Source organism: Cavia porcellus, unplaced genomic scaffold (genome assembly GCF_034190915.1).
Source record: "Cavia porcellus strain 051 isolate PalLab524CR breed Dunkin Hartley unplaced genomic scaffold, mCavPor4.1 scaffold_1, whole genome shotgun sequence".
NCBI lineage: Eukaryota > Metazoa > Chordata > Mammalia > Rodentia > Caviidae > Cavia > Cavia porcellus.
The window spans coordinates 234,480,193-234,740,327 of record NW_026947484.1 but is presented as its reverse complement, the minus strand read 5'-3'; the positions used below and the strand labels follow the sequence as shown (position 1 = coordinate 234,740,327).

General features: G+C 46.7%; 3 protein-coding genes across 8 annotated transcripts; 2 read left to right on the top strand and 1 right to left on the bottom strand.

The window, feature by feature from the left end:
- Positions 1 to 41,842: 41,842 nt before the first annotated feature.
- Positions 41,843 to 89,499, top strand: Selenoi (selenoprotein I). 2 transcript variants are annotated; one of them, XM_003472860.5, is made up of 10 exons: positions 41,846 to 42,055; positions 58,084 to 58,152; positions 59,137 to 59,245; positions 61,804 to 61,878; positions 67,226 to 67,488; positions 68,583 to 68,691; positions 76,899 to 76,947; positions 79,716 to 79,896; positions 81,582 to 81,764; positions 82,845 to 89,499. In XM_003472860.5, exons 1-10 carry the CDS (start codon positions 41,999 to 42,001, stop codon positions 82,941 to 82,943), a joined length of 1,194 nt encoding a protein of 397 aa, XP_003472908.4. In that variant the 5' UTR covers positions 41,846 to 41,998; the 3' UTR covers positions 82,944 to 89,499. The 2 variants fall into 2 exon arrangements, with proteins under 2 accessions (XP_063087299.1, XP_003472908.4); XM_063231229.1 differs by lacking the exons at positions 81,582 to 81,764; positions 82,845 to 89,499 and having other exon boundaries at positions 41,843 to 42,055; positions 68,583 to 68,632.
- Positions 89,500 to 89,632: 133 nt separating this feature from the next.
- Drc1 (dynein regulatory complex subunit 1) lies at positions 89,633 to 170,053 on the top strand. Its single transcript, XM_013156016.3, has 17 exons — positions 89,633 to 94,642; positions 123,441 to 123,528; positions 130,070 to 130,182; positions 132,177 to 132,360; positions 134,292 to 134,429; positions 135,162 to 135,248; positions 135,824 to 135,946; positions 150,095 to 150,234; positions 155,906 to 156,040; positions 156,366 to 156,598; positions 163,124 to 163,236; positions 164,429 to 164,518; positions 165,012 to 165,098; positions 166,952 to 167,229; positions 168,256 to 168,399; positions 168,653 to 168,755; positions 169,847 to 170,053. The coding sequence occupies exons 1-17, from the start codon at positions 94,488 to 94,490 to the stop codon at positions 169,901 to 169,903; spliced, it is 2,268 nt and encodes a 755-aa protein (XP_013011470.1). The 5' UTR covers positions 89,633 to 94,487; the 3' UTR covers positions 169,904 to 170,053.
- Positions 170,054 to 170,468: 415 nt separating this feature from the next.
- Positions 170,469 to 256,694, bottom strand: Otof (otoferlin). Of its 5 annotated transcripts, none has more exons than XM_063231185.1 (47): positions 256,461 to 256,694; positions 239,622 to 239,680; positions 225,110 to 225,198; positions 218,888 to 218,987; positions 217,670 to 217,851; positions 213,314 to 213,358; positions 207,091 to 207,164; positions 205,662 to 205,788; positions 205,122 to 205,176; positions 199,686 to 199,817; positions 195,434 to 195,496; positions 194,939 to 195,023; positions 191,208 to 191,367; positions 190,437 to 190,623; positions 190,001 to 190,187; positions 188,288 to 188,511; positions 187,718 to 187,826; positions 187,072 to 187,252; positions 186,857 to 186,977; positions 186,373 to 186,473; positions 186,190 to 186,280; positions 185,934 to 186,050; positions 185,574 to 185,726; positions 185,097 to 185,286; positions 184,872 to 184,996; positions 184,285 to 184,419; positions 183,461 to 183,622; positions 183,215 to 183,334; positions 182,630 to 182,791; positions 182,353 to 182,515; positions 181,739 to 181,809; positions 180,532 to 180,561; positions 180,058 to 180,189; positions 179,628 to 179,694; positions 178,694 to 178,830; positions 178,469 to 178,603; positions 178,163 to 178,300; positions 177,754 to 177,881; positions 177,501 to 177,671; positions 176,829 to 176,989; positions 176,047 to 176,189; positions 175,583 to 175,671; positions 174,349 to 174,447; positions 174,014 to 174,255; positions 173,333 to 173,511; positions 173,143 to 173,243; positions 170,469 to 171,477 (listed from the first exon to the last, which is right to left on the bottom strand). In XM_063231185.1, exons 1-47 carry the CDS (start codon positions 256,537 to 256,539, stop codon positions 171,297 to 171,299), a joined length of 5,982 nt encoding a protein of 1,993 aa, XP_063087255.1. In that variant the 5' UTR covers positions 256,540 to 256,694; the 3' UTR covers positions 170,469 to 171,296. The 5 variants fall into 5 exon arrangements, with proteins under 5 accessions (XP_063087255.1, XP_063087260.1, XP_063087266.1 ...); XM_063231190.1 differs by having other exon boundaries at positions 179,628 to 179,691; XM_063231196.1 differs by having other exon boundaries at positions 185,097 to 185,241.
- Positions 256,695 to 260,135: the final 3,441 nt, after the last annotated feature.

The following is a 260,135-nucleotide window of genomic DNA, read 5'->3' as shown; positions in this document are numbered from 1 at the left end:
CTGACCCTGCACCTGGAAGAGAGCACAGAAGAGAAGTCCAGGGAGAGGCCGCCCCGAGTTCCTCCTGCGGTCACCTCACGGACTGGCCCGCCCAGTCCAGCATGACTGGTGCCTCGGAAGCTCTGCTTTTTGCCTGAAATCAAGAGTACACATTGGAACAGGAAAGCGGCTTCCTGGAGGAGCTGCAGGGACGCGCTCAGGACAGGGCCATCTCACCTGCATCAGGAACCAGGCACACCCTGGGAGTCAACATGCTTTGCTTAGCTCCTTCCTGAATTTACCTGTCCCCGGGCCTCTGCCTAACTGCAGTGGCTGGGTCTGGAGCTCTATCAGGCAGGCTGGGCAGAGCTGGCTGGGGGACTTGGGATCTGGGGACTGCATTTTTGTTCATGGAATTTGACACGAGGATGAGCCTTTGGTCTCAGGCTCCTGTAAATCACGTCCTCATGGACTCCTTCCTTTCTCCAAACTGCATGTGCAAACCTCTCAGTAATACGCTTCTAAAACCAGGTTGGTGCAGAGTCATGGATAAGATACAGAGTCAGAGACTGGTAAAGACACAGTTGTATATGAAAATGGATGCAGATACAGATTTAGATTCAGAGACAGACTTAGAGATACAGATGTTGGTCTCTTCAGAGGAGAAGCTGGATTAAAAAGTACTGATTCGGTTTCTGTTGGCTTCCCTGGATTCTCTCATACTCTTTGCAAGGGATTCCCAAATCTGGAAAGTTTTTCCTTTTATTTTTCGTTTTCAAATTGCGGGTGTGATCGGGAGAGTTTTCATCTTCATCAGGGGTCATCGGAGCTCACGGGACTCAGATGAAGAAAAGAAAGCTATACCCCACTCCCTGGACAGGGGGACACAACACTCTGAAACCCCGTGACACGCTCAGAGAGCCTACAGCAAGTGCAGAGATCTGTCACCAGCTGGCCCTCCCCTTCCCCTGTCCTGTCTCCCATCTCCTGCTGCCTCTTACACCTGGACGCCCTTGTTGGGACCTCTGGAGACCCCGTCCTCACCGTAGTCATACTCACAGTCTGGGGTACGGGGGCCACCGCTGACCCCAGCAGGAGAATCGCGGCCAGGAGCAGCCAGGGAGCAGCCAGACAGACCATGTCTCAGTGGAGTGTCCTGAGGGGCCCTCCCACTGTTGCACGATGCAAATTGCTTTTCAGAAGGGCTGGCACAGACCAGTGGGTGGGAAGAGGGGAGCCAGGCCCAGCAGACAGAGGAGACGCTTTAGCCTGTGACATGCTCAGTGGGGATCCAGTTCACCAGGGCCAGCTGGAGCCCAGGCGCCCCTTGGTGTCTGGGCCAAGGACTCAGGGAGAGGGGTCGGATGGAGGGGTCACAGGTCATAACCAGCAATGAGTCAGGAAGCCAGGTTTAGTCATGCTCCAACCCGAAGATCTGGGATTGTTCCGGGGGCCGGATCACTCACGGGCCAAAGAACCAAAGCTAGGGAAGGAGATAGCGACAACCACGTGACAATGAAACTTGAGCTGTTGCTGCATAAAATAATTTCCAGATCATCTTTTTTTAAATGGTAGCAAAGTTTTATTAAAGGTAGGAAAAGAAGCAGCCTCTGCAGAGCGAGCTTGGGCCAAGCAAAAGTAAGAAATGAAGTGGGCCCTACGGGGTGAGGGTGGCCACCATGCGAGACGGCCCTGGGGGTTCCAGACGCCTCTGTATTCATTTTTATTTTTACCAATACAGGATCGTAGTGCACACATTCGTTCTGAGCAGCTGGTACCGCACATCTTGCTTTGTTGTTCATCCCTGCCTCTCCCCTCTCTCTCCCCTTTTGAGCGCTTTCCCATTTGCAAAAGATCCAGCCTCCTTCTTCCTATCTTTGCTCCTTTGCTCCTTAATTTATTTCTATTTTGGGTTTCTCATATAAAGAGAAACCACGCAATATTTAAGCTTGTGCGTCTGATTTATTTCATTAACGTGATCTCAAAGCACATCCATTTTCCTATGAATGATGCAAATTTATTCTCCTTTCTGGCAGAGCAGGACTCCATGGTGGATAAACACCACCTCCCATCCATTCATGTGTGTGTACATGTAGGTTGCTTCTAAGATTTAGCTATCATGAGCTGTAAACACAGACAGCATGTGTCACTGTAAAATGATTCTTTACTCTTTCAAGAAGACACCCTAGAAGAGAATTAGCTGGGTCAGATGGAATTCACAGTTTTTGCTTTTTGAGTGATCTCTATAGTGATTTTCACAGTGGTTGTACTAGTTTAGCTTTCCACTAAAAATATATAAGGGTTCTTTTCTCACACAGTCATGTTAGTATTTGTTGTTATTTGATTTCTTGAAGATAACTATGTTTCTGGAGTCAAATGCAATCTCAAAGTTGTTTTAATTTGCATTTGTCTTGGGCTAGAGATATTGAATATTTTTTCATGTATTTACTGGGCACTTACACTTTTTTTGGGTGAGGTATCTGTTCATTTCAGTTGCTCATTTTTATTGGATCATTTATGTTGGGGGGGATCTTTTTTTTTTCTTTTGGAACTGGGACTCGAACTCATGACCTCGCACTTGCCAGGCAGATGCTTGCGCTGCTGCGCAAAATCCCCAGCCCCTCATTTTTGGGACTATTTTATGTATTCTAGATATTAGTCCTGTGTATGCAGTGTAGCTGGCAAAGTAGTTCTCTGTTCTGTAAGTCACATCTCCATTCTGTTGGTTGTGTCCTTTGCATTTGATGTGACCCTATTTATTTTTGATGTTATTTAATGTGCAGCTGGGGTTCTGTTCAAAAAGCACTTGCCTGCATCTGTGTTATCAAGAGTCTTTATCAATTAAGTTCCAGGAGATCAAGTGTTTCTGTTTTAATATTTAGGTTTTGATCCATTTTGATTTTAGTTTATTTCATGGTACAAGACGTAGGTCTAGATTCGGTCTTCTTCACGTGCATAGCTGGGTATCCAGGACGACTTGCTAATGAGGCTGTCTTTCCTCCAGTGTTTTTTCTTGGCTCTTTTGCCAAGGTTAAGATGGCCAAGTGTGTCTGGGTTGTCTCTGTATCTTCTGTTCTGTTCCACTGATCCACATGTCTGTTTTTTGTGCCAGTACCATACTGTTTTTTAAAAATCACTGTAGCTTTGAGAAAATTTTCCAAGGATGGGGAAAGAATTTAACAGGTGAGTGGGACACATAGAACCTCAAATAACCAAAACTAGAAAATAAATTCTCACCAGATGTGGTGGTTCATGCCTGTACACTTGGGAGGCTGAGACAGGAGGCTTGCTGTGAGTTTGAGGCTAGTCTAAGCTCCATAGTGAGGCCAGCCTGGACTACATGGTGAGACTTTGTTTCCAAAAAAAAAAGAAAAGAAAACAAATTCTTCACAACACATCACAGACAAAGCCCTAGAAGTCCAACACAAGGACAGCTTTTTTTTGTACCAAGAATCAAACTCAGGACCTTGCACTCAGGCCACTGCACTGTACACCCGGCTTTTTTTCCCTTTGCAGGGTTGGAATTCCCAGGCAAGGCACAGGCTCACTGTCATGGCTGCCTGTGCTTCCACGCTCGCGTCTGGTGTGTGAATGCTGAACCTTGCCCTGCCTTTCCCCCGGCATCGAGGTCCTCCTGTTTCTGTATCTCCTCTGCAGTTTCTGGTTTTTCGGTCAGCTCTCTCCCTGTTCCTGGAGTGCCACCTCTGTTCTGTCCACCAAGTTATTGTTTTCCAGGTTTGTGGATTCCAGGTCCCGGGGAGACTGTATTTTGCTGGAGCCTCTGTCAGTTTGATGGCTCTCCATGTAGAGTCTTAAATATCAAAAAGAAACTTAAAAATGTACTAGGAGAAATTATGTCATTTCACAAAATAATTTTCAAGCAAGGAAGGTATATATGTATTTATTTATTTGAAACAGGGTCTCACTACACAGTTGAGGCTGGCCTTGAATTTACTATGTAGCCCAGGCTGGCATCAAATTCCTCCTGCCTCAGCCTTCCAAGTACTGGAATTACAGGTATGTGTCACCATGCCTGTTGCGAGAAAGGTTTTAAAAACAAGATATAAAACTGAGAAGTCAAAAAGAAAATACATTTGTTTAAAGAATTTTAAATTTGGCATGAAAATAATAACTTTATTTCTTCTCCTCCTCCTCTTCCTTTTTTTTTAGTATTGGGGATAGAGACCAGGGGTTCTCCACCACTGAGCTATACCTTGAGTCCTATTTATTTTTTGTTCTTAGATAGCCTTGAATTTCCTTCAGCCTCCTGGCTGGGATTAGAGACAAGTCCCACCGTGCCTGGCAAAAATGAATTTCTTTTTCTTTTTCCATTCATGTAAAAAGGGGAATCTATCTAGGTGCTTGTAAGTGTACATCCTCAGACTATTAGAAAACCTGAAATCTGAACCGAAGTTGTATTTCTCGGGAAGGAGATTAATGATCCAGGTGTGTTTGTGTGTTGTTTGGTATGAGTTTCTTCTAAACCCAGACATATCCATTTTACTTTTAAAAAGTTTTTTATTTACTGCGGTATGAGGATTGAACTCAGGGACTCACACATACTAGACTAGTGCTCAGCCGTTGAACTGTATCCCTAGTTTCTTTAAAACATTTTTAGAATTTTGAGTCAAGGTTTTAAACTGCCCATGCTGGCCTTGAACTTGCAACCTTCCCATCTCTGCCCACTGAGTAACTGGGATTACAGGTTTGCACCACTGTGCTTGGCAAATAAAAGTTGACCCAAACACACACGTTAGTGCAAAGTATTGATGGTGGAAATCCTGCCCCAGTGCCTTCCCATCTCCGCCACCACCTCCAGCTGAAATCGCCTGCCTCATCTGTCCCTGCACTGGCTATGGGGGGTGGGTGCTTGGCCGATGGCCAGCAGCCCCGCCCCTTGCTCCTGTTTGCTTCCCCTTGGGCCCTAATGGACAGGAGGGTCCTCCCTGCCTTCAGTGTCCTCCCTGGCTATCAAAGCGCCACCCTCCACACCAGTGTGATTGCAGTCACATTGCATAGAGGCCCCTGCCCCACTCCAGCCACTCTGGCCAGCACTGTTGCATTTTGGCTGGGTGTGGTGATGTCCCCCTGAGTCCCTGGCACTCGGGATGCAGAGGCAGGAGGATGGCCAGGAGTTCAAGGCCTGCCTGGGCTACCTGGTGGGTTCAAGGCCAACCTGAACTACAGCAGTGTGACAGGTAATCAGATAATCCTTGGCTGGGGTGCGAAGCTCTTAATACAGGAACTATTGGTCCCACGGCGCATCATGGTACACACCTGTAATCCCAGCTACTTAAGAGAGAGAAGTGGGAAGGTGGCAAGTTCGAGACCATCCTGGGCTACACTTGCAAGCTCTGTCCCAAAACAAAATAAAGGACTGAGAATGTAGGTCAGTGAAACGTGTTTGCCTAGCACATTCGAAGCCTCAGGTTCAATGCTTGGTATTGCAAAACAGGCATCAAAGGAACAAAAACACCATCTATGAAAATTGTTTTATAGGATTGGAGGTGTAGAAGGCCTTGCTAAGCATAAACTGAAATCCTGAAACCATAAAGAAGACGATGACTGAATTCATTAGCTTTCCCATTGCTGGGACACAATGTCCAACTTAAAGGAGGAGAGGTTTCCCTTAGCTCACAGTTTCGGGGGAGTCAGGCCATGGGCGGCATGGTCAGAAGCATCATGGTGGGTGGGACAATCCTGCTTAGCTCCGAGGGGCCCAGCAGCAGAGCAGAGGAGGAGTTCTAAAGAAGAAGGGGCCAGAGAGTAGACACAGACCCCAACCACACCTCCAGGACCCACCCAGACACATCGAGCAGCTCCATCAGTCTCCGGGCAGATCCCAAAGCCGATCAAGTTGGCCCCGTGCTCTAGCCAACACTCTGACTGATTTGAGTACAAAAAATACAAGTAGTGTGACACAAATCACAGAAGGCTACAGAGATAGTGGTACCACGTTCCTTCCAAAACAAAATCTACCTGGCAAATAATCACCCTTAAAAACTAGAGATCAAAGGGCCGGGGATTTAGCTCAGGGGCGTAAGTGCCTGCCTGGCAAGCACAAGGTCAAGAGTTTGATCTCCGGTACCAAAAAATAAAACTAGAGACCAAAAACGCCAGCCCCAACCTACTTATCCTTGCCTAACTGTCCTTAGAACAAGAGACTCTGTGTTAACAACAAAAACCCAAAAGCCAATAACCACCACCACCACCACCAAACCCAAAACCAAAATCACCTTTATTACAGGAAAGCTGAGCAGCAGAAGGTGGTTTGGGTGACTCCTGCACTTACCCAGTCCCCTTCCTTGGGAGGCAGAGCCTGAAGGTAGGGAGGAGAAGTCCCTGATCCGAAGGAGGGAACGCTCAAACCCTGTGTGGCGGTGTTCACCTGCAGTCCCAGACCCTCGGGAGGCTGAGGCAGGAGGATCACTGGAGCCCAGGAATCTAGACCAGCCTGGGCAACACAGCAAGACCCAGTTTCACACAAAACCCAGCCGCAAACAAAACAAAACAAAACACAAAGCAAAACACAAAACAGGAACAGGCAGTGCTCACTTGCCAATCAGATAAGTCCTGTTTGGCTGAGGGAGAGGGAGAGGGAACATGGAGAGGGAGAGAGAGCATGTCCTTATGAGGTCGAGGTGGTGGAAGCTTCTGGTTCTCCATGAGAAGAAGAGAAGATGCATTTCCTGCCCACACCATGAAGTGCTGATTATAATACCTTTATTTTAATGTCCTAGTGAGAGGGTTAATTTCCTCCAATGACAAATATATAAATGAGTCACTTTATTATTTTTTGGTGCTGGGGTTGAACCAGGGTCTCAGATACGCCAGGCATTCTCTCCACCACTGAGCCATGTCCTGGGTCCGAAAGAAGTCAGTGTTTAAGTCAACGAGCCAGGAATGTTCTGGAACACCCTTAGAATCCCTAAGAAAGCACATGCCAAGGGACAAGCTGTAGGTACCTATACCGGGAGCCGGTGTTTCTGCGTCTGTCTCACCTACTCCGACCGTTTTCAGATTCTCCCCTCTGCCCACAGGAGCACCAGGAGAGCAGCTGCTTCCGTGGGGCTGCCAGCCCCAGAGTGTGGCAGGACCACAGACACCGTCTGGCTAAGCTGAGACCATTTCTCTGCTCTGCAGCTGGTGCTGGTGGGTGTGAGGTTGGCCCTGCAGCTGCTGGCTCCCTGGTTTGTGGCCTGGAAAATCGATGAGAGCTCAAAGGAAAAGTAAGGGAAGGCACGGGCAGACGCACACACGCGGGGCTTTCATCCCTGCAGCCCTGTGTACTCATCCTGAGACTCACTGTCCTGATCCCTGATCCCGGCTCCTTCCCAATTCCCGGCCGGTAGATCAAACAGACACAAACCCATCGGCTCCCTGTCCCAGAGGCCGGGAAGCCCAAAAGGAGCGGTCAGCTCTTGCTGCTGGGCTGTCACTCGAGGGGAGAGAGCCCTGGGACAGGAAGGGGCCAGCACCGGGCCTTCTCTCCAGAGGCCACTGGTGCGGTCACTGAGAACAACATGACCGAGTCACTGGCGCACGGCCCTGGTGACCTAATTCCACACAGAGCCAGGGCAGCACTTTTAAATTCAGGTTCTCATTTTTTGTTAGTTCTAAAATTTCATTTGGTTCTTTGTTATATTTTTTCTACTTCCTTGCCAAGGGGTTTAGTGTTTTCATTCATTTTAGGAGCATTTGCATGACACTTCATTTGCCAAATTTATTTTTATACATGTTTACTTTTTGAGGCAGGATCTGGCTGCAGTCCGGGGTGGCCTGGGGGTCAGGTCACTACGTAGTCCACCATGTAGCTGGCCTTGAACTTGTGATCCTCCTGCCTCAGGTCTGGCACTTTCATAATGGCTGCTTTAATGTCTTTTTCAGATAATTCCATCATCTGTGTCACCTTAGAGGTTGACTTTTGTGTATTTTATTTATTTTTTTTACCTGGTGAGTTGATATTTCCTGGCTTTCTGATGTCAAGTAACTTAGGGTCGTATCCTTGATATTTTTAATCCAATGGTATGAGACTCTGGATCTTACTTGAATCTTTTGGAAAATATTTTGTTTTACCAGTAATCAACCTGGTTTGCTTCTAGTCATGAATCTGGCCAACACCCTCTGGATTTGTGTTTAACACCAACCCTCTCCGTGGTCTTCGAGGTGCTGCCAAGATCTAGGTCAGGTGTGTACCACCTGACAGCCAGTCCATGCCCCGCGGGATGGTCTGACTTTGCTTTTCCCTGTGGTACTATGGGCTGAACCTGGGGAGTGCTGAGCTGCATCCGTAGGCTGATGCTCCCTTTCTTTAAATCTTGTGTTGATTCAAGGCCTTGCTAAATTATCAGGCTGGCCTTGAACGTTTGATTTTCCTGCCTCAGCCTCTGTAGTCGCTGGGGTTACAGGTGAGGACCTTGAACCACTAAGTACAGTTCCCACAGTGTATGGAGTCAGATTCATGGCTGTACAACTAGGCAGTAATCCTAGAGTTCACAAAATGTCATAGGGTGGTCTTTCTGAACTCTCCCTCTGTAAGTACTTTCGGATTGTCTGGGACCTCCCTTTTTGGTCCTCTAGCCAGAAATATAGGGCTTGATTTAACCTACTCTGCCCCCTGTATCTTATGACAATTAAGTCTCACAGTAGGAGGCAGAGAGGGAAAAGCAGCCACCAAGGCCAGGTTGTTCCTGCTGAGTGATTCTTAACAATCGGGGACGTGGCCGGGGTGGGGGCGCACGCTGTGATCCCAGCACTCGGAAGACTGAGGTACAAGGATCACTGTGAATGCGAGGCCAGCCTGAACTGCATGGCGAGACCCTGTACCAAAAAGACAAACAAAGGCAGACATCTGCACGGATTAGACACCGCCAGCAGCTTGCTAGCCAGGGCATCCGTGCTGTGAGAGGCTACTGAGGGCGCCCAAGGATAACAGAAAGAGATCAGGGAACCCATTGCGCAGGAGAGCAGTGTGAGGCCTACACAGCAATGGGATGTAGGGTGGAATTTTATTGGCCATATAACCCTACGGCAGTAGGATACACAGGACGACGTGCTGGCCTACTGGAGAGAACCACCCTGGGTTGTAACGTCCACGTGTGTCCGAGCATCGGGATCCCTACACGGACCAAATGCAGTGGAAATTTAGCTGTGTGCCACTTAGGCACACTCAGAGCCCTCTCTGCTCATTTTCTAATCATCTCTGCCCAGAACGACATGTCTTACTATGTTTTGCCATGAAAGTGTTACCACCTCATTGCTATGAATACACCTGAACCGACTAACTGCAGATTAACACATACCCACTGGCCCGTAGATAGATACAATGTAGAAAACTTACCAAACGGACTCTGTGTGTAATGAACTCTCACTGAGATGTAACGCGTTATCACTAGGGGAAAAATATGTGCCCCAAATGTTAACCTATGATGGAAATGGGCCCCTGGCTATGGAACACACAAGTTTTTTTTTTTTTTTTTCTTGTGATTGGAAAATAAAGTGAATGTATAATTTTTTAAAAATGCATTAGAGAAAATGACACATTGCCATTAATCCCCCTTAAAATATTCTCTTGCTTTGAACCATCCCATTGTTCTCCCCACTTTATGAAGCAGCTCCGGAAGTCCTCTTTCAGGTCCTTCATTGTGCTGTCATGGTGGCCTTAATGTCCTGAATCAATTCAAAATGATGACTTCCCTTCAATGATGACTTTGACTTTGGGGAGGAGCTGTACATCACACAGTGTCAGATCTGGTGAATAAGGTCCATAAGAACACACAGTAATATTTTTAAGGCCTGCCTTTCATTTGAATGGCATTAGGCAGCAGTCAAGTATTTTTGATTAAAACTCACCAAGACGTTTATGAAAGAAGACTTACAGAGCTGCTTCAGAATGTGACAAGAAGGATGAGATTAATGTGTTCAAAGTGAAGGAGAATATTTGGGGGAGCACTTAAGAACAATGTGTCTTTTCCTGTAATTTTTTAAAATTTTATTTAAGGAGAAAAAGAGAAAAAAAAAGCAGAAAAAGGGTACAAGTTACACAGAATTTCAGAAAAAAAAAATAAACAGTAGGAAATCACCAGTTACTGGATTAAATATTGTCATCCCAGAAATACCTGCCCAAGTTACAAAATTAAAGCATACAAAGTGGACATCCAAACAGTGAGACTGCAAACAGTTCTGTTCAATGATCCAAGAAAACTCAGCAATATCACTGTCTATCCTATACACCTAAATATACATGCAGTTATATTGTTTAGAGCACTTTCTTTTCCTCTCTTTTGTACAATGACTATTACACATTTTGGGTTTTATTATTCCCACGGTTCTTATTACTTTTTTGGAAGAGAGTAAAACCAAATGTGACACAACAGAAAGAGTTGGTCAAATCAAAAGGGTGGACATAGTAGATAATGTAAAAACATAATAGAAGGTGATCAACAGTGGTTACCATAATGCCTCCCGCTATCTCTAATAGAATTACCTATATCATCAGTTATAATAAAATTGAACAAAACAGTAAAGAATGAAACCAACAAAACCAAAGCATGGGAAACATTACAGGTCTTCAAAAGTAGGTAATAGTCAACCAGAATGGGCGTCATAATGAATCCCACTATCTTCACAGCTGTTGCCTAAACTTTCGAACCTGGTACTATCAAGCAAAACAGAATAGAGGAATATCAGTCAAAACAAGTTCTTTAAGTCAGTTGGTTTACACTGAATGGGTGAAGTGTCATTTTCAAATCATGTCACTTTGAAATTCACCTCTTGCAAGTAGACTGTACTCTCCAACATTTAAGACTTTAAAAATATTACACTGACTGGATCCAATGTGGAACATAGTACAGACACAGACACCTATGAAAATAACACAAATTTATGCCTAAACTCATGACTACTAACATACTTTCCAGACTACATGCAGGAAGACATAAGATTCACACTCCTCACAGTCCAGAAAAGATAGAGTGGGGAAAGACCCACTGTGCTGGTGACACATGACACAAAAATTTACGCTGACAGACCCGCTCAGGAGAACCCTGGATGTACAAACTATTATTTTGCTGTGATTTTACCAGTAGAAGAATCCTGGGAGGGACACGGTGTTCAGTAACACCTCACCCAACACAAGCAGGTGTCCCAAGATGGGCAGATACTGATAAATGGGCTACCAAATGCATCCTTTTATGCTTGCTGTACAAATCATGAACCATCAGGACCCTGGCACCTTCACAAAGGATGCTGGCCTGACAGGCACTGCGTGAGAACAGTGCACTGGAAACCACGGTGGACAAAAGGACTCACGTTAGCTGGGCATGGTGGCCCCCACCTATAATCCCAGCACTTGAGAGGCTGAGGCAGGAGGGTTGCTATAGTTTTGAATTCAGTCTAGGCTACGTACTGAATTGAAGGCCAGCCTTGGAATACATAGTGAGACCCTCTTTCAAAACACATACAAAAAACTCCAGATGATTGGCAGAAATACCAAGAATGATTCATTGAAATTAAAAACATCAGCCAGACAGTGTGACAACCAACTTAGAAATTCTCAGGTAGTTTGTGATCCAGAATGGGCTTATACACAGTGAACAGACAGCGACAGCTACTCGAAAATGCACAGCAAGACATTAATTAGGTCTAGCACACCAAGGAGACCTTCTCACGAGACAGTTTCGATCAACATGTAACAGCACAGATAGACCCGTCTGGACCTTGTGGATGTTCAGCAGGAGGAGATCGCTCCCTAGACGGGTTCTCCTAAGTGTCATTGTTAGAGCCATTGGTTCTCCTGGAGGAGCTGGCCATGCTGGCTTCCCTGATAGGAATTAGGCCATTATCATTGGAGGAGCTCAGGACCTTGTCACTGAGAGTGGCTATGGCTCACTTTGGGGGAGCTCTGCTCCTTACACTGAGCATCACTTCCTGGCTCCAGAGGGGAAGGTGTGTGCTGTTTAATCTCCAGGAGAAGCTTGTCATGCTGGCTCCCTGATATGTACCTGACTGTTCTCATCGTCAGAGGAGCTCGGGACCTTGCTGTCGCTGAGGATGGCTGTGGTACTTTTCAGGGCAGCCCTGGTCTTTGTGTTGAGTGTCACTTCTTGGCTCCAGTGCAGAACCCTCAGCCTACTGGCACAGCTCCTTCACCCCGCTGGCACAGACTTTCTAGCTTCCATCACTACCTCTGGGCCTTCCCAGCGCAGATCCATATTCAATGCAAGTGGAATTCGTTGGCAAAAGATATTGAAGGCAGATGTACAAGGTACATGTTCTTGTAATTAACTGCTAATCCTTCAAAACCTGTAGGTTTAATCCTTCAAAACCTGTAGATCAAAAACAAACTGTACAAACTGTACAAATATGTATAGTTTCATGGTCTGATCAGAAAGCTTTGATGTGGATCAAGACTCAGTGTGGCCTGCCCAGCATAATTTGTTCTAATCTAAAACGAACATTGTTCTATTCACTTGTTTGTTGGTTCATTCATCCGTTCCCTGGTTTTGTAGAGGGGATTGACCTCAGAGCCTTTGCACTGAGCTACAACTGCAGCTTTTTAATTTTTGTTTATGTTTTTATTTTGGTGGATACAGGCAACTGAACCCAGGACCTCGCACTTGCCAGGCTGGTGCTGTGCCACTGAGCTACACCCCCAGCCCTAGCCGCAGCTTTTTAGTTTTGGTTTAGAGGCAAGATTTTGCTAAGTCACTAAACTGCCCAGGTGGGGTAAGATCTTGCCATTCTCCTGACTCAGCCTTCCAGAGGGCGGCGATTACAGTTGTGTGCTACAAATTTCCGCAAAATTTTGTTCTTATTACGGATAACTATGTTTTGATTTTGCTTGCTTAAAACTTGTGCTTGAAGGCAGGGGGTGTAATTAAATTGTGGAGCCCTTGGCTAGCATGCCTGAGATTCTGGGTACACACACACACACACACACACACACACACACACACACGACTTATTTATGTATTTGGCCTTTAGTTAAATGAAGGTCTTCAGTTCTTCCCTGTGAAGGGCAGACTGTGATCTTCTCAGAGTTACTCCATGTTGCAAGGAACAGCAGATTTTCCCGGTTATTCTACTTCATAAAGAGCAGTTTGGCCTGAGTTACTCCATTTTGAATCCAGGCACCAATTGTGAATGATTCTATACATTCTTTTGTACAATCACCTTCTATTTAACACAGCCACAAAGCACAAACTGATAAATAACTTAGTCATCTACATAAAAAATTAAGCCACTGAATTAGACTGAGGGTACGTGGATACATGGGCATATCAAGTAGTATCAGAAAACTCAGGCACAGACTGGGTGTCACAGTATGTGCCTGTAATCCCAGCAGTTGGGAGGCTGAGGCAGGAGGATCACCTGAAACTCAAGCCCAGTCCGAACTACATAGCGAGACCCTGTTTCCAATCAATCAATCAATAAATAGAAGAAAGAAACCTGGGCACATGAGTTTACCAAACATACCAGATGCGCTCTCTGGCCTGGCCTGAGATTTGTAAAAGTAGGTATACCCCAAAACTAGTATAGTTGCACCCCTGGCCCTTTTACCTAATCACCTGCTCACAAACAGTCTTGCTCAAGAAAATCACCAGAGAAAGAACTTCCATCTGTCTGTCCTCAGGGCTTCAACGCCACAATCTCTTCCTACTTTGATGCAAGCACAAATCACTTTAGCTGGCACTTTCGAAACCGCCTGCCCTCCAGGCCTGGACTTGGTCCTGGGCTTCCCTCTCGCCTCGTGCCCTGGGCTTCCGCCTACACAGATCTGCCTCTGGTCCTGGCTCTGAGAATTCCTTGTCCATCCTCTGATGGAGACCTGGCAGCAGCCCTCTGCCTGAGCTCTCTAGCAGGTCTCTTAAGGTGCAGGGGTTGCTTTTAACCCTTTGCCAGTTTTCTGGAACCTGTGCATTACTGTGTGAAGTGTAAAGTGTGGCTTTGGGTAGAAGAAATATGACTCCCACCCTGCTAGATGTCAGATGTGTCCAGTTCACGTCCCCCCTGAAATTGAAGGATGAATTCTAAGGAACAGCCAAGGAAGGCTTTATTGAGAGGTAGCTTCTGAGAGACAGGAGGGGTCCCGGAAGTGGGTTGCCATCCAAGCCCTTTGTCGGGGTAATTTACACAGCACAGTGACGATACGGATACAACCCCGGTCAAACTGTAGTCAACCTAGGATTACCGGGATAGCTGCTTAGCTAACACTGACCCAACAGGGAAGCCAGTTCGCCTAGCGGGGTACATGGAAGGAACAAGGACAGTTTGGGGAAGGGACGGTCCCGAGGCAGCTGATGCCTGGCTGGACTTCCTGGGCCAGGCGGTGCTAATTAGAGTCTAATCTCAAGCTGTGCAATTCTGATGGCTTTCTCTTCTGCAGACTTCCTTGAGAGCTCCAGGACCTCCCTGACTGTATATTCATTTCTATCTAACGTAGCCGTCTATAGTAATTTGAAAAGGAATAAAAGAGCTTTTGATAGCCTCGGTCCCCAAATCAAGTGAAATTAAGACTATTTTGCGAGGCGACCTGTCCTGTCTGTGTTAGTGGGTATTTCACTCGGAACTTGCGCCCTGCCCTCTCGGCACTGGCACCGTGGTTCTGAGCAGAGGTCTTTCCCTTCCTCAGAATTTTAGGTTCCAGCAGAATCTGTTGCCTTGGGATGGCTCAGGGGCCGGGAGTAAAAGAACAAGAAACAGGGGTCCCCTTACTGGTGGGTGTCCCAGGCCTCTTTCCCCATCCTTGAGCCAGACCCTGGGTCTGCTCCTGCTCCTTCTGTCCGTACAGCTGCCCTCTCCTGAGTGGGGGCTGCCTTCTGTCCGTGGATGCCAGCGTCTAGATGCTGGAACCACAGTTACAAAGCCTGGCAGGTGAGCAGAATGCAGAGGGCTGCAGCCCTGTGGGATTGCTGCTGTGAAGGTGCGGGGGGGGTGGGGGGGGGGAAGGTGGTGGGGTTAGGGCGTAGGAGAGAGTCTGCCTGGTTTTCTAGTTATAAAATGAACCAAAGTCTGCACTTCGCTTAGCACTTTATTTATAAAGTGTTGTGTTGCCTGAAGTTCCTCTTAAAAATCAATAGGTCAGAAGGTTTTATATGGTTCTATCACAAAACAAATACATGGCTAGGCATGGTGGTGCACACCTGTAATCACAGGACTTGGGAGGCTGAGGCAGGAGGATCGCTAGGCCAACCTGGGCTCCCTACTGAGTTAAAGGACAACCTGAGCTACACAATGAGATCTTGTCTCAAAAACAAAAACAAGCAAGCATGCAAGCAAACAAAAACCAAACGAATAAAAAAACATCCCTAAACCCTAACTACGATTATTTTTTTTGAATATAGTTTTCTCATGGATTTTTCTTGAGAATCTGTGAACTAAAAAACATTCTAAAGGTATTTACTAAAGAATGGTGTTACGGTTTGTGTTCCTGTGGCCCCACCGCAAGCCTCAAGTAATCATGGATGCTGCTGAGTCTAGTGTTTGTGACTGGTTTATTGTCTAGCGCTGGCACTGGTGGTGTGCGTGCCTCTGCCCAGGGTGGGAGCAGCACAGTGGTGGGTCTGTTCACTCTCTTGCCCATTTTCACCTTGCTATTTTGCAGCAGCCATGAACGGCTGCCCCCCACCCATGCTACCCTGATTGCAGGCAGCTGAGAATGGACTGAAACCTCCAAGAAGTATAAGAAATAAATCTTTCCTTTCCTAATTTTGGGTGTCAGGTATTTTGTCTCAGCCACAAAAGAAAAGTAACCAAAGCAAATGGCCTCAAAATATGTCCTGATATTCATCAGTAATAGGATGGATACACCAATGCTATATAGTTTTACAATCTACTATTTACAGAAATTAAATAAATAAACTGGGTCTATATGTCTCACTATGTATCAACGGGTAACACACGTTAAGTGTAACAAACATAAGAGGTTAAGAACAATGGTACACCATTTAAATAAACAAGGTATACAAACACAAAATACTACTCTATTGAATCTGGGTACCTCTTACTTTTCTGTTGTTGCTAAAAAAATACCTGACACCCAAAGTTAAAGGGGAAAGGTTTGTTTTAGTTTACAGTGTGTAGAGGTTTCAGCCCATAACTGGCTGGCTCCAAGGCAGAGTGACATGGCACACAGGTGTGGCAGAAGACCTTACAGAGGAGAAACATTTCATGATGGGGAGAAGGTTAGCCAAGCAACAAGGGACACCCACAGCTCTTTCTGTCCCTTGAATCTTATCTGGGCTATTCAGGGCGGGTAGCACGCACACCCTTAACCCTACTGCCTTTGAGCCCAGCATTGCACCATGAATCAGTTCCAGCTTCACACACTCCAGAGTCAGCCACCTGTGAACAAGCCCCACTAGGACTGCCTGGGGCTTTGGGGAGACATCTGCATATAAGCCATAGCAGATTCTAATGCATATGATGAATTTACAAAGTATGATTTGGCTTGATAACAACTTCAAGATAGTGATGAACTCTGGGGACATAAAGCACTGAACCGCATGTGACAAATTATTCACATCCAATGATTCCTGGTGGGGGTATATTTATATCAAATATCGTTCCTTCTGTCTGCCACAGTAAAAATGGAGGAGGATGATGATGATGCCAATGATGTAAACGGACAAGGAGTGACTTTCAATGTGGTCTGAAGTCACAAGAGAGCATGTGATTCCTCATTATGTTTTTCTGTTGAAAAACATAAAAAAAATAAAGACTGAGATTAAAAATTTCTTTTTGGAGACAGGGTCTCACTGTGCAGTCCAGGCTGGCCTTGAGCTCACTATGTAGCCCAGGCTGGCCTCAAATTCACAGGGATCCTCCTCCTTCAGCCTCTCAGTGCGGGGATTACAGGGATGCACCACCATGCCCAGTGAGACTTAAAAATTTGCACATTTTTGTTTGTATGTGTCTGCGGTATGAAATGGCTGCATTCACACGGGGAATCGGTAAATGTACACAGCACATTCTTTTTACTCTTCTCTCCCTGCCATTTCAAACCTCTCCTCCATCTGCTTAGTCCTCTTCCCATTTAAGAAGATCAGTCCCCCTCTTCCCTTTATCTATCTTTACTTTACTCTTTTTTTTCAGATGTTTTTGGTACCGGGGATTGAACTCGTGATCACACGTGCTTGCAAGGCAGGCGCTCGTGACACTGAGCCAGATCCTCAGCCCTTTATTTTACTCTTTACATTATTTATACTTGAGCTTTCTCCCATAAGAGAAAACATGCATTACTTAAGCTTCTGTATCTGAATCTTTCGCTTAATATTGTGTTCTCAAGGTATATCCATTTTCTTACAAAAGACACAATTTTACACTTCTCCACGGCAGAGTAGCACTCTGCTGTATATAAATACCATATTTTCTTTATTCATCTGCTGTGGGACATACAGTCTACTTCCAAGAGGTAGCTATTATGAGTTGAGCTACTAGCACGTAAATGTGGGCATACATGTGTCACTGTAATATGGTATTTTTAATTTGGGGGGAGTTATCTGGGGGAAGAGCTGAGTTAAATGAAATGTCTATTTTTATTTCTTTGAAGAAGCTTCATGCTGATTTCCGTAGAGACTGTACTGGTTTCCCTCCTCACCAGCAGTGTGGAGGTCCCTTTTTCCCTGCAGCCTCTCAAGCATTTGTTATTATTTGTTTTCTTGATGATGGTCATTCTTGCTGGAGGGAAATGGAAGTTCAGTATATTGCTTTAATTTTCTCTTCTCTAGTGGCTGGAGATGGTGAACATTTCCTCATGTACTGCTCATTTATACTACTTCTTATGACTCATCTATTCATTTCAGTTGCTTATTTTTTTGATTGAATCTTATTTTAAGGGGTTTAATTTTTAGTTTTTTATATATACTAGATATTAGTCCTTTGTACAAGGTGCAGCTATCAATTTTTTTCCCCATTCTACAGGTTATTTCTTCACTCTGTTTTCTTTGCTGTGCAGAAGCTTTCTAATTTGATGTGATTCCATTCGTTGGTTCTTTGCTTGCAATTTTGTTTTGTTTGTTTTTTGAGACAGGGCCTTGATATGTAATTCAGGCTTGACTGACCACGTGGCTCCTACATAGCCCAGGCTGGCCTCAAACTCATGGTTACTCTCCTGCCTTGGCCTCCTGTGTACTAGAATTACAGATGTGCACCACCATGCCGGCTACATTTGTTGATTTTTGATGCTATTTTTTGTGCAAGTGGAGTTCTGTCCAGAAAATCCTTATCATAGTCATACTATGTCTTCAAGACTTTACTGACTTTATCTTCCAGCAGATTGTTTCTGTTATAACATTAAGATTAGTTAATCTTCTACATGCGGGTAATCAGTTTCCCCTCACTCTCTCCTCCAGCATTTCTTTTTGGCCTCTTTGTCAAATATTGGACGGGGGAATGTGCTTGGGCTTGTTCCTGTGTCCTCTATTCTGTTTCATTGACCCATTTGTCTGTTTTTGTGCTAGTACCATGCTGTTTTTATCACTGTAGCATTGTAATATAATTTGAAACCCGGGTAGTGATGTCTCCTGCTTTGCCCTTATTGTTTAGGATTGCTTTTGCTAATCTGGGTTTCTTCTGGTTCAATAGGAATTTTAGGATTGTTTTTTCCAGTTCTGTGAGGGATGCTGTTGGTAGTTTGACTGAAATCACATTCAAGCTGCCTACTGGTTTTGGAAGTAAGGCCATTTTGACAACACTGTTGATCTCTATCAGGAACGGGGGATATTGTATCCATTTTCTGATGCCTTTACTGATCTCCTTTTTCAGTGTACTAAAGTTTTCATTATACAGGCCTTTCACTTTCTTTGTTAGGTTATTTCCTAAATAATTTTCCTTGAAGGTACTGTGAATGCTATTGTCTTCCTAATTTCTTTCTCAGTGGGTTCATTAGGGTTACACAGCAATGATATTGACTTTTGTGTATTGATTTTGTATCCTGCTAGCTTGCTAAATGTTTTTTCTATAGGAATCTTTCAGTGGAATTTCGTGGTTCTTCTAGGTAGAGAATCATATCATCTGCAAAAAAGAGATAGTTTGAGGTTTTCCTCTCCTAAATGCATCTTTTTTATTTCTTTCTCTTGTCTAATTGCTCTGGTGAGAGTTTCAAGTACAGTGGTACCTCAGTTTGTGAACTTAATTAGTTCTATTATTCTGCTGGTGAACCAAATTGGTTGTGGACCAAATCAAATTTCCCCATAAGGTTCAGTGTAAATAAGGTTAATTCACTTTGTATTTCTTTTTTAAATTTTTTTTACTATTTTGAAGGTAGTAAAATACAACAGAACAAGACAGAACAAAGCCAATTGAGACAGTGTAGTGAAATTGGTACAGAACTTCACAGCACGTTACTAGGATAACAGCAATAGGTATCACAATATATCTTGTTATCGTCACAATAGTTGTTCTTATAATCAAGTATAGCAAAATAAAACGAAATACAGAACATTCTAGAACTGATCAAAACAGAACATTGAATAAAGAAATATCATTAATCAGAAAAAAGCAAAACAGTGGTAAAAATATTTACCTTCAAAGAGATGGTAGAAGGAAATCCCCCTTATTTGCTCTATTGCATATGATCTACCTCCCAAGAGATGCTCAGACCCCTGGCTCCCATTTGCTAATGGTGGACGATGGGTGGGATGTTTGATTTTCAGCCGAGTGGGCTGAGTGCACCAGTAGGCTCACTACCGCTTAGCAGGGAGGCGAGCTGACTGCTTGGTTTCCCAGTGCCCTAAGTTCCAACATGGCGCGGATCTCAGGAGATGCTGGTGGTTCTCCCCCTGGGGCGGTTGCAGCTTGCTGAACCACAGCCCCCTACTAGGGAGGCAAGCTGGTTGCTTGGTTTCCCAGCATCCTAAATTCTGGTTAATTCATTTTGAACCATATGTATTTTTGACCACAAAAATATGAAACACAGTATATTACAATACAGTACAGTACAGTATGGAGAGAACACTAATTTGCTCGCGATGACTTCTAGCATGGAGGACGGGAAGGTGGGTGGGGAGGAGGTTGTCATTTGCAGGGAGAATCCCCCTTCCTGAGGACAGCGGGGAGATCTCCTTCAGGGGTTTCCTCTCTTCTTTGTCTGTTGGCCACACAGTCTGTTTTGATGTAAAATCTGTCTAATGTCACTTGTCTCTCCTCCCCCACTGCATAACCCTCTGGAAATGAAAGACATGTTATCATTCATCAGATTTAACACTGTTCATCACAGTTAATGTTGGGCTGGCGCTTCTCAAAGAAATTCTGGTGCTCACTCCATTTTCCATAGTGGATTTTATCACATCATTGCTAACCTCTTCCCCGTCTTCCTCAGTGGGATGCTCCTCAACAAGCACCTTCTGCTGCTCACTCTGAGCTTCAGCAAGTTCAATGTCGTCCACTCCTCCTTGTCACCCCTAACAAGCTCCTTGTGTCTGCACCACTGATGTCTAGACCTGTACTCTCACCCATGGACACACTCTTCCATTACCTGTGTATCAGATCTTCAGCAACACATTCTGGCCATGGTTTCCTGCAGGCGGAGTTTAAGGCCCAGTATGTGACGCTGTCCCAGGTTTTGTCAGTGAGGTTGATGCAGTGGAGGACATTGAAATATTTCTTCCAGAACTCTTTCATAGCCAAGGACCTCTCTTCAGTGACGTTAAAAGACCTGGTGAAGAGCACCTTTGTGGACAGCTTGTTGAAGTTGCCATGGGCAGCAGAAAAGGTGTCATGTTGGCGGGGGTGGAACTTGACCTTTAGAAATCATACTCTGCTGGGTTTGGCAGAGAGATGAACAAAAACACAGGAGACAGCGTACCCTGCAGAGGCCCAGGGACTCCACCAAAATGAAGCCCTGAACTCACTCAAACGCCCAGATTTATTGAGGAATGATAGAGGCGTATCAGTGCAGAAGTTTGTTTTAGTTATCAAGGTATGGTGGCGATTTGGCTGAGTTATTCACTTCTATTTCACTGTGCCCTAGGGAGCTTCCTTCTTTTCCCCGTAAGGCCCATCTCTGCTTAAGTTGGCAAAATATCCCATCTTCAAGACGTTCCAGCTCCTCGGAGTTAGCAGTTTCCACCCACCCTCGTCCACACAGGCAGACACTGACCCACCGGGTGTCACCAGGAATGCTACATTTGCTCCTTTTTATTTCTTTAAGCAGTTGGTTAGTAAGGCAGACATGGTGGTGTTGTTTTTGCTCACCAATGCCTTCGTTCTGACTTTACAGACTAGGTGAAGGAGAAACAGATCAGATGATAACAAGGTAGCAATGGTGATCATTCCACAATGAGTTCCTGCAATCCGGATTCGGGTTTAAAAGTCCTAAACCATTCTGTCTCGTCTGCCTGCTCTTAGTTGGCCAGGTTAGTTTGCTGGATTTGATCATGTAGCTTCTGTAATGTTATCCTTGGAGGGTCCTTGTAAATGCTTTTTGAACATTTCCCATAGGTGAGTGTGACACACACATGCTTATATAATGCCAATCACAAGTAAAGAATTTTTTATATTACGAGCTGTTAGGTGATCCCCAAGAAACTTAGTAGCAGTTTTCACAAGCTCTAGATGGGTACGCAGTTTTTCATCTATTGTTGAATATTAAGGGGTGTTGTTCATTCAGAATAACATGATGGACAAACTCAGCAGTCTTTACAGATTGGGTCAAAAAGCAATCGCGGTAGCAGCTGTGACCAGAATAACTATGACAGCCACCAGAGCAGCAGTGAGCCTGCTAACAAACCATTCAGGGCCGCAGAGACCACCGAGGGCTTGAGTCAAGATAGCAAGGGCACAGGACCTTCCCAAGGATGGGTTAAGTCAACAGCAAATAAGCAAATGTCTTTTAATGTAGCACTAAAATGCTAGAACTTGAAGGCACCTGCGGCAAACAGGCATAACATATACAGTGGTCACAGGTAACTTCCAATAGAGAATCCTGGAGGGGACTGGTAAGAGGCCCTTGTAGAAGGTGTAAGAATCACTAGTGCACACACTTTAAAGTAGGAAGTGTGATGAAAGGCAGGGTTGGTTTGGCTCCCGTTTTTAGATGATGGTCCCTGCCGTATCTAGAGTGAATGGAAGAAATTTCCCAACCTCCAGGTGGTGGTCCCTGGTGGGCTGTTACCCAAGAAGGATGGAGATGTGGATAAACTGCCATTCGAATGGGGATGATTCCACTCCCCATTCGAATGTTTTCTTCCCATTTCGCAATATATATTATACATTTTGGTCCTTATTTACACTTTCAGTTTCTCACACCAGAGAAATGATGCAGCATTTACACGTGTGTCTGATTTACTTCACTTGAGTACGGTCTCAGGGTGAATCCATTTAGTTAGAAATGTCTCAAGATTATCCTTTTCAATGGCAGAGTAGTACTCCATTGTATAAAACAACCACGTCTTCTTTATCCATTCACCAGTTGATGGGCATTTGGCCTGCGTCTAAGATTTAGCTATTACAAACTGTGCCAATATAAACATGGGTGTGCATGTATCGCTGTGGTATGATGCCTTTAATTCTGTCAGGAAGATACCAAGATGGGAACAGCTAGGTCAAATGGAACCTCTAGTTCTAGCATTTGAGGAGTCGTCACATTGATTTCCCCAGTGGCTGCACCGGTCTACAGTCCCACCAACAGCACATCCCTGCCGGAATCTGTTAGTGCTCAATTTCTTTTTTTTTTTTTTTTTTTTTGTCTTTTTCCTTTTTATCGGTACCAGGGATCGAACTCGCGACTGCCTGCTTGTAAGGCAGGCGCTTATGCCGCTGAGCTAAATCCCCAGCCCCTGAACATCTTTTCATATATTAATTTTCCACTTGTACTTTGTCAACGGATGAGTGTCTGTTCATTTCAGACACTCATGTATGGATTGTGTCCTTAAGCTGGGAGAGGTCTTATTTTGAGTTCTTTATATATTCTAGATATTAGTCCTTTGAGGAATAGATGGCAAAATTTCTTCTCACTCTGTGTGTTATCTATTCACACTGCTGGTAGTTTCTGTGGTGGGAAAGCTTTTTAATAAGATGAGATCCAAGCTGCTGACTCTTTATGATATTTTCTATGCAACTGGGGACTTGTGCATTGTCTTTGCCTACACCAGTGTCTTCCAGATTTAGTGTTTCTATTTTCATATTTAAATATTTGGTCCATCTTGATTTTAGTTTAGTGAATGGTAAAACATATGGGTCTAATTTCAGTTTCAAAAGCCAGTTTTCCCAGGACCATTCATTAAAGAGGCTTTCTTCCAGGGGTGGTGTTTGGCTCCTGTGTCAAAAATAAGGTGGGTGACTATGCTCACTGTTGATTCTGTCTCTTCTAATTTGTTCCACTGATTCTCAGGTCCATTTTTTTTGCCAGTATCATGACATTTTTATCACAGTAGCTTTGTAGTATAATTTCAAGCAGGGCTTGTGATGCTCCCTGCCTTGAGTTTCTTGCCCAGAATTGCTTAGTTATTCTAGCTCTCTTCTGGTTCCAAGCGAATTTCAGAATTATTTTCTCTAATTCTGTGAGATATGCTATTAGTATTTGATCAGGATTGCAATAAATCCGTACAATAACTTTAGAAGTATGTCCATTTTCACTATATTTATTCTTTTTACCCAAGAATAAGGGATTTCTTTCCATTTTCTGACGTCCTCTTCAATCTCCTTTTTCAGAGTAGTGTGGTTTAAATGCAAAGGTCTCCTACTTCCTTGGTTAGATCGGTTCCTAGGTACTTCAGTTTTTTTTGGATGGATGCTATTGTGAAAGGTGTTATTTGATTTCTCTCAGTGAATTTGTTATTAGTATACAGGAGTGCTACTGATGTTTGAGAGATTTTGTATCCAGTTATGTTACTGAATTTGGCTATTAAATCTAGAAGTCCTTTGATGAGTTTTTGGGATCTTATATGTAGGTATTATGTCACCTGCAAATAATGATAATTTCACGTCTTCCTTTCCTGTCCGTATTCCTTTCATTTCTTCCCCTTGTCTAATTGCTCTAGCTAATGTTTCATATTGATGAAATAGTGGACATGATGATGGTGGACACTCTTGTCTTATTCCTGACTTTAAAATGAAAGCTTTCAGTTTTTGACCAGTTAGTGTGATGCTGGTTGTTGATCTGTCCTAGGTGGCTTTTATCAGATTGCAATAAAGGCCATCTATTCTAATTTTCTATAGGTTTTTAAAATCATGAATGAATGTTCAATTTGGTCATGTGATTTTTTCTGCATATGCTGAGATGATCATGTGATTTTTGTCCTTGGCTCTGTTAATACAGTGTATTATATTTTTTTATTTTAAAATGAAAAAAGAAAAAAGAATAGAAACAATGATACAGAATTTCAGAACAGACTAATAGGGAATTACATATTGTTGTCTCCAAAGTAGTTGTTCAGATTATCAGATATATGCATGAAAAATTATCAAACAATGAAAGCACAAATGATTCTTTTTGTTGGGCTAACAGAGATTAGTAGTGTAATTATCTATCATGTATATATATGAGAAAATATTATATAATATAAAATATTTTTTCTCCTTTCTTTTCTCATACTCCCCTTTTACTTTTTGTTTGTTTTTTTTTTTTTTTTTGGTACTGGGGATTGAAATCATGACTGTGCGCTTTCCAGGCAGGCACTTGTGCTGCTGAGCTAAATCCCTGGCCTCCCCTTTCACTTTCACAGTATCTATTATACACCAACTTCTTCAGTTTTTTATACTAGGGAGACAACACAATGTTCACCCATGTGAGCCTGAACCATTTCACCCATGAGTGTGACCTCAAGTTGTATCCATTTACCTTCAAAAAGCCCCAAGATTATCCTTGTTTATAGCTGAGTAGCTTTCCACTGTATGAAAATACCATATCTAATCCATTCTGCAGCTGATGGGCAAGCTACCCCTGGTTTTTCTGGGTTCCTGTCACATAGAACATTGTTTTCTCTCCTTTGATTTTCAGTTCATGAATTTCCTTTTGAGTTATTTCTGATATATAGCATATTGATGGATTTTGTTGCTTGATCCACTCTGTTTCTTTTTATTGGTGAATTGAGGTCATCTACATTAATGGTTATGACTGGCATGTATTTGTCATGTTATTTTTCCGCTGTTGGTTCTCTACTTTTCTCCTTTGTTTAAATTTTTGTCATGTTGGATAATTTCTTTCTGTTGTTCTGGGGATTGTGGTCATTTTTATCTCTGTCTAGAATATCTTTCAGTAGTCTTTCTAGGGTTGATTTAGCGGTCATGGATTTCTTTAGTTGTGCGTTGTCATGGAAGTATCTTATTTCTCTATTAACTTTGAAAGATAGTTTTGCAGGTTACAACAATCTGGGTTAGATTCTGTTTTCTTTCAAAACTTGAGCTATATCACTCCAAGCTCTTCTTGATTTGCGGGTTTGTGTTGACAAATCTGCCATGATTCTGATTGGCTTTTCTTCATAGGTGATTTATTTGTTTTCTCTAACAGCTTTTAATATTCTGTTCTTGCACTGAATTTTGGGGATCTTGATTGTTATATGTATGGGTGTAGATTTACTTTGGTTTGGCTAGTTGGAGTTCTATATGCCTCACTTATCTGCATGTCAGGACCTTTTCCTATGCTTGGGAATTTTTCTGCTATTATTTATGTAAATAGTCTTTTTTATCATATGTTGACTCATGCTTTTGTGATGACACCTACTGGTCTTAAATTATTTTTCTTTGAATCACCTTGTAGTCACTGAATTATTTCCTGGTTCCTTGTTATCTTTTTTATTCTTTATTTTTTTTATTATGGAGAAAAAGAAAAAAAACAGAAATAATGTACAAGTTATACAGAATTTCAGAAAAAATAAACAATAGGAAATCACTAGTTAATAGATTACATATTGTTATCTTAGAAATAGTTGTTCAAGTTACAAAATCAAAGCATATAAAGTGGACTTTCAAACAGTGAGACTGCAAACAGTTTTGTCCAATAATCCAACAAAACTCAGTAATATGGTTATCTATCTTATACACTTAAATATATATGCGGTTATATTCTATAGAGCACTTTCTTTTCCTTTCTTTTGTACAATGACAATCACACATTTTGGGTTTTATTACTCCCACAATTCTAATTACTTTTTTTTTTTGAAGAGAGTAAAACCAAATGTGACATAACAGAACAGAGTCAGTCAAATCAGAAGGATGAACATAATAGATAATGTAAAAACAAAATACAAGGTGATCAACAATGGTTACCATACTGCCTCTTGCTATCTTAATAAGAATTGCCTATATCATCAGTTATAATAAAATTGAACAAAACAGTAAAGAATAAAATCAAAACATTGGAGACATTACAGGGCTTTAAAAGCAGGTAATAGTCAACCGGAATGGGCACCATAATGAATCGTATTGTCTTTACAGTTGTTGCCTATACTTTCAAACTTGGTACTATCAAGCAAAGCAAAATAGAGGAAAATCAGTCAAAGCAAGATGGTGAGGGCTATACAGGGTTTCAAATCAAGTTAACAGGAAATCAAAGTAGGTTACTATAATGTATCCTGCTATTTTTTAATTTTTCCCTTAATTAAAAAGAAAAATAAAAAAGTAAATAATTTAAAAAAAGAGACAGATAAAAGAGGGCATAACAACAAAATAGCGCAGGTCAAAGCATAACCATTTAAGCAAAATAGTGTTTCACCACAAGATATCCTGACATAAAAGTAATTACCATAATGTCTCTTTCCTTGATATCTTTGAGTATAACTTTATATACTGTAGCACCAAACATATCAAGACAATGTAAAACCACTCAAGGGAATGACAGTGTTAAGGGTATTTAGAACCGACTAACAGAAAATGAACAATTGTTTCTGTATAATCTCCTTGTCTATAAAAGTTTTTGCTTATATTATCACATATAATAAAATCCAATAAGATACAACCTGTTAAGACCAACGGAGACAGAAGAATAAAAGCTTGATGGGACTTCAAAGCAAGAAGATACTAAATCAGCACTAGCTATTATGATGTCTTGTTTTCTCCAAAATAGCTGTTCCTACCATCCGATCTTCTCTGCCTCATTTCTGTTGAGCTCTTTTTCTGTTGTTTGTTGTCAGTTTGTCTTCTTCATTTCGCTTTCTGCTCCATTCATTGTGGCCTCTCTGCCACTGTTTCTGGAATCTTGGTATTTTCCTTTCTTAGAATATCCTGCATTATTCTCTGTAGAGTTGAATTGGTGGCTGCAAATTCCCCTAGTTCCTCTTTATCCTGGAAGCATCAATTTCTAGGGATAGTTGTGCAGGATATATCAATCTTGGCTGGAGGTTGTTATCTTTCAAAGCTTGAATTATTTCCCCCCATCTCTTCGTGATTTGATGGTTTGTGCCGAGACGTCTGCTGTAATTCTGATGGGTGTTCCCTTGTAAGTGATCTGTTTCTTGTCTCTGATGGCTTTTAGTATTCTGTTCTTATATTGGATTTCTGGAATTTTGATTATTATATGCCTGGGTGTAGCTCTGTTTGGGTTGTAGGTGGCTGGGGTCCTGTATGCCTCAGACATCTGAGTATCTTTACCTTTTGCTAAATTAGGGAAATTCTCCTGGATTATTTCTGTGAATAGCTTTTGTAGTCCATTTGTTTGTGTTCCTACTTCTTCTTTTATATTCTTAATTCTTAGGTTATAGATCCTCTTGTCATCTTCTAGCCTTTGTATTATTGCTGTTTGTTTTCTTGTTATTTTTAAGAAGTTTTTCATTTCATGCTCCCATATTACAAGTCTGCCCTTCAATTCAGATAATCTATCTTTAGTTTCTTTCAAGCTGTTATGCCAGCTTTCAATAGAGTTTTTAATTTCCTGTTAATCTCTGTGAACCTGCTTCACGTATTCTATGTTTTCTCTATTTTCTCCATCAAACAATTCTCCCCTTTTTTTCTGTTCTTCCATTCCACCATCTGTTTTTTCTTAGGAGGTGCTTAGCATTTCTCTAACTATTCTACTTATACCTTGCTTGCATCGTTAAATACTTCACTTTTAAACTCGTCTATGAGGCTCTGGAGATATCGCTTTATGTCTATTGGTGCCGTGTCTGATATTGCATGTTTTCTGTCTTCCTTTGCATTTCCCTCTCCTGGATCAGCGTTCTCAGGATTGGGGATTGAGGACCCTTTCTTGTTGCTTCGTCTTCCCATCCTTTTTGTTCCTTCCATACAAGCGAATGTAGGAGGCCCAACTTTTTTTTTTCTCTTTTTTGGTTACAGTTTGTTTGAATTGCACCGGCTAGGTGATCCCACCCACTGCAGTGTACTAGGGAGACACAGACCTGGGCAGCCTCTGCTGGGCTCGCTCCTCCAGGTCAACCTACCGAAGGCTTCACCGCTAGGGTGGACCTCCAGGCGCTGGGACCTGGTTTGGGCTAGCCTACTGGGTCTTAGTCAGCGGTATCACGCAGGGCAGGCACTCCCCACCAATCCCACTTGAGAGGGGAATATGTGGCTGAAGTTACTGCAGCACCCTCTTCCGGCAAGTCTGCCCGGTCCCAGTATGGCCTTTGCTGGAGCTCCTACTCTATGAAAGGGTCCCCGTTCTGCTCACTCACCGCAAGTCGATGTAGGACTCCCTGCTAGTCCCGCTCTCAACTCTGTTCGAAAATTCCCGCTCTCAGAGCTTTTGTGCGTGTCACAGAGGCAGCAGGAAATTCAAATCGCGGTTTCCAGTGGCGCGGGTTCTAGCTTCCACACTGAGATTTTATCTGTTCCTGTTATAGCACCAGGATTGGATTTCCAGTTGGTTGGTCTTAGCTTAGTTCACTCCTGGGTCGGCAGCGTGTATCTCCCCTTTCTTAGCGCTCCTCATACCGCAGCATTCCTGGATTCTAAGTGGGGTATCTCAGAGAGCCTCCATAGCTGCTGCTATCTATCTGCCATGTTCTTCCGGAACAGTCTTCCATGTTATTTTTAAGAGATTTTTCCTTTTGTGGTCACTAGCTGCGATCCTGTCTTTAAGGTCTGAAAGTCTGTCTTGTTTTGTTCAAACAGCTTCTTCAGCTTTCAAGGGAATTTTTAATTTCCTGGATATCTCTTTGAATCTGTTTCATGCATTCTAATTCTTTCCTATATTGTTCATTCAAGGTTCCATCACTGTTTTATGCTCCTTTTAAAAAAAATCTATGTCTTCCTTAGATACGCTCAACAATTGTTTCACTATGGTTGTCATTTCTTCTTTTCCATAAGATACTTTTTATGACCTGATATTTTTTACAGCCTCATGAAGTTTTTTTCATTACTTTAGTTGCTATCATTTCAGAAATTTTGTGTGTGCAACTTCCACCTTATACTATGTGTATGTCTCCGTGGCTTGTTCTGTGGGTTGGAGGTCTGGGGTTGCATTTTACTCCTTGTCTTGAAATTCTCCTGGGTTCCTGTGGTCTCAGACACTTCCTGCACTGGCTGCCTATCTGTGGTGCAGGGCAATGGGCTAGGCACTTGGGTTTGTTCAAACCTAGTTCCCAGAGAAGTGGGGGGTGTGGGGCAGGCTTCTCTGGATCTGTGTGGTTGTACCAAGGCTTCCCTGATGATGGTGGGCTCACAGAGTGTGGCTGGCTGCTTCTCCTGGCCCACAGTGGCTCTACATTTATTGATTCACAGATGTCGAACCATCCCTGCATCCCTTGGATGAATCCTGCTTAGTCATGGTGCATAATCTTGTTGTGATTTGCTGCATTCTGTTTGCCAGTATCTTAATGAGGATTTTTGTGTCTATACGTATTAGGGATATTGGCCTGTAGCTCTTTTGTTGTTTGTTTGGGTCTTTCTTTGGTTGTGGTATCAGGGTGATGCTTCCAGGAATGAGTTTGGAGCTACTTCTTCCCTTTCAATTTCATTACAGAGTTTGAGTAATAGCAGCATTAGTTCTTCTTTAAATTTCTTGTATAATTCAGCACTGAATCCATTAGGATCTGGGTTTATATTTGTTGATAAGTTTTTAATTTCTTATTCAATTTTATTGACTGATATTGTTTTATTTAGAATGGTTGTATCTCCTTGATTCAGCTTTGGTAATTCTTATGCATGAAGGAATTTGTCAGTTTCTTCTGTGTTTTCCATCTTATTATAATATCTATTTGAATCTGTCTCATGGATTCCATTTCTTTCCTATATTGGGTGTTCATAGTTTCCATAATTTTCCTAAGCTACTTGATTTTTTAAAACTACGTATCTTCTCTAGAGTCACTAACTGTGTCCTTCATTCATTATGGTCACCATCTCTCTAGTAATCTGAGAAATTATTTCTGATTTGATTTTTTCTAGACACTCATTCATCTGCTTTGTTACGTTCTGTTATCAGTTCGGAGACCAGGTGGGTGAATTTTTTTTTTTTTTTTTGGTCTTTTTCGTTTTTTATCGGTACTCAGGATCGAACTCATGACTGCACACTTGCAAGGCAGGCTATGCCGCTGAGCTAAATTCCCAGCTCCCAGCTGGGTGAATTTTGACATGTTCCACCTCATTGCTGCCTGGTTTGCCTTTTGCGAGCTGAAATTCTTGTGTTGAATCTTGCCTCTGTGTCTTCTTATTTTTTTAATTTTTTGTATGCTTAACTCCTGGGTCGATGTTTGTAAATTGCTTCTGGAAGGCAGCTTTATTGCTAGTGTTGAAAGCCTTAAGAAACGACTACCTCTCAGAGATGTCTTCCAGGTGTAGGTGGCCTGTGGGTTTTTTTTTTTTTTTTTTTGGTCTTTTTTCCTTTTTTTTATCGGTACCAGGGATCGAACTCACGACTGCCTGCTTGCAAGGCAGGTGCTTATGCTGCTGAGCTAAATCCCTAGCCCCTATATCCTGTTTTTTTTTTTTTTTTTTGGTCTGGTTTGTGGGTTTTGATCCCACCTCTTTAATGTATTGGCCTAGCCCTTTGTTCTTTGTCACTGGCCAGTGGTACTGTTTATGACCCTTATGCAGTCTCAGTCTTGGCATACTAGGAAGAACAACTGATGAACAGTTATGTCACCTTTGCTAAATTAGCATAATCAGTAGTAACAATAGCCCCAAGCGCTAGAAAATGACAACTGTGGTAACTGTTAATTTGCCATCTTTAGCCACATAAACTATATTTGCGATTATATAACAAAATTTAAAGCAAGCCAGAAAATTGAATTCAGTAAATATGTCCCCAATATTTTTATTTTATCCTCAGGGAAGAAAATTCGAAAGAGGTTAGGTGAAAAATAGAGAAATGAAAGGGAAGACAGAGGACGATGATTTGAACTTTGTGGTACTGGTGAGGCTAGCAGGGAAAGAGAAGGAAGAAGTGAACATAAGAACAAGAACAAGAACAAAACTAGAAACAATGTTCACACTCATAAAAACAAGAAGAAACAATCAAGAAGAGAAAAGAGGAAAAAAAGGTTCATTTCACGGCGGGCCTCTGCTGTCACTGGTACAGAGATTGCACAGAGAGCCCAGATCCATGGTGATTTACAGCGGGGCAATGGGACTACACCTTTGGTTCTACTGAAATCCAGGCTGATCTCTGGCTGTGAGTCTGGACCCCAATTTTTTCAGCCTGTGACGGACTGAACTTGGCTCCTTGACCTCCTTTTTGTTGTCTCACAACAATTACAAGTTTAGGAGACACTGTTGGGTGACAGCAAAACCCTATTTTATGCGTCTCTGTGTCCACCATGTGACAAGTCTCTGTGAGATTCGCCCATAGCTGGAGCTCAGGCATAAAAAGGTTTCCTAGCATCCTGGTGATTTATTTGCCTTTTCACAGGCAAGATGAAGCAAAAGGGTATCTGTGGCCTGGAGACAGAAAACCTGGCTCTGGATGGCCCGTTATAATTGGCCAGTGAATTGCATAAAGGGCTCCTGTGGGGCCCTGCTTGCTCTCCACAAATGACCTTGAGGGCTGGCCAGAGGCAGAACATTGAATCCATGTCCATGTGGCAGGAAGAGTGCATTGTTCAAAAGCCTTTTGCAGGAAAGTGAGCTGGTCCTAGTCCATGTAGGAGTATCTTCCCTGTAACAGCTGAGTAGTGATTTGTACTTGCACGTTGAGCAGCCTGTTCTTCAGAAAGATCATCAAATGCAGTTCTCCATAGCATAAACTGAGGGGCTTCCAAGCAGGTCATTGCTAAGGCACTCTAATTCCAAGGGCTCAAGCGACACAGACTGCCTAAAGCAGTAATCAGCCCTTTAATAAAGGGCCTGGTTGGCCCATTTTCTTGCATACTCTTTCTGATCTCTTTGTAGACTTCAAAATGTAGGGGCCACATATGCTGTCCTCATTTTGTATTTGCACTGGGAAAGCCTTAATTTCACCCTGGAGAGCCACGTCCCTCAGGCAGTCTGCATGCAGATGGGACTATCAAAGGTGACAGGGGTGAGGGCAGAGGAGGCGGCCACTGTGGACATCTTCTGAGCGGGCACCTGGAAGGGCCAAGGGAATGACAGCTGACCGGCTGACCTCCTTAGTTTCACTATCTGATTAACCAGGACCAGGGAAACCCAGACAAGGCCTCCTGGTATCGGGCTGGACACTGGTACCTTTGCTCTTTGTCCCTGAGTCCTCCTCAGATTTCCCCCCACTCTATCCTATAGTTCAAGATCTAAATTACTGATTGAGAAACCATGGGCTGTGTTCAACCATGGGCTGAGCTCTGAAAGCTTTACAAGCTGTCCTTCAGAGACTGAAACACTGGCTGCCTCCAACAGTCGGTACACAACCGTAATAAAAATCTTTGTTCCACTGTTAAAAACCTTTTGTTATCTTGGCTGGCATAAGAAGTGCCAGAGGTGCAGAAAGTCCCTGTTTGGTGACCCATTTACCCAGAACTCTTCCAGTTTATTTTCCTTGGGCTTCACTGTTCACCACCGTAGCAGCTGCAGGTCCCTGTTTGGGCACCAGTTCCTGGATTTGGGCCAGCAATCCCTGACAGAGAGATGAATGAAAACCCAGGAGACCAACAGCGGCAGGGTCAGGGACTCTACTAATGTCCCCAACTGACTAAAATTCCCAGATTTATCGAGGAACAATAAAGGCATAGTTTCTGCTGAGTGAGGGGTTTGTTTTAGCTTAATGAGGCACGGTGACAATTTGGCTAAATTATTAACTTTTATCTGATTGTCCCTAGAGTGCTCCCTTGTTTCCCCATAAGGCCCATCTCTGCTCAAGTTGGTAAAACATACAGTCTTAAGGATTTTCTGGCTTCCTGGAGTTAACAGTCAGCTGCCCCTTGAGTCAACCTGTTGACTTACTGGGTGTCACAGGAGTTTCACAATACTCAGAACCTGTATCATCCACCAAGGCTACAGGGTGTGTTGGGGCACTGTCCATCAGAAGGCAGCTTTCAGGCAGTATTTCTTAATGGTGAGTGCAAACACTTTATGCAGCCATTCCATGAGCAACTGCCTTTTGACCCGAGTTTTTGCACGACAAGCAGTCTGGCCTTGTTCATGTACTGTTTCTCGAATGCAGGAGGGGTCCAGCCAGCAGTGGCTTAATCTTCAGACTGGTGCTTGTATTTGCACACAGTAAGATGGTCAATCTGTCCTTCCAGCGCCAGTGCCCCTGCAGTGCCTTCTCCTCCTGCACGATACAGGTTCTGTTCAGCACCTTCTCCCAGAAGAGCTCTGTTTCATCACGCTGAACACTTACCCAGTGACGGATCCTTCTGCCTTCATAAATCCCACAAGTTCTTTCCTGTAGGCCTCTGCAGTAGTCTTGTCCAAAGTGGAAGGCTCACCCTGTCTTGTCACAGGGTGGATGCCACTTCTCTTGTGGAATTTATCAAACCAGCCTCCGCTGGCTGTAAATTCATCAGTTATTGCACTTGTAGAGAGGTCTTCTCACAGCAAATCACAGTGCAGATCCTTGGCTCTGCCATAGATCGTAGCTTCACGAACACGACCACCTGCCAGCTGTTTCTGTCAATCACACCAACAAGAGGTTCTCTATCTTTTCTAGCACTTGTGTCCTCTGTTTGGTTAACATCATTATTCTGTTTGTCGCCTCAGTTCCTTGGATGGATTTTTATTCTTAAAACAGTTGCAACTGTTGACTTCACCACCTTGTAGTGTGAGGGGAGGTTGGTGCCCTGCACACAATGCTCATGCCTTCCTACAATTCCTTTCTTCAATTCAATGGTTATTTTCTTCTAAACTTTCTTTTTTTTTTCTTTTTCTTTTTTAAATTCCTGGGGATGGAACGAGAGCCTCACACGTGCTAGGCAAGCACTCTCCCACAAAACTACAATTCACATCAGTCCTGCTTTGTTGTACTCGAGTTTTATTTATTTATCTTTAGTAGTTTTCTTATTGTTGAATTTTGGGGGTTTTGTTTTTTAGAGAGGCTCTCACTCTGATATTCAGGTTGGCCTTAAACGCATTATGTGTCCTATGCTGTCCTCAAATGTTGCAGTGATCCTCCTGCCTCGGCCTCCTGAATGCTAGGGTTACAGGCGTGAGCCACCATGCCCGGCTTAAACTTTCTTCATGCCAGGCTGGTTGGTGCACACCTGTAATCCCAGCACGTGGAGGCTGAGGCAGGAGCAGCACCACACGTGTGAGGCAAGCCTGGACTACACTGAGTTCAAGGTCAACCTGAACTATAGAATGAAACCCTCAAAAAAACCTTCTTACCATCAGTGCTCTGCACATTCCTGTCACCTTCAGGACTGCTCTGCTCTTTGCTTTTTACCCCAGTGCTTACTCGGCACTTCCTTTGGAGCCTCACTGGATTGAATAATACTGTGCAGTACTGCATGTGCTAAAAAGCACACAAAAAAGCTGCACAGCAAGTGTGCACAGGTCTGTGTGCAACCATGATCTTGACTAGAGAAAGCCACGACCACACATCAGAGCAGGGAAGATGTCACATTCCCGTTCATGTGGGAAGCATGTTGGCTACAGTCATGTTTAGCGCCTGATGTGGAGTTTAAAATAGAAGCACAATTTTGTCAAACATTTCTGCTCATAAACCAAATTGTTCATGAAAAGAAGAATTTGTGAACTGAAGTGTAATTGTATCTCCTTCCAAATAATTTTATCACCAATTTTTCATGTTCCTTCCAATATCACCCAGCCAGACCAGTGGCTATCGTCCGTGACCCTAGAAACAGTTAAACATCTAGCCATTTTTCTTTCAAGCAAAATAGATGACTAGGTACCCTCTGTGAAGGTTTCCCTTCACCACTGTCCCTCAGGGATGCTCTGGAAAGAAGTTATAGTGCTGTAGCTGCTATGTAACATGCAGAACCATTTGTAAACCAGGCCCTAGTTTTCTCTTTCTCTGCAAACTAAACTAATCATATGCTACACCCCATAAGGCTATGGGTGCATTGCTTGGTTATTTTTCTCTCATTGCTGGGACAAAACACCCAGCACCACAAAGGAAGGAAGGAAAGATTTATTTAGGTTACAGTTTGGGGAGGTTTCAGTCCATAATCAGCTGGTTCCAAGGCAGGGTGGCATGGCACTGGGGCAATACTTCAAGGCAGCAACCAGCAAAAGTAGCCAGAGCAAAAGGGGAGAGAGGAAGAGCAAGCCTCTTTCCTCTCTTGTATTGTATGAAGGTGATCCCCTACACCCCCAGGCAATGGAGCACTGACAAAATCTCTGGGCCCTCCTCTGGTACAGAATGAGAATATTTACAAAGTAAGGATGCTGGCTCCCTGTTGAATCTCTTAGTTAAATTTCTAAACTGCTCAAGCTGACACAGTGTGGTTTTTTTTGTACAGGGATTGTACTCAGGACCTTGTGTTCGATACAATGTATCAACTATAACATGCATGCTGGGAAACAATATAGCAACATAGAAGGCAATATAGCTGAAGTAGGAATTTGTTTGTGCAACTTTTTCATGTAATTTACTTTTGCATTCTACACCTTCTCAAGCTTGATAACACAGATATCACTTCAATTTAATGATGGACTATTGCTGTACATATTCCATTTTATGACTCAGTGAATCAATCACCCAGTTCATGTTTCGTTTCTCTTGGCCAAGCGTTCAGTTTCCGCTAAGGCCCAGTAGCAGTCCAGGAGTTGGTTTTCCAAAGAAGGAGTGGTGTGCAAATATTGGCAGAGCCTTTCTTCAAAATCCTACAGGCTTCCACTGTGATTCACCTATGGGAGTCTTCCAGTGGCTCCAAACAGCATCCTTATCTAGTATCAAGTATAACTAGATTTGCTAAATCACGTGGCTGCAGGGGCAGAGAAGCCTGCACAGCGCCCTGGACCTGTTGTAGTACCTTCTTATTCTGGGCCCCACTCAAAACTAGCACCTTTCTGAGTTACTTGGTAAATGGGCCAAAGTATACATTACTTTCAAAATCTAATAGACCCACCAGGCATTGTGCTTTTGTTTTTTCTTTTTGTAGGGACAGCCAGATGCAACAATTTATCCTTTACCTTAGAAGAGAGGTCTCTGCATGCTCCACACCACTGTACTAGAAATTTCACTCATAGGGGAAGCTTGAATTTTAGTTGTTTTATTTTCCATCATCTGGAATGCAGGTATTGTGCCAGTAAGTTCAGAGTGGTTGCTACTTTCTGTTTACTTGGTCCAGGCAGCATAACATAATAAATGTAACAGACCTATATATCACTTTAGAGAAGAGAAAGATGATCAAGATTCTTGTGATACAGGGCCAGGGAGTGAATAAAACACTGACATACAGCAGTGAAGCTGTATTAAGGGTCTTGCCAGCTGAAGGCAAGCTGCTTCTGGTGGGCTTTATGGGTAAGTATGAAGAAGAAAGCAAATCAATATCTGCTTACTGATAGACTCTGCTGGCCTGAGGCTTAGCTATCTGTAACAAGACATCCGCCCAACTTGGTACCGGGCACAGAGAAACAACTTGTAAATATGATTGACAGAATCTCTGGCCACTGGTGATTAGTTTAACCTTCAGCACTGTCCCCTTCCTGAAGCCTGGGGAACGGGGTAGGCCTAAAGTCCTAACCAACCCTTGTATCCTTCCATGGCCTTTCTGGTGACCAGCCTTATACTATGTAGGGCTTCTCAGCCTCCGGCTCTCACATTAGCATATAAGAGATGTACTGTAATTCAGAGTTTCACAGACTCTTTATAAATCTTTGCAACAAAGACTTTTTTCTTTCAAATTATTTCCTACAGTATGTTCTATAAAAGTGGGTCAATGACTATTGACAGTTTTATAGCACTTGTTGATGTCAGCAATGTATCTTTCTTTATTCTCTCATTGTTCATACTGAGGGTTGAGTACCAGGCACCATGCTAGGTTCGGGGGTATACAGGTGTGGTGCTTAGCTTCAAGTAACAGACATTACAGTACGACAGATAAGAAGACACTCTCATAACATGTGAGTACAAAGAAAGAAACATAGGCAGATAGAATCAATTCTAGTGGAGAGAATTAGAAGTAGGCTGAGAACTGGGGCACAAAAAGATGCGTTGGAAGAAAGTAAAAATGGATCTGGAAGGTGGAGAGGGAACTGATCGGGCATGGGGAAATGAAGTTTTGTATGTGTCGCCAGAGCTGTTGGGAGACTTACTTCTGGGAGGTTGTGTGTGTGTGTGTGTGTGTGTGCACGCGCGCGTGCACGTATACGCTGTGGGGGGTATCAAAGAAAGAAATGTGCACAAGGGTAATGGTTTGGTAGTTATGTATAATGCTACCATGAACATTGTAGGGGAGAGGCAATCAAGAGCAAAAGATAATATTGGTCCTTTGGTGGTTTGTCTATCTTGATATTCATGCCATTTTGTCATGATTGGTGTAACTGTGTGATAAGTCTGGGATTGAGGAGGGCTGGGGCTTTAATTTTGTTCCTTTATCAAAGTTGTTTAGATTATTCTGAATCTTTTCTATTTTTACAGAAATGTAATAATCAAAATGTTAATCTATATGAAAAACGATATTGGCAGTTTGATAAGGGATTGTTGTGTTCTGATCTTCAATATTTTCTTCTATTCGTTTTTGGTTTTATTCTCTCTCTTGTTTTTAATTTCTCAAGGAAAGATACGAGGATATTTCATCACTTTCTTCTTTTCTAATAAATGAACTTGGTGTTAAAAAAAGAAAAAAAGGAGCAAGATATTTCAAAGAAGTAACAAGAGGCAATGTAAAATGTTTTAGTTTTCAGTGTTTTACTATTTTTACCATTCTTTATCAGATTATAAGCAATTCAAATGTAATTCAGTGCTGTCCAAATCTCTCCCTCTCCCCCACCCCCAGTGACTTCGACTGAACTACATCTCCAGCCTTTTCTTTGTTTTTTGAGGGCTTGTGTGTGCCAACATGCCCAGCCCAAATCTCTTCATGAAACCTTCCTGTTGTGACTTTTGGCAGTGGGATTAATCTGATGTGGTTAGTTGTTCCCAGCCTGTTGTTATGTGACTTGGCTATTCTGTCTAGTAAGAGGTAGAACCTATTGCCCCTCCACTGGGCTGGCTTTGTGATTTGCTTTGTCTGGTAAAATAAGACAGAAGCAAAACTGTGATTTCTGAGCTGAAGTCTTTAAAGACTTTATAGCTTCTCTTCCCTTAGCCCTCAGTTCAATTGAGGAATGACTAGTAGGAATTATATACATTTAAGGGATACAAAATGTTCCCCCACGGCCTCAAGCAGTCACAGTGGGGTTGTTTCAGAGGTGGCTGGATCTACAGTGTGTGATGCTGAGACATTCAGGGTGCAATGCTAGGCTCAAGGGCACTAGGATGAAGGGCTGAGTGCTGCCTGCCCTAAGTAGCCTGGATACGATCTAAGGGCTGGAAAGAGCTGTGGTGTCCCTTGCTACTTTCTCCACGAACTGCTTCTCCTTTGGATGCCTGTCTGCCACGCCACCTTGCCTTGGAGCCAGAGGAGAATTTTTGTTTTAGTGTGACTTTGTATTTTCTATGGTTACCAATCCATATTTATTTATTTTTGTTTTTGTTTTCTAAGACAAGTTCTCACTCTGCAATTCACGGTGGCCTTGAACTCACTATGTAGCCCAGGCTGGCCTCGAACTCATGGTGATCCTCCTGCCTCCGCCCCTTGGGCCCTGGGATTACAGGTGTGCACCACCACACTCGGTTTATGGTTACCATGCTTAGGAAATGCATGTTCCTGATTGGGATAAACTTCAGTGGATGAGGAGGCAGACAGGTGAAATATGCAACAATAAATTATGTCCCATTGCGGTACACCGTGAAGAGGCCACGCTGGGTGTAAACGGAAATAGCCAGGCCACCCGAAGGCAGCTGCTGGCCGCTCTGGGCTGCCTCTGGAATAAAAGCATCTTGGAATCAAATTCAGAGATGAGTGGGCAGAACCATGATTCAGTTCTAAAAGCAATTTGTTTGAAAATATTTTTTTCTAGGTGAGAATTTATAGAATTCTGGGGAAATAATATCCTATACTCCTTAAGGTTGAAATACTAGCATTTCCCATGCTCTGTATTATAGCTGCCATAGCAGGACCAGAATTATCTTTTCAGAGGTGGACTGATTTACTTTCAGAGAAGTTAAACAATATATTATTTCATTGAATTCAGAGATGAATAGATTTAATCTGATGCCCTCCCTTCAAAAGAGAACTGGGGGCCAAGGGTGGTAGCACAAGCCTATAATAGCAGTGCCCAGAAGGCTGGGACAGGAGAATAGCTGGGAGTTCAAGGCCAGCCTGGACTACAAAGTGAGTTCCAGGGCAGCCTGACCTACAAAGCAAGACTCTATCTCAAAACAACAACAACAACAACAACAACAGAAAAACAAAACAAAGGAAACAAAAACAAGACCAAACACCCCTGAGAACTGGGCTACATGAAATAAGTTGCCCAAGATCATGTGGCCACCACATAAAAGATGCCAACATATAAACAAGGATCTGTGTTGTATTTCAACACAAAAATTCTAAGATGGATTTGTACTGATTCAATCTTATTACAACCTTTTGCAGACGACAGGCAGAAAATTATGGATATATTCACAAAATTAAAAGTTGCTCTTTTAAAAAGTGGGTGGGAATTCTTTCTCTCTCTGCTTTCTTTTTTCCTTTCCTTCTTCCTTTTCTCCTTTCCCCTTCTCTCTTTGAAATAGGATCTTATTATGTTGCCCAGGAATTCCTGAGCTCAACTAGTGCTCTCCCCTGAGCCTCCCAAACAGCTGGGATTACATATGTGTGCAACCATGTCTTGCTCTGGGGGAGAAAAGTTTAAAAATAAAAAATGTTACTTTTAGTTTTTCTGTATCTCAAATGAATAACAAGCACAGTTTCTAAAATAGCATGTACTCATGTCACAGCTGATGGCTTTCCACAACTAACCAAAATTTGTTTTATAAGTTTCTATCTCAGATGGGCAAGCACAGGGCTGGTATTAAATCATTTTGTTCAGGTTGGCCTCAAACTTGCAGTGACTGGCCTGACTCAGCCTCCTAGTGCTGGGATTACACTGTGTTCCATCACCCTTAGGTGCAATTTCCTTTGTAAAAGCATTAATTTCTCATATTTGTTTCAACATCAGCACTCTACAGCATATCTGAGATGTTTGCTCATTCATATTCAATACAATAGCATGACCATGTATAACTTGCAAGCTGCAGGACATGAGGAAGATTAAGATTAAGATGTATAAGATACAAATACTCAAGGGTGGCAAACAACACTGACGTTTATAAATTATCTACCTTGTACTCAGATGCTTTACATCCTTTACCTACTTTATGATAATCTTACACTTTAGGAGAGGTAAGACGCTGATGAAATAATAGTGTTGGCATATCCTTGTCCCCCAGTGAGTATCTGTTAGACGAATGAAAAAGACAAAACAAGTACTACCCTTCCTCCCCAGGGACCCAGGGAGATTGAGTGCTTCCCTGGTGCAGTGGCCTTTACGCAGACCGCGTTTCATTTGGGTTGACCATTTCCAAACTGTGTAACTAACTGACTTTGGGTAGGTTATGCAATCCTGATACTCCCCCTCCCGACTGGGGATCCAAATCAGATCCTGCTATGCAAGCACTCCACCACCGAACTACACCTCCAGCCCATGTAATCTGAATTTTAATTCCCTCCTCTGAGAAGTGAGAAAAATACTTTCAGTGTTGTTAAGGTGTTAGTGAGAATGTATGCAAACTTCTCCGCATATGAGGCACTCAATAGAAAGTAGCAACTATTACTAAATTTTACTATGATTAGATACATACTTGCTATTGACCTGGTGCTCTTTCCACCATTAACCGGGACCACTGAGGTGTAAACACTTGGGTATGCATGTAAGGACCCGTCCAGGCTGACAGACTACTGCTTTTATCTGGTGAGGATTAACAATCTGAATTTGAAACGGCATGAGTGAAGGGTGTGAGCAGGTTGCCTAAGGTTCAGGAGCAATGCTGACCTGAGAGGCTTGCTCCGCGGTCCTTTCTCACGCCGGTCAAATCTCTTTAGGGCCTGCACATTAGCCTAGGCCGTAGCTCAGCCTTCTCTCCGGAAAGCCACATGTCCTAACTTCCCACCTCTTGCGGTGCACTGCATCAGGAGCTCCACTAGGGCTGCAGCCCAGGCCTTCCCTTGCTCTTCTGCTTTCACAGCAACGAGCAAATTACGCCCTCTTATCTGATCTGGCCGCGTGCGCTCTCCCGACTTGCTGGACTAAAAAGGTAACCTAGAACTCCACTCAGGTACACACACCCCAGGAGCGCCCGCCTTACCCTGGTATACGAGTAAGGCCCGCTGGGAAATTGACCTTTCATCTTGCCTCCTGCCTTGCCTTACGCAAAGATTGACGATAGCAAATGAAGCGACGAGATGATCTGAGAGGCGGGACTTAGTGTTGCCTGTTCCACGCCGATTGGACTTTAACGTCATCGACGGGCGGGGCGAACCGGACGCCCCGCCCCCGATGGGAGGGGAGAAACCGGGGCTGCGCTTGCGCACGGAGGCGGCGGAAGTGGCCCGGGCTACGCGTGCGCGGTGGGTGGAGCGCGGCTCATATCTTCAGTGCCAGCCGGGTCTTACCCAGCTTTGGTCACATCGTGTTCCTCTCGTGCTTTACCGCTTCGTCCCGGACGGTCCCTACCGAGTGGGCGCTCGGTTTTCGGGTCGTCATGGCTGGCTACGAATACGTGAGCCCGGAGCAGCTGGCTGGCTTCGATAAATACAAGGTAGCGCGGCGGACGCCCCGCTCCCTCGGTGCCCCGGCCGCGCCCAGGCTGAGGGGCGGCGCGGACCGTGTCACCTTGTGCTGCCGCGTGGATCGGTGCGCGCCGGCGGGCTTGTCTGCGGGGTCCCCTGAGTTCTGGGAGCTCGGCTCGGGGAGCGTGAGAGCATCCTAGGCCGGCGCCCCCCGGTGGCACGCTCCGGGGTGGGAGAGCTCTCGAGGATAGTGGAGCAAGGGAATTCCCTTCTCTCTTTACCGATTATTATTTATGATTGCTTTTTAGCCCCCTAAAAGGATGCAGTTCTGTTCTGTGATATTTTAGTAGTAGTCTTCGTTTGAATGCACTTTCTACCTGTCCTTCTTGCATACAACTTCAGAGGGAGGCTGATCGTCTGCCTTAAAGGGTGTGGAGGGGAGTGACTTACCCAGGCCTTAACTGGGGCTGCGGTCCACCTCTTTCCCAGAAAAGAGGCTTCCTCGGCGGTAGCACTTGGCGTTAGGGCTGTCAGATGAAATAAATGTGCACTGGAAGGAACTGTGTAATGGAAGGAGCGTGGGCTTTCAGGTACATGTGAAGCTGATGTCAAACTCAAGTTTCTTTATTTGGCCCTGGGCAGGTCTTTTTTTAACGCCGCTCGGTCTCTTTTATGCTGGTAAACTGGGAAGAAGAGATTCTACCGTGAAGAGTGATTATAAGGATTTTGAGAGCCGCCTAACAGCGTAATGAACCCCAGTAAATGCTGGTGGTTAAGCTTCTGTCACATTTTGATTTCCCTGCACTGTTCACTTACCAGTAAGTGACTATCCAGTCGCCCAGGCCTGATGGAGGGATGTCAGCCTTTCATCTTTGTTCCCTGTGGATCCTCCCATCTTGGCTTAAACTTTTCAGAGAAGCCATCCCTAAGTACAGTATCCCCTTTCTCCTTCCGAGTGTTGTGTTCGTTCACGGAATTATTCTTAGTGTGTCTTTCCGTTGAGTGTAATGCCCAAGCAATGGTACCTGCCTAATGGACCATCACGGCTTGAACACTGTGCCCCTGTCAGTACTAGGCATCCAGTGAACATTTGTTGGAATGAGTGACTAACTGGACGAATCATAAAGGATTTGGTAAAAAGTAGTAAGAGGTCTTAGGACGTTCCTTTACTTTCAGACAAAGTTGTGCCATACCATTTTGAACAATAGGTGGAAAGAGGTTCCAGTGCCTTCTTGGGAACTGAGGCCAGGACTTTACAGCTTTGATTTTAGAAAGCTGTTACCTCCTTCTTTGCCTAAGTTATGTCCCCTTTTTGTTATCTGCTCAACACTGTAAATATTGACATGTAAAATATTTTCTTCTTTACTAGGATCTGGCTTTTAGAGTAAATGCTAACAGAATAGTTTATTTGTAACATTGTCTAATGGGATCTCTCCATTTTCTTATAAGCAGTCTTCTCTAGATTGATATTTTCAATCTGGATAGGTATCCTGGTGTGCCAGAAATGTCAATGGATTTTTCTGTCCCCATATCTTCTCTGCTTCTCTGCTCTGACTCAGTTCCTATCTCTGACAGATTTCCTGTCATCGAGGAAAACAAAGGTCAATTTAGCAAATGTCCAATGTTCACTAAACTATAGTTGATGTTATTTTTTAGTTACAGTGAGGCTTTGGGGAAGAAAAAAGGAACAAATTTATAACCTAAATATTCTTACATTAGATGGTTCTTTACTCATTACAGCATTCATATTAAAAATATGAACCCAGGGTGTCAAAAAAAAAATGTGTGTGGTTAGTTTTAGTTTTGCTGGAATGTGACTGTCACACAGAGACTTTTCTGTCCTTGCATCTTCCTGTTGTTGCATTTCCATTGTGCCATCTGCAGAGACAGTAAGGGGCTTTATAAGCTTATTGAATTAAAACAACCTTTTCCCTTCATAGATGGTTCCCTTCATAGATGGTTAAAACATAGAGAGTTAAAACACTCAAAAGCAATTTTTATTCCCTGGTGTGCCCCTTTATAATCCAGCAAAGAGGTGCAGAGAAAAAATTGATACTGTAAAAGCAGCTGGTGGAAAAATTACTTTTGAACCAGTTGAATTTCTTTTATCTTCCCCAGAGGTACATGTGAGAGCTGCAGTTGGAAACCTGGCAGTTTCACAGAAGAGCTGCTGAAAGGGGAGCACAGGTAGAGATGTCATTAGGGTTCTGCAGTCAGGACCAACAGACAGCTGGGTTTCAGTGTAGAAGAAAGCACTGGATAGATTGTGTGTTACATACTTTCTTAACGCTGGTATTCTCTATTGTGGTACCTAACACCATTCTGTTAAACAGCTGTTTTAATAATTTAGTGAATGGCTGCTTTGGCTACTTTGTTAGGACATGAGCTCTCTTGAAGCAGGGCCAGTGGCTGCCTTGTTCTGTATGACCAAGATCCAGCACAGCACCGTGAACAGTAGGTGCTCAGGAAATGTTGAAGCAATGGAAATGGGAAAGAACATGAGCCATTTGGGAAACCTGGTGAAAGGATATTGGGAGGATACTTTTGCATTTTGAACAGGAAGATGTTACTACTGTTGCAGTTATTCTGTTGCTAAACAGTATGGCTTCACACAGTTGCATTGAGGGATGATTCTGCCTTTTGAGGACCGTTACCTTTCTCTTCTACCGACCCTGTTGTATGGTTTTTGCAGATGAGGGATTTTCCCACTTAAGGGCAAAACTGCTCTTGAGGGTTGCCACCCAAGGAAGGTACGTTTTAATTAATAGAGTAGCGGCAGTTTCAAATTGTATCATTTTGCTTCAGAGAAGTACTGTGTGAGATACTGTTTCAAGAATAAAGAATGAAATAATAGGTAATAGTACTAAGATTGTTCTCAAAGGGGAAGGGGTCAAGAGATGAAGAGAAGAAGGAGGAAAGGAAGGGACAAGGAATGAAAAAAGGAATTAAGATGTGTCATATACACGTATTAACTTCCCACAAGGATTGTAAACATTATGTACCACACTCATATACTAATAAACTAAACTAAAAAAGAGAGAGACTATGCTGTCAGGATGTATTGGTTTCTGCTATTTTGGTAGTCAGTGTGATCATCAGTGACAATCTGATTACAGCAATCTTGATAATTGTGAATTTAATTGTATTACCATAAGATGTTGTAAAGAGACTGTTTGCATCGTGATGAGCCTGCTAAAAAGCCAGAGTCCAGCCTGGCCTTTCACCTTAACCGGTTCATACAGTTTGATTGTGTTTATTAGGCAAGCATTTGTGAAGGGGCCTCTGCTGGGCACAACACTGGTGCTGCAAAGCAAAGCTCGGCTGGAACTCCTGACTTCAGAGAACCCAGTTGGGTGGCATATGGACGTGTAAACAGCAGAAGGATTTAAGTGCTGGGTATGGTGGAGAGAGGAGGCAGCTTCCGGGGAGCTGGGCTTGGCGGGGAGCTGAGAGCAGAGAAAGGCTTCATAGGCTGGAGGTGAAGGTGGAGCTCGGTGTAGAAAGACAAGGCTGTGTGTTACCAGCTGAAGAGGAGAAAAGGCATCACAGAAGAGAGCCACGGAGTACAAGGCGATGGAGGGCAGAGAGAGCATTTGCTGGGAGCCACAAGAAACTAGATGAGGTGTTCATGTGTAATTGTAGAGTCACAAGGCAGGACACTGGAGGGAGGAGGCACCTGGCAGAGGCCCTGGATTTTGCCCTGTAGAGCAGTGTTCCTATGGTCTCAGGACCGTTGGTGCCTGAATCACTTCGGGGAAATGGTTAGTCAGTTCCTACGTTAGTGGTGACAGACCTATTCTGTGCACGCTGCAGGCAGCTGTTTGTTGTCCAAAGCTTAAAAGGTTAGCCGTCACTGTCCTATGCACTCTTTGGGTGGTTTATATTGCATTGCTTGCTCTTATCTGCTTGTTAAATGTCTTATGCAGTTTTTTGGTACTTTGTAATGCAAAAGGTCTGCAGGGGGCTACTGAAGCCTTTTTTTTTGAGACAGGGTCTTGCTCTGTAGTTCAAGCTGGCCTTGAAGTCTGTGTAGTCTAGGCTGGCCTTGAACTTACAGTATTCCTCCTGCCTCAGCCTCCTGAGTGTGGGGCATGCACCACCATGCACCACCATGCCTGGCAGGGCTTTTAAACAGGATCTGATTTGAATTTTGAAAGCTCATCCTGACAGCCAGTAGATGGGGAGATGGCAATGGAGGTAGGATTGATCTGGAGACCTTTAGAAGGCCCCGATTTTAAAACTATGTAAGAAATGTTAAGGTCTTAATCGAGGTGGCTGGGATGGAGTGGCATGGGGATTGTAAAGCTCGGGGTCACACGTTGAAGTTGTCCAGCAGGTTACGTTTACTTTGCAGGTTACCCTTACTTTGTTTCAAGAATTAGTATCTTTCCCATAAAAGTGCAGAATGCTGGATGCTTTTGAAGAATCATAATATTAGATAACGCCGACCCTGAATTTCTTCTTTGTCTGTCAGCTGAAGCTGGGTAGTGCTTGGGCTCTTTAGCACGGCTGTTGGCTTTCTAGTTGCCTTTTCTCTACCGGTCCATAACTCATGCAGGTCTTTGTTCATTCTCCTGCTGGATTGCTGTGGTCCTTGATTTAAGCTTGACAGCCTGGGGCGAGCTAGAGGTGATGTGTGTGGGGAGGGGAGGTGTGCTGGCACCACCAGGTGAGGCACATCTGGCGTGACTCAGATCAGTAGGATGCCTGGGTGGGTAGAGGTGGCAGTCACTGAGGCAGGGTTTTGTGAAGCACTATACTGTAATGCTCAAAAAAAAAATTTTTTTTTTAAACAGTAACCTATTGTGTAGTGCACTGTTGTTGGATGGGACCACATAAAAGCATGACTTGTGGACTTGGAATTAAAACAAAACAAAAGTCTTGTTCTAAAGAATTATTATCTGTGGGTGACTTGCTCTCAGAGAAAATTTCTGTAATAATTCCACATTCCTCCTGAGCCAGAGAACAAACAGTAGGAGGAATTCCTGATCTTTTGCGTTCTTTTATTATACCTGCGAGCTGACCGCCGTCCAGTGTGTTAATAGTGGCATTACCCAAACGTTACAGTTAATTAAAGCATAATTCTTCTTTAGTTGTACTTTGGTTGCTTTGACTAGATTCTTATCTATAAAAATATTGCCGTAGTCTTAGGTAAAGATTTACAAATGTCTCATAGAAAGAATTATGTTCGGTATGTGGCCGAGGCGGAGGAGTTTTTTGTTTGTTTCTACGGTGCTGGGGATTGAACAAGGACTTGTCCGCCCTCGGCGGTCACTGCACTGGGCTGTGTCCCCTTTCCCAAAGGAGTCTTTCTGAAGGCGGGAAAGGAGGAGGACTGGGGAAGCTCCTGTATTTAGCCACTCAGGGGAGGAGACATCTCACTGGATCTTTGCTACCTTCTCACGTATCAGTTCACTGACAAATTATTTAACTGCTTAATGCTTAATATTATCCGCTCTGCAGAGTAAGAGTTTGCCTGCTGCAGAAGGAAATGTGGGGAAAGATGTGCTAACCTGAGGCCTGTGAGAATCAGGACATAGTGTTGAAAACCGAATGTTAGAGGCACAAGAAAGTGTTAGGTGTGTGAGGGCCAGGCCATGTCTCAGGAGCTGAGCTAGGGAAGGAGCAACGCCGTCATAAATACTGCACAGTAATGATAGTGAACAGTTACACAGCCAGATGCCAGGCATTGCTGGAGGTGTCTCACCTTGATTGTCTTGCTACTGCTTTGGGAGGTGGAGGTACTATTATTTTCTCTATTTCATTAAGATACAGAGAATTTAATAATTTGCACGAGGTACCCCAGCTGAGTCACGGAGCTGAGCTTTGACTCTCCGCAGTCGGGATCTGGAGGCCATGTTCTTCATGTTGTATTGCTTCATAAAACTAAGAATGCCTTGTAAACTGTCTTAAATTCTAATGCACTGGACCTCAAGGTGAGCTACTTGGATGTGCATCTAATGTTTGCAGATGGGGAAAATGTACAATAAAAAACTCAGGCTAGTGTGATCGGTACAAATTGGCAATTCCAGAGATTTGAGACACTGAGGCAGGAGGATTGAAAATTGCAGGGTACCCTGGACAACTTACAGTGAAATCTTGTCTCAAAAAATACAAAGGGCTGGGGATATTGCTTAGTGGTGGAATTCCTCTGAGCTCAATTCCCACCGCACCAAAACAAAGTTAAAAAACAATAAATTCTACTTTTGTTTGCCCTTTCTTTCTTCAGTTTTAAAATTTTTAGTAGGAACAGGTGGATGTACATTTACTAGTCCTACATTTAATTGAGTACAGTAATCCTTTTGTCTGCAAGAGATGTGTTTCAGGAACCTCGGTAGATTTCTGAAACCTTGGATAGTACTGTACCTTAGGTATCGGCATTTTTTCCTAGACACACAAACCTGTGATGAAGTTTAATTTGTAAGTTAGGCGTAACAAGAGATTGTGTTATAAGAATTATGATAATGAGAATAGTTATAACAGTGTACTGTTTTAAAGTAATGAGAATATGCTCAGTTTCTCAAAATATCTTGTACTAACCTTGTTGTGATGTCTTGATACAACACCTCCAGGAAGAGATCAAGTACACTGAGTGACATGGTCATTGTGGCATAGAGTTAGACCGTTACTGTGTAGGGGTCCCTTGGCCACAGACAGTGTGATACTGTGGTAGTCCATCCGAAAATTGGGACAGCTACAGTGACTTAGGGTTGGTAGTGTATGCAGCTTGGATACCCTGAACAAGAATGTCTCAGCCTGGGACAAGATGAAATTTCCTTGTGCCTCTCAGAACAGTGCTCAATTTAAAAATTGTGAAATTTTTTATTTCAAAAATTTCCCGTTTACTATTTTTTGACTGTGATTGGCTAAAACCACAGAAAGTGATACTTGAAAAGAGGCTGTACTGTATTACTTCATCTACGATTAGTTCTAATTGAAATAAAAGGTTTTCAATTAATTAAAAAGAATCTTTAGCAGGTAACCTGATCTTAAAACTTGATTTCTTCATCTATGAAATGAAATAGTGTCTATTTTATAGAATTGCTATAAAACCGAATGAGACAGCATTTGTAAAGTGCCTGGCACGTAGTGCTGTGTTAGTGGTTAATGAATACAAAACAGAACTTGACATTTGTGCATCCCTGCCTGTTAACCTTAGGTGGCATGTAAGATACATATGCTTAGGCCACGGGAAGTTATACCAAGAGAAAGTATGTTTAGGAAAGGACATTTAGGGTAACAATTTGCTGGACATGGGAAGATTAATGAGAGGTTTATGTCTTGTTCACATCTCACAGACAATCCTTAGCTTTAGATTTCTTCCTCTTGCTAATCACATGCAGTGGTGTAATAAGCAGAATAGACAGATTTTTCTCAAATACCACTCTCCTATTTAAGACTCTTAAGTGGCTTTAATGTGTTGAGCATGTGTTTCATATTCAGATTCTTCAACAAATATTTCAAATTCCTTTACTGAATTACCCCTTTATCTTTTTATCTCTTGTTGGAGCTTACTAGCTTCAGTCCCGCAGGTAAACCTGTTTGTAATCATGCCTTGTAGCATCTGTCTTCTGGTGCCAGCTCTTCCCCAGTTTTCTCTGACCAGCCACTTCTCTGACTTGTTCGCAGGTGCATTTGAGTTATTTTCTGAAGAGAGACCTCATTGTTCACGGAGTGCTGTGGCCTGTGGGTGTATTTCTTGAAGGCTTATGTTGAGGAGAAGTACTGAAAGAGAAATCTTTATTTTTGCCCGGGGTCAATCTGCTCCACCCTTTTTTGCATTTAAAAAAATTTTTTTAAAGAGAAAAAAGAAAAATCAAGAAGCAAAAAAACCAAAACAACAACAAAGCAAAATGATCACAACAACAACAAAAACAAAAACAATAGCTGTAGAGGTTTTCAAAGCAAGATGATGGGAACTTAACAATGGTTATTATATTGCATATTGTTATCTTCAAAATAGTTGCTCCAGTTACCAGATACAGAAATAAAACAAAACTGTAAAGCGGAACAGAACATTAGCTGTCAAAAACAAGACAGAAGGAAATGCCCCACAGTTGCTGTAATACATACTGGCATCCTCCAAATAGAGGCTCAAAACACCAGCTTTGGGCCTGCATTAAGTTATTTATTTACTTATTTTTACTTCCGATGCCGTCATCTCAGCCAGAATCAGCCCTTTGCTTACCGGGGGTGGGGTGGGGTGGTGGGGTTGCTCTTGTCTCCCGGCTGGCCTGACTCATACACAGGCTGGGTTTGGCTTCTTGAGTCTCCCCTATTCCCCATGGCAGCTGCCCCTGGCTTACTGGAAGGCGGGGTTTGACTGCATTTTAAATTTACACTTGAATCACAGCAGATTGTTTGTAGCACAAGACCTCCATGCGTTTGGTCAGCATTTATTTAGTACTGGATTTTATTATACTTTGCCACACGCTTGTATTCCGGGTCACGTAAGGAGGATAGGTGTTAGCCAGTCAGCCGTTCCCGGTGGCTTGTCCCTCAGCTCAGAAGTTGGAGGAATTTCCTTTATTTTCACTACAGCAATAGCTTACATCAGAACTGCCTGCAGGGTTTGTTAAAAGGCTGCTTGGCCACACACCTGTGGGATCTGAGTGTGTAGATCTGGATGGGGCCAATGATTCTGTCCAGTTGGGGCATTATTCTTTTAGAACGACCACATCAAAGAAATACTCAGTTATATTGCAGTCTGAAGAGCAGATGATGAAACCAAGAAGTAAATGTAAAGGAGTAAGAAGTGGTGTTCCGCCGGGATAATCGTGTTCGTTCTCAATATAAGGTAGTCTTGATTTTTTTCTTTTGAGACAGAGAGTTTTGCTATGTAGTTTAGGCTGGTCTTGAACTCACTAGCCCAGGCTGGCCTGTGCTGTGGTGCTCCTCCTGCCTCAGGCTTCCAAGTGCTGCTGGGATTATAGGTATATACCATTACACCCAACCAGATAGTTTTGATTTTTGAGCTTCAAGATGTCTTTTAGTCGGGGATTTAGCTCAGTGGCATAAGTGCCTGCCTGGCAAGCATAAGGTCCTGAGTTCAATCCCTGGTACCAAAAAAAAAAAAAAAAAAAAAAAAAAAGATGTCTTTTGGTAAGAGGATTTGAGGTGTAGCTCAGTGGTAGAATATGACCTTAATGTGTATAAGACCCTGGATTCAATCTCCAGCAACTCCCTTCCCATAAAAAAAGATCTAGTCTACAGCTTTCACAAATAAAATCGTGTAGTCATAACCATTTTTAAAAACATGGTGACTGGGGATATAGCTTAGCAGCACAGCGCCTTCCTGTTAAGTGGAAGGTCCTGATTTGGTTCCCAGTATCCAAAAAAAAGTTATCTCTAGAATATAAGATGTGGTGCTTTTTTTTTTTTTTTTTTTTTTTTTGTCTTTTTCATTTTTGTCAGTACCGAGGATTGAACTCACAACCGCCTGCTTGCAAGGCAGGTGCTTATGCCGTTGAGCTAAACCCCCAGCCCAAGATGTGGTGCTTTTAGAAATGTTTACTTTCAGTTGCATAGTAACAGATTGCAGTAGTGCTGGTTTTGCAAAACAGTATATTCTCTCTCTCTCTCTCTCTCTCTCTCTCTCTCTCTTTCTCTCTCTCTTTTTTGGCATTGCTGGTGATAGAACCCAGGGCTTTTACACAGAGCGACATCCCCAGCTCCCCATCTCCTTTTGGTTTTTTTAATTTTGAGTCTGGGTCTCAAGAAGTTCCTAAATTGCCCAGATTGGACTCAGACTTGCCGTCCTGACTCAGCCTTCCAGGGTGCTGGGATTACAGTGTGTGTGATCAAGTAGCATCACTGCTGTTTGTGTTTTCAAGGTCAACAGGAGACTTCACCACACCACCAACAGGCGTCTTTTATGACATCTTGTTACCTTGGCCATATAATGTGTCCGGTCAAGCCAGTGACCACCTTCAGCTTTGCTGTATTCTGTTGGCTGGATGCGATTTAGGAGGTCCCACTCGCAAGGAGAGGAAATGAATTATGAAGGGGTTGACTGTACAGGGGGGAGCCTTAGGATGGACCTGCCATAAATTTGAGGAGAGCATATCCGGAAGATCTTCTGGGTGTACTCATTTGGGTACCCTGGATCCAGGGAGTTCCGCCTTGTACTCAAGCAAGGCTGGAGCAATAATCTGGTTTAAAACAGAGATCTACTCCAGATGACCTGATCTGTATTAGATGCAGACAGATTTACAGTTTAGGCCTTTCTGTTTGTCAGCTGTTACCAATGAGGCATGAGAAACCACCCAGATCTACAGGCTTTATGTGAGCTAAACACTAGATTTATTCTGTCTGGGTGCAGATAGGCTGAGGTCGTGAATGATTTCAGTAGTTCGCTGGAGGAGAAATTAAGTTTTGATAGGGTTGGGGGTGGGATTATAATCCCCAGGAATCTGGGTGGAATGTTGGGGTCAGAGTTCCTAGGGTGGTCAGTGCAGGTGTGCGGATGTTGGTCTAGGTTGTGTGTCCTGTCCTAAAATTTCTCTGTCGCCATGTGTTGTGTTTGCTGAGGGCAGCATGGCCCTGGAGTGGTTTTCTGTTGTTTGTGGAGGTTGGCATGTTTGCTGAGAAGGCCTCTCTCAGGCCAAACATGACATTGGCTTTGTTAACCTCTGAATTTTATTGTCTTTAAGTAAAAGGGGGAGGGATTATTGCCTTTTATGATATTAAGTGAGGGAAAAGATAAAATAATTCTCTGACATTATAATACATACAGAGGTAATATACTGTTGTTAGTGCGGGATAAGGAGCGGTTTCCTCTTGTGAAGTTAAAGTCGCTGTGGACAGTTCCTGGGGAGCGGAGCGCTGTTTGGTGGAGGGACTGTGCCCTCCTCTCATGCCTTCATCTTATTATTCACTGTACACTGTGTTCAGTACACTAGCAGATAGTTCATACATTTGCCTATTCATATGCACAAGCACTCAGATGGTTGAGTTTCTACTTTGTACCAAAAGCAGAAGAGATCGAGTTTGTTAGCCTTTTCTTTATCTATTTCAATGTGGCTGACATTTATTTATATTTGAAAGGCGGTTCTTTTAACTTTTTTGATACTTGTTGAGTGAATAACAGTTTTTAATAATTGGGATCTCTTGTTGTATGTTTTGAGTTCAAGTGAAGAAAACTTACCCAGAGGCTGGAATGTCATTGCTCTGATAGAAGGATTGCACATTCCAGCCCAGTTTAGGCAGCTTGGCAACTTAGTGAGACCCTACATCAACATTAAAACAAAAATAAAAAAAGAGGTGGGAAGTAGCTCAGTACACAGGCGCTGGGTTCAATCTCCAGTACCAGAAAGGACACCCCTACACCCTAAAAAAGAAAGAACAAAATTCCGTTCCCGGAGGGGTGGAACACATGTTGACCACAAACCACAGCGGGGACTTCTTTCCCTGTAAAGGTTTATATTTAAACGTGGTTGAGTCATGAGCCTTATCAGGAAGAGACTGCCTTCAGTACCAGCCAGCTCTGTGTGTGCCTGGCCTTCCATGACGAGCCAACATTTTTTCTTTCTGTCCCAAGGTGTTTTTTTTTTTTTTCTTTTTTGGGGTGCCAGGGGTAGAATTCAGAGCCTTGCGTGTGCAGGCAGGAACTCACCGTGGAGCTGCGTCCCTAGCCTCGCCCGAGTTCTCCAGATAGGCTGATAATGAGTGTGTATTTCACTATATCTGGGAAGTTGATGGCAATAGTGTACTTCACACAGTGATGTACTTCTTACCTCTCAGAATAAAATAGCCAGGATGATTCTGAACTGAAGGATGTTGGAAATGATTTTTAAAAACCAGAGAAATGTTACACGCTCACCTCTGAAGCAGTGTCAGTATGTGCAGTTTATATGAACTGTCATTAGTTTATACTCAAGTCACGTTACAGATGTCTGTAGTTCCGTAAGTTTTGTAAATAGAAAGCGCCCAGTTCAAATAGGCAAGCACAGAGGCTCTATTAAAAATCATTTGATAGTGAGAGTCCCCTTCTCTTCCTATTGATTAGAAGAGAAAGCAGGGCAAAGTCTGCTGCTGATTGTGCACAGCAGAGCATCACTTGGGACTCAGCCCGATGACAGAGGCCCAAGGGTTCTAGGTGACGACATAGATGGACTGGAGAACTGCAGTGTGATTTTGCTGCCACAAGAAATTAATAATATCATGAGCAGCATGCCGTGTTGAAGGAGAGAAGTTTATAGCCATGTTCTCCCTTTCTAATCGCTTGAAACCTTCCTTCTGCCCTGATCCACCTCTGCGTTAGAATAATAACAAATGGAATTTCTGTAGCAGAGGTTGTCAGACTAAAGACCCAAGCCACCTGCTTTTATGAATAAAGCTTTACTGTTGTAACAAGGCTGTGCTTATGTGTAAGTTAGCGTATCTTCTGCAAATGCTTTCCTGTTTCGGGGGCGGTGTTGTGCGTTTGTCACCATTCGACCTCCAAAGCCTAAAATATTGGGCCTTTTACAGAAACAAGCTCTCCAGCTCCTTGTTGAGTAAGCTAGACCCAGGTGAGGGAAATTGAAATCTTTGTTAAGAGGAGCAGCAAAGGGTTACGGGAACAGACAAGGGAAGATTGGGGTGTAACGGGAAGGCTTTCTCCAAGTATCTGAAGGACGGTTATTTTGAAGAAACATTGGACTCTTGCCTGCTACTTTGCCGAGTAAAATGAAAACGGCTAGACGGTCTAGGGTGGGGGAAGCCTATCAGTATATAAGAAAATTATTTGAATGTTGGATTGGGTTGCTTTGGAGGAAATGAGCTTTGCTTTGTTTTTAGGACCAGCTGACTGGCGCCTATTTGCCTAGAGAGGATCAAACGTGATGGATGCGGCTTTCCAGGAGATTTCCCTGAGCACTCCTGTAGCTGAGGTTCTCGCCTAGGCGTGATTCCTTTAAGCTCAGGCTGAGGTCTTTGAACGTTCTTCCAGGACTTTGTAGATTACTAAACCAAGCAAGTCAGGGTAGGTGTTATCTGGGTTAGTTCCCACGTTCAGGTTTTCGAGTGTATGCCAAAATATCTTTCTAAAGCAGAATAACAGGACATTTAACAGGCATTAGCCAATACCACAAATCTAGTTTAATACCTTTGAAATTTATATTTTGGATTGTTCCCTTATGCCTGTGGAGGGTTTAAGTTATTCTTCCTGTTGATTCACAAGGTTGTTTAGAGTTTTGGTGTCTATGCCAAGGGACATGTGACCTTAGAAATGCTCAGGTGTGTGAGATGGAGCACTGTATGTTGTTTGCATTTATTGTTTTACAAATCTCACATTAATCTTTCCTTGCTGTATTTGAGTCGATCAGCTATTATTGAATGTCAGAGATCTGAAATCCAGATAAATAAACCGGCTTTCTTGTGTTTGGTTTTATATTCTTATCTTTTATATTGGTTTCCTGAAGTAGAGATTTAAAGCTTCAAAATTTAAAGAGCTTTTCATGTCAGAATATCATCCTCTAAGGATCTTGTTTGAGATCTAAAGTAAAATTATGAAAAGCTACTGAATGAGTCCCAGTCAGTAAACATTTGAATTAAGAACATTATACCATTATACATTGTATACCATATTAGGTGTTTATGTGATATCTTAAACTATTTTCTTCTGGTTTAAACTCATAACTTTTGTGCTTTGCAGTAGGGGGTGAACTCGAAGTGGGTGATTTCTCATCTGTCTGGCTGCTGGTTGTTTCATGTGTTTGGGGTGCAGACTCCGGTGAAGTGCCGTCCCTCCCACCTTGTCGTCTGCAGCCATCGGGGTTCGTACGGTCTCCAGATACTCAGTCTGTACACTTAAAGTTGTCTGATCCTGTCAGCTTGGGACGCCTTCATTCTGTACGGGTTCTGACCTAAGGAGGGAAAGTTCTGTCAGCTGTAGAGTGGAAGTTGAAAGCCTAGTAAGAGCTGAAAGTTTCGTGGGAGCAGTGAGACTAAGTGTGCTCCTGCTCAGTCTGTCTGCAGTTTTATATCCTCTCGCTCTGGCCAGGAGAAGCAAGCTACACTCTCCAAAATCTTCCCACCACCTGCCTGTCCTGGATCCTCTATCCTGGGTATCTCACTATAGTTGAAGGGGTTGGGGTTGGAGAAACGGAGCAACTTCAGCATGGAATCTGTCAAATAATTTTTTGTTTGAGATTTTTGCTAATGGTATTTTAATTATTTTCTTTGTGCTTACTTTTTTGTTCCATCATACTTTTAAATTTTGAAATACCGCAAGTTTTTTCTTTAGGTTTATTTATAAAATATTCAAGAAGAAACTGGACCTTTAAATTATGATTTAAAATATGTTAACTGTTATGGTTAGTTTCTGGATGGCCCCCCAAGCCTCATGCGGTCATGGAGGCGACTCGATCTAGCATTTGTGATTGGTTTGTTGTCTAGCGCTGGGATTGGTGGTGTGAGTGCCCGGTTTGCTCTTGTGGTTTGTAGCCACCGTGAACGGCTGCCCCTTAGCGACACCACTCTGCCTTGGAGCCAGCTGATCATGGACTGAAACCTCCAAAATCTGTAAGCTAAATAAGCCTTTCTTTCCTTCCTTCATCTTTGGACATCAGGTATTTTGTCTCAATGAGACAAAAGTAACCAAGATGGAAACTATCAAATGTTTGCCTCTTAGTTTACATATATATATGTATAAATGCATACAGTATAAAACATAACCCGACCTTTCAAACACTTGACATACATCATTTAAATGTCAGATGGTTGAATTAAGTGCTATTAATCTAAATAATACTGTGGAATCTTGAGAGTGATGTGCCCTCAGAGGATTCCATTAAAAAAAATTACTGTGAAACTCCTTGACAAGTGAGACTCTCTCATGTTTTATATTCTTCCCCAAGCCTAGTGGAATGCTTTCTGCATACCAGAAGAAAGATGGGGAGAGGGAGGGAGGTAAAAGGAGGCAGAGAGAGAGAGAGAGACAGACAGACAGACAGACAGACAGACAGAGAAAGAGAGAAGGGAACGGAGAAGTAAGTCGTGACTCTTGGGGTTTTACACATATGTATATCTGTTAAAATGTCCTTTGAATTTTTATCAAATAGCTCAGTAATTAAGGCATAAGCTCTCTTACTGTACAACCCTTTGTCTCCTTGGCTGACTTATGAAATCTGCTTTCCTCCTGTAAATGGGTCTGTATTCTCTTGGTGCTCGAAATACATATAATAATAATAGCTGTGTTATATTTACTAAGGCTGGGTAGTGTTGTAAGTGCTTTACATATATCATTAACTTAATCCTTGTGAGTGTCCTGTGAGGTAAGGGTCAGCATTCTCACTTGACAGCTGAGTAACCGAGGAGGTAACGTGCCCAAGGCAGCATAGGTGGTAAGTGTGCTAGGAACGGTGTCACGGGGGACGAAGGGAGATTGAGAATGGGTGTGGCCGGTGTTTGACTGTAGACTGCGTAATAACTGCGTAATCACTGAGAATATGTAAGCAATGTAATTTTTAAAAACTGAAACACTATTATAAAAGTTGATTGAGAGGTAAGAGAGAAGCAGTGATTACCTGGGGCTTTGGGCTTTGGATGAGTACATGTAAATGAAACAACCAGTGGATGATTAACTCTGATTTGGGCTTGACTTTTAGATTAGCCCTATGAGTGACCCATTTTTTTTTCTTCTAGTGTTGGAGATTGATCCCAGGGCCTTCACACTGAGCTGTGTCCCCGGCCCTTTTTCTTTCTTTCTTTCTTTCTTTTTTTTTTTTTTTTTGTTGTTTGTTTGTTTGCTTTTAAATTTTGACACAGGTTCTCACTAGATTGCCCAGGCTGGGCTTGAATTTGCAGTCCTCCTGCCTCAGCTTCCCAGAGTGCTGGGATTATAGTGTGTGTCCCTTTGCTGGACCGACCCTTTCCTCTTGCCATCAGAGTAATACCTGAGTGTGCTTTACAGTCTTTGCCCTATTCATATTGTTCTTCTAGTCTTGTTAGTTAGATGAGCACATCATACAAATAAATGTACTCTGCAGGTTATTTTTATACTATTATTTTCTTTTGAAAAACTGTCCAATATGCTAGTATGCAAGGATTGACTGAGTGTTTCATTTCTTAACAGTACAGTGCTGTGGACACCAATCCTCTCTCTCTGTATGTCATGCATCCATTTTGGAACACGATAGTGAAGGTAAGGTAATTTATAGGCATGCCTGTTCTGTTTAGTTCAGTTTTAGGTATCTTAACCTATTTTATAGTCTTAGGGATGCAGCTATAAGATACCTGGATATCCTACACTATTTGTCTTTTTGGGGGGCATTTCTGAGACAGGGTCTCCTGGTGTGGTCCAGTCTGGCCTTGAACTTACTATGTAGCTCACGACAGCTGCCTGGCAATCCTCCTGCTTCAGCCTTCTTCGAGCTGGGGATATAGGCATTCACCATTCCTCCTGGCTTGTCATACTACACTTTCTATTTTTTTCCCCCTTAGTCACATATCTTGTTTTATCTCATTGTTGAAATCTAAATCCATATAATGCAATCTATCATTTTTATAAAATGACTTTTTTTTTTGGTACTGGGGATTGAACTCACGACCACGTGCTTGCAAGGCAGGTGCTTATGCCACTGAGCTAAATTCCCAGCCAAAATGACTTTTAAAATAAATTTAATTTTATGATTATAAAAATTTGTGGGCAGCCAGGTATGATGGTGCATGCCTGTAATGCCAATACTTGAGAGGCTAGGCAGGAGGGTAACTGTGAGTTCAAAGCTAGCCTTGGCTATGTGGTGAGTTCAAGGCCAGCCTGAACTACATAGTGAGTCCTTGTCTAAAACAAAACAAAGCAAAACAAAGCAAACAAAACAAAAAACAATTTGTGGATTGTAAGAAATGCTTCTTTTTTGGGGAGGGCAGCGTCTCTCTCAGGCCCAGGTTGGTCTTGAACTTGCTGTAATCCTCCTGCCTCAGACTCTAGAATCCTGGGATTACAGATATGCACAATTATGCCCAGCAAAATGCTTATTTCTATCAACTGGAGATTATGGTTTACTTTTTAATGTGTGTAACTCTCATATATGGTCTTTCACATTAATAGCTTTTATTACTTGAATTTGTATGTGGTGGTGTTTCCCAAAGATTCTTTTAATTATTTTATAATTATTTTGAAAAACAGGCATTCCCTACTTGGCTGGCTCCGAATTTGATAACCTTGTCTGGTTTTCTGCTGGTTGTATTCAATTTTCTACTTATGGCATACTTTGATCCTGACTTTTATGCTTCAGGTAAGAATATTACCTTAATATAAAGTTTAAACTATCTGAGTAGAAAAAAATGTGGCATAAGTGGTTATTTTCTCATCATATTACGGTGCTGAAAAGTTTTGGGTGTTATAATGTTATTTAAAATGTCACAATTACATATGAAAGCTGTGTTGTGTTTTTACAGTATTATGTGTGTTTCCATTAAGCTCTAGAAATATAACACCATTTTTCCTTCCCGAATTTAGACATGCTGTCTAAAAAGCAATGAAGTTTTGGCAAGTAAAGAATTGTTAGATTTTCATGAAGACAGAGATTTAGGATAGTGAAACTACCTAAAAATGAATATAACCAGGCCCCAGCGTACCTATCATCCAGGAATATCCCTTCCTCCCTCTTTGCTAGGGATGGAGGAAAAGTTCCCTTTCTCCTAAAAGGGGTTGTGGTCTGTGCTTCCCTCCATCCTTTCTGTACTCGCCTCGGATGACTCCCAGTTCCCTCTGAAAGTGGTTCCTGGACCTAAATGTTCTACGTGTTTTCCGCAGTACACATTTGCAGTGCATCATGATCACATTCCTCGTGGCAGGCTGGTGCACAGCGCGTCTTAGTTCTGGACCCTTGTTGGAGAAGAGAGGATGGAGACCTTTGGGAGCCGTTGTCCAGCTGCCTGCACCCTGCGGCATCCCTTCCCACACCCTTTGCTCTGCTGGGCCGCAGGCAGCTGTTTTCCCAGCCACAGGAAAGAGTGTGGGGCGTTTGGAGGACGAGGGAGCAGGGAGACAGGGTTCGTTGTTACTGCTCAGCCAGTTCATCGAGTGGGAAGGAGTTCAGAGGTGGAGGCCAACTGTAACTTTGCCCTCAAATTGGATATTTGTTTTCTGATAAGAACACTTATTAATGAGCCAGGCCTTGCAGCTCACGTCTGCAGTTGCAGCAATTTGGGAGACTGAAGCAGGAGCCCTGGGCTACCCAGTGAATTTAAGACTGCCCTGGACAAACACAGCGACATCCTGTCTCAAAAGAACGACAAAATCAAAACTTACCAACAATCAAGTCAGGAGTCTTAGTATTATAATTCACCTATTTTAGGGGTTCAGCAGACTTTTGTGGACTACCTGGAAGAATCAACAGCCATGGACAGCATTGTTTTGTAGAAAAACTTGGGAGTTTTGATCACTTAATACTTTTGATGTTACAGAAATTCTAAATGTTGAAACTATGTAGATGTTGAATTTTGTCAACTGAAACTTTTAGCTAGAACATAGAGCCAAACGGTCACTGAAGTCTTAAATACCAATCAGAAGCACGAGAAGATCCTAAAGTGCTACAAGAATAAGCAGGAACGTTAAATGTCAGTAAGCTTGGTTTTGGTAATGTGAGGCTTTTGTTAGTTTAGATTTTTGATTTTGTATTTTAAGCCACAGGAAATGCTAAAATATTTATGTTTGTAATTAGAAGTATTACCTTCTCCGACTACTCAAAATAAAATTACTGTCTCATTACATAGAGAAATAAGAATATATAAAATTACATATATTTCTCCAAATCATGGAACGTGAAGAACCCATAAGCCGTCAAGTCTCAGTATGCTTGGAAAATGCCAGTTAGGAAAAGTGGAATGACGCATTCAGGGCTACACTGCTGATTGACTACAGAGGCAAGGTTAGAACCTGGACCTCTAAATCCTCGGTGGTTTTATCAGAGGGAAAAATACCCGACATTTTAGATGATTCTGCTGCCCAAATGAGCTAGTTGAGGAATCTGTCTGTAATCATACAGGGAGGAAGTGTAGGGTGAAGGCTCTGTGTGGCTTTTCTTTTTTTTTTTTTTTTTTTTTTTTTTTTTTTTTTGTCTTTTTCATTTTTATCGGTACCAGGGATCGAACTCACGACTGCCTGCTTGCAAGGCAGGCACTTATGCCGCTGAGCTAAATCCCCAGCCCCTGTGTGGCTTTTCTATTGCTGAGATGAAGCTCCTGACATCCACAGTGTGGAGAGTGTCGGGGATTCAGTTATGACTGATTCAGCCCCAGACTGATTCCAGGGCAAAAGCAGTGTGGTGGTCGGGCCTGGGAAAAATCTGCTCAGGTCGTGATGGTCAGGAAGCGGGGATAAGTGGGGAGCCAGGAGGAGAATATATCCTTCCAAGTCACACCCCGAGTGGCACTTTTCTGACCAGGCCTCCAAATGTGAGACTTTGGGGGGCCATTCTAGATACGAACCATAATATGTTTGTGGTATAATCACAAACAATAAGAATTAGTTTATCTATAGTCATTTTTCTAAGTTTTAAAAATGTACTATTTTTCATTGTGAGCTGATAAAATCATTTTCAAATAAAGAGGAACACTTAGTTTTGAATTACAGTACAAGCTTGATATAAATACTTGATGCACATGAGGGGTTGAGGAGTTGCATCTTGGGTTTTGGCAGTTTTTAATACATTGTAGTGTTTATTTAGTGGTGCATTCAGCATGCCCTATAAAGTCTCTAACACCAAGAAGCACCTCTCACTGGTAGAAACGGTTTGGTAAGAACTGTTGCAGGAAGACCGTGTTCACACCTGGTTGCTTTCTCTTGCAGCCCCGGGTCACAGGCATGTGCCTGACTGGGTTTGGATTGTTGTGGGCATCCTCAACTTTATGGCCTATACACTAGGTAAGAAATGGTAAATACTGATATTTAGGAAGTTTCCCCCTTTTTACTAGCATGCTTTTGCAGTGCCTAATACAAATGTTTGTCTTGGGGAATCAGTGCGTATTCCTGTGACATCTCAGGCCTTTTTCCTGCCCCTTCCCTCTCGGTCCCTCCTGTCTTCCTCCGACTTTAGGCGCCCTTCCAGTCTCCACAGGTCTGTTTCCTGTTTTCCTGTCATCGTCTTTATGCTTTGGATTTCTCGTATAAAAGAAGCCGTGCAATATTTAACCTTCCATATCTGATACATTTTACTTAGCATTATGATCTCAAGGTGCATCCATTTTCTTACAAATGACACAAATTTACCCTTCTTTATGGCTGAGTAGTGCTTTGGTGTGTATGTGTGCATTGTCTCTATCCATTCTCTTTATATGTTTATGAACCTGGAGGCTGCTACCAAGATTTAGCTACTATGCATTGTGCTGCTATGAACATAGAGATGCATGTATTACTGTAAGCCAGCGTCTTGCACTCTTCAAGAAAACCCAGAATGAGCCAAATCAAATAGAATTTTTATTTATTTGTTTATTCATGCATCTGTGTAGTATTATACCAGTTTACATTCCTGCCGACCAGGCAGAAGGGTTCCCTCTTCCTCACAGCCTCATACAGTGTTCTCTCTAGTGTGAGACTCTCAGCGTTGTTTTGACTTACATTTCTCTAATGGTCAAAGATGCTGAATGTTTTTTTTTAATATGCTTATTGGTCATAGGTACTTCTTTTTTGAGCTGATTTTCAATTGCTTGCTTTTTGATTGCAGCTTTTGGGAGGTCTAATTTTTTTATTTCTTTATATATTTTATATATTAGTCCTCCATCTAAGGAATAGTTGGCAAAGATGTTTTCCCCATCCTGTAGGTTGTCTCTTAACTCTGTTGGTTATTTCCTTTTGAATTTGATAAAATTCCATTTGTTCATTCCTGGCGTTATTTCTTACACAGTTGGGGTTCTGTTCAGAAAGTCCTTGTCATAGCCATAGGATGTCTTTAGGAATTTTACCTATTTTATCTTCCAGCAGATTGTTTCTGTTTTAATATCGAGGTCTTTGATCCATCTGATTTTATTTTAGTACAGAGTAAGAGATGATTCTAGATTCATTCTTCTGCATATGGATAGCCAGTGTTTCCAACACCATTTGCCAAAGGACGCTCTTTGCTCCAGCCTGTTTGTGGCTCCTTGTGGAAGGTCAGGTGGCCGAGTGTGCCTGGGGCTGTTTCTTCATCTTTGATTCTGTCCCATTGCCTGGTGTGTTTACTTTGTCCCTGTCCAGGCTGCTTTTATCACTGTAGTTTTGTAACATAACTTGAAATGTAACTTGAAGTGGGATTGTGAGGCCTTCTGTCTCTAGATAATGTAATTTTTCTTTTGAAGCTATGGTATTGTTTTTCTAATTTCTTTCTCAGTGGGTTCACTGATATACAGGAACACTGGGCTGGGGATTTAGCTCAGCGGCATAAGCGCCTGCCTTGCAAGTGCATGGTCATGAGTTTGACCCCTGGTACTGGTAAAAAAAAAAAGAAGATATACAGAAACACTATTGATTTTTTGTGTTTTGATTTTGTATCCTGCTATTTTGCTGCATTTGTTGATTCTAAGGAGTTTTTTGGTGGAGTGTTTAGAGTCTTCTATGTATGGGATTGTGTCATTTGTGAATGAAGAGAATTTGAGTTCCTCCTTTCCTCTATGAATCCCTTTTAGTTCTTTTTTCTTGCCCGATTGCTCTGACTGGTGTTGCTAGGACCATATTGAACAGGAGCGGTGGTAGCAGACACTCTTAAGATCTTCCTGAAAATACTGATTTTAGTCAGTGGATGGTTAATCAGCAATTACAAGCCACCCACTAATTCACATTTTCTCATGTGCTTCATTCTTTTTAACTGGAGTTTATTACTACCCTGTTCAAATTAGTAAATGTGATTTTTAGTACATGGAAAACATTATCATTCTCTACTTGGGATAAATAGAAGTTGGCAGCTACTGTTCGCAGGCCCCAGCTGTCCCACGGGCCGGTTTTGTAAACGTTTTACTGGAGCACAAACTACTGCACATTCCTTCCTTTACACACTGTCGGTGTCTCCTTCCCTGCAGTAAAGACAAAGTCGTATAATTTGCAAGACTCACAAAGGGTGTGGACCATAAAGCCTAAAATACTTATTATCTGACTGTAACCCAGAAGTTTGCCAGCTCATTTCAGACGTTCTGCGTAGGTTTGGGAAGCAGTCTGGTGGGCAGAACGGTGAGGGAGCCGCCCCAGTAGGACGCAGCGGGACAGCAGGAGGCGGTTGGTGCTTCCTGGGCAGAGGGGTGAAGTGGGGTCACCTGCCTGGCTTGTCCTGCAGTGTTCTCTTCTCCTGTGCTTTTCTCCGTAGTATTTATTTCTTTAGGTTCTTTTTTTGAAACAAGGTCTCGCTATGTATTCCAGGCTGGCCTTGAACTCACTGTGTAGTGCAGGTTGGCCTCAAACTGACGGCGATCCTCCTGCTTCTTCCTCCTGAGTGCTGGGATGATAGGCGTGTACCACCGCACCTGGCTCTCTGTACTTTCTAAAACCATTTGTTGCCAGGGATACACCTCAGCGGCATAAGCGCCTACCTGGCAAGCGCAAGGTCCTGAGTTCAATTTCTGATACTTAAAAAAAAACATCTATTACCTGCTTGTCAGTCATCGGTCCTAACTAACCGTTAGAGTGAGGAGCACCCTTGAGGGTGGTTGTCGCTTTGTTCATTGCGTGTCTCTAGTGCCTAGGACAGTGCCTGAAACGTAGCAGACTCTCAGGTACGTAGTTGTTAAGTGTAGGTAAAATAGGAGCTGCTGACTTCAAGTTGCTTAGATCTTATCAAATAAAAACCAGTATCACTTGTACATTAAATCAAAAACCAGTGTAGCTTGGTACATTAATGCTGATGTGGCAGAACCAGCACTGTAGGAGTTTGGAGAAGGGAGAGAAGAATCGGGAAGCTGCAGTGAAAAGTCACATTTTAAGTAGGGGCTTTTGTGTATCTGGTAATAAAAACGGAAAGGTTTATAAATGCTGCTGATGAGCTCAGTTGCCAGAGGCTGCTGCCAAGAATAAAGGAAAAGAAAAGGCGGCCTGTGAGTTCTGACTTCTGACAGCCTCCCGTCAGCCTTTTAATGTACCTTACGATCTACGTGTGTTTTCAAGGCTGTAACCTTTTGGCAAAAATCCTGACCTAACATGAACTATTTGTTGCAAAACCTGTCTTGAACTAACATGAAGCAGTTTATAATTTTTATCTTACAAGGTGTGACTATTAATGCATTTTGGTACAGAAATAGTAGTGTGTGTGAGCCCAGGTCTAAGTCCTGGGAGCGTCATAGGAGTTGTCTTTTGAGACATATATAGAATATACCCAGAATTAGCTTTCTGGAGAAAAAAAATTCGGAGACATTCCTGGACATCAGACTTGTGAAGCTGGAAGGGGCTCCTTGAGAAAACTTACAAAACCTAATTAAAATGTATTTTATGATGTTAATATAGTGTAGTATACAGGAGCCACAGTGAAAATAGGAAAGTATTAAACTCGCAAATAATGCAGAAGACTGGGGGGGGGGGGTAGTTCAGCTACACAAGGCAGGAAATTTCCCAGCCCTGTACGACAGATTCGCAGGGTTTGAGCAGGTGTGTTGGGATTTCTCCTTTCGTGCATCCCTTCAACTGTGTTTAGAAAGGCTGTCTTCACCCCAGACAGACCCAGGCACGAGGATAACAGCCTGGGGAGCAGGGTGCACACGGCTGCTACGGGATCCTTTTGCACCCACACCTGGGATGGAACCCAAGGCCTCCTGCGTGCTGGGCTCGCTACCACTGAGCTACACACGCAGCCCCCTTTCTTCCTTTTTAACCAGGTTTTGTTACAAGTCTGTTTGGTCCCCTAAATTACATTATCCTGCTATGCCTTCCCCGTGGTGTCCTCTTTCCCTCATCCCGTGGATCCTGGTACTTAACATCCTTACTTCTCATAATTCCCGAGTTCGTATCTCGCCTCTTTGATCCTCTGTGCCGCTAGTAAGTGCTCTTGGGCTGAGCTGCTGGCCGTGACCGTGTGCGGAGCTCATCAGCCTCAGCCACTCTACCTGAAGTGGTGGTCCTTCCCCTCGCCCCTCTCGCCGCTGCTTCTGACCTCTTTCGTGGACACTGCTGTGCTCTTAGTTATGTGGTCTAGAACCTTCACAGATGGTCTTTTAGGCTTTTCATCTCTTCTGCAAAATTCTCATTTTTATTGCCTTAGTATTTTGCCTGTCCCCCGCTTTTCATGCCCACTGCACCCCGATTTGGCCTGCTGTGGCGCCTCCGTCTAGCTGTGATGCCATCTGCATCTTTTTTAAAGCATGGTATTCACTCTTGTCAGCCTCCCATTCGTGCAGCTTTTAGTAGCGGTAGTTTTTAGACTTCCTAACACTTTTAAACTGGCTCAGACCCTTCCCTAGCTTTTGTATATTGCTGCGTTTACCTGGCTCCTAGTCAGACGACGCTCCCTGTGTTTTCCGAATGTGTGTTACACGTCTCCGTCTCAGGGCTTGTTACTGGTGGCACTCCCGCCTCTGAAACAGCGACGTGTCTATCTCATACCTACTGAAATCCAGCTCGTCCTTCATGGCCTCGCTCGGATTTCATCTTGTCTTAAAGCCACTCTGGATTGTCAGCCCGAAGGAGCCCTCTTTGGCTTACAGGCGGCGTTTTATGATTCATGACACAACCAGCCCTTTGTTACCATCTTTGTCCCTTTCTCAGTTATAAACGCTCTGAGGGGACAAACCTAGTTGATTCCAAGATTCTTGTGTTTGTCCAGCGCCAGTGGTAGTGCATGGCACGTGGTGAATAAATTTATGTTTTCTATTTGCCGAGCACCTCCTGATACATTTTTCGACAACGTTGAAATATGGAAGCAGTCACTCATTTCACACGGATGGGATAAAATAGGCCTGGGCCCAGCAAACAGCGCTTAGATAAGTTGGGATGAAAAGTTGATAAATGTTTGAGAATTCATGATTAGTAGAGTAACGTCATTGGGCTGTTCGGAAGAACTGAAAGAATTCAGAGTCCAGCTAAATATTTCTTCAATCTAAAAATGACATCCTTCAGTGTGCTGTAATATTTTGAGTTTTAGACTATACTTTAAAAAACTGTACATCTTTATTTCTAAAATATTTGCGTTGTGGGAATTAAAGATACGGTTTTTATAGTATTGGCTGGTGGCTACCCCTAGCAGCTCTGTGATGCACTGATTTGTTTTCCCACCGTGCTGATACAGATGCTGACCGTTTCTCATGATGTGCTTGTATTGCAGATGGCGTGGATGGAAAGCAAGCCCGGAGGACCAATTCTAGCACCCCGCTAGGGGAGCTTTTTGACCATGGCCTGGATAGCTGGTCATGTGTTTACTTTGTTGTAACTGTGTACTCCATCTTTGGACGAGGTTCAACTGGTGTCAGTGTTTTTGTTCTTTATCTCCTGCTGTGGGTAGTTTTGTTCTCTTTCACCCTGTCCCACTGGGAAAAGTATAACACGGGAATTCTTTTCCTGCCGTGGGGATATGACCTTAGCCAGGTGGTAAGTATGTGTTCTGTGTTAAATTGTGATAGTTTTGGAAAGTTTATGTCACTCCTTCTTGGTCTCTTTGGTTACCACTGACATGTGCTTTTCAAACAAATAAGCAAAAAATTTTTAAAAAATTTTATGCGTTCCTAGAAAGTTTCAAACATATAAAAATGGCTTGTGGTAAATAAATTTATGTCTACAGACATAAATTTATAGAAAAATTCTATAAATAGATAGAAAAATTCTCTGATGAACCCTGCTTACTGACCTTAAGGCAGTGGGCAGCATGTGGCCAGTCTGGTGTCACAGCCACACTCCCTCACCCTTTCTAGTCCTTTTAAAGGAAATGTGATAAATATTTTGCTGCATCTCTCTCAGCGAAAGGGGCTTCTCTTAAAAACACTGGGCGTGGGGCTACACGCCTATAGTACTAGCACTTGGGAGCTGATGTAGGAGGGTCGCTGTTTGAGGCCAGCCTGGGCAACATAAGCAAGTTCAAGGCCAGCCTGCACCTCACAGCAAGACCGTGTCTTACAAAACAAAACAAAACAAAACAGAACAAACTACCCCCAAACATGTAATCAAAATGTCATTATTACACCAAAATTTAACAATTTGCTAATGTTATTAAAAGATTCATTGATTTGAACTGTGAGTTTTGTTTAAAAAGATTAGTCACATATATAATGACATTGTTGGGTTTGGTCTTCGTTGCCAAATTTCAGTGAGTAGAAAGCTTTCTCCTACATTAGCAGGCTTGCTGTGCGCTGGTGTTGCGTGTGCCCATGTGTGCCCTGCTCTCAGCGGCAGTGTGCGTGCTGAAGGAGGGTGTTGGGTGGCCAAACTGGATCAGCGTCTGACTTAACCGGTGTATGCAGCACCTTGTAAGTGCTCCAAAGAATAGCCAGTAGTGGTCAATACGAGTCAGTTACTTTATAGCATTGTTGACCAAAAAAGGCCAGGCCTGCCACATACTACACGTGAGGAAGACCTCTTGTGTTTACTAAACTGTTGGACTGCCCGTAATGTTGTGTGAAGCTCTGCTGGCTCCTGGTCTCTCCAGCTATTAACGCCTCCGTGTGCTTTTGTCTGTGTTTTCCTTCCAGACTCTTTCTTTTGTCTACATAGTGACTGCGGTTGTGGGAGTTGAGGCCTGGTATGAACCTTTCCTGTTTAATTTCTTATATAGAGACCTATTCACTGCAATGATTATTGGTAAGAAGCTCCGTGTCAAAGCCTGTTTTAACCGTCACTTATTATCAAAGCCCGTGTTTGACTATAACAAGTGAACAGCACTGCTGTCCCTGCCTTCTGGCAAGCAGAATAATCCTACAACTATATAAGATTTCAACCTAAGCATTAAAGGAAATGAAGTTTCTTTGCTTTGATTTTTTTGTGTAGCATCAAGCTTTTTCTAATCAGAAATACCAAAATGGGTCACACTGGCCGTGGAAAGGAACGGTTTCACTTAGTCTATATTGGAATATTGGAAATCCACATTTAGATGGGCAGTTGTACTGGTGTAACATGGGAACGTGTTAGTGAGGTGTGAGCGTTGTGTGAAGTAGAGATGCAGAGATGGGTGTGACCACTCAAAAGTTAAGCCTCTTCCCCCCTCGGACGCTGCCCCCTTCCACTCAGTGTAAATGTTCTTTATAGGCTGCTGTTTCCTTTGATTTTAGTTAAGGTGGGTGTCTGTGGGGTCACTGAGTGTAGCACAGGGTCAGAGGTTTGGAAAGAGGTACAGAAAAAGAGGAATTTAGTTTACTGGTTTGTGGGTACCAGAGTAACACCATAAGGACTTTGTAGAGTAAACACACGTGTAGGCTGCTGCAGTATTGCCTGCCTAAGAAGAGCCCCGTCTCTGTCTGGCGGTGAGCCTGGTGATGCAGTGGGGTTAGCCTTGGAAACTGTGGAAAGCTGTAGAGGCACACACAGTGCCTGCGTTCTGGAAGGCTGAAGGTCTGTGTCCTGGCTTTCAGAGAAGGGGTGCTTTGGGCCTTTTCCTGTGAGTCAGGACTGTGCATTTTAGAAACTACCCTGTCATATACCCTGTGAAAGCTCATTTTTTTGGTATCTGTGTAAACTTAGTTCTTCACCTTGAAAAGATTATTTTTTTCCACTACCGTATAGTGGATCTTGATTTTAATAGCTTGTCCTATGGTAGACTTGCTACAGTTTACACTCATTTGTTAAAGGTAAAATGTAAAAATATATCTGCTACGCAAGCATGTTTTTGAATGTTAATCATACTCTTTAATAAGATGCATAATTTTCTTCGTGGCTTACACATTCATTCCAGTTCTCACCTCCAAAATAAATCAGAAACAAACCCACTCGTTTCTATATGAAGAAACGAAGCAGCCTGCCCGGTGCCGTATCCAGGCAGGGTGGCCCTGGGGTGGCCGGGAGGGCCTCGGAGCCTGTGACTGGGCCCCTGCTGCTGATGCTCTGCTGCCTGGTGGGCGGGGCCCTCCCGGGAGGGCAGGCGGAAGAGTGGGGCTGCAGTCTGGATGGAACAGGCAGGCTGCCGGGGTAGAAAGCAGGGTTCAGTCTCTCGTCCCCTTCTTTTTGTCAGGAAAAGTAATTGAACACCTGCAATATTTGTGGTGCTTGTGCTTTTACGGACTAGATCGCTGTGTATCAGCGTTTGGTTCCACAGTTCTCGCTGCCACTGCGGTCTTGTTCCAAGCCGCTCTCCCCTCTGATCTCTGGGTTACCTTGTCATGCACAACCTGTTGTACTTCATTCCTTTCTGTATGTCTGACTTAGTGTTTGGTGTTTTTCCCCAGAAGTTTGAGGGGATTTTTTAGGATGGTAGATTCTTCGTATGTATGTGGGAGACATCTCTTGATTCTGCCTTTCCCCCACCTTTTGAATGTGTCCCTCTGTGTGACATCCGTGGCTTCTGAATCGGCTCATGTCCTTGTTACCTGTATAGAAAGTATTCTATTCTGCTTTCAGGATTCTCCTTTTGAAGTCTTTGGCCCCCAGAAATATGGCCATGGTGTGTTCAGGCTGAGCACGTTGGTGTGTTGAAGCTGTAAGTTAGCTTTTTTGACCACATGTGGGACATTTTCAGCCACATTTATTTTTTCAGATCTGCCATGGCTCTTTTACTCTGTTTTCCCCCTAGGACCTCTTATATATATGTTAAATTTACTTGTTGTGTCCTGGGGGTAATTTTCTGAGGCTTTATTAAGGTTTCCTTTACTCTTTTTTTTCCTGTACTTGGGTTCGAACTCACGACCTTATGCTTGCCAGGCAGGCGCTTATGCCACTGAGCTAAATCCCCAGCAACTCTTATTTTTAATTTATTCTTTGTGTTAGATGATTTCTGTTCGTGTGTCTTTGAGTGCACTGGTCCATCGCTTGCTGTCTTCTGCCATGGGCAGTGTGGTGCTGAGCCTGTCTGCTAAAACTGTCAGTTAGGTTTCCTGCTTCTCAGCTCTTCTAATTCCCACGTAGTTCTGCTTTTATTTCCCTTTTCTGTGGTCACAGTCTCCACTCATTACCACCGTATTTTCCTTTAGTGCTTCGAATCTGTTGGAAATTCCTGCTTTTTAGTCTGTCGGATCCAGCAGTGTCCAATGGTTGCTGTCCCCTCCTGTTTTTTATGTATCTAGCAATTTTGTTGTTGTTGAAATACACATTGTCACTGCATGCTGGGGTGCAGCTCAGTGGCAGGGTGCTTGCCTAGCGCGTGTGAGGCCCAAGGTGCGATCCCCAACACCTTGCGAAAGAGACAGTTGTCAAAGAAAATATTTATACAGACTGTAGAATCTCTTCTGTACTTCTGAAAAAAATTTTTTTTTTGGTTCTAATAGGCATTTAACTTCTTTGAATTCAGACTAAGAAGTCTGTCACCTCGCAGTGTATAGCAGCTGATACATGTAATTACTTTCAGCTTTCAGGCCCCCCAGCCCGTCCCTGTTTCCTCCCGCCACACACACACTCTCTGGCACTAGAGATCGAGCTCACCCATGTGTGAGGGAAGTGCTCTACCCCTGCGCTACATCGCCAGCCCCTTTTATTTTTTGTGCTGAGACACAGTTTTGCTGATTTTCCAGACTGGCCCCAAACTTGCTACCCCCGGCTTGGCTTCCTGAGCAGCTAGGATTGTTAGCGTGCCCTGCTGTGCCTGGCCGGCTGCCGTTTCTAGGCTGGCTTCTGTGTTTCTGTAGTCTAGCCATCAGCCAAAGAGGCGGAGTTGATCCTGAGATTTTGGTGTTCACCTGTCTGCTTTTCTTGCTTCTGGGTTCCTGTCCTGAATCCTGGCTGGTCTGCCAGCCGCTGTGTTCTGTCCTCCGATGTTTCAGCAAGCAAAGGTGCTTCCTCTTCGGACCCCACTGAGTCTTGGGCTTAGTGACACGAAGGGCACGGCAAGCTGGGGCGTAGCTGTGTGGCAGAGCGCGTGCCTGGCGTGTGTCTTCCCTGGGTTTCCTCCCCGGCCAGAGCGAGAGGGCTCCGCAGACCACAGGTCTCACTGACTGCCTCTGTCTTTCAGAGGAGAGCATCTCCTCTCATTTCCACCGATTTCATTGTGTTCTTCAGGTCTCCTATTTGCTTACTTAGTTTAGCAGTCCGCCATGGGTTGGGGCAAAGTTGATACTCAGATTGTATCAGCCCTTTTGCATCTCTTTAAAATGACCTCTGTCCCCATTTGCAGTACCTTTGTTGCTCTAAATTCCAATGATCTGTCTCCAAAAGCTGGTAAGGAAGGCTGAGGTTTTCCACTACCTGAAGTATAAGACGGACAGGCCTCCAAAGCAGTTCCTTAGTGATCCCAGGATGGATCCTTCTCAGGTTCTGCCTGCTTTTGATTTTTCTAGTATGCTCAAGTCGTCATTTTTAATATCTTTGTCTAGTTTTTAGTAATTATTTGTAAGAATTCCCCTGCTTCTTTGTGCCACCATCAACAGACATCCTTTTCCCTTTAAATTATTTAAAAGCAAATTTCAGATATCATTTCATCCCTAAATACCTCTGGAGTATCGCTAAATGATAGTTTTTTGTGGTGATAGGGATTTAACCCAGGGCCTCACCTGTGATAGGCAGGTGCTGTTCCACTGAGCTCCAGTACTAGAACTGGATTTGTTTTAAAAACACATTTGCAATACTGTTATACTGTTAATGGGTTTCGAGGTGCTGGAGTCTTTTTTCTGGAGGTGGTTTCTAGCTTCTTTCTTTTTTGAGCAAAGAATTGAATAAAATAAGCAAAAATGGTGGCAAGGTTTCACTTGATTTGAGGTAGGAAAAGTTAAAAGTGAAGGGTAAGGGAGAAACTGGCTCTGCAGAGCAAGGGCAGGGTGAGCAAAATAAAGAGTAATAGGAGAAAATTAAATTAGAGAATATGCGGCAGGCTCTCGTGAAGAAAGCCACTGTCGGCAGTGTGTGTGCTCATTCCATACATCGTGAGTTTGTGTCTAGAGCCCACGTCCTGGGGCTTTGGCCCTGCTCTGCACATGTGTGTGGCGTTTTGTACTTAACAGGTCACACTTATTCCTGCAGCTGCCTTGCTGTGCCCTGTCTTTCTTAATGCCGAAGGAACTAATAAGAGTTATATTATCATATATGTAGACAGTGTTCGGATTTCTGTAATTCTCTCAGATGTCTGTTATGAGTGGTTTATTTTGTATAGCCACCAAGTAGGATCTATACATTGCCTTTGATTGGTACATTGTTTAAATCTCTTTTGGTACATAACATTTTCCTTTTTGGCCTTGTAATTTCTTAGTTGAAGAACCTCGGTCATTTGTGGCATTCTTACATTCTGCGTTTTCCTGGTTGAATGCTTGTTACTTTGTTTAACATTTTCTGCCCCTCACTTTCCTGTAAGATAGTAATCACAGCCATGGACGTGGCTGGACACAGGTTTCTCTGGGGGTGTGGCGGGGACAGTGGCTTGTTCGGTCGTGGTAGTTGCAGCGGCGTCCATCAGGAGGCACGCAGGACCCGCTGTCTCTGAGGTCATGGCGTCAGAAGGTTCGGGTATGGTGGACCTGTTAGAGCTGGTGTCTGTTCTTCACCTTCCCGGCCGTATTCAGTCAGCGGTGATCGTGGCTTCGTGCTCTGTTGCGTGGATAGCTGGAGGACTCGTTTGGTGGTTAGTCGTGTGGGAAATTTCCAAATAAAATTTGATCCTGCAGATTTTTGCTTACTCTCTTCCATGTTACGTTTAGTATCTCCTTTTAAACTGTGACAAAAATCTTGGTGTTCAGTCACACAAAATAATTACTCTTTGCTTCATCCTTCGAAGCACCCACAGCAGTCCCAGAATATTGTACCAAATCAGCAAAAATAGGATTAAAACTAGTGTGAGGCTTTGGCTTCCTCAGTGTTATTTGCCCTTACAGTTATCCCACTAGAGATGTCCAGGCAGGTTATTTAAATTCTTGAGATTTTGTCCTAAGTTGTGAATATGTCCATAATTCTTTATTTTTATTAGGTTTATCCTGTGGGGTTGGTACATAACTTACACATCTTCATTTTTTTTATCCCCTGTCCCTCCCATCCGTCCCTGCTTCTTCTGACTCTTGGCCCCTTCTCAGGTAGAATTTTTGACATACAATTTTTTTTTAAGTAATTGTGCGAAATACGAGTAATGTCGAATTTCTAAGGCCGTGTAGTCAAAGACGCGTGACTTCTATCCCTGCTCCTCCTCCTTTTTCATAGGCAGCCAGTTTTACTTCATCATTTTATGGCTTGTCTTTTCACTCTTTAATTGTAAGTAGTGAACGTTGTCACCCTTTGTCATGATAATGACGGCGTTCTGTGTGTAGTTCCCTTGCTGATGCCCCTGCCTAGTGTATCAGAGTGCTCATTGCACAGTGCTGCAAGCGGGTCTTCCTCATCCGCCTTCCACCTGCTGGCCGCTGATTGTGTGGACGGCGGGGACCGCCTACGACAGCTTGTGAACCGGCCCTCTATTCATAGGCGTCTGGATTCTTTCCAGTCTGCTGTTGTACAGATTGCTACAGTGAAGAGTCCTGCACAGATGTCTTTTCATATTTTTTCCAGGGTATTGTGGAAGAGGTTCCTAGAAGCAGAATTGCTAGTTAAGGATAAATGCAGGCAGCATTGCTGGACATCCCTGTAACCCCCTGCGGAGCTGTAGGACTCTGAATTTCTACCAGACACCTGCAAAGCGCTTGTGTGCTTAGTTTCATCAGCATAGTGTTCTCTGTTCAGCTTTTGTGTTGAGGGTTTCAATTGAAGTTTCTGTTTAATAAGGTAGAAATATGAGGAACCAGAATATTTTTATGACTGCCTTAACTTCAGATGGTAACTCATTGCACTTTGATCCTTTAAAAAAGTGGCTTTTTTTTTAACTTAAGTTTTTTTTTTAATATAGTGAAGTTTGGGCTTTTAATTAATGGCAGTTTGAAAAATAAGCATATACATTGCCATGTGTACATATATATTCTATAACATATTCTTAAATGTTGAGTTTAATAGATAAATATTTAAATTAACAAATACTCTTTACAGAAAGTACACGAAGTACTATTTAGAGAAGAAATAGAAGATGCAGTCTTTTTTCTTTGGCATACTGTAGAGAGCCCAGGTTCTCTAGAGGCAGGAGGATTATAAATTTAGGGCCAGCTAGGCAACTTAATAAAACTCTTTCTAAAATAAAAAGGAGTTGTAGCTCAGTGGTAAAGCGCTTACTTAGTATGCTGTGAGGCCCTAGATTGGATTCCCAGGACCTCAAAAAAAAAATTTTTTTTTTTGTTTTTTAAAAAGACTTTTTAAACTAGAAGTAATCTTGGTAGCAAATTATCTGCTAGTTTGTCCCAGCTTGCTTCTGACACCTGAGAGCCTCAAGAAATGCTGGGTTAATTCATTTAGCCTTGGCTCCCCTTCAGTGCATCTCAGCTTACCATAGTGTAAATTGCTAAAATTCGGGGCTATTAAGCATAGTATAGTCTTCTTTCTAAGGTAATCTAATTTGACAAACTATTTCAGTTGGGCTTGGAAGTAACCAAGTAATTCATCTTTTGAGAAAAGATTTCTGCTGGATTCTAGTCTTTTTTGAAAAACTGTTCTTAGCCAACTGTTTTAGGAATCGTTTTAAAGCAATGTTTTTTACCTTTGATCTTTATGATTATATAGTTACGTTGACTTTCAAACCAATAAAGTCACCAGGAAAGAGTCTGGAATAGACAGATTGTGCCATGACTGAAGCATACAAATGAAATGTTCAGAAACTTGTGAGATGCCTTGCTTTATAGTTTATAGAAAAAGAATGAGGGAATTAGCATCTCTGTAGATCATGGAATCAGAGATTCTGTACTGGTGATTGAACCCAAGTCTTTGCACTGAGCTCCAGCCCCAGCCCCACCCCGTATCCTGACATCTTTTAATTTTGAGTTAGGTCTCACTAAATAAATTGCCCAGGCTGGGCTCAGACTTTTGATCCTCCTGCTTCAGCCTCTGAGAGTGCCGGGATTACAGGTGTGTGTCACCGCACTCAGCTAGATTTTTTAAAATGTAAGGGATACTAAGAGGTCAAATTGTCAAGAAAGGGCACAGAACTATGGTTAGAGGCCTAGCAGGCACTTTGGGAGGATGGAATTACAACAGCAGAGAAGGAGAGAACTGCAGATAGCAGCTAATCAAACAGGAATCATGTAGGAGTCAGAAACGAGAAAGGGTATTGGACTTGATCATTCGGGAAACTTGGTAAGTTTCAGGAATGTAATTTCTACAGGTTACGGGGCAGAAAGAAAGAAAGCTAAGTTAAAACAAATAAATGGAGTAAGACCGGAGAGAAGGCAGCAGAACAGTGATGAGGTTCTTGGGAAGACCATCCGTATAGGTAGGATAGAGGGGGGAGGTTGGGAATTCCTAGGGAGGCCAAAAATTAGCATAAACAGGAAGCACAGGTTGCATCTGTAGGAGCTTTTGCTTTTTTTTCAATTTATTGTATAGCAGGTGGTATTCCAGGTGTCTTCACATGTAGTGATTTAGTCAGCTCTCAGAACCCCATGGGCTCGGTACTGCCTGTCTCTCTGTTTTGTAAATGAGGAAACTGAAGCACTGAAAGGTTGGTTTGCCTAGAACCACATGACCAGGGGCTGGGGATTTAGCTCAGCGGCATAAGCACCTGCCTTCAAGCAGGCGGTCGTGAGTTCGATCCCCGGTACCGATAAAAATGAAAAAGACAAAAAAACAAAAAACCACATGACCAGTCTATGGTGCAAATAAAATTGAGGTCCAGACTGTCTCCCCGAGCCTCAGCTGTGGTGGTCACACTGCCCCTCTTACAGTTGTGATGCTGTTTAGGAATGTGTTCAGTTTTATTACAGAAATAAGGGTGAAGATGAGAATTACAGGGTTTAAAGATGATGAGTGTTTTGTGTGGATTTGTTATAAGGTAAGCATCTGACTGCTTCATGGTAATTTATTCTCTCCTTTAGGTTGTGCAGTATGTGTGACTCTTCCAATGAGCTTCTTAAATTTTTACAGGTAAGTGCTTTGTGTTTTTAATTGGGCAAGAAATATGAACATTGTTAGCAATGGTTATTTAACTGAGTTTATAGATCTGTTCTCCTTTTGGCAGCTGGGCATTTTGAAAAGGTCTTAAAGCTGGTGTTTTGAATCTAAAGTGAGTTTAGGATAATTTAGAGGACTTGTGATGGCTCATGTAGTCAGTTCAGCCATACCCGAGGCAGATAGGCCTCTTGTTACAGTTTTGGGCTTACCAGTTCTAATTCCTCACTCTTCTAAGGAGGCCGTATTTTCCTGCTGAGTCCTGGTGTTTCCATTCTGTTCTACAAATTGATTGTATGTAGTTGACAAGAGCATAAAACTTCTGAATGCCTGCAGGTTAGGACCACAGTGCCTTTGCTGACTTTTGTGAGATAGGTGTGTAGCATTCCTGTCTTGGGGGGGACGTGTCCCCACTTTGCTCACCTGCCGCTGAGCTAATTTATTATTTCGGTATCCTGCGTGGACTTTCCCCTTCTTAGTTTAATAATTCGGCTGGCTGTTTTCTCCGCTAGCGTGCCTTCCAGTTGAAACACTTTTCTTGTACTTCCCGCTTATCCGTGAGCTCAGATCTGTCTCGGAGAACCTCACCCCGGCAGCCTGCTCTGGGAATCTGCCATCTTTTCGAGCTGAGAGTCATTTAGAGAGGCTCAAAGCTCTGGAGGCTGTAAACATTGAGTCATTTCCTCTTTATCTTATAATTGTGAGGCTTTAGTTGGGCAGCATATCGAGACTCTTTGCAGATGAACAAAGGTATGAGAATACTTTGTTTTTCCCCCTGGAAATCACAGAAATTAGATTTACTTGATAACTTTAAAATGACACTTTCAAGGGGCTGGAGGTTTAGCTCAGCGGCATAAGCACCTGCCTTGCAAGCAGGCAGTCGTGAGTTCGATCCCTGGTACCGATAAAAAATAAAAAGACAAAAATAAATTTTTTTTAAAAAGACACTTTCAAATGTGCTTAAACAGCAAAAAACTGAAACAAATCATGACAGCAATGTCTGAACCAAATGTGAGTATCCCGGCTGGGGGTTTAATGCAGGGCACAGCACCTGCCTGGCAAGTGTGAGGTCCTGAGTTTGGTTGCCGGTACCCGAGTGTGCATCCCTTGAAGAGAAAGAAACCGTAGAAGAACCAAATCAAACAGAAATAAGAGAACATCGTGCTAAGTACAATAAGCCAGGACAAAAGGACAAACGGTGTGTGGTTCCATCTGTATGAAGTGCCTGGAACAGACAAATTCATAGAGCTAAGAAGGGGGCTAGCGGGGGTAACTGGTTTGAGACAGAGATGTATGGAGAGTTATTGTTTATAAATATAAATCACGTCCTCTCTGGTTTCTTGGTCATTCCCTAGTCACAGACTTAGATATCTTCTTTGCTCCACTTGTTTGTTCAGTAAAATATATGAGTTACAAACTTAACTGCAGTTCATGACTCGGTGGTATTGAGTACATTCACAGTGTCGGGTCGCCATCACCGCCGTTTCCAGAACTTTTCAGCACTTAAAACAGGAAACAGGATCGCTTCTTGTGTACTTAGAGACACCAGGGTGTGCTATTGGCAGCCTCCCTTCAGTCTCTCGTGGTACATCTTACTCTAAGTTCTGCATCACTGTTTTTTTAATCAAAGTGGAAGCATGAGGTACAGGTTGCTGGGTTTTGCTGTTCTTCATGACGAAGGCCTCACTGTAGTTTAGGCTGGCTTTGAACTTAGTTAGGTCTAAGCTGGCCTCGAACTCACGGCACTGCCCTGCCTCAGCCTCCCGAGTGCTGGGATTACAGGTGTGCGCCACCACACCTGGCCTGCTTCGCTTGTGAAAGCAAAGGTTATTTTCTCTCCCAGCCTTGGAGGTTTCAAGGCCTGAGCGCTTGGCCCCGTGGCCTCTGAGTCTGTGGTACAGGGAGCTGAGGTAGCGTGCAGAAGCTCACTGCATGGCTGGGCTGCAACAAGGAGAGGGAGGAAGGAGCCGGGTCCCAGGTCCTCCTGGGGAGGAGCTGTCCTGATGACCGGGGCCTGCAGCGAGTCCCACCTCTGAAAGGTCCCCTGACTCCAAGCCCTTCGGCAGCTGCAGACCGAACCTCAGCCCGCGGCAGAGGGAGGATGTTTCGTGTTTGTTTTGTTTCTCCTCCTGGGACATTTCATAGTGCAAAAGCATAGTTGTATTTATTTATTTAGGCCCTAGAGACTGAAAGCAGGGTCTTTGGACTGAGCTGTATCTTCAGCCCCTTTGGTTTTCATGGACAAAGCCTCGCTGAGTCCCTCAGTCGTCCAGGCTGACCTTGAATTTGTGAGTGCTGGGATTCCAGAGCGTGCCACTGTGCCTGCCGTAGCGTCACCCAACAGTTGGCAGTTTGGTGTAAAGAGAACGCGTGGGCGGAGGTCAGGAGTTTTCAGTTCTAACCCTGGTTCTGACTCGGTGGCAGGTCATGCAGTTGAGAATCCTTCATCTTCCCTTGTCTTCCCTGTAAAGTGGGTTAGCACTGTTGATTCTGCCGGGCACGGTGGCACAGCCGTGTACTCCCAGGACTTGGTAGGCTGACAAAGGGTTGCTGGGAGTCTGAGGCCAGCTTGGAATACACAGTAAGACACTGCCTCAAAAGCAAACACACAAAAAGATGTTACTGGTTCTGTCTATGCCGTAGGATTACTGTAAGTATCAGCAAATGTACAAGTAGTTTGGAAATGACAAACTACAAGTGTTACGTGTAATAATGGTTTTGTATTGCTTGATTCTTTTTTTCAGAAGCTATAAAAATAACACCCTGAAACACAGTTCAGTCTATGAAGTTATGGTTCCCCTCTTTTCTCCATGTTTGCTCTTCATTTTGTCTACAGCCTGGATCCTCTGGTCACCTTCAGATATTTTAGAGATACATCCTAGAATATTCTACTTTATGGTTGGAACAGCCTTTTCCAATATCACAGTAAGTTTTTTTCTTTAAAACAATCATCTATATTAGGGATATATGGCAGTTGGATAATTTGAGAATTCTTAAAGTACTAGAATAAGGAGGCTTGAAGGAGTTTTATATCACAAATTTGAAAGAAAATTTAATAACCTCAAAGGCAGAACATACTGAGACTTTTTTTTTTTTTTTTTTTTTTTTTGTCTTTTTCCTTTTTATCGGTACCGGGGATCGAACTCACGACTCCCTGCTTGCAAGGCAGGCGCTTATGCCGCTGAGCTAAATCCCCAGCCCCGAGACTTATTTTTATTAACTTTTATTTTTGTGGTTGTGGGAATTGAACCCTGGTCCTCTAGACACAGAAAAGTACAACTGAGCTACCCTCCCAGCCACATGAGAATTACTTCATTTTGTCCTCTGAAACCAGCCTGCTGTGAAGAAACTGTGCATTCTTAAATATGCCTGGTGACCTGAGGAGGAAGTCATGGATAGTTTAGCTTTGCCTCTGAATAATACTGTTAACGGTGTGCTTAGGATGACTGTGGACCTAATGATTTCCTCGGGGAACCTTGATTGTGGTACTGGGGACTGAATCCAGGGCCTCAGGCATACCTGTCACTGCTAAATTGGCCAGACCAGTCTCAGCCTGGAACCTTCCTGCCACAGCCTCCAGAATAGTGGGGATAGCTGGCATGTGCTGTCGTGTCCAACTTGAAAGGGATATTAGAGAAAAACATAGCCTCTGGATTTAGGGTTAATAATATGGAGTAGAAGCTTTGTAATAAATACAACTCTCCTTGTCTAAGTAGTGTAGGCTGTCCGTGATTCTCCTGCTTGGTCTTCTGAGGGCTGGGATTACAGGCATGTGCCACCATGCTCAGCTCAAATATATTTTTAAAAAATTAATTTCTGTGCTGTTGCCAGCAAAAGAGAGCCCAGGAAGGAGAGATCAAGAGTTGAGAAAGGACCTGGTTATCTTGAGGGTCAGAAGCCTGTGCTCTTCATTAGATCAGATTCTTAGAAGCTTTTGACTTGTAACTTAGTACCTGAGTCCGTTTTCATTCTTTAATGCATTTAATATTCTAATTCCTACTGATTCTGCCTGTTTAAAAGGTGGAAAATCCTGCTGGGGAATGCGGCTCAGTGGTAGAATGCTTATTACCTAGACTATGTGACTCCCTAGATTCAATCTGAATCCTTCAAAAAGGAACGAATACAGATCCGAAAGCCTCAGCGCCTGGTATTAAAGTTACCCCGGAAGGAGTAAAAGCGTAGCTGAGTGAAGTACGGGAAATAGAGGGCGCTGGAGAGATGCTGAGTGTCAGTTATGGGCGCGGTACCGTGCTGGCAGAAGCATCCTCTGCATGCCTGTGAGGAAATTTAGTTTTGTGGAAATAGAGGAGGTTATTTTGAATTTTTGTCACGTTTCATAGAATCTTAACATTGGGAGAAAGTTCTTTGTATCTAACCTGTCGTGACCCAGTGGAAGAATGCCTCCTGTCGCATCCTTACTGAATTACCCTCTAGTCTCTTCAGACACATTCACAGGGCAGGGAGGTGGGGTCCCTGGTCCAGCTGAGAGCCACTGAGCTCAGGTGATGTAACATGCTGGCTTGAGGGCTTGAATATTTTCTAAATGGTGGAGTGATTGGTTTTGGAAGTGCTTTGCTAATTCACCTTTTTTCTTTCTTTTTTAAACCTAGTGTCAGTTGATTGTTTGTCAGATGAGCAGCACAAGGTGCCCAGCTTTGAACTGGTTGCTGGTTCCTCTCTTCCTGGTTGTCATGGCAGTGAGTTTAGGAGGAGCCTCCTACCTTGAGAGTGTTCTTCTGTACACGCTAACCGCTGCCTTCACCCTGGCCCACGTGCACTATGGGGTATGCGTGGTGAGTAAGCTCGAACCCAACTGGTGCCGTTTGTTTTTTACAAGTGGAAAGGAGGTAATAGATTACAAAAGGAAGTTATTTAGTTGTAATAACTAGGAGAATTTTGGGATGGTTTTCTAATGATTACGTTATAGTAACAAGTGATGCTAAAGATAATTATTATGGGGACTTAAGGACCACGGATTTAGCTCAGTGGCAAAAGTGCCTGCCTGGCAAGCGCAAGGTCATGAGTTTGATTCCTGGTACTCCCCCCAAAAAAATTATTATGGGGAGTTAGTGCTTATTTTAAGTGGGTTTTAAGTTAATTATTGATTGGATTGTAAATAGTTTTTAATTATGTGGGAATGGATAATCTTATTTATTATCTAATTCTTCTCTTCAGCTATAGGGATAGTTTTATTGTCTATTAACTTTATAAAGAAATTGGTTTTGTATCCCTTCTTTCCTTTCCTGCTCAACTTTTTGAGCAACGTAGTGAGGGAGGTTAGGGTTTCAGATTAAAGGAAGGCTTTATATTATGTGGGATTTTGCTTCTCTGTCAACAGAAACTGCAACTTTTGATCAGAAGGTGACACTCGGTAGGCCATGCAAACTTTCCCTTGAACATAAACAACAATCCGTATCAAGTGACAGCTCCTGCCTGGCACATAGCTGAGCCCTTGGCTCCCCGGTGGAGAGAGCTCACCGTCCGTCTTCTCCACACTCACAGATCTGGTTCTGAGCTATCACGTTAGCATCGGGAATGGTGGCTTAGAACTATTTCAACAAGCTGAATATTGACCCTAACTTATAACTCTAACAGTTGGGTATTATGTCAGGTTTCCAGGAGATTTGGATATAAATTGTTTTGGCCTACCGGACTCTGGATAGATTAGGTTTTAGAGTTAGGCAGACAGAGTAGTTCTAGGAGTCCCATTCAACTAGTTGTCTAGCTCTCTAGCGGTTCTAATCCAGCACACCTGGTCATTATTTTGGGTAATTTTTGCTGTGTCAGTACAATTGTTTCCAGAGAGTAAATGCTTTATGCTTTAAAAAATAAGGTACATGTTTGTCACTGTGTCGTGTTCTGGTTTTCCATAGGTTAAGCAGCTGAGTAGCCATTTTCAGATTTACCCGTTCTCATTGAGGAAACCAAACTCAGATTGACTAGGAACGGAAGAAAAGAATATTGGCCTGTAATCTTCAGGAAGACGTACTGTAAATATATGCTTGTAAATATTTCATCCATCACCATTGAACTAATCCGACCCGTGTGACTGACATGGGTCTCGGGTATGAGGTACTTGGACACAGGAATGAAACATGGCTGGACTTTGGACCTTCTAACTCCCAACTTACTTAATCTCACTGTTTTTATAAAACCACGTGGCATTTTGGTTAAGCGTAATGTACATGAGACCAGCAAAGTGTTCCTGGTGATTTTAGCCCCATGAGTCCATAATGTGTTGGCTTACAGAATTAAACATGCTTTGTTTTCATTTTTAAAACCCCCACATTGTTTTAGAAATGCTGATAACATTCAGAGAAATTACAATTTGTTTTCATATTTGATATTTTATAGCAGGTCTTTAGCCGTGGTAATTATCAGTCACCCAAATCTAGCATAGGAGACCATAGGAATAAGTCACCTTTCAACCGAAGATGCCAATGATTACCGAGCAATACACGATTGCCAAACCTCGGTTTCTCTTCCCCATGCAGACGCCCCTGTCCTCGCTTGGCAGGAGAGCTTCCCTAGTGACCTGGCTCTCTTCATTAAGGAGCAGATCTTGATGAATGGTTTGGTTTTCTTTTAAAGAGAAGTAGCGAATAGTTTCAGTCGGGGCTCCCCCTTTGGCACGGCCCACAGTTTGGCGTGGCCTTTTCTCCCTCAGCTGCAGGCTGCTGGGGTGTGAGGCCTGTGACCTGTGATGTCTGTGACAGCTCTCGTCTCGTGGTCACTTCTCGTGAGGCACGCAGGGAAAGCACCTTGTAAAAGGAAATTTCAGTTGGAGTTACTCATGAATTTCACTGTGACCAAAGTTAGTTTTCTGACCCAGTTTGTCCATCTGGCCTTCCCTGCTCTCTCGCTCTCCTTTTGGGGGAGTGAAGGCTGTGTGTTTTATTTCATGCAGGATAAAACAGAGACACGATCTCTCTTCCCCATCTTGTCTGCTTCCCACTTGAAGAAACCTTCCTGCCCGCCTTGCTCCTTAACATGAGTACCCACTCCTTCAAGTGGCTTAGAGTAACTTTGGAGGTTTACAGACAACACAGTCCTTTAACTTTATTGTAGTTGTTTGATAAATCACATCTTTTTATGAATGTGGGTATTTTCTTCTCTTTCTTTCTGATCTTGTTTTCACTTAGTTTGGTGGTGGTGAAGTTTACTTGCTGATTTTATTTTTCCAGTGAATGAAGTTTGTGCTTGAATGAAGAGTGTATCTTAAACCCTTTTTTTTTTGGACAGGTTGCACTTGGATAAAATAGGCACCACTGTGTTGATATGTAATTAAATTCTTAACCATTATTTATCTATGAATGTGACCATTGTTAAATATTATAGTGTATTCCTTTGCTGAATTTGTCTGCTGCTTTGTAAAAAATAACTGTCATTGATACTTCTTTTTTGTTTTTAATTTTTAAATTCTAATCATTGTTATCCAGGTTATTAGGAATGAACCAAGGAGCTAAGTCATCGTTCCGTACTCATTTTGAGAAATTATTTGTAAAGACTCGATTGTATTTGATGACTTTCTCAGAGACAGACATGAACACTGAAAGCAGTCGATGAATTGCAGAAAAGTGTGGTTATCAAGTTGCTGTCACCGAGGTCAGAGAACAAACCAATTAAGGGAAAATAACTGTTTTTGTGTACCTTGTTTTGTCATCTGGATCAAGTGTTAGTTTGGCATCGGGAAAAATTCTGTTTTTAAGGTTTCTCAGATAATCATTGTACTGTTTTACTCACCTTCTACACAAGAATGAGATAAAACCTGGTAAATATTTATAAAATGACAGATATGGACCACTGACTTTCTTCACATTGTACAGTGTAGTAAAAAAAAAAAAAAATACACTTTAATTCTGGCATAAGGGTCATGTCCTGTAATTCTGGGGCTTTTTTACTTCTGAATGTGTTTCTTTTCGTTGCATCAAATGTATCTGAAAGTTGTTCTGTGCCTGTATTTCGTGACATATTTCATTGTGGTGGTGGAGAATTATGCCACAATCAATTTTATTGGCACTGACAGATGAAAGAAAAGAGGCTGTCAGGAAGGGAGAGTGAAACCCGGCAGTTACCTGAGGAAGCTGTGGGTTCTTGCACTGCTGACGGTCCCCTAATTAGTCCGCCACCTGACTGTATTTTGGGCACCGCACTTTTTATATTCGTTACACAGCAACCCACGTGGACTCAGTCACCAGTAGCACTGTGCATTTCTGTCTTGCTAATGACTACACACTTTATAAAGTGCAGGAGCTCTTCTGAGCGTATGCATGGTATTTTGGGTTTGGTTTTGTTTTTCTGAGTCTTGCTATGTAGTTCAGGCTGGCCTTGAACTCCCCGTGTAACCCAGAGTGGCCTCAACCTTGAGATGATCCTCTTGCGCCAGCCTCCTGAGTGCTGGAATTGTAGGTGTACGCCACTCTGCCCAGCCTGTGCATGATATTTGAGGTGTGTCCACACCTCTGCCTTCTCCTCGGGGTCTTGTGGGGAGAAGGGCTGTGGCTGGGAGCATACGTGCGTGTGTTCTGTGCTTGCAGAGTCGAGTGCCTTAGCCAGGCTGGACGTTTGCATTGCTGCTCACCAAAGTTACACGGACCTTGAAGAAGTTTCTTTTCAGACCATGTTGTGGAAAGTGGCCTTCAGGCTTGTCAAAACAATAATTCCCCTGTGTTGGAGGAGGGGTGTGAGATAGAAAAATGTAAAAATTCCTGGACAGTGTTGCTACTGCTGCCTTTATGACCCTTTATAACATTTATGATCCAGCTGTAATGCATAGTTTGAAATTGCCACAACTTAAAAGTGTCCTTCGTCTGCAAATACTAAGAAATTAGTTTAAGGGGTTTTAGTTTTAAGGATAATAAAGTGGGTTACACATTTGAAAACTAAATGCTTTTCTGTGGCATTTAACATGATTAAAATATTTTTCATTCTAATTTTCAAGAAGAAAGTTCAATGCTGATTGTGGGCTAGGACATTAACACTACTACCAGTATGTCATTCATTCTTAAAAGAGGTGGTGGGAAGGGGAGTGTACATCTGGAGGACCAAAAGATGGCTGACGATGACCTGGAGCCTGTGCTTTTGGAGAATATACACAGGATCCTTGTAAAGGAAAGAAGGGCCCTCTTTTCTGTCCTGTGGATTTGAAAGTTCTATATGCATTTATCTTGCAAAAAACTAACTTATTTCGAAGTCAGCCAAATGTACCTTGCTTTCCACAGCTGACTTTGACCTATAGAGAATAAAAAGATTATCTGAAGATGTTTATATCAAACACTATTTTCCATTTCCATTTTTAACTAGAAGCCAGTTTATAATTCTTCATCATTCACCTGAGTTTGCGCTCCACTGGACACCACCTTGAATACACAGACCATCAGGGTTTGCTCTGTGACTTTTGGGGTCTTGCCACGTTCAGATACCCTTGACTGCCTTAGTTCCCTTGACTGGTTGAGGACTGGGAACAAAGTAAACCTAATGGGCTGAGACTTTTGTGTTTGTTTTGGGGACAAGATCTCAGTGTGTAGTTTAGGTTGGCCTTGAATGTACTGTGTAACTGGCCTTTCGGCCGTCCCCCCTCGGCCTCCAGTCCTGCTGCCTCCGCCTCTGAGTGCTGGGATTACAGGGCGTGGACCACTGTGCCTGGCCCACACTTTTGACTCTGATCCCCAAATAAGCCAAAAGCAGAAAAATCTGGTTATGTGGATGCCTGTATGCTGAGTGGCCTTATCTTGACCTTAGTTTGAACTTGATCCAGGAAACTTGTAAAGTCAGAATGTTATTTGTCCCATGAGGTGTCGTAAGGCTGCAGGCCCTTTCTTGAACACCCTGTGGGTGAATAACCTTACGAAGTGAGCTGCCGGGACTGCAGCCTTCCGGGAAGAATCTTAACTACTATGCTGTCTTTGAAGCACTTTGACATGTATGTTTAAAGCGACAGTCTTAATAGTAAAATGGTATTAATCACTGTGAAACTTGAAAGTGTGATGCTCTGGGTATTTTAGGAAGCTTGCATAAGTTTCTGAATTTCCTTTGTTAATTATGCAACCCATGTGATTTGTATATTTTAGTTTTCTGTCTTTGACCTGGTACAAGTAATTGGCATAATGGCAGGTTGTGCCAAGGACGGTGTATGGGAAGTCATGGTTGTCTCTCTTCAGAGAAAGTGGTGGTTACGTTTGCTTCTTCCTTGCGTGGCGCCAAGGGAACTGGATTTGTGGGCTGATTCATTTCCAGTGTTTATATGGTGCAAAATAAATGTAACTTTATTTTTTAAACTGCATGCTAGTTATACGCTTTTCTCATTAATCAAAAAATGTGAGAGATAGTAAGCTAGCTGGTTCCTGTCCTTAAGCAGGGATCTGCTTTTTATGCAGACGGCTCTAAGTGAGTTCATGTTTAGTGCAGCAGAGAAGTGTTGCTGTTGGAATTCCTCTCACAGGTGGCCTGCGCAGGGGCGAGGTGTGGCATTTGGTCTGGAAGACCCGGTTCCCAGGGTTGGAAAGCGTCACGTGAGCTGTCTTTAGGGTGCTTTAACAAGGGTTTGTCTCTCATTTGGGCACTGTGAAGAACTGTTCCGTCTTCCACGAGTGGTCACCTTGTCTTCCCTTCAGGGACTCGTTCTTAGAAAGCTGAGTCGGTGAGAGTGGTGCTGGTTTTCAGAGCACGCAGACTGGATGGTGGCAGTAGAGGACCGAAGGCTGCACTGTAAGTGGAGACAGCACCTGCCTCGGCAGCACTGTACTAATACTGAAGTCAGAGGCCATGTAGAAGGCCTGGGTGGGAGGCGGCCTCAGCGTGCTGGGGAGGCCTCTGTCTCCGGGGCCAGAGTCCTCTCGAGCAGTTTCTGTAGGTGACAGTTAAAATTAGAACTGATTGTGAGTTTCCATCCAACTGTCCACAATTCACCATGAATTCTAGATTGTGATTTTTTAAATGAACACTTTTTAATATCCAGAGAGTAAGCACTTGACCTGTAACGTGCTTAGATAACACTAGGTTTTACTACTAGGTTATAAAAATCTGATTTAATTTGCAAGATCTGTGCTGTATTATAATCTATTATGATTCAGTATCACACTTCAAGTATAATAACTGCTAATTGAGACTGCTTACAATATTAACATCTCTTTAGGGTTATTTTGTTTAAACAGCTTTATCTCATCAGCCCAACCATTTAAGAGACAAAGACCAGCTATGTGCAGTGCTTTACTCATTTCAGAGTAGCCCAAGAAAGCAGAATTTATTATTGAGCCCTATGTTGCAATTTTTTGAAAAAAGCAACGGCATTTCCTTTGGGGAAGGAGAAAGTAATGATTCATTAGCAAAGTGGAACCCCCAGCTGCCCACTTTCTCCATTTCCCTTCCCACCTAACACAGTAGATTAAACTCATGGCTCCTTGTAGAAGAGGAGAGCACTACTTTGCAGGGTAAAAGTGACGGAGACTTCACTGCACTGTAACTGAGACTGTAGCGGAAATCATGGCCAAGTCAGTTATTGAGGTGCAAGTCAGTTATTGGGGTGCTTAGCCGGGCGGCCCCGGTAAAGTGTTTATCTGAACAGAGAGAGCAGGTCCATTCCTTCTCAGGTCCTACGAGGCAGCTCCACTGGGCAGGTGGGAGGCGCTGGGTGCAAATAGAGTCTGTCTTAGAAAGTCGAAGAGGAGCATAGACCTTCTCTTCCCCTTCAGATAGTTTAATTGAACATATTAGTGATGGGTCTGTCTAAGGTTTGCTGTGTGTGTAGTAAACAATGTATTTCATCTGGTTCTGTGTGCTCTGTGTATATATACATGTCTAACGTGCACATTCTCTGCATACGTATGTATGATATCATGTATGTTCAGAATCTACTCTTGATTATCAATCAGCCAAATGAAAGCTCTTTTTAGACTGTTTATTGGCGTGAACTTAGTATGCATGTGGCCCATGACATGGAGGCCCCCGATCTAAAGCCACAGCCTGCCTTCCCTCCTGCTCATCTCAATCTGCTAAAAGCCCTTACACGTCACTTACCACTTCCTGTTAAACCCAGGACCCTGAGCCAAAAGACAGCTTCTCAGAACCATGGCTGCTTGCACCAAGGCTGGGGCCTCTGGGTCTGCATGATTATGGGCGCAGTTCTGGCCAGAGGGCAGCTGCGCCGGAGCAGTGGTGCCCAGGGCTGGAAGAGGGAGGCTCCCGCGCTTAGAGAAACTCAGCTTTGCAGCTTGCTTAAATTACTGTGCTGGAATGTGAAGTCTCAGATAACTTGATATGCAGTAATGGAGCACAACAGTGCGTTTCAATGTTACTTTTGCATTATCTGTATAACTGTTCCCTGCTGCTGGTTCGGATATCAAGACCTAATTGTTTCTTATCACTGGATTCTGGAAGCCTGGACCTTTCAACTGGATTTATGTTTATTTCTGCGGCTGTGAACCCCAAAAATAATGCAGTAGGTTTTAGTCTAAAGTTGTTTAATTCTTTTATTGATAAATATTTATTGTAATAAAAGTAAATGAGTAAATAATTTTTAAATCCTTTTAATTGTTTTCAGGTTGTCTTTGTTTTTCTTTGGTAGTGCCAAAGGAGAAAAGTAATGTCCAACACCTGTCTTAGAAGCATTGATTACTTTAAAGCAAAACAGTGAAAAATGGTCCTTTTGGAAGGGGGTTTGGTTTGGAAGGATCAGCCTGCTTCCTCTTGGGTGTTCTGTGATCCAGTGGCTGACTTCAGAAAACAGGATGAGACAGGTGGCATTTGTAGGCTGAGACAGGAGGATCACTGTGAGTTTGGGGCCAGCCTGGTCTGCATAAGCGAGTTCAAGGCCAGCCTGAACCTGCATAGTGAGACCCTGTCTCACAACAGCAGCAACAACAAAGCTGTTTGTAGTACTCTGATTCTGACCTCCCCAGGACCCGGAGTATATATATGAAGCATAGCTAAAATATGTGATCAACATTTAAACTTAAAAATTTATCACAGCAAAAGTAACTTTACCATTCACCCCACCTTAGAATACCCAGAATACTCTTTTAAGTACTCCTCTTTGCTTTGAACATACTTATTCTGCCATTGCTGGCAAAGTCATGTCTTTAAAATTTAACCATTTACAGTATTTTTAATCGTGTTTGTGTGTGTGTGTGTGTGTGTGTGTGTGTGTGTATCCCTTACAGTAACTGGTCACAGTTAAATCAGTGTGTAAGGTGGTGGTTTATTCCTCACAAACATTTTGCCATCGAAAGACTATTAACATATGGCACTAGGTTTCCAGGCTATTCTCCAAACTCCAAAATTCTAGACTTCGTTTTTAGAAACTGTTAGCTCACACTCAGTATACTTAAAATATATTACACTGTAGAACATATAAACTTAGACTATCTAAATCAGGAGTCTCAATTGTCTGACTTTGCTTTTAAGAAGAGTATTTTCCATTTTTTATGACAGAGTTTATTTCCCACCTGTAGCAGTAGGCCTTTAAATCTTCTTTCAGTGACAGATTTGCAGGTAAGGACGGACATGTCCCAGCTCTCAGCCCAGGCCAGCTCCCCGGCTGTGTGCTTCTGATTCCTCTGGGGCAGCCTGACTGTGGTGCCCACCCTTCCCTGCCCGCTTCCAGCAGGTAAACACTGTGTGCCCGTGCTTGAGTCTATCCAAACTCAGGCGCAGTGTCCCCAGTCTTATTTTTCTTTCTCCTCTCGTCTTTTTTGCTCTGCCCACAAATTTTTTTGAAAGAAAACTATGTATCTGTCTCTTCTTTTTCTTTTGGTTTTTATTCTGAGAGTTTAAGGGTGTAACAATGAGTGTTAAACTTTACAAGATTTGATCTGGAGAAAGTTGTCTTTTTTCTTTTTCTAAGCCTTAATTTTCTCATCTATAAAATAAAATTACTATTACAATTATGCCTTATGAGGACTGAATAAAAATAATGCATGTAGAGCATTTGTTTTAACACAGTGAGTGGCCTAAGGTTAATGCTTCGTTTCTTTTTCTTTTAAAGGGAGAGGTTTATTTGGCTTATGGTTCAGAGGAGTCAGTCCATGGTAGCTGACTCCAAGGTAGCAACCTCGTGGTTGATGCTCGGTTTCTAATACCTAGTTCTGTATTTATGTTTGACCTTTTTTTTTTTAAGCCAGAGAGGTAGAACTTCTGACTCTCCTGCTGTCTGTTTCTTCTTTTTTGAAAATAATGGTGAGACAGTTGCACAGATAAATAAAATGAGATTGCCATCTGAGATTCTAGTAACATTCCCACAAATTGGGAGACAGAGATAAACTAAGAAGTTACCTAAACGCTTGATGAATTTTCCAACATCCCCAAACACCAGTTATAAACTAATGGATGTAGAATTAAATGTGACTTGGGTGAAATCTAATCAATGTATTTTTTTTAAACCTAAGAGATGACCGGATAAGGTGCTGGTAGATGGCCAGCCTTAGCCTAGCAAAGGGAGTAATTACGGCTGATGCCTACAGACACACATACTTATCACTACTCAGGGATGGGAATGCCATACCCCAAGGACTCAAACCAAATGTTCTTTGTGGCAGGTTGTTCCCAGGGCTTCTGAACTCATCACAGTCAGCCCGTCTTGTCCAGGAGCCAGTTACAGTTTGATATCCTTGGCAGCTCCATCAAAAGGCATGGCCACTGCCCTTAGTGGTGGTTGTAATTTCTTTCTACAATTAATAAATTCCCTATACATACATAAATTTTTTTTTTCTGTGAGCTTGTTAGTGTAAGTTCTCAAAGCAGGTCTGCTTTTGGAGTATTGCATACCACTTGAGGAGTTGACCTGGGTGCCGTCGGTCATCATCAGGGTGACGGTTCCCTGCCTGTCTTCCTTAAATCCCTCAGCTGCGGCGGTCCTGTACTTGCCTGTCTCAGTCTGCTTGGGTCTAGTAGTTGCATTTTACAAAATGGAGCCGGCTGTGATGGCGCGTACCTGTAACCCTAGCCCTGGGAATCCCGGATCACAAGTTCAAGGCTAGTGTGGGCTGCATAATGAGAGACCATCTCAAAACAAAGGAAAAACCCATATAAGCAAAGTATTTTTTACTAAATCAAGATAATTTGTGTTAAGAATAGTGTGTGAAAATCAGCCATAATTCCAGGCCAAACCCCTGAGATGGGAATTAGCTTGGTCTTCCCCTTATTTTTCTTGTGTACCGTCTCTTTCAAATAAAACTGGAGTCATACCCTCTTGAACTGTATCTTCCCTTTTTCATGTAATATATCTTGGGTGTCTTCCTGGGTCAGGTTTATTTGTAAGTTGTATTTCATTCCACAAATGCCTTAAAATTGCCCTAGCGAGTTTTTAAATACAAGCAACCAAACATACAGTTATGTCTGTGTACATTTCTTTTAGCAAATGTTCGTTGGGCACTTAACCACATACAAGGTATTGTATACAATGTTCTGTGTACAGTACCGAGTAAAATTGAGGCAGTTCCAGCCCTGAAGAGCTGTAACCCCTGTCCATTATCTCCTGGGGTAATTCTAAGTGGAATTGCCCAGGCAGTGCACATTGCTAATCTCAACTGTTAATAGGTGGTAGGGGACAGTCCTGAAAGGTGCCTCTCCAGTGGTTTCTACAACCATTCATAATCAAAGCTGTCTGTGACGGCCAGTAAGGTCTCCCTGTTGGTCAGAAAATGGCATGAGAGAGCCAGCAAAAGAGGCCACCCTGTGGTTTTTATTGGGGCTTTGGGGTGAATGTAGGTGAGCTGCCAGCTCACTAGGTGGAAATCGGTCAGGAAGGAGCATCTGAGAGCAAAGTGTAGTGGTGGACACCTATAACCTTGGCAATCTGGGAGGCTGACCTGGGAGGATCATAATAAACTCAGCTCTCCTGGGCAACGTAGCAAATTAAACCCTGTCTCAAAATTTTTAAAAGGAGCGGGTCTATAACTCAGTCTGGAGATGGTTCAATCCCTGGTGCCTCCTCGCAAAAACCACTTAGACTCTTTAGTGCCACGGATTGAATCCTAGCAAGTGCTCTACCACTGAGCTACACCCCAGCCCCAAGACAAAAAATATCTGTCCCAGATGTGGAGAAGAAACCAGAGGCCAAAGCTGCCTGTAGTCAAAGGACAAAAACGAACTATGTTCCTTGTAAAGATGCCTGGAGCACCGATCTCTGGCTACTCACCGGGAACCCTTCAAGCATCTCAGTGGTACCTCTGTGCTTTCACCTCTGGACAGTAGCTGGTCCCACTGTCTTTCCCGTGGTGTCCACTCCCAGCACACACAGTACACACGTGCACACCTGCATCCCCTTACAGACGGTGGGAACACGGATCAGAGGCTGGCGCAGTTACGGTCAGAGCTGTGCCTGGCCCTCTGATTCTTTGACTTCTAGGAAGCTTCATGCTGAGATACAACCAAAGCAGAGGTTTGGCAGAGGTCTGTAGAGCTAAGAAGCGGCTCTCCCCCTCCACCCCCAGCCAGGCGGCCCCTGGGCTTTCTGGCTGTTCTGTGTTCGCTGCCACTTGCACACTTGGAAAAGATGAAGCATGCGCGCCAGTCGCCCTCGGGTAGGTCTCGTACACAAAGGGCTTATCGTGGCTTGATGTAGCACTTAATGGTTGAGAAAATAGTCTAAAGAAGTCGGGACTTCCCCAGGTGGCAGGAAGGAACCAGGCAAACACCTGCAGTTTGTCACCTCTGCCTTCTTCGTGTGTCACAGGCCTTCAGACGCTGTGAGGGTTTCCCCTTTTGTTTGTTTTGAGCATACTAGACAGGCATTTCACTTCTGAGCTACATCCCCAACCTTTCTAGTTTGGTTTTGAAGGAATTTATTTTTGTACTTTTGGATTAAACCAGAGCTTCCACACTGAGCTACATTCCCTGCCCTTTGTCTTATTTTTAATTTTGAGACAGTCTTAGTCACTTAGGTGTCTTGATTGGGCTCAAATTCTCCTGCCTCAGCCTTCCAGAGTGCTGGAATTACCAGCTCCAACAGGCCTGGCTTTAAAAGATTTTAATTCTTAACACTGGTTTTTTTGTGGTGATTGTTGACAAGGAGGCTAAAAAAGTCCAGGAAGCTGGATGTGGTGGCAAATTCCTGTAATTCTAGCCCTCAAAAGGTTGATGCAGGATAATCTCACTTTCAAGATTAATAGTGAGCATTGCCAGACAGACTGTCTCAAAAAACAACAACAAAGAAGAAAAATATGCAGGAAACAGTAGGTGATCGATTATGTCTGATAGATATGGTTATCAGGAATATTCACTTGGTGAATAATGAATTAATTGGCAGAATCAGTGAGAGACGAGCCACCACGTAATCCGGCTCTTTGACCTTCTAGTCTCATGGTGAAAATTCAATCTCTGCTCAAGACTAGGCCTCTCAGGCCTCCCATCCGAACTGGTGGGGATCCTAACTGCCCAGGCTGGAAGGCAAAGTCCTCTCTGGCGCTGGGCGGGGCCTGCAGAGGTCTGGTGACTGCGTTTCCCTGGCAACGCCTTGTTCCCAGCAACTGCTGCGGGCTGCGGTCCACTGGGAGCTGCGGGGAGAGCGAGAGGCTCCTGCCATGAATCCGCCGGGGTCCATGGGGGTGCAGGAGCACAGTGCAGAGGAGCCCTTATCCAACCCCATTCACACGCCCTCAATACTTTCTGACGACCCGCAGGAGCGGATCCAGGCCCGGCGCCTCCGCATCGCGGCGCGCGTGGAAGCCAGGAGGCGGTGAGCGGTCTGGGTGGGTCCAGTGGGGTGTGGGGGGATCGGTGTCTCCTGAGTGTGAGCTGGACTTGCGCTTTGATGAGCTAAGAAACATTTCCCCGGCAAAGTTTAAGCAGAACATGAGATATTAAAGACATTCCATACTCTTGTACAGTCCAGAGTGAAGACAGCACATTGGGCGCTTTACTGAGAGCCTGAGACTCGGGCAGTGTGAACCACATCACGGAGCATTCAGGGGTCCATGACCTGCCCCGGGCTCCTCCTTTCCGCCATCTGGCCCAGCCTCCCTTCATTCCACAAGTGTTTATTTAGTGGACCTCACTATCAGTTCTGCTGGTCACAGTGGCTTGTCTGGCTGGGTGAGAAACCTGCTTTCCTGGAATCTGGGACCCTGATGGCCTTACCCTCCTGGGGCTGACTGGCCTGGTCACAGTAACCACGGCTGAGGGAGGACCCCCGGGCACCTGAACCCCTGCTGTGCTCACTGGGCAGCAGCTCATGTAGCTTCTGCTGAGCTGGATTGGATGCCCGGCCAAAAGGGTTTCCTTTCTTGCCCGCTGGGCATGGGCGTTTGGATCCCAAGGTGCTCAGGTAGCAGCCCTCACTTTTAGCTCCTTTGGATATTTGCTGTGTGCCTTGACTGCTTTTCTGTGGGGGGAGCTTCTGGCTGCAGTCACCTGTGAAGACCAGAAGCATAGACTCCACCAGGGCAGTTAGGCAGGGCGGTAGGTGGGCCCACTCCACTTGTGTGCAGTGACTGCCAGACCTGATGTTTTTCGGCTGGCACAGAGGCACATAGAAATCTCGGGTGCAGTGCACCTTTGCGTTCTGGAGAGTGGCTCTCCCTTCTTCTGGCTGCCTCCAAACTGGTGCCATTCCAGCCTCCCCAGGCTGCCTGGCCCAGGGTGGTAGGATATGTGGTGTGACCAGTGCATATGAACTGAGTTACTTGGCCCAGTGGTCCGTGGTGTAGGATTCCACGCCTGAGGATCAAGCAAACCCTAGCCCCTTGGTAATGATGCTGGCCAATGCTCCGCAGGCCTCTTTTCCTTTGCAAAAGGCACGCATGTAACTGGGTACATCGCTTGAAGCTCTGCCCATTACGAAGACTTCATCAGTGCCTTCCAGTGTCATCCTGGAGCGTGGCTGTCATGGCTTGTGTTTCCAGCCTGAGCCCTAGACCACGCCAGATGATGTATAAACTGTACTCAGGCTATTTCTTTCTCCCTCGGCTGGTCATTTGGGGCCGCTGCAGACCCACAGGGCGCTAGTGCAATCATGGAGGCTGATGGGGGTGCGGGCCACCTGTGTATTCAGCTGACTCCTGCCTCTGCTCCTGCTCCAGCTCCAGCTCCAGCTCATATCTACCGTTTCCATCTTACAGTGGATGCCACTGGACCACCAGACCTCCTTCCTGTCTTGTTAGATCCAATACACAGAACTTGTGACTGGTATTTGTGGATATTTGCTCACTTAGTACCTCTTGTCCAACTGTTTACTCTCCATCAGGGTTTGGAACTTGCCAGGAGTGGTTTTTAATACAGTGGATAACTCTCCAGTGCACATGGCCTGGCTGTGCTCTAGAATTCCAGGGCTTGGGCTGTGCGTCTGTCCCTTGGAGCTTACCATAAATCCAAATCACACCTTTTCCACTGAGCCACAAGGTCTGCCCGCTAACTGTGGCCCAGGTGGCCCGGCTGCTTGCACTGTGCCCTGGGCCTGCTGAAAGGTCTCTACCTGTGCATGGCACCTCTCACAGCCAGCAGCCTGAATGGTATTCCTCACTGGAGAATGTGTTGCCTCTAGGGACCAAACTGGCCTAACAGGTGATGAGTTTCCAGCTCTCTGTAGGAAATGCAAGATGCATTAAATTATGCATGTGTATGTTTTAATTTGCTGTGATGTCTCAGCATTCCACTAACCACTGGATCCCTAAGAACTGCAGTGTTGTGATAAGGCCATGAATTTGCAAAGGTTTTATCACCCAGGCTCTTGATCAGACTTCTCTGGACCTGCCTTGTGTCCCCACCTCCTGATCACCATGATGCTATTCCTGTTATGCAGACAGGCTATTGTTACTATAAAGGACCAGATAGAACGTATTTTAGACTCTTAAAGTTACCTGGTCTCCATCTCAGCCGCTTAACTTGGGCATGGTTCTGATATGTTCTAATAAAGTATTGTTTACAGACATTAAAATTTGAGCTTCATATAATGGCCATATATCACAAAATAGTCTTCCTCTTGATTTTAAACTTTATTTTTTAGAGTGGTTTTATGATGATAACAGAATTGAGCAGAAAGAGCAGAATTCCCTTATTCCTCTGAACCCCTTGGTGTAACCCCTATGAGCATCTCACACCAGCGGGTCCGTCTGTTGTAACCAATGAACCTGCAGTGATGCATTAGCATCACCCAAAGTTCCTAGCTTTCCTCAGGGCTTGTGCTTAGGGCTGCATATTCCATGGGTCTGGGTAAATCTCCAGTGGCATTTATCCACTATGGCACCATGACTGTCTCATCAAGTACAGAAGTTGGCTTCCTGAAGTGTTTAGTCAATGGTAGAAAGCTAACATACTGTTCTAGAAAAAAATCTCTGTGCTCTGCGGGTTTATTCTAATCTTTTTAACCATTTAAAGTTATAAAATCATTCTTTGCCTGGCAGCCATACGAAACCAGTCATAGTTTGCAGGCCTGAAGTAGGGGCTCGCTGTGCTGTTGTGTGGACGAGCTGGATGTTCCTGATCTATTCAGAATATCTCAGGACAGCGACCATAAGAATTGCGGTTGCCCTGTAGCTATATATTGTGGCGTGTCCCGTGTAAATGTGAACTCCTTTTTTTTCTGGTTGTGATGAAGAAAAAAGCATTTAGCACACTCACTGGCCACGTTCCCTGGGTGGAGGCTGCACGGCTCGGCACTAGCAGGTATTAGAGCTGCGTGGCAGCTGTGATCAGGATCGCTACTAGGTTGAGCCCGCGGCATTGATAGTCGTGTGTGGCAGCCCGTCCAGTGTCTGCAGGTACCAGGCTTGTGAACCATATGGAGATTGAAGAGGAGTCACCTCTCTGGCACCCACTCTTCCCTGCGCCCCACTGCCATGTCGCCTTTGTTTAAGCAGGTGCAGTTTCAAAGGGAGGCATCCATTGGGCCTTCCCAGCCATGACAGCTCTGGCGCCCAGCCCAGGACCTCGTGTGGACTGGACGTTCTATATAGGCAATCCCAGTTTGAATTTTGGGGACCATAAAAATGACCATTGGCAGAGTGCACAGCCCTGGACAGCTTCTGTAAGCAGGGCTTAGGCTGCCGTGGGCCTTCATTCTAGTCGGGTCAGAGCATGGTGCTGGTTTGGTCTCTCAGCAGTGGTGACTCAGGCCCTGTTCTAACAGTCCTAAGACTCTGTAGATATCACCGTTTCCTACTAATAGTCCAGTAGATGACCATAGGCCCCTTCTTGGGGAAGTTCTTGGGCCATTGTGTGCCAAGTCCTTCCTCCTGAGGATGCTATTGCTTCTTTAGTTAATAGGTTCTGAGTGTGAAACTTGGCGAAGTTTCGGGAATTAGGCAAGGAACAGTGAATTTTAATTGGCATGGCCGTTCTCAGCCTAGTTCTCCTTTCCAGCTTTCTTTGGCTAACATAAGCAAGGCGTTACCAGGTGAGCTCCCCTGGACCTAGTTGGCAGCTGTTCCCTGTTGCCCCACGTTAAGCTATAATTAACCATCCCCAGATCTCCCTGTGGGTCCAGCCCTCAGCTGCCTGCCACACTGCCCTTGGCAGTGGTGCTGGGGAGTCAACGGGAACAAGACAAACACAATCTTTTTCCTTGGGAAGCTTATATTCTTTTTTTGGTCGTTTTTGAGATGGGGTCTCGCTATGCAGTTCATGCTGGCATTGAGCTCACTTTGTAGCCCAGGTTGGTCTCAAACTCACAAAGATCCTCCCATCTTGGCCTCCTGAGTGCTGGGATTATAGGTGTGAGCCACCAGGCCCGGCTGGGAGCTTATATTCTAAAGAGGAGATAAAATAAAGTCTAACAAGACACACAAGCAAGCAACAATGTAATTGTCCTAATTGTGATAATTGACCTAAAGGACCCAAACCAAGAAACCTAATGGTAGGGACACAGGGTGGCCTGAAAGAAAAGACCACCTTAGAGAGTGGGTTTGAGCATAGGTTACAGTGAGGACTTTGTCGGCCATAATAATGGTGTGGAGGTTATATTTTAAAAGGCTGTCTTTTAAAGATGCATTCTGAAGTTTTTATGGCAAGATGGTGGGATATCTTGGATTACTTATCATGCTGCGTTCTCTCAAGTGGGAGAAAGGAGAGAGAAAACAAGTTGGTGGTGTACCAAGAACTTTTGGAAGATGGAGGACTATGACGTTCTCATTTTTTTGTATATGTAAACTCTTCCAAATTAAATATGTAAGACAGAGAGAGAGACAGACAGACAGACAGACAGCTAGAGAAAGTCTGTCCTAGGAGTTCAAAGGCCTGAAGTGGAAAGAAACCTTTCTCTCCTGTGCTAGGGTTGAGGGAATCCCTGTCGTACAGGAACGGTGAGCGGTGCAGAGTAGTTGGAACATGCCCGGGAGGTGAACAGGGCCAGAGGGGGCCGGACGAGTTCACTGGGGATTTTAAGTGAATGGGAACATATTGAGGGTGTTGGTGACTTTGCCTTCGGATCTCTGTGCTTGCTCTTTGGGAAATGGTCTGGGGGAGCCAAAAGCACAAGTGGGAAGATCAGTTAGAAGGCAGGCGCTTCGGTTCTGGTGATAGATGGGGCCGGGCCGGACTTACGGGGGCAGCGGGTGAGAGAGGAGCGGATATATTCAAGACACACTGTGGAGTCTGTATCTGCTAACTGATTGGCTGTTAGAGTAAAATCAGGACAGAAGCAAGAATGGTTTGAACAGATGAGTAGGTGGTGGTGCCTGTTACTAGGATGATGATAATGAGACCATGGTAGGAGCACTGAGGCAGAACCTAGAAGTCAAGGGTTGGGGTTCAAAACTACTAAGCAAAGTTGGATTTTGTAAGACTTGGAAATTAAGATGTCATTTAAGCAGTTGGCTGTGGGTCTGGTTTAGAGGGAATCAACCAAAGAGCCACAAGGGAATAGTTCAAGGATGAGTGACAGGATGGTGGGAAGCACGTGGTCACTTGAGCTGGCGGCCAGGTAGGGAGAAAAGCATCTTTGCAAAATGCAGGGAGAATAACACGCAGAAGGATAGATCTGCATCATTCAATTAAGGTAGCATTTGAATTGTTTTTGGAAGCTGTGGCTTCAGTTTCTGATACATAAACTTTTGTGCCCTGGGGACTCATGGCCTCTTTATTGTGAGGCTCATACCAAGCTGACATTGCTGGAGCTGACTGGCTCTGCCATCCCACTGTGCTCAGATCTTTTACAGAAAGCACAGAAACAGGAGACTGTCAGACTGGCCCCAAAGATTACATATCAGTACATCAGCTGACCTTATTGCATTGCTTAGAGCCAATTGAACAGGGAAGGGAATGGCAGAGCCTGCTCTGTACATATCAGTACGTGAAAAAATAAGACTTGCAGAATTGTTCTGTATTCAAGGGGAGTCACTCAAATAGTCTCCTACAACTTTTGTATAAAGGATGTGCATGAGTCTTTGGAAGGCCAGGGGTAGAATGTTATGGTTTGTGTCTGGATGTCCCCTCAGAGCCTCATGAGGTCACAGGGACAGGCTTCTAGAATTTGTGATTGATTCATGGTCCAACGCTGGGATTATGGGCGTGAGTGCTACACTCACCCTAGGTGGGCGTGGCCCATTACAGTATAAGGGACAGAAAGGAGTCTTCTCTCCATGCTCCTGCCCTTGTCCTCTGGTTGCTTTTGCTGTTTTCCACTGCCGTGATCTGTTGCCCTCTGCCGTGTGCCACTCTGCCTTGGAGTCAGCCAAGTATAGACTGAAACCTCCACAAACTATGAGCTAAATAAACACTTCCTACCTCCATTCTGGGAACCAGACATACTGTCTCAGCTAGAGAAAAGTAACCAACATAGGCACATACACTCTGCCTCAGTGAACCTGGGCAGTTCTGAACCATCTCAGATTTACTCTCAAAGCAAATGCTCATAGCCAAGTCTCTGTGCCTGGGCCAACTGTGTAGCATAACAGGGTTTCCTTACTGTAACAACTTTATTGATTATAGGATGAGAGACTGAATGTAGCTTACACATATGCTATTAAAAATCAACAGTGACTACAGCAATTGTTTCAACCTAGATTATTAACAGGAGGTATTTTTTTTTAATAGAAAGAAGCATTTTGGGGCTGGATATTTAGCTCAGTGGCATAAGCACCTGCCTTGCAAGCATGCAGTTGTGAGTTCGATCCCTGGTACCGATAAAAACGAAAAAGACAAAAAAAAAAAAAAAAAAAGAAAAGAAAGAAGCATTTTATCACAGGCATTGTTCTGAGTCGCTGGTGCATCTTGATAATAAAAGGCAGATTGAATTTTAGTCGGTTGTATCACGCAGACACAGTGCTCTTTTGATGGTGTATCATGCCTGCTGCAATAGCTGCCTGGGCCTTGGTATGTCCCTGAGCCGTAGTTTTGAGGAGAAATCTGTTAACACAATCATCCGTCATGTAAAGACAGTAGCAACGTGCTAACATCCCTAACACTCCCAATGTCTGGTGTCTCATTTGAAGTTTCAAATCCTGACGGATGTCCTTTCTGGGTAAAGGTGGCAGATGGATACATTTGTCTACTTTACATCACTATCAAAAAACTTCACTAAAATGGCACTTAAAGGGATTAAGTAAAAAAGGCATAAACCTCAAAAGCATAAAAAACAGGATTCAACAGCCCTAATATAATTTTGTAGGCTGGGAAGCATAAAACAGATGATAAGTGGCTTTGCAGATTCAAGAATAGAGAAATAAATGTAAGCTGGTCATAAGGATGGCTGAGAACTCCCTTGTGTGACTCCCCCAACACCTAGGAAATGGTGACATTAGATTCATTAGAGACAACAAAAAGACTAAAGGGGATTGGTTCAAAATTAGCAGACATCAAGAACCTTTCTATCATTGTTCCGGGGATGCTGAACAGAGATGAGACAAAATGCTGTACAAAATTGAAGGGACTCAGTACTCTGCTGGGTGCTGAGATCCTGTAGCCTCCTGTCCCTGCCTGTCCTGGAGGGCTGAGTGTTCCCTGCCAGGAGACTGGCCATGTCTGCAGACCCTGACTCACCTCAAGAGAGGATTTAAAGACGCTGGCATCTGGTTTTGCTACAAAACAGCCCACGTACACCATCACACACAGACGTGTACCCTTGTTAACACACTTCTTCACCCTCAGAATTTCTATCACGTTGTTTGCTTTAATATTCAAATTTGTATTTCCCACAGTATTAAAATTCATTTCTTCTGCTTCCAACAATCTTCCAAATGACTAGAGAATTAAATTGAAATTGCACTACTATTTATTTTTTAGGTTCTGTATAACTATGCAATGATATCCGTAAAAAACTTTTTTTTGGTACCAGGGATTGAACTTACAACCTTGTGCTTGCCAGGCAGGTACATTAACAGTATCCTCTTGGTAATTTCTTTTTAAATGAGCTCTTTTTTTTTTTTTTTTTTGCAAAGACTAGGCAGCTATTGTGAAGATAATGACATGCAAAATTGGTGATGTTAGTGTCTTTTTTCTTAATGAAGGTTACTATTTAACTTGTAGCTTTAGGTAGTCATATATTGTAGCTAAGATATGCAATAATTGGGGGGACATTTTGGAAAATAATGACAATAAGCATATTCAGAAACATTAAGCTAATAGAACTCAAGGTTTTAAATTTACCTCAATAAAAACAGCTTTAGAGCTTATTCTTTTGGAAAGTTTCTTCTTATTTTTTGGCATGTAAAATTATTTTTAAATCAGTGTTTTTATTTAATTTTTTCATCAGCTTTTTGAGGAGGTAACCAAGGATTTTCAAGCAATCTGCGGAAAATGTTTAACATGAAAAAATAGATAACAGAGTGAACAAGGAAAAAGATCCCCAAGAAGAAACTTAGACTATAGAGGAAGAAAAAACAATGTTGTAACAAAAACATTGATCAGAATCTTCATAGGAAGTACCCACTTCAACAGCCACATATAAAATCCTCCTAGAAAAAGGTGCTGTGGTAACTGAGGCAAGAATAAGATGGTGTTAAAAGGAATATTCAGAGAAAAAAATAGAACAATTGGAGATTAAAAAGTGGGAAATAACAGGAGGTGACGAAATTGCCTAAAAGATGAAAAAGTTGGGGCTGAGGATTTAGCTCAGCGGCATAAGCACCTGCCTTACAAGCAGGCGGTCATGAGTTCGATTCCTGGTACCGATTAAAAAAAGATGAAAAAGGGGAGAGAAGGTTAGACATAATAGAGAAAAAATGTCTTGAAATTACAGGACTGATCCAGATCTAGCTTCATTTTTCTAGAACCAGACCTAAGTAATGGTAAACTGAAGGGAGGATTTTATCACTGAAAGTCCAAGGCACTAGTTCCCTTTAACCAGGAAAATGGATGATCCTTGGATCTGAGAAGTGCCTTGGACTTTCAGTGATAAATCTCAGATCCAAGGATCATCCATTTTCCTGGTTAAAGGGAACTTAATGATTGAAAATGTCTAGGTCAGTGGACAAAAACTGACCACCCAGGAGTTAGGGCTGGTGCTCAGTGGAAGGGTACCTGCTTAGCACCTATGAGGCTCCGGGTTCAATTCCCAGCCAGAGAAGAAACAAAACCGACGACTTCCCAGAGGATAGCAGAGTAGTAAAGAGCAAAAAATTAACCTCTCTACAACTGCAAATCCAGACACTAGAAAATAAGGACTTGGGGAAGCAAAGAAGGAGGGAGGTGGGTCCCTGGAACCCAGGAGGATCCGGAGGAAAATTGTTGGCCACAGAGAAAGTGAGGAGACAGAGCTCAACACAGAAGGAGGAGGAAGGGGCCACCTGCGCTTCCTCCGGCTCCCGGCTCAGGGTGTGAGAGGGGGAGATTGGATCTCCAGAGACACAGTGAGGGCGGTGACTCCGGAGGCCTTCAGGGAGAAACACACCCTGGAATAGAGCAGTGCGTGCCACGTGCTGCGGCAGCTGGTGACTGCAGTCTTGGTGACTGCAGTGTCCCCTGGAGACACTGTTTGGTCAGAAGCCATTTTAGGGAGGGCCCCAGGGAACCTGGAACTTGGAGCTCTTGTGGATTGACTTCATCCCAGGACGCCCAGGGTTGAAACCCACTGGGGCTGGGTGAGGAGCAGCTGCAGGATCGGGGAGCCACAGTCAGGGCAGCAGGAGACACCCGGGGTGTTGTAAGCCGAATGACTCAGGTCCCAACTGCGTGACCAGAGGCCAGGCTCAGCCTGGATGTCTGTGGTTTGAAAGAACCAGAACCAGCAGCCTGCCCTGATTCTACTCGAGGCCAGCCGGGATTATTCAGCACAGCTCTGATGGCCTTCTTAGTCTACCAGTGAGAGCAGAGTCACATCCTGAATTGAATTGGAACTACCACAAAACCAGGCCCCAGAAGAGCCACAGGTTTCACGGCACAGAGAAATTTCTTTTTCTTTATTGCTTGTGGACTTGTACTGTTTTTCTGCTTGCATTTTTTCGATGATCTGTTTTTTTGTGTTCTTTTGTTCTTGGTTTGTTTCTTCCTTCTCTGCCTCCTCTCCTCCTCATCAGTTTTTTAGGGGTTGGGAGATCTTTTTTCTCCTCCACCCAGGCTTCTAATCTGTTTCTCTTTTTTCCTCTTTTAACCCTTTTAAATTTCATCCATTTAGATTAAAATTGCTCTGCTGAAGGGTAAACACTGTATGTAATTGTCTGATTTCTCTCAGATCTTGTGTATAACTAAATCTTGTACGTAGGGTTAAAGCTGGCAAATTAATAGTTATCACAGTTTGCCACTTTGTAGTCTGTGATTGGTGCTCCTGTTATTCTTGACTGTAATACTTTAGCCAACGTGCCATAGTTTTGGTGAGCAATTGATTTCCCTTGTATGCCAGCACCTAGAGTGTCTGAAGTTTGTAAACAAAACTGAAGCATAAATCCTGACCTAACTGCAGCCACTTTATTAAATAAAGCTGCAGTCATTCTGTTCTCTGCACTGAACTCAACTAAATTATATGATTTGTCATCAAAGTCTAAAAACTTCTATGAATGTGCTAAAAACAATGTGGTGGGGCTGGGGATTTAGCTCAGTGGTATAAGTACCTGCCTAGCAAGTGCGAGGTCAGTGAGTTTGATGCCTAAAATAAATAAATATAAACAATTTGCTACATATACAAGTATGCTCATCAGTGTGTTCATCACAATATACCCACTGTACCCCGGCCTTCCGCAAAAGCTTCTCTTGCTCTTCCAACTTTTGTTTGTAAAAAGATGAACTTTCTGTAAACCTCACCTCAGACTTTGGAGATTACTGCTCTGGGTCTGCTAGTGTCAATAAAAATTTTTTTTCTTTCTTCTCCTGGGCTCCTGGCTACTTTTAATTCAATGTTTCCCACAACACAACTATGGCTCAGTACCGCCTTTCATCCCTAAGAAATTAAAGATGCGGGATTCCAGGACAGACCCAAAAGCCCATGCCAGCTATGCCTAGTAGACATCTTTGAAAAACAGTCATTTGTAAAAAGGTTTCGATACCAGTAATAAAAAGTACCTGCTGTAAGCCATTTACAAGCCTCAATGCATAAAACAAATAACAGCAAGAAAATAGAAAGTGAGTCAAATGCCCATAAACTATTGAATGGATAAAGAAGATGTGGTTTTTTTTTAAAAAAAGAGTAGAATATTTTTATTGATAGAAAGAAAGCTTCTGTCTGAGAGAGACAGAAGGGGTCCCTAATGGGTTGCCAAACACTCTGTCTTTTCTAGGGACTTTTATAGAGAAAAACCACTAGGTGAGACGGGTCCAAAGTGGGGAAAAATGGGAACCTACAAGGCAATGGGCATGAGGTGGCACAGAACTATGGTCAACCAGTAAGATTATGAGTGTGATTACTCTGGTAAAAAGTCGGGATTAAATGGGGAGGTCAGCCACATAGCAAGCATGCATGAATATAGAATAGGATCTCTGCTGGTAAGAGGTTGAGTTAATGGCTCCTTCTGGCTTCCTCAAGGTGACACTGACTTAGTTACTTTTTACTCATTGCTGAGACAAAACACCTGATGCCCAAAGTTGGGAAAGGAAAGGTTTGTTTCTTACAATTTTTGGAGGTTTCATATTCAGTTGGCTCCAAGGCAGGGTGGCATGGCAGGGCTGCAGTTCATGGCGGCTGCAAACAGCAAGGCAGAAACCTGCGAGAGACAGTGACACACCTTCTTCCTGCCATTACATTGTATGCTGGCTCCACCCCTACATGGCTACATGGGTGTAGCACTGACACCACCAATCCAAGCTCTAGACAATGAACCAATCACAAATGCACAATGCAACCGCATGAGGCCTGGGAACCAACAACAGATACCTATTTAGAACATCAATCCCTGATGTTTATACTTTCATTGTGGTTGTATTTGTTTTGCCTTTTGAGATCTGGCCTGCAGCAGAGGTATTTATGTCATCCAAGGTTGTGAGGTGTTTAGTCTTCTGCACTGGCTCCTTCAAGGGCCCAGCCCCATCCAACTGCTTATGATGTTTCTAACTGATGCCTATAACATTCCACCACTGAAGAAGTGACCCTAACTGCTGTGGGGGATAATGGGCAGTGACCGATCTGGCTTCTTCAGGCTGAAGGGGTCATAGTTGTTGATCAGCAGGCAGGGATACTCTACAGAGGTTCTATCTAAAGGCCCTCGATGGACACCAGGCATTTTTATCTTGGGTAGGCACACAACTTTAAGTCTAGAAGAGACAAAGGCAAAGAAACAAATATCTGTGGGCCAAATAATAGAAATATTAGGATAATTATAGTTACAGTTAACAAAGATTTCCACCAAGAGAAGCTAATAATGGCTTTCTATAAGGAGGATTAGGTTCTGATTGCTGAGATGGTGGCTTGATAGGGTAGCAGGGTAGAGAGCCTCTCTGAGAAACAACTCAGATTCTAGAATTTAATACCAAGGAGAAGACCAGATGAAAGAAGAGGGATTCTCATGACCCAGGAAGAAACTGAGGAAAAAGAAAAAGAAAGAAAGGATGGAAATACAAGGATGAAAAGCTGGAACCAGACGTGCTCACTGGGGCCGGTCCGTACTGTGCTGGGTGTGCCTTGGAGTCAGACAATTCACGGATGCACTGAAATCACAGCTGCAGAAATCGGGAATTGGTGAGTCTAGGGCCTTTGGTGGGAGGATGCAGTGCAACAGAGAGCAGAACCAACATGGAGAGCTGCATTAACCCGTGGTGAGTGCTAGGATCTGGATCCTGCTGAGGGGATGACCAGCTGGACAACATATTGGAGTTGGGAGAATGGACCTGAACCTGGAACCACAGTGGCATCAGTCAGTGGTCCCTGGCCCAAAGAGCATTGTTGGGATCTGCTTGGGCTGGGTCACGCCCTTGGTCAGGATCCAACAGCCAGAGATGAAACTGTCCCAAACCTGTGATGCCTACACAACACAGACTAACATGAAGGCACTTGCCGATTGACTGGCTCAGAGGAGAGGGGCCAGCCTGCATTGTCCCTGTGTGCACCTCAGATCAACAGAAAACTAGAGAAGGCAGCAAGTCCCCAGCCAGCGTGCTTTACAAAAACCTTAAGCAATATGGAGAGGGCCTGAGACCTCCACCATACAGCTGTCTGAAAGATAAGAAACATAACAAGAGAAAGAAACAAGAAAAAGCCTCCAGCTGCTGACGCTGGGAAAATAAGTCCAGGAGGGGTAAATACAGAAGAGATTGAAGGCAGCAAACATGCAATATTAGCCACAGCATCAGCGGACATAAAGAAATACCTTCATGACCTCATAGATGAACTTAAAACTGAAATCCTAATTCAAGTGAGGCAAGATATAAAATGATTAATAAAAGAAATGCTAAGTACCTCTCAAGAAAATACAGATGGAAGGATGGAGGAACCAGAAAAAGAAGAGAAACCTTTGATGAACAATATAAACAAAATCTAGAATACATGAAACAGATCCAAAGAGATTACCAGGAAATTAAAAACTCCATTGAAAGCTGGCAAAATTCCTTGACAGAAACTAAACATAGCCTTTCAAAACTAGGAGAGAGATTTACAATGTGTGATCGTGAAAGAAAAGACCTATTAAAAATAACAAGGAACCAAGAAGTAACAAAACAAAGGCTAGAAGATGACAAGAGGATCTGTAACTTAAGAATAAAAAACGTGAGTAAAGAAGCAGGGGTAAACATAAAGGAAATACAAAGGCTATTCACTGAAATAGTTAAGGAAAACTTCCCAAGCATAGGAAAAGGAAATGATATCCAGATATATGAGGCATGCAGAACTCCAGCCAGCTACAACCAAAACAGATCTACAGCCAGACATGTAATAATCAAAATCCCAGAAATTCAACACAAGAAAAGAATATTAAAAGTGACCAGAGATAAGAAACAGATCACCTATAAAGGAAAAACCATCAAAATCATGACAGACTTCTCAACACAAACTATCAAATCAAGAAGAACCTGGAGCAAAGTGTTCCAAGCCCTGAAAGAAAATAACCTCCAACCCAGATTGATGTACCCTGAAAAACTCTCTCTCAAAATTAATTGAGAAACAAGATGTTTTCATGACAAAGAGGAACTGTGGGAGTTCATGGCCACCAATCCAACCCTACAAAAAATACTGAAGGACATTCTAGAGAGAGAGAAAAAAATACCAGGATTCTAGCAACAGTGGCAGAGAGGCCTCAGTGAATGGGGCAGACAGTGGAATGAAGGAGAAAAGTAGACAACCAATGGCAGAAAAATAGCATAGCAGAAATGAGGCAGAGAAGATTGGCTATAATTTCTAATATAGACGGCCTTGATATACTAACAAAAAGAAACACAGGCAGAGTAGATCAGGATCTATTGAGATGCTCTGAATAGGAAATATACTCAACCTGGAAGAGGATTAATAAACTGAAAGTCAAAGATAAGAAAACAATGCTCTCTATGTGACAGGGAATCAAAGAGAAATAGGGACAACTGGTCCAGCAGCTGCAGATAGATTGGAAAGTCATGACACTTTTGTGCAGTGGAGAACTACACAGCTATAAGGAAGGAAAACCTTGAGCATTTAGTAGGTAAAGGAATACAGCTCAAGATCAAGCTCAGGGGTAAAAAGGTTCAGCATCATTTAAGTAGATAATGGGTTGCCCTCCAATCTAAAAACTAAAGGAATTACTGCAACTCAAAATGTACAAAGCACCCTGAAAAGGGGAAAGGGGGAGAAATTGTCTTAAAAAAGAAGGCAGAGGACATTGTTAATAGTGTATCAGGATTTAAAAGCCACATTAGTCTTATCGCTCTATTTAGTTTGATTTTATTCTGTTCCAATCTGTCTACTCATACTAAATTTGAGGGTACAGACAGCTATCCCAAAAATAGCAGGCTATACCACGGTAACTATCCTTAATTTCCTATTAACTGAAACTGAAGCCCTGTATTACTTACGTTGTCTTACTATGACTGATCTTATTTGAATCTGGTTTGTTAGATCACTGTTTTGTCTTGACTGATTTTATTCAAATCTAGTATGCTTGATAGTATCAAGTCTAAGAGCAGAGGCAACCACTCTAAAGATGAGGACATGCAATAAGACACCCATTCCAGTTTGATTATTAACTGCTTTGAAGCCCTACAATGTCTCCAATGTTACATTTTTATTAATGTTGCTCTGTACTGCTATGTTCAATTATACTATGCCCAGTGATATAGATAATTCTATTGAAAATAACAGGAAACATCATAGTAACTACTGTAGATCACCTAGTATTGTGGTTTTATATGGCTTTTTTGTTTCATGTTTTTCTAGGAATTTGTTTTGTTGTCTTGTTATGATCTGTTTTTCTGTATGTCTATAATACAGAAAGGATAGTGAGAGACTCACAGATGTGTAGAACTTCTAAACAGTTTACAAGAATCGATTACATAATGCACAATGTAATGAACAGATACTCTAAAGAAGAAGAGACACTAAGAAACCCAGTGCTAATTCTGTAGTGTTATGATATGAAATCTAGCAATACTATTATTCTCTGTTCAGAGTGATATTAGTCTATTTTCTTTTGTTTAATTTCAACATACATAAAGATACGGACAGCTATTTTGAAGAGAACTAGAGACATTATGACAGCCATTGTTGCCTGCCCTATTGTCTGGTCTGAAGACCTAAAATGCCTTCATCACCCTGTTCTGATCAGTTTAGTACTATAATATTCAGTATGTATTCACTGTGTGTGACGATGTAGACAACCATTTGGAAGAAAACAAGAGACAATATGATGGACAGTAAAGATCTCCAATGATCTTACTTTGAAATCTGTGTTTCTTAAATTGTTTTCTTATGATCTGTTTTGTTCTGTTTAATTTTACCCTCTTTAAAATAAAAAATTTAAAAAGTAGGATAAGGTTCAAGGAATTTTAGAATGTGACATGTCATTGATTTGTTCTCTAATATCTTAAACAGTTATTGAGATATTAGCAGAAGGATCAGGAATGCACACACATTTAGTTTTTACAATTGCACAGGTACCCCCTATGCTGCTGTTAGAATGTCTAAGGCCGTCTGATTTTGGAGGATGCCCTGTCTCACTAATTCTACTTTTTTTGTTTAGGAGAGAGAGGCTGGCTGTGGTGTCATTTGAAGCCCATTGGGTATACTTAATTAAGGCCTCAATGTATGTCATATCACTTTTTCTTGGACAAGATCTGGTGGATCCAAATAAAAGGAATCAAGCGTATTTGTTACTGTTTTCGTCTGTATGATTCCTTGGGGTTTGGCACCTTGTAGGCAAGAACAAACTTTAATTGAAGTATGTATACAAAGACATGTATAACCAAAGCATGACCATTAGTGCTAACAGGTAAGTTTAGAAACATTTTAAGGAATAGCAGTTGTAACTCACTGGCTTTTAGGCCCCTTTATTGATGGAGTCTGACATTTTGTTATAAACCTCTAGCTGTAGTTCTAAATTTTTGATTACATATGGGAACCAGATTAAGACTTCGTTTTGAACAATGAAAAAGTGTCTTAAGTTTTGTACATTAACAACAATATATACCATATTTGTGAAAACCAGTTTCAGTATCATTGATTAGTTGGTAAACTGGATATATATTACAGCATTTAGGATAAAATCTCTCTAGGATTGGAGTTGGGCTTTCAGGCATAACCAAAAGGAATGAATGAGAGAAATTTATCCCAGTTACAGTTTAAGCAACATATATCTTGGTGACTGTTTAGTGAGGTACAGTGCCTGCAAGGAAGACCAGAGTTGAGAAAGACAGAGAGACATGTGCAAATGTCCAGGGGTCCTCCTCAGAGATGACAGGTGGAGGTGACAGTCTGGCCAGAGGGAGCAGGCAGAGGCCCTTCAGTCCTGCTGGGCCAACTGATAGAAGGGGTCTGGGGGTCATTGGCCTCACAGGGCAGTCCAGCCTCTAGTGGTCACCTTTGCAGTTAGGGCATAGTTTGGGGGCCTCTTACGGCAGTCTCTCTTATGGTGGCCTGGCTTCCCACAGTTGTAATACTTGAGTGTAATCCTCGAGCTCTTCTTGGAGCCCTGAGAATCAGACTTAAGGTCTGTTTCTCTTAAGGCGGCCACAAAGGCAGCCACTTTTTGGTCTCTTTGTTTTTCTCTCTCTGGCTTTCTCCCAGTCCTGATTATAGACCATTAAGGAGGCAGTTTTTACTAAAGTATTAAGTGCTGGAGCAAAGTGTCTGGAGCAAAGGCTATCTCTTGTAACTTTTTCTAATATCTGAGATTGACTGGGTAATAAACATGTTTAAGCGAATCAGTCTCTCTGCTGAGTCCCCAGTGGGAACTGGTTGTTCCACTGGCTGTCCATCTTCTGGCTGCTTAAAATTAATAATATGATATTCATCTCCACGTGAAATAGCCAGAAGTCAATGTCTGATTTAAGATTCAGCGAGACATGGCTATGCTTTACTCAAATTTTTGTATCTTTGAAGCTCGAGGTTAAACTATCACCTAGCAATCACAGTTTATGTTAGCAGAGGCACATCAGTCTTATGCACACAAAAAAGAAAAAAGTGACTGTTTACTCTCAACACAATGCAAATCACTCCCTCACAGCTGCTGTGAAAGGTAGACAGTTGTTGCAAGCTGCCTCAGCCTAATGTCTGAAGGGATCTTAAAAGACCACTGGAAAGCTTAGGGGGAGTTTCTAGTCTACTAGTGAGAAATGAGCATGATCGAGACGTGGAGATTCGTCTGTGGCTGGAGAGCCAGTTTCTACCAGGAAACCATGGGTGTCCTGGCTGTGACCCTCAGGTGTCCTCAGTTTGTATTGGCTCACGCACCCAGAGGTCAGTTTCCAGAAAGGAATCCAGCTGTCTGTCTGGTCAGCATTCCATTGATTGGACTGGCCACTGGCTTCAGTGGGGATTCACCAGAGAGATGCTGGGGAACCTGTCCCTGCTGTTAAGAGTGGCAGCTGCTGTAAGAGGGTTTAATTAGCTGGCAGAGTAAACTGTTCATCAAAGTTCATAAAGGATAGTTAAAAGCCTGAGCAGGGTTATTACCCAGTGCTTTATAAGTTGACATTAAAGGTTTTGAAGTCCATAGCTTGAAAGGTTGGAGAACCTCTTTAGCCTAAATGTGCCTTGTCCCGTAAGTGTGCTGCTTTGCAAACAACTCCTGGTTTCACCCGGAAGTTGGTTCTTTCCGCTGTGTCTCGGGTTCAGTCTCTAGAGGAGGCTTGTCCAGAACACTAAGCTGGGACATGAGTTTCATGTGTGTTCTCCTGGACGGGCAAAATTCCCATGTCTCATCTGACCCTTAGACGGGTTATGTGTCCGTCTAAGATGACTTCCTTGTCCTTGGAGTTAGCAAGCACTCGTTTTCTATGGGCTTACCTTAGGAGCAAAAGGTTGGAACAGTCCAGAGGTTTTTTTCCCTAATTTTACATGACTCTAAAAAGGGAAGTGCAAAGTGGGGGGCAAGATTAGAAGTAAAGCCAAAGAAAGGAAACTGAGGCAGAATAGGCTTGACATTGACTCTTGAGTGTAGAGGGCATCAGAGCCAGTCTGTCTCATGGAAATCTGTCCTCCCAGTGTTAATGCTACTGACCTAGTGCTGTTTAGGCAGTGGAAGGAGTCCCATATCTTATGGTAGGCATGAGATAGATTTTATTTAAGAAGACTCATGTTATGGAGTGTATATTAAAGTCTACTAGAGGTGTTTTAACATTTTTCTCTCTAGCATTATTGTCTGAATAAAGTCAAGCAAGGAGTACAAGTAAATTTAGTAACTAGCTCAACTGCAACATGTACAAGAACAAAAGAAGAATAAAAATGTCCCATTAAAGAAATATATAACTTTATAACCTTCCCATGTTTTAACTTATATTTATCGTTATTTTAACAAAACTATTTAAGAGACAAGGCAATTACAAACAATGGGAAAAGACAAATCACAAGCAGTTATGAGCCATGAACAAAGAGAAGGCACAAATAATTATAAGCACTGGATAAACACAAAGCAAATTTGAAGCATAAACATTTGTTACCTAAATGAGTCCCAGTCCAGAGTCTATGAAACAAAATCAAACTCTAATCTCTGTCCAATGGTTTCAGTGGAAGACCTCCAAATGATACAGGGGACAAAATTCCCAACCTACTAGATGTCCCATACAAATTCATGTCCTCTAAATTTGAAGAATGAATTTTAGAAACAACAGGGGTTAAGAGAAGAATATATTTATTGAGAGAAAGAAAGCTTCTCTTTGAGAGAGAGACAGGAGGTGTCCCAAGTGGGTTGCCTGAAGATGTGATTTTTTTAAATAAAATGGAGTACTACTCTGCCATAAAGAAGGATACGCTGGCAACATTTCTAGGAAGATGGATGCACCTTGAGTCCACACCCTCAAGTGAAATAAATTGGACACACATGTGTGAATGCAACATTGTTTCTCTGGTATGAGAAACCAAAAGTATAAATAAGGACCAAAATGTATTTTGAAATAGGAGGAAAATGTTCACATGGGGAAGGGAACAAGAGAGAGGGGGAGAAAGGAAAGAAGGGAAAAATAAAACTGAGAAAAGAAGGAAAAGATGGAAACAAGTTTGTAAAGTGGGGAGGGGAGGAGGGTTTAAAGGGTAGGTAATAGGGTGGGGGCAAATACAAGTGATTCCAGGCTGGGAATTAGCTCAGCGGCATAAGTGCCTGCCTTGCAAGCAGGCAGTCGTGAGTTCAATCCCTGGTACTGATAAAAAAAAAGAACAAATACAAGTGATACCATGTACAGGTACAAATTTCCTATTATGCATATGATTGTTATGTATATCCAAAATGTACCACAAAATATAATGTTAAAAAAATTAAAAAAACATGGAAGCAAAATACAACCCATAATCCCCAACTCAACCAAGGTAAATCAAGGGGGCACTGAGGGGAGAAATCAAAAGCCACTGACACGAAATTGATGAAATGGTAGCAGTAGGAGTAACAGAACAGATCAGTGAGGCTCCTGACACAAAAATGAGAGACAGTAAAGAGATGGGGTCATAATGAAGTGATTAGTGAATTTAGAGAAAATAGAGTTTAAAAAAATAAAAGAGCTTAGGAAAGACATGGAAGCCATGAATACCCAACAATAGAAAAGAACTAGATTCCATAAAACAGATGCAAACAGAAATCTAAGAGATTAAAAATCCTACTGAGAGTATATGCAGCAGAATCAACCAATGTGAAGATAGAGTATCAGATCTAGAAGACAGCCTTATGGCTGGTGATCATCAAATGAAAGATTTCTGAAAATCCAAGCAAACATAAAAATCAATCTAACATCTCTTGGATGATGCAAAGAAGTCTAATATAAGATTGGAATCAGTGAATAATCAGAAGATAGCAGAAAGGGCATAAAAAACTTGTTCACAGAAGTAATGGCAGAAAACTTTCTAAGCATGGAAAAAGAATTTGAAATACTGATAAATCAGGCATATAGAGCTCCAAATTATCACAATCAAAAAATGAAAACTATATGAAGAATATAATAGTCAGGATTCCAGAAAATTAACACAAGAACAGGATATTAAAAACTGTTAGGGTAAAGAAACAAGTTGCTTATAAAGGAAAACCCATCAGAATCACAGCACACTTCTCAGCTCAAACACGGAAGTCAAGGAGAGCTTGGAATAAGGAGAGCTCTCTGCAACTTGCAAGAGAAGACAACTTCCAACTCAGATTGATGTACCCTGTAAAATTATCTTTCAAAATTGATGGAGAGCTAAGATACTTCCATGATAAAGAACACATGGAGAAATTCGTGACCACTAAACCAGCACCCAAAATGTTCTGAAGGAAGTTCTCAAAAAAACAGTGAAGACAGCAATTCCAAGAATTGCAATATAATAGTTTCACCAGGCAAGTAACTAAACAGAAGGAAAGAATGGGAACCAACGACAGGAAAATAACACAACCAGGAGAAGTCAATATATATATATATATATTATAACCATTATCTTAGTTATTTTTTACTCTTTGCTGAACAAAATACCCGACACCCAAAATGAATGAAGGCTTATTTCTTACAGTTCTTGGAGGTTTCAGTCCACACTCAGTTGGCTCCAGGCAGGGTGGCATGGCAGGGCTGCAGTTCGTGGCAGCTGCAAACAGCAAGTGTGAACTGGCAAGAGAGACACACCTTCTTCCTGCCATTACATTGCATGCTGGCTCCACCCCTAGTGGGCGTGGCACTCACACCACCAATCTGAACACTAGACAATGAACCAATCACAGATGCTAGATCTGATAGAGTCCATAATTGCATGAGGCTTGGGGGCCACTGACATAAACCGTGACAACCATCAAAGAAACTGGTCTCAATTCATCAGTTAAAAGAAACGGATTAGAAGAATGGATCAAGAACCAAAATTCAACAATATGTGCATACAGCAAACACATTTAACCCTGAAAGAAGTTCATAGACTGCAAATCACAGGAGGGTAAACAGTACTCTAGGAAACAGAAACCTTGAGAAAAATCAGCAGTAGCTATTCTGTTTGCAGAAAAGTGAATTTCAAACTAAGACTGATCAAGAGCAACAAAGGTCATTACATACCTGTTAAAGGAATAATTCAAGAGGAAGAGATAACAATTATAATTATATATACATCAAATACTAGTGCACCCAACTATATATAGCATATATTAATGGACATGAAAAATCAGATAAACACTACTATAGTTATAATCTGAATATTCCACTGTCACAAATAGACAAAAAAAGTAGACAAGAAATCAATGAAAAAATATCAGAAGTAAGCCAAACCTTTGAACAAATGAACTTAATAGATCTTTACAGTGTTCCATCCTACAACATTAGAATACACATTCTTCTCAGCTGCACATGGGGAATTCTCCAAAATAGACCACATACTAGCTCATAGAACATACTTAAGTAAATGCAAAGGAAGTGAAATTATCCCATACATGACCGTAGTGGAACCAAATTGGAAATTAACCGCAAAAGGAGCCACAAAAAATTTCATAAACACGTGGAAAAAAATGATACCCACCTCAACAATCAGTGGGCCACAGAAATGGGTTAAAGAAATTAGTTTCTACAATTAATAATGCCAACACATCTCAGAACTTACAGGATGCAATGAAGGCAGTTCTACAAGAGAAATTTCTACATCAGAAAACTACAGCAAGTTCAAATAAACAACTTAATGTTGAACCTCAAGCTTCTATAAAAAAATGGACTAAGTCAAGCCCAAAACTTGTATGAGGAAGGATATTATAAAGATCAGAGAAGAAATTAATGCAGTTGAGACTAAGAAAATACAAAGGATTGGGCTTTTTTTTTTTTTTTTTGAAAGATTAAACAGACAAACTCCTACTCAACCATATTTTTAAAAAAAAGAAAGATTCAAATCCACACGATTAGGAATGAAAAGGGTTGGGCAGGGATTTAGCTCAGTGGTGTAAGCACCTGTCTGGCACCTGTGAGGTTGTAAGTTCGATCCTCAGTACAAAACAAACAAAAAAAGGAATGAAATCACGACTGATCCAGCAGAAATTCAGAAGATCATGAATACCTACTTTAAGAACTGTATTCTAATCAGATGAGAAAGGGAAGCAACGGGCAGATTCCTAGACACACGAATTACCAAAGCCAAATCAAGGAGATATAAAAATTTGAACTAACCTCATATCAACCAATTTAATTAAAGAATTAATAAAAAATCCTACCAACACAGAAAAGCCCAAGTCCACATGGATTCACTGCTAAATGCTACATAATCTTAAGTGGAATAAGTCGGATGTATAAATTTAAATATCACATTGTTTCTCTTGTGTGGGGAATCCAGAGTGAATGAGGTGTGTGGTGTAGGATGGACAGTGGGCAGCAGGAAGAACGTGTTCTGATGAGGAGACTAGGGAGTGGGGTGGGGAAGGAAGAAGAGAAAAAAGAACACAAGGGAAAGGAAGAAAGAAAGTCTTCGCAATTGGAGACAGGAAGATGGGCTGAAGGGTGGGAGGGGGACGGGAAACGGGAGAATCACGACATTTTATGTACAAGTACAAATTCCCTGTAATGAGTATGATTAATATTTTAAAAGGAAGCCGATAGCAAAATGGAGTAATTAAGATTAAAGGGAAAACTAACAGCTAATTTTATGTGTAGGTATACTAGAAAACCAAAATACCAAAGGTAATGAGCATGACTGAGTAAAATTTAAAATTAAAACAGAGCCATCCCAAAGGTAAACCAGTGTGACTGTTCAGAAAACTGATAACAAAGAGAAGGCCCGATGTATCAACTTCCAAAGTGGATAAAACAAAAATACAAACAAAACTCAAAACTGGTCACATTCAAAGACAGGTATAAGGGACAGTATTACTTCAAATTTCTTAAATAGCTACACCAGAAGATCACTGAGGTAAAATGATTTCCTACTTAGAAGTCTAACCTAAGGAGATAATCAAATACTAATTTTTGAAATCTTGAGATTTCAATATGGCGTCCAATATGGCGGATCCCATTAACACCAGGGAGTGGTTGTGGTGAGGAAAACAACTTTTCCAAAGATGGCTCAGGCCCCAAGAAGAAGCTCACATCTGAGGAGCAAGAAATCTGAGCCAAGTCCTCTGGGGATTAGGTCAGGTCAGTGCTGAAAAACAAAAATAGACAGTGTGACCCATGTGTGTCATTTAAAACTTTCTATTAGCCACTTTATAGAAAGTGTTTTCAAAGTGAAATTAAGTTTGCTGATGTAGTTTATTTAACCTAATCTATGCAATAGTATCATTTCAATATGCAATCCCTATAATGCACATAAGGTATGCCTGAAAAATACAGTAAGTGCTGAAATTTTGAAACTTTGTTACAGTGAAAGAGACATTGCCGTTAATCTCTCCCAGCCGCTCTCTCCTTTTGAACGCACTACCCCATCATCCTCGCTGCTTTCTGAAGTAGCTCGGGAAGTCCTCTTTCACGAGTGTCTTTAACTGCATTGTCATGGCTGTCTGGATGCTCTGAATGGACACAAAGCATTTACCTTTCACTGTCTTTTGCCTTTGGGGAAGAGCCAGACGGCAGAGCGCAGGGTCTCATGGACCAGGTAGTTGAGGACACACTGTGATGTTTTCATGAGCCTGCCCTCTGTCGGATGCACGCAGTAGCCACATTCAATAAATTTTTTTTTTAATTTAAGGAGAAAAAGAAAAAACAGAAAAAGGGTACAAGTAATACAAAATTTAAAAAATAAACAGTAAGACATCACTAGTTAATAGATTACATATTCTCATCTTAGAAATAGTTGTTCAAGTTACAAAATTGAAGTACATAAAGTGGACTTTTAAACAGTGAGACTGCAAACAGTTTTGTTCAATGATCCAAAAAAACCTCAGTAATATAGTTATCTATCTTATACACTTAAACATATATGCAGTTATAACCTTTAGAGCACTTTCTTTTCTTTTCTTTTGTACGATGACAATTATACATTTTGGGTTTTATACTCCCACAGTTCTTACTACTTTTTTTGAAGAGAGTAAAATCGAATGCGACATATCAGAACAGAGTCAGTCAAATCAAAAGGATGGACATAATAGACAATGTAAAAACAAAATACAAGGTGATCAACAATGGTTACCATACTGCCTCTTGCTATTTTAAGAAGAACTACCAGTTATAATAAAATTGAACTAAACAGTAAAGAATAAAACCAAAACATTGGAGACATTACAGGACTTTAAAAGAAGATAATAGTCAGCCGGAATGGGTGTCATAATGAATCTTATTGTCTTCACAGTTGTTGCCTATACTTTTGAACTTGGTACTATCAAGCAAAGCAGAATAGAGGAAATTAAGTCAAAGCAAGATGGTGAGAGCAATACAGGGTTTCAAATCAAGTTAATAGGAAATCAAAGTAGGTTACTATAATGTATCCTGCTATTTTTAAATTTATTTTTCCCTTAATTAAAAAGATAAAAAGAAAAAAGTAAATAATTTAAAAAAAGGGGGATTGAGATAAAAGAGGGCATAACAAAAGAACAGCGCAGGTCAAAACATAACCATTTAAGCAAAACAGTGTTTTACCACAAGATATCCTGACATAAAAAGTTACCATAGTGTCTCTTTCCTTGAATTATTTGAGTATAACTTCGTATACTGTAGCACCAAACATATCAAGATGCTATAAAACCATTCAAGAGAATGACATTATTACTGGGTATTTAGAACCAATTAACAGAAAATGAACAATGGTTTCTGTATAATCTCCTTGTCTATAAAAGTTTTTACTTATATTATCATATATATTAAAATCCAATAAGATACAACCTTTTAAGACCGATGGAGACAGAAGAATACAAGTTTGATGGGACTTCAAAAACAAGATGATATTAAATCAGCACTAGCTATTAAGATGTCTCGTTTTCTCCAAAATAGCTGTTCCTACCATCCAACCTTCTCTGCCTCATTTCTGTTGAGCTCTTTTTCTGTCGTTTGTTGTCAGTTTGTCTTCTTCATTTCGCTTTCTGCTCCATTCATTGTGGCCTCTCTGCCACTATTTTTGGAATCTTGGTATTTTCCTTTTTTAGAATATTCTGCAGTATTCTCTGTAGAGTTGAATTGATGGTTGCAAATTCCCCTAGTTCCTCTTTATCCTGGAAGCACCTTGTTTTTCCATCAATTTCTAGGGACAGTTGTGCAGGATATATCGATTTTGGCTGGAGGTTATTATCTTTCAAAGCTTGAATTATTTCCCTCACGCTCTTCGTTATTTGATGGTTTGTGCCAAGAAGTCTGCTGTAATTCTGATGGGTGTTCCCTTGTAAGTGATCTGTTTCTTGTCTCTGATGGCTTTTAATATTCTGTTCTTATATTAGATTTCTGGAATTTTGATTATTGTATGCCTGGGTGTAGCTCTGTTTGGGTTGTAGGTGGCTGGGGTCATGTATGCCTCATACATCTGAGTATCTTTACCATTTGCTAAATTAGGGAAATTCTCTTGGATTATTTCTGTGAATAGCTTTTATAGTCCATTTGTTTGTGTCCCTACTTCTTCTTTTATGTTCTTAATTCTTAAGTTATAGATCCTCTTATCATTTTCTAGCCTTTGTATTGTTGCTGTTTGTTTTTTTGTTATTTTTAAGAAGTTTTTCATTTCATGCTCCCATATTACAAATCTGCCCTCCAGTTCAGATAATCTATCCTTAGTTTCTTTCAAGCTGTTATGCCAGTTTTCGATAGAGTTTTTAGTTTCCTGGTAATCTCTTTGAACCTGCTTCACATATTCTATGTTTTCTCTATTTTTTCCATCAAACAATTCTCCCCTTTTTTTTCTGTTCTTCCATTCCACCATCTGTTTTTTCTTGGGCGTTGTTTAGCATTTCTCTAACTATTCTACTTATATATTGCTTAAAGTCGTTAATAACTTCATTCCTGAACTCGTCTATGAGGCTCTGGAGATAGCGCTTTATGTCTATTGGTGCTGTGTCTGCTATTGCATGTTTCTCAGGAATAGGGGCCAAGGATCCTTTCTTATTGCTCCCTCTTCCCATATTTTTTGTTCCTTCCATACAAGCGTATACAGGAGGCCCAGTTTCTTTCTTTGTCAGTTACAGTTTGTTTGAATTGCGCTGGCTAGGTGTTCCTGCCCATTGCAGTGTACTAGGGAGACACAGACCTGGGCAGCCTGTGCCGGGCCCACCCCTCCAGGTCAACCTACCGAAGGCTTCACTGCTAGGGTGCACCTCCAGTCGCTGGGACCTGGTTTGGGTTAGCCTACTGGGTCTTAGTCAGCGGTGTCACGCAGGCCACGCACTCCCCACCAATCCCACTTGAGAGGGGAATATGTGACTGAAGTCACTGCAACAACCTGTTCCGGCTATTCTGCCCGGTCCCAGTATGTCCTTTGCTGAAGCCTCCTACTCTAATGGAAGGGTCCCCGTTCCTCTCACTCACTGCAGGTCCACGCAGGGCTCCTGGCCAGTCCCGCTCTCAACTCCATTCACGGCTTCCCACTCTCAGAGCTTTCGCGCCTCTCTCCTTGCCGTGCCGATTGGGACGCAGCAGTGGCTGCAGGAAATTCAAACCGCAGCTTCCAGTGGCACGGGGTCCAGCTTCCATGCTGAGACCTTATCTGTTCCTGTTATATCACCGGGATTGCATTTCCAGTTGGTTTCTCTTAGTTTAGTTCGTTCCTGGGTCAGCAAAGTATATCTCCCCTTGCTTAGGATTTCTCACCCAGCACCATTCCTGGATTTTAAGTGCAATTTCTCAGAGAGCCTCCTAAGCTGCTGCTATGTGTCCGCCATGTTCTCCCGGAAGTCTCCATTCACTAAATTTTTATCACGCCTCTCAAAGATACTCAAAAGAGAGGAATTGCAGAATTGCTTCAGAAAATGCCAGAAACAATGGAGTATGTTGGATTGAGGGGGAGAGTTGGAGGGGGATTATTAGCAATGTATCTTTTATTGTAATAAATTTTTTAAGTGCTGTGTGCTTTTTCTTTTTTTCTGAGACAGGACCTCACTGTGTAGTTCAGGCTGACCTTGAACTCACTATGTAGGGCGGGCTGGCCTCAAATTCATGGTGATCCTCTTGCCTCAGCCTCCCAGGTGCTGGGATTACAGGTGCTTGCCACCACGCCTCACTAAAATATTCTTATCACATCTGGTATTGAGACATGATGCATTGTTTTTGGTTTAAAATCCATCTGTTTTAAACTCAAAGTGCATTTGGTTTGGACCAGCATTTCCCCATATGCCTAGTGGTCACATGTAGTCGGTGGTCATCAGCATGGGCAGCAAAGTGCTCGATGGTCCAAAATGATGAATGAAAGGTAGCAGTGGGCTTTACATTAAAACTGGAAAAAAATTTGTGCCAGATCAGGACTGTAGGATCTTTTTCTTTCCAAAGCCTGAGCTTTGCCCCAGGAAGTGGCTTATTTAGATAGAGTTGGTAATTAATTAATTGGGGGTCAAAGTGGAAGTCCAGAGGAGGAGGGAGATTGGGCCAGGATGAGGACACAGCCTGGTGAGCTCTGAAGGCCCAAGCAGGACAGAACGGGCAGTGTTTTCTCTGAGAACACCATGGCAGGTTAACACGATCAGAGAAGGGAACGAAATGACACAGGAAAAAGGGGTTTTTGTTGGACTGGGAGTGGAGACGGTGGTAACTGCGTGACCCCAAATGCTGTGACGTTATGTGAGCTGTACTGGACTTTGAACAAAATGGGTAGTGCTGTAGTCTGTTAGAAAAGGTCAGGAAAGGATGAGATAAAGGGACCCGCTTATTTACCGTGAACGCTGGAGCCATGAGTGACAGTTTCATTCCTCCCACAGCAGCACAAGGAGCCCCGGGGAGCACCCCGCGCCCCAGCAGAGCCGAGCCCCTCACCACCTCCAAAGCCCGTACTCGGGAACCTTATGTTTCCCTTGGCTCTGTCATCTCCTTTGCTGATGAACAGATCCACGCACACACGATTTGTAAAACTGAGGCCATGGTAAAGTGTAGAAAATAGAAGTCCTCAGTGGTTGAAGTCCTTGTCCTGTTATCTGTTTGTCACAGATCTTTGGGAAAATATCCTATGTGGATATGAATCCGTTTTAAAAAGAGAATGTGTACACTATTGGACATACTGTGTTACTCGGGTGGCCCTGGTTGTGTGAGCTGACTACAGTCTGGAATGTTCACCCCCCCCCCCATTTCCCATTTGCATTTCTTCTGTAAACTGTACGTTTAAACCTTCTATTAATTTACAAATTCTATTAATTTGGGGGCAAGTTGGTATTATTGGAAGGTGTCATTTTTCTTTTTTGTGTACTGAGGGTCTATTTTAGAGAAGGTAAAATGTCAATTTTTTTTTTTTGTTTACCAGTTTATGCCTTGACTTTTAAGTATAACATTTTTAAATTTTAGAAAGTAAAGCTTTCCACTGCCCATCCACCCTCTCCCCCGTTTTTGGTGCATTCAAAGATGAGCCGGCTGCTGTTTGAGGGTACAAACGCTCTCCTCTACTCACGTCTAGTATTTCTGTAATTGTGTTTTCTTAGCATTTAAATTTTTGTCCAGGTGGGTGAATTTCTCTATATGCGGGTAGAATTCCTTGGAACCTTTCCCTGCAGGTTCTCCATGTTAGAAGTAACTTTGGGTTCTGTTTTCTTCTGTCGCAGGGAAGCTCTTGGAGAATATTTAGATGGAAAGAAGGAGAGTGAAGAGGATCACAGCAAGAGCTACAAACAGAGAGAAGAGAGCAGACTGGTAGGAACACGTGGCTGAGGGTCCCAGCGGAGGGGAGAGCAGAGATGGGGTGAGGGACTCGCTCAGGCGTCCTGGCCTCTCCCTGCAGGCAGAGCTGGGCGCAGCTGTCCCCAGCCGGAGTCCTGCAGGTTGCAGCTTGCAGATCATGAACGTCCACGGTGCCTCTTCCTCTGCTCCTGCGCTCTCATGGTCACTCACACTCACAGGACGGAGTCCAGCGTCTCCGCCTGGTCTCCTGGCCTTGGCCAGTGTGTTCCCATCTTAACCCTGCAGGCTCATTTCCCACGGGGGCCGGATTCCATGTAGTCTAGAGGGGTGCGTGCACCCCACCCCCATCCTGGGGCTCTGAGCCTCTGATCCTCTCCAGATCTCCTCCTCTCCTCCCTCAGACTGCATTCCCAGACTATAGGACTGTGTCATCCAGCTCTTTGTGGATTCCTGCTCAGGCCAGTGTAGGGACAGGTTAGAGCGGCACAGGCGGGGAGCACAGGGCAAGACTGGGCGGCTGACAGTTATAAAATCACCGGGCTTATTGTGCACTGGGGGCTTGAGGAAGTGTCTCCTTGTGAAACTGTTACATGCATTTACCCTGCGCGTGAGGAGCCCTGGCCCGCTGACCCAGAAACAAAAGCTAAGACCTCCATTAGCAACCAGTTTTCCCCTGTAAGTCAGATTACCCACCACCGCCCAGACTCACCAGGCAACCTGGGTCCCCTCCCTTGCAGCCCACTCTGCTGTTGAGACAGCTTTTTCCTGCATTCCTGCACCATAAGTAAACTTTCACTGGGAACCGCTTCTGTCCCCACTTCTCATGTTCCCAGGGGGCCTTGGCTTTGCGCCCCACTTCCTCATTCTTCAGAGCAGGAGGGTGAGGGGTTGGGGAAAGGAAGAGGGTGGTTCTGAGGGACCCCTTCCCCCCAAAGATCCCTGCCTGATGCAACACCTGCCTGCAGCCCTTCGGGGTCGCTCCTCTCAGCTCCTGTCAGCCTTGTGCGTGCGGCTTCCCAGAGGTGTTCGAGTGCTGTGTCCGCGGGTAATTGAGAAGTCCTGCGAGGGCAGAGCTCACACTGGCAATCCTGAAAGGGAAATCAAGAGGCAGTAACGTGCAGCAGGCCTGGTTCAATCCTTAGCACCACCAGAAACACAAAACAAGCAATTTATGCTGGGTGCAGCGGCACACACCTGTAACCCTGGTTACTCAGGAAGCTGAGGCAGGAGGTTCACAAGTTCAGGGCCAGCCTGGGTGACTCAGCTAGACCCAGTCTCCAAACAAAAAATAAAAAAGCTGAGGGGGTAGCCCAGTGTGAGCTCTGGCTTCAATCCCTAGTACTGGAAAAGCAAAGCAAAACAAAATAAAACAAAACAAAACAAAACTGGGGCTGGGATTTAACTCAGTAGCATAAACGCCTGCCTGGCAAATGTGAGGTCATGACTTCAATCTCTGGTACCAACAAACAAACAAACAAACAAACATTGCTAAGTGTGGTGTTAGGCCCCGTTAGTCATGACTACTCAGGAGGATCACTTGAGCCCATGAGTTCAAGACCAGCCAGGGAAAGATGCAAAATCCCAGCTCCAAAAATAAATAAGTAAGTAAGTAAATAAATAAATTTCTCTCTTGTGTCAAGGACAGGGCTCCTGAGGTATTTGATAAAAGGTCAAAGACATACCGTTTGAGAGGAGAAAACAATTCAAAACAGCAAACCCGCACTGGCAGGATGGTGTACATGTATTTAATTAATTGCTAAATGAAATCTGTAGACAGTGGTCCTGTGTGACTAGAGGTACCAAATCATGCTTTTCAGTGGGTCTAGTCAGGGAGGTTATACGTGGAAAGCAGAGGTGAAATTTGAACTGAGGTTTAGCCAAATAGATGGGATTTTAAAAAGCGTCGTGCAGGAGAAATCAAGATAATTTCTGGTGAAAATGAATGTGCTCTCTGGAAGAAAAAAGATTCAGGTTACTGAAATGTTATAAATCATGGAGATGTAATGCATCCAGGAAAAGCTATTTTACTGTAGAGGACAGAATATTGGGATACTGGGCTTTCTTGTTCCATATCTCATCTACTGTAGAGTGAATATTCCGTGTCACTTCTTTGTACTTAACTTTCTTGTTTTAAAAGCCTGTGATCTCCCAGCATTTGTATATAGGCTACAGGATTCTTAGAGTCTTGAAAATGCCAATGTTCAGTGGTGAGACTCTTTTCATCTTCTTTAAGGTTCTTTTCACTTAAGATTTAAGTAATAGAGTGTTGACATCACCAAGAAATACACACAAAAAATGTTGCCATCCTCAAGACCAGGGTATTGACGAGCAGTTTTACCCTCAGACCTGTCCTTGGTCCTGCACTTTATCAATCATTACTTAATAGTCTAAAATATCATTTCGTGTTGGTGAGGGTGGGCTTGTCAGAAAGGTGGGATCCCTGGGGGCTGACTTGGAGGGCTGTGCCCTCCTTGCAGGGTCCTCCTCTCTCTTTCCTCCTGGCTTCCGTAGGAGGAGCAACTGTCCTTTACCCAGGTCCTCCCACTATGCCCTTTCTGCCTTGGGGCCAGCTAACTATGGACTGTAGCCTCTTAAACTGTGAGCCCAAGTAAACGCTTTCTGCCTTTAAATTGTGGGTGTTGGGTATTTTGTTCCAGCCACAGGAAAGTAACTAAAATAAAAAACATAAAAACACACAAAAATCATACATCTGCCATTCTTTCTTGTTTAATCTTTGTGTGCTCCGAGTGTGTGAAGATTTTCTTCTAGAACTTCTATTATTCTACCACTTATATTTTAGTCTGAAGTCTGTCTTGAATCAATTTTCTGTGTGTGATTGATGATAGGGCCCAAAGCTAAATGTTCTCTGTACACATTTTAAATTGGCCCAGCACCATATGTTGGAAAAAAAATACCCTTTTCTATGGCATGGCATGCATTTTTGGAATGAATCAAGTGATCCCTATACATTTCTTCTCCAAAATTCTCACTTCTGTTACATTGGTATCCTGGTTGCTTTTCTTTCATGGAACAAAATACCTGACACCCAAAATTAAGGAAGGAAAGGTTTATTTAGCTCACAGTTTGTAGAAGTTTCAGTCCATAATTGGCTGGCTCCAAGGCAGAGTGGCACGGCACAGGGCACAGGACACAGGGACAACACTTCAAGGGGGCAGAAGACAGCAAAAGCCACAAGAGCAAAAAGTGGGAGAGCAACCTCTTTTCTTTTGTTATAGTGCAAGCAGGGAACCCCCAACTAAGGCGAGTATAATACTCAGCCCTCTTGCACAGGATGAGGATGTTTACAAAGCGAGACGCTGGCCCCCTGCTGAGTCACTTACTTAACTTCTAAACTTCTCAAGTTGACACAGTGTATCAACTAATATAACTTTTATTGTCTTTATGCCATTTCCACACTGGTTTCATTACTGTTTTTAAAACAGACCTCACCATCTGGTAGGGTTAAGTTCTACCATGTTCTTCCTCCCGATTCTTAGCGATTGTTGACCCTTTGCATTTTAAAGTAAGTTTTAGAATCAGCTTGTTTTTACAAAAAAAACCCAAACAAACAAAAAAAAAACCAAACAAACAAACAAAAAAAACAAAAAACGTTGCTGCGATTTTGATATTGAACTGAATTTATAATCCATAAATGTAAAGCACCCTCTCACTTATACCGGTATTCTTTAATTTTACTCAGTAATTTTTAACAGTCTTTCTTGAGATTGTGTTAGCTTTCTGTCCCTGTGAAAACATACCCAGGGATAAACAATGTTGGCTTCAATCCATGGTCAGTGGGCTTTGTTGCTTCTGGGGCCATGATGAAGGGGGAAAGAGACTGAAAGAGATAACTGGGGGCAAGATAGAACCTTCTAGTAAGCTGCTTCCTCCAAGATTCCACCTCTTAAAGCGTCTACCACCTCCCAATAAGGCCACACACCGTGAGCCCGCAGTGGGTTAATCCCCTGATGCAGGCCAGCCCCCACCCCCCAATCACTTCCCCAGAGCTCAGCCTCTCGACATTTCCGGGCTGGGGACCAAGTCTTTAACACACAAGCTTGCAGGGCCATTCCAGACTGCAAACCACAGCGGGGCTGTAATCACTCCTGAGCTCATATGAAAGTGTATTTGGTGTTTATGTGCTAATATGATATCCAGTGACCTTACCAAATTCCCTTGTTACTTCTGATAGTGACCTGTAGGTGCTTTGGGATTTTTTTTTTTAACACAAATAATCAGATCATCTGAAAAGAATGACTCTTTCATTTCTGCCTTTTCAAGTTTTATGCTGTTTCTTTCTTTTTCATGTGTTAGTGAAGAAGACAGGTCCTTCAGCCCACTGCATAGAAGTGGTTCTGAGCCAAACTTCAAGGTTTCTGATGGCTTCTTTTTAAAGTCTGCTCTACTCAGGGCAGGCAAGATCACTGTTTTACAGCCCCTGGGTTTGATGGATGTCCAAGCGGTGTGGACAGAACCGGGACAGCCAGATCTGAAAACCCACATGTCTGCTGGGCAGAGGTGGGAGTGGGCGGAGGCCAGACTGGCTTTCCCTTCCCTGCAGGGTGTGAGTGTATGAATGCTATGTGAGCCTCCACTTAAACTGTTTCCTTGGTTCTTGTAAGTGTTATGAGTCTGTTGCTCTGTTAATGTTTTGATTTTTAATATTACTTTGAGTCTGAAATACTTGACTCAGGAATTTTACATTGATTAAAAACTTGAAAATTTCCCCAAACCACAGAAAAGGCAAGAGAGAATGTTAAGGTTTGTGTCTGGATATCCCCCCAAAGCCTCATGTGGTCATTGAGGTCTGGTTTTTCAGAGGTGACTGAATCTAGAGTTTGTGATTAATTCATGATCTAAAGCTGGGATTAAGGATGTGAGCTATGCCTGCCTTAGGGTGGGTGGTTTATATACGGTATAAAGGACAGAAGAAGTCTCTCTCTCTCTCTCTCTCATTGCTTTTACTGTCTTCTGCTGCTATGAACACAGTTGACCCTCTGCTACATGCCACTCTGCCTTAGAGTCAGTTGATTATGAATTGAAACCTCTACAAACTGTGAGCTAAATAAATCTTTCCCTTCTTAACTTTGGATGTTGGGTATTTAATCTGAGCAACGAGAGAAAAATAAGTAAGACAGGTTTCGTATGTGTACAAAACCATTTTATACAATAGATAAAGCTGCAGGCATTAAAAAGATCTGGCTACCTGGGGTACTTGGGTTAAGGCTTGTTGTGTATCCACTGACACTATATTTCCAATTTTCCACAGAATAGGGGAATGAATGGAATCTTTGAGCATTTTGGTGACTTCTTGGAGCAGAAGTTGGTTCATAAGTTGGTTCTTAGCTCATTTTGTTTTCAGGGCTGGGGACTGAATTCAGGGCTCCATACATTCCAAACAAGAGCTCTGCTACAGAGCTACGTCTCCAGCATGTCCTTGGATTGGAGATAATCTGAGAATTAGAGAGTTTGTAAATTCTAAAACACACATGGAAAAACTTATGCATAACCAAAGGATGCCTGAATTTTTGGTTGGAAGGACTTATCACCCTGAAATCATAATATTACAAAAAGCCCAGAGTTGAAGATAGTGATCGTGGCAAGAGGGCTTTAGAAGTGGGCACCAATGGCAGAAAAAGCCCTGTGCCTATAGAATTACAGAGTAGTGAGTTCTCTGCTATGGCAAAGACCCACCCCACATTAGCTGCAGTGAGATTTTTGCTTACTTCCCTGCTTTACTCAGTAGTCTCTGGCATGAGTAATGCCAGGCTGATAGGTCTCCTTGTCGCCTCAGCCCCTGCCCTTCTCAGGCTGCTTCCATCAGCTCGTGGTGGCATACATCAGCCCATGTTCCAGCCTAGAGGAAAGGGAGGCATGGAAGGAGCAGGGGAGGGTTTGCCTGTGCCCTTTAAATGCGCAATTCAGATGTGGTGCACATCACTTCCGCTCACATGCCCATTGGGCAGACCATCGTCTAGCTGCAAGAGAGGCGGGGAGGTTACATTCTGAGCTTCAATTTGCATACTCTGTTATTCACAGAGGAGGAGAAAGGGCACATTAGAGAGCACCTGCTGTTACTGCCTTGCTGCTCCAACCGAGATTCGTAAGAAGGACCTGGACAGTGTCAACTGCTTGGGGAATCCTCTGGGGGAGGACTGGACTGTGTTTATAGTATATGGCAGTGTACTGGCTGGCTGGTCCCTACTCCAAAGGGATGCTGGCAAAGTGTAGCTGTAACTGTCATATCTCCAATCTCTTGATGGAAAAGGTTGCTAAAAAAGATGCTGCTCTTCAGAGTTTCAAGGTGGCTATTGATTCCTTCCTCAGTCGATAGAAGAGTTGCAAATGAAATGTGTAAATGTTCCTAACTGGGTGGGGGTAGAACATTTGGTTAGCTTGGGTAAGGGCCTGGGTTTCATCATCAGCATCACACACACACACACACACACACACACACACACACACAACACACACACACACACACACATTTCTAGCTCTCTAAATTTATTACAATGCATTTTAACTTTATAAATTTTCATCTTTTTGTTTTCAGAAATTGGCTAAACTGCTGTTCTATGGCACTGAGTTGGTGTCAAATATTCGAGTGGCGATAGATGTCAGGGAGACCCACAGGAGGGTGGAAGAGGAGGAGATAAAGCGCCTGAGGTAAGGGACCCACCTCTTTGCAGCCTGGTGGGTGTGACAGGAATCCCCTGCAGGCCGCTAAATTTGCTTCCATCGTTGGAAAGTGACAGTGTGCAGCTGAGTCTAGAATACCCCTCCTGCTCCTTATAAACCCTCCCTCCTTCCCTTCTTTCCTCTCTCCTTCCTTGCTGACTCCTTTTCTGGAGCATGGCTGATAGGTGCCAAGCTGGATGGTTACAAAACTCACTTCACGTGGGCGCTGCTTGTGATCAACAGGGGACCTGTGACCGTAGCTGGTTTTAAAATACAAGTGTGTGTAAGGAGTTATGCAAGTATACAGGAGGAGATCTCTGGGCCTTTCTGCCGAGATTAGAGAAGACTTCCCAGGCAAGGCAACACTGAGCTGGGCTGTAAGGAATGAGCGGGGTTTGAGGAGGACATTTTAGGCAGAAGACCGTGAACGAAGGATGAGACCACCTGAGGTGCTTGGAGATGCAAGATAATTAGGGGTGCATGGGGTTGGGTAGAAGAGTACCGATGAGGCTGAGAAGGTCAGCAGAGCAGTCCTGAGTTTAACTGACCTGAATGACCAGACTCACAGATGCCTGAGTGTTACGGACCAATGTAGCAGCAGCATATTGAATCACATTAAAGACTCCATGCCTGGGATAGAGAGACAAAGAGCCCACATCAAATCCTCAGCCAGTCCTCGGGAGGCAGGCTGCCTTCCACACCTATCTTCCCCAGTCTCGTTTGCCCAGCAGAGGGATGTAAGCTACTTAGAATAAGCATCTTTGAGCTGGATGTGGTGGTACACACTTGTAATCCCAGCTACTGTCCTGGGGGCTGGGGCGGGAGGATTGCGAATCCAAGCACAGCATGGGCAATTTAGTGAGACCTTACCTCACAATAAAATAGAAGTAGAAAAGGATTCGGGCTGTAACTCAGTGGTAGAGCACCTGTCTCGCATGTACATAAGTTCCGGGGTTCAGTCTTCAGTATCTCACACACACACACACACACACACACACACACACACACACACACACACACCAAACACACATACAATCTTCGGTCTGCATACAGATGTGGACTCATGGCAGGTACAGAGGTCCTCGTTTAATCCACTCTGGAATCTTCTTCATTTCCTAAACATAGTTCAGTTAGAAATGGTTAACCACCTGACCACTTAGCTGAGCAGTTTCAATTGTTCAGCATGGGTCATTTCTTCCCCCGTAGCCACTTTACAGGTTCTACTAGCAGGGTAGTGCTGGCGACTTTAGTTTTGAAACTTCCTTCGCCTGAGTGGGCCGTGTCAGCAGCTGAACTGGCTGATGACCTTCAGGGTCAGCTTGAGACACGTCCCAAGTGTCATGCCAGGGAGTGAGGCATCATCCCATGGCCACTGAGGGAAAACGGAAGCTTCCAAAGGGGCAGAGTTCCAGCTGAATGTTTTTCCAAGAGATGACCTGGCAGATGCGATTCCTGAGACCCAGCAGGTCCAGATATTCCTGAGATCAACCTTCCAACAAATTAGAATGTGCAGAGTGTGGCCTGGCTTGGAAGGTGGGGTGCAGGGTGGGAAGGGGAAAGAGGGGAGAGGCTCCCGGGACGCTTCAGCTGGGACTCTGCTCTGGAGGGCTTTGTGCTCCTTGAGTGGAGATACTGCACAGAATGACGGGGTGCTAAGCGCGGTCAGAGTCGCTGGCATGGGTTCCAGTCTGCAGGGGGCTCCCTTCACATCTCACCCTGGCCTTCCAAGGCTTAGTGTGACCTTCAGGCCCTTAGCTGTTTCTCTGGGGTTTCTGGAAAGGAGATCCTTCTGGTCCGTTCTCATGGTGGGATTCCTCTCCTTGCTATAGTTTTGCTGGTCATTTACTGGGGTGGGGGTGCGGGAGGCAGAACCCGGTGTCTGGGGTCTGACTGTGACACTGCGATGCCCGGGAGGCTGTGAAGAAGCCACCCCCACTCTTGCAGGCAGCCTGTGGAGATGCTGGCGTGTCTTGTGTTCACAGAGTCGAGAAGCTGGAGAATGAGGTTAAGACCAGCCAGGACAAATTCGACGAAATCACTTCCAAGTGGAAGGAGGGCAGGCAGAGGCAGATCCCCCAGGAGCTGTGGGACATGCTCAGCGCTCAGCAGCTGCACTGTGCGGGGCTCATAGAAGACAAGAACAAGCTCATCAGCGAGCTGCAGCAGGTGAGCAGCCGGCGCGCTGCTCCAGCACTGCGGGTCCCCTGGAGGGCTGAGCTGGGCCACTGGCCTGCTTCTCCTGAGCAGAAACGTAAAGGCTGTACGTACTCCATTAATTAGAATGCTGCAGGACTTGAGTGATGAGCTTTCTTTAATTGCTTTTCAATGGTAAAAACCATGCCCTGTTACATTGGTCACCTTCACATGTTTAAATGTCTGGTTCAGCAGCGTCGCCGCATTCTCAGTAGGTCTCTAGGGCATTTGCATCTGGCAGCACTAAAGCACTGTTATGTACTAACTCCCTGCCTCTCTCGCTGCGACGCTTGTTAACTGACCTTTCGGTTTTCTGCTTTTATGGTTTTAGCTACTTAGATAATAGCTTCAAGTGGGTGGAATCACATAGCATTTGTCCTTTTGTGACTGGCTTCCTTTGCTTAGCATAATGTCCTAAGGGCTTATCCACGTTGTAGCATTCAACAGAATTTTTCCTTTTTCAAGCTGCATAATGTGCCATATATATATATTCATGTATATATGTTTTACCGTTTATCTTATTCTTCTGTAGACATCTAGAGTGCTTTTGCCTCCTGGCTATTATGAATAATATTGCTATGAGCATGTGAATATACATAGCTCTTTGAGACTGTTTGAATTCCTTTGACTATATACTAAAAAGTGAAGTGAAATTACTGGATCTTATAGTAGTTCTATTTTCAGCTTTTAAGGGAATCTCTATACTTTTTTCCATAATTGTTGCAGCTGATATTCCCACCAACAGTATACAAAGGTTCCCACTTCTCTATACTGTACTTGTGTGTGTGTGTGTGTGTGTGTGTGTGTGTGTGTGTGTGTGGTGCTGGGGATCAGCTGCAGGACCTCATATATGCTAAGCAGATGCTGTATGACTGAGTTACATCCCTGACCTTTTCTAAAATTTTATTTTGAGACAGGGTCTCATAAAGCTGCCCAGGCTGGCCTTGAATTTGTGATCCTCCTGCCTTAGCTTCCCAAGTAACTGAAATTATAGGCTGGCACCACCATGCCCAGCAGTAAATTTTTAACTGATAGAACACAACTTCATAGTAATTTAGGATCATTAGCTTATCTAATAGAAATACTTTTTGTAGCAAATGCTGTTTTGGATTTTAAGTGATTGCTTAAGGAGTGGAACTCAGAGCCAGGTGTGGTGGCTCACGCCTGTAATCCCAGCACTTGGGAGGCTGAGGCAGAAGGATTGTTGCAAGTTTGAGACCAGCCTCGGCTACAAAGTGAGCTCAAGCCAGCTTGAACTGTATAGAGAGACCTTGTCTCAAAAAGACAAAAAAAAAGAAATGGAACTCGGTCTGCAACAGATGTGGTCTACTGTTAGATGTGGGCCCTAACTGCTTAGCTGGAACCTTCTAGGCTTCCTGTGGCTTGCAGGGAGCTTTGTAGTGGGTGGCACTCAAGGGGTCTGATTTTGTGTCCTGTACTCATTTCCTGTCACCCTGACCTGACGCTGCTCCAGTTCATCACCTGTGACCGTCTCCACCCATCAGGCTCTTCTGGAGCCATTCTCTGCTCTGTGCGATTTCTTCTTAGTGCAGTTTCTGATGGAGCGGGCCGGGGGCGTATGCTTGGTACCTGTTGTTCCTGTCACATGCTATTCTCTTTCATTTAATTTTATTGGTGTATGTTTGCAGTACATCTTGTTACATTCTCATAAGGAGCTGGCGGCACATCTTTGTTCTTTCTGTTCCCCTCCCTTCTGCCGCTCCTCCCTCCCTCCTGCTCCCCTTCTCATTTGCAAAAGATGCGTCTCCCTGGTTTCTAGCATCTGTCTTTTGTTTTGATCTTTATTTACACGTTGGGTTCCTCATTCGAGAGAAACCATTTAGCGTTTAAGCTTGTGTATCTGACTCCTTTCATGTCGTCTTGGTCTGCTTATTATCCTCAAGGAGTTAAAAGTCAAGGACGACCAGTACGTGAAGGACCTGAAGAAACAGTCCGACGACATCTCCCTGCTCCTGGAGAGGATGGAGGAGCAGGTGAAGAGCACGATGAAAGCCTTCCGCCAGGAGCTCGTTCACATCGAGGCAAGGCGTGTGAAAAGACTTCTTTCTGCCCTGGGAGCCCCCTGGGCGGGCTGGGTTGGTGACTGAGGCAGGGATCCACACATCTTCAGCTTCTGATTTCTGCCTCAGCTCTGCGGTGTTGTTAATTTATGTGCGCCCTCATCCACTCAATCAAGTAATCATCGGGTGTCTGCTATATGCCAGGCACTGTTCCAGGTGCTCAGGGTGCAGCTCTGAGTCCCCAGGGGAGCCTGGAACCTTTCAGGAGATAACTGGAAATAAGCAAATACATTAGTAGCTGTATAATTTGATAGGTGGTAAGAGTGTTTTGAGAGAAAAATAAGGCAGGAACGGGAGGGGAATGGAGAGTTAGGACTCCGTAACCCCAGGCGTACCTGAGCCGTGTTTGTCTATTTATGAAGATTGGGATAGGAGCATGGGGAAGGGAATGCCAGACAAGACTCGGAAACCCACACCTTGAACTTGAACCAATGCCTTGAGCTTCCTCCGGGTCCTTGCCTCTGTGGGCGCATTTTGCCTCTAAATTCATGTCAAGTACAGACTTCATGACACTTAACTCCATGCAGTTCCCGTAGCCCTCCAGCTGTGTGAAATTTGGCCACATGTGGCTGGATGTGACTTAGTCTTTAGAACGGATGATGTGGCACTAGCGTGGCTGTCTAGAATGTCTTTAATCCTGACGGGACCTGCTCACGGGAGTGGACACATGGCCTTCTCCCCTCCCGGTCTTAGAAAGCCTTCGAGCTGGAGCGACAGGAGCTGCTGATCAGTAATAAGAAGAAATGGGAGTGGGCGCTGCAGGCTCACAGCACCAAGGAGGTAAAGGGGTGGCGGGGGGGGGGCTTGAGGGTGACTCTCTCTGTGACTGGGTGGCCGTTCCTATTCTGGCCCGGGATGCTGGATGGGCATCCATTACTGGGCTTCATAGTTAATCCGTGTGGCCTGGCAGATGGGGGTGCCCCTTTGGGGGATGAGCACCAACCACCTTTGCAGCTTGCTGTGGTTTCCGTGGCCCTGCCACTTTCCCCTTGGGTGTTTACCCCAGCCATGCATATTCATGGCCCATTTTAAAGGGTATGGAATCCTCACTTTATTTCACAAAGGTAAGGAATAAAAAAGGGTCTTGACCAAGACCCAGAGGTATTTTTTGGAAACATAAATGACCCCGATCTCTGTGTCAGATTCCTGATGGAGGACTCCTCACGGAGTGTCTGGATTGAGGGCCCCACAGGCAATTCAGGCCAGGACCCAAGAGATCAGAGCCTTGGGGCCGCTGAAAGCCACCAGACTTCCCCAGCCAAACCTTGCCCTGTGCCATGCTTTTCAAACTTCTGGAAGGGCTGTGGCAGGGTGGGGAGGACCCCTAACGTCCCCCCGGTTTGCCTGCCATGCAGCTGGAGTACCTCATCAACCGCATGAAGAGGGTGGAGGACTATGAGCAGCAGCTGAACAAGCAGCGGATCTTCGACTGCGAAGAGTACAACACCATCAAGATCAAGCTGGAGCAGGATGTGCAGGTACGTGGCTGCCGTCCAGCCGGGTGGTGGGCAGGCGGCGAGCGCCTGTGGGCCGCTGTCCATGAGTTCCAGCCATTCACCAAATTTGTATTCACAGCTGCCTTCTTTTACACGGTCCTATCCGAAGGAACTCACGGCTGGGGCATGTGTGAAGGGGCGTTTCCTTCCTTCCTTTCTTTTCTTGGTACTGGAAAACCAGGACTAAACACAGCTCCTCACTGAGTGACATCCCAGCCCTTTATATATATATTTTTAAGTCTTGAGACCCTGGGTATTTGCTAAGTCACTAAATTGTCCAGGCTGTGAGCAAACTTGTGATCCTCCAGCCTCAGCCTCTCAGAGTGCTGGGATTACAGGTGTGCACCACTACATCAAGCCTTTTTTCTTTTTTTGAAACAGAGTCTCACTGTGTAGTCCAGACTGGCCTTAGACTCCATCCTCCTCCTCCATCCTCCCCAGGCATTGCTTGGTTCTGTCCTTCCTTCTTTTTCTCTCTTTCTTGGGTGCTGGGGACAGAACTCAGGCCCTCTTGCTTAACAGGAAAACTCTACCACTAAGCTACACTCCCAGGCTTGAGGAATATTTTCCATGGGAAACCAGTGGAGGAGAGCTACAAAATTACATGAGCATTCATGCAGAGGGTTTCTGAGCCTGGCAAAGGTAAAGTCTTGTCCCTGGGGCACGTTAGTTGTGTCACAGGGCTACAGCTAAGTCCACTACTGCTGAGACCAGTGGCTGTCTGCTGGGTGTTTCCCACCTTCAAGATGTTTAATGTGTAGCATCTCTAACTGTGGGGGTAACACCAAAGGCTGCATGTATTAAACAGTGCTTTATGCATGAGGAAACTGATGCTCAGAGGCAGGGCTTCACATAGAGTGAAGCTGGCAAAGCTGAGTTCAAACCCACTTCTGTCCTGCCCCTTCGACCACACAGCTCCCGACTAGTGGTTGGTAACTGCAGCAAGGCAGATTCTGACTCAGTGTCAGAAAGAACCTTTTAACAGAACCTCCATGCAGAAAAGGGAGTCTGCAGACAAAGCGCCCTGTATCTCTTTGGGTATCTGCAGGCTGAATGCCCCGTCTGTCTTCAGTGCCTAAGGATTCTTGCTGAAGGACTGGTTTCAAAAGTATTTTCCAAGCCTGGATTCTGTGACCCAACACTGGTTTTTAAAAATTCCTCTGTAATTGTGGAATTAGATTGTAGCTGGAATGCGATCTTGTTTCTCGAGCTCAGTCTCTGTTGACTGTTAAATCAAAGCTTCCCCGCGTACCTTTGCTAGATGTTCAGTCTGCTCTGTCTGTAGCTTGGAGGCAGGAAGTTCTTTTTAAAGCCCCGTTAGACTACAGATGTTGTTACCAGTCTTGAGAACATTCCTGGGTCCTTGTCATATTAGCAGTGTGGCGTGAGCGCTGGACACAGCACGTGCTGTCTTAGAGGGCAGCGTTATTCCGCGGGCTACACGGGATGCAGTTTTACTGAAAGTGGCTATTGTGAAGCGCTCGGAATTTGCCTTGGTTTTATGATAATTTGTAACAAAATTACCTAGTGTTGGCTTCAAACGGGGAGATATAGGGGGCCTCTTGCTCTTAATCAGCTATTCAACTACTTGAATGAGGCCAAAACTTTTGGGGTGTGGGGCACTGAGGGAGGAGCTGGAGCTGGGGGCGCAGCTCCCCTGCCGGCCCGTCCTGAGGGACTAAAGGCAGAGGGCAAGTGTATGTGGGAGCAGAAGGAGACGCTCATCCCAAGAAGGGGCGCAGCTGGTCCGTGTCACAGGTCTCCCCACGTTGGCGGAAGCTGGATGGGCACACACTTCCCTTCCACTGGAACAGTCATCGGTCTATGAGCTGTGTGGCTCCTCTGAGCTATTCTGGTGACCTGCACTTTACCACAGAACCTCTTAGGCATTTTCTTGCTGGACAGGTCAGAAGGCGTGGGTTTTTGTTAAGAAGATACATCTTTCAGCTCACAAATTTGCTCTTTCCAACTAATTCATAGCACTCTGTGAGTTCTAAAATATGCAACTGAAATTCTTACAAACCAAGCACAAAAACAGACAGATCCATTACACACATAGGTTTAGTTGGATGAGTAAAGTATGAAGAAAAATGTGTATTTTCAAGTGCTTACTGCTAGTAAAAGTCATGTTATTAAAGACTGGAACAAAAAGGCACCCGTAAAATTATCCACTAGGGAGACTTGGCTGCTCTCCTCCCCATCTTGACCAAAGTAAAACTGCTAGAAATGCTTGTATTGGTTTTGTTTGTACCAGGAATTGAACTCTGGACCTCATGCTTGCCAGTCGGATGCTGTGCCTTGTTATTTTAGTTCTGGATACAGACAGAATAATGCTTTTATTTTTAGAATTTCTGTGTACATTTAAAATGTAAAATGGCCCAGTTCACATTTAAGAACTTTAATACAGAATTGATCACATAAAATTACTTGAGCAAATATTAGTAATTCACATTATGCAATGCTCAGATATTAAAAAAAAAAAAGACTCTTTACCCTGAAGGACCTTATACCCATGGTATAAGAAAGCCAGCTAGGCAAACTATGCACAAGAGCAAAGTAGAAAGCTTCAGATACTGCCAAAGTGGGAAGGAAGGGGGTGGTGAAGTCACCAGTCTTTTGGTTCCAGAGTGGATCCTGGGGTCATGAGGACTCTCTGAAATCAGTCCTAGAAGCAGAAAGGAAGGCTTCTTTGCTGAGCCACCTGGTGGGCAGGTGATGGCATCCACAAGAGGCCTCAGGGAGGCACCACTGCCCAGGTGAAAGAGGGTACACATGGGTGACACCTTATTACCTTGTTCTGCGGGGGTAGGTTGTTTTACCTACCACATAAATTATTTTTTATGTATGTATTTTTATTTTAAAAACGCTAAGATGAAATGAAGCAATGATGACAGTAGAAAATCTACAGTAGTTACTGTACTGCATATTGTTGTTCTCTAAATAGTAGCTCAGATTACGGGCTTTAGGCTGGCTGAAGGTGGAGGTTTGGGTTCCTTCCTGGTTCTTCCTGGCCCGTGCTCAGACTGGCTCATGGGCCGGGGCATTGCTTGCATCCTGGTTCTCCCTATTCTGAATGCTGCTGGCTCACAGGCAGGGGCTTAGCTGTCTTTCTGGTTTTCTCTGGTCCATGCTTTGGTTGGCTCACAGGCAGGGGCGTAATCTCCATAAGTTATTCACAAAAACCGAACATCATGTTTGCCCACAGGCCTTGGGAACTATAAAGTACAGCTGTACAAACTCTCTTTAGATAATTGAATAAGCACGGTTATTTAACAAGATAATTTAAAACATAAAACTATGTTCAACATAAAACAATCAAGGATGATTATATGTTGAGTTTAAAATCTGAGATAACTATCAACAGAGTCTCTAATCCCTGGAGTTTGAACAGGCCTGCAATCTCCTAAAACAAATGTACAGTGAAGGCTTTAATAAAAGAGAAAAGTAAAATGAAATTTGGGTCCAGGAAGGTCAGAACTCTCTTGGAGCTAAGACAAAGACCTCTCTGGACAGCCAGTATTTGTTGGGTTTCAAACAAATTCAGGGAACAAAAAGGAAAGGAAGGAACAGCCAAGAAAAGGCAGGAAACCAAACAAGACCTTGAGAAGTTAGAACAAAGATTTTTTCAGCAGTAAATCTGGCCAATCAAGAAATCTGTTTGATCTTCAAGGTTGGCAGTTTATTGCTCTGGGATGGCGAGGGAGAGCCCATGTCCTTGGCTGGCTCAGCTGTGCTGTTATCTTGTCTTCATAGAATTATGGTCAGCAGCTTAACCCTTAGAAAGCCCAGTCCTCAACCCTTGCTCCGGAAATTATTGTGCAAACAAATGATGAGCAGTGTAAGTCATGGCACTTTGTACTATAAGACACAGACTATTAAATCTTGTGACCTGAACAACTACTTCTAAGATAACAATTTGCAACATATTAACTAGTATTAATTTCCTATTTTTAAAAATTCTGTACCATTTCTATTTTTCTGTTTTGCTTTTTAAAATAAAAAATTTTAAAAAGACACAGGCTATTTTTAGTATTGTAAATTGTTGGTCACATGCAGTAGCACCTGGGTGTGGAGCCAGGAGAGGCTGATTTGCTGCTGGCACTCGGTGGCCAGGGCGAGTGCTTGGTGCTTATTGCATCCCTAGTACTTCCAGGCACGAGTCCTCCAGAAATGTCCAGCAGAGAACAGCACCAAATGCTTTCCACGGTAGGAAATAAATGGGCAAACATGAGTAAACAAAGAAACGGAAATTAAACCAATCAGGTGGCAGTTTTTGGGCTACTGAAACCATCACAGATTTAAGCTCTTTCTGTTTGCAAAGATAAAAACAGGACAAAATCCTTTAGTTCAGAGGTTTTATTTTTTAAAAAAATGAATTTCATTGGTACACTTTAGACCTACACAGTGATCACATTCATGATAGGGAATTTGATTATCATTTGCTCCCCGGTCCTCTCCCCTCCCTCCAGCCTCTCTTCCTCTCCTTATTTACAAAAGCATTGTTTCCATTTCCCCCTGTATTCTCTTCTCTTCTTTCCCCTTCCTGCCTTTCCCCTCCCATTCCCTTGTTTCCTTTGCTGTTTGCACATTTTCTTCCTGTTTCCCTGTATCCATTATACATTTTGGATCTTCTTTACCCTTTTGGTATCTCACACCAGAGAAACAAATGCAATATTTAGACACGTGTGCCTGATTATTTTCACTTAAGAGTATGGTCTCAGGGTGCAACCATTCGGCTGGAAATATCCCAAGCTTACCCTTCATTATGGCAGAAACAAATAAACTGTATAAAATAGCCATATCTTTATCCATTCATCGGTTGATGAGTATTTGGGCTATTTCCAAGATCTAGCTACTACCAACTATGCCATTATAAACATGGTTGTGCACTTAGCACCATGGTATGATGCTTTTATTTCTTTTGGGAAGATACCAAGAGGAATATCTAGGTCCAGAAGGAGGAATAGCTGGGTTGAACAGGACCTCTAATCCTAGTTTTTCGAGGAATCTCTACACTGATTTCCACAGTGGTTGCACCAGTCTACACTCACTAACAGTGGAGGGGAGGGTTCCTCTATGTGCCCACCAGCATTTGTTATGGGTTGAATTCTTGATAATAGTCATTCTTTATGGAGTGAGATGGGATTTCAGTGTTGTTTTAATTTGTATCTTTTGAAAGATCGGTGATATTGAACATTTTTTAATGTACTGATTTGCTGTTTGTACCTCTTCATCTTCCGCAGGCCTGTGGTCTCTTGTAAACATAAAAAATGTCAACCCTGAATGTGAGACAGGCTTGGCAAGGACTGGGTGCAGTTCCTGGCAGTCTCCTGCCTGACTTGAGAACCTGCCCAATGTGGGTCCTGCCCCGTGCTTGGTACCAAGTGTGGCGAGTGAGAATTGCACTCCTGGCCAGTAGGAGCATAAACCACTACTCTTTGGAAAGCAGTTTCCTGGTTTGTCATTTGACTTCTAAGAAAGTTTTGAAGGTTTTATATATAATTTATGCTAGCATTATCTTATAGTGGTGAAAAGTACCAAAACAGCAAAATATATAATTATAGTGAAATGCAAAATATTAGGGTACATGATAAGCATAAATATTCCATATGTGATGAGTATTATGCACTATTAAACTGACGTTAGTAAAACCTCACCAGTATAGATTTGTGTGTGTGTGTGCACAGTACTGGGGACTGAACCAAGGATGTTGGCACTGGACCCTGTCCCTTTTAACTTTTTATTTATTTATTTTTTATTTAAAGAGAAAAAAAGAAAGGACATAAAAAAATAAAGCAGTAAAAGGGTACAAATAATACAGAATATCAAGAAAAAAATATACAGTAAGAAATCACTAGTTAATAGGTTACATATTGTTTTCTTAGAAACAGTTGTCCAAATTATAAAATTAAAGCATATAAAGTAGACCTTCATACAGTGATATTGGAGACAGTTCCGTTCAATGATCCAGCAAAAGCTCAGTAATATGGTTTCCCATCCTACACACTCAAACATATCTGCGGTTATATGCCTTAGCCCACCTTCCTTTCCTCTCTTTTTTACAATAACAATTACACTTTTTGGGTTTTATTACTCCCACCGTTCTTATTACTTTTTTTGAAGAAAATAAAACCAAACGTGACTAAGCAAAAACAGAGTCAGTTAGAACAGAAGGATGGGCATAGTACATGATGCAAAAATAGAATACCAGGTGATCAAAAGTGGTTACCATTGTGCCTCTTGCTATTTTTAAATTGAGTTGCCTATATCATCAGGTATAATAGAATTGATCAAAACAGTACAGAACAAGACCAATAAAATCTATACTGGAGACCTTACAGGACTTCAAAAAAAGATAATAGTCAAACCATAATGGGCATCATAGTGTATCTTATTGCCTTCAAAGTGGTTGCTTATACCCTCAAACTTGATACTATCAAACAAAATAAAATATATAATAATCTGACAGAACAAGATGGGGAGAGCAATACTGGGGTTAAAATCAGGTTAATAGGAAAACAAAAAAGTTACTATAATATATCCTGCTATTTTTAAATTTAGTTTTCCCTTAATTAAAAAATGAGAAAAAACAGATTAATTTTAAAAAGGGGGGAAATTGAGATAAAAGAGGACATTGTAACAGAACAACACAGGTCAGAACCGAACAATTTAAGCATCATTATGTTTCACCACCAGGTAATCTAACATAATAGTAGTCACCATAGTGCCTCTTTCCTTGAATTATTTGAGTATAACTTCGTATGCTATAGCATCAAGCATATCAAGACAGTGTGAAGCCATTCAAGAGAATGAAAGAATTACAGGGTATCTAGAACCAGCTAACAGAAAACAAACAATGGTTTCTCTTTTATCTCTTTGCCTATAAAAATTTTTGTTTATACTATTGCATATAGTAAAATATAGTAAGATACAACATGTTAAAACCAGTGGAAACAGATGTAGAAGAGCTTGATGGGACTTCAAAACAAGATGATATTAAATCAGCACTAGCTTTTATGATGTCTTGTTTTCTTCAAAATAGCTATTTATACTATCACAGATACTAAAATCAAACAACCCAGGTTAAAACCATTGCAATTAATGAGTGAAAACATTATATGGCTTCAAACCAATATGATTGGGAATCATGATTACCACATACTTTTATGTATTCTTATCATTTCTTACACTAGGGAAACTATTTGGTATTTATACATGTGAGTTTGATTCATTTCACTTATGAATATGGTCTCAAGCTGCATCCATTTATTTATAAATGTCTCAATGTGATCATTCTTTATAGCTGAGTAGTACTCCATTGTATAAAAATACCCCAACTTTTTAATCCATTCTTCATTTGATGGACACTTAGGTTGTTTCCAAGATCTGGCTATTACAAATTGTGCTGCTATAAACATGGGTGTACATATATCACTGTGGTATGATGCTTTCAGTTCTTCTGGGAATATGCCTAGAGGTGGTATAGCTGGGTCAATGGGGCTTCCAGTCTCAGCTTTCTGAGAAATCTCCAGACTGACCACCACAATGGTTGCACTAGTAGTCTACACTCCTACCAACAGTGCAGGAGAGTTCCTTTTTCCCCACAGCCTCTCCAGCATTTGTTGTTGGTGGTTTTCTTGATCTTGGCCATTCTTTCAGGAGTGAGATGGAATCTCCGTGTGGTTTTCATTTGCATTTCTCTAATGACTAATGATGATGAACATTTTTTCATATATTTATTTGCTGTTTGTATTTCTTCATCTGAAAATTGTTTATTCATCTCAGATGCCCACTTTTGGATTGGGTCTTTGAATTTTGGGGGTCTGGTTTTTTAAAATTCTTTATGTTTTAGACGAAGTCCTTTGTCTGAGGGGCAGTTCACTAAGATTTTTTCCCAGTTTGTGGGTTTTCTTTTCACTATGCTGGAGATTTCTTTTGATGTGCAGAAAATTTTTAATAAGAGGTGATCCCAATTATTGACTCTGGGAAGTATTTCCTGTGTGGTTTGAGTCCTATTCATGAATTCTCTACCTACCCCTATGTCTTCAAGGTTTTTACCCAATTTGACTTCCAATAGATTTAGTGTTTTAATATTTAGATCTTTGATCCATTTAGATTTTATTTTAGTACATGGTGATAGGCATGGGTCTAGTTTTAGTTTTCTGCATATGGAGAGCCAGTTTTTCCAGCACCATTTATTAAAGAGACTGTCGTTCTTCCAATGAACATGTTTGGCCCCTTTATCAAAGATAAGGTGGTTGAATGTGTTTGTAGTTGTGGTTGTATCTTCTAATCTATTCCACTGATCTTCAGCTCTGTTTTGGTTCCAGTACCATGTTGATTTTACTATGGTTGCTTTGTAGTATAACTTTAAGTCAGGGATTGTGATGCCTCCTGCCTTGCCTTTGCTGCTTAGAACTGTCCTTGCTATTCTAGGTCTCTTCTTGTTCCAGATGAATTTTAGGAGTGATTTCTCAAGTTCTATGAGGTATGTTGATGGTATTTTTATCGGGATTGCATTAAATATGTATAAAAGTTTTGGGAGAATGGCCATTTTCACAATATTTATTCTTCCTATCCATGAGCAAGGGATGTCTTTCCATTTTCTGAGATCATCTTCAATTTCATTTTTCAGTGTATTATAATTTTCCCTGTATAGGTCTTTCACTTCTTTCGTGAGAGTAATTCCTAAATATTTCATTTTTTGGTTGCTAGAATAAAGGGTATAGCTCCTCTTATTTCTCTTTCTGTGTCTTTGTTGTTAGTGTATAGGAATGATATTGATTTTTGAGTATTGATTTTATATCCAGCTACATTACTGAATTTATGTATTATATCTAGGAGTCTTTCAATGGAGTTTTGGGGATCTTCTATATAGAGTATCATGTCATCTGCAAGTAATGATAGCTTAACTTCTTCTTTTCCTATCTTTACGCCTTTTATTTCTCTCTCTTGCTAATTGCTCTGGCTAGTATTTCCAGTACTATATTAAATAGGAGTGGTGATAAGGGACATCCTTGTCTGGTGCCTGATTTTAAAGTAAAGGCCTTCAGTTTTTGGCCATTTAGTATGATATTGGCTGTTGGTTTGTCATAGATGGCCTTTATTATATTGAGGTAAAGACCATCTATTCCAATTTTCTGCAAAGTTCTTATCATAAATGAATGTTGGACCTTATCAAAAGCTTTTTCTGCATCTATAGAAATGATCATGTGATTCTTACTTTTGGCTCTATTGATATGGTGTATTACATTTATTGATTTATGTATATTGAACCAAGTGGGATGAATCCCACTTGGTCATGGTGTATGATCTTCTTCATGATTTGCTGCATCCTATTTGCCAATATTTTATTGAGGATTTTTGCATCTGTGTTCATTAGGGAGATTGGTCTGTAGTTCTCTTTTTCAGTTGGGTCCTTCTCAGGTTTTGGTACTGTGTAATATTTGCTTCTGGGAATGACTTAGGAAGGATTGCTTCCCTTTCAATTTCATTGAAGAGTTTGAGAAATGTTGGCACTAGTCTTCTTTGTATTTCTTGTAGAATTCTGTAGTGAATCCATCTGGGCCTGGGCTCTTCTTTGTAGGTAAAGATTTAATTATGTTTTCAATTTCATTAATATTGGGTTATTCAGCAGTTTTACATCTTCATGATCTAGCTTTGGTACTTCGTATGCTTCTAGGAATCTGTCTATTTCCTCTGTGTTATCAAACCTTTGAGAGTAGAGGTTTTCGAAATAGGTGTTGATGATCTGTATTTTTATAGGGTCTGTAGTGATTTCTTCTCTTTCATTCCTTATTGCATGAATTTGAGCTTTTTCTTCCCTTTTTAAAATAAAGTTGGCTAGGGACTTGTGAATTTTATTTATTCTTTCAAAGAACCAACTCTTTGATTCATTGATTTTTTGGATTTTTTTAAGTCTCTATTGCATTGATTTCTGCTCTGATTTTGTAATTTCTTCTCTTCTTTTGGCTTTGGGCTTGACTTGCTCTTCTTTTTCTAGATGTTTGAGGTGTAACATCAGATTATTTATTTGTATTCATTCTGTTTTCCTGATGTGTGAACTCAGTGCAATAAATTTTCCTCTGAGGACAGATTCTGGTAAGTTGTATTTGTGTTTTCATTTGTTTGTAGGTATTGTTTAATTTCTTCTTTAATTTCCTCTGTGACCAATGATTACTCAAGAGTGTGTTATTCAGTTTCCATGTGTTTGTAGGAATTTTGCAGTATCTTTTATCATTAATTTCTAATTTCATAGTGCTATGGTCTGATAGCATGCAAAGGGTAATTTCAACCCTTTGGCATTTATTTAAATATGTTTTGTGAATTACTATATGGTCCGTTTTAGAGAATGACCCATGTACTGCTGAGAAGAATGTGTATTGTGTTGTTGTTGGGTGGAATACTCTGTATATGTCTATTAAGTCCATTTGTTCATAGGTGCGATTCAGTTCTTTTATTTCTTTGCTGATTTTCTGTCTGGTTGATCTGCCCATTTGTGTCAATGGTGTGTTAAGATCTGTTAGAGTTGTGTTACTGCTAATTTGGCTTTTCATTGCTGTTAGTACTTGTTTTATATAACTGAGTGCTCTGGTATTTGGTGCATATATATTTAAGATAGTTGGGGCTGGGGATTTAGCTCAGCAGTATAAGTGCCTGCCTTGCAAGCAGGCAGTCATGAGTTCGATCCCCGGTACCAATAAAAAGGAAAAAGACAAAAAAAAAAAAAAAAAAAGATAGTTATCTCTTCTTCTTGGAGTTTTCCCCTAACCAGTATGTAGTGACCTTCTTTATCCCTTCTGATCATTATCGGCTTGAAGTTCACATTGTCTGCAAACAGAATAGCCACCCCGCTTTTTTTTTAGTTCTTGTTGTGTGAAGTATTGTTTTTCATCCTTTGACTTTCAGTCTGTGAGTATCCTTTTGGGTTAGATGGGTTTCTTGTAGACAACATATGGCTGGATTTTGTTTCTTGATCCATTCTGCCAGTCTGTTTCGTTTAATTGGTATATTGAGACCATTTACATTAATGGTTATAACTGTTATATATTGGTTTATTGTTGACATGTTATCTTTCTGCTGTTGCATCTTTATCTTTCTGTTCTGTTTAATTGTCTGCTTTGTTTAGTGGTTTTTTCCTAAATGAGTCTAGGCTGTCTTTCAGCATTCTTTGCAGGGTTGGCTTTGTGATCATGTAGTTTTTCAGCTGTTCTTTGTCATGGAAGTATCTTATTTCTCCATCGATTTTGAAGGACAGTTTTGCAGGGTACATCAGTCTAGGTTGGAAATCATTTTCTTTTAGTATCTGAAATACTTCACTCCAAGAAGACTGACTTTATTGTTTGTGCTGAGAAGTCTGCTGTGATTCTGATAGGTTTTCCTTTATAGGTGATCTGTCTTCTCTCTGACAGCTTTTAATATTCTATTCTTTTGTTTAATTTCTGGGATGGCCATTATTATGTTTCTGGGTAGTTTTACTTTGGTTATGGCTATTTGGAGTTCTGTATGCTTCATTGATCTTGATATCAGTTTCCAATATCATGTTTGGGAAATTTTCAGCTATTACTTCTCTAAATATCCTCTTGACATCCTTTATGTTGTCCCCTTCTTTTTCATTTATCCCTATCAACTTTATGTTGTTCCTCTGTGCATCATCTTGCAGGTGATGAATTGTTATTTCCTGATTTCTTGTTATTTTTAAAAGATCTTTCCTTTCCTATTCACTGGCTGCAATCTTGTCTTTGAGGTCTGAAATTCTATCTTCACATTCATTGAGGTGGTTTTTACAACTTTCAATGGAGTTTTTGATTTCCTGTGTATTTCTTTGCATCTGCTTTATATATTCTGTCTGTTTCTTATATTGTTCATCCAGGGATTCTATCTTTTTATTTAGTTCCTCCAATTTTTTAACTGTTTCTTCTTTAAATATGTTCAGCATCTCCTTCATTTCTTTTATCATTTCTTCTTTTACCTGAGAGATTATTTCTAGTTTGAATTCCTTTAAGGCTTCCAGAGTTGCTTCTTTATTTCAGTTACTATTATTTCAGGTATGTGGCGCATATTTTGTTCTATGCACGTGGTTCCTAGGCTTTCTTGGGACGGGCTGGATGCTTGAGATTGCATTTTGCTCTTTCATTTTGTCATTTCCCTATATTTTCGAGCTTCAAGTATTGTTCTAAGTGAGGGAGAGAGGTCCTCCAGGCTGGGACGGGTTCTGTGGCTTGGCGGGACTCACTGTTCCCGGCAGGAAGCCTCGGTCTGGCCCCCAGGCAAGGGAAAGGGTTCTGCCAGGCTGGGACGGGGTTCCCTGCCTCTGCTCCACTTCTACTTTTTATTTTTGATGGAGTCACACTAAGTCACTAAGTTGCAGACTGGGCTTGCACTTGTGATCTTCCTGCCTCTGCCTCCCAGAGTGTTGTGATTATAGGCCTGCATGCCATGCACAGCTCGGAAAGTTGTGACATTAGCAATAAGGGAGAAGAATAGGTTGTAGAACTATTGGCCTAGTTGGATTCCAGGATGTGAAAAACACTGGAGGGAAGCATGCACATATATATCAGAAACCGCTGTGGGATGTTGGAATCGCAAGCAGTTTTTCCTCTCCCTTCTTCCCTGTGACTTCTCCTTCTTTATTTGCTGTATTTTCCAAATTTTCAGAATAAACAAAACTTGCTTTTACAATCAGGAAAAGCTTTTACAAAGAAGAGCCTGTAAGTGGCCAGGCATGATACGTGTGCCTCACTTGGGAGGCTGAGGCAGGGGGATCTCTGTGAGTTGGAAGCCACCCTGGGCTACATAGTAAATTCAAAGACCAGCTTGAATTACAAAGAAATACTCTATCTAAAAAAATAAAAAAGAAGAAGAAAGAAAGCCAAATAAGCATTTTTAAATTTTGAAACAAGATCTCATTAAGTTGCTCAATTGCTCAGGCTGGGCTTGAACTTGCTATGGTTCTGTCCCAGCCTGCAAGTGCTGGGATTAAGGTACGCGCCAGCACCCTGGCTTGTGTGTCATCACCTTTATCCTCCTCTGGGTCACCTCCTGGCAGTTACTCCTCCTTCTCGAGGAGGTTTGTGATCGCTGCTCAGAATCCCTTCCTCTGTCAGTTCCATGGCAGGAGTCTGTGTCTGGGAGGAGGAGCCTGGAAGGGAAACTCTGTCTTACTGAGACCTGATCATGCTGAAGCTGGGAAAGGCAGGTGCTTTCCAGCCCTTTTGTCTCCATCGCGCCTCCAGCATGGCCTCTCGTCATTTTCCCGCTGTTCCTCTCCTGCTCGCCGTCTTTAGAGGCATCTCTACACTCTGGATAGTGTGTTATAGTCCCAGCGTTAAAGGTCTGGCTCAGGCAGCCTCAGTCAGCCTCAGTCCTTGCCATGTGCTTCACCTGCTCGGTGCAGCCCTCTGGCTCCCGTTCCTCCGTGTCTCTGGAGATGCCCTTTCCTCTTTCGGGGCTCTCTTTTCTCAGTGTCACCCCAGAAGCTCCTGCTCACTCTCCAGGTCTCGGGCAGACATGCTAATGCTGCCTCTTCAGGGTACTTCCCTGTCCCTCAAGGCCAAGAAGAGTCCTCTCTCGTTGGCCCCATGACACCTTGTGCTGACCTGTGTCTCCTTCTAGTCCCTGATGCTTCTCTGTCCCTGTGCTTCAGAGGACCGGACCGTATCACCAGTTTTCCTAGCAGTACCTAGGAAAATGTCTGGCGTGTATATTAGGCACTCAGTAAATATCTGTGAATGAATGAATGAATGTGACTAAGAGAAACTCCAAAAGCAGGATGTCTGTCCTCGTTTTAAGCAAACAGGGATCACAGTGGAGAAATTTCAAGGTTTTGTAGCAATATTATTTTTCTCTGTCTCTCAAGGCTGGTGTAAAGTGCTGGCATTGGCTGGACTTGGAAGCTTTAACAGAGATCTCTTAGGCTTTGGCCATGCAGGTCCCGTTCATGGAGAATTGGTTTGTATCTTATCTAATGCGCCTTTAATCTGCTTCTACTGTTAGCATGTCTGAGAAGCCAGGCTGAACCACTTGCCCCAGAGTCTTCTAGCGGAACTGGAACACACTCTCAGGGTCTCCGGCCTAACCGTTATATCGGGACCAGTTAATTGGAGATTTCTTTGGTTTTTTAAACTTTAGATTCTTGAGCAACAGCTTCAGCAGATGAAAGCAACGTATCAGCTAAACCAAGAGAAGTTAGAGTACAACTTCCAGGTGCTGAAGAAGCGGGATGAAGAAAGCACAGTGATTAAATCCCAGCAGAAGAGGAAGATCAATCGGTAATGAGCACGCAGAACAGGTTCCTTCTGCACCCTTTAATGCTCAGGTGGGATGAATCTGTCCTTTGCTGTCCTGAAGGAGAAACCCGTTAACATATGCAACTCTTCTTAAAAGTTTGTTTTTGGAAAAGATAATATATTCAGGTGGTTCCACTTTTTCCTCCCCCCAAAAGAGTATTCAGCAAAAAGTCTTTCTCTGGTCTCCTATCTTTTCCTGTTTTCCACCTCTAGAAAATTTATTTGATTTTTTCCAGAATTTCTTTATGCATGGAGGAGCACAAGGAAATATTTTGTCTTCCTCTGCTTTTACACAAGTGAGGCGTCTGTAAGCACTGTTCTACATCTTGTAGAGCTTTCCGTTCTAGTTCATAGAACGCTTTCATGTTATTTCCTAAGCTGCTCACTGCTCCACAGCAGAGGTGCACTGAGTTACTTCACCAGTCTCTGCCGACGGACCTGTAAACTGTTTCTAATATTCTAGTATTGCAAATAATACCAGCACAGCTGCTCATGTGAATGCCTGGCCTGCTGGTGTGGCTCACCGCGAGGTGCCTGTGCTGAGCTTCTCACACTCCCTTCCTCTTTCCTCCCTTCTCACCTCCCGCCTTTCTTCCTGTAAGAATTCTCTAAGTTCCAGAACATGACGGGAAACAAAGGAGGCAGGAGCCTGGGACAAGAAAATACCTTTCCATGTCATTCCCCATGGCCCACCTCCAGCCAGGCCTATTTTCCAACAGTGCAATTCAGCCATTAATTCATCTATGGATCAATCCACTGATAAGCATAGCATCCTCATGATCCAATCACCTTCCAAAAACTGTACCTGAAACTTTTGGGGGACACTTTAGATCTAAACTATGACATTCTGCCTCTAATTCCCATAAAGCTCAGGTCCATTTCATTGTGAAAAATTTATTGAGCCCTTTTTTAAGAGTTGCCAGCCAGGTGTGGAGGTACATGCTTATAATCCCAGCACTCAGGAGGCTAAGGCAGGAGGATCTCTGTGAGTTCAAAACCAGTAAGGGCTACAAAATGAATTCGAGGCCAGTCTGAACTGCATAGTAAAACTCTGTCAAAACAAAAAAAGTCCAAAATCTGAGACTCAAGGCAAACTCTTAGCTATGAGCCCCTATAAAAATCAGGAAGAGTTGAGTACTTCCAACATACAGTGGTGGCAAACCTTTTGCACATGTTCTGCGGTGGGCATGCAGAGCCTTCTTGCTGGCACATGAGCCAAGTCGCTCCAGCAGCCACACATGGTTAAAAACCATTGTTTTTGCTAAACTAAACATCAGCCTGCAGTGTCCGCACTTTGTGATAAATATATGGGTTTTGGGTTGCAGTCTGGGCACTTGGTCTCTAAAATGTTTGCTGTCACTGGCATAGAATAAACATTCCCATTCTAAAAGAGAGGAACAGGGAGCTAAAAAGGAATGGAGCAAGGAAAGACTGAAACCCAGCAGGGCAGGTGTTAAACCTGTGCTCCATGCCCCACCCCAGAGCAAGTCGTGGTGAGATGTGAGCTCAGAAGGCTTGGCCAACCCTGCCTCCAGGGCCTTGCCGGTTGCAGCCCACAGGGCCTCTCTCCTGGGCTGCTCTGCTCATTGCCTGTGGCTTTCATCAGGAGATCTTCCACATTCCTGGCATCTCCAACTGCTTTGAGTCTCCACAGCACCTTTCGGGGCACACTGCCTGGCCTCCCAGGGTTCCTCTGAAATCTGGGTGGAAGCTTCTGTGACCCAACAACTTTCATTCTGCATGTGTGAAACACTAGCACCATGCGGATGATGCCAAGGTCTGAGGTGCTCTTTCCAAGGCAAAAGCTCTCAGAGGTGTTTACTCTTTTATATTCTTGAGTTTGCTAATATATAGGACCATTTCCTAAGATGCCCTTAAGACATCTTTCTTCTGTTCTCATGCAAAGTACTTGGCTTCTTTTTAATGAAAATATTTTCATCAAGCTTGCTGTCCTTGGCCCCAACTTTACAGGTTCTTCCTTTCTGGCCAAGCTGCAAATTTTGCAATTTTTTTTTTAATACTGGGAATTGAACTCATGACCTCCTGCTTGCGAGGCAAGGGCTGTGCTGCTAAGCTAAATCTTACCACATTATTAGGCTCTCCTTTTTGTTACTGATTCTCACGGTAAATCTGGGTAAAAGCAGTCTACAGTATCAACAGCCTGAATAGTGGGCTGCCTTGAAATGTCCTGTACCAGGTTATTTAGTCCACCACCTTTAAATTCAGCCTCACACAGAGACCTAGGACATGGAAAAACACAGACAAATCCTTTACAAAATGAAACATCCATGGCTACAGTCGTGAAATTTCATGAGCTTTGCCTTTCCTGTCTTCATTCTCCTTACCAGCATTCTGGTCTTCTGAGCTCCTACCAGAATCGCCCATCAATCTCTGCTCAAGAATTCTAAGGCTTCTCTAGTCACCATCTTTAAACCTGTCCACATGCCTCCTGCCAGTCAGTTCCAAAGGCTTCTGAGACAACATGGTTAGGCATAGCTACAGCCATGGCCCCGATTCTCTGGTACTGGTTTTTGCCCACAATGCTCGAAACCTGTAAGTTGAAAGAGGATAGATTTAATTTGGCTCATGGTCTGGAGGGTTCTGTCCATGGCCTGCTGACAGTGCAAAGGTAGGAACAGGATGGTGCCAGGGCATCACTCAGGGCAGCTGCATAGTCGTGGCAGCCAGAGAGCAGATTAGAGAAGGGAGGAGCCAGGGGAAGAACATACCCTCAAGGTGCGCCCCCTGACACACCTCTGCCCTAACCCTAACGGCGCATTGGCTGTGAACTCATCAATGGGTTCATCCACGGACGAGTGTCGCGCCCCACGATCCAATAGCCTCCTCAAGCCCCGCCTCTGAACACAAGACCTTTGGGAGACATTGCAGATCTAAACCATAACAATATGAAGCAGTAATTTATAAAGAACAGACACACCGTAAAGTCCAAGATCAAGAGGCCAAGTTGGTTCGTGTGGACACCGAGGGCCGCGTCCTTCAGAGGGGCGGAATGCCGTGTCCTCTCACGGCAGAGCAGAAGGGCAGGCTGGGTGTGTGTGAAACCTCTTTGATAAGAGCCTAAATCTCTTTCATAAGGTGAGACCCTGCACGGCCTTGTCACCTTGAAAGGTCCCCACCTCTTAATATTATCTCACCTGCATTCTGGGGGGACACATTCACACCACAGCAACCTGTGACCCCAGAATTGGGCAAAAACGCCAGCAGCGGGAGACCAGTGATGCCTCCTGGCCAAACTCAGAGGCTTCTCCTCACAGCAGCTTGGGATCCTGAACTTGTCTTCTTTGGGTCTCATGAACTTTAAACACTTGTTTTCCTTTCTCGATCTAACCATTATCTGTTCCCTTTGATGGCTCTGCCTTTCCTTGATTATTTCTGGAATATCTAGATAAGGATTCTAGGCAGCACGGACCTTCCCTGACCTCTTTGCTTTCGACTTTCAGTCTGTCTGCCACGAACAGCAATATCACGAGGGTGAATATCGTTTTGGGTCAGTGATTATCAGCTTCCAACCTCTAATCCTGACCTCACCTTTTTGCTCTGCGTGGAGCTGCCAGCATGACAGTCCAACTTGGAAAGTCCCTGGCACTGTGCAGTTCTGCAGGCAGCCGCTCCCAGGTTCCCGGCTCTCCGGCCCCCCTTTTCTCTCTGGCTGCTGGCCAGACACTGGGCACCTGGACTTTTGTTGAAACCTCTCTCGTGGTCATTCTTTCGTGTCTAATTCCTCTTGTTCCCTTCAGTGTGTGCCTGCTGCTGCTTTTTGTTGCATTAGCTTCTATACTTAGATGACACATAGAAACCCTCGGACTGCATGACATTGCAGAAGACACCTGGGAAGACTACTTTTAAAAATCATTAGTACGTGTTTGCAGCTATGATGATGACATGCATCGTGAGGAACTGGTTCATGCACATAACCTATCTCAATTCTTTTTTTCCTTTACTCTGCACCCCTCCTTTAAAAACCTTTTTTTCCCACCATCAGATTCATTTATTCATTTTATGAGTCCTTATCAAGTTAATTATGAATACAGATTAACAGATAGGCTAACAGGTCAAAAAAGATAAAAAGCACATAAAGACATTTATACTAAATCAAGGCTTGATTTTAGATATTGTCCAAGCTAGGTTACAATGACATTTTTTCTCTCCTCACTGTTCTTATTGTCTTTTATTTTGCACTTTATTTATTAATTGGGCTTCTCGTAAATGAGAAACAATGTGACAGTCAAGCCTGGTCTCAAGGTGTATGGGCTGACTACTTTATTTTTGTTTTACTACTTTAAAACACTTTTTTTTAAACACCTGTACTTGCAAAGCCTTCTAGTTTTCTGGGAAAGCCTTCTAAGGTTTTTGTACCTACAATTTTGAAAGCCTTTTAAAATGCTGCAGTTAAAAAAATGGATATTTTTCTTTGTCAGAGACAAATTTAAAATTTTTGACACTTTTGTGAGGATGAAAATATGAATGATGAACATTTGCGCTTGAGACACCTTTTGATTTTTTCAGAAATAAAATAATGCTTAGGAGAGGTAAATTTTTATTTTGTAAGTCATCTTCCCTCCCTCCCTCCTTCCTCCCTTCCTTTTTCTCTCCCTCTCTCCCTCTTTCCTTCCCTCCTTCTCTCTTCCCCCACCCCTCCTTTCTTCATGGTACTGGGAATTGGACCTAGAGAAGGCCTCCTGCATACTAGGCAAGCACTCTACCACTGAGTTACATCCCAGCCTTTATTATTCAGAATATTTAAACTTAAAATATTCCAGCCTTCAGCTTCCCTGTTCCCGTGTAAATGAGACACTGACACACGATGCCTCCGTAGTAGTGTGGATTCTGTGCCCAGTGCTGGGTCTGACATCAGAGGTTTCTGTGTGGTGCCGTTGGCCGGGTGGTAACTGTCCTCCTCTGTACGGAGCGTTTGGGCTCCTCTCCTCCCTCACAAGCCTGGGCAGGCTGAATGCCTCATCGCTGGGGTCCCTGGCTCCCTGCATAAGCTCTCCCGTAGTACTTTTCACCCTTCACTCTTATTAATGTTCATCTTTTTCTTTGGCTGGACCAACAGTGCCTTGTTTGAAAAAATTCTTGCATTCATCTTCATAATCAAGTAACTCTTCTGCTCAAAAGAAGCGTTTCAGGCTGGATGAATGAATAAATGAAAGCATGAATCAATGAATGGACCCGTTAACAGTAATAGCTCTTTGAGGGCAGAGGATTCATAGACCATAGGCTTGCGGATTTTTGTATCTTTCCTTGTTTCAGAGTTGAAATGAACATCCCAATCATGACCCTGAAATACTTGCAACAAATTATTTTAATCTGCACAGCTGGCCCAAGTAGGACACTCTGAAGTGTCCTACATGTGGGAGGCTCAGTCACACCCCCGAGCAGGGCCCCTCTCACTGGGTCTGGGTTTCTAGACTGTTTCTAAGGCTGTTAGAGCTGGGCAGTCTACTCACCTCCTGTCCTTTCTCTTTCCTTGACCACAGCAGGGTCTGGGTTTGGGATACCCAGGAGGGTTTTCTGGCCTCCTGCAGCTTCAGTGACCCTGGGTTTGTTGTGGAGCTGAGTCAGGTGGACGAAGGAATACTTTTTATACCATCTAATCTGCTGCAAATTCACTCTTTTCCCCTCCCACCAGCCTGCAAGATATACTTAACAACCTGAGATCAAAATACGCCAAGCAGAAGAAGCAGTTTCAGGAGGAGAATCAGTCTCTGACCACAGACTACAAACGTCTTGTGATGCACTTCAAGGAGCTACAGAAATCCATGAGGTATTTTAGGGACTCGGTCCTGGATAGGGGTGGTTGCCCGGGTGTTAAGCAGAGGTGGCAGCGGCCTGCTGGTGTGATTTCATCAGACCAGATCTCACCAGCTTCCCCAGAGGTTGCTCAAGGCACGAAGGATCTTCTGCGCTGTTTCCTCTCTCTTCCTGTGTGTCCCCTGCCGATTTCCTGGTTTCCTGGTGGGGTGGCTTCTGTTCCATCAGGCGGGGATTGGGCCAGGCCCTGGGTTTACCGTGGTTTTCCTCTTGCTGTTGCTCTGACCCTGGGCAGCCCTTGAGGTCACCCACCCGCGCTCAGCGATGCTCCTCCGCAGGCATTTTGCTCTTGTTGATGCTGAGAAGTTTCGGGAGATTTGGCTGATGAACGAAGAGGAGGCGAAGGGGCTCATAGACAAAGCCTTCAGTGTAGACCGGATCATCCACACCCAGCATCTGGGGCTCCCCTGGACAGCGCCTGACCTCTGGTTCCTGAGCAATGTGGGGCCCATTTCCCAGCAGCCGCGGAAGTCCGCCACCCAGATAGTAGAGGAGGTGCTGAGGCAAACAGGTGAGGCCAACAGAGCCCTAGAGCCTTGTCCACGTGACAGCTGGGAGACTGAGGTGGAGGAGAGCCTAGAGGGTGTTTCCTGCACACCACAGCCTCCGGGCTTTGTATCCAACAGCTCTCATGAAACCCTGAGGCTCAGTCGGATGCAGGTGAATTTATTTTTGCTGAGAATATTGTTATTACCTCCATCAGGACAGACTAATGTAGGTCATCTCTCTTTTTAAATTTCATTTTATTCATCTATTTTTTGGTACTGGGACTCGAACTCAGGATCTTGTGCTTGCCAAGTAAGCACTTTGCCACTGAGCTACATCCCCAGCCCCTCTTTTTTTCTATTGTTTTGTTTTAATGCTAGCAACTGTTGACCCTCATATCTTAAGAACCACAAATGACCCTGGGGTTGCAAGTAATGATATTCACAGTTCTATCACTATGTCTTCATTTGTTAACGAGGACATTTCTGAAAAAGAGACTCTTCCCCTCACCAGCTGTTGGCTACAGTTTGTGTAGAAAGCAGGATACATACTGACCTGTTTTCTTTACCACTTTTCCGAATAATGGATTGGATCTCTAGCACCTGCCAGAGGTATCAGTGAATATCTTATATTAAGGCTTCAGTGCACTGCGGTCACTGTGCACCCGGAGGGTCGCATGGTCCTTCCTGGCTGCCCAGGACACTCAGATGTCCAGCACTCCCTGTGCCTTTTCCGCCTCAAGTCTGGAACTAGCCATTTCTCCAAATGGCTGTTTTAAATAGGAAATAGTGTTTGGGCTCACACTTGGGTGCCAGGAGCTCATTGCTTTGGGCTGGCCATGGTCTCTGGGTCTTTTCGGTGGACAAAGTGGGGTAAAGAGTTATTTTTTATTGACTTTTTTTTGGTACTGGCGATCAAACTCATGACCTTGTACTTGCTAGGTAGGCACTTATGCCACTGATCATTAAAAATAATCTTAGGGCCAGGAATAGAATTATTTTTAATGATCAACTAAATACTGAATTCATTCTGCTTCCTAATGAACAGGATCCAGGAGTTTTACTTGACTTTACCAAAGCATGTCTTCCTCTCTCCCAACTTGAAAAATGTCATACCCAATGACCCCAAAATAATTGTCTCCCCATTGTACCACAGAAAGTTCTAGAAGAAAATGTTTATCAACAAGTGACTGCTAAGCATAGTTTATATCTTCTTTTTTATTTTTTTATTTTAAAGAGGGTAAGATTAAACAGAACAAAACAGATCATAAGGAAACAATTTTAAGAAACACGGATTTCAAAGCAAGTCCACTGGAGACCTTCACTGTCTATCTTATTGTCTCTAGTTTTCTTCCAAATAGTTGTCCTCATCTTCACACACATTAAATACATACTGAACATTATAGTACTAATCTAATCATAACAGGATGATGAAGGCTTTTTAGGTCTTCAAGACCTGACATTGGGGAAGTCAATAATGACTGCCATAATATCTCTCATTCTCTTCATAGTAGCTGTCCTTATCTTTACGTATGCTGAAATTGAACCTAAGAGACTAGACTAATATCACTCTCAACAGTGAATAATAGTATTGCTAGATTTTATATCGTAATGCTACAGAGTTAGCACTGGGTTTCTTAGTGTCTCTTCTTCAGAGTATCTGTTCATTACATCGTGCATCGTATAATCTGTTCTCATAAACTGTTTAGAAATTCTACACATGTGTGAATCTCAACATGTATATCTATCCTTTCTGTATTGTAGGGAAAAACAGATTATAACAAGACAAAAAAACAAATTCCTAGAAAAACATGAAATGAAAAAGACATATAAAACCACAATATTAGGTGATTGACAATAGTTACTATGCTTTATCTTGTTATTTTCAATAGAATTGTCTACATAATCAGACATACTATAATTGAACATAGCATTACATAGCTATTTTATTTATTTATTTTTTGTTTTTATCGGTACCAGGGATCGAATTCACGACTGCCTGCTTGCAAGGCAGGTGCTTATGCTGCTGAGCTAATCTTTAGCCCCACATAGCTATTTTAATAAAAACACAACTTTGGACTTCAAACTTCAACTTGTAGGACTTCAAACGCAGTTAATAATCAAATCAGAATGGGTATCTTATTACATCTTATCATCTTCAGAGTAGTTGCCTCTGCTCTTAGACTTGATACTATCAAGCATACCAATTTGAATAAAATCAGTCAAGGTAAAACAGTGATCTAACAAACCAGCTTCAAATAAGATCAGTCATAGTAAGACAATGTTAGTAATACAGGGCTTCAGTTTAAGTTAATAGGAAATTAAGGATAGTTACCGTGGTATAGCCTGCTATTTTTGGGATAGCTGTCTGTGCCCTCAAATTTAGTATGAGTAGACAGATTGGAACAGAATAAAATCAAACTAAACAGAGCGATAAGACTACTGTGGCTTTTAAATCTTGATACACTATTAACAATGTCCTCTGCCTTCCTTTATTAGGCAATTTTTTAGGGCCTTTTCCTTTCTCAGGATGCTTTGATATTTTGGGTCCCACTAGCTCATTTAGTTTTTAGATTAGGGGGTCAACCCGTTATCTATCTGAGTGGTGTTGAACCTTTTTACCCCTGAGCTTGATCTTGAGCTGTATTCCTTTACTTACTAAAGCCACAAGGTTTTCCTTCCTTATAGCTGCGTAGTTCTCCACTGCACAAAAGTGTCATAACTTCCCAACATATCTGTGGTGCTGGACGAGTTGTCCCTGTTTCTCTCTGGTTCCCTGTCACATAGAGCATTGTTTTCTCATCTTTGACTTTCAGTTTATTAACTCTCTTTCAGGTTGAGTGTATTTCCTATTCAGAGCATCTCGATGGATCCTGCCTCCTAATCTACTCCATGTTTCTTTTTGTTAGTGTATCAGGGCTATCTATATTAAAGATTATAGCTTACTATCTCTGCCTTATGTCTGTTATTCTATTTTTCTGCTATTATTTGTCCACTTTTCTCCTTCATTCCACTGTCTGCCCCGTTCATTGAGGCCTCTCTGCCACTGTTGCTGGAATCCTGATTTTTTTTTCTCTCTCTCTCTAGAATGTCCTTCAGTATTTTTTGTAGGGTTGGATTGGGGGCCATGAATTCCCACAGTTCCTCCTTGTTTTGGAAACATCTTATTTCTCCATTAATTTTGAGAGTTTTTCAGGGTCCATCAATCTAGGTTGGAGGTTATTTTCTTTCAGGGCTTGGACTATTTCCTCCCAGGCTCTTCTCGATTTGATAGTTTGTGTTGATAAGTCTGTCATTATTTCGATGATTTTTCCTTTGTAGGTGATCTGCTTCTTTTCTCTGGCCGCTTTTAATATTCTGTACTTGTGGTGGATTTCTGGGATCTTGATTATTGCGTGTCTGGGTGTAGATCTGTTTTGTTTGTAGTTGGTTAGAGTTTTGTATGCCTCATTTATCTGGATATCATTTCTTTTTCCTATGCTTGGGAAGTGTTCCTTAATTATTTCTTTTTTTAAATTAGATTTTTATTGGTACATTTTAGGTACACATAATTATCACATTTATCATAGAGAATTTGTACCTGTGCATGATATAGCTTGTTTTCTCCCCCATCCCCCTCCAATCCAACCCCTTACCTTCCCCATTTTTTTTCTTTTTTTCTTTTTTTTTTTGGGTACTGGGGATTGAACTCACAACCTTGCGCTTGCCAGGCAGGTGCTTATGCCGCTGAGCTAAATCCCTGGCCCTCCTTAATTATTTCTGTGAATAGCCTTTGTAATTCATTTGTGGTTACTCCTGCTTCTTCGCTCACGTTTTTTATTCTTAAATTATAGATCCTCTTGTCATCTTGTCATTTTTATTCTTAAGTTATAGATCCTCTTGTCTTCTAGCCTTTGAATTGTTACTTCCTGGTTCCTTGTTATTTTAATAGGTCTTTTCTTTCACGATCACACATTGTAAATCTCTCTCCTAGTTTTGAAAGGCTATATTTAGTTTCTGTCAAGGCATTTTCCCATCTTTCAATGGAGTTTTTCGTTTCCTGGTAATCTCTTTGGATCTGTTTCATGTATTCTAGATTTTGTTTATATTCTTCACCAAAGATTTCTCTTCCTTTTCTGGGTTCTTCCATTCTTCCGTCTATATTTTCTTGAGAAGGGCTTAGCATTTCTTTAATTAATCTTTTTATATCTTGCCTCACTTGGATTAGAATTTCAGTTTTAAGTTTGTCTATGAGATCACAAAGGTATTTCTTTTTGTCTGCTGATGCTGTGGTTGATATTGCATGATTGCTGCCCTGGTTCTCTTCTGTATTTACCTCTCCTGGGCTTATTTTCCCAGGGTCAGCGGCTGGAAATTTTCTTTTATTTTTTTCTCTTGTCATGTTTCTGGTTTCTTTCAGACAGGTGTGTGGTGGAGGTCTCAGGCCCTCTCCGTATTGCTTATGGTTTTTCTGAAGCGTGCTGGCTGGGGTTTTGCTGCCTTCTCCAGGTTGCTGTTATCTGAGGTGCATGCAGGGACTGCGGGCTAACTGCTTCTCTCTGAGCCAGTCAACCAGCAAGTGCCTTCAGCAACTTAGGCTGTGCTGTGGCAGATGTCACAGGGTTGAGACAGTTTCCTCCTGGCTGTTGGGTTCCAGCCAGGGGCGGGGCTCAGCCCAAGCAGGTCCCACCAGTCCTCTCTGGGCCAGGGAAGGCTGACTGATGCCGCCACAGTGCCGGGCTCTGCCCCACTCCAAGATGTTTTTCAGCTGGCGACACCCGCCATGGACCCAATTTCCAGCACTCACTGTGAATTAATGCAGCTCTGCACCTTGGCTCCACTCCATGCTGTGCCACGTCCTCCTGCCAAGGGCCCGGGACTCACCAACTCCCATTATCGTGGCTGCAGCTTCAGTGTGACCCTGGATCATGCGACTCCATGGCGGGATGGGGCTCAGTGAGCGCGTCTGGCTCCAGCCTTCCACCCGTGTTTTTCCTTCCTCTTCCTATGTTCCTTTTCCTTCAGTTTCCTCCTGAGAATGAGAGTCCCTCTCCACTCGTCCGGCCCTCTCCATGTTGTCAAATTCCAGTGTCTGAGCTGTTTTTCCCAGCGAGGCTCTGCACCCAGCTACCCAGCAAGCCGCCCTCTTTCTCGCTCTATAGCTTTCTGTATTTCCTTTTTTCCTGAGCTGTCCCCTCAGGGTGAGTAGACAGGTAACGGTACTTCATGGTTACTTACCGGAGTCTGTGTGGTTAATGTGATCAGCTGGTTTTAGGTTTCTTGTTTCCTTTTACTTTTGATCACTGGTGATCACTTTTTACTTAGGTTTTGTTTATTTATTTATTTGTACCGGGAATCTGGCTCAGGACCGTGCACTTGTCAGGCTTCTTACTTTTGTTTTTTACTTATGCGAAATACTTGTTTACAGAATAAAATGTTGAGAATCGAGGTATATTCAAAGGAGTCTATCTTTTATTCTCTTAACACTCTTTCATCCCTCTCCTGTAGATAAATATGAAATAATTATAGTATATTCTTCTTTTATTTTAAAAAATTATGAACACATATATATGTAGTACATATGTACCCATTCACACAAACTTATATGTCAACCGATTATTTAGGTAAGTGAAATCACGCTTTTTCTTCTTTGCTTTTTTCACTTACAATATTCCTAGGGATCATTCTGTTGGAGTAAAAAGAAATACTTATTATTTCTTTTTCACATGAAACTCTATTGCATGTATTCAAAGATCCTCTGTTGATCATTGTTGGAATATTTCTTTTATTCTTTTGTGCTTACAGACATTACTACAATAAACAGCTTTGTTCACTTGTCTTCTCAGATTTTTGCCACTGACTTGCTGGGATGGATGGGTAGAAGCACGATTGTTGGCCCAAAGGGCAAGTGCCTGTGTAATTTTGCTGCATATTGCTGCATGAAGACACCGTTTTGCACTCCCACCATAAACTTGCTATCTTGTACTTTTCATAGCTATTTATCTTACCTTTTGAATAACTAGTAAAATCTCAGTACATGAGGACTTTTATTCCCACTTTCTGATGAGGAATGTGCAAAATAAAACATTTTTGAATCTGTATATTTTAATTAAGAAGAATTGTGGCTCTTCCGCGGGCTGTCAGTTCCCGCTGATAACATTCCTTTACGTGGTAGCCATGTCTGCCTTTTTAGTGGGCTGCTTCTGATTTCTGCAGGCTTAAAAACAGGTCATGTGCTTGCTAAATTGTCTCCAAAATAAGAATAAATTCACACTGTCCCTCCCAATCTCTGGTTCATGCTGGATTTTGAGTGTGGTCTGCAGACAGGTGTAGTTTGGAAAGCCGGGCATTGCGAGCTGGCTGGGAATGGCTGATTCTCAATCTCTGATTCTGATTCCTAAGCCCTCGTGCTCCATGTAGTAAGCATCCTTCAGCAGACAGAGTGTGACCGATACATTTCCCCTTTACTTCTTAAAGCCCCTCTGAGGCCACCTGACTATTGCTCAAAGTCACCAAGGCCAAGAACTTACCTTCTTTTTCTTTCTTTCCCTCTTTCCATGACCTTTCTGCAGAGGAGGAGGAGGAGGAAGAGGCTGCCTTACATCCAGAGTCTTACCTGGACCTGCCCAAGCAAATTTCAGCAAAAACAACCAAAAAGATCCTGATGCTTCTATGTGATGAGTCGGTGAGACACTTCCTTGGGGCATTTCTGAGGTTTCTGCTAGACCTGATGAGACACCCTGGGCACTCTGGGAGGGGGCCTGAGGAGTGGGGCTGGGGTCAGCCTGCACTTGGAGGGCAGGTCACAGACAGGCTGTGCCTCTGTGCTGGTCCAGCTGGCAATGGCTCTTCCCCTTGGGGCACAGCCCCTGTAGGCGTAGTCCAGGTGAGCTGGTGGCTCCTGCTGACTGACATAGTGTTCCTTTTGCACTGTGTCATCCCTACCTGCCAGCTGCTGTGGTTTTTCTCTGGGGACTCAATTTGAGGTTCTTCAGGTGTGTTAGGTGCTGGATCTCTGCACTGTGGCAGTGGCAAAAAGGGTTAGGCCAGGTGTTGTGGCACAGGCCTGCAATCCAGCTAATCAGGGGGCGGAGGGAGGAGGAGTGCACATCTGAGGCCAGCTTGGACAGTTTAGTGCAACCCTACATCAAAATAAAAAATAAGCAGGGCTGAGAGAGAGCTCGACACTCCCGGGGTGCAATCCCCAGTACCCCAAAGGGGAACAAAGCACCAGATGTTAAACTTAGAAAGTTTAATGTTGTATGGGAGCTGGCTTTGCTGGAGGTCAGGCTGTTACCAAGCACAGTCCTTGTTTATTGACGTGTCACAGTTCTGCAGTGGATGAGGAGGCGGAGCAGGGCTTGGCAGCCTGGAGACAGTTGAGCCTGGCTTCTTGGCTGCAAAAGCTGGCTGTTGCCATTGGGGTCTTCCCTCCGTGGGCAAGCTTGATGGCAGCGGCCGCCTGCCCATAGAGGCCTCCTGCCCTCCCAGCAAAGAGCAGGCCTTGTCCTCTCATGCAGCGTCCCCATCTATTTGTTGTGTGCTGCACCTGACATGGTGTGTCCCCATGCCAGTCCACTCAGGGCCTCCTGCTGGATTCTATAGCTTTTTGGGGTCGTAATGAAGTGGGCAGCCAGGGAGGTCTGGTTTGGACTGCTGTGGAGACTGGTGTTTGTCCGGTGGCCGTGAGTGAAGTGGAGATTGGCTTTGTCCCTGCTCGCTGGAACATACACAGGTGGCCCTCCTCTGGGGCCAAAGTTTCACCAGGGCTTCTGCTTTGCCGTGGCCCCTGGAGACACACAGAGGGCAGTTGTGGACCCTCAACTTCATTCCTGGAACCTGTCTCTGACTGGAGATGTCTTCTTCCCTGTCCCCAGGGTTTCCTCATAGAGAGCAAGTTGCTGAGCCTTCTCCTTTCCCTGGAGAAGACCGAGTGCTATCTGCTGAGGTTGGACGCCATCTTTTCAGTGAGTCCTACTGGGCTGAAGGGACGCGGGGACGGGAACAGGAGAGGGGAAACCTGTCTCTCTTTTCCTGCATTGCCTTAGCCCTGACAGTAAATAGTGATCTGGACCTCTCTTGGGCTCACCATCATGGCCTTCCTTAACTTCCTCTCAAAAGGAGTTGTCCTCAGCATCACTAAGATGTTCCCATCTGTGACCCTTCCTCTCTGGCTCTCCTCTCTGTCATGGCCAGGCCCTCAGGTTCTAAGTTTGCACCTACACCCCGACTCAGATGCTGTGTGTGTCTGAACCCTCCCATCAGCGCTGCACGCTGCACAGACCTACATGGGGCCCCTCCTGCCTCCGAGCTTCACTTCTCTGTTGTGACATCTCCAGTGTCACTGTGGTTTCCAAGCACCGGCCCTGGGCTCTCTGCTCCAGGAAGCCTGAGGGCACGAGCTGAGCCCCTTCAGCACTGAGTCTGTGGCCTCCATGATGGTCATCTCGCTTTCCCCAGGCCCTTGGAATCGAAAGTGAGGATGACTTGTACAAACTGGTCAACTTCTTCCTCAAATACCAAGCCCACCATGGATCCTCCACCCAGGTGAGGTGGGGGGCAAGGAGTGGTTTAAGTTCTTCTGGAAGCCCCTAGGGGCTTTGCTGCCTTGGAAGGTCCTGGGGAAGCGTGTGCATGGGGCAAATGGGGGAGGCTGTTGTGTCAGGGAGAGCTACTAGTGGTGGAGGTGTGTGTGTGTGTGTGTGTGCGCGCGCGCGTGTGTGCGCGTGTGTGCACGTGTGTGTGTGTGCACACGTGTGTGTGTATGCATGTGTGTGTGCATGTGTGTGTGTGTGTGTGCGTGTGTGTGTGTGTGTGTGCGTGTGCGTGTGTGTGCATGCATGTGTGTAGCTGTTCTCATCCTGAAGCCCAGGGAATCTTTCCCTGAGCCCTTGGCACTGTGTTAGCTGAGCAAGCACTTTGTATTCTGTGGATTTTGATTCCTAACCCTTCCTGGACAGCAGGGTTCATTTGTACTACCGAGCATATATTTCTTGAAACTGATTTCAGTAAGAGAATGAATAGCAGCTGTTCTGAAGAAGTCACCATGTTAAAAATTATGGCATCTTAATTTAAAATTTAAGAATTTGGGTTTTCAGATGTTTTTACCATTTCTAACGGAAGGGTGAATATCCTGTTAGGCCTCCAAAAACGTTGGCTGAATGAACACAACTGAGAATTCATAAGGAAAAGATCCCTCTGGCTACATTAAAGCATTACAGCTACATTAGAGCAAAAGTCATTACCCGAAAAGTGAAAAAAACCAGTGATAGCTGGGGGAAAAATATTTTCCACTCATATCACAGTTAAGGGCCAGTTTCTGTCATAAACCAGTAAGAAAAAAGACCAACGACTCCGAGGAGCAGAGACTGACCCGAAGGAAACCCAGGAGGGTGGCACAGGTCACTTTCAGGCAGGTGAGAAGATAATTAGACTCCTCGTAATGAGACATGCAAATTAAAATGGCCAAATTTCGGTTTTGCCTCTCAGGTTGGTAGAAATCTAAACCTCTGCTAGCACATAGGATTGTCACCTCCAAGTAAGGACAACGTAACGATATGAATTACAAAGCTGATACGCTTTACAGTTCTTGTAGGATATCATTCTATAGATAAATCTCAGTATAATAGAAACGATGTGTTCATTGTAACTTTTTCACTTTTGTATGAAATAGCAGAATTTTCACCCTGCTAATATAGCAGAAGATTGGAAACAACCTAGTTGTCCCCATTAAGGAATTTATTTAATAATAGATGACACTTTTAACATGCTTGGGCATTATGGAATAACGTGAGTATAAAAACAAAAATTCTTTGTATATTTATATACAAAATTTGTAAGCAAGAAAAAAGTGCAAGACTGCCTTGTAGAGTAGTATCATTTATGTAATGATGGGCAGGAAAAGTATTTCTGTATATATATATTTCTGTATACATATATATATTTTAAAATAATTTCTTATATATATATGTGTGTGTATATATATGTATATATATTTGCTTATACAGACAGTTTCTTTGGAAGAATACATAAGAAACTTGATAATATTAATTTGCCAAGGGGTAGTAAACTGAATAAACAGAGCCCCAAAAGTGGGAGAAAGACTTCTAAAATTGGAACATTAAAGCAAAGTTGATTTTATATTATGATTCAAAAGGAAAGCTTCGTGACCAGGCATCAGTGCAGTGAGCACTGCGAACCCAGGCTGAGAACACTGTCGTCCTTTGGAAGCCGCCCCCAACCTCTCCCGTCCGCCTCTTTCCCTGTTTCGTCCTGATGTAAATTTCCTCCTCCGAAAGTTCTCTGGAACTTTCTGTCAGCCTTGTTTCTGTCTCCTCTTGTCTTTGCCTCACACACTCGTGCTTTGTATCCCTGCCTGGTTACCCTCGTGTCTTCCCCAGATGAACCCCAGGGATCAAGTGGGCACCGAGCAGCCGAGCCTGACGTCAGGGGTGGAGCTGCTGAGCGTGGAGACAGCGGAGGACCAGAGCAGCCCCACATCTGTCTCCCCGAGAGCCAGCGTGGCATCCGGCTTGGAGGTGGCAGAGCAGACCGGGCTGGAGGGAGGCGCAGGCGGGGAGCAGGAAGAGAAGGTGGCTCCGGCTTCTCCCGGGCTCATCCACCCCAACGACGTCCTCAAGGTTCTGGAGGCCTTCGTCATGGGTCTCCGGAAGCCCAGGTGGGCTGCTGGGCAGGAGAGCTTGCCTGAGACTTGGGGGTGTGTGGAGGGCTGGAGATGAGCAGAGTCCAGTGAGTGGAAGAGAGGGGAGGACGTGACTTTGGGACTCCGAGGGACACAGTCATAAAAGAAATGAGGCGTAGGGTGGTTTGCACCAGTTTCGGTCATGCATGCATTCATCTGTTCATTCATTCATTCATGCAACAAATGCTTATTGAGATCTGCTGGATGTAGCACCTTTAGATCAGAAGAATGGCAGAAGCATGCATGTTATGTTGTAACAGGATGAGAAGGAGGTGGCATCTCCATTTGGCTGTCAGCGAGGTTCTACAGAGGACACGGCACAGGAATTGGGTGTCCCTAAGTGAGGAAAGGGTTTTTCCAGACATGACAGCAAAGGAAGCCTTGATGTGTTCAAAATTCACGACAGGAGGGGTATCCACAGAGTCATGGTCCAGAAAGTAGGATCAATGGGTCGGGGACCAGGTCAGATCTTAGGAGGCCCTGCCCTGTCTGCCTGACCCTTGTCCTTGCCTGGTGGCTGGAGGATTTTCAGGAGTTGGGGAGTCATGATCAGCTTGCATTTTAGAAGAATCCCTTGGAAGGCAGGGAGGGAGGTGATGCTGGCCACAGCGAGGGCACACAGGAGGCTTTGGGCAGGCGGGAGGGTCATGGCATCAGAGAGGGCGTGGAAAGAAGGTGACACAGTCCCACGGCTGCTTTGGAGGTAGTCAGGAAAGAAAAGAGAAGTGACAATGAACCATCAAAGTCAACAGACAGGGCCAGGGCTGTGGAGGTGACCCCAACAATGTATCACAAAGGTCACAAAGGGCCCTGAGGAGCATGGGTGATAAAGGTAACCTTTCTAGCACCTGCCATAACCTAATAAGTAGACTTGGAGGCTGAGGGGGGATTTGGCAGGTGGAAAGGTAGAAGTCTGTGACTGACGTGAAGCTCCGAGACTGGCACTGTCTGGGGACCTGGGGTGTCAGGTGAGACCATGACACCAGGGCTCTCGCCCCTCAGGGACCTTCAGACACTGCTGAAGGTGACAAGGAATGAGCGAGATGATTCAAAGGACTCTGCGTACTGGGAGGCCCTGAGCACGGTGATCCCCGATGCCAGGCTCAGCCTGTGGGACACACTCTACACAGCCCTGGAGAGATACCAGTGAGTGTGCGGCGCCACGGGGGAGCCAGGACCCTCGCTTTCCAAGCCGCCATGCTGCGCAGTCTTGGGGGAGAGGCTGCCTTGTCCGGTCGGTGGCGGACAGTGCCTTCCTCATCCTATTCCTGCTGGCCCGGGGTGGGCATGGCGAGGCTTCTAGGGTCCTCCACCAGCCAGAGACAAAGCTCACAGGTCCTGGCCCCTACTTGGCGCGTGTTGGGTTCAGCTGGCCTCTAACCCGTTCTCTTGCCCAAAGCCACGTCCTGACCCAGCGGGCCGAGCTGCTGCTGGAAAACGAGTCCCTGGAGCAGCAGAACGCCGAACTGCAGTCTCTGCTGCAGCAGTATCTTCATTCCAAGGTGGGCGCAGGGCACGCGAGGTGGCAGCTGTGCAGCCCGGGAGCCCCTTCCTGGCGGGTGGGGAAAGGATGCAAATGAACAGTCTCACCTCAGCAGGGACAGTGACCAGCAGGGCCGTCTCAGACCACTGCCTAGACTTCCTTCCAAGGCAGCTGGGCTCTGACCCTGTCCCTTGGATGTCCATGCTTTTGGTCCCACCCCTGTTGGACTGCTGTTTTTAAAGCAGTGTCAAGGCTGCGGGAGTCCCCATGTTTATTTTTTTCCTTGATCTGAACAACTGCTGCTTGGGGAGAGAGGCAGGCCTGTTCTCCCTGTTTTATGAAGAGGAGAAATAAAACTCAGAAGCTTGGTGAGGCCTCCAGGGCCCTGGGTGCTTTCCAGGCCACAGCCTGCTTCCTCAGCCTGTGATGTGACTGGGGTCCTTCCTGTGCAGGACAAATACACCCTGGCCCCCGCGGGTGCCTTCTTGGCAATAGTTGTGGCCATGGCCAGGCTGGGGGAGGAAGGAAAGCCCTTCCCTGACAGCTGCACGCTCGCCTCAGGGTGTAAGGGATCCCCATGCGTGTTGATCTTGTGGCTGGGAAGAGCACGCACCACACAGTCACCAGCTGCACACGGCTGAGGTGACTGAGGCCCGCCCCGGGTGTGCCTGTGGCCGGGGCCCTGGTCTCAGACTACACGTGAAAGGCGAATGGGGTCAGGATTGGCATCGTGCTGGCCTCTTGGCCTGTGACAGGGCTCAGACATTCGTGGGCTGCATGGCATTAACTTCCACAGAAGTTGCTGTGTACAGGGGATGAGGAGGAAGGGGAAGGGTGGGGGAGACAGGAAGCGAAGGAGGAGGAGGGGAGGGGCTTCCCGGGATGGGCAGGCTGCTCCTTGGAGCCAAGCCCTGCAGAAAATGGTGGCTTTGCATTGGAAGGAAGCCGGCTTTCAGGCCCTCGGAGGTGCTGTTTGGCCTTGGAGAGGAAACCCCTCAGGGGTTTAGAAGCTATGGGGGAGCCCTGCGTATGCACTTGATTCCCCCTCCCAGAGGACAAGAGGAAGAGGGCCCAGGGGACAGGAAGTGACCTTCACCCTTTCTTTTCCAGATAAACTCTCAACTGCAGGTTCCTCCGACGCAGGTGTTCCGGATACCCACCAAATAGAGGTGGACCCCAGAGGCTGACGAGTACAAGCTCGTGCTGGTGCTGTGCTGGTGCTGGGGACCAGGGCCCACCCTGGGTTTCCTGGAGCTGTTGTTACAGGCCCGTTGAAAGAAGCCCCCACTTAGTTCCCATTAAAGTCAATTGAAACCAGCAGCAGAGTCTCTTTAAAGAGTCCAGGGCTGATGAAATGGGAGCCCCTGTCCCTACCACTGTACTCCAAGAGAGCTCGTTCCCAGGCTCAGATCCTGGTGTGTGCCGGAGGCAGAGGCCAGCGGCCTGTGGCTTCCTGTTTCTGGGGGCAGCTGGTTGTTGTGGTTGGCGGCTGGAGCTCTGGCAGCTGGTGCTGTCTTTGGCCTTCAGGTTATCCCCAGCCCTAAAGGATTTTTTCAGTGCTTTTGGGGCCCCTGCATGTACCCAGTGGTTCCCTCTGGCTACGGGTGTACAGCCTGAGCTGGTGGCCCTGTGCTCAAGGCCCACCTTGAACCCTGGGCCACCCACAAGGGAAAGGTTTACCAACCCAGAGCACCTCTGACCCTGGGCCTCACACAGGACCAACACAGGCCTGTCAGCCTAGTGCCTTGTTTATTTTTTTGAGAAAGAGAGAGAAAAAAAATCACACTCAAGCAAGGAAAAACAGCCGAGAGGAACCCGGACACAGGCAGGGAACAATCCTCTAAGTGCAAAGTCCAGGCTGTGGCAGTGGGGCCGGTGGGGCTCAGGAGCCACCCTCAGGGGTCTGTCTGGGCTTGTTGGTGCTCACCCAGGCAGAGGACGCCCTGTGAAGGAGCATAAACCTGCGGGCAGGGCTGGGACTGAGCTCTGCAGCTGCCAATAGGTGGCTGCTGTGACAGAGGACAGGGAGGGACATGCCCAGAGCAGCTGCCCAGCTGCAGGGCTGGTGGCAGGTGCTGGCTCAGCGCTGCAGTGCTGAGTGGCAGGCTGGGCTCTGCTTTTAAGACTGCACTGCGGACAGGGTGGTGATGCTTTTGCTTGTTTAATCATTCAAAGGCCTGGCGTCTGGCCCTTGGGCCTTGGTTAATTTCATTAAAGCTTTATTCCTAGCCTAGAAAGCTCGAGGGGAGGGCTTAGGGCAGCTTCCTCTGGAACAGGGCTCAAAGGAGGGTGGGACCTCAGCAAGATGTATAGGAGAAGGGACCGGATCCAGGTCCCCACCCCTTCCCACGCTCCCCATCCCACAGGCAAGATCACAGGGGCAGGCTTGGGCAGGCAGCGGTCTGGGAGGGCAGCCCAAGAGACAGGAGGAGCTACCACCCCAAGGCTGAATGCAGATGTGGGGCTCCTCAGGCTCTCAGGGTAGTTGGGACAGAGTCCAGGCCACAGGGAGGGCAAACACACCAGGCCCTGGAGAGGTGCTGGTGGAGGGGGGCAACCTTCACGCCCCGAGGAGCTTCTTGACCATGTAGCCGGGAAGGCTGTAGAGGAACAGGGCCAGCATGAGCAGCCCCAGCAAGGCCAGCACAATCTTAATGATGAGCCACTTGTACCGGGTGCAGATGAGGTACTTGATGGACTTGAGTGGGTTGAGGAACCAGACGAAGGCAGTGTCGGGCCGGCTGGGGAGTGGAGAGGAGGGGAGGTGCTAATCACAAGCCGCCCCCACAAAGCACCCAGCCTCTGTCCTTCCACTGCCCAAGGTGCCCTGTCACAGCCTCGGCCCCCAAAACAATGAGGCTGGAACCTGGGTGGAGCCCATTTCTAACAGTGGTTTGGCTTAAGACCTGTCCTCTCTGTGGGCCTCTGGTGCTCCGCCCCCCAAGGCTGGCAGGGCACTTTTGGCAGGGAGTACCTAACCAGCCTCAGCCCGAATACTTGCAGCCCCTCGTGGCTCACTGCCCAGCGCAGCAGGCCATTCTGATGGCCAGCGAGCCTCTGTGTTTGGCAGGTCAGCCTTGCCCTACCTTAGGACATCAGGACATCTTCCCCTTTCTGATGAAAGCTTCTGTCCCCACCAGGCCCCGCTGAGGCTCTAGGCAGCTCTGGGGGCAGTAGCCCTCACTGCCCTGCACCATCAGGGTATGGACCTACTGTAGTCTACACGGCTTCCCAGCCAAGAGCCTTGCTCTCTCTGCTTTGTGTCACGTAAACGGATTTCATAAGGAAGCCACGTATAAAATTATTGAATACACTTTTTCCAGTACTGCCCTCCCCCAGTGCCCAGAGGAGCTGGGCTGCACCTGAGTTCAGTATCAGTGAGGTGATGTGTCATGGGCTAGGGTTCAGGTCCCTCTGGACAGGAGCCAGCTCTGCACAGGAGGCCTCTCGAGGGGAGGAACAATTTCAGGATGCCCTGGCAAAGCCCAGCCACACCCCGGCCCCTTATCCGGGTCATATCTCAACTCCCTTCTAACGAAACTGGGTTAGAGTTGGTGAGTAATGCGGCTGGGAGAGGAGGCTGGAGTCCCCACTCTACCTCGCTCTGCCTGGGTGACCTGCGGTAACCTATGTCACCCCTTAGGCCCAATACATAAAAATGTAAAGTAGCCAGTTCTGCTCTTGAGTCTGTGCTTCTGTTTTGAAAGCTTGAGAGTTTCTGCGCATGTTTGCACAGGCTTGCGTGTGTGTGTGTGCATGTATGTGTGCATATGGCTTCCACGTGTGCCCGTGTGTGTGTGTGTGTGTGTGTGTGTGTGTGTGTGTTGCACAGGACAGCTGGCCTGTGGTCCAGAGGCAGGAGGGGGAAGTACCAGACCCAGAGCAGTGGAACTCAGGCCCTGGTGATCTTCCTGGCCAGGTAGCCAGGCACAGAGTAGAGAGGGTGACCAGGAGGAGCAGCCAGTGGCAGGTGTGCCACAGGAAGTATCGGGCAGACTCGAGAGGGTTCAAGAACCAGATGAAGCACATGTATGGCCGGCTGAAGCATTGGGAGGAGCAGAGGGAGCACAGAGGAAGGGAAGGGGCTGGAGGTTGGGACACGATGGCTGAGCATGCGCAGTTCAGGTGCCTCTGGGCCCTCAAGGCTCGCTGGGGACCCAAAGCTGCCAGGGAGCCTTTGGCAAAGACTGGGAAGACCCTGTACCCTCTTGTCGGTTGGGCCCTTCCTGTGCCCCTGTTCAGATGGCTTGTTTTCTAGCAAAAAGGTGGGTGATACGGTTCAGGGATGAAGGAAGGGGGCTCCCCTGCAGTGCGGGTGTGGCCTGGGAAAGGACAGAGGGGATGCCTGGGGGCGGGGGCAGGAAGTTCCTCCCTGTTTTTGGGGTCCCCTCAGGCTCAGCACTCACTTGGGTTTCTCTAAGGGATCAGGTTCATTACGGGCCAGGCCCACTGGATTCTTCTCCGCCTCCTCTGCTGTCAGCAAGTGCAGCTCAGCTTCTACCTTGCCCTGCAGAGAAGGACAGAGCGGTCCCAGTGGCCGGGCCGGCGCAAGCCCTTGGCACCCAGCCTGGCCCGCTCCTGAGCAGGGGCGCCCACCGTGAGCTCAAACTCATCGTTCTCATTGCGGGCCAGCAGGGGCCACCAGCCTTTGACGCGCTTCTGCTTGAAGATGGAAACCAGCGGCACGTCCACCTCCCCGGTGGCCATCTCCATGGTGCACTGCTTGGCTGTCTTGGCGCCCCGTGGGAACCGGTTCAGGTCCAGCTCGATGGCCCCTGTTGCAATCCCCGAATCAGCTCTGGGAGAATGTGGTGGGGCAGGGGCCCTGGCCTCCCTGGTGCCTTACTGGCTGAGCGTGGACTGTCCAGCAGCTCCTACCCCTTCCCCCCCCATCCCTGCCCTGTGCTTGTCGGCTCTTCCTCCCTGGAATCTGCACCCCCTACCCCTGCTGGTTCCACTCTAAAGTCCTGCTGGTCTCTCAGACTTTCTGATACAGATTAGAGTTTGGGAAGGTTGTGCTTCCCCCAGGAGCAATCTGAGGCCCGGGAGGGAGGTCTCCAGAGGACGCCTTGCTGGTCCCTCCTCCTTGGCTTATCCAAAACATCGCCAGCCTCAGTTATGACATGGTTAGGGGGCATCCTGGTGGCGGGATCCCCTCGGATCTCTCTGTCTGATGGACTAGATGAGGCTGACACCTTGCACCTCCAAGTGAGCTCGCCCTGCCCCACCTCACACTGCCCCTGCGTACGGGACCCCAGCCCCTTCCCCGCTCTGCACCCAGGAAGTCGTCAGCTGAGAAGTGGTCGGCATCCCAGATCTGCAGGGTGAGCCGCGCGGGGATTTTGTACTCTGTCTCGTCCCAGGAGAACATGGACTCCTTCTTGGAGATGACGATCCTCTCTTCGGCCGCCAGGTAGTCGAAGGGGAACAGGTAGCGCCAGTTGAAGTTGCCCTCCCCGGTGAGGGAGTGGTAATGCACATCCGTGTCCTGCTTGTCCTCCTGCTGGCCCTTCAGCCACCTGCTGGGTGCCACGCCCTCCAGACTGGTGCCATACACCAGGTGGCCTCTCCTGCCCCTGTCCCCTCCCCCCAGACAGGGACCCCTCACCCACCCCCGCACGAAAATGTCGCTGGACTTCTCCCCAGTAAAGAAGTCGTCGTCTTCCAGGACCACCTCGTCTGTGTTCCACACGATGACACGTAGCTCATACCTAGGAGGGTCAGGAGAACCAGTTATCACCTCTGGGCAGGGGTCTCCCAGGGTCCCAGGGCTAGGATGGCAGGAGCTGGAGGTTAGAAGCCCGGGACTCAGGACTGGCACGGGGCCAGGAGAGCAGATTGCAGCCACAGGGAGGCCTTGTCCCCTTGGTCCCTAATTGAGCCCCACCGTGAGCTAGCCACATGCTGCCCCTGCACCGGGAGAGCTGGCCATGCTGGTGCAGAGGCCAGAGCATGCTCCTGAGCAGAGAACCAAGGCCAGGGAGAGCAGGGCCGAGGCCAAGAGGCAGCTGTAGTCTGTCTGTCTCCCAAGGCCAGAGCTTTGCTTTGGTTTTATTTATACTTAAAGACCAGGACTATGGATGCTGGTTTCCTTTATGCACTTGTCCCTAAGGAGGACTTCCCTCCTGAGATTTAATTTAATTACAAGTTGGCTAGGAGGTCGCTCTGGGGAGTTAGAGGACTGACCCCAGTGCGGTCCAGATTGAGCTGTGAGGTTGGGTTGCCCCCTTATGGAAAGACCAGGTAACAGCACATAGTTCAAGTACAGCAGGAGAGCCAGCTGGGTGATTTTCCCATCAGTACAAAGGGAAATAAACGTAGGGTCTTGGGTTAAAATATCATCAAGAAATTCAGGATGGGAGTGCTAGGACATGGAACAAGAATAAGATCCCCTGATCATGGGTCCCGGATGGCTTCATATGCCCAGGAAGCTGGCCCTGAATCCAGACCGCTGGGTGGGATGGAATCGGACAGCTGGCGGAGACCCATTCTGGCACCTTGTAGAGGGGAAACTGAGACCCAGAAGTCAAAGGGACCTGGTCAGGGCGGTGATGTGTAGGGGCAGGCGGGAGTCTACATGCAGACGCTTCTCGGTGCAGGGTGTGGCTCACATCCCTGACTGACGGGAGTGGAGGGTGTGCCCTGGTGCAGGGGCCTCACAGGGCAGGCCTCAGAACTCACAGGTTGATCAGTTCCTCCCCCAGGAAGCCTGGCCACCCCCTGAGACTCGGGGCATGGTGACAAGCAAGATCATCTGGGTCTGTGTCCCCTCCAGAAAGGACTGAGCTGTGTGGGCTGTGAGTATGGCGGGGTAGGAGGGAGCCACACTGGCCCTGGGCAGCTCACTTCTTGGGCTTTCGTGGGGAGATGTCCAGAGCTGTCCCAGGGGCTGGCATATCCATGGGGAACATGTCCACCCACAGCTCCAGGCGGCCCTGAGGAAAAGAAAGGTATGACAGATGTCCCTAAGACTTCTCCCCTATCCGAGAAGGACGCTTCTCACCATCCTTCCAACCCATGTCCCATCAAGGACCCCAGGCCATCAATTTCTACTTTTGGATGCCAGAAATTTCTGCAGTATCACCAATAGCCAATCACAGCTTCTGAGGGCAACAACTCTGATCTCCATTTGCTGGTGTAATTCTGACTCAGAGCAACAAGTTAGCCTTGGCTTCGAGATGCCAGCCAGGCCTTGGGGAGTACAAGCGGGAATATGGGAGATGGTTCGAAGCCCCCTTTCTGCCTTTGTGGAACCTAGGTTTGAATCCATGATCCCGAGTACCCAGGAATCCCAGCTGGGCAAGCACTACCTGCTCGATTCCAGGCTTGTCGGGGTTGAGCAGTGGCCTGGTCTCCACATGTTCTGGCACCAGGCGGCAGCCCACTCGAGGGATGTCCTCCCAATGCCTCAGGGCAGACAGGGCCACGTGCTCATCTGTGGGCTTCCTCTGACCTGTGGGTGTCAGTGGGTCAGCAGTGCACATGGATTTCCCAGAACCGAGAGGCCTAGGCTAAGGACAGGGACTCAGAGACACAGTTCCCAGCCATCACCTGTTCACCCATCTCCATTTTACCACTGGGGAGACTGAGGCACAGACGGAGCAGTGACCTGCCCCTGGAAGGTCTCGGCTGTTCTGCAGGGCCCACAGAGGTCTGTGCCCTTGGCTCCCTCTGCTCAGAGAAGGGGAGCTGGGAATCCTGTGCAGTTTCCCTGGGGAAGGTGCTGGTACAAGCTCCCCAGCTCAGACACCTCTACGTCATCTGAAGTGCTTCAGGAGAGGGCACAGGGTTCAGCACCAGAACGACCTGGGCTGATGTTTCTAAAGAATTGTGACCTCATCAAATCACTGAACTCACTGGGTCTGTTTGCTTATCTGCAAAATGGTGGGACTCATCTGCCCCGCAGGGAAGAAGTGGGAGGGAGGAGGCAAAGATGGGGTGCAGGGCAGAGGCTGGGCAGACAGGAGAGTGCTCTGGGGTGAGAGGCACAGGGTCTCCAAGTTCAGGCCCAGGCCCTGCCTTGAGGCACCTGTGGGCCCTGCTAGCCTCTGAGGCCCTGAGAGGGCCGGGTGGCGTGGCCGGTGCCTGTTACCATTCTCGTCCTCGATCTCCGAGGGCCCGGTGAAGACGCGGTTGGCCACCTTCACTCTCCCAGGGGGCCCAAAGTGTGGCCCGTCCACTTTGCCCTCTTTGCAGAGGCGGGTCAAGATCTGGCTGGGCTTTAGAGGGTCCCTCCAGATGTTGTAGCCATGTCTGTGGGAGGTGACACAGAGCTTGAGCAGCTCCTGTAGGGCCAGGCTATCTGTGGGTGGCAGCTAGTGCTCTCTAGTTCTTTAAAACTATTGCCCTGGGTCCGAGGGTGGACTCATGACACTGAGGCTGCTGGAGGCTGGCCCCTCGGCCTCCACTGTGGCTCACATGTTCCACATCTCCCCACCACTCACCCACTGTGACCACCCTTCAGGAACCTCAGGGTCAAAGGACTTGGGGGTCACACAGCCTGAAAGTGGCAGAGGTTGGTCCAGACCCCCAGAGGACTCCTCCTCTCCTGCCTCCCACCCCAGACCCCTGCTCCATGTGTGTCCTGAAGAATATGGCCAATTTTGGGGGCAGAGGCCCAGCCCAGAACAGAAACTATGTATATCCCCAAATCATCACCTCTAAATCTTGTTTCAGGGTCACAGTGTGGGGGCGCATGGGCCTGGCCCCCACCTCCTTTCCTGCCCCCGCCTCCGCTGCCCCCAGCCCTGGTGTCCCTCCTCACACGGAGTAGGTCTGTGCGATGCCGCAGGTGGCCCGGTGCTTGCTGTAGAAGCGGTTCTCCAGGTCGATCTTGGTCTCCCCGATGAGGTCATCCGTGCCCACCAGATCCCAGTCGTACACCGACACCGTCAGCATGGACTCCATGGGGAAGGAGGCCTCGATGTCAAAGGACCTGGCAGGCGGGCATTAGGCTTTCAGGAAGGGGCCTGCTGGGGAGCTGGGGCCGCGGAGAGCAGGGCGCCTAGAGGCCTTACTTCCCGAAGACCGGGTTAAGCTGCTTGGAGATGTAGTTCTCCTTGTCTCTGATGTCAGTCTTGCCTAGCCGGATGGCGATGTAGGGGTCAGCTTTGCCATTGATGTCAGCAGGATGTAGATCTGTGGCCTGGGTGGGGACGGTGCTGCCTGAGTAGGCTCCCAAGGGCCCCAGTCCTCTCTCTGAGGGTCCCACAGTGCTCAGAGGTTGGAGCGGGTGCCCTGGACCACAGTTGGGAGATTGCTGCGTGGCCCGAGCTGAACTGCTAACCCTTTCTGGGCCTTGACTTTCTCCGCTATCCCGGATAACTCCTTGGTGCCTCCCAGCTGGGACTCAGTTTGCAGCCTCTCCAGTCCCGCTTGGGCAGGAGGCAGGTATTTGCAGGAGGAGGGAGGCAGAGGGAGCCTCACCCGGACCACATAGACTCGGACCAGCACGTTGATGGGATCGTTGCTCGGGATGCCCTGGAACATGCCGAAAGTGGGATCGTAGCCGGCTTCCCGGGATATGTCCTCTGGGAGTGGCACTTTGTAGACGCAGAGAGAGCCCTGGGGTGAGGCACGGTGCATCAGGCTTGCGGGGCATTCCAAACCCTGACCGTGCTGGGCGGTCTGGACTCTGCCGTGGCTCAAGGGGAGGCCCAGGGCATCTGGAGAGAGTGGCTAGGGCAGTGCCGGGTCGGGGACAGAACGGGGAGCCCCAGGCTTCTCGCTGACCTTGAACCGGCCCACGATCCGCTCCTCCTCCGTGGAACCGTCCTCCTCGTCGCCCGTCTTGCCCCGCAGCAGGTTGAACGTGTGCAGCCAGTCCTCGAAGTTGTCAAATTCGTTCTCCAGCTCCTTAGCGTACACCTGAGCCACGCGGGTCACCTCAGGGCGGGCCACCTGTTCCCCGCCTGCTGCCTCCCGCCCCTCCCCGCAGGGTCTGCTCCCAGCCCTCACCTTAAGCTCATCAATCTTGGGTTTCTTTTTCTCAGGGGCCTCGGAGCCCTGGCCAGGGCCCGGGTTCTGGGTTCTTTTCTTCTTCTCCTCCTTGGTGGCCCTTGCCTTCTCCTTGCCCTTCATCGGCCCCTTCAGGCCTGGGCAGAAGCAGAAAAGGGGGCCCCAGTCGGCTTCATGGGAGGTGGACAGAAATGATCGGAGTGGTCCTGCTCATTCCTTCCCTGTTTAATTTCTTGAGTCTCACTGCACACAGCTGCCAGGGCAGACAACAGTCACGCCTGGGGTGTGCACATACTGCCCTGTCCTTCGGGAAAGTGAGGTGGGGAAGAGCCCAGGTCTGGAGCAAACGGCCCAGGGCTCCAAGGGTGCATGTTGTCCGTCCACAGTATGGACAGCCTGCTCTGTTAGCATTTCCCAAACTGCTTCCAGCAGAGCGCCAGGGAGAGGTGCCACTGGCATGCACTAGAAGGGGCACTGTGGTGGAGTGAGCTGGGGAAATATTTTATGTAGTATTTTCCCAAAAAGATTTATAAAGAGATTTACACTAATACATGCATCCTAAAAGCTCTGAGAGGTCCTGCGGCACAGGCACCTGGTTACACCAGCATTCACCGAGCAGATTTGACCACAGAGCTCTCTCTTCTCCCCAGCATGGCCATCAATACTGTTCCATGGGGAAAGGCTGGGCAGGATGAGCTGTGAGGCCCCTGCTAGTTCTAATGTCCAGGGCTATGAAGTCAGCCCACTGCTGAGGTTGCTGAAGCAGTCAGGTTGCAGACCATCTTAGGTGAGGGCCTCAGCCTGCACCCTCGCACCCCAGGACTCCCGGATGTCTGCGCCAGACTCTGCAGCAGTGAGGGCCACCAGGGGCTTGGGGGAGCAGGGGAGCTGGCCGTGCGGGAGAGGCCAGCGAGGTGTCCACAGCAGGGCTCACCCTCCGTGTTGTCTGCCTCCTCTTTCTCTTCCAAGTCAGCTCCTGAGGTCTCTTGCTGGCGGAGCTGCTATAAAGGGACAGGAGTTTCCTTGACGCCCAGTCCCGAGTCTGCCTTTAGTGTCCCACAGTCCCCACGTCCATTCAGCCCTGTGACTGTCTCTGGGTTCCCACAGTGCCTCCTGTGGCGGTGCCTGGCTTCTCACAGACTCCAGACACATTTGTTGGGGAAATAACGTGGACAGGAGGGAACGCCAGGGAAGGCAGATGGGCCCGCCAGCCTGGAGAGGAGTCCTGAGCTGGAACCTCAAGGGTGTGAGGCCAGGGGGCGCAGCACCGTGGGCAGGGGGAGGGAGCTGGGGAGGAGGGTACATGTCAGCTGCTGTGCCCCCCTCAGCCCTGTCACCTGGCTGCAGCCGGGCCTTGGCCTCACCTCCTTCATGGTGTCAATGGAGGCGAAGTACTTGGACCACCAGTCCAGCATGCTCTCATCCGGCTCCTCTTCCTCAGGTTCTTCTGTGATGCCCTTTTTCTTCTTCTTCTTCTTCTCCTTCTCCTCCTCGGCCTGAGGGTTGGCTGGGTCTACAGGCCTGCAGGTCCCTATGCTCTGCCCAGGACCCTGGGCAATCCTGAAGACCCCCCTCCCACTCTGCTTGTCTGGAAAAACTCTGGGCTCTGTGCTGCTCTGTGGGGCCACTGATGTCAAAGGGCAAGGACCTTGTTTTGGAGAGAAGGATGCTAGGCCCTGTGAGGACCATCACCTGCCAAAATGAGCCACCAGGCCATGTAGGATTGGTGCCTGAGGCAAAGGATGGTTCAATCCCTGTGGTTAGGCCTTCTGGCATGATACCAAATGTCAGTGTAGTGTTCTTTCACCCCAGGACCTTTGCGTGACCCCCACACTCACCACATCCACCTTGACAATGGCATCAGAAGTCTGCAGAGGGGAACCAAGGAGACAGGACAGGATGACAGCTCAGTCATGGAGCACCGAGGACAGGAATGGATCAGAGCCAAGAGGGTGTATGCTGGGATGGATGCTCACGGGGTGCCATGAGCCCCACAACTGCAAGGCTGACTTGGCATTGGTGGGAGCACACTGCCCGGTGAGTCTGCCCAGGACCCATGTCCAGAGCTCCTGATGTTTCCTCAGGCCCTCTGGGGCCATGGTCTAGCTGCATGTTACAGTCATCCAGGGCACAAGAGGGCGCTGCGTGAGGCACGATTTTTAAAACCCTGTGGTGATTTTCATGAGCGGGAAAGTCAAGAAAGAAGGGGGACATGGCATCCAGGGGGTCAGGCTGTCAGCCAAATGAGGTCAGCCTCCATGCCACACTCCCCAAGAAGGGAAGCTCCCTAACAATCAAGCCAGTGCATGCGCAGTTGAGTGGTGGAAAGGGACACTGGCCCGACCCCCACACACCAGCACGAGGCCTGGGGACCCCAAGGTAGCTCAGGCCAACCATCCTCTATCTTGTGCTCCTGACAGCACACAGTGAGAAGGAACAGGCTGGACAGGCAGTGGCTTAGAAGGCCAAGGGGCACTTGGGGTCTCCTGACACAGCCCAAGCAGGGAGCCTTCCGGGTGGTACCACCCAGGGCTCTGGCCCCAGGACTCTGCTCTCTTTTCCCAAGCACACCAGGTCCCTCTGGGGTTAAAGGAGGCCCCTTCCAATGCTCAGCAGTAACTGCACCTCAGGGCACCTGTCCCAGGACAGCCCCGTCCTGCCCTTTCCTACAGGTTTCCCTCTGGCAGGTAAATAGTCCTATACCTACAGCCCAGAGGAATAAAAGTGCCCAGAGGACCACAGAAATCCTTCAACCTAGGCCCGCAATGTGTCTCTCAGGAATGGCAGGCTGGAAAACAGGAGGCTGGAGCCGGGTCCTCTCCCAAGCAATCTATTTCCTAGGTGTCATTTGCTGGAGTATAAATGACTGCAGACTGTCTGTGCACACACACACACACACACACACGCACACGCACACGCACACATGCACACACACACACACGCGCGCGCCGTTGCCAGGCCAGTGTAAGGCTGTGATCTGGCTTTGCTGAGGGGAGTGAGCTGGCCTGGCTCGCCGCCCTGAGTGGGGCTGACCCTCTCCCTTACCGCGTCCAGCTTCACCATGGTCTCTAGTTTCTTGACAGGCACCTCTGGCTCCATGCTCACCACGACCTCCCCTGGGGGGTGAGAGGAGAGACCTCCATGGCACAGCACATGGCAGCCCCGGAGGAGCCTGACTGGACAGGGGGACAGACAGACAGGCGGACAGAGCGAGGGGGAGCAGGAGCACCAGTGAGTCAGGGAGGAGCGCAGAGCGGGCCTGAGGCTGACTGGGGTTTTCTGAGGGGAAAGAAGGGGACAGGACAGTCAGTTTCGAGAGCAGAGATGGGTGTAAGGAGGGAAAAATCGAGCCAGGCTCCAGGGTGAGCCCTGCTAGAGCCGCAACGGAGCGGAGGTAACTGCCGGGGAGGTGGGAAGCCTTGGCTTCTCCTTCACATGGTGGAGGCCACATGTCCTCGGGCCCTGGGAGCGCCTTTCCTGGGCTGGCCCTCACTAGCTGCAGAGTGAGGACAGCCTTCCTCGGCTCCCAGGATGGGCCTCCCTCCCTGCCTTCCTCCTCCAGCCCCCCAGGAGAAACTCCAGGCTGCTTGCACTGGGCCCCAAGCGGGAGCCCTCCTGGGGTCCGAGCCGAGCCAGGCCTGGGCTCTGGGTGGCCATACCAGTGGTGTTCCAGCTGGGGGCCGAGCGGTCCGGGGGCCGGTAGATGAAGCGGCGCAGGGAGCTGACGGCGTGGGAGCCCACCAGGGTGTAGCGGCCGAAGGCCCTGCAGTCCACCACGCGGATGTTCAGGGGCGGGTGCAGCAGCTCGTTCTCCGGCAGGTCCTGGGGTGTGGGTGGCAGGGAGCCTGAGCCTCCCGCAGGGATCAGAGGGACCTGGCCTCTCAGGCCATGCAGGCCACACCCGCTCTGCCCAGCTCTGCCTGGGCCCGAGCTCACCACTTCAAACCACTTGACCAGGGTGCTGAAGTTGGGGTTCTTCTTGTAGTTGTGGATCAGGGACGACTGTACCCCCTTCCCCGCACACTCGATGTCTACCCGTGGCCGGTCCACCTGGGCCAGGTTCACCCGCTTCAGGTCCCGCAGGCCCCAGAACAGTACCTGGGAGGGCAGGGGTGAGCGGGAAGGGTTGGCACTCAGTGGGTGGGCTGGGCAGCGGGACAGAGGACAGACTTCAGCAGGTGGTGGCAGAACCAGCACCCATGGGGTATCTCAAAGGACCGAGATCCGGCCTGGGGGTGGGAGTGGGGGCAGAAGGCAGGAGCAGGCAGGCCTGGGCACGGCAGTGTGACAGTCAGCCTGGGACAAGCACAGCCGGGGTGGGGCCCCGGGTCTGCTGGGAGCGCTGGGGTGACTGTGGGTGTGACACGTCCCCTCCTGGTCCCTCAGTCTCCTTGTCTGACAGTGAAGAGTGGGCTTTGGGGGCTGAGGAGCTGGGAGGAGCACATGTGGCCCCTGAAGGGGAGGAGGCTGGGGAGGGAGACACAGGTGGGGACAGAAAGGGTCACGAAGGCCCTCGCACACCTCCACGCGGTACTTGCTGAGCACGGGCCGAATGCCCACAGGCACAGGCATGATGGGCCCTCGGTCCATGTCCACCGGGCCATTGATGGGGGGCAGGTCAGCCTTCCCTGCTGGCCCGATCTGGGAAGCAGGAGCCACAGGTCACACACTGGGGGGCTGAGTTTGTCATGAGATCGGGGAGACAGGAAAGCTCCCACGGGCCCCACCGCAGCACGAGGAGGACGGGCTCAGCGCTCCCGTGCCCACCTGCAGGAGCTCGAAGGCAGCCAGCAGGTCTCCGGCCGTGGCATTGCCGCGGTAGATCTGGTAGTACTCGAGCTGGGGCGGGAAGCGGGGCGGGCAGTAGGCCTCATCCGCCATCTTTACCAGGGGTTTGGCGAAGGTCCGGCCCATGAAGTCAGCTTTGCCCTGGCACAACACACAACCCAGGTGGCCTTGTGTATGGCAGGTGTTTACCAAACACATTCACACGTGCAATCTCATTTGGTCCTTACTTTAGCCTGCCAGTTGTTGTAAGGGATGGGTGAGCTCACCCCATTTCACAGATGGGGAAATCAAGTCTGAGGGGCTGTCTGAGACGTCAAGACCAGGAAGTGAATGGCAGGTAAAAGATTCAGGAGTAGAAATGAGTCTAGAGTTCTCCCAGCCACCTCAGCATCTGAGATGGTTTGTAGAGAGCTGGCAGCTCCTCAAGTCTCAGAGGTCACCTCAATCTTTTATTCTCATTCCAGAATCCTCATGGGAAGCTACAAGACTGTTATAGACTATGCAAAGGCCCTGGGGCTCCTGGGGTGGGAATCCTGGTGACCGCAGGACCCCCGACCCATACCCTGGGCTCAGTCTCCCTGTGTCAGGAAGGGAGGATGCCCAGGCCTAGCCCCTGGGAGCCCAGGCCCACAGTGCTGGGAAAGGTCCAGGCTGCAGCAGGCAGGCAGGAGGGCCCAGAGCGGCTGTCAGTAGCCCAGACTCCCAGCAGGGTTTGAGGAAGTGGTCAGCATGGCTTCAATGCAGGTGGCATGCAGGGGACAAGGGGGAGCCACAGCGTTCCTGGTGGCCCCTGGCACCCATACCATGCTGTCCTGGTCATAGATCTCGATGACAATTATGGGAGGGTCGTCCCGCAGCTCATGAGCTTCCCCATACAGTTCCAGGTTGTCAAACACCAGCATCTGGTCCCAGGTGGGACACAGAGTCTCATTCAGCACCTGTAGGGTTAGGGTGTAGAGACGAGGAACAGGTGGCAGTGGGTGGGCAGACATCATGCCTAGTCAGGGGCTGCAGAGGTCTCGGGGCAGGATGCCAGCAGGTTCCCCAACTTTTTCAGAAACTTTTTTTCCTGTGACAGGATCTCACTATGCAGTTCAGCTGGCCTTGTACCCACTGTGAAGCCCTGGCTGGCCTCCAGCTCTCAGTGATCCTCCTGCCTCAGCCTCCTGAGTGCTGGGATTACAGGCGTGTGCCACCGTGCCCAGTTTCAGAAATTCTGAAGTCAAGGTTAATGTGCCAACTGTTCCTAACACCCTGCCCAGATCTTCCGTCTTTCCTGACTTGTGATAAGAGCCCCAGTCAAAGCAGCTTTCACCAGCTGACCCTGCAAGGATCCCCTCTAAGGACCTGGGATGCTGGGAGACTGGGCCCACAGACTCAGAGCCCTCACCTCTGTGCACTGGCTCTGGTTGATGAAGAAGACTCGAGCAAAGGGGTCAGAGAGCCCGCTGCTATCGGCGGCAAAGAGGCTGCGGGCCTGGTACATGTGGGCCCGGAGCTGGAAGGCCTGCTTTTCTGTGGAGAAGAGCGGGCTGAGGCGGGGGCAGCAGCCCTGTGGGCCTCCCGGGTGGGGGCCAGCAGCCGGGCTGGCTCAGGCTAAGGAGGCTTCACTCACTGGTGTAGACCAGGCTGATGGGCGGGAAGGAGTGCAGGCCCAGGTCCTGGGCTGCCTTGACCTCTTCAAAGCCGCAGGGCAGGCCACACAGGAAGTCCTTCCTCTGCTTGCTGAGGCCCAGCCACAGGTACAGCTCCAGCTTGGCCTGCACGGTCCACCCTGCTGAGCCGAAGCCCCGCTTCCCTGGCAGCTGGGGGCAGGCTCTGGGTCACCAAGGGGCCTGACAGCTGCCAGCCTCCCAGGGATGGAGGAGGGAATAGAGCTGGTCGGAGCCTCGCCTGCCCCTTCCCAGCCTTCCCACTGTGCAGGGTGGGGCTGCCCGGCTCCTTCCCTCTCCCCTTCCCAAACCCTCTCTGCAGCTCTGCTCTGAACACCTCCTGGGTGAGGGCCCCACCTCCTCAGCCCAGACCTGCCAGACCCTGGGGAGCCCCAGCAGGGACCCAGGCTCATGCCCGCCCTGCGCAGCCCCTGTGGCACCTTGAGGAAGAGCGTCTTGACCTTGGCGCAGTCCTTGCCCAGCTCCTCTTCCACGATGGAGAAGAGCAGGTCTTTGGAGGGCACGCGGGCATAGGCGATGCGCTTGTTGTTGCTCATCATCCAGATGAAGACGTCAGGGATGCTGTGCTGGGGCTGGGGCCAGGGAGCGGGGGAGTCAGAGGCTTCCCGAGCCTGCAAGGACCCCGGGGGCCCAGCCTGGAGAGCAGGAGAGGTAGGGGTCCTGCAGCGGCGGGGAATCCTGCCCACTCCCCCTTCCCTGCCCACACATTACGGCAGTGGGGGTCCCCAGGGGTCAGCACAGTCCCCTCTCTGCAGCCCCTGCTCCAGCGGCATGCACACCTCATCTGCCAGGAAACGCAGCTTCTGCAGGAAGTTCTGGCACAACCTCAGCTTGTCGCGCACCGTGTGCCGCTTCACCTGGGCGCGCAGGCTCCTGGCCTGCTGCCCCATGTTCTCCTGCGGGGAGGGTGGGTGAGGGGACCTCAGCGGCTGGGGACCACTTGGCCCCCGTGGTGGGGCTGTGACCTCAAGGGTAGATGCTCCCTTTTCACCACCAGCCCCTTCCTGGGATCCCGGGGTCCGGCCGCATCCTCACCAGCTCCCTCATGCACGATTTGAGGCGCTCCCGGTCCAGCTTGGTGCGGGACGAGTGGCCCTGGTCCTTGTCCGCGAGAGACAGGAAGCGGCTACAGATGGAGGAGCCAGGCTCAGCTAACAGCTGGGCCCCTTGACCCCAGCCCCCAACCTCCTGCTTGCCCGTCTGTCATCCGCCGCTCACTGGCAGCCACTGCTGAGCTCCTCCAGCACCCCGCGCAGGCGGCGCTCAGGGTAGGACTTCTCCGTTTTGATCATCTCCTGCACGTCATTTAGGCCTTCCTCCTGCAAACCAGGGGGACCTAGGACCTGTGACCTCGCAACGGCTACTGCTTATTCATCACAAGGAAGCAACCAGCTCCCAGGTTCTGCAGTAGAACCTGGAGAACTTGGTAGCCTAGAGTTTTGAATTCCTGGAGGAAGAGGTCACCTCTGGTTGTTGACCACAGTGGACTGAGGAGGACTCAGGATTGGAAAGGGCCCGTGCAGGCCAGGGTCAGAGGCCAGCCCAGTGGTCTCCAGGGACCTGAAGAGTTGGGAGCTTCAGACTGCACAGGAGAGCCTTGAAATAACACAGTGCTGTGGCCCCCACCCTGCCCCACAGCAGACAGGACAGATGGCCTGTCAGACACACCCTGCCCCGGGGCCCTGCCTTCCACCCTGCTGACCAGCTTGTCCGCGATGTGGTCCATGATGTTGGCATTGTAGAGGCGACGGCGCTGGTCTGGCCACCAGCTCTTGATGTAGATGCAGGGCTTGCACTCCAGGTAGGGAAGGTGGAAATAGTTTCTTGGTGGAGGCAGGGGAGAGGGAGGTTGAGGTCAGGGACTAGGAAGGTGAGAGGGCCAGGCCATGGGAGGGCGAGAGCAGGGGAGGGGCCCACCTGTTGGTGATCTGGGGGCGCATGGGAGGAGTGGAGGACACCGAGGCCAGATCCCCACTGTCGTCACCCTCATCGTCACTAGAGTGCTGAATCAGGTCTGCTTCCTCCTCGGCCCTGTGCTCCTTCCGGGGCCGAGGCCTCTGGGGTCGTGACAGGCCGTCCACTTCATTCCCATAGTTTCCTGGACAAAGAATGGGGCATCAGAGGGCCTGCGGTCCCATGAGTCCACCTGCCTCATCCAGGCGTTGCTTTGGGAAGAGGGACAGCCAGGGAATGGGGCTCAAACAAGACTGAACACCAGCCAGAGGAAGGTTCCTGTACCCCCAACCCTGGTAAGATCTTCAAGCACATGGCCCAGCCCAGGGAGAAATCTGGGTCCCCTCTCTAGCCCCCTAAGGCCCCTCTCCTTTCTTTCTTCTCCATGTCCAGAGCAGTTCAGCCCTTTAGTTGGGGCAGAGGTTGGTTTCCCCGGGGAATAAGTACACGCCCGCCTGTGCAAATGCAAAGGAGCTGCGTGCATGCTTGGGGACACCCAGGGGGAAGAGGTCACCACTGTCCATTTCCCTGAGGCTGGGGTGCAGCTGGAACAGCCCCCAGCAGCAGACCTGAGGTCTCTGTCCCCTCCCCTTGTAAGCCCAGCGCTCACCTATGGTCACCTCAAAGGTGACTGGTTTGTCTCCATTCTTCCGGTCAATCATTGAGGCCTCTAGGAAGGCTCCAAATAGAAAGAATTCTTCCATTCTCCCTGTGCAGCTCTGCGGGAAGGTGGTTCATGCCATGCCTAAGCCTCAGCAGGGCAGCACATCCGGGCCAGGATTCCCTATCATGTCTCGTTGTCAGCCCCTCGGCTGAGAGGGGGGCCTCCTACCCAGCTTCAGTGGGTAGGCAGCCCTGACCCTGAAGCCCTCAGCCTGGACTGTCCCCGGGGGAAAAAAAGGCTGGCTCTGCACTCCTCGGGACCTCACAATGGCAAAGAAGGGCCCAGAAAGGCATTATCTTGGGAGCCGATGACTATCACTGAGGCTTGGGAGAGCCACAAGCAGGCAGAGGACGAGGACAGAGGCCCTGCTAAGGGACCTAGTGAGGACGCCTATGCCCTTCAGGAGCCTCAGGCTGAAGTCCAGCCTGCTGAGGTGGACAGGGCAGCGGTGGGCATAGTCTGGGACTTGGCTGCCATGGTGACTTGTCAGGGACAGCACAGCTCCCAGGGCCTCACCTCCGAGACAGGCGTGGCCTGTTCCACCTGCACCTCGGTGGAGCTGGTGAGCTCGGGGTTGGAGGTGTCCAGGATCTCCACTGCCAGAGCCAGCATGAGGCGGGCGCGGAAGGACACGCCCTCCCCCAGGCCCTCGTTCAGGTCCTGGTGCTCATCCAGCAGCGTGTAGTTGCGTGTGGAGCCATACATGTTCACCCAGGCGGGGCCCAAGGTGGGCAGGAAGCCTGCAGGATGGAGGAGGAGGAGGAGGAGGGTGCGTGTCGCATCTAGGGCTCGTTCAGGGGCGTGCCTCCTGGCTTCTGCCTCCTGGGTGCTGAGCTCATGGATCGTCTCACACCCTGGAATTATGGGCACTGTCTTGGGTCTGCTTATTTTCTCTGGGGGCCTGAGATGGGTATAGGGGAGATAAACCATGCTCTCTGCTTCTTGGGGTACAGAGCAGGGGCCACTAACAGTCAGTCCAGTTCCTCTCAGACTCTTCAGACCAGCAGACCAGACTTGGCTGTGTTTGCAGGTATGTGTCTCCCCGCTCAGGAGAGCTCACTTCCTCTCTGAAGGGCCTTCCTGTCTGTCTGCCTGAAGTATTACTTCCTTAGGAAGCTCCCCAGTGCCTGGCCAGTTCCCACTGCACTTCTCTCCCAGTTGGGCTTTGTTGGTTTTTGCTTTTCTTGTTTTTGGTTTGTTTGAAGCACTGGCCATTGAATCCGGGGCCTCATGTATGCCAGGCAAGTACTCTACCATTGAGCTACATTCCTTGCCCTATTGCGTGTTTTCAAAAATATTTACACCATTTAAAAAATGAGCTGTAATTCACACAACATAAAATTAACCACTTCAAAGCGTAAATTTAAAAGAAAAGGAAAGGAAAAGTACTTCTCCCTAAATCTCAAAATAACAGTAAAAATAAAGGGGTTGGGGATTCAGCTCAGTGGTAGGGCACTTGCCCAACAAGCATGAGGCCCTGGGTTCAGTCCTCAGCACCAAAAAATAAATAATAGTACCTCTTGGTGGTTTTAAATGCCCTTACCATGTTGTGCAACCATCACCTGGTTCCCAAAGCTTCCAGCCCCCTAAAAGAATCCCTGCATCTCTGGGCAGTTGGCCCTGGTCTCTCTCCCATTGTCCTGGGAAGCACTAATCTACTCCCTGTCCCCATGGAGCTGCCACTCCGGATGTTTCATGTCAGTGGGCCATGACAGCACACGGCCTGTTGGGTCTTCTGCCTGATGTTTTGGCCATTTGCAGCACATCTGTCTCCCTGGTATCCAGCAGGCATCCAGAGGACAGAACAGGATCTTATCTCGCTGTGGGCCTTGCAGCAGCACAGTGCCTGGGCGCACAGGTAGGCACCAGGTTACTGCCACCGCTCCATACTGTTGCCGATATCGTAATACACACCTACGGCATGTGCGCTGTACTTAGGCGTAGATTGGTACTGCATGTATTAGATAATCAGTTTCATTTTACAGGCAGGAGAGCAAGCGCACAGGGCACATGGCTAACTATCAAATCCAGGCGTCTCTGAGCATCTCTGAGCATGAAAGCTACCTCGAGTCCCCGTTCAGATGTGTGTGGGGTGGGGTGGGGGGCGCACTGCAGACAAGGGCCAGTCGGGCTGAGGTCTGGGACGGTGGTGGTGGTGGTGTGTTTGGAAGGGCTTGGTGGCTCCCCCCTCCATCCCTGCTGCCCGGCCTCCAGGATCCAGCTGCTGACCTTTATCTCCGTCATTGGAAATCTTGCGCAGGTCAATGAAGTGGGTGCCAATGGCCACGTCGTTGACCTTGTCCGAGTCCCGGATCTGCACCTTCATGCGTTTGCAGAGCGGAGGGAACAGGTCTGTGAAGATGACTTGCTCATTCCACAGGGGCTCATAGCTGCTTTTCTGCACGGAAGTCTTGCCCTGGAGGAGGAACGAGTCAGGGTCCTTACGCATGCGCACACTTCTCCCCAGGGCTCCCTACCCTTGTTTTGTGGCCTCTCCTCCCCTCCCTGTCCACTGGGAGGCTTCTCTGAGCCCTGTGGGTGACTGAGGTGATCCCTAGCCTGGCCTTACCCCCTACCCCAACCCCAGCCGGAGGTTGCCCATTTGGGATCCAGAGTCCCACCCTGTCGCTGCCAGCTCAGCCTCCTGCATCTCACACCCCTGTACCTTCTGGCCAGCAAAGAAGACTTGCACGTAGGGGTCGACGAGGTCCTTGTTTTCGCCAATGAAAGCCTTCTTCACGTTGGCCATGAGGCTTGTGTTCATCCTGGGCAGCCCCTCCGCGCGATAAATTTTCACGTAGTAGCGGGCCCACTGGCGTTCCGCGGGCACCCCCTCAGGCAGCAGCAAGTTCCTGCGGGTGCATCGGGGCCATTTGGCCAGGTCCAGGACCCTGAGCTGGACCCTAGCATCTGCATGCTCCTGAGGCCTGCCTGGCACCAGACCCTCACTGTTACCTTGGAAACCATGGTATCCACTTCCCAAGGAAACAGGACAGGTTTCCATGGGTTCCAGTACTTCACGTAGTGTGACACTAATTTCTTTCTACATCCATTTATTTAGCAAACTTTTTTGTGTGGTCCTGGGGGTTGTATTTAGGACCTCACACATGCCATGCTACTAAGCTACACCCCAGCCCTTTTAACTTTGAGACAGAGTCTCATGAAGTTGCTCTGGCCTTGAACATGAGATCTTTCTGCCTCAGCCTCTATGTAGTTGGGTCTTGGGTGTGCACCACCACATCTGCTGGGTCATTTTGCATCGTCCTGCAGCAGCCCCTGCTACCACCCTACCCAGGAAAGTGGGCTCTGTGGGCTTGTGTAGGAATAGGTAAAGGAGACCCATGTCCAGGGCACTGGGGAGTCTGAGCCAGCAGCTCCCTCTGGGGGAGGTGGAGCTGGGTTCGGTCTCCAGGGGCTGGGTTAGACGGGGCCTCACCCCTCAATGTCATCTTCATCAGTCTCATTGGCCTTGTGTGGTGTCTTGATGTTGTCTCCTTTGCCCACCACAGCGACGTCACACTTCACATAGCCCTTCAGCCCAGCAGAGATGTCATCAGGGTCGGACAGGACGGCCCACTTGTGATGGAACTGGTGCTCTGTGGCATGAAGGGGATGCTGCACCCAGAGTCCCCATGCTCTGGGACAGCTGGCAGGGTGAGTGGCTCACATCGGGAGGATCTTTAGGGTTCGAGGCTGCTGATGGCATCTGGTGAACCCTGTGCCCAGCCTCTGGGAAGTGAGCAGTGTTGACCTCCTCCCCGAGTGCTCTTAGTACTGAAGGAGGGCAGGCTCCAGGATGCTGTCACAGACAAGAGCTCAGCACCTTCTTGGCCCCTGGAGTTCAGGCTGTCAGGTCCCTGAGACCTGAGACCACAGCTCAGCCTGTACCTGGGCCAGGGACGGAGGAAGGCAGCTGACCGGCAGCCAAGCTGACCCAGCCAGGTCCTGCACCAACTTTCTAGCTGCTCTCTGCCCCTGACAGCTCTCTCTGCCCTCACTCCAGCTGGCCCCGCATGGATGCCACCTGGGCCTGCCAAAGTGGAGGTGCTGCTCTTTCCAGGCTGGGGTGAAGCTCAGAGGTCTAGTGTGGGGCTCCTGCTCCTGGCCTCCCTGCCTCATGTGGCTGCCCACCAGGTGCTCCCCAGGCAAGGCACTCGTCTCCGAGCTCGCCACTGACCTCCCTCGACGCTGTGTGTCTGCTGCTCTGTGAGCTGGGAAAGCCCTGGCCCTCTCTTCCCTCCTTATCCAGCTCAAAATTCCACTCACTGTGACCAAGGGGCTCCCCTCCCACGCAGCCTTTCCTGGTCTCTTACTCCTGGCCTCTTTGGTCCTCTTGGAGACCCACATGCCCTCCTTTAATCTCACTGTGGTCATCTACGCACTGTTTGTCTCTGTGTTCAGACTGATTGTTTTAAAAAAGCTGTGATCCCACCCCAGTGTCCCCACGACCTTGTGACAGTGTGGGGGAAAGGACAGGGTAAGAATCACCTTCACATCCAGTGCACAGGTAGAGGGAAGCAGAAAACCCTGCCTTGTGAACCTCCTTCCTGTGGGTTTTTGGGGGTGTTGTACTGTGGAGCTCAAGAGAAGGGGTGATTGGCATCAGAGCCTCACTTATGTGGACATGTGTGAGATGGACAGATGGACAGGTAGCGAGATGGCTTGGGAGAAGGGAGATGGACAGAGGGCAACGTCGGGCTGCCCAGCTCTCTGAATGGATGGATATGGAGATGGTGGGTGGGTGGGTGGCTAGCAGGATCCATCAGTATGCGGACATCAGGGTGGATGGTTCATGAGGGGGTGACTGGGCAGATGCGTAGGTGAATTGGGAAAGTTTTGCAAGAAAATAATAAAACTTGGTGCCGACATGAAATTTGTCCTCAATCTTAAAAGTTATTTGAAGAGTCTATGAAAGGTAGACATGTGAACATGGGTGAAGGGTGTGGGTGACAGGTTTAGGTCTGACATAGACCAAGCAGAGATGGCTAAGGTGGGGGTGGGGAGTGTCCCGCTGCTGGGAGTCTGTCAGCTGGGAGACCAGGTGACAGTCAGCAGTGTGGTGCTGTGGGGACCGCTGGGTGGGGTACACACAGGACTGATGACCTCAGAGCCTCTTCTGGTCCACGTGCACTCAAGCTGGAGATGGGAGAAGGCCCTGAGGCCAGCCCTGTGCTTCCCACCCTGCTTCCTGCCTGCTGTTGACACCTGCCAGCTGCCAGTGTCCCAGGCCACCTCTGTGACCGACACGCTCATCTCCCTCAGCAGAGAGCAGTGTTAAGTGAATAGCTGTCCGATCCCCCTGGGAAGTCCTCCCAGTTCCATCAGGTCCTGACACCATCCAGGGCTTCCCAGCAGCATCCCAGGAGGTGTCCCAGGAGCACCTGCCCGACACCTCCCTGGGCTGCTCAGGAACCAAGGGCTCATCAACAAGGCCAGACCAGAGTGCAGAGGGTCAGAGCAAAATCACCATGTCCATCTCTGACTTCACCCTCCCAAGCCTCTGGAAGAGCACCAGGCTCAGGCAGATTCAGCAGGAGCTACACATCTGTGGGGTGCGTAACCCCAGCCTGGGCCTGGGCCTGGGCCCACACAGCCTTGGGCTCTGCTGCCTGCTCCTGCTGCTGCCCTGGACCAGCTGTGTAAAGCTCATGAGCCTCGGTTTCCTCCATGTGAAGTGGGGATCAAAATGCCTAGGTTGGCGGGGGGGGGGGCTGGACTTGCTGGGCCAGCTGCTCGCCCAGAGCTTGGTGCTTACAGCTGCTCCACAAGGCGGTGCTTTCCTGACCAGGACCGGACCACTCAGAAGCCCCGAGGAGCATTCTAAGCTCTGCACTGTGTCTTTCCCCAGGCCTAGACCTGCAGCTGGGGCCAGGAGCATTGTTTGGTGCTGGGGGAGGTCATCCTCGGGGACGCTGGGGACTTTCAGCTGGGGGAGCAGACTTACTTCTTTGCTCCCAACAGCACTGGGCAGTCAGTAGGGTTGCCCTCCCCTACGGTCCATGATCCGTGTGGGGCAGGGGAGCTGGGAGACTCAGGTTCTATGCCCAGACTTTGGGCAGATCCCTTCCTTACCCTGGGCCACTCCATCATAATACAGATCAGACTGGCTGTTTCTAAGGTCTCAGGAAGCTTCAATGTTCCAGGATTTCGTAGTTTCTATATGTATGGTCCTGGCGATTGCACTCAAGTTCCCTGACCTCGGTTTTAGTTATGCTACCCACTGGCTGAGTCTACTAGGAAGAACTAATTACTTGACTTCCTAGTTTAGTGGCAGTTCCAAGGCCATTCATTTCTTAGTCTTACCTACCTCATCTGTAAAATGGGAAGAGATGCTGCCGCTTACTTGTTTGGTGAAGGTCAAATGTGATAATCTGGGTGAAGATTTGCATTGCCATGACAGGGTCATCACTCCATTCTGTGCAGCTGGTCCACTTCAGGAACATGAGGCGTCCCTGAGCTGACTGTGTGGTGACAACAGCTCTAGGGAGTTTCTCTAGGTGTCCTCATCAACTCCCTACAGTGCTGACTCACCGTGGGCCTGGCAGTCAGCCACTGCCCACATGGCTGCTCCTCAGGTGGCCTGGGTCCCTTGCAAAGAGCATTTTGAGAGCCCAGAGTCTCTCCAATGTTGCTGTGTCATATGTGGCACTGACCGTCACCGCCACATTTGGGTTGCAGCGTGACTTGATGGGGCACTGAAGCACACAGCCCGGTGCCCTTGCCCTGTGTATCTCTGGACTCAGGTCCCTCAACTGAGAAGGGGGACAATTGGGCTCCTGTGAGTAGGGCAGGGGGTCCTTTCTGCTCGGGCAGGTGCAGCCCAGGCTGTGAGGCCAGCCGTGCTCACTCTGCGAGTAGGAAACACAGCCGGTGACACAGTAGACGCCTGCCATACACAGATGAGCAGTCGCCCTGTGCAGAGTCCCTCCCAGCCTCTCGGGTTGTGGCTGTCCTGGTAGGGAGCGACTCTGGCCAGTTGGGCACACATTGCTCCTGTGTCTATGTCTGGACTGAGCCCCACTTCTCTACATGCCAGATGGCTGTGTACCAATCATCACCAGACTGTGTTTATGGCCCTCGCCAGGCTGAGCCTGGCCACAGTAGGAAGGACCATGGCTACCTGAGCTTAACGCACTGTGGCTGACCAGTCCGTGCGGGGTTACTCACCAGGCTGGGCGTACACGGTCCCCACATCCATCTTGAAGGAACCCACCAGGGTGCCACTGCGCAGCAGGTTCTTGGAGTGAATCACCTTCCGGGCAGAACCAGCAGCCACCAGTCAGCCAGAGCATGGGTGAGCCCTTCCATCGAGGGGACCCCACTAAGAGTGGCACCCCCTTGGTCTTTCTGGGGACCCAAGCTTCGTGGTGAAGTGGAAGGATGTTTGGCAGGGCAGGGGTGGCTCACGGAGCCTGAGAATTAACCTCTCCTCCTCATGCTTGTTTACTGCTGACCGCTATGCATGGGGGAGTAGCTTGTGTCCTACACAGATGGACTGTACAAAGGGCTAAAATCCAGCTTGGGCACCCCTTTGTGCACCTGGGACATGCCGCGCAAGGGGCTGGCTTTTCATGATTTGCTCGGCCAGGGGGGGCGCCACCCAAGGCTGTCGGAAGGCACCGCTTCCAGTGGCCCTGATTGCCAGGGCTTTGCTGCACTCACCGAGATCTTGATGATCTTGTCAAACATGACGTCGGGAGAGACGTGGAAGTCAAAGACGAAGTACTGCAGGGAGAAGGACCAGGCTGCTGTCACTGGTGGGTCCCCCATCTTGGAGGTGCCTGTCTGTGCCCCTGCCACTCCCCCGCATCTCAAGGTTCAGATGAGCACAGGTTCGTGGCCCTTTCAGTTCTGAGCAGCCCAGGTGGAGGCTGGACCCTTCACTGCCGTAGCTGGAACGGTCTACGCTGATAGGCTACATTCAGAAGGTCCCAGGGCTGGAGATTGAGGAGACCTGGGCTCAGGTCCCAGGTATGTCCCTATCTGGCGGTGTAGCCTTCAGTGACACTATCTCTGAACCCCAGTTTCTTGAGCTGTAAGATGGGGGTACTGACATCCACCTCAGATCTTGTAATGAGACTCTGATGCGATACCATTACGTATGTGATGGGTTCCTCTCGTGTGGGACTCTGACAGGTTCTAAATGGCACCAGTGCATCATGGCGCTGACCCCTACAACAACAGCATGTCTCTCCTACACTGACTCCCGTGCTCGTCTTCTGGGCCCCAAACAATAAACTTTCTCTCTCCCTTTTGCACATGCACCAAAGGTCCTCCAATCCCCCTCCCGACACCATCCACTCACGTGGCCTCCACCCCTACATCAAAAAGCCCTCCAGTCCTTTCCCAGCATGACGACCTGTCCACTCAGGCAATCTCCACCTCTGTCCCAAGCCCACGAAAGCAACTCCCCAGCTTTATGTCTTTTGAGGGCCCCTGCGATCTGCTGCAGCCCTCCTGTAATGGCAATAGAGGCTTTTTCTTACCTCTGTCTTTGTCTCTCAACTACACTCAAAACCTACCAGCGTGTTACCACATTGAAAATACCATTGGCCGTGAGACACACGATGGTTTGAGAGTCACACAGACCCTGCCATTAAACCACAGTGCTGGTTGGAAGATGTGCCCCAGCTACGAGGGGTTAAAAGATAAAACTGGGCAAGTCCTAGAAAGGACCAACTCCAGGCGTGAAGCACTTACTCAACTGTGAATGTAAAATGCTGTGGTGTGAATGGTCCTCTCATGCTGCCAGCTGCCTGTGACACTTGCAGTCCCCACCCCTGTCTCATGGCCAGGTGCAGGGACTGGGGATAAAGATGTGGACAGTGATCAGAGTGACCACTGCTTTGGTGACTGTGGGCGGGGAAAGGGGAGAAAGGTTGCCCAAGTGCCTAAGGCACACACCTCAAGAGAATGTGCTCCTCACCGAAAGACCTCACTTCGAGCACTGTGGGTAAAAGTGCTAGCTTTGGAGCCAGTTCCACCTAGCTGACATCCTTTCCTGAGCCTCATCTTACCCCTGTCTTGTGGGGATGATAACCTCAGGCCACCATGTTGAACCACTCTGGGGAGGGTGCATGGCTGTGCATGGCAGTGACAGGTCTAGGCTGGCTGGGGTTAGGGGCCTTCTCAGCTCTAGAGATGGGGGTGAAGGTTTAGATTTGGGGGTCATCAGTACAGGGCTGGTGACGGCAGCCCTGGGATGGAGGAGATGCTAAAGGAGAGTTCTGGGGAGTAAGCAGACCCAGGACAGGGCAGAGGAAGCCACAGCAGACCAGAAGACTGGAGAGAAGGAACAGGAGAGATGAGGAAGCCAGAGAGAGGGCCGAGAGCTCCCTGGGAAGCGGGCAGGCAGCAGGGTGGGGGACCAAGCAGCCAAGGGAGCCAGGGTGACAGTGAGCTTTCAGAAGGAGTGAGGACCCCAGGGGCCTGGGTGGAGCGGTTTCAGTGAGGGGTGGAAATGACAGCAGGGGTGAGATGGGACCCCAGGGGAGGGAGAAGGTGGGGATGGTTCCCACAGTCTCTGGGAGCGGAGCAGAGAAACGGTGGCCCTGGAGAGGCCTGTGGGAATGGGGAGGGACCCGAATTGACCAGGACTTCTATTCCTGCCTGGAGCACCCATAGGTGGTCAGGGTTGCTTCAGCCGAACACACTGTGACAGGACACTGCACAGACCAAGGAGAGGGAGCCAAAGAAAGGCAAAGACAGTGCGGGGTGCCGGGGAGTGGTGCAATGCTGGATTCCCGAGAGAAAAGGCAAAGTGGGGAGGCAGGAGGCCCAGGGCTCCCCAAATGGTCAGGCAGGGCAAGGTGCACACAGAGAAGGTCTTGGCTCGGTCCGTGGTCAGCAGGTGGCTGTGCCAGGGCACAGGCCTTGGGCCTCCTTTCACACAGCGGGGTTCAGAGCCAGGCAGGGGGCATCAGCCCAGGCACCTGGAGTGGGGCCAGCCCCACAGGAACGAGTTAGCTAAGCCAGGGCTGGGGTCCCACACGCTCTGATTCCTCATGCTTCCTGAGCATTATCGGCTTTTAACAATTCTCAGAAATCTGCTGAGTCTTGTTGACTGTTCCCACTTGCCTCTGCCGTCTTAGTGGAACCAAAGGCAGGTTCCTGCCAGCTCAGAGGGTTCACCGAAAGCGGTGCCTCCTCGGGGGATCCTTCACTGAAGAGGAAGGGAAGAAAGGGACTCTAGCCCTGGCCGTGGGCCAGAAGGAATCCAGAAAGCAGTTTAGAATGGTGGTCTGCCTGGGGCGTTGAACTCCCAGGGCGTGTCTGGCAATATCTAAGAACAGTTAGGGTTTCTACAGCTGGGGGTGGGGAGTGGGTGCTGTTGGCATCTTGTGACTAGAAAGGGTGTCATACAGGGTGGTCGACAGCAAAGAATTATCCCATCTAGAGCAGTCATGGAGGTAAGTTTGAGAAAGTCCGATTTTAAAGGGAAAAGACAGAAACAAAACCAGAGCCCCTTGGGTTTGTGAAGAGCACTCTCAAGTGATCAACAGCAAACGTGAAATGGTCCAAAGGCGGGGTGAATGAATGAATGGCCAGAGAGGGTGCAGATACGAAGTTTGGAAAATGGTTTCTGGGAAGCAGCTGGGAAGCGACGGTGAGGGCAGGAGCTGTGCATCTCTGCAGCCCCACACTGTGAGAATGCACCCAGCAGGGAGGCTCTGAGCTGGGCCCCGTGGATGGAGAAGACCAGAGCTTCCAGTCAGCAGGAGACAGAGCCCAGAAGGACCAACTGCTGTTCAGGGATGTTACCGCCACAGAGGGAGGCGGTGCTGCCTTCTGATAGAAAGTGGGCAAGGGTATTTGAACTGGGCCCTACAGGATGAGTAGGAGTTTGTAGGGAGCCATGCATGAATGAATGAGTTTGAATAAAACATGAAGTGCATGGGCCTGGTGCAAGGTGAGCCCTCAGACGTGGCTTTACCACGATCAAGTAGCCACGGAAGACCATGGGATCTGTCTCTACACCCATCAGGGGAAAGTCAATCTTTATCTAGGCCAGAGGCTTTTTCCAGTCAGGGATGTGTCTATCTGAACGTCCTGACTCCACATACCGTTGATGGGGTCCTGGGCAGTGATGTTCTGCCCTGGAGGCTGGCAGGAAACCAGCTGGGAGATCGGGGTGTCTTTGTGGTTGGTTGTACACATGGGTTTGGCCAGGCTGGGGTTGAAGGGTGGGGCTGTGCCCACTGCTGGTGCACAACTGGATCACACCTGCAGTGGCCTGAGGGCACCCTCGACCCCCTCATGCCTCAGGACCCAGATGCCTCTCTTGAGCCAGCCTGGCACCCCTCCTGCTGGGCTTCACCTTCCATGTGGCCTCAGCAGTTTGGAAAGAGCAGCCACGGGCAGCTGTGTCTCTCTCAGTCCAAGCCCAGGGCTTTGGCGGGAAGCCCCAAGCATTTCGTTTAACCATGAAGGCATAGAGCAAAGAGGGTGAGCACCCAGCTCGGACAAGCAAGGTCCCCCAGAAGTACTCTCAGCATCCCCGATGTCAAATGGGATCAGCAGTGGGTTGGGGCATACCTAATGCATTCGGAGGAGTGCCTGGCACATGGAAAAGCTTGTTAACGGTGCCAGTGCCACCACAGACTGAGCTGGAAGGAAGTGCACGGCCCCCGGGCTCTGGCCTGGTGGCGCACAGGGTTCACTTACAAGCAGTTCTAGGAGCTGCACAGGAGAACCCAGGCCACACTCATTTCAGCAGGTGGCCCCTAGCCACAGCAGGGTCAGTCTGGATCTAGATGGGGTCCAGAGTGTGTGGCACTGCATGCTATTTCCTGGGGAAGTAACCCTGTGTGCCCCTTGGCACCGTCACCTCCTAGTGAGCCTGAGTGGGGCTGGTGCTCAGCCTCACATCACATTCAGTAGCCCCTTTTCTCCCCTTGGCCCTGGGGCCACTGACCTCATTGTAGTAGGGGCAGTTGGTGGACTCCTTCATGGATGTGTACTTCTTGTCGTCCCCCACCTCCACGCACACCACAGGGTCCATGTTCAAGCCCACCAGCTGCCGAGCCTCGATCACCGTGATGCTGACCTGCGGGCAGGAGAGGATAAGGGAGCCAGATGGCAAGCTGCGTGGCCTTGAGCCGAGTCCCGGGGCTGGAGGACACAGGAGCCAGCACCGACCCGAAACCATATGCTGTGCTCCATGCTGGCCACCACCTCACCTGATTTGTGGGGTGACCCTGGACTCATCTATGGAGGAGCATGGCAGGTCACTGATTGCTATACCATCCAGAGAATGGTCCCAAGATTTTTAGCACCATGGGAGACAATTTTTCCATGGACAGCAGTGGGAGTGTGGTTTAGAATGATTCAAAGGAGCCTGCAGCCTAGATCCCTCAAATGCAAAATTCACAGCAGGGCTCTGGCTCCTATGAGAATCTACAGCTCCAGCTGGTCTGACAGGAGGTGGGGCTCAGTCTGCGTGCTGGCCCTGCGGAGTGTCTGGGAAATGCAGGTAAACTTTTGCTCACCCTCTGCTGTCCAGCCCTGTTCCTGACAGACAGCCCCAGCTGGGTGCTAGGGACCCTTGTTCTATATGATTCCAGGACTCTGAGTTTTTCCCCAGCGCCCATGGCTCTGCCATGGGAAGGCTGCCAATCTCACCTCAAGAATATCTCACACCAGGAAATGAAGCTTTTTATGCTTCATCAGCCTGCACTTCATCTCCTGCTCGGGGTCTACAAGCCTCTGGTGCTTCCTTGTGTGTCTGGACTTTGGACCTCTTCCCTCATCCCTGGCCCCTGTCCTTCTAATTCCTTTGATCGGTCAGAGAGGCTTAGGTGCCCTCTGCGTTCCCTTCCCCAGCCTGGAGACTGCATGTTGTGAGTCTTTACTTAGCTGGTCCTGGGAAGCCGTTTCTCAGTTGTCCATTGATTCAGTAAATATTTTGGGGGGTGGGGACTGCTGCAGCCAGGCACTGGGGGCAGGGAACAGCCCTCGGCCTGTGTGCTACTTACTGGAGGGCTACTTTATAGGATTGAAGCAAAAACAAAAACAAAAAACTCCAAACAATAACAACAAAAACTTTATATGCACCCACACCTAGATAGATATAGATATGTATATTTAAAAATGTATACATATAAGAATATATATATATATTTATATATATATATAGAATATATATATATATATATATAGAGAGAGAGAGAGAGAGAGAGACAGACAGACAGACAGACAGACAGACATACACACACAGACACAGACAGAGAGATAGAGGCTTGCATAATGTAACTCCTACTTTTCCTGAACCCTAACTTTAAGCTACTAGCTCCTGCTTTGGATTTGGAGGTGTTGGTCACCTTGTAAGTGTTTTGCATCTGGAAAAATAATAGAAAGAGGTAAGACTTGGGGATGTCACAATTGGCCCCAGTCTCCTACCTGCCAGGTGTGAGTACTGAGGATCGTGCGGCTCAGTGAGCTACCGTCTTGGATATGACCAGACACTTCAGCTACCTACAAGGCTGGGCGTGGGTTAGGTGAGACGTTGTGTAGTGGAAGCATCCTGAATGCTCTGTACCACTGTTGTAAGTGGTTTCTCAAATAGAATCTACCTTTGGTCAGTGGGGGGTCCCTCACGTAGATAAGGTGGGGTACGATGCTTAGAATTATTTCATGACACTCTCTTGAGTTATACTGTAACCCAAAGTCTCCTTGGCTGGTGTCAGCATTTACTTTGGGTGTATGTGTGTGTGCGTGCATGCGTGTTACTGGGGATTGAACTCAGGGCCTTATGCATGCTAGGGAAGCGCTCTACCACTGAGCTACACTCCCAGGGCTTGGTGTTTTTGTTTCTGCAATGCTTTCCTCTAATGAAACTGAAAGAGCTGCTTTTTAGGCTTGTCTTGCTGGAAAGCTGATAATTTGAATTGCTATGCTTTGATGCAACTTTAAATATGATCGCACTCCAGAGAATTATTTTCCTTCATTATATAAAATAAAGAATCATCACTAAAATTGTCATCTCCCGTGCTCACAAGGTCTTATAAATCTGGTGAAGACCAAGAAAAACCCACGCATCAGAAACAATGGTGTTCGCAAAACAGAAACCCTTCAGCCAGCGAGAGCATTGCCGGGAAATCATAGAAACGAGAACCCAAATATTTTACTCATCAAAGTAACACTTGAATTATGAAATCAAAATTTCTATTTGGAGCTTGAAATGCCGAAGGGACCAAAGTGGAAACTTAGCATCCAAGCTTCAAAGAGGTTCAATAATCACCGTGTCTTCAGGGAGCTCAAAAGAAAATAAGGCTGATTATTAACTCAGCTCTGAGGAGCTGGCTGTGAAGAGCAGACACCTAAGTCCTTCTGGAATATTTTTTTGCACGGTAGTTTATAAAGTTTTAACTTTCATGAACCATTTTGGGTCAGAGGTTTAAAAAAATCCCATTATTTTTCCCTCCACAACTAACCCTCACTCTGCGAAAAGGGCTTTCTGTTCCTCAGCACTGGGAAGTAGACAGACACAGTTTTGGGATACACCACAGATATGTCAGCTGGAAATTAACCTTCTCCGTGCCAAAAGGATGTGGAGTGGGGCTGTCTTGGTGGCAAGGGATGGAAGCTCTGACTCTGGAGGGAGGAGCTGGAGGGTGGGGCGGGAGGGGGCCAGAGTTGAGAGGAGCAAAAGGGGATCAGGAAGATAGGACCAGCACTTGTGCTTTGCTTGATGGGGAGGGTGGCCCCCCAGAAGCCCGGAGGGCAGGAAGAAGGTACAGGGCCGTGGTTCTAGCTGAGGAGAGTGGTACCCTGCAGCATCCCATCCCCAGCTAGGCTGTACATAGAAGAAATGCATCACTTGAAATTAAAAAGAAAGAAATTAATTAAAAGAAAAAATTGATAGCTCTCTAATATCCTGCAGAGGGGGGTGGGCCATCCTTTACTCCAATCGTCAGCACGGGAAGGAAATAGAAATCCCAAGGTCAGAGTGGGGACAGTGCCAGGAAAGCACACAGTCCAACTTCAAACTCAGTTCTTTTTCCAGGACAGAAGATGAGGGGTCAGAGTGAGCCACGACCGAGATCCCTTGACCAACCGACTCTTGATGGTTGACTGTTCCAGTCTCCTGATGAGATAAGGGACAGATATCCCCAAGTGGCTTCATCGAAGCCACGCAAGGAGCAGCGCTGTGCAGTAAACCTACACCTCTGTCCAGGGGAGCCCAAGCGTAATGGAGCTTTGTGACCTGCTTCAAAAGATCTGATAGTGCTTCAGGAACACCAGCTGGGAGCTAGGGAGTGTCACTGCTCTGCGTGCTTTGGTGGCCCTCATCTTCAGAGGCCAGAGACGTAACATGACTTGATCATCTGGAGATCACTCCAGAGGTGCTGTGGAGGATGCAGGGGGAGAGGCACTAAGAAGGTGGGGAGACCAGGAGGGAGCGGGCCCAATAAGGCTGGGGCCTCCGGTGATATCTAGGGATGAAACGGGGGTGAACACCGGATGTGTGGAGGTGATGACATGTTAAGTCTTGGTGCCAGGAGGACAGGATGGCAAAGAGATACAAGACTTCATAACCCACCAAGAATATCCCTACCAGGTTCTGAGCACTAGTCACTGGTGGGAAACAGTCACAGGGAGGCGACTGTGACTTGTCACCTCTGAGATGCCAATAATCAGGAAAGACTATGTCATGTCCATTCTAAGTATCCAAGGGCTGGCCGATCCTGGGGTCACCACCTTCACGTCTCCCTTCCAGTGGTTTCCAACCTCAGAATGGTTCGGAGCCCTGGAACTTTCCTTGGATCTGAGTCCTGCCAAGTCCTTGTTGCCTCTCACCAGCTGCCTGTGCTTTCTCAGGTCTTCCTAACCCACCCAGGCCAAGTTCTCAAGAGAGTGAAGTCCCTAGCCTGCTTCTGTTGCTTTGTACATTGTGTTTATAGGAAGTAAAAACTGTTTCCCATTTGCCTTCTCAAAGCACCATATCCAATCCCGCATCTCTGATTCCATCTCCATTTCCATCTCCATCTCTATCTCCATCTCTGTCTCAGTCTGTCCTCTGTCTCTTTCCCTCTCTGTCTGTCTGTCTGTCTCACACACACAGAAGCAGCTGAGTCATGAATGCACCACTTGTCAGGAGATGCTGTGCTGCCAGGTTAAATGCAATAATTGTCTGTTCAGTTCAGAGGGTTTAAAACATCTTTGGAGGGAAAATACATGGCCTGATCAATGAGAGGTCTCTAGCAGGAAACAGTTTGAAAACCTCAGTAAGCAAAGAGCTGAAGTGACCCAAGGACCAGAAGGGAATGTCTGTCCGAGGCTTGATTACAGAGAAACACACAGAAAGGTGTCACTCAGTCCCCTCTGTCACAACCTGGGGGAGGTAAGGCAGGATTGTCCACAAGGAAGCAGCAGAGTGCCTAGGAGAAGGGCTCAGTCTTATTTTCTGGGACCTGGTGTGAGTACCCAGACAGGATGACCTCGGGACAGGAAGTGTAGTGACAGCCAGGGGAGGGTCTCCTAGAGGCTTTGTGCCCCCTGATCTGCCACCATACTCAGTGCCAGGAACACCCGGCCGACTTCTGGTATGCAGCAGTACTGTTAGTCCCCAGGGGTGGGTCCAGGGCAATGGGCACCTTAGGCTGGCTGGAGAGATGCTCCTCTCTGCCCGTTTCTACTGTAAATAAGTCCCGGGCACTCCTGGCTTGCACAGTAGTAGATACTGCACTGTGTCAGTATAACCCTGTTCCTCAGGCTCTGGTCAACTCTGAGAAAACACCCAAGACTGAGGGTCTGACCCTGAAAAGGTCAGATGAGGCCGGTGTGACCCTGTCACGTGTGCAGCCTGCAAGTGGCCACCTTCACAACCAAGTAGCTATAAATCCCTCTCTGTTTCTGTTCTTTGGTCTCCAGTTTGGAAATATAACAACAAATAAATTGGGTTAATCTCAGAAAATACAGAGAAGCAAGAAAAGGAAACAATCATTCATACTCACTATCTAGAGACAACAGGGTTGGAATTAATTCCAGAGTTAGAATAATGTAGAGTAACAAAACAAATCACTTTCTTCATAGGTCCCATTTTAGCTCCTTGAATACTCTGTGTGTGTGTGTCTCCTTGTTCTTTTTAAGGTTTCTCCAGGCCCCCCTCTTCCTTTACAATGTTCAGTTATGCACATAAAACCTTGGAAGGGCTTTATCAGGATAAGCAGAGTCTGCAAACTTCTCTTTGGTCTTTGTACCTCTCTGCCTTGACACCTCTAATACAAACTTGCTTTGACAGTTTTTACTCATCGTGTGGTTCTCTGTAACCTCAGACTTGTAGAGCCTACACTGCACACTTGGCCTGCGCCCCCTCACTGCAGGGCAAGGTGTCCAAGTGTCCACCTACCTGGTAATCCATGGGCCGCCCAGCACTTGGCTCCATCTTAATGTCTGGCTTGGATCTGAGGAGGACAATGCACCATCAGGCTTGGTGGAAGGGCCTGCTTATGAGGGGACAGTGGTAGTGACTGGACCTTGCAGAAGGATGGAGGGACAACAGCCAAGATTGAGAGTCTGGACCTGCCACGCTGAAGTCAGTGAGGTCCTGTCCCTGTAGACACTCCAACACTACCAACAGGACAGGGAGTAGTTGTTCTTAGAATAGAAGTTATGGGGCAGCGGGTGGACATTGAATCGTTTCAGTGTGGGCTGGGCAGCTTTATAATTCTCTCCACCTGGAGAAGTTCAGCGACCTGGAAACAGGTCACTGTGCTGCCTCTGCAGAGTGACAGGGGAGGGTCACATCCAGGAAAGCAGGAAAGGACCAGGCTAGAAGAGTTGTCCGTGGGCCTGAGTCTTCCCCACCTGCATTCCAGTCCTAGCAAGCTGGGCCTATCTGATGGGGACAGGGGGCACCCTTGGGGACCTGGGGCTCCTGCCCACTCACCGCTTGTTGGAGACATTGGTGGTAAGAGCTGTGACAGAGGCTAGGGATATTGAGTCGGGGTCCAGCCCATCCGCCAGCCGAATGGCTAGGTGGTCAAGGTCCTCCATCTCCAGCACCGCTGGCTCATCTGGTGAAGAAGAAGGACTGGTTAGGTGGTGGACATTCAGAAGGACAGTAACTTTATCTCTCCTTTAATGTTGGCACCTCAAAAGCGGAGAGTCAAACTCAACATTTATTTGCTAGCATGTAGCAGTTATAGCCTGTGTATTGACCATGCTATTCTATCTAAACTTGTTTTTTTTAAATTTAGTTGATATTATGTCTAGTCTCCTTTAAAAATATTTTTAGTTGAATGTAACTCTTTTATGGAACACTACTTACAAAAGTACTGAAAACCCTCTGCAGAAGAAGACAGGAAATAAAAAATCCATGTCACATACCTCTCACAACAGCTAACTTTAACTGAGTGGCTGCTATGTGACAGCACAATGGCAGTCACTTTACACACATATCTCTTTATCTCTTTAGAGATCAGACCTGTCGAGATAGGTATTAACCATTTATCTATGTAAAATAGCTGCTAGAAGTCAGGTCCTAACCCTGAACTTTTGTATATTAACAATCCATAAGATGAAGAGTAGACGACTTTGAAAAATTAACCAATGGAGATGGATGTGCTATTCTCTCGATCCAAAGAGAAGTGCACACTGGAGTTGGCCTGGGCAGGACACCAGTAGGCCACTCCGGGAATGCTGGGAGGCAACCGGGAGCCCCTGGTGGCCGCGAGATGAGGCAGTAGTCTGCACACGTCTCCCCCTGGCTCTCGCCATCTTCCGTGGTTCTTTCTCACTGGCTCTTCTGAAGCAGCTGTCAAGCCCCTGCCCCAGCCGCCTACTCCCTGAGGCCCCTGAAGCCTCCTGGGAGGCTAGCCGAGCCTCTGCCCGAGAGGCTGGGCTGCAGCCTGGTGAGAGGGCACCCGCAAAGACATGGCCATGAGTTCTTCCACTGGGCAAGGGCTCTGGAGGTTCTGGTTTTACGTACAAAGGAGCTGGCTAAGCCAAATGTTTCTTGCCATTTCCTCCTCTAAATTGAAAAAGAGTCTGTTTCTGTGCAAAGAACGGAGGCTGGAGAGCAATAGAGGCAGAGGAGGCTTGGAAGACAGGCTCGCAGGGCAGAGGCCGGTTTGCTCATTTCAGACTAGCGAAGCTACAGAAGCTACCGAAGCTACAGCCTACCCTGGCCCCGGTAGGCCCCTCTCTGTTAGGTGTGTCTGAGCCGGGCCTGCCTCTTGCACCAGCCAATGGGCGGGTAGGCACCGCCCAGAGCACTCTGGATAGCCAATCCCAAGAGGCCTCGTTGGAGGTGTGTCTGGGGGCGGGGTTTGATGTGGTCCTGTGCAAAGCCCGGCTGCCAGAGCCTTGGGTCCTACCTTGTCTTTGGGGCTCCTCCTTGTGGGGCCGGTTCTTGCCGAGCTTCATGGCAGAGAAAACACTCCTCCCGGCTCTGTGAGGGGGCCAGCAGAGTGAGGTGGAGGCAGGCGGATTCCCGGAGGACAGTACAAGCACACAAGATCAAAATACTGGGCGCACAGAGAAAGCGGATAGATGACCTCACCTGCTAGTCCCGGGACATTTTAGGGGCCTGATTTCCCAAATTGGGAGTCGAGGGAAGTGAGGCAAAGGGAACCCCACTGCTTCTTTCCTGGTACCCCCTTGTATCCCTTGGAATGCATGAGTGGCCTAGAGAACTGGAAGGTGGCCTGGAGCCGAAAGGAGGCGTTACCTGGAGCGCCCCAAGGCCTTGGCCTGTTAGCCTGACCCTAACCCCCTTAGTCCAGTCTTCTTGGAGCCTGGAGCTCTGTAAGGTCACCAAGCTCATTCCTGCCCTGAAACCCAGCTGAGCTGGTTGGAAAGAAAGCCAGCGGACCGGAGAGGGAGCATCAGAACAGACACAGGCAGGGCAGATTGGAACTCAGAGACTCGGGTGGGAGATATGGAGACCAACTCTGCAGTGCTCAGACGGCCCTGGTGCACAAAACCTGCCTCGCCTTTCTCAAGCCTTTCTGTGCCCTGGGATTCTTCTTGGCCCCCAGAGAATAGGAAGAGCTGGGTCCTTTCCTATCTGCCTCTGGTCCTAGCCTTTGTCCCTTCTGCCTGTCCCCTGTCGTGCAGAAGCCCACTTGCCCCCAGCCCCCAGGAACTTATGGCAGGCTCCACAGTTCCTACCTCTTCCTCTGGCTCGGTGTGGCCTTGGGTCCCTGGAGAAGGGCTTTGCAGGCAGGGGGCTGAGGGAAGGGGACAGGGATCCTCACTGCCCTTCAGTGATGTCCCTGCAGCTGAGCCCAAGGTCCCTGAAGCCAGGAGGACTAGGGATAGGATTGACGGGGTAAAGAGCAGTATTCCCTTACCCCATTCATACTGCATGAGCAGGACACCTGACTCTCCATTCCCACTCTCCTCCGCCTGGCTGCTGCTGCCGCCATCCCATAGGCACTGGGCGAGGCAGACACAGCTCACCCTCCAGCATGCTTACATTTTTGGGTCTGTCTTTTCCTCCACCTGACCATGGTTTTAAAGCCCCTAGACCCCTGTTCTTTTTGCTGCATAATATGAAGGTGGAGAGAGCCCTCCTGTCCATGCAGAGATGGACCAGAAATTCAAAGCCCTTTGACTCAGGCTTGGTTAGATTATGTCATCCCCCAAACCAGCCCCTCTCCTAAATCTAGGACTGGATGTTCAGATACGAGGCAGCCATGTCCACACGCGTCAGCTGACTGGCATGTTCATGGCTTCCTAAAAAGGGATGGGAGGAGACGGGTGTGACACTGAGGTATCCAACTTCTCAGTATCCTGTCTGGGATGTAACTGTGGAAAGGAGGGGAAAGAAGGGAGCTCTGCAAAAGGATCATTTATAAAATATTAAGGGGAGATGAATTATACACATATAAAACATATAAAAGGGTCCGAATGGCCCTTCCTGGTGGGCAAATGGCTGTTCTAGCTGTTCATTTCCTCTTCCAGGTCATCCTATGAAGGACGTACGCTTCATCTCCTTCAACCAATGAAAAAATTGAGGCTTGGAGAGGAGGAAGTAATTTCAGGGTCCCACAGTAAGTAGTAGAATTGGGATTGAAGCATGAAGCTCCCGTCTCCTAGTCAGCAATATTTGCACTCTGTGCTGGCTCTGTGGCCCCAAATCTGCGAGCGTGACCTCCATTCTGCTCATCAGAAATTTTGACAAAAGGCTGCAGGGGTTGTACTCATGAGTACAGCTATGCTCTGCATGCCAGCATGATATGCAGATTGGGACGTCATCTGTGAAGGTGCACACATAGAAGGGGTTCATTGAAAAAAATAACCGAAGCATCAACACTTTTGGGGAGAGACTGCTATAAATGTTAAACTGCTGGTGACGTGACACTTAGTGCTTACTGAGCCACTAGAAGAGATCATGGGATGGCAGGGTAGGGACCATCCTGCCCTTGGTACCCTGAAGTACTTTCTGAGCTCTGTCCCACCTGGTGGCCTCAGGGGCCGGTGCCGGCTGGCTGTAGGAAGCATGGCCAGTGTGGGCCTTATTCTGCTCCATGTCTCCTCACTTGTCCTTTCCTTTCTCAGGGCTTGGGATTCCTTTCTGCCCAACTTCACTGCTCAGTGATTTCTCTCCTGCATTACTCAGAAGTCTCCTGGAGGGCTCAGTGTTTGCCTCTGCAATTTTTTCTTGGCTGTTGCTAGGCTGGGCCACTGCTAGAGTCCCCAGTCCCACTCCATGGGTGACTTACACCCATGTAACTTGCTCCAGCCACAGAATAGACATCCCTGGGGGAAGTGCTCTGAGAAGCCCAGATCAGAAGAGGCTCTGCCTGGAGCAGCCAGTGACTCAGCATCCTAGGACAGGTCCTGTGGCCAAGAGCAACTGCCAGGCAGCAGAACACGGTGATTTCTTGATGCTGGTCCTGTGTACCCCCCTACTTGGGTCTTGGGGCATCCTTGGGGCAGTTATGGCTGTGAATTTGAAAGTGACTTTATTGCTTAAAACAAACATATTTGGAGGTAAAGATTGAGAGTTTAAAACAAATTACACGCACCACACCTTGAAGCGTTTCAAAGGAGAGACGCTTCCCTCCTGACTCACTGGCAGCCTGCCTGTGCATCTGGGAATATCTCAGAAAGATGTTCATTTATTGACAGAAAATGTGGAAATGCGAATAATGAACATAATTCCCAGAACTCTATTGCAGGCTCTGTGCCACTGTTGGGTCTCCTCGGCTTGCTCCTCAGGGCATCGGCACTGTGGGCAATAGAGCATGATGCCATCAACATCCCTGCCCAGTGACACTGCAGGTCACTATAGAAAAAACCCTCTTGCACTAGCTGTCCCAGAAAGCACTATACCGGCTTCCCTTGGCAAAGGGCAAAGGCGATTTTAAAAATAGATGTTAACCTCATCAGGGAATTTTGAAGATAATCCACTTGTACTGAAGCCTAGATTTCTAAAACTATATAGGACTTGTTGATTAGATTTCTCTTGTAATGAGCCTTTAAAAAACATTAAAATTCTCTCTTTGGTCTAGTTGGTTTTTACAATTACTGAAGATAGGTGTGATGAGGAACAGACACAGAAAACAAGCCAATTGTGAACTCAGTGCAAAACCAGCACCAAATGGCTCCTTCTTCATTGGCACATTAAGCTTAAGAAATACGAATGGAGAGAAGGCCTCTGAGGGCCCTCTGAAGGTTTAGGACCACACCTGTTTCCTGTGGCTGGGTTCACCGCAGTCAGAATGATAAATCGAAATTGGTATTTATCCTCTCCAGAGACAAGATTTTAAAGTGAGCTCTCAGGTTGTAAACTCTCCTTCTCATTTATGGATCTGATGATATTGCACTGCCCAAGGCCTCTGCCTCACAATTGGCTTTCCCTGCACTGCCAGGCTCATTAGTTCAGGATTTAGGAAACTGGGATAAACAAACTCTTAGCTAAGAGAATCGAGCTCTGTGATGCTTCTTGGAAAGGATCATGTTTCCAAGTGCCCATTAATGGGCTTATTTTGTTCATTTCATATTCTCCAAATATAGATAATTCATAACTGCAGTCTTTACAGGTATCCTTGACAGTGTGTTGAATTTTGCTTAGTTTAAGGAATAGTTTTCCCAGGACAGCAGGTTGACCACCCTGTCAAAATTCGCCTTTTGTACCAGGAGGCTTGGAAAACTCCCATATTCTTTTTTTTTTTTTTTTTTTTTTTTTTTGGTCTTTTTCGTTTTTATCGGTACCAGGGATCGAACTCACGACTGCCTGCTTGCAAGGCAGGCGCTTATGCCGCTGAGCTAAATCCCCAGCCCCCAACTCCCATATTCTTATCCTGCCCCCAGGAGTACCAGAAAAACTGCCTGCCAGCTTCTCCCTGGTGGCCCAACTTTATAGAAAAGCCAAGCAAACAGCATCGTGTGAAGTATATTTCCCATCTCTCCAAAGCAACAAAAACAACCTGTCCTGGAGTCCCCCCTACCATGGGACGCACACTTCCCTTCACGGGTCAAATCTGAAGGTTTCCTTACTTCACCTTCTATCTATTTCCAGCTGTCCCTGCGCGGAGAAAGAAACCAACCAGCTTCCATCTCCTGTTGGAGATTGCAAACGCTTCCCACGTTTCCTCTTCCTAGGATGAAGAGTCTCGAGTAATTTAATCTCCTCTTAGAAATCTCGCTTCCCTACTCTGCCAACAGTCCGATTGCTGTACACATTAAAATAATGATCCATGCAAACTTACTTTGTCTCATATGTTAATGGAAGATAGCAAGAAGTTAGCATGCAGTAGAGCTAGGAGCCCAGCGTGCAATACGGGCCTACTGTGTGGTTACACTGGGAACTACGCCTTACTCAAGAGGTAGCCAGGCACAGGGACCAGGCCTGGTTGAGGCCCTTGATGCTGGCTTGGGGCAGGATGGAGAGGTTGGCATAGAAAAGGGCCTCCAAGCATTACTAATCCCAGCTGGAGAGCTTGAGGCAGACAAATGGCTTCTGCCTCATGCATGAGCCTATGATATCTAATTGCTCAAGGACAGACCCAGATTCCCGAGTCTTCTCTCTAAGAGGGTCCCCCAGTTTGGCATCATGCCCCTCCCCTCCCCCAGGATTTAACTCCCTGGTTTCCTCTCCAAGTCTGCAGCCTCTTTTTGCCCCTGCAGACTCCTTTGTCCCTGGGTCTTGGGTGGAGTTGTCCCCAGTGCCCTCTGTCACCAAAGCCTGAATGCTGTGTGGTCAGCGATATTGCTTTTGGGCAACAAATGCAGTTGGAACTCATTGTGCTTATGGTAAAGCAGTGGGTGAGGCTGTGGGCTCTCCAAAATTTTAACATAAGTAGAGACACCAGGCCTGGTGACAGTCACTTCAGATCTCCCTGCTCTCCATCCTGGTGTTCCCACAGTACCCTCACGTGAACTAATTTTTAATATATTGCGATTTGAGCAAATTTCTTCATATTGTAGCAAAGGACCCTCCCCAGCCAGGATACTTCAGTTTGTTATTTGCCCAGGTTATAGTTCAGTTACAGGTTCTGCTATCTTAGTTTCTTAGAAACAGCGGGTCACTGTGATGCATAGTGTAAGAACCAATTCCCAATTGTCAAGCCATTCTGCTTCTGTACTTCCTGCTTGGTTATCGCTTATAATCCCTAGACCACCAGAGATCAGGGCCTGATATTTTGGGAATGATCCTGATCAATGTCTATCAGTGTAAAATAATCTGCCTCCAAATCTGGGTGTCATTTCTGTGTTTCTAGTTGCCTTTGCAATATCACTGGGCCTCAGTTTCCCTCTCTGGGAAACTGAAGTCCGCATTCCTAGCTTTTCAGCTCTCATCCATGTGTTTATCAAATTAACTTTAGAACTGAGTGAAATCTCCCCAACTTCCTGCATGCATTTGTGAGTTTTGTTCCTACTTTGTTCTATTCTCTGAGACTCAGATTTATCATCTGTAAAAAAAGAAAGGGGGGTTAACTACAGGCCCCTTCAGAATAGTTACCCCTGGACACCACTGCCCTGTGACATTCCCTGTGATGTTAGAGTCTCATGTGCCCCTGTAGGAGCTGACCTGCCCCTCCTAGCTGGAGTCTCCTCCTCCTCTCCTTTCCCAGAGGCCCTGATGCATCCTTCCCCCAAGAAGCCTTTTGGGGACTGCAGATTGTGAGGACCCCTAGATGTCACCTCTCTTTAGCTTTCTAGGTCTCCATGTTCCAACTATAACCTATAGCCACACCATGCCCAGAGCTTGGCCTTGGGTCTCGGGGGCCGTAGTCCAACTGTCTGGACTAGACAGGGCAGGGGGCACTAGCTTCTTGCTCCCCATCCTTTGCCTTTAGCCATACCTTCCCTAACGGGGACATTTAAGGGACCTGACCTGCAGGGGTGAGGAGCTAAACAGGGCAGCAGTGGAAGAGTAAGGAATGAGGATTGTCCCCAAGGATTGATAGTGGACCCCAGAAGGCCCAGCCACCTGCCCCGCCCGCCCCTCCCCGTCCTGTTCCCACCCCTCCCCCTGCATGCCCCCTTCCCCCATGCTGGCTGCACCTCTCAATGGGCCCAGCGCCCTCTGCAGCCCCGTGGGGCGGGGCAGGCATCCCTGGCTCTGCCTTGGCGTGGGACACCTACTTGTGCTCGCCATCTCTGCCTCCCTTGGTCTTCTCTCTGCCTTTGCTGAGTATGGGGAGAAACGAGGAGACAAGGGGATGCGAGTGAGAGGATGTGGACCAGAGACACTTGCAACTGCAGCCCCTGGCCGTGCTGTCCCCCATGTGTCCCAGGAGCCTTCCGGTCCCACAGACCCTCCCCCCAAAGCCTGTCACCTAGCAAGCCTGGTTCACTGGGCCTAGGTTATCCTATCCTGGGCTCTGCCTCTGGAGCCAATCTCCTCCAACTCAAGCTACGACGCAGGGGTCCTAAAAAATGGATTGCGGGTCCCCAGGGTGGGCTCCTCTTCTACCCCCTCCCTGGGTTCATCCACTCAAAGAGGTGGGACGCTCTGAGGTTCTGGGAGCCTCCAGGGAGCAGGGGCTGAGCCTGCTTTGAGAGGGTGAGCAAGCTGGAGCTAAGCAGGGTATTCAGCCTCCGAGAAGAGGAGTCAGCAAGCGAGCTACCCCTGCAGGGCTCAGAGCAGGGGAAGAACCTGCGGCTCCCATCTCCCTTCGGGGGCTCCCAGCAGCCCTTCTGGAATGTTTTTCTCAAAGCCTCCCCGTGCCGTGGCACTGAGGATGAAGAAAAGAAAGCAAACAAGCGTCAGCAAGCGTCCTCTCCTCTGTCCCTTCCTAGGTAGACTTCATCACACACCCTTACAGCGCAGGCCCAGAGGTCTTGTGACAGCGCAGCTGAAGCCCAGCACGTTAGGTAAGTAGGCCAGTTTCTAATTCACAGGGGTCTCTGATGGCCGTGGTTCACAGAGGCCCCTGAGCAGGGAACAGCTGGCTGCAGAGGGAGAGGTGTCCTGGCGGGCTGTCCGGGGCCTAGTGGCTGGGAGCCAGAGGGAGCTGCATCTCCGTGGGGATTTACCGTCCCCAGCCTGCCATTCATCGAAACAGAGCTGCTTTATCCTGAGTTGTCAACCCGGTTCCTGAGAGAGCTGTTTAATTTTTCGGAATTTTGTTTTGTTTTGTTTTTAAAGGCCCTAGAAAATCTGCAAATCCCTGCCATCAAGGAGTAAGGGTATTGTCTAGAAGTAGGTGAGGGTGGGGCAGGAAGGTGGGACTGGTGCACTGATCTGTGATGCTTTCTTAATTTTTGCTCTGCGATAGAGGGGTGCCAGACTCACCCCGCTGGGAGCTCCGGTCCTGCCCCGTCTTCCCACACTCAGGACCCACACAGGCCCATAGTCTTTGAGTGTGGAAAGTGAGAAGGGAAAGAGCTGTTCTTTCTGTGAAAATGATTACGGTCATGATTGCACTACCGCTTCAATTCTGATGCTACCTGAGTAGCAAATGCAAAGAACTGTGCAAATGCCCAGCGCTTGGAACTGCGGAGGCCCCTGCCGTGTGCTTCTCCTCCTATTTTCTAAGTGGCATCAAATGCTCAGGCTGCCCTTGAGCACTCAGAGGAATGCCGCAGGGCAGGAGGAGCGTGTGGCAGCCTCCTGGACCTCCAGGGCTTCCCGGAACCTGGGTCTCACAGCACCAGCCCTCACTGGGCTCTCAGCCCTAGGCTGGCAGGAAGAGCCCCAATCTCAGGCAGGGCGACTGGTCTGGAGAGGGGTCTCTCAAGCCTCATTTCACTCCCAGATTCTGGCGTGGTCGCCTGACCCAGCCTCTCAAGCTGCCTAGGGAGCTATAGTAACTCTAGAGCCCAGCCTGGAGAAGGGAGGAAGAGAAGGATTTTCTAGGTCTCTGAGGGTGGAGGGAACTGAGAAAGCAGGGTTAGGGTGGGCAGCAGGGTGGGCTGCACCCTTAAACACGGGATCACGCGCATGCCTCAGCAACACCTCCCAGAGCCCCTGCCCCGCACTCATGCCCAGCAGCCCTGCCCCAGGGGCAGGCGGGAGGCCCCTGTTTCCACAGCTTCACTGTCTCAACTCACCCCCAAACAGAGACCCAGGAGACAGCAGCCTAGCAGACCACATGCACAGAGACACCAGAGAGGGGCCTGGGCAGCAGAGGATGGACACCCTGGAGGGCTGGAGAGCAGGCCAGGTGCAGAGCACAGGGAACACACAGGAAAGCCTCAGCACTGTCTGGTTCCCCGGCAAGGTTAAAGGTGGGGCTCCTGTCTCTGTTCTTTCAAAGATGTGGCTCCTGGAGATGGTGTGTGCTGTGTAATAGTGTGTGCGTGTGTGAATATGTGCACACCACCAGACTTGTGTATGTGTCTGTGGGGGTGCGCGGGGGGGGGGTCAGGGCTGACATTTCCATTCTTTCCAGAGATTGAGGCCAAGGTATGTTGTTGAGGCACAGGGTTTGGAACCCCAATTCCATGCTCATGAGCACCAAGTACTCATGAGGTCGGTAATTCACTCCTTCCTACACCACCGACAGCCTGGGAGGTGGGTGCTGAGGTCTCTGCTCCTGTCCAGGGAGACTGAGTCTCCTGGGTGGATGGCATTCAAAGAGCACCTGCCCATGGGCGTGGTGCTGGAGTGGAGGAGGGTCTTGGTAACATAGCTTGGACCAAAAGATCAGCTTGGGGGAGGGGCAATTGGGGTCAGGGTGACCCAGAGTCAGAAGTGGGGGGAAGTAAATGCGGCTGAGCACCTCCCACAGGCCAAGCACCGTGTACTGTCTGTATGCACCGGAACATCCCTATGAGCCTATTTTGTTGGGGGGAAGGTGAGGCTGAGCATTGCCTGAGCTTTGGTGACCCCATAGAAAGTGCTTGCTTGGTCACTAAGAGCTCCCAGGAGAGCTGTTTCCTATGGATGCTACCTGCAGGATCCCTTAGGCCGTCATTCCTGAGGGCAGCCAGAAAGTCACCTTGCTGAATTTGTTCCTATTTCTCACACAGTGTGGTTGATGAGGTGCCCTCAGTCACGCAGCTGGCGAGCAGCAGTCAGGATGGGGCCTGGACCTCAGTATCCCTGGTTCAGTCCTGCGCTCCTTCCCTTACACCTGCTGGCCTTCTCGCAGCTCCCAGCTGTGTCCTCAGAGAGCCCTTTGTGAGAGTCCAGCTGTGGTCTCCAGCCGACCCTGTCCGGCTCTCTCCTAAGTGGATGGGGACCAGGCCGCTGCACCAGCATGCGCTCGAGCCTCATTACTCTCTGCTCCTCCCCTGAGCATTTTCAATCTGCTTCCACTCTGAGCACTGTCCAGCTTCAGGGAACATGCTGCCTCCAGGCCTTGCGTGGGCAGCAGCTGGCTCCTTGGCTGCAACCTGCTTTTCCATGATCCTCTTGGCTCTCCATGATCCTCTCCCTTAAGCTAAAGTTTAATGTCTATGGTCCCCATTTTACAGGTGAGGGAACAGGGTCAGAGGGCTCATGTGACTTTCTCGAGGTCACATGCAGTAAGATGCAAACTGGTACTCAGGCCTGGGGCTCTGCTCAAAGTCCGAGGAGGACCATGCCTGCCTGGAGTGGACAGTCTCAGGGCTTGTCTAGCTTGTGTGTGTGTGGGGCTGGGGTTAGGGGTGAGAACTGGTTCAAGGGCAAAAAAGGAGAACAGATTTGTTCAATAAAGGTCTATGAGTTCTGTTTCGCGAATTGAGAACCTGTTTTGTTTTATTTTGTTTTGTTTTTTCAGCATAGGGACTAAGTGAACCTCACTCAGGAAAGAAGAGGTGGAAGGAGATTAGAAGATGCTTCCAGGGGCGGCAGTGATCTCCTGATCTTTTATTTAGACTTATGGGTCACCCCCAGTGACCCAGGAACCTATGGACAAGATTTCACCAGCCCACTCTGGGCTCTGTCTCTCTGGGCTTGCTGGGAAACGCAATTGCATTTCCATTTTTGTAAAAATGCTGCATGTGGAAGGAGCAGGCCTGGCCCCAGGCTCCCTGTCATCTGTACAGGGCGAGACCTTTGCAGGGAATCAATCCTGGCCACTAAAATACCCGGATGCATGCTTCTCCACAGCGAGGCTGGGTCCTGCCTGGAGCCCCTGGCTTCACTTTGGTGGGAAGAGGCCTCTCTCTCAGGTCTCTCCCTGGAGTGGAGGCCAGGCTGCCTGGGCTTGGCTGGCACTGCTGGGTCTTGGACCACAGCCATCAGGGTCTCCTCCTTGGTCCCTTTCTCCCACCCCCTGAGGAGGACAGGAGGTCCAGCCTCTTCCCCTCATGCTACTGATCAGCTCCCAGACTTTGCTTCCTTCTGGATTGCAGGGAGGCCTTGTGTCTCAGCTGGGCTGAGCCCCCTGCTGCTACCCCAGTGGGCCCTTGGAGGGAGCCGGTGAGGGGCTTGTCTGACACACCTCCCACCTCTTGTATGCCTTTGAGAAACTTAGCCTTGCACTCCCAGCCCCGCCTGGGTGACTGGGCCCCAAGGCTCCTCCCACCTTCTGAGGGCAGTGGGCAGCTAGGGGGCCGGGCTGTTACCTCCGGAAGCTCTTCTTGCCTGGTGGCCGGGAGCTGGGCCGGGAGCCGGGGAGCAGCCCATCCGTCTCCTGGCTGTCCTTCTCTTCCTCCTGAAGAGACTCATCCCCCAGGAAGTCTCCATCTTGCCAGGAGCCCCCCGTGCCATCTGCGGCCTGGTACCGGACCTCCACGTTCAGAGTGGTCTGGAGGGAAAGGGGCGGAGAGCAGCTGGTGTTTATGACTGCTTTCACCCCCCAACTCGGTTTACCTTCCTCCCTTTGCAGACGAGGAAACCAGGGCCAGGGAAGACTGCATGCATAAACTCTGCCAGCTCAGTGGGACCTGGTGCCAGTTCCCAGGGTGCTTGGCTCTGCTCCTGCCTGGATTTCAGGGTCAGGGCCTGTCCCGGGCAGCTGAGCCTGAGGCTGACAGGGGGCTCTTTTAGTCCTCTGTATACATAATTGAGAGTAGCCTTCAGTGTCCCCAAAGGTTAGGTTTTCTTTCCTCAGAACAGGTGGGGTGGGGTGCATGTAACAAAACCAGCTGAGTGTACTCTCCAGGACCCTGGACACTGGGCCCTGGACACTCCTGGACACTTCTTCCTTCACCTTCGATGCCCACCTTCCCCTTCTGGAGAGGAAGGGATCTTGGGATTTTCCTCTGGAGCAAACCTGGGCCCAGGCTCAACAACTGACACTCCTGACTGGTTCCTGCTCTGTGTCCCAGGGCCACTCATATCCTCTGAGCTTCTCCCCCACTGCACAGGGGGACTCCTTCCAGATCCTTCCTCAGCGCATACTGGTGAAGGATGGTCTCCCAGGATCTAGTGTCCTCTGGTGGGGGCGATTTGCTCGTCAGCTTGGCTAGCCAGCTTATCTCCAGCTCTTGGATCCCATAATGTGCAGGTCTGAATTTCCCAAAGAAGGGAAAGGTCCAACTTTCTGAGCCCTCAGTGTTCTAGATGTCATGCTAAGATGCTTTCATGCAAATTCATTATCTCTTCACCATGGCAACCTGCCCTACCCAACCCATCACCTTACCCAGCAGTGTCACTGTAGGAAGGGGCTGGGGTGTCGACCCTGGGAAAGCAGGGCATCGGCCTGGGAAGTTAACTAAGCTTCCTCCTGCCAACTTGCCTTTGTGCTTCCCAGATCACTCTGTGTGTGTGGGACAGGGAGCGAGGCCAGCCCCAGGTGACCCTATGATTGGGAAATCCAGAGACTCTCTGGGAACACCTACTTTGATGACAGCATTGTTGTCATCCATCAGCGTGTCGGTCACCTCCACGTGGTTCTCCTCCACCACCTTCTGTAGCACCATGCGGAAGCTCCCGATTAACCTGAAAACAGCAGGGCCGTGGCAGTTTCAGAAGAGGCCAGAGTGGGGAGCAAGCCTGACATGCCAAGGACTGGGGAAGAGACTAGTGGACTTGCACAGTTCCTAGTCTGAGGCTGGAGTTGATGGCCCTTGAGCTAGGACTGGAGAGGAGGAGTCGGCCAGCACAGTACATCCATGAGGGTGCATGACCTTCTGCGATGTGTGTATGGGTGTATACATGAGGCCTGTTTTCCCAGGAGAGCTCTACAATGATGTCCTCAGAGTGGTGACAGAGCCACGTGGAAATCTCCAACTGGGCTCCAGCGGAGCAGCTCCCTGACACTCTGAGGGGCTGCTGGGAAAGGACTGGGGTCCCGGATACATAAGCAGCTCCTCCTCTAGCCTCCCTACCCTGACTGAGGTCTCCACTTTCACAAACACCACTTGGCCTTTCATTCCTCATCTGCAATGGTAAGCTATTCAAAGGTGAAGATTCCCGTGATCGTGGAATTCCCCTATTCCAGCTGCACGGTGGGGGCTGGCAGGACATGGTGGGGCCTGGAGCAGCCTCCCTGTTAGAAAGGAGGAGTTTGCAACCCAGCTGTGACACTTAGTAGTAAGGTACCTGCCCGGGGCAGCGAACCTAAGCGCTGTCTGGTTTTCTCCTCAGTGGGGCTAACAGCCCCTGCTCCACTGTGATGTTCTGTCCAAGTCCCCATCAGGTCCCTAGTGCCTCAGGCCCTCAAGGCTCCATCACTGTACATGTGGTGTCGCCCTGCTGCCCTCCTCCCCAGGGCAGGCCAGGGTTTCCTGTGTCCGCCCCTGGTTGACATTTCCGGCACACTAGCAACCTCCCGATCTGATGGCTGAGCTAAGGAGCATGGGGAGTGACTTTTTAGTGCTGTCTTGAGCTCCATTTCTCTGTCAAGAGTCTGTTGCTCTGGGCAAAAGTGGGGCTTCCACTTGGGTGGCTCAGAGCACTCATTGCATTTCTGCAGGATGAGCAGAGGCTTCAGGGCATCTACAGTGAGCCTGAGCTGGAGGGGTGCTGGGGCAGTGCATGCTGCTGGGGTGCACTTTACCCAAAAGGGGTGGGGACACGGCTCTGGAACAGCCAGTCTGAGTGCAGTGAGGGACCAGGTGAGCGCTGACTTAGGCACACTTGTTGTCTACACCATGCCAGGGGCCGTGGGGGTGAAGAGAAGGTGGACTTTGTGCAGATAGGAGAGGGGTCTTGGGAAAGGGGGAGACAGGAGGGAGGTGGGGGAGAAATCCTCTGGGCTCTGGAGGATCAAGATGCAATATGTATAGGTACCAGTACCCCCAAGGCAAATATATTCATTTCGTATTGCAAATGTGTACTAATTAAAGCGATTTTAAGAAAAAAGAAAATACAGGAAAAAATTAAAAAGAAATCCTGCTGTTTACGTGAAGAGGAAGTGGGGGAGCAGCCATATTGTATAAATCTAACTGCTTCTGTGTCAGAGGTCAGGGCCCTGGATGCTGCCTCCCTGTGTTCCCGAGGGCAAATGGCTCCCCATTCCACCACTCTAAAGCCTAGCTAGGCTTCTGGGCACCTCTCAGACCAGCCTTGTGGAAGTCCCCTGTCCCATCCTGATCTTTCTGCTCGGGATATGAATGCCTCAGATGTAGTGCTGTTCCTAGTCTGGATTTTGTCTTTATAAAGCCGAGGGCAGGAGGGCTGGAGAGGGCTCTTAGCCTCGCAGGCCACAGGGTAGCAGGGGATGGTGGAAAAGGCTGCATGGCCTGAGCAGGAACATAAGAGGGCTCGTCTCACAAAGGACACCTTTGCCCCGGCTCATGGACGTGCAGGCCTATGTTTAACGCTTGACCTGTAATTTTTGCTGATTTCCATGGTGGGATTAGTCTCTCCATGACCAAATTCAAGCCTCTCAGGCGGAGTCCCTGAGCTCAGGGGTGCAGATGATGCCGATTGTGGGTGAGTTTGAGAATCTTTATCCTTCTTTGACCCTTTGCCAACTGGCTTTTCAGGTCCTTGTCATTCCACTGGCACCTGCTGAGCAACGGAACTCAGGTTCCGGTCCCTATCCTCAGATGCCCATGAACAGCCAAGGAAGGTCCCCACAATCAGAAGAGCTGCTGCAATGTGACAAAGCGCCCCTAGGGGGCAGGAGGGAGCCACTCCCACCGCAGGTGCTCCTGGAAGTCTCTGGGCCCTCCCGGGTCTCTCTTGCCCAAGAGGCTCAGCCCTTAGACTTGGAAGGGCCTGTGAGGTCAGCATGTCGAGCCCCAGTCCCCGAAACAGCCTCCTGGCCACTCCTTCTGGGCTCTGCTGGACGCACGGTGCTGGGGCCGGGCACTTCGCTGCTCCACGTGCCCCTCCGCTGGTCCAGTCTTTCATCACAGTGAGCAGGGGTGGCCTCCTGGCAAATCTGCTCCTCACGCCCTGGTCCAAGAGCCGTGCACACGAGTACTGCATGGCCATCCCTTAAGGGAGGCAGTGTGGACAGCGGAAAGGAGCAGGCTCTGGAGTCAGACAGACGTGGACTCCCAGCAGAGTCTAAGGGGACCCCACCTGGCAGCTGTGCGATTGCGGGTTAGTGCTTCCCCCTCTGAGCTTACTTTTCTTTTCCTAAAGAGGGCGCTACCACCTTCTTCTCTCGGTAGTGGTGCAGAGACAGGCAAGGTCTCTCCTGCAGTGAACTCTTGGCTCCCCAGTACTGTACAGGACTTGCGGTTGCTCTGGATGGCGCAGGCAGATCCTGGATGCCCCCCAAGTCCCAGATCCCCACAGACTCACAGAGCCAGGGCTGTCCACGGCTTGGACGGGAAACTGGGATGAGCAGACTGCGCCCTCAAAGGATTCAATTGATCACACCTCAGAGAGGAGGCCTGGGGCTCTTAACTCCTAACGTCTCCTTCCCCAAGAAAACTAGTAAATAGTATTCTTTGCAATGGAACAATTGATATTATCTCAACCTTATTTAAAGTATAAAGAAAAGCATTTTTTACACAACTTTGCTCTTTTTTCGAGGACTGTTAGGTATCATCTAAGCAAAAACAGTGCTTGCTATGGAAACAACTTCAAAGCAAAAGTCCTCACGCTGCTTCCGGTCAGCGGGCTGGCCCCTGCCTGTCCACCGGGAAGTATCTAGTAAGGGACCTGGCAGGGTGGAGAGGGGTGGACCCTACCTTTGTGGTCATCCCACAGTGACCCTGATTTCCCAGGCTGCTCTTTGCGTGGCCTGTCTGCAGATAGGGCAGGTCTCAGGCCAGCAGTGGGTCAGTGTGGAGGAGCTTCCTGGAAGCAGCAGCATGGTGGCCAGGTGCTGGAACAAATGTGGGTTCACGTACCCTGACACTGCTGGATTATTTTCTGGAAATGAGCTATTGTTTTGGTGACAAGGAACATTGGCTTAGGTGGTGGGAGGTCTGGGTTGAAGACCTGGCTCAACCCTGGGTCCCCCAGGATGTCAGGTGAAAGACGTGGGAGGTCACCCTATGTCCTTTCTTTAATGTGGCTCCTTCGAGTCACCCACCATAAAGGAGACGCTCCTCACTCTGCAGAAGAGCTGGGCTGCCTGGGCAGGGTTAGGATTCTGAAATAATTAGCCTTGGGGTACAGACGGGCCCTCAGACTGACCACAATAGAGTGGCAACTGGGCACCGGAATCCTGTCAATAATTCAGTGCATTCCCCTGGGAGCTGGTGTCAAGTGCCCCCGGCTTAGCCAGGCCTCCACTGTGCTTCTGGCTCTTAAATTATTTAGGGTCTGGCATCCTCAGAACCAGGGCCAAACGGTTGCCCCTTAAGGTCCAGGACAGGAAGAGAAAGATGCCTAAGATCCTCCAAGCCCCATGTCTCATCCTCAGGGGAGCCCAAGTTTCCCGGATGGAAGCCCCGGCTCCAGGCGGGACTGAACACACAGGGGCCTCCTGGTCCCTGACGGGATTCTCCTTTCCTTCCCATCATGTCTATGAGTCCCAGAAGCCCCTAGGACCCCGATTCCAAGATGGAAACCACTGAGCAACCCCTCACTGAAGTTCATCCCGACCCCCAGCTGGCCCATGTCAGAATGGGGCCGTGTCAGGTGACAGTGTCCTGGCCCTCCTCTAGGTTTCTGAGGATGCTGTCTCACCAGGCCTGGGCCTCCTGGTGAGATTTCCTGTCTTCTCTTGAGTGGGAGCAGGAAGGCTGGAGCGGGGTGAAGTTAGCACAGGAACCACACACCCCCTCTTCCCTCTGCCTGGTGCTTGAGAATACTGAATCAGGATGTGCCTTAACTTTCGGCACATCCTCTGTGCGACAGTCACCTCCCAAATCCTTCTAATCGGACTAATGCAAGAGTCTCGGTGTGCTCAAGAGTTTCCAGCATCTGTGGATGCTGGTTCTAGCAGTTTCCACTGTTAATGATTTAATAGTCTTTTCCGGATCCTCCATTTTTTTGGTCCCTGCTGACCTCCGCTGGTTGCTGGGAGTTACGGTGTGTAGGGAGGGGAGAGGAAGTCATGCATCCTGGCCCTGGCTCATCCCTGTCTATTCTCTGAATTTTCCTCCTGCACAGTGAGGGGTGACTGGCTGAGCTCCAAGGCCCAGGGGTGCTCTGATATCTAGGGACCAGCTCCGCTGGCGTTCTTGGGTTCCCTTCTGGGCTTCTGGCCTGTTTCCTCCTCCATACGTATTTGAGTCACTCTCTTGTTCCTGCTCCCCCATCTTGTGAGCTCCCCCATGGAAGAAGGGCGTGCATCATCGTGGGCATCCCCACGATGAAGGTGGGGAGCACCTCACCAGCCTTTCTTGGGAATGAGGGAGATGCCTGAGTGACAGACCCTCTGAAGGCAAAAGGGAAGTGTCCCCTGGACCCTAAACACCTGCCAGCAGGTCTGAAACGCCCACATCCCAAACTCAGTGGCGATCTTGAAGGCTCTCAAGAAATCCTGCAGAATCAAACTCTCCTCACAGCCCATGAATGGTAGCCCTTCCTGACTCAGAAATTCCCCCTACATGGGGCTCCCCTCTGGCTCTCCCCTTGCACTGGCAGGGAGCTCACTATCTCCTGAGACCCGGCATAGGCTGGAGAGCTCTGTTTTCCAGAAAAGCAACCTGGCCCTTATTGGACCTCTAGTGATGGGCACTGTGTCTGTGTGGTAAAAGAGTACTTGCTCAGTAGATGTCTGAGGAGTGGCTGGAAGAGTGGACAGATGGGTGAGTGGATGATGAGTGGATGGATGGATGGAAGGGACGATGGATGAGTAGATGAATGGGCGGGTGGGTGAATGGGTGGACAGATGGATGAATGAACTAGCTAACATTTTCGTGCTCCTTTGGAGATACTGTAGTTCAGTCTGACCTCCTCCAGCTTTCCTAAGAGCAATTAATTTTTAAACAAGGGCAGGACTTTGCGTTTCTCAAATTCAGCTCCTATCCTAGATTATTCAAATCCTTCTGTCTACTGCTTGTCACGGAGAGAGAAGGATGGAAACCACTTTGGCCACTTGTAGTGATAACACGGATGCGATGTGTGCACTCCATTTACAGACCAAAAGCAGGCAACTCTTTCTCTAGCCTGACACCCAATAAGCACTTCATAAACATTTGTTGAATGAATAATGAACCGGTCTAATCAAATTCTCACAGCTGCCTTTAGAGGCAAGTACTTGCCTTTTTCTCAAATGATTCTATGGAATTCAAGAGGTCACATAATCTGCCCAGGGTCACAGAGGAGATGACTGGCCCGGGGACTTGAGATCGGGTTTGCCTCTGAAACTACCACTGCTTCCCGGAGACAAGCTCACACTCAGGGCCACTAGCGGTCCATGGAGGGTGCGGTCAGCCAGTCCGCCTTCAGCTTCCTGGGTGAGTTACTGTCCCCCGACAGGGTTAGGGGAGAGCTTACAGAAAGGGACAGGACAGGACACTTTGATGGGTCTGGGGACTGAGGGATGGATGGGAGGGTGGCGTGCTCTTGTCTAGTGATAGTGGGGAGGGCCAGGGTGCTGGGAAGACACCGTGAAAGAGAAAAATGGGGAGGACAGACCAGCCCGAGCCCTCTTTGGTTTCTGAGGTTTATCCAGGGAAGACTAGGGTGCATGTCCCTGCTTTAAGGCCCAAAGAGAGGGTAACCCCAGGAATCGGGCAGGCCCCCAGCCACTCCACACTTACTTGTTACTGAAGACTTTGCTGTAGTTGAAGATCTGAATCTCCAGCATCTCGTTTCTGTCAATGGTGCTGGCCACCGGCCACCGGAACGTCTAGGGAAAGAGGGACAGCTGTGGTCTTGGGCAAAACAGCACTTAGGGGGTACAGGGAGTGAGTGTTGACCCCACAAGGGCCCAGGGCTCCAGGGACAAAGCATTCACACAAAGCACATCCCCGTTCTGATGGGTGCCTTGCAGAGTAAGTACTGTTTCCCAGCCTCTCTCACAGATGGCACCCAGAGAGCTTTGGGGAGCTGCCACTGTCACATGGCAGGTGGGAGAACCCAGTGCTAACCGGGGTTCCAAATACAGTGTGGCCTGCAGTGTACAGGAGGCCTGTGAGTGGGTGCGCTGGGGCCCAGGGCACTGGCAGTGGCTGTGTATTATGCATCTGGTTTTGGGGTATTCTCATCGGGGCGGTGAGCTCCCAGCTCTGTCCATCAGTCCTTCTCATCTCCAGGCTTGGCCCTGGGCCCCTCATTCAGGCTAAACCACCCTTTATTGTGGTATGTGAATGCTGGTGACAGATTTCAGCTGTGGCATTAATGAGGGTCAGGCCCAAAGCATGTCCCCACTCACTATTGCTAGAGCCACCTTACCATTGGAGCCGTTCCTAAATAATATAGATATATAGGGGCACAGAAGAGGTTTCCCCCAGTGCCCTAAAAGCGGCAGTGAGGAGCCCAGCAAAGAGAACGGGTGCTCCATTCCCTAAAGAGAGCTATGATTGGCAGAGCCGGCTCCTCCCAGGGCGCCTCGGGTCACCCAGCCTTCACCCCGCCTTCCTCCTTTCGGGAGGGCAGGGCAGAACCAGCGCAGAGACCAGCTACCTGCAAGGGAGCCAGCCAGTGTGAGCTCCCAAAGGCTCAGCCTGGCCCTGGACCGCTGCTCTGTCCTCATGCCCTTTGGGACTCTTCAGGGCAAGAACCTGGCGCACATCTGTGGAGCGTGGCATGTACAGGCCTTATGCTCTGTGGGCCGAGTGGGATGGAGCCTGAGAACACCCTCTCTGGGGGCTGCCTGCAGGAGAGGAGGGGCGCAGCTCAGAGGAAGCGGCAGGAGCCGGGGCAGGTGGAACCAGGTCTCTTAGGTTGGCCTCCATGCCAGGCAGGCCACGGACCCACCACACAGTGCCCATGCAGGAACCAGTTTGCAGGTCTGCCATGCTGATGGCTCCCAGACCTTGTCAGAGAAGCCAATAGACAAGGAGAGGCCAGGTCCACGGCAGAAACCAGGACGAGGGCACACTCTGGACCCTAAGGACAGGAGGTCCCAGCAAGCTCCCCCACTCCATGTCTGGAGCCAAAGGCATGGGGGGAGAGAAGGCCAGGTGGGGACCGGTGCTGGCTGTGGTGCACGTCCTTCTGCGCTGGATTTTGGATAACCAAAGTGACCTGAGGGCTGGGCGACTGTTCCCTGGTATTGAGAGGACATCAGAAGGATTTTCACAGGGACAGAGCAAGTAGAACACAGCGATCTTTTATTTTTAGTTTTCCTTTTTATAGCCCACCCAGTTAAAAGTTTAACCCCCAGTTAAAAGGTTCGATGGGCCAGTCCTAAAGAATCGTAGTGACAGCAATGATAGGTGCCATTTACAGGGAATCGGTCATTCTGCAGGGCCTGTGGTCTCTATGTCTATTTGTCTGTTAAGTCTTCAGAGCAGCCTGAGCACCCAGCAATGCCTTCTCCACTCACAGACACGAAGCGGGATTTGGAGAGCTGGTGAGGGAGCTCTACTTTCCGTTCTCTAAACTGGGTCTCCTTCTCCCAGATCAGGGACTTGGAGGGCCAGCTTGGAAGGTCACTGCCCAGGGTCACCTTTCTTCCTGTCACCTCCTTCAGGCCTGCCAGGTGTCCTGCTGTGGGCATGAGGGGGCGGGTGACTCCAGGGAGGGAGGTTCTGGGTGGGGTGGGGAAGGACGGATGAGGGGGGCCCACAGGCCTCATTAAGCGGTTTCAGCTCCTGCAGCCCGGGGCCTCGGGCAGCTCAGCAAGGCCCAAGCAGTTTCCTTAATGAAATTACTGCTGTGGGGCCGCAGGGAAATCAGGTGGCTCTGGAGGGCCCAACTCATTAGCTGCAGACTGAGGGGAGAGTCCTGGAGGGTTCTGGGGGCCGGAGGATGGGGAAAGGGGTGCCAGGTACTGGGGGCTGAGGGTGGGATCTGGCATTAGAAGGCGGGGAGGAATGGGAGGAACAGGTAACCGTGAAAATGGCACATCGGAGGGAAGGAGCGACGCGTGGTGGACGCAAGGGTGACGGCAAAGTCACTTCAAGGAAAAGTGATCCTCGGAGGCCAGGGGTCTGCAGAGGGAAGCCGCGGGGAGCTCTGCTTGCCGCTGGGGTGCAGTCAGTGCCTGATGACAGGGCCGGGACAGTGGGAGTCCAGGGTCGGGGTCTGCAGGGGCGGGGATGACAACCCCCAGGACGTGTATTTAGGTACTGGTTTCTGAAGCCGTTTTGGGAATTATGAGCCAGAGGGAACATTTCCAGGAGGAGCCCCAGGAGCCCAGGACGGGACACGCCTATCCCTGGAGGGCTGGAGTCCCAAGTCCTTCTCAGAGGCTCGGGGTGGGAGAAAAGATGCCCTCCTCAAGGGGCCACAGAGGCTGCCTCCGCTCCCACTTCTTACATAGTCTTCCTTTCCGCGCTTCCCTGCTAGCCTGGTTTTCCCCACAGCATGACTTTCCCTCGTCTCCCTGTTTTACCTCTCTCCTGTTTTGTTCCTCTGCTTTCTGTCCTCACTATGACCATTTTATCTTTTATCTTTCTCTTCCTCCTCCTGTCTGTGTCTGTCTGTCTTTGACTCTCTCTGATTCTCTCATTCGCTCTTGCTGTCTCTGTCTCTGTCTCTGTCTCTGTCTCTCTCTCCCTACTCCTGGATGCATGTAAGAACCACTTCCATGTTTAAAAGCCCCAGGCCTCATCACCAATGACGCTGGGCTCCCGGGCGCTGTCCTCCTCTGCCACATCTTCGTGCACCACGAGGCCTTAGCCCAGTGACGCGAGGCGCCACGCCATGCCCCTGGATTTCCCACCCTCCAGGACTGCGGGCAAATGAACTTCCATCCTTTATAGATCACCAGGACTCAGGTGACTCCGTATAGCAACAGAAAATGGACTAAAGCAAGAATTCCCCTCACAGGGCTGTTGAGAACCAAACGAAGTCCCTCAGGTCACTGAGTTTTGCAACCCGGCATTGCAGAAATGGGGGCATTGTTGGTTGCCCCTTTTCCTGGGGGAGGGACCCTGAACAGGTCGCAGCTGACGCGTGGCCCTGGTTGACACTTCATTGCTTTGGCCTGTTGTTCCTCATCACTCTTTTCAGCCCCAAATTTACTTCTCACTGTCCATTTCTTGCTGTCCCTTCCTTCCCCCAGCGGTGCTGATGTGCACACACACGTGCAGAGAACACACCAGGACGAGATGGGGAGGCTGGGGTTCGGGAGCTCTGGGGGCCCTGGCTCACCACAGCCCTCCCCGCAGGAGTGCTTTATGTCTGAGTGACCCCTCCCTGGAGCACTGTTCACTGCACCATGGCCCAGAGGCACCGCCTGGCCAGTGGGAAGTGGACAGCAGATGATGCCCAAGGCTGTTTGGTAGGTGGCTGGTGGCAGAAGCGGGATTCACATCCAAAGCTTCAGACTCCAGCTGGAGACCCGGCCCTCTCCCGAAGCCAAAAATACACACAGGGCCGACTCAGGGGCCTGCGGCTCTGAGCTTCTCTCTAGACCGTCAACAACAAACACGACAGTCACTTTCCTGAGGGCTGCTGGGGTGCCAGGCACAGGCTGTGCCCTTTACGTACATTATAGAATTGAATCTCCATTTGCCAGAAGGAAACTGCTGCTCAGAGAGCGTCTGCCCAAAGTGCCAATGCGGTTTAGCAGTTAAGACAAGAGCCAGACTGTCCTGGACGCAGGCACAGAAGTAGTCATGGCTACGCTGTGCCCTAAGGTGTCTCCCTGCCTCCCTGGTGGTGCTGCCCTCCCACAGGGGTCTCAGCCCCCCGCTTTTGCATTGGGACCTGATTTACTGTCCCTTCACAAAGTGGAGTTGATTTCCTTTCTCCTCAAGTCTACGCTGGCTGGAGGCTGACTTTCACCAATAGAATGAGGTGTGTGTGACACTGTGTGGCCCCCATACCTACAGAGCAGCGTCTCTTGCCTCTTAGAAGTCAGTGGCCCCTGAAGAAGTCCAGGTCACCCTGCTGAGGAGAGGCCACATAGAGAGAGAGAGAGGACCCAGAGGACCAGCATGACAAGGAGACCCAACCTGAGCTGGACACCAGCCAACACCATCTGAAGGCCACCTAGATTCATGTGACACTGTGGAGTAGCCCCTCCCATCCAGGTAGGCTTACAAAGTATTGACTGTGTCAGTTACAGAGTGTAGGGGTAACTTGTTACACAGCATTAGCTAACACAGACACTCCTCCATGGCCTCTGTGGCTCTCCCTATGTGCCAGACTGGTGTCAAGGACTTTGTCATCACAAGCAGAGCTGAGGTTCATACCCTGGTCCTGGCCACCCCATGCATCATCTAGCTTGCTTCACTGATTCCCATTGGCTTGAAAAATTCCAAGGACAATCTTGACTGCGGCTCTCATGTTATTGAGAGCAGGAGCAGAGCTGAGGCCCAAGTCTCTGCTTGCTTCACAGGGGTTTCCCTGGACCCACCACAGGGCTTGACAGAAGTAGCCACTGAATAAACAGGTCTCAAGTGATGGACCCCATCATGGAGCTGCTGCTTGCTTATCAAAGTACACAGACTGGTGGAGAGTGTTGCAGGCAGTGCGCGTTTTGGGGGCCACTTCTTGGGGGCGGCTAAGCATTGGGCACAAAGCAGGCACATGGAAAATATTCTGTCAACAGAGTGGCTTATAGTGATGGTTGAGTCAGGGTAAGACCTGACTTGGTGTGGCCGGGCACTGTGGGGTGGCACAAGGTTTCTGGGCACAGAGAGGTCTTCTCGAGCCTGGACAGCACCAGCAAGATCCTCTTCCTGTGGCTACAGTGGCTGAGGGGGGTGTCTGCTGTTCTGGGTGTTTCCTGAAAACTCACCCTGGAGAGTGGGGTGAGGAGATGCCACATGCCTCCTAGGATCCCACTCTAACTCAGCCCCGCAGTCCCGAGGTGTCTGCATGCCAGGCTCTGAGCATGGTGTTGTATGGGGCACAGGGATGCAGGGGTGTCTTTCTGTCCTGGGGGTGCTCCTGGCTGTTTGTAGAGATAGACACTGACTTGCAATAGGATCACTGGAAGGAGCGGCGAGGTGGGGATTTCAGATAGAAAGAGGGAAAGAAGATCTTTGCTGAGAGGCTTCTCCGAAGACTTGTGAGAGTCCAGTAGTGACCCAGTTCACCAGCTCCAGGATTAGCTGACCTGGCTGGTGCTGGCCAGGGTGCACTGTTCCAGGTGCTATCAGCCCCAGGGATCTAGGATTCCATGGACAGGCTTCCCTGCTGCGCATTGGAGAGTGACCTAGATTATACCCAGCTTGGCTCATGACTAGGCCTGGAGCCCACCTCCATCAGCAAGACAGCATCCTTACGGGGTGGTCTTCTATATCTTTATGAGGGGTTAAATTATGCCACAAAGACTTGGGGTGTAATGGCAAGGGGCAGTCTTGGGGGTGTATAGACCTGGGTTCAAGTTTCAGTCCACTTGTCCTCTCTCTGGTGGTCCTGGGTGGTGACTGTGTCTGTGCCTTGCCCACTTTTGACTGTACTGGGCCAGAGGGAGAGGTTTTTGTATATCACCTACTAAGCCCACCACACCTGGGCACGGGCCTGCAGTGACAGTTGCCAGTCTGGTGGGTACACACAACACTTCCAGGACAGTGTTGAAGACATCCTTCTCCTAGAGAGCTCAGAGCCCAGGAATGAACAAAAGTGGGTAAATGGGGCCAGGCCCCCTGGCTCTGCCACCCCCTCCCCGAGCTGAAGATACCTCTTTACCGTTAGCTCAGGACCCATCTTTTTCTACACAGGGCACATCTCCTCACTGGAATGAATCCCCGAAGGCAGGACTGAGTCCTGTCCACTTTGCAAGTGTACCAGGCTCTGGAATCAGATAGATTTGCGTTCAACTCCTGGCGTGGCTCCTTATGACCAGAGATGAGGCCACCCAGCAAGTTATAGTGACCGTAATGCTCTCGGCCCTTCTCATCACACACCAAGTGCTTAGCCAACAGCAGAGGCTCTTCTTGTTAATAAGAATCCTAAGCTGGTTCAGGCTTCCCCTGTGTGGTCAGGTATGGAGCAGACTGGCTTGAGGGGCACTCAGTGTGGTTACTCTGCTTTCCAGGCCCCAGGCCGGGCCTCTCTCTCTCCTTCTCTCTCTCTTCTGCTCCAGAGTTGTAGATTAAATGAGGATCTCAGGTTTCAGCCTCTGGGAAAGGGGACACTGCCCAGGCTCTGTTTCCACCATTGTTGTGGGGACATTGTTTTCTTCCCGGCCACCTTGGGCCCACTCGGATTGCTCAGCCTGTGCGACAGTAGACCTTGCACCCTGGTCTGAACGGAGAAGGGGCCCTCACCACAACACAGCATGGAGGGACATTTGTTTTCTTGTCTCTCCAGAGCAAGGTGGAGAAGTGCATTTTACCAGGTCCCATGATGCCAGGCCCACAGGCTTTACAAAGAAGCTTTTGTGTCCAGAGAAACTGCAGGGGTTTCTTTCCTAGGCTCATCCTGGACCCCTGAAAGCTCGTTCCCCAGGCGAGTGTAGGCTATGTCCCTTTCTAGAGCAGGGGTGCAGCTCCTGGCTCCCTTTGCGGATAAGCAAGTAGAAAAAAAAATAAAGATGGGTAGAAAGGAGAGAAGTAAACTATAGTGCTAAGCCTGGCATCTCTGTCTTTGTTCTGTGTGTGTCCCTTACTACCTTAAAACTCCGGATGAGATCCCCGACCTTCGGACAAGGCACATGTCTGTCTATCTCATCTGCTTCAGGATAGCGGACACCAAGGTAAGAGTAATCTTCAAGATTTCCAGGAATATTGAACTGCCAGCAACACCTGGAAAGCCCTGGTCACCTTGGATTTCTGGAAGAGCAGAGCCTCAAGGACCACCCCGGCTGAGGTCCCCTCCTGCATTGGGAGCAATGACTCATTGACTAGAACCCAGGCCCTCTCTCCTCCACATCCCACCCCAAGCAAGAGCAGTCATCTCATGGAACTGAACTGTCCCCAGTGCCAAAAGGATTCTTCTAGAGCTATGAAACCAGAACTGAGCTCATGATAATCAGCTGGCTCTTGGCCCACGTTAGCTAGTCCATAGAAGTTGGCCTTGTTCTTTTTTGAGCAGGCCAAGCTGAACCTCCCCAGAGTGAGCCCCCTCCAGCTGCTCAAGCGGAAGGCCCTCCCTTTTCTCCCGTACTTTCTAAGTTTGCCTAATACATCTAGGCATTCCAATTATGTGTCCTCAAATTCTTTTCTATGATGAGTCCTACGAACCCATGAGCCTACTCCACGGGGCAAGTTGAGGTTCTTTTTTCTCCTTTGGGGTACCTCCTTGGACCCCCTCTGATGTCCCTGGGAGGGAGAAACGGAGGTGGGTCCTATGGGGACCCCAGTCAGGCTTTCTTGGGGAAAGCTTTCTGTTGCTACATCCAGACGGGGCTTTGATCCCAGACTCAGCATCCTGGCTTGGCCACTTCTCCTCTATCACCTTTGAAGGACGCTGACTCTGGGCCTGTGTCGTTGTCTGTGGATTATGATGGAGCTTGGACAGGAGGAGAGGAGTGGTTGGGAGGCCGTGTGGTGCTTGCTGTGGCAGGGGGTCATCACCCTCTCCCAGCGGGGGCTCCCCGTGTGGGGAGGATGGGAAGCTTGCAGTCCTTTAGTGGCCCTGCCCTCATCCTACTAACTGTTAGTGTGTCCCCACTGTGACAACTAGAAACTTGCTGTCCCCTTGGTGGGCAGGAGTATTGTCCCCAGGGATCACCCCTTCGTCCCACCTGCTGGTGGCTCTGGGATCTGGTCAGTGCATCTGCCACAGCATCCTGGCTTTGACCCCTCCTGGTGGTCTCTGCACGCTGCCCCGGACACAGCCTCTTTCCTAAGTTCCAGGATGGCTCACATCTGCAGCCTGGGCCTGGTGCCAGGCTCAGACCATTCTCAGATTCTCAGAACGTGGTCCCCGCAGAGCCTTGGGGACAACAGAGATAGTCGCCATCTGACCCGTGTTGGGCAGCACAGGCACAAGGAGGATACGGTGATTAACTTAGAATGTCATGTACACCTTGTGGCTCAGGTGTCCTGGGGGCAGTACATGGAAAGGGGTGGCTGCGCCCTTGGAAGGGGCATCAGGTTGCTCACTGCTGGGGCCTGGGCCGACAGGTCGCCTGGGAGCTTCGGGAGAGGGAACTGGATGTTCTTTCTGGTCCAGGACAGGGCCAGGGAATTGTACGGGCTGCTGCCATTTACATCAGTCAGCTGCACTCTTCGCTGGAGCCCTGATTAAGGAAAAGTGGGGGGCAGGTAGATCGGGCTAAGGGGCAACCTCGAGGCCTCGGTGTACAATGGCTCCCTGTCACAGTCAGTGTGTGGGTCAACGCTGTGCGAAGACTCTCTCCATGTTTGGTGCCTTTTGACAGGTAACAGAGGCCCAAAGGCACCCAGGGAGGGTGGAGTGCAGGGAGATGGCTGGACTCCTTCAACCCCACTAAGCTCTGGTGATCCACTTTAAGTAAAAAATCTGGTGGTCCTGGGAACAAAGAGGCATTGTGGGGGGCGGGCAGTGACACCTGGGTGCCATGCAGAGCTGGACGGGTTTGGCCTTGGGGCTGTGAGGCTGTTCTGAGCCCCTGTGGGAAGGTTGAGGGCTCATTTCCCCTACCTGAGCCTCTGACCCCAGGGACACAGCTACACCCTGTGGCTTGGGCCTGGGCTGAGGGGAGACAGCTTGTTCTGGGGAGTAGGGGAAGATTGCCAGAAAGTACGCTCTACCCTAACAGAACTAGACGTGAGACTCAAGGCCCAGAAAAAGGGGTAAAATATTCCATGGTCATGAAGAACTTTGGATTTATGTCAAAGATGGTGACTTAAGACTGCCGGTTCTTGGCCCAAACTCAACCACAGAGAAACAACTTTTGGATTCCAAAAGTAGAAAACAAACTGACAGCAAATACAGGAAAACCCAGGTTGTTTGAGCTGGTCTCTGTGGGAGGCTGGAAGGTGCCTACCCTGGGCCAGAGGTAAAGAGAAAAAGATGGCTATCAACAGGCTGCTGGAAAGTTCTGGAAGTTACTGCTTCCTGGTACTCCCTTGGGGCATTGTCTATATTCCTTTCCCTGATAAAATTGTGACAATTGCTCTGCTGGGTTGAAGACTACTAAAAATAGGTGTTGATGGACTAGCAGCTCACATCTGCTCTCAGACTCTCGGAGTAGCTTTTTAAAAATCTAGACCAGTGGTAGAAAATCTATGGCACGTGTGCCAAAGCAGGCTGCTTGTATCATCGAAAGCCCTACAAGATTCACCTTCGTGGATCTAGACAGTCTCCCTGCTACCATGTAGGGTTCAGTGAGGGGACCCTGCATTTTCCATGGTGACCTGGCTCACACCTGCCCTTCTCTTCCGCTGAAGGATTCACAGATCTGCCTTTGGTAAGTGCATAGAAATCACCAGACTGTGGCTGATATAAGGGATCCAGTGGAGCCAAGTAACGAGGACCCAGAAGAGCACATTTCCTGCCCAAGAAAGTTGCAGTAGGAGCTGTAAGCCAACTGGCTGGAAATGTACTAGCGGTATGAAACGAGGGTAAACAGCCCTAAAAAACACGAATGAGTGGACTGAACGGTCAGCTTGAAGCCCTGCCTCAGAAGAAGCAGGAAAGGTTTCAGAGGCGTGGAAGCTGGAGAGTGGAAGTGTTGATGTCTCATAATACAAATTGCAGAGGAGAGAGCGATGTTTAAGAAGCCGTAGAAGAAATATTTGGAAAACACAGTGGAGATAGAATTTTTGACAATAAAGGAAAGATAAAAAGCCATAGATTTGAGAGAGCTCACAAATCTGTATAAAACAGCAATAATAAGGAAAACCCACAATTAAACTCATTATGATGCAATTCAAGAACACAAAAAGCAAATGAGAGATATTTGAATGTTTTATGTATACATTTCTTCCAGAGAGAGAAGATGTCCGCAAAGTTACAAGCATCAGGCTGGCTATCAGATTTCTGTTCCACAGCAGGGAATGATATCTTTTTAAATATGAATAAAAGGATTTTGAACTAGAAGTGTATATCTGGTGAAACTCTCATTCAAGCTTGGAGAAAAAAAAAACATTGTCAGATTTCAGAGCTTTGGAATGGGCGCTACAGAAAGACCCAGGTGGCAAGTGTGTTTGGAGGAAATATTCAAATAAGGAGAGCAGCAAATTCAAGGGACGCTTCAAGGGATTTCAGAGATCAAGGTGGTCAGAGACCTTGATAAATGTTCTTATCTAAAAGAAGAAAAAGAAAAAGAGAAAACAATTCATAAAAGGAAGAATCCGAATTCTAATCTATACGATATTCACCTAAGGGAGTGGGCAGACACGAGAGAGTATTCAAGTAGCTATTCAACAGGAAATGAGGAGGAAAAGTTTCTATGAGTTACCGATTGGGATTCATAAACCAGATGGCGTGGTGCACCTGTCATCCCAGCACTGGGGAGGTGAGTCAGGAGGATCACCGCAAGGTCAGGGCCAGCCTGGGCGACACAGGAAGTTTAAAGGTCAGCCTGAACTTGCAAAAAGTCTCAACAAACAAACAAAACAACAACAAAAAAGGGACGCTTGATTTAGTAAGGATTAACTACTTTGGAAACAAAATAAAATGTACAACTTTTCAACTAATGGGAGAAAACCAGTCCTAAGCTAGAAAGGAAGAGAAAGAACAAATAAAAAATGTAGCATGTGGAAAATATAGAATAAGGTGGTGAAAGAAATAAATCCTAACAGTAACCACAACCCTATTAAATGGAAATGAGTAACACTCATCAAAAAAAGATAGAAAAACACATATTTGGAAAGAAAATAAAATCTAATAATACATATACTAAGATCATACAGTAAAATTAAAAATATGGGATTATTGAAATAAAAGATTGAAAAAATTGTATCCCCAAAAAAGTATTGAAAAAGATAAGCCAGGCAATTAAAGTAGCTGAGACGGCAGCCTTAATGTCTGACAAAATAGAAATTAATGCTAAAAGTCATGAAGGATAGGGAAATTGATATATGTCAGTAAAAAGACAAAAAGATTGAGCCACTATGGACACAAAGGCAGCTGGTAATACAGTTGTGCAATGTATCACACCACAGTGGAGAAGGCAGGAAGAACACATGGATCAATCAGTGTATTTATAGATTTTATTGCTACTATTTCTGACAGTCGTAGTCAAATAGAAACCAGTAAAGACATTACAGAATCGAGCACCATGAGTAATAAAATTGAGTTGCATAAGCCCAAGCTCATCTTGCAAGGTGTACAGGACTCCACACCGAACACCGTCCTTCAAACTGGGGAGGCATTTATGACCATGACGCAGACCACAGGAGAAGCACAGAAGCTCAAAATAGCCCAGAGGATCAAGATCACAGTCCAGGCTGTTTGATCACAGTGCAGCAAAACTCAAAATGAAGAAAAAGAGTTTGAAAAGTCATGTGTTTACAAACTAAATTATGTATTCTGGTGTAACTCTTGGGCTTAAAAATGTCTAGTAATGTAATAATGTATTGCATTATCTACTACACAATAATCTTGTAACTTACTAGAAACTAAAAAATTCTGAGATACATTTAAGAGTTGGGCATGATGGCATACACCTGTAATTCCAGCACTCTGGGAGGCTGAGGCAGGAGGATCATGAGTTTCAGCCCAGATCATGCAATTTAGTGAGACCTGCCACAAAATAAAAGTCAGCTCAGAATGAAGACATTGGGGTTCAATCTCCACTACTGAAAAAGAAAGAAAGAAAGAATAAAATAGTAACTGTCTCGATCAATACAGAAAAATCCTTTGATAAGGTTCGGCAATGTGTTGTCAAACTCAGAGTGCTGGGATTGCACGTGGGCACCACCACACCTAGCTTGAAAATTCTTAGTAAACAAGCAAGACAAAAACAGCAAAATCCTGGAGCAATTGTATGTGATGGCTAAACTTTAGATGTACCTTTTCTCTGCAATATTGGGAACACAGAGAGGGTGGCCACTACCACCATTACTGTCATAGAGTTAGAAAGATCATTGCTAAGACTCTGCGGAAAGATAAGGAAGAAGGCTGAGGCAGGAGGATCTCAAGCTCATGAACTCAGTCTGGGCAATTTAATGACTTAGGTCCTATCTCAAATGCAAATATTTGTAAAAAAAGGGCTGGAGATACAGTTCAGTGCAACAACGGCCCTGGGTTCAATCTGTAGTCACACACACACACACACACACACACACACACACACACACACACAAGCGTGAAGGGAAAAATGAGCAGGGTGGGAAAAGAATACTTTTTTTTTAGACAATGTGCTAATATAAATAAAAAAACAATCAATGAAAAAACATTAAAATCAATAAGAGTTCATTAAAATTGCTGGGAAAAAGAGGGCCCAAACAAAAATTGAAATAATTTCCCCATGCCAACAATAGTAACTAGAAATAATCAGATTTAAAGTATCACTCATGATATTATCAAAACCCATAAAAATATCTAGGGCCCACTGAAGAATGCATATGAATTCTACGTCAAAAACTTTAAAAACCCCAGTAAATCCTGATAGATAATTTAGATAGACGATTTAATTTTATAAACACCAGCAGCACCCTAAGTGAATTTCCCAAGTCAATGTAATCCCTATCAAAATTCCAGGTGGGGTTTGGAAGAATTGGGTAAACATCCTCTAAAATTTACCTGGAAGCATAAAAGTCCACATACAGTGAATTTTTATGTAAGAAGGAAGGTGAGAAAAGAGGACGTGCCTTCCTAGATACTACCAAGAGCCACAGAACGGCGGGTCTCCGGGCAAAGCCCTGGGGCAGGGGCGAGGGGACGTCCCAGAGGCAGACCTTGCAGGACACAAGTGCAGAGAAGGCGCTTGCTTAGTAAGCTGATGTTAGAAAAGTAGCTCTTTCTATGGAGATGAATAAAATAGGATCCCTGGCTAACACCATATACAGTGTAAAAAACGATTTAAAAATATTGTGGAATATTATTTGGGGTTTCGATTGGTGCACGTTTAAAGAAGGAATGATTGCGCTCACTGTGGGAACTGATGCACGTGCACAACACATTTCAATTGGTAATCCAATGGGGGGGGTATGTGAACAAAATATGAAAGCATCTAAGAATTAAGAACTTTTGGTTAATAAAGGGGCACCACAGACCGAGTTTATAGACAGACAATAGACCGAGGGAAGATAGTTTCAGCACCTAAAACACTGACTGCTATCTAGAATACTTGCAGATCAATAAGAAAAATGGAACCTTTCCAGTTGGGAAAGGGAAAGGGATCCAAGCCTACCAAGAGATACTCAAATCAATTCGTAATCAGAAAAATGTAAATCAACGCTGCACTGAGGCCTCTGGGACTGGGGGAGACAGCAGGCATGGGCGGGGCTTGGGCCGATGTGGGCGGGGCTTAGGCCGGCGTGGGCGGGGCCTGGCCCTGGATTTTCACACCCGGCTGGTAGAGGTGGAGGAGGGGGCAGTGCTGGTTGGTGTGAAGTGTGTGCAGTTGATCTTACGCAGGCAGCAATCTCAGGGCCTGCTGTATCTCAGAGAAATGCTTACGTGGGTGCAAAGGGGGCACCCAAAAGAATGTTTATTGTTCTTTCTGAAGCGGTGACTCAGAGGCAGGGTGGGCTCCCTCCCTCATGGAGTGGGCAGGGTGCCCAGTTCATCCTGGTTTGCCCAGATTTCCTCAGTTTGAACCCTGAAAGTCTGTGTTGGGGAAACGCTCAAAGTCCCAGGCAAACCCGGATGGCTGGTCGCCCCACTGTGTGTTGGAGGTGTCCCCTATGGAGTACCAGGCGACGCCAACAGAACTGGGTACGCAGTGAAAGAAAGAGGAAAGCAAATTAAATATTTCCTGTATCAGTATTTTAGTAAGCATGTTTACGAGACAACAGTATGAATCTAGCCAGCACACAAAGGCAACCAAAAGACACACATGCATGATGTACATTAGAATGTATATGGAGTATACATTGCAGTATATGGAGGGAATGAGTAGGGCTAATAAAGAAAATATACAAACCTAGAAATAAGAGTGGGCCCCCACACAGTGTACCATTAACTGAGGCAAATGATTTGTGGGTTCACCCTCAGCTGGCTGCTCCTCCACATCCTCCCACCTCCAGGGTGCAAACGAGAGATACGAGGAGCTCCAAGCAAGCCGCTTCTCAGGGCTCAGGGCCTGTGCAGCCACAGAGGGCAGACAGCGGTGCTTGTTTCCCCAAGCTGAGTGCTGCAGGAGAGGCCTAAAGGCCTCGGGTGTCCTACCTCATCAAAGTCGGCCACGTCCTCGCAGTTCTCCAGGACCCGGGAGTAGAAGGACTGCCCTGTGTGGGGGACAGAGGAGACCCTGCAGTCAGACCTCAACCTGATTGTTGCTGAAGGAAATATTCACCACCATGGCTACACTGCTCTCTCCAAGATCAGACGCATTCCCAGCGCCCTCTCTTTGGTCCTCTCAGAGTCCCTTGAGGTGGGCAGGTAAAAGGCCACCGCCTCCACTTAACAATGGGTGCTAACACCCAGGGAGGCTCAGAACGGCCAGCCCAGGCCTTGCTGCTCCCCACCTCCCCTCTCCCCACCTCCCCATCTCTGCAGTCCCCAGCTCTACTGGCTGTCCTGGGTCCTGCTGCCCTGGCAGAACCCTGGCCAGAAGCTGGCATGCTCTCTGATTTCTCATAGTGGTCCCTTCTGTGGCCAGGCCTGCAGCCACCCAGCTCTGACCCAAAGCCCAGACACCCAGTCAAATCCACGACAGCCCCTGTTCCTGCTGCCTGCCCTGCCTCTGCCCCCACCTCCCCTCCCACATCTGTGCGCTGCTGCAGAGAAGGCTCACAGGTGGCTTCTCCAGTGCTTCCGAGCTGGCTCCACTGTCCACGATGGCACAAGTGATAGAGAGCAGGGGATGGGTGCGTGTGCCCCCGCCATCCCCAAGTGCATACAGCACCTGAGGGGCGGGTTTCTGGGTAGAAGTGAAGCTACCCTCTTTCCTGGCCTATCAGGTGCTGAAGGAACCTGACCAGGAGAGGGGGTACCCCTGGCCACATCCTGAGAACCTGGGGTAGAGGGGCAGACAGAGTGCATAGGATCTTACCCTGGGGGACAAAAAGAGGGAGCCGGCCAGCCAGAGCAGGGGCCAGTTCAGTACCATGCAATGCATACCTCAAGATAACAAGTTGGCATAAAATACAGAAATGATATGAAGGAGGAAAATGTTTTTTTAGGGGTATGATAAGGTCACAGGAGAAGGGGTTATGATATCTATAAGGAGGAAACCAGGGATAGAACAGGTTAAACGTCTTTTGAAATGTATTTATTATCCTCTTTCAACTGCTCACAAAAAGGCAAGGCAGTCTATATGATAGAATCCTGTTTATTTTTTAGGAGTCTAAGCTGAAGCCCTGTCAAATGCATGAACAAGGGTCGCCCACCATTCCAGGTGACCATCGCGGGGAGGGGAGAGGAGAAACTTTTGCACCAGCATGCTTCAGCTTTTTATTTATATCACACATGGATTTTTAAAATGATCATGCTTTACTTCTATGACCAAAAGAAAAATATTTGGGGCTGGGGATTTAGCTCAGCAGCCTAAGCGCCTGCCTTGCAAGCAGGCAGTCGTGAGTTCCATTCCTGGTACCGAAAAAGACAAAAAAAAAAAAGAAAGAAAAATATTTTTAAGTTCCCAGAAACATAAACAAGTGATCCATTTTGTTGAAGGTCTGACTGTCTCCAGGCTGAACCTGGTCCCATGCCGGATTAGTGTGGCTTTTCACTAATAGGCAGGGCTGGTGGCCGGGACTTGCATGGGGGGAGTACATAGCATCTGATTCCCAGCAGAAGACCTGGGACACTGGCTTGACCAACACTAGGCAGAGCAGGGGTTAAAGGTGAGCCCTCTGACCTTCCCTGTGATGGGGTCAGCAGAGCTTATACCTCTAGGAATTACCGTGCTCCCCTAGACCATAGTCCAACCTGACAACGAGAGCTCTCTGAAGCCTAATGGCTTTCATGCCCTAGGAGCTGGTCGAACATCAGTACAGAACTGGCTCCTAACCAGGAAGGCAGGGTTTGATGTTTGAGTCCTGCCTTCCAGTGGGTGTTCCTACCCACATAGAGGAAGGAGTATGTGTGTGTACACGTGTGTGCGTGTGCACTGACGCACACGCATATGCCTGCCTAGGGACCCATGTGGGGAAGAATTGAATCTGAGATAATCGAGGAAGAAGCTATAAAGCAGAAGCCATATGCATAAGATATGAGCCAACCAAGGCGGGAAAGGATCTTTAGCACTAGCCAGGGAGAGAGCAAAACAAAAGAAATAAAAAGAAAAATCTCAGCAATGCATCCCAAGGCAGCTGGTGGAGAAGAAAGAGCCGTGAGAGATGATGCCTGAGCTTTGGACTTCTGTTAATTTTTCCCATAGGTAGCCCATAGCACAAATTGAGAAGCAGGTAGATGGTTGTGCATGGTTTTCCCAAGTGACCGGGTACACTGAATAATCAGGATTTTTCACCCACGAAGGATTAAAGAAGCTCAAATATGGCTGGGCTCGAGGACCTCCAGGAGAGCTGGTGGGGGCAGAGCTGGGCCCTGTAAGATGGTTTCACATTCAAATATGCAGGAAGTACTCAGGGCCTATTTCTTATAGTCCTGTTAGAGAGGAAGTAAAATTCTGTGAAATTAGCCATGCAATGTCTGTTCCAAGTTACTGGTAGGGATTACTAACCCCACCTTGTCTTGAGCTCATTTCCCCTTAACGTCTACCCCAGTCGGCACCAGCACAGCACTCTGCAAGGCTGTGGGGTCCTCTGGCGATGCTGAGCAGAATTTTTGTGTCAGGGCTGTGTTTGGAAATGCGCTGAAACCTCGTAGACTTAGACCCTAGGGTTGCAGTGATGGGGAACGCTCTTCCACGGGATGAGTTTAAATTTGCCCCTTGATATGTGTGTGTCTGTGTGTGTATTTGCTGAAACAAATCAGTCATACAGAAGCAGTGGATTATCCTTAAGCATTTTGAAGAATCACTTTTAGGAGCATATGGCCAAGCAGTGGCAGGATTATTCAAGTGGCCCTTGTGTCTCACCTGGGACAGAGCCAGGGGACCTCCGATATCTGTCCCAGGTTACCAGTAGGGATCACTAACTCCATATTGCTTCAGGTTCATTGTCACTTAAAGTCCACCCCACTCAGGATCAGTCCTATTGACATTTCAGTTTTATTTTAAATAGCTTTCAGACAAAACCATTAAAAATCCCTGGAGGGTGGAGGAAACCAAAGCTTAGCTGGTAACTTTTAGGTCACTTGCCATTTAAAACTGTCCACACTGCAGCCGACCCCTCAGAAGCACATAGTTCAGTGCTTGTTTTTTACACAGGATGGCAAGCTGGCTCTTCACGCGATGTGATTTCAGAGTGCAAAATACTCTCCCTGCACAAAACAGCTCCCTCATGCAGTTTACCCCGCTAGAGCCTTTTGAGAAAAGGTGGACAGGGAGGGCCCTGCTGGGTCTTTGTGAAGGCGGACAGGGGAAGGGCGCTGCACAAAGACCACTGAGTCGGGATGTTGTCTTTAAAGACTTGTCACAGTCCTGGAAGGGGCACGTTAGGCAGGACCAGGCACTTACGTGAGGCAGGACTTGACTGTCAGCATGTAACAAGCAAAAAGTGAGGACAGCCAGGGCAGTTATGGGGAGACGCAGATGCGGACACTGGAAGAGAAGACGGGCTCTGGATATCGAGGGGTGGGGAGCAGGGGAATAGGAGGGGACTTTGGGCAGAGAGGAGTATGCATGTTCAAACGTGGGGCGTGGCATAGAGCCCTGAGGCAGGGGCCCCGGACAGTGAACCCTGATGGAAACAGGAGAAATGAAAGGCATCTATTCCAAGGAGTGGTCACTGAAGGGGCCTGAGCTGGATTGGGGTGGTGGAGGCCCACAGGGGCAGGAGAGAGTCTGAGGACAAATTCCAGCAACCTCAGGGTTTTGCCAGGACCCTAGGTGAGTTGTCACTGCTGTTTCCTTGTCTTATTTAAAATCTTCAAAATCTCCTTGTGTGCACGTCCCAGGATGGACCATAAAGCCCTCTGAAGGCCACCATGGCCTCCTGTGATGCTATGCTGGTCCTGGCTCCTAGTGAACTCTGCTCCTCCCCTGGGGCTCCCCAGATGGAGTGGGCATGTGCTGGCTTTGCATTCTTCCTTCTTCAGATCAGCCTACCCTTGCTGAGGGCCAGGTACCCCCCAAAGAGCGGCAGGGAGCAGGGTGCAGCCAGCTGTGCCTGTGGACAGGAAACGAGCCAGGCCCAGGCAGGAGCTGCTACTACCCTGGAGCTGACCACCTCGCCCCTCGGGGTGCCTCAGACTCATCTATCATCTGGGAATAATTGTCCTGGGCCAGCGCATGTCCTGGGACCCTTGTGACAATCAGCAAGAGGCTGTTTTTGCATCATGGGGCACAGAATAGAGGCTATGGTTCCAGAACCACAGGCCCCAAGTGGCGCATCTTTAAAGATATTATTTAACCTCGCTTTGCCCTCGTCCTCCACCCAGAAAAGGGAGGAAGTGGTGGAGCTCAGAACAGCACCTGTGCAGAAGGAATAGCTGTTATGATTCTATGACAGTCCTGACTTTGCTTTAGGTTTAAGCTCTTAAATTATGTGCTAAATATAAAAATGGTCTCTTCTATTATGAATCACATTGGTAGTATATTTTTAGCAGCATATATTCAGAAACAAATTTTCTTCCTATTCTATAACGTTTTTGAAGTTTTATGCATTTTAGGTACGACTATCTCATTTTTTTCCCAACAAGGTAAAATTCACATTCACAGATCTTAAGGGTATATTTTAATGAGTTTCAGTAAATGCATCTACTCAGGTAATCGCCACACAATTACAATATACAACATTTCCATTTCCTCAAGATGAGGTCTTGGGCCCCTTTAAGTTCCTATCTGCTATTAGTGGCGAGTGACCTCTGTTCTGATGTCTATCACTATTGCTAGTTTAAAACATGAAAAATACCATAGTTCACAGAACGTACTTTTTGTGTCTGACTTTTTTTTTAAATCAAAATAATGTTTTTGTGATTCACCCATACTGCACACATCAGTATAACAGTGTCTGAGGGGAATCCCAGAACCAATTCCCCATGACTACCCAAGTCTGTGGGTGTCCATTAGGAAACCATGTAGGTTTTGCATTTTACCTGTGCACGCACCTCTGTATACCTTAAATCATCTCCAGTTAATTTATAATACCTGATATAATGCAAATGCTTGCCAAATAGTTGTTATACTGTATTACATAGGGAATAATGACAAAAATCTACGTATTCAGTACACTACTAATATAATTTTCCCCCAAATATTTTCAACCTTCCTTCCTTGAAATCTGTGCTATGAACTCAAAACTATGGATATGCGGTCCAAATGTAACTCATTCTTAACCACTGGGGGAAATTCCACCATATAGATGGCTACACCACAGCTTGCTGACCCATTCTGTTGTTAGACTTTGGGTTGCTTCTCTGAGAAAGGTGCTGTGAATATTCTTGTTCATTTCTCTTGGGAGAAAGCACCTACGAGTTGAATTACTGGACCAGAGGGTAGGTATCTATTTAACTTAATAACAAGTTATTAAATAGTCCTGTGCGCTTGCCTCATGTCACAATCACATTCAGCAGAGTAAAAACTAAGTAATAGCTACTGCCCATTCTCATCAACATTTGACTATTTAGTAACAGGTAAAGTCTAAGGACTTTTGTATTTTTAGCCATTTCAGTGTATGTGAAATTCTACCTCACTGTGCTATTGATTTTCATATCCATTTTGTTGTTTTTTCCAGACAGGATGTCGCTATGCTGTTCAGGCTGGTCTTGAACTCACTATGTAGCCCAAGACGGTCTCCTGCCTCACCTTCCCAAGTGCTGGGATTACAATGTGTACCACCACATCTGGCCTGGGTTTCATATCTTTCATGATTAATGATATTGATCACATTTTTTCGTGTTTGTCATTTGTGTATCTTATTCCATGAATGTCTGCTTAAGTCTTTTTCCTGTTTAAAACACTTGATCATTTTTCCTTTAATCACTGATTTATAAGTGTTCTCTATGTATTCTGGCTATGCATCCCTTTTTGCCAATATGTGGCTTGTCTTTTCATATTTTAAAATATTTTCCAATGAATAGGAGTTTTTAATTATTAAAAATCTAGTTTAACAATTTCCGATGATATTTATTTCTCATGTTAAGGTTTTTTAAAAATACATTCTTTAAAATATCTTTGCCTAATATAAGAACAAAACAAGAATATTCTATAATTTTCTTCTGTAAGTTTAGTTTTTTGTGCTTTTAGCTCTATAATCTATCTTGGATTACTCTGTGTGTGTGGTATGAGCTCTCGGAGTTTGAAGTTCATTGTGTGTCGTATTTAGTTGTTTTTGACATCTAGTAACTTGGTTGAAAACCAATGGATTATATCTGCATGAAATGTGTTATGGACACTAGATTCCTGCTCTGTTGATCTGTTCTTAGGCTTAACTTGAAGCCTCTAACTTTATAATAAGCCTTATAATTACACAGTATGAATCTTCCCATTTTCAGGTTGCTTATCTGCCATAGTTCCTTTGCATGTTAGTATAAACTTTCAAGTGGTTTTCAGTTTATGCAAAACAGCCTGTTGCATTGTTTAACTGGACTGTATTCAGGGTAAATAGTAATTTATGGAGAATCGGCACTTTATGCCTCTGAGTCTATTTAGGTTTTTTTTATTTCTCTCAGTATTTTGTTTTGTTTTTAGTGTGGAGGTCTTTTATGTCTGGAAAAGTATATTTACATAGATTTTATGGTCCTGTAAAGGTAATAAGTGTAATTTCTGTATTCTATCTGACTTGTTTATTTGTTTGTTTGCACTGTCATACTGGGGATTGAACCCAGGGCCTTCACACTGAGCTACACCCCCAGCCCTTTTGTTTTGCCTTTTGAGACAGGGTCTCACTAAGGCACTGCGTGGTCCAGCTGGAGTTCAAGCTTGGGATCTTCCTGCTTCAGGCTCCCAGAATGCTAGATTACAGACACGCACCACCACATCTGGCCATTAATTTTTGTACATTAACCCATGCATTTATAAGCTTGCTAAATTCGCTCATGAATTATAATAGATTTCTTAGGGTTTTCTAAATAATCAGTCAGGTTTTCCGTGGAGGAGAAAAAGAGGACAGTTTTACTTCTTTCTTGCCAATCTGTTGCCCTGTTGCCCTGGCTGGATCCCAGCGTAGTGATGACCAGACGTGAAGTGCTAAAGAGAAGGCACCTTTCCTACCTTCCTAAAGTCCAGGATTTTTGGAGTCAGTATGACGTTAGCTCTGTCTCTGTTTCTCTGTCTGTCTATCTGTCTCTCTCTCTCTCCTGTGTGTAACTGTTCACTATCCAACTGAGGCAGCACCTTCTATTTGTAGCTTGCTGAGAGTTTTCATCCCGAGGGGATATTGGATATTTTCAAATGCCTTTTCTGCATCTATGAATATAATTATGGGGCTTCTCTCTCTTATTGTTAATCTGGTGAAATACTACCATTGGTTTTACTATTTTTAAACTGACCTGGCATTCTAAAATAAAACTCCTTTACTGTGATTGGTCACTCGTTCATAGATTACTATTCAGCTGGTTAACATTTTGTTAAGGATTTTTACAAGCATTACAGGGTCTCACTTTTTCATGTGTGTAAGGCTTTGTCAGGTGTTAGTACCATAAAGTGGGGAGTTTCTTCTTTCTCTAATTTCTGAAAGAGTTTTGCATAAGATTGGTATCATTTCTTCCTTCAGTGTTTTCTAGAATACACCAGCAAACCTTTCGAGGCCTGACACTTTCTTTAGTGAGAAGGAAGCTATTATCATCACCGCTGTACCAACAAATTCAACTGCTTTAATAGCTGTGAGCTCCTTCAATTTTTCATTTCTTTTTTGTGTCAGTTTTCAAAGTTATTTTTCAAAGGATTTGTGCATTTCACCAGAGCTGTGGAATTTATTGAGATAAAGAAGTTTGTAATGTATCCTTATTTCCTTTTAAATATTATGACATTTGTTCTTTCATCCTTGATGTGAGTAATCTGTTTTCTTGTTTGTTTTTTTTCCTTGATCAGACTTGCCGGGATTTATTTGTTAATTTTTTTCAAAGAACCAGCTATTAGCTTTGTCCATTTGTTATATTTTTTATTTTCTTCATTTTATATCTTTGGGTTTAATTAGGCAGAGGTTTAAGCATTTTTATTTGTTGAAATATAACTCACAGGGGCTGGGGATTTAGCTCAGCGGCATAAGCGCATGGCTTGTAAGTGTGTGGTCGTGAGTTCGATCCCCGGTATCGATAAAAAAATAAAAAGACTATATATATATATATATATATATATATAACTTGTATACTTAAAATTCACCTTATTTTTGTCATACTAGGAATTTAACCAGGGCCTTTACACCAAGCAACATCTCCAGCCCTTTTTATTTTTGAGACAGGGTCTTATTAAATCACCAAGTTGCCCAGGCTGAGTTGAATTTATGATCCTCCTGCCTCAGCTTCCTAGAATGCTGGGATTTCAGGCATGCCCACTATGCCCGGTTTAATGCTTCTAAAGTATACAATTCAACAATTTTCAATATGTTCACAAGGTTTTGCAACTATTGCCACAACTGAATTCCAGAATATTTTTAACACCCCAGAATGAAATGACCCATTAAAAGTCACTCCTCCTTACCCCTTCCCTGCAGCTGCTGGCAACCACTAATTTGCATTCTGTCTGTATGGATTTGCATACTCTGAACATTTCATATAATGAAATCACTTGCTATGTGGTCTTTTGTATCCAACTTCTTTCATTATAGGACAGTGACTTTAAGACATGAGTTTAATTTCTTTCTTTCTTTCTTTTTAACAGGGTCTCACTATGTAGTTCAGGCTGGTCTTGAATTCACTGTACAATCCTGGCTGGCCTCAAACTCTCAGAAATTCTCCTGCGTCAGCCTCCTGAGTGCTGGAGTTACAGGCAGGCACCACCACACCTGGCAATCACACTCAGCTAATTTACTCTGTTTTTGGTATCTTCATAAGGCCAAAATCAAGATCATGGATTTCATATTTTCTTTTTTCTGCTGTATTTAAAACAACAAATGTCAATCTGTTATATTTTTGTTATCATGTTAAAAATGTTTCATAATTTCCCTTGTGTTTTCTTCTGTGACATAGGTTACTAAGAAAGGGATTATTTAATTTCCAAATGTTTAGGGACTTTTAAGAGAGGTTTCCAATAGAATTCCATTGCCATAGGAGAATGTTTTTGTAGGATGGTAGTCTTTTGAAATGGACCGAGACTTTCCTCTACCTATGCGATGGGCCCTCTCACGCAGTGTCCTAGCAACGCCACGCCTGAGAAGGTGGGCAGCGGAGTTGTCAGGTCTGGGCCCTCCCTGCCGATCTCCTTGTCAGCTGGCAGGTCATTATCTTCCGTATTACACATTTTTCCCTATGAAGAGTGCCGCTTCCGTTTCTCAATGACAGTTGTGGCACAGTAGGGTGGAGAAATTCAATTCAAAATAAATTGTCCAGAAAAGCAGCTGTTCCTTAAGCCCTTAAATAACATATTTTCAGAAAATCAAGAGCCACTCACAGAGCCAGCCCTGGGAGACCAGAGGCTCCTGGCCACCCTGCAGGACGAGGCTGCCCCTTCTACTCCCCACCCCTCAGCTACATGGGGGCCCTCTGCCTCACCTCCTGTATTTCAAACATGGCTTCTCCTTCCACTCATTTATCTCCCTTCCTCCTGTCCTGCTGACGTCCAGGTGCTCACAGAGGAGACAGTCTCGGCTGGATCACTTGAGAGGGCGGGACCCGCAGGAACCATAAACTCCATCTCTGCCGCTCCACTCCGACCCTCACTTCCTCCACCCTTTCCTCTGACTGCCTCCTAACAAACTGGCCAGCACTGGTTCCTGCGCCTCGACCCTAGCATGGAGGTACAGAAGGGGCACTAGGACAGCACTGGCCCCTGAGGGCCCAGTTCCCCCAGGACTGTGACAGATGGCAGGGCTTGTGGGCCGAGTGATCTGCGAGCTGTGCAGTCCCCACTCTGTGCCAGGCATGTGAGGAGGGCGACTGTTTTTACACCCTCAGATAGCATAAAAATGATCAAACTACCCTGCTGATTCTATCTTAAAATTTTTTATAAAAAAACACCAGGGAGTGAAAACTGACCTCCATCTAAGTAGACAAAGCTTTTGTTTTAGTTTTTTGGTTTTTTGTTAGTACTGGGGACCAAACTCACAACCTTGCACTTGCCAGACAGGCACTTATGCCACTGAGCTAAATCCCCAGCCAAACCCTTTGCTTTAAAATGAAATACAAACAAAGGTGGCTAAGCCAGTGTCTGGAAGTTGGGGCCTTCAGGAAGCAGTCAGGGGGCTGAAGGTATCACGTGATGCTCTGTCTCGGGAGACCTTTCTGGAATTGTCACTTAGCAGCCTGCTCACTCCCCTGGGCCTGGGTCGCAGAGGGAGCCCTGGTGCCGGCTGACCAGCTACCCCTGGCGCACTGTAAGCTTCTGTTTTAGATCTGCTCTGGGCTAGGCCTGCGCAGGTAGCCCAGGAGCCAGCCCACCTGCATGGTGAGGGCACCAGGTGTTCTCAGACCAGCATTTCCACGTCTGCCTGAACTCAGGGTGTCAGCGGGGAGGATCCCAGAGGGTGACCCACTAAGGCCCTGTCTCCCACATCCTTGGAATTCATAGTGGTCCCCGGACCACCACCTCTGCTCCTGGCCTCTCCGAATGGGTCACCCCATCCCCACAGCCTGGCCTGAGCACTGCTCTGCCTCTCCTGGGTGCTGTCCCACAGTCCTGACCCCAGGGGATTGTTTCCATCCAGATCTCCATGTCCCACTGCCCTGCTTCCTTGCCCCTGTCTGAGGCAGCTTAGGGTGTGGCAGGCTGGCCTCAAACTGCAGCCCAGTGTCCCCCCAGCCAGATCAGAGGCTGATCAACAGCAGGTGACTCGTCAGTCACAGGTCGGCGGGCAGAGCAGCTTCCACTGACCGGATCTGAAAGGACGCACAAGACAACTGCCACTGCCTTGGCGGCCCTGGCACTGCGCTGGCCTGCGGACCTCCCGTTCCCAGCAGCCCGCCCTGCTTGCAGGACGGCTCTTCTGGCTCTTCTCTTTTTCTCCTTTCTCCTCTTTTCTCTTTTCTTCCTTTGCTTTAAATAAAAGCTAGGTCTCCCTGTCCCTGGCTAATTCTGAGGGTGGAAGGGAGGGAGCCTGGTGTCATCGGGGTGCTGACCCGCCACATGCTCACTTGCGAAGCAAAGTTCTACCCCAGGGTTACTTTCCCTTCTGGGGCAAGGACTAGACCTGCTCGAGTCCTGCTGTTCCCCCAGAGGCTAGAACAGTGCCTGGCACATGGCTGGCGCTCTACAAGCATCTCTTACTGGATGAATGAATGAAACAGCGAGAATTTAAGGAGTATTCAAGGAATACTTCCTTGAATATTTGCATTGAATACTTGCTTTGCAGAACACATTAAAATGAAGTTGTAATAAACTGGGATACACATCATTACACTGAAGAGGCGGTAAAGAAATTGGTCTCTATTTGATAGTATTAAGGAATTATTAAACTTTAGGAGTCAGAAAATATAAAGGGTTTTAAAAATTCTTTTTGTAGGCTGGGGATATAGCCCAGTGGCATAAGCACCTGCCCGGCAATTATTAAGGTCCTGAGTTTGAGTTTTGATATGAAAGAATCCTTTTTGTAACTATACAATGAACATGGTATCTGCAGGTAGATTGATATGGTAGTTTTTTCCTTCAAAATACTTGAGGTGGAGAAGAAGGGGGATAAATTAAACAAGATTGGTTATGGTACTGATGATTGTTGAGACTGGATGGGATTATTCTCTCTACTCTTTTATACATTTAAAGCTTCTTGCTTTTAAATTAAATTTAATTGCATTTTTTGGTGTTTCAATCCAGGGTCTCACTGTGTAGCCCAGGCTGGCCTTGAGCTCACAGTGATCCTCTTGTCTCAGTCCCCCGAGTGCTGGGATTATAGGTGAACACAGTGTTTTCATGTCTGGCAAAGCTTCTATTATTAAAGTAAAAAAATAAATAAATAAAGTTCCAGACCCAACGATGTGTACAGGGGGGAGATGTTACCAGCAAAGGCAGAGAGAGAACCATCCCTGCCCCGCTCCCCATTATTTTTGAGCTTTCTCTGTTCATTTGAGGCTGTATTTTTGCTGAGAGCCCCTGCTCCTCTCATCAAAGCAGGGGACCCCTGGGGATTTTCTGGGTGCGCTGAGGAGGTGGAGGGGCGAGGGGACCGCCGTACTGGCAAGCCTGGGGACCCCGGAGCCGGCCCCTGGCTGAGGTGAAAGCACACAGCTGTGTCCACAGCTGCCCCAGAGCTGGCCCCGGCCCCAGAGGCTGTACTAAGAGACCTCTCTTTCTGTTGCCTTCAGCGGGGACAAAACTACCACGTCTTCCAAGACTGGATGTGTGCCAGTTAAGCTGGATGTCACTTGATTGGCTCGGGAGCTGCCTGGGGCCCGATAAAGCACACTGCTGGGTATGTTTGAGTGGGTGGTGGAGGCGTGGAACGGTATCTGGTCCCTGGCACCTTCCTCGAGGGAGCTATTCCCTGTTTTGCTTCCCTGCTGCTGTGAACTAAGGATATTCGCTCTGTCGCATTGGTCTATCACAGCGTTTCTGCGGGGGGGGGGGGGGGGCAGCCCGCTGTAGACTGAAACACCAGCAAAAATAAAACCTTCCTCTTCAAGCTGTGTATGTCATATGTATTTGGTTCCAGTGACAAAAAGTTGAGCTATGTGGGGTGCTAGGCTGGACAAGAGTCCACTGGTGGGTTCAGGTATCTGAAAGCATTTGTAGGGTCAGGGGCACAGGGATACCCTGGCTCCTTTACTAGGGCCAGCGGAGAAGTTTGCAGATAGAAGCTGTACCCATCATGAAGGAGAGCTCCCCCACTGCACTGGGGAAAATAAATCTAAGCAGGAGTCTGCGATGGTCTCTGTAACCACACCAGTGCCCAGGCTGGGTCCTGGTCTCTGCTGGCACAGGGTCAGCAGGTGCCACTCTGCTTAGCGGCCCCTTTCTCCCACCCGCTACCTTCCAACAGCCTCTGGTCCAGGCACAGGGCTGGCGTCACGGGGTCCCTGTTGCTGCTGGCCTCGGGGGCCCAGAACGGCTTTGCTTGCCTCACGTCTCCTTCTGCCTCTCCACCTGGATCATCAGAGATGTCTTCTCCATCCCCGGCCCTCTCCTTGCTCCACGCTGGCTGTGATCTCTGAGCTCCGAGCATCACTGCGGCTCAGCCCAACGCTGAGCCCTCACACACTCTGCAGGTCACTAACAGTGTTTTTTCTCCTCTTGCAGACTGTGCGACCCTGACTCAGCTGTGTGGTTACAGCACGGCCCAGAATGAGCAGGCCCAGTAAAGGGGCGGGAAAGGGGGTTCGGGGTCCAGGTGCAGCCCCTTTAATTCTGACCTGTGGACCCAAGTTGGACCCCTAATATTCACTAGAGGATGAGGTCAGACCTAGAAGACTTTCTGAGCTGCGGAAGTTGCTACAGAAAACAAGTCAGGATTCTTGGCCCTTAACCCCTGATATCTCTTCCATCTCTGGATTTGCCTTGGATAGAGTTCTGGGGTGGAGTTCACAGCTGGGTGGCTGAGCCAGGGCAGAGAAATTTAGGCCAGGGAAATAGCTCAGTGGCATAAACACCTGCCTGGCAAGTGCAAGACCTCAAATTTGATTTCCAGTCCCAAAAATATATATAAATAAATAAAAGTAAAAAGGGTGGAGGAATTTAAACCTATTGAACAACGAAGATCTCCAAGACAGAAACCGCTTCTTATTCCTGATTGGGTCCTGACTGTGGACCCGCGCTTAGCACAGGGCTTCACAGAGATCTGCTCTGGCTTAGAGGTTCTCAACGGGAGTCAGTGCGGCCTGCAGAAAAGGGACTGGTGCCTGTGGGGATGGGCAGAGTGCCGCACCTAAGGGCAAGGCTTTCTGGAGGAGGTGGCATAAGACTGGGCCCTGAGGGTACTCGGAACTAAAGGAGATTCTCAAAGTGGAGGCCGGAGGTCATTCTAGGCTGAAGAGCCGACATCTCAAGGCTTCCAGATGTAAAAGGGTCGGCTTGCTTGGGGACCAGCTGGACGGTCAGCATAGTGAGAATGCGGTAGTGTGGCAGTCGGGGTGGGGTGGGAGGAAAAGGCGTAAATAAGGTTGAGTCTCAGGAAAAGCCTCTAGAGCAGCCCTCCCTGCCAGTGAGCGAGCGCTCAGGGTGTTTCCTGTAGCTCAGCTCCAACCTTCAGATGCCACCGTCTCCCATGGGAAATCCCAATCTTGCCTTTGAAGTCGTCCACTCGAGGCTGCCGCTCTGCCTCAGCGCCCTAGCTGTGACCGCGACCCCGGGACTTTCTGTCCAAGGGGTATCTGAGAACTGGAGGAAAGCTAAGGGGACAGAGGAGGAAGGGAGATGACAGGGCTGTATCTGTCTGTCACTTAGCGCCCTGACAGCTCAGGTCCCATGCTTGGGGGCTGACCTGGGCTGAGCGCTGGACAGAAAGATGGACTAGAACTCCGAAGATACCCAGTGTTCCATGGCTTTGCAATTAATGCAACAATTAATTATCTCAAATTAAGAAAGGGCGAATCTCAAGCTACTACTTTCTGGGATGGAGACAGCTCCTCCCACAAGGCCCACTCCTGGTTCGTCCTGGAGGCCTCTGAGTTATATCAGGCCATTGTCTCTAGTTTTTTACTAGGAAATCAGGGCCTTTGGACTTGGGGCAACAGAGATGACCGGGGTTGGAGAGGCCAGGCCTCTGTATGTCCTATCTATTCCAATGGACTGTTATTCCTGAGGACAGGGACTGAGTATCCTTCACTCCCAGGGTTCGAGGCCGATCCCTCTCCTGAGGCACAGGGCTTACCTCCAGTGGCTTGAGGAGCTTGGAGCCAGGATCTGCCCTGACTGGTTAGTTTCTTACTTCTTCCTACAGAGCATTTGCTGGGCCCCCAGTGGTCACGCACACCAGGCTGTGCTACATGCCTTTTCTGGAGCAGCGGGTCCCTCTTGGACTGTTGGTGATGGTCTTTTGGGAGCTCTGTAATTGCCAGCTGCTGGATGCAGCAGATGAGTGGCTGAGGCCTCCCTGAGTGTAATATAGGACTCTTTCTGGAAGCCTGTTGTTCTCTGCCTGTATTCCTGCTGTTCAACTCCCTTCCCCAGGAGCAGTGCCGGCGCCTATCAAAAATTCCAGAGCCTAGCAGTGGATTTCCCCACCCCACCTAGAGGCTCCAGGTAGGCTGATTCCTGGATGCTCAGCCTCGATGCTCAAAGGCAAAGGTGGGTCTCAGTGGAATGTAGTACACACTGTAGGCCTAGCCCGGAGGACATAAAAGAGCTTGCAGGATTGAACAGCAGGGATGAAGTCCTGCAAGTTGAGGCTGGTGTACCTCAGCCCCTGCACTAACAGCACCTCGATTCTCTGCCTAAAGATGAGACTGGACCTGGGCATCCTGTACTGTCCTGTCATAGCAGCAGAATACAACAATCCGAAATTAAATAGCTGAGCTCTGCGCCGTCTGGGGAACATAGGGCCATCATTCATGGATGAAAGGACATACTTGCTTGTTTCTAAAGCCATGTGATCCCACAGGTGGCACCTGGAGAAGGCAGGAGTGGGTTGGACTGGGCCACTGCTGCATACGGGGGTGCGGGTGGGAGTGAGTGGGGAGGTGGGGGGCAAGGAACACCTCACTCACCCTTTCATCCCTCCACCCGTGCCTGGCCCTGTGCCCAGCAGGCTGTAGTTGGACAATGAGAGCTGTGAGGGTGACATGGGTGCCAGGGCTTGTGCTGGAGGATTTGGGTGGGGGCTGCCACGTCTTCCCTTCTTCCCCGCAGAGCACAGACACTGTGTCCAGCCTGGGCCTGGGTGCAGCTGGCTCTGCAGGGTGGCCTATTCTCTCTGCCCTGCCCCCTCCATCCAGAGCCCTCTCTGGGGTCCCGGCCCAGGGTGCTGGGCTGTGTCTCGGCAGGGAGGCCAAGGCGGCTGGGTGAATGGCAGAGGTAAGCCCAGCCCTGCCCACTCCAGGTCTCCTCGCCTCCTGGGTGAGCGCCTACCTTCCTCCTTGGCTCTGCCTGGCTCTGTGGCCTCTCGCTCCTGCCCCTCTCCAGCCCTGGGGTGCTGCCCCTCCACCTCCTCAGTCACCTCTTCTTCTCCCCGCTCCCTTCTGCTTGTTCCCTGGGCTTCACATGGCCTCTTCCTGGAAGCCCTCCATGACCACCAGCCTCCAGCCTACTCGGGCTGCTGCTGTCTCCTGCCTCCTTGCAGCTCACACCTGTCCCGCTTGCCTACCCACTGGTACTCCTACCCCATCAGATACGGCTCTTCAAGGTCTGGCTTTTACCTTTCCCTCAGCGTTGGTCCACAGCAACCATACTAAGTAGTTGGTGAGAGCATAGGTGAGGAAGAGGATGACCAACAGAAGAGAGGCCGAGGTTCCCGGGGTCCCAGCCCAGGATGCAGCAGATCTGGGAGGAACCGACAGTGCTCCCAACCTGCTGAGGCCCTGACAGCCACCAGCTGCTTTGGTGTCTACCAGACACCCTGGGGCTTCCGGATGCAGATGCACCTCTCTCTTGTGCCCAAGGTAACCAACCCCCAGGAGCGGGCAGGGAAGGGGCAAGGGGAGAAGGTCCAGGAAGGTTCCACAAGACAGGGCCTGTCCTGGGTCTTCTTTCGCTCAACCAGTGGCCCTTGTTTCTCAGAGTAGAAGGCTCTGCATCCTGCTGGGCACAGGTACATTGGCAAACGCAAGGAGAAACAGACAAGGGAACGTGGCAGGGTAAAGGGGACCCTGATTTTTAGAAGTCAGAGTAGGTAGCCGGCCACGCAGAGCCTCAGAGCCCCAGGCCCTGCCAAAACCTTGCCATTTATGTTCTCAGCCCTGTGCATCCCCGTCAGCCTCCAGCGCACACACTGGGGCCAGATCGTGGAGCTGGAGTCCCTCTGAGAAAGGGGCTTCCCCTACCTCGGAAAGTCACTTTGGCAATCCGATCGCCCCTGCTCCGCAGCTCTGAGACGGTCTTGAGGTGGACAAGCAGGGCCATGCTGGTGCAGTCAGCCTGGACACTTCCAGGCAGAGCAGCTGGGAAGGAGCTGTCTGGTGCAGCGCACGCTGCTCCCTCTTCTCCCTGCTGCTGCTGCCTCCTCCCGATGCTGCCCACAGAGACCAAGGCAGCGGAGCTGAACTGCTCCTTCCAGCGACTCACAAAGCCCCACAGCCCTGTCAGCCCCGCCCCTCTGAGTAGTCAGCCCAGTGCGCGTGTAACTCTGTGTGTGCGTGTGTGCTGCACCCAGCCATCAGCCTGGGAGTACACGTGGAATCAGAATTTATTATTCAGCAGTGCTGACTCCCAGATAAAGCTTTGTCCAGCTTCAGGTGTCTTCTTACAGCTTCTAGAATGGAGGCTTCTGCCCATCCTTCAGCAGGACTGAGCAAGCTCTGCCATTAGGAGCACCCAGATGACAGTGGGTATGAGCACGCGTGAGCGGGGATGGGGCCATGATCCCCTCCCATAAGGGTCATAATCTGCATGCACAGGAAGCTAGGCCATTGTACTGGCATTTAGAGGATGCTTTGTGTCATTTCCCATACTGTCAAGTTGACCACCAGGGCTGCTGGGGGCTACAAGGCTCAGGGAACCTGGACAGGCCAGGCCTGGCTGCTGCTATAGATGGCTCATACTGTGCTAAGCAGAAATCCCAGCACCTATCAGGCAGCATCAGGATTGGTGGTGGCCATTCCCTCAGAGGTATGAGGTTTAAGAAAAGAAGAGGTACATTTGACCAACTGTCCCCTGCCAGAAGATTGTGCCCATGAGAAGCTGAGTTCTGGTGCCCTGCCCTGGGATCACAGGATCCAACTCTCAGGGGACTGGGAACCCAAGACTGTCACTTGAGAGGGAGCTGAGGCCATGCAGGGAGGACGGAGACTGTCTGGCTATGAAGACAGGCGTTTGCTATTCATTGGCTCCCTGATAATTGACATTCTTTCTGGAGTGAAATAGAATCTCAGTGTTGTTTTAATTTGCAACCCTTGAAAGATCAGTGATGTTGAACATTTATATATTTAATTGACTCACAAAATAAAGTAATTCATGATGGGCAGAAGATCATAAAAGCAACAAGAGAACACAAGACAAGCCTCTTTAGGTCCCTTATATTGTATCCAATCTATCTGTCCTAGGACAGGTGTAGGATTCACACCCTTAATCCCAGCACTGGACCATGAATCAATCACAAACTCTAGGTTTGACTGACCTCTGAAAAACCCACCCCCATGACCATATGAGGCTTTGGGGGGACATCCAGACACAAACCATAACAGCTCTGTTGATATAGTGTATTATATTTATTGATTTAAATAAGTTGAACCATTCCTTCACCCTTGGGATGAATCCTACTTGGTCATTGTATACAAGCTTCTTGATGATTTGCTGCATTCTCTTTGTCAGTATCTTATTGGGGATTTTTGTGTCTATGTTCATTAGGGAAGTTATCCTGTAGTTCTCTTTTATGGATGGATCCTTCTCTGATTTTGATGTCAAGACAATGCTTGCTTCCAGGAATGAATTTAGGACTATTGCTTCCCTTTCAAGTTGGTTGAGGAGTCTGAGAAGTATTGAGATTAGATCTCTAAATTTCTTAAAGAATTCAGCAGTGAATCCATTAGGACCTGGGATTTTCTCTGGTAAGTTTTTAATTACATCTTCAATTTCACTAATTGATATTGGATTATTGAGAACTTTTATATCTTCTTGACTTAGCATTGGTATTTCATATGAATCTAGGAATCACTCCATTTCTTCTGCTTTCCATTTTGTCAAAATATAGGTTCTTGAAGAAGATATTGATGATCTTCTGGATTTCTGCAGGATCTGTTGTGATTTCAGCCTTTTCATTCCTAATTGTATTGGATTTGAGTCTTTCCTTTATTATTATTATTTCTTTTATTTTTGGTAAGTTCGGCTAAGGGTTTGTCAACTTTATTTAAACTTTCAAACAACTAAATCTTTGATTCACTGATACTTTGTATTGTTTTCTGGTCTCTACTGCATTAATTTCTTCTCTGCTCCAGAAGTTTGAGGTTTAACATTAAGTCGTTTATTTGAGCTCACTCTTTTTTCTTGATGTGAGAATTCACTGCTATAATTTCCCTCTTAGGACTGCTTACATTGCCTTCCATAGGTTCTGTTATATCAGCATTATCATTTAATTATAGTTACTGTTTAATTTCTTCTATGAAGAAATTGGTTGTTCAAGAGGATGTTATTTAATTTTTGTGGTGTTTTTGGCCATTGAGTTCCAATTTCTGTGCACCATGATCTGGTAATATGCATGGGATAGTTTCAACTCCTTTCCTTTTAGTTAAGCATGCTCCATGAGCCAGTATGTGGTCTGTTTTGCTGTATGCCCCACATGCAGCTGAGAAGAATGTGTACTGTGATACTGTGGAGAACATCCTATAGACATCTCCTAAGCCCCCTTCTTTACATGTTTGGTTTAGTTTTCATAGAAAGCCCTTCTCAGTCCTCACTGTGGTCTGGGAAGTTTATATTTGTAATCCCATGGAAAAGTTATTGGAATTCCAGTGAGTTAATTCCAATCTACCCTTCCAGTGCAACTCATAGTGAGAAGGAAGTCACCAAGGCATACTTGTAGTTGTGGGGAGCACGGGGTCCTAAGTCCCCCTTGATGGCTAACTGGAACCAAGATCTCCACCCAGAGCCAAACCCAGGTTTTATTAATTGGTGAAGAGGGAAGTGGCTTAGAGACAGTGACTGTGACAGTGGTGAGTGTGTGAGTGCTGCGGGCTGGACTAAGTAGGTGGTCTGAGATCACCTCTGCAACATGCAGAGAGACGAATACACAGAAAGACTAATCTGCATAACACAATTTGAGGCAGTATCTAATATTTTAGGGTCAATACTTCAGCTCCTCTGTATAATTTTTATGCTCTGCAAAGTCATAGCCTTTTATCTCAAGACTGGATCCCAGCTAGCAGGTGGAGTGTGGCTCTCCTTCCTGCCAGGCTCACACATGCTTTTTGGGAGCTACAGGGTGGAGCAACATCGCCCTGTAACCTTACTTCAAAGTCTAGGCATCAGCATCTTGGCTAGACATATTTCCATTGCTTAAACCCAATTGAGAGGGTAAGAAAAAGTCCTAGCCAACTCTGTCAACACATGGAAATAGGGCCAGGTTTAGGCAAAATGGAGATGGTTGCTCTTCTTTTTTTTTATTTAAGGAAAACAAAAAACAAAAAACAAAAAAAGGGTACAAGTAATACAAAATTTAAAAAATAAACAGTAAGAAATCACTATTTAATAGATTACATATACTTATCTTAGAAACAGTTGTTCAAGTTACAAATTGAAGCATATAAAGTGGACTTTCAAACAGTGAGAGTGCAAACAGTTTTGTTCAATGATCCAAATATATGCAGTTATAACCTTTAGAGCACTTTCTTTTCTTTTCTTTTGTACAATGACAATTACACATTTTGGGTTTTATTACTCCCACAGTTCTTATTACTTTTTTTTTCTTTTTTTTAAATTTTATTTAAGGAAAGGAAGAAAAAAAAGCAGAGAAAGAGTACAAGTTATACAGATTTACAGAAAGAAATAAACAGTAGGAAGTCATT

Coding starts and splice junctions, on each gene's coding strand:
- Otof (XM_063231185.1), bottom strand. CDS start 256,539: ATGGCCCTGCTTGTCCACCTCAAGACCGTCTCAGAGCTGCGGAGCAGG. Junction 191,368..194,938: donor GACCGTGTACGCCCAGCCTG/GTGAGTAACCCC, acceptor TTCATGCCACAG/AGCACCAGTTCCATCACAAG. Junction 174,448..175,582: donor TCCCCACGAAAGCCCAAGAA/GTGAGCTGCCCA, acceptor TGACCCTCCTAG/GTATGAGCTACGTGTCATCG.
- Selenoi (XM_063231229.1), top strand. CDS start 41,999: ATGGCTGGCTACGAATACGTGAGCCCGGAGCAGCTGGCTGGCTTCGAT. Junction 58,153..59,136: donor TTTGGAACACGATAGTGAAG/GTAAGGTAATTT, acceptor TTTGAAAAACAG/GCATTCCCTACTTGGCTGGC. Junction 68,633..76,898: donor GTTGTGGGAGTTGAGGCCTG/GTATGAACCTTT, acceptor TCTCTCCTTTAG/GTTGTGCAGTATGTGTGACT.
- Drc1 (XM_013156016.3), top strand. CDS start 94,488: ATGAATCCGCCGGGGTCCATGGGGGTGCAGGAGCACAGTGCAGAGGAG. Junction 150,235..155,905: donor CAGAAGAGGAAGATCAATCG/GTAATGAGCACG, acceptor CCCTCCCACCAG/CCTGCAAGATATACTTAACA. Junction 168,400..168,652: donor ACAGCCCTGGAGAGATACCA/GTGAGTGTGCGG, acceptor TCTTGCCCAAAG/CCACGTCCTGACCCAGCGGG.